Consider the following 243,793-nt stretch of genomic DNA (forward strand, 5'->3'; position numbering starts at 1 on the left):
AAGATCTGTTGGGAATACTTTATTTTATCGGTACTTTCATTGTCTGGCCCTCATAATATTATAGGGGGCCTTACACGACTACCATATCATGGCCTGTGACTATGACCATCCTTTACCTTGGGATATTTTGCTGCTCTAAATCCTAATTACAGGCCATCACCAGGCATTGTGGTAACTAAATCCCTAGATATTATCTTACTCGATTTCCTTGAAAATTGTATCAGAAATAGACATGCCCTCTTTTTTCAGTGTTACACTCTACAACTGAACCTCAGAATTTCAGATGCCTCCAGAGGATATATCGTTACCTCTTGGAATACTTGCTTTTTCTGAATCCTAACATTCAAGCCGCGCAAGTCCCTAACCAGCTAGCGCCTGTACAACTTATCCGCTGCTTGCATAACCCAGCAGCACCCCAATGCCCCAGCAGTTCTGCTTTCCTAAATCCAAGGCTTTCCTATGGTGCAAAAACTCCCAAGTGCTCTTGTCAAGACCAGGCTGGAACTATAGGCAGCTGCATCTTGGAAACAGGCTCAGAATGGGTGTTCTCATAGCCAGGAACCAGCTATCATTTTGGGTTTTCAGCTGAAACCCGGAAAGCAACAAGCAGTAGACCATTCCTTATTAACCAGGCAAGGGCAGTGTGCCAGGCTCCTAATGTTCACACCAAGTGACCACTCCAGAAGCCCACTGGAGCCAGTGTTGTGCATCCCTCCTTTCTGCGCAGGAGCTCTGGGACCTCTGTTTCCAAACTTCTGCCAATAGTTTCCTAGTTCACGCACTAGAACTGAACACCATGCAAGTGCATTTCGAGGCATGCTAGGAGATCTTTTTCAACAGAGGAATGCAAGACCATTCCAGTAAGTAAGGAGGCCTTGCTCAGTACTTCTGCATGCAGTTCAGACTGCATGCAGGGTTCTGGACTGGGCTGACAAAGCACCATCTTTATAATATCTTGCCTCAGAATGGCCCCTCCTTGCTTCATTTGTTTGGGTATATTTATGAGAGGCGTTTTTTTAAAAAAATTGTGTCGCTCTTGGGATTCTATGAGGTTCTGTTGTAGGAAATGTAGGCACAGTTTGGGCTCCAAAGAGCTATGCATAAAAGTTTATACCAAACTATAAAGAAAGGGAATAAAATGCCTTTGACTACTGCATAAAGCCCCATTGCTCAAAAAGCAAAATGGGTTTCTCCAAAATACGGTCTTCAAAAATAAAACAAAATGATTGGTTTGAGGCAGGTAGTAAGCTTTATTTTGCTTTATTTAATGAAACTTTTGATTTTGCTGTATATATTGTTTGTATATACATAATATTGTTAATGGGTTTCACTGATGCTTTATTTTTACATTCTTGCCAAACTAAAGATTTTTGCTGCTGGCAGTCTCTGCTCTGATGAACTTCTACTATGCAGAAAAGGGCTATCCCATGCATGCACTAGGTTTCTAGACACAGAAAAAAGGACAGAGCTTCTTGGATGTATTCTGCACCCAGAGCCTGATACAGAGTCCCACTGTGCCGGCAGCCCCATTACGCAAAGAGGGAAGGTGCCTCCAGATGTGCATGATCAGGCAGATGTGGAAGCGGGTGTGGCTCAAATGGGCTATTCCTCTTGGATCTCAGCAGTGTGTCTTCTCCACAACTGTATGTGGATCCAGTCAGATCCATCTGTGGCTGGCATGCTTTTCCTTGTGCAACTTCTATGCACAAAGATGTTGGCATGCAGCACCATGGAGCACATGAACATCTCTGCAGTGCACTAAATTGTTTTTTTAGAAGAGTGGGTTTTGTCTAAATAATCCAAGAATGTGTTGAAGTATTGCCATGCAATTCAAAATCTACCATTTTGTTTTAAATTCCACTTTTAATACTCAAGTAGCATACAACAAACTATGCAAGATTCTGAAATATGTACTTCTAAAAATATTTTTATTAAAGTTCATCTGTAGTAGATTCAAGATTTCTTGCCTTTGTACCTTATGAACAATTCTTTTAATAATTTACATAATAAATATTTTACTGACATTTTAACGGGCTAGAATGTTCCCTTATTGAACGAAATAGGGTATTTAGAAATTCTATTTAGAAATCTGTTGTGTTCTCAAGTTGAGTAACTTTTATTGTTCCAATGCCTAATGATGAACATTGATTTTATATGCATTTAATACCATTTTAATTTAATTTACATATACATGTCATGAAAAATGAAAAGTTACACTAATTTTGAAATGTAAAATGTTTGCCCCATGGGGCAATATATTTTCTCCATCATATCAATGATATCTTTAAATGCTTATTTTTCCTACTTACATTTCACTAAGCTGTTTCCAGTTCTGCATGTAAATTTTGCTAAGTATCTTGTGAATAAACACTCTTTAAAAATCTTAAAGGTATGAACAATACAGCACAGCACAAAAGAATTGGCTAAAAATCTTGACGGTATAAGAGAAAAGGAGCTGCTGTGGACAGGACTGGAGCGTTCTTCCGTGGAATTCAATGACTGAGCATTACCCTTTAAGCCAAACTAACACTGCAATTCTTCACTTAGCTGCAGGAGCCATGTAATTCAATTACATTAACAAATTAAAGCAGTGAATCTTAATAAACATCCATTATTTTCAAAGCAAGTATTTGATCACCAGCTCAGCATGTGATAAAGCATCCCTTATCTCTAAAATATGAGAAATTGAAGTACCAAGATATTATACTGCGTTGTTCAAGTTACAGCTTTCTGGATGTGTTCTAACTTGAGGTTAGCAGTACAATAGAGAGTACTGAAGGAATGGAATTAAAAAAACAAAACATCTTAAATTGTATGACTAATATAAATCCTTTTGAAGAAAAAAGTTCCATGTTTTCCAGGGTAAAGTTGAAAAGGCCAAAACCCAACCCGTCCCTGAAGTATTAGACCACACGCTCACATTTATAAGACTCCAAAGGATAAATTTCTTGTGTGGGTGTGCTCTTTTCCCCACCTGTAGGGACAAAACTTCTGTTAAAAAACATTTCAATGTGAAAAAAATAACTTGCTTGAAAAACAGTATCAGGTCAAATACAGACTTGATGCTGCATGCCAATAACATTGCTTCTTTGTGTGAAATAAGCTAAACTTTGAATTCTTGCTTGTCACCATCGTGGTTATTAGGTTCCAAAGAACTGGAAGACTGTATGTGTCCATAGTCTTCATAGAGCCTCAGGGTTCAACAGATCCCTGCAAAAGTTACATCCTCGTGGTTATAGCAAATAACACAGGGCAATTCACGCTCTTAAGAGTACCTGAATGCATTACTATCATTCTCTTCTAAGGGCACATATCTAATGTTTGTCCTTCAGTAAATAAACTATTGAGAAGAACTGGACTTTGGAATAAGGGGACTTGCAGCTAGCTTGTTGGTGCTCATGTGGGTATTATATGAGCAGTGTACCGTTGGAAAATTGGATGTACACAATGTTTCTTTCCACTCCTTGAAAACGGAAACTAAGTTGTGGTTTTTCTGTTCAGAGAAGATAACCTGGGATTGCAAGTGAATTTGCTTTTCCTGGTTCACAAAAGCATCTATGTTGGCTGGCTTGCCATTTTCTTATATGAACTGAATACTATAGTGGCATTACTGAAAAACAGGCTGATGACTAGATCATGGGGATCTGTATCTTATACACAAGTCATTTTAAATATAGGTATCTTCATGATATGATTTATTCTGGCTTTGCTTTTTGAGTCTAAGCAGCTCACCAGACACTACAGTTCTTCATACTCTGCTCTGGAGTTCATCTTACTGAATATATAAACTCTGCCAGCCCTGAACATTCCTTGAACTGCTTTTTTAAAAAAAAAAACCCTTGCACAGAACTTATTACCTGTTCTGGACAACATCTTACTATTAACTAAAGGGAAGGCCTCACTTTTACCTCATGATAAGGACCACCTCTGAGATCCATTTGAAATGTACATTCTAGCCTATAAAGGTTTTATACTCGAATTACATATGTAGGTAAAGTCTGCTCCACCGAATTATTTACACCACTTTTGAAGAAGATCCGGAGAAACTGGGGCCTTTGGGTAAATTCAAACAGGTCACATTACTGCACATTTGTACCTGAAGTGTGGTGAAATCCTCCCTTCTGCTTGGCAAGATGGAACAAACAAGTTGCCATGGGTTGAAGAGTTTGCCCCACAGTAGTGTTGCCATCTTACGGACTTACACATATGTCCTGACATACTGCCATTTGGTGAATGGCCATCTGTAAACCATGTTCCAAGGAAGGGGACGCGGCGTCCAAGCAGACCAATTCCTCTTAAAGTGCAGGCACGGAAAATCAAACCAATGTGCACTTAGAGAATCCACATGTTCCTTTTTATTTCAACTTTGTTCTTATTTCCAGAGTTATACATTTAATCCATACTCTATCATGCAGTATAATTGTCCCGCCGTGTTGCCCCAACTGGAGCTCCTGATGGGAGATTGGCAACGGGTTTGCAAGCCTCAGTTTTTCCCGTTTCGCCACAACCGCTTCTTCACAGCCTTTCAAACTGATAGTTGTGGCTACTTGTTATGCTCTACTCCAAAGTTTTTCTTTCGCCTTTCTGTAAACCACTACTGCACTAACACAAAATAATCCACAATGAATCTTGAAGCATCACAATAGGATACGGAAAAGGAGGTATCTCTTAAAAAACGGAATTCAACTTCTTGGAATTCACGTAAGAAAATTGAAAACTGCCATGCTTGAACAGACCAATGACCATTCTAGTCAAGCATCCCATTTCCAAAAGTAGACAACCAAATACCACCAGAAGGCCCATAATCAGGGATGGAGAGTCCAAAGCTGACTTGTCCCCCGCAACTGTTTTATTCAGAGGTACACTGCCTTTGAACTGGGAGGTTCCATTTAGCAACCTGGTTAATAACCATTGGTAAATGTCTCTTCCATGCATTTGTCTAATCCCCTTCTAAAGCCAACTAAGTTAATGGTAAGTTTGCCATTTGCCTGCTGATGGTAGGCAAACTCTGCACTGCCCTCAGTCCTCCATCCTCAATGATTTGAGTAGTAGGAGAGGGAAAAAGGGAGGAACAGTATTGATGATGACGCTGTAGGCACTTCCCCTATCTCTATGGTAAAAACTAGAGATTGGAGGGTCACCCGGAGGTAGGGATGTTGCTTCACTGGGAGACTTCCTGCTCACCCTGTTTGTTCATTTCCTGCCAGCCCACTAAGGAACAGCAGAAGGATTTTTTAATGGTGCCACATTAGCAGCACATCACTTCCTACAAATACCCACAAGTGACATGATGTTGCTGATATGATATCAATGTGATGGTCTAGGATTTGGACATCAGTATGATGTTACATCATCGACATGGCACCATTTCCCCCATCCCTGTGCCCCCATCCCACTGGCATCACATCCTCCAAACCTCCACCTGGAAGTGATGTCACATCCCCTGAAATTCCACCACCAACCGACGCTACTTCCACCCTCAAATGTACCAGCATTTGCAAACATAGGGCTGGCAACTCTAATTGCTGGCCACCACTATGCTGTGGCAGTGGGTTTCATAAGCTAATTATATGTTGTGTGAAGAAATTTTTCCTTTCCTCTCTTGAACCCGCAGCCCATAAATCTTATTAAGCACCCCCAAGCTCTAGTATTACGGGGCAAGTTTCTTGCCATCCATTTTATCCACGCCACGCATGCTGCTATAAGACTCTATCATGTCTCACTTTTGGTCATCTTTCTCTAAACTGAAAAGCCCCAAACTCTTTAAACTTTTCTCCAGCAAGATGAAAATACAAAATAATGAGATTTCACACATAGCTGTTCTTCAAGCCATATGCTATAAGACAAGTGATTATAATGCCTCCCCCCCCCCCCAAGCCAACAAATTTGTCACATACATTATCCTAATCCAGTGATTCCCAATATGGTGCTGATGGGTGGCATGGCACCTGTCACTGGGTTTCCCGGCACACACTGGCTTCCTTCCCAAAGCAAAGAGGTAATCCTGGCATTCTCCACCTCATGCCGGGCAGCTGACCCGTTGCTGTTCTCCTGACCGGCAGGAAAAACAGGGGCAGAAGGCATGGAGAACCTTAAGGAAGGCAGGCAGGAGGCACAGGCATGAAATGAATGCATGAAGGCCTGTGTCACCAGCCAATGGCATCATTTCTAGTGTGACCCAGTAGTGACAGCTCACAGCAGGGCCAGTTCTAGCACAACCCATCACATTGTCAGCTAGTGCTGAGGTGTAAACGCATGGTAAGTGCCCCCACCCCCCCAAACCTGGTTGCCAACGGGGACCTATCAATCCTACAGTAAAGTGAAAAGTGGTTATCAAGAGGCAGCACCCTTGCTTCTCCAGGGAGTACCAGTTCAGAAGCAGCTACCTTCATCATAGCAGGTCATTTGGCTCCAGCACCCAGGGCCGCCATTTTGTGATTGTCCTCAAGGCCCGAAGCAGCCGTTTTGCAGTCTGCCCTCACTCCTCATGTTCTGCATTTCCAAAAGTGCCTGCAGGCTCAACAATATTAGGAACCTCTGTCCTTCCACTCTATCCCTTTTTCATCTTTTCATTGTCTGGGACAAACTCGGCAACCACACCCTGAATTCCATGCTTCCGACATGGTCAGTAAAAGATTCTCCGGCTATTTCAGGCTTGGTTTTATCTCCATGAACAGCTCTTAGGGCCAAGAATTGTTGCTCGTTTTACCGCCACTGCCGATACAATCCACTTAATACTTGAAACGCTGTTCTGTTCGCCCCAACAGCTCTTTTTAAAAGACAATATTAAGGGCAAGCACGGTGCCACATAAATAATACTGAGCAAGTTAAATAAAGGCAAGGGGGGAGCTGTAAAATATTTGCATAGCTTGGAAACGAAACTGCCTGACAGAAGTCTCCTTGTCACCCAGAGACAAATCCAAGTTTCCACAACATTTACTTTTGGGGCAGAAGCCACTGTCAGCGGGGGGGGGGGGGGGAGATGGATGTTATTGTTCAGCTTTGCTTCGGGGTGGCTGCAAAACGCAGGCTTTCGAGCTGCACGTGCTGTGCGCCTTGTCTCTAGGCAGAAGCACCGGGGCGCCTCGTGATCGGAGCTGACGGGAAACTTCTCGTCTGAAAGCGCTCACACGCGGAGGGGTCCGAACGTGCCAACCGAACGTGTCAAAAGGTGACGCAAAGTCAACATTTTTATTTATTTATTTGCAAAAGCAGCAACGGCGTCGCCTGGATCCTGCACTGGCGTGCTGTGCCTGTGTGTACTTTTACGGTTGCTGCGACTGGCAAAGCGGAGCCTCAGGTTTCCAAAAAGGAAAAAAAGGGGGGTGCGGTTGGGATAGTCCAAGAAGCGCGCCCTGTCGGCGCGCCTTCACCCTTTCCCACCCCGGCTGCTCCCAATATCGTGGGGATGCGCCTAAAGACTGGGCAGCTCTCTTCTCCGGGCCCACAGCGAGCAGAACAACTCTTGGCGCGCAGCCAGCTGAGTAACTCGCAGCTACCTCCCACTCGGCAGCTCAGTTTTTGAAAAAAACAATACAGGATCTTCCTCCTTCGGATCCTTTAAATTATAGATCCGAGAGCCCCTCTGCAGAGCCTCCAGCGAGCCCAGGACAGCATGTCTGGGAGCAAATACGTAGACTCAGAGGTAGGAGGACTTTGCTTTGCACTTTCTTTTTTTCTTTTTTTTTTGCAAAGCTGCTTTGCGTTCCTGGCATCGCGTACCTGCTCCAGCCATCTCCGAGAGTACTTTTGGCTCTTCCCTTATCTTGTTCTTCCCGGCGAAAAGTCCCTCTTCGCAGAGTTGGAGACAAAGTGTTTCCACGGGGCAATCGGGGGTTATTGGTCGGCGTTCCTAGTAATCTGATCTTCTGGTCTGGGCACTTGCTTTCTCCCCCACCCAAGACTCGGCTTTTGCCTCTGCTTCTTCCCCCTCCCCAGGCAGTTCCAAGACTGCAGCAGAGTCTACGCAGGCGTCAATCCGACCTTCAGTGAGACTACTCTAGAGTAAGTGGTGGGGTGGTTGCTTTGCAGATAGGCATGCCTGCTTACCTGTGCAAAAAGCATGCAATCACGCTCCCCCACCCTTCCCAAATATAATTCTTAACCAGGCAAGGAAGAGAAAGTATTCCCAAAGGGAAAAAGTTTCTCTATATAAGGGACGCTGGCGGTCTGCTCGGGGAGCGCAAAGGAACTGGCATTTTCTGGAAAGGAAATGTTTTGTATGTAACTCCCAGCCGAATTAGATTTAGATCGTTTGAAAGGGTTTATTTTTACGCTTCCGTCAGGTTAAAGTCAATTCGGATTCAGTGGATGGTGGTTTAGGGCTAAGGGGGGGGAAATATTTCGCCTCGCTTTTAGGGAGGTCCTGTGCAAAAAAACAGGGCCTGCTGGCAACTCTCTGGACTGGGGACATTGCAGAGAGGCTTCGTGGACCTTTCAGCGAATGCCTCTTTCATCGCCCGGTGGAACTCACAGAGACGTTGAAGCGGCTTCCCCCATCCGCTCAGTGCGGTCTTGTGGGTGGTCGTGGGTCTTAACGCCTCCTTAGTAATTGATAGTGCTGATTCCCGAGTAATGAATTAAATGATGTTCGGGGCTTGGTGCCAGGCTAAGTCGCAGGAGTGGCTGCTCTGAATTCCCCCCTTTCCCCGAGGAGCTCGTGTTTTGCAAAACTTTGGAGAAGCTCGCTTAAATTTTGTCAAATGCATTCTCTCGTGTGCCTTTTCTGGGGGCGTTTAGAGGCTTGGCGCAGAGGGGTGTTTTTCTCTCCCTAAAGGAGCTACCTGGCTAAATCAGGTGTCCTGGTCTGCCGCTGAATAAGAGACAGAGAGTGCCCGAGAGCCGTCTCCAAAATGGGGGTTCAAGGCTGCGCTCCCCAAAGCGCTTAAGACTGCCAAGTCTTACTTGGGACTATTGACCTATGGACCTACTCCCCAGTAAACTCGCAGAGGATTGGGGCTGCGCGTCGGCGCGCTCACTGGCAGACGAAGCCGAGGCGCTGGTTCAACTCACCCGCGCGCGTAGGGAGACGCAGCAACCGGGGGATGGTTTGGGATCGGGCGGCTGTCTCCTAGGGGAAGGCGGCTGGGAGAGAGCGCCGGGAGCGGGGCGATTTGGGGGATCGCCCGGGGTGACCGCGCCCTGCCCGCCGGGGAGTTCCCTTAGCTCTGCCCGCGCGCTGCGTGCGACCGGAGAGGACCCCTGGCGGCCGGCGTGGGAGCCGCGGCTCTGGTTGGTACCGAGGGGTGTGGTGTAGGTACTTTGGGTCCAGTTAAAAGTCAGCCTCGGGGCATTCCCTGGCTGTCGGCTCGTGCCTCTGCACGCGCTCCTGCTGCCCCGCGGCCGGCCGATGAGCCGGTGAAGCTTTGGGACGCCCCTTCCCTCTCTCCCCCCGCCCGCCCGCGCCGTTGATAGTGCTGCGGGTTGATCGCTCCCCCTTCCTCCCTCTAGGACTTTTTGTACACAGCGCCCATCAGGGAACAAGGCAACATCTACAAGCCCAACAACAAGGTCATGGCGGATGAAATGAGCGAGAAGGAGCTCCACGACGTGCACACGAAGGAAATCGACCTGGTCAACCGAGACCCCAAGCATCTCAACGACGATGTGGTCAAGGTAGGAAGTCCAGTGCTTTCCCCTCAAGGGAATCTGCTCCAAAGATGAGGCAGCGGGAAAGGAGTGCCCAGCTGCAGTGTGTGGCTGGCAGGGTGATCTGGTTTGGATTGGAAAACCCACAGGGGACAAGCAGGGTCTCCCCCAGGATTGCACCACAATGGTTACCATTAGTCATAATTTCCCTCTAGAATGTTTCTTGCCTGTCCCATACTGAACAGTTGGGTGGATTGTAATGCAGAAACTGAATTTGCTTGCTTACAAGTTTGCATATGATGATTTTGTACATTTATCTCTGTTGACAAATCCTGGTGAACTTCCAACAAATAAATACCAAGTTCAGGAAAGTTCCATGAAGGAAGCATGTCCAATAACAGGAATAAAGTTTCTTCCTATTTATTTTCTGGTTGGAGCTGTTTGATCTAAGGTTATTTATTTGCTATTGCCCATTGAATAATTATTGATCTAGAAGAACCTGTCTCCTACCTCTACCCTGGAGTTGAGCCCCTGAGCAGCTGGTATTTCTTGACCTCAGTTGCTCATCTCTAAAATAGGAACAAGAGTGACCCAACTTCACAAGGTTGTTGTGAACGGGAACATGTCTTTAAAATTACCCGGCACATTGGCAAATGAAAAACAGCAGCTGCTGTGGCATGAAGGCAGTTTGTTTTGGCCTCCATTAGGGAAAGCTGTTTTAAGCAATTGTGTGTTGGTTTCTGAGCATGAAGGCTAAAGTTACTTCATATTAAAACTGCTTCAGAGATGCCAAGCAGCCAGTAGAACTGTTGCTTTCATCGTGCCCACGTAAGTGGAATAGTACTTGGCAACCCACTATCCTGAAATAAAACTTTCTGCAGGTTGTCTGACTAAATAGGAAAAAATGCATTGCATGAGGAAAACATACAAATATCAAGATGCCCTCAGAAGGCAGAACTTTTTTTTTTTCAAGTGAAGCCATCACTCCCCTTGGAATAGGAAGGAAAAAATGAGAAAAGAATTTATTTGCAATGCCTACCATCTTTTGATTAGTAGAAAAGTGCCAGCCAGCTAACTGGGCAGTGGGTTTTATTTTTTAAAACATCTTCATTAAAATCATAGATGTCAGGTGACTCCTTGAAAGCTGAATTCCCCTTTTCCTCTGTTCCAGGAGGGAATGCCTCTTCTGGCATGGTGCTTGTTATAACATCTTTAAAAGCTAAGATTTTTCATTGTCTTCAGAATGTTTATTACTGTGCTTGTTTTGGACAGTATTCATCAATAAATTAAAAATGATACAATTAAATTAGCATGACTATAATCTTATGCACATGCTGGGGGGATGGGGTCAGGCCTTCTTCCAAGTGTGCGCTGGATCAGATCATACGATTGCTTTAATTGGGTCACAGCCTTCAGAAACTGAAGAGGGCTTAACTGAATACATTAACTCTCTGCTTGTGAACTGGGAAGATCCTGTATTAATTCTGTTACGTGGACCTGGAGTTCCATGGAATAGTATAGCTGGAAGCACACAAATGCTGTGCCTAAGCCAAATGAAGGCTAAGTTGGGGGGGGGGGGTGTCTTTTTTTCCAACTTAAAAATGCCAAAAGAAGACGAGGAGAAACTATTAACTTACTTGGCACAAAACCTTTCTGGATCTCCTGTCAGTGTTGCGAATGTCAAATGTTGACCATTCGAGCAAATTTGGGTCAGTGGAAATTATTATTGGGCCCATCTGAGTTAGAGAAATCATGAAAATAATCCACTGTTGGCAGAACTTGCTTCCTATTTGCAGATATGATGGCCAGAGATTGTAGTTCAAGCTCATTGGAGTTTACAAAAAGCCATCCATTGGTTTTCCCCTTATCACTTACTGTGCGATCCTGTTCTGAGTTGTTCCATTTCTGTAGGCCTAGCCTGGGGGAACTTTACATAAGATTGCCCTCTTAATCATCAGGATGGTATGGTTAGCAATTGCTGTTGTAAGTACTTTGGGGGAAATCAGTTTGTTCTGCTGGTGTAGAGGGAAGAAGAGATTTTTTTGCAAATGAGCAACAGGATGTGTGTTTGCAGTATCTGATTGTCCAAGGTCATTGAAGTACCATGGCTAAAATTGATGACTGTGGGATCAGCTCTGGAAACTATTTTCATTGCCAGTTTTTAGAACCGGTCAGACAGTTATGAATAAAGAAGAGAGTGTGCCCGAGTCTATGCAGAATGTAACTCCATCAGCACTAAGTAATCACAGCTAGTCCCCACGTATCTGGGATTAGGGAGGCTGTGCTTTCAGGCAAATCTGAAATCTGGCAGTCTCCTATTTCAATGACTTGCACTGATATTCAAGTGTATTATTTTAAACTAATACATTTTAGTTCTTTCATTATTGCCCTTTTGAGCTAATCCACTCAGGCTGTCGTCAGAAGCCTTTCTTCACATTTCCCCACTGTGGGAACTGTGACAAGGCCTTCTCTGTGGTGGGACCAAGATTATGGAATTCCTGTCATGGGGAAAGTTCATTGTACCTTCAGTTTGCTGACCTTTATGTTCTAGTTTTTAAAAAGGCTTTTCCAAAGTGCTTCTGGGGCCTAGAAAATCTTCACTCCTGTGTTGCTGCTAGCTGTTTCCAAACCCCTCTCAGTTTTTAAGTAGCTTTATACAAAATAGTGTTTTTATATTGTTTTTCGCTTTGTTGTGATTTTAATGTTGTTATTGTTAGCTTTCTTGTAGATCCATAAAACATAAGGGCAGCATAGAATTATTATTGTTGGGATTATAATTTCTCCAGCAATGCAGCAGTTGAGAACAAAGGTTGGATGAAAGTTGAATGTTCTCCCACAACAAACGGTGCCTGCATTTCGACAGCTAGCACATCAGGATTCATTCTAGAACTCTTCTTCCTGAGATGCTAGTGGGGAAATTTTGATAGGCAAGAATAATCCCAAAGCCCACACCAACGTTCTAAAACGGAACTATTTCCCCTGAATGTTGCATTTGGCTCCTAGTCTTAAGGAAGGGAGCAGACATTTCTTCCCACAGCAGTCACAGAAGGGGGTGGGGTGAGGCAAAAATCTCTCAGAACTTTTGGTGAGTCAGAACCATGTTTTTATGGGTTTCCACACAGGTCAAACCACAGAATCCTTTCCACAGTTCTGGTATCTCAGTTTGTAGACAAAGAGTCAGTTTGAGGGTCCCTGGCAGAGGTCATGTTTGAATTAAAGGCTACAATCCTTTGCACACTTATTTTACCAATTAAACATAGGGAGACTTACTTCCAAGGACTCTAATCTGGAGAACAGGGTTTGATTCCCCACTTCTCCACTAGAAGCCAGCTGGGTGACCTTGGGTCAGTCACAGCTCTCTCAGCCCCACCCACCTCACAGGTTGATGGTCGTGAGGATAATAATAACACACTTTGTAAACCACTCTGAGTGGCTGTTAAGTTGTCCTGAAGGGCGGTGTATAAATTGAATGTTTTTATTATTATTAAGTAAATTTGTACAGAATTGAATCTCTTAGATTTCTTGCCACCAGGAACGCGGAAAGCATTGTGTATGAAAGCTGCTTACGTAAACATTATTGTATTTCGTTTTGTATAATTGGGAAGAGAAGATGGGCATGGGAAGGGAGTGCAGAGAAGAGCGTATTTTTTTAGCTCGTTATTCAGCAGTTCCCAAAGCAACAAGCCTTCTGAGGATTAATCAAATGTCCAAAGCACAATGGCATCTAGATAGTTTGAGACAACATTACTCAACAGAGAAAGATGGATTCTACTGGGAAAGGGAAGCCTTTTTCCAAGAGAGGAATACCAAAGATGGCAATACACCATTGGGTCCCAAAGGAAATGGAACGATTAAGAATGGCTTCGAATGGTATCTCAGAACTCTCAGGACAATTTGTTATCATATACACACAAGTAAAGTGCCATATAAGTTAGTACTAAAAGATGTATCATCCTAAAGGTTGTAATACTCAAAATTAGGGTTGCTAACTTCAGGGGTTGGGTGGGCTGGAGATCTCCCTGAGTTACAGCTGATCTCCAGATGACAGATATCAGTTCCCTTGGAGAAGTTGTTTGCTTTGGAGGATAGTCTCTGGCATTATACCTGCTGAGATCCCTCCTCTCATCAAATCCTGCCCTCTCCTGCGTAGATCTCCAAATAGCCCAACCTGGAGTTGGCAACTCAAAACCCTTGTTTTCGTAACGTGTGCAGCATTTTCTTCTATAGATCTCTATTCGGAGTGTTGCTGTAGGAAAGCAAAAATATGCTGCCTAACTTCAAGAAGGCAAACTAGTATTTTTTGCCTTCTGCATTACTTATTTGAGTCAGAGCCAAGTGGCAGGTATCAGACGGGAATGCCACCAAAGTGTCACATTCAACAGGAACTTCTTTCAGATTCCTGTAATTAGGGAATCACTCTAACTTTCAGTGGTGGTTTCTAGTGCAAACTGAAGATTCAACTGCACAAACAGTAAAGAAAATGCTATTCCTGGACTGTACACGTTTAAAGTGCAAGTGGCGAGACCATGTATTCCCCCTGCTGGGGGGAAAAATCAATGAACCCGTATAACTATAGTATTGCAAGGGGTCTTTTAGGCCATCTAGTTCTATACAGTACAAATAGGGCTGCCACATGTCTGTTTTTTACCCAGACAGTCCGGATTTTTCTTGAAGTGTTGGGAAAAACTGCAGAGAAAGTATTGGACAAATGTCTGGTATTTTTGTGCATAGGGAGGAGCAGCTGACCAAGGCAAGTAATCGATGTCCGGCAGCAGTGGGTCCTTGCTGATGAGCAGGATTCATGTTCATGTGCCTTCTCCCTGCCTCCTCTCCCCCTTTCCCCATGCTTTTAGCAACCAGCCAATTGGTGGATGCTGGAGAAAGAGTAAGCCCTCAAGGAGAGCGGGGGGGGGGGGGTCAAGCCCCGCCTCCCTGCCTCCTCCCCTCTCTTTGTGCATCCACTCAGGCTCAACAGCAGCCAGTCTGCTACTCTGCTGCTTCATGACTCAGCCTTGCAGACCAACTGAGTGTGAGCAAGCAGGTGTGCGCGTTTGGGCAGGCAAGCAAGTGTGGATAGTATAGCAGTGGGTGACGAGTTTGCAGTAGCACCAGGGCAGGCAAATGGTGGTGCGGATGGCACAATTTTGCTGTTCAGATGGGCCATCAGGAACTGTGCTTCCATGACTTGGGATGGAAAGTGACTCAGAAAGTCAAGTCAGGCATCAGCAGGTGCAGAGTAAGTTCCCTTCTGCGCTCCACTGTGCAAGGAAGGGTGAGTTGGAAAAGATCCCAAGGAGGACGAGCAAGAGAATCAAGGGCAACCTTGAAACTGATGGTGCAGATGGCTTCTGCTGCTGTTACTTCCCCTTGGCCCTCTCTACCCTTGCACTACTGCTGTTTCTTGGCGGGGGGAGGTATGTATGAAACGCTGCTCTCCTGCCTTGACTTATAAAGTTCTGTTCCCGGTCTTTGTGGCTGAGCAAAGGAGGGTAGGAGGCCAATTTTAACCCCACTGAGACCTCACAGCTTCAAGAAACATGAAGTGTGTCCAGTATTTCGGTTCAAAGCATCTGGCAGCCCTAAGTACAGGAAATCCAACTTAAAGCATTCCTGACAGATTGCTGTCCATCCTGTGCTGAAAATCTCCAATGAGAGACAGCTCCCCGCTCCCATGTTATTGGTTCCAATGCCAAACTGCTCTCAGCATTAGGAAATTTCTCATAATTTCAGCTGAAATGTCCTGTAATTGAAGCCCATTAGATCTATGCTTGCCTTCCAGAGCAAAAGAAAACAAGTCTATCTGCCTTATATTTGACAGCACCTCGGTCTTCTCTAAGCTAAGGATACCCAGCTCATTCCAACTTCCCACCTAGGACTTTTTTACCAGATGACCTTCCTCATCCTTCGTCTACGTCCTTTTAAAAGCATGTCACCCGGTACTGTATATGGCACTCCAAATGAGATGTGTCTAGTGCAGAGTAGAATGGATTATGGAAAACTAGAAAGTTGGGAAGCAAGAAGACAGGATAGCTACAAGGATAAGTGAGGGAGAAGATAATTTCAGCAGCACTGAGACACTTGAAGAAAGGCAGGGTAAAATATGGTATGACAGGTGGGATATTTTGAGCTTATTAGGCCCATTGGTTGTTCGGAAATGTGAGAAATGTCCACATCTCAGCATACGGACAAAAAATGTAATGTGCACCTGACAAACACATAGTTGTCATCCTCTGTGCCTGAGCTATGAATCCGGTACTTCATGGAGAAGTGCTTCGAGCTATAGTTCCCTCACTCAGCTGCCGACAGCATCAGTCTTTCAATCAGGAATTGCCATTCCTCGATTTAAGATTCCCATTCCTCACAGGTTTGATGCCTGACCTCTCTCCCTCTGTCTCTGTGAAGTACCTAAAGAAATGGTGTGTTTTACCTCAGCGAAAGAAGCTCTTGGGGGGTGACTTTAATGCTAATAGAGAGGCTGTTCTAAGGGTGCATTTTCAAAAGCCTAAACTTTCTTTAACCTATATTACCGTTAATCAGTAATAAAAAGACAGATTTTTCTATCTTTTGATGTATGTCTAATGGGTGAGTGGGCTGTTCTGGTGTCTTAGAGTACAGAAACGATGGTTAGTAACATTTCTGAATTAATTAAATACGTAGTGCAACTCAAGGCCATAAAATGAAAAGAATGTTATATGCCAGAGGTTTGCATGTGTTGCCTTTCTGCTGACTGTTAAATATTTGAGGCCCACCTCCAATCCCATAGTTCTGAGCATTTTAGCTACTTGCTCAGCAGTTTTGTATTTCTTGTTGCTCACTCCATGCTAACACCTACACAGTCACATAAAAGCTAAACTGGCCACAGAAGACAAATGATCTGGCAAGGGACAAGAAATCTGCTCTGTAAGCAGCTCTTCCAATGGCGGCTTCAGTATTTGTTTTAAAAAGGGTTTGTAACTTATGAAAAGCTTCCCCCATGAACAACAGGAGTTGCTGCACAGTTGTCCAAAGCGCCTAATAAATAAACTTTGATAATAAATAAATGTACTACCACGTAGGGGTGTGTATAACAGGAAAAAAAGCTGAAACTACGCACAGACCTCAGTGGTTTGGCTCGTTAAAGCAGCTTCTGGAATGCTGAACCGAATCTGGGAAATGAAGCTGTAATGGTTTCCCCCCTACCAAAAAGTTAGTGTGTTTCGATTTGGTACTTACCACACACAGGCCATGCTGGCAGGCCAGGCAGTTCGGAGCTGTTTGACAGCATCTTGTATTCCTTATTGGCAATTCTGTCTGCCCATGCAACCGACTGGCCCCAAAGGGGAGAGGCAAAGGATTTCCTTTGTTCACAAGTTTTCTGATGCAAGGTTTGCACCTGTTTGGGTACTGCTTGCAGCTCACACAGGTCAGCAGTGAAAGCAGATCTTGCACAGATGAGCCCTTAGTACTACAAAATGCATAAAGTAGTATTGAGCATTTGAGTTGTGCAGAACTCTTTGGAGAATGTTATAGACGGTTGCAATCTTTGGAGCCAGGTTTTTTGGGACATGAACCTTAAAATGGTTGGGGGCAGGGTGAAGATAAGTGACTTGGTGGGGGAAGGAGTTGCAGAAGGTGTGAAAGAGACTTACAGTGCAACCCTAAGTAGGGTCATAGCATTCTAAGTCCTTTGAAGTCAGTAGGCTAAGAAGGGTAGACCTGCTTATGATTGTACAGTCAAGCACCAACGGTTTCTCCACTGAAAACCATCCTCTCCTGAAGCTGCTTTTCCCTAACAGAAGTGATCGTTGCAGTTTTATTCCATTTGTACACCCTGAAATGTCTTTTTAAAAAAGATTTTAGAAATTCATAGAGCATAAGACTGTCAACAGCTATTAGCTATGAGAGCTAAATGAAATCTCCATACCTGGATTGTTTAATCTCAGAATGCAGGATGTTGAGGATGGGTTACAGAGGAGATTGGGCCTTGCCTAAAAGCTACCTATAGACGTCTGGTTGTCCACTCTTACAAGCAGGATGCTGGATGAGATAGACAATTCATCCCAAACTATAAGGGATCTCCTTATGTTCCTAACCTACAGCCAACTCTGGACATGGCTGGGGCAGGGAGTGGATTGGTTTTGATAAGGCTTGGTCTTTCCCTGTAGTTACTTTACGTATCTAAAGCTCCTTTTAGTATCTTCCCCACGTCTCTGATCACAGCATGAGCATAACCCTTGAGGGAGCCAAGGCAGTAGAAGAGGTTGAGAGTGCCTGAGTGGAATAGAGCTGCAGAAACTCCACCCAAGGACCGCAAAGGGTGGTTGGGAAGAGAAGAGATAGCAAGCATTTTCCTAACTCATTTGCTCCGAGGTCGCTAGGCCCAGTCTTGAAAACAGCAGGAGACCTAAGGAGCAGGAACATGGGGAGGCAGTTTTCAGCAATGACATGATGTCTTTTTCAGGAAAACCTAGAATTAACATCACGCTGTAGACTCAACAACTTTTGTAAAAAATCCTAATTCCACATGCCACTGCTCAGAGTAGGGGGGTGGCATTCCTGTTTGCTCCCATCCTCATCCTTTCCCACATTTTGTGTATGCCAAAGGCACTCCAGTTGCTGAACCTAGACCTTCAGTATATTGTCGAAGGCTTTCACGGCCGGAGAACGATGGTTGCTGTGGATATTCCAGGCTGTATAGCCGTGGTCTTGGCATTGTAGTTCCTGAGACACTGAGAGATCTCTGTCTTTTGGTGCTACACCTCTGCAGATGCCAGCCACAGCTGCTGGCGAAACGTCAGGAACTACAATGCCAAGACCACGGCAATACAGCCCGGAAAATCCGCAACAACCTAGACCTTCAGTTCCTGTACCATCCAGGTGAGAAACAGACAGATGGCACCCCAATAGCAAATGTCTTAAGAATAACATCTGCTTGCCGCCTACCCACACAGCATTCTGCTTTTGTCTAGTGTGGAGTCAAATTACAGTACTGCAGAATTTACGACAGGGAAGCAAAAACCCTGGAGTGTTAAGCATGGGAAAGATGCATCACATCTCCAGGATTCTGATCTAGACCTGGTCTGTAGACACAACAGATGGTAGTAACTTATCCAGGAGAGGACCATTGACTTTATTGCTTTCAATGCAGGGGGTAGGTTGCATAATTGAATAGTCCTCTATTTTAAAAAGGAAGAGTTATAACAAAGCTTAGATATTCTAGTTTTCTATGTGCATTTTTTGTGTGATGAGTGGCATGCCTTCCCATGCCACTCCAACTATGGTCACATGCAGGGGTCATTTAATAGAAAAAGAGCTGGAGGAACTCATTAGCATAACTCATTAGCATATGCCACACCCCTTGCCATCACCGGAAGTGTGTCATTAGCATAACTGATTTGCATATGCCACACCCCATGGCATCACCTATCCTGGCTGTTTTGGACCCAGTCGTGGACATTCAGGGCTGAAATTGGGCCCAAAATGGCAAAAGAGGGGCTGAAATGGCCACAAAGGGGCCCCAAATGGTCGGGATTGGGCCGCTGTTGAGTGAGAGTGATCCACTGCCCGTCAGAGGCCCGATCCGGGCTGGTTTGGCCCCAATCCAGGCTGAAATGCGCCCAAAATGGCCGAGAGTCAGGTGGGTGGGTCCACCTGACATGTGACCTCTTTGGGGAACTGCCGAAGCTGCGTTCCTGCGTGTTCCCCCTCGAAATGAGCCCTGATCACATGTAATCTGAAATTATACGGACCAGTCACAATTCTCCTGCCTCATTTCCAGTGGCAGCATGAAAGCTTGAAACGTGCATTTTAGAATCAGAAATCTAAGACATGATCAAATATTATTTATTTAAAATATTTTTATACTTGCTTTTCTCCTGAGTTTCTCAGGTCCCAAGCTGGGCAACAACAATGCATGAACAACTTCATAAAAAACAAACATTAAAAACAACAGATATGAAAACATTAAAACCGATCTAAAAATGCCTCCTACAAGTGATGAGACACTTGGAGATAGAGCCTTAGAAAAAAAGCTAAAAAATAAAATAACAGCACACAACATGGTAGTCTGTGTGTGTGTTACAAAAAGCTTGTGGTTGAAAGAATCTGGCACCGAAGCATAAACATCCTTACATGTACAAAAAGCCTACTGACCAGAGTTTATGCAGAAATGTATACATCAGTGCTTCAGATCTTTTGATGCTTTTAGCATTCTTTCCAGTGTTTCTTCCACCAGTTTAGCCTCTCCCTACTCCCACACATGGCCTTTCAGAATCAGTCAGTACTGCCAGGGACTCAGTTAACTGGTCATTGCCTTTTGGTATCCCTGATCACAGCCAGCCAGATGACTCCTAAGAGGGTGGGGCAGAGAGAAAGGGGCCCTTGTATGTGTTCTCTCTGGTAACTCCTACACAGGATAGCTCATAATTTTGTGCCAAACTTTGCTTCTTGTTTCTTTTAAAAACAAAAACGAAGGCTACAGTCCTATGCAAAGAAGGAAATCCCTGTTGGAATCAGAGCCATTTACTTGCCAAGATAACGTTGTGCTTCAAGATTCTGATAGACTTTTACATTTCAATTTGACTGATCGAAAGCAGCGAGCCATTCCACAAGTGCAGTTAGTAATTCAAGTCATCCACTTACACAGTTCTGTCAGCAGGCTGGTATTTAACTCGCATCAGGCTTAAACATATTCCAGATTCTTGGCTTGCATGGGCATCTGAGTGGACACTGTTATTTACACGTCTGTGCCAACCTGGAATTTCTGTTTATGTTTTTTTAAAAAATTATTACCTACGAGTTTGGATACCCAAGCCAAAAAATGCTTTTAATGTGCATAACAATAATAAGTATAATGAACCATTTTGGGCGGGGGGGGGGAGCACTTTAAGAGGTGCTTTTGTGCTGGCAGGTTAGTTCCTGGTTATCACCATTATTGCTACTGTGCTCTTGGAACAACTGCTGAGTGTGCCTCTACAGTTCTTGCTTATTTACTTGAGCAGCTTTTTAATGTTAAATAACAGAATTATGAAGCTGTTTGATACAGTTTCTTATGAGATGGTTGAAAAAGACTGTTGAAATGACTCAAAGGCAGAGTATAGGTAGCTTTTCTGAACTTACAGTCAGAAATTAAATAAGCCAAAAAATTAAGCCAGGACTCACTGTCAGTATCTTAATTTTAAAGAATCCAACTTTTAAAAAAAGGAACAGCCTTCAGAAATAGCTGGGAAAAGGGCACTAGTATTCTGGCATCTTGATGATGCTGTTTCACAGTTCAGTGTGGGCAGGTGGGGGAGAGGGGAGAAAATGACAGGAACGTTGTCCAGCCTACATAATGTAATAAACTTCACCAAAACAAGGAGGAATTGCATGGTTTCAGATAGTACAGAAGTGAAGCGTTTTACTGCTGAAGTTAATATAGATGTAAATAGTTGCTGTTCAAAACACAACTGCAGACGTAAGCAGAGAATTTTCTGACTCTCATCCAGCCTTACAGCAGCCTTAGTTTTCCATAATTCTGACCAAATAATTTTCTGCTCTAATTTCTGTCAGCCCTTGTCTCTGAGCAATTGACGAGGCACTCAGGAGTGATTCAACATTGACTCCGTAAGGCCTAACTCTTAACTCCCCACTCCCGCTCTCTGTGAAGGGGGCGGGGAGAGAGAGAGAGAGCAATGTCACTTCAGTGGCTTTTCACAAAAAAGTCAGAAGTTGCTTCCTGAGTAGCTAATGGGAGAAGCAGGAAAAGGTAGTTGGGAAACTCCCATCTATGGATAACATTTCATTTGGCCCATGGGAGCAATGAGAGAGATGGAATTTGGCACATTTTTTTTCAGTTTCTGGAATATTGTGTGAATGGGGAAATTTGTCCCATGGAGAAATGCATGTATTTCAAATATTGCTACGGGCCCTTCACGTCCCCCCTGTCCCCAGGAAGAGGCACGAGTTTCCTCTTCATGCATGATCCAAATGATGCCTATTGGTGTATTCTTTACCAGTGCTTCAGCATCACATGCAAACCCATGACTGTTTTCGCAGAGTATTTTTTAACTTGCACTGATCTTGATTTTCCTGGATTGAGTGCACATGTGGTAATGTGGCCGCGTGAGCGCTGAGTCCCGAGCCCAGATCCCAGCTTCACCGATTCAAATAGAAGAGTGTTCGTAGAGGTTGTGCCACTGACAAATGTATCTCGAGCAGCCTTTAGAATACATTCATACTGGTTACTTGTCCACAGTCTCTTTCCCTAAACAGCCTGCCCTATGTTTGTTGTGTCGTATTAACAGTGTGAATGGGAATAAAAACTTGTTTCTGCTACAAATGCTTCCCAGAATGGCTCCCTGGGTGCCATTCTTACCCACTGCAAGGAACTGCTTACAAATCTGCCTGAAGATTTTGCTTTCCTGAAAGTTCTGCTCTGTAAAAATGTTCTTGCCTGTCTCAGAAAAGGTTTAAAAACAGGCTTACTGATGTGTGAACTTAAGATTGGCTTGGAGGCCATCTTGGGCAGCATGTGGGGGAGTGTTGTTGTTGCTGTTGTTATTTGTGTAGCCCGCTAGTATGTAATGAATCCCAAACGTTAGCTAAGCAGACGGTGACGTGCTAATTGGTTCAGTGGCCAGCCAGATTCAGTTCTGTGGTCTGCTTGTTTTACTATAGTACACTTGAATATAAAAATACCGATTTTTATCTCTCTTGGGCTTCAAGAATTCTTTTAGGGAACATGTAGGAAGAAGGCATTAGCTACCTTTCTTCCTGTTACAGAGAGAATTTTGAACCTTTGAGAGGATCTTGGTGGTTAACCAGTAATTGAGTTAATTTGGATCAAATGTTTGTTTTGTTTATGCTTCAGGTTTTTTCCCCCCAGCATAATTGAACCCTTATGTACTGGTTTCAACTTCAATGCCAGTGCCCATGATTCATAACATCATAGGAAAATGTTTGCATGCTACATGCAATAATCTTTGGATTATCTGCCTGTGTGCAAACCATGGGCATAAAAATCAAAAGAATGATTACGGGACAAGGCAGATGGCCTGTTTGAGCTAGTATCTGGGCACTGACAGTGGCCGTGTGGCAAGCAGCTGCCCCAACATGTAGGACCCAAGAGGAATTATGGAAGCCATTACTGAGGGTGGTAGGGAGTGGTCTTGCTTGCTAGAGGCTTTCAAGGTAGAGGCTGAACAGCCCTCTGGTGGGGATGCTCAAGCTTTGGATTATCTGTGTCAAGTAGGGGGTTGGTCTAGATGGCCTATAAGATCCCATCTGACTCGGTTAATGCACGCTGTTCCTTAGGATACTGGAACAGAATCAGTGAGTTTAGATTGGAGTAACTTAAAATCACTTGTGCACCTGCTTTTCCTACATCAGCCTGACATCAACATCCTCCCTCAGCAGAGGATGGTATGCCACAGTGAGATATGCCTTGAATCCCAGTATCAAACGCCTATTGGGACTAGCAGTAAAAGCGAGACCATCCTCTTCCTTTATCCTCCCTCGCATTCTGAACATGCAACAAATCAAGTGTTGAAATAGACCAAGCTAATGAGCTGGTTGTACTTGGAGACTGCTGAGAAGGTACAAAGCGTCCCTTACTAGCTGGACAACTTACTCTCAAATAGGACCACAATCCAGGTTGTTTAAAAAATAATTTACAACATGAGGCACACAGGTGTGAGGGCAACCTCTCTGTCTTTCCAGTTCTTGGATGTTTCCTGATTGAGAGCAGACATGCAAATAGGGTTTGCACTCCCAACCTCCGCCCCCTGCCACCAGTCACCTCGCTGACTGGGGCGTGGGGGGAGGCACAGGAATAGGCCTCCCAGCATGCTCCCAGGGTGGTGTGATGACCTCACTTCCTGGGAGTGACTTCATTGTATCACCTGAAAGCTCTCCGGCGTTTCACAGTGGACCAATTTGGGCCCCAAACTGGCTGAAGTGAGCCTGTTTGGTGCCAAATCGGCCCATTGTGAAGCACACATATGCTCCTACGCCTGTGTGATGACATTGCACAGAGGTGGTCATTGTGAAGATGCAAGGGCGCGCACACAAGGAACACAGAGAATATGAGTACCAGGTCCCTGCCCTCCCACTGGGAGGGTAAGGGGACCTGGCAACCCTACATGCAAATAATATATACACTGAAAGAAGCACATTAAGAGGATCCAAAACTGCTTGGACTTCTCCTGTGCATTGCTGAACAGCAATACATCCTCATGAGGTTTGTCTCATTTCAGAGGTAGGCCTCTCAACTTCGGGCCACTTATGCTTTGATTTTCTGTATCTTCCTCTGCTTCTCAGTTAACAGCTTTGGGCTCTCTGAAGAGGAGGCCAAATTCATCTAGGATGTAGAGTTCATTTAGTTTGAGAGGAATTACATGAGTGATGAATGTGGGCCCTCCCTAGCTTTGTTTATATCTGGTACATTTGCAGTGTTTCTGACTGCGTGACCGCTGATAAGTTCAGCTCCTCAAATAGGAAAGGGAAAAGATTCCATCACAGCTAAAGGTGAAAGTGCTGCATTCCTCCTGTTGCTGTTGAGTACATAGGCTGGGCTTTTTAAAGGACAGTTAAAGGAGCTGGAGAGCTAAATATTTCTGGCAAGCAAATACAAAATGGTACAATGAAGAACAAACAGATTGTAGACTCATTAGTCAGATGATACTCCCCCCCTTCTTTGATTACAAAAGATTTGCAAAAGAAAATAAGTAAATGAGCTCTCAGATATCTAGCCCTCTACATCTATTTGTTTGTTTATTTATTTTATTCTATTTGTACCCCGCCCTCCTCACAGATGGGCTCAGGGCGGCTAACAACATTAAAAAATACATTAAAATCACAAAAACATAAAATCAACAATAATTTTTAAAAAATCATTAAAATAGTCCAGGAGCAGGCTATTTAAACAAATATTGGGAGTCCGTATACGGGCATAGCAGATGGCCGAGGGCAGCCCCAGAAGAAGTGGTGGCCTTAGATGGAAGAAGGAGGATACCCGCTGGCACTCAGCCAAAGGCCCGACGGAACATCTCCGTTTTACAGGCCCTGCGAAACTGTAACAGGTCCCTCAGAGCCCGGATCTCCAGCGGAAGAGCATTCCACCAGGCCGGGGCAAGGGCAGAAAAAGCCCTGGCCCTGGTTGAGGCCAGACAGATGTCCTTCGGGCCGGGGACCACCAGGAGTTGCTTGTCTACAGAGCGCAACACCCTGCAGGGGATGTACATCGGGCAGTATGGCAGGTTGTAGATAATGGGATTGACTGTAGTTAAATTGCTATAGAGCTGGGCTAATACCGGGCCTCTTCTGATAATGCAATTATGAGGAGGCTACGGTCATTTTTGTACGGCAGTTGCCCCCACTCTGTACTGGCCAGTGCAAAAAGCAAAAATATGGACCTCTCTCTAATGATACGGGATTAGCAGAAGAGTGGTACCTTCGAGGGTGGATTTTGGTGCAGAAGACCTTGCCCCCGGCTCAGCAGAGGACACTCCGAAGTGGGGTGTAGCTAGCAAGGCTTATTGAGCACAGGAGGACTTTTGGCTGAGTAAATATAAATAGAAGCATGGCGTACTGTGTAACAATAAAAATAACATTCAGTTTATATACCACCCTTCAGGACAGCTTAATGCCCACTCAGAGCAGTTTACAAAGTATGCTATTATTATCTCCACAACAAACACCCTGAGAGGTGGGTGGGGCTGAGAGAGCTCCTAGCAGCTGTGACTGACCCAAGGTCCCCTAGTTGGCTTCAAGAGGAGAAGTGGGGAATCAAACCCAGTTCTCCAGATTAGAGTCCTGCATTCTTAACCACTGCTCTGAACTGGCTCTCAGTGCGGTGATGATGCAATGGGAAGAGACAATCTTGATGAATTTCATTCTGTGCTTCAAAATTTTAAAAAGCAGTGACAATGGACATCCTTGACGAGTTCTTTTTTGAATCTCACATGGTTTAGTTAATTCTCCATTAACAATAATTTTGGCAGTCTGTGTAGAGTAAATTGATTTCACCCATTTTATAAAATTCTCCTGAAAACTCATCTTTTCCAGAACTTCATACAAGAAAATTCAGTTCAAATTGTCAAAGGCCTTCTCAGCATCCAAGAAAATCAGAGCTGCTTGTTTTTCATGTTTATCCAAGTGTTCCGCTATATCCAGTACAGTTCTAAGATTGTCTTTCAACTGTCTTTTGGATAAGAAACCACTTTGATCTTCAGACATGAAGCATACATTCTTTGCTAAAGGAAGTCCCCATAAGACCAGTAAGTCCAGAGTCTGAAATTACCTGAATGCACAATTGCAGTGGAAAAATTGGTAACTCTGATCATCACCAGAAAAGGTTAGCTGTGACATGCATTTTTGAAAGACGTAGCACTCTGCTGTTACGGTTCAGCACCGAACCTTCATGTCCTCGCCAGCCCTAGAATGATAGCACAACTCGGGACCTAACAAAACACATTTTTCATGTGATTGGGTCATAGATATGTTGTAGGATCTCCGTGTTTCCTAGGACTCCATTGGCTGGTTGGGACTGCACTGTTTGGATGAAGATTTTCAGACAAAGAGAATCTTCTCAGACATTTTCTTGCATTAAACAGCCCCCAGGGAGCTACTATTACCTCCATCAAGGAAACTGATATGTAACTACATGAGTGCACACGCAGCCCTCAGTGAGGAAAGTAGCGGCTCCTTAGGGCCACTTTAGGTAGGTAAAATGGCACGGGGGCAGGTTTCTTCTCTCTTTGCACCGTGATTCTGATTCAGGTTGGGGGCCCACACACCTGGGAAGCATGCAGCTCCCAGAACATGTCTTTGATCCAACCTGGAGACATGCCCAAGAAAAAGGTAATGTGGTTAAGCCCAGATTCAGTTCTGAAAAATACATAATTAAAATAGAAACTCCTCTCTGGTTCACCAGTGGTGTCCCTTACTCTTCAGGCCTAATCTAAGCATCTGGATTCTGTCGGTAGCCTTATAATGGAAAAAATTATGAATAGATGCAGGTGTAGAAAGGATTTGCACCATAAAAATCCACCTGCTGAACTAGATCTTGGGCTGTGTGGTCACAATAGAGAGTTGATGTCCCAACTCAGAGCCAAGCTACAAGTGACGAATTACACTTGCATGGCAAGTGAACAGACTGATGTGTATTCCTCCCTGTTCACTTGCCATCCACTTGCGCTCCACGTGAGTCGGTTCACTTGCCATGCAAGTGTAATTCGTCACTTGTTGCTTGGCTCTGTCCTACATTCTTCTCCTACTCTTTATCACTTGCTAGAATATGCATATAGACTTATTGTGATGCCCACCCACTCACCCCAACTTTAATGTTTCTTCAGTAAGTTGGCGCAAATTTACGGAAATCTGTTGGTTATGTGTTTATTCCAAAGGAAATGAGAAAGGGCTAATAAAAAAAAATAATAACCCTTCCCTGTTCCTGGATTTTCTCTGCAATTCATCTATGGTTTTTGGCAAAAACCACTGCAAGTATTTTTACTAGTTAAGACTAATTTGCAATATTCTTCAAATGGTTGCAAATTGCCATATAGTAACCAAGGGGATGTTCGGAACCTAAAAATAAAGCCCACTGTTCCACCCATTGGAGTAGCTTGCCTGTCACAATAAAGCAATGAGCCAGTTTTACGATGGTCCTCCTTCCCCCAACTGAGACTTGTGTGAGTCATAGCTATGGATATTTTATGAGCAATGCACATTTGCTCCAAGTGAATTGTTCCAAAAAGGAAACTGAGCTGTATGGGAATGTTAGTGTGATAAAATCTCTCCCTATTGTGATAATGTTATCTGTTTTCTGCTGTACATGTTGGGTCATTCAGCATGCAAGGACATACTATTCACTCTAGAAAATGACAGATTTTTATGATTTACAAAAACTGCTGTTCGGCCTTGACTGTTCTTTTAGGTAATTAAAAGAATGACAATTGGTAACAGAGTCAACTTAGAGCCATTTGTTTATCTAGGATTTGGAGGCCCTGAGGCAAGGAACATGGCTTGGCTCCTACATACTCTCCCACTCATTCTTTGAGCACATGTAAACCAAATACATGTTTTTGAAATTGTATCCATATTTAACAACATGCCCAATCAACAAACATTGCAAATACCAAAAGGTTGGGCTGCCTTCTCCAGGACATAGTTTACTAATTATACCCTATGCGGAACAAATTACACTTTACAAAATCTACTACTGCAATGAAATAATTCCACAATACACACAATGGAACAGTAGATCATTTGTCAGGCATCTCTGTCCCTCCTGCAGTTCAAACCTGACCTGGAACTAGAGTCTTCAGCGGGCCATAGCCTGTGGCCGGGAACTTTCCTCCTCAGTCCACCTATCAGGAGCCCAGATACAGTTTGAAGCACTGGGCCTGAGGCAAGAGGCAGGGTCACACTCAGGGGTCTAAGGGCAAAGGCCGGAAGTGCAATTTGAGAATGGTGGCCAAGTTCCAAGAAGTCAAGCTAGTTTAACCTAGAGATGCTGCAGCATCTGCCATTTTGGCTCAAGTTCCGTTCACTAGTTGCACACAGGGAGCTGTTTTTTGATAATAAGTTCAACAGTTCACTCACCTGTTCGTAGTTCAACAGGTTGCTTAGCTCCATGCAGTACAGCACAATTGGCTTTTTGTGCATGCGCCTTCTCACAAGAACAGATTGAGTTCCTCTGTCACCTCCTCCATCCTTACTACAGAACAGATCACTCAGCCTGCGGTTGCTTAAATAGACAATTAAATCAGTCGTAAATCCTTAACATCAGTCATAAATGCTGTGCTTTAATAAAATTCTACCCTTTGGTATTCCTCTTAGTCCCTAGCGACAATAGTAGTTTGAGTTGGCTGCGGTTTTGCACATGCACAGTTTTGCAAAAACCTGATATAAACCTTTTCATTGGGCATTTGAGAGAGCAAGAATACCGAGCTCAGCCTGGGCCAGGTCTGCGTCTGTCAAGAATGGCTGCATCCACAAGCTGCCCTGAATGGGAGGTCCAGAGCAAGACACTCGAAACTGGGAGTGAGACCTCACTTCTAGGGTAACAGTTCACTCCCACCAGCCTTCCAACTAAAACTTCCGCAGTGTAACTGAGAGGCAAATTCCCAGCCATACCATGTTTTAACCAAGAAGTCAGCCCTGCAGACCTACAGATTGAGCTCCAAAGCAATTACTAGGTAGTTGTAGCCACAGGGGCCAAGGTCCTGGGTTAAGACTGAAACTTTCAAACTCCCAGAGAATACATAAAGAGATACTCGGAAGAGTTTATTAACAAAAGTGCAAAAGGGTACAGACATAGAAATGTGCAGGTAGAGAGGAGAACAGCGAAACTTGCTAGTCTGTCCTAGCACACTTAAACAGACTTTCAGTCTCCCAGCCAGCTTTCAAGCTAAAGCAAAAGAGTCCAAGGGGTGGCCAAGTCTTAAGGTCCAGAAACAACAGTACTGGGCTGGCACCAATCCAAGTGGGCAGGTCCAAAGCAAATAGCAGCCGATACCCTTTAGCAGCCACACAGTCAAGAGGGGATCGGGGTGCAAGCCAGAATGAGTGCCCTTGACTAATCCAACACTGTTGTCACTAGCCTGCCCCGAATGAGCAGTCAAAGACAGTGGACATATTCTCACCCAAGATCCTTTGCTAAAATGATGCACTGTAGGTGCAAAACCCTGAATCTGTGATCTCATTGGAGGCGGGGAGAGTGACCCTGGTGAGATACGGCATAGGGTCCACCCTCCAAAGCAGCCATTTTCTCCAGGGGAACTGATCTCCCTGGTCTGGAGATCAGCTGTAGTTCAAGGAGATCTCCAGGCCCCACCTGAAAAATGGAGGGGGAAATCCTTATTTATTCTTTAGGGTTTTCCTATGCATATCAAGAGCTGTTTCCTTATTTATATTGAAAATTCTGCAAATTTTACACCATTACCTAAATTCGTGCATCGTGAGGGCTACGACTGATCAAGGTAGTACTGAGCACATCCATACCAAAATGTGAAATCACTTAAATGTTGGTACTTAGCAGCAGCAGTATTTGTTTATTCATCTCATCGTGGATATATTTATGGCTCTTTATTATAATTTTTTCTTTAAACGGCTCTCAAAAGAAAACTAGATTCTTCATAAATGGTTTCAGCCTACAAATAACTTTCCCTTTCCAATAAATTTAGTAATGAGTGAAAGGTTTATTATGTTCAGCCATAGACCATTACAAGTCACAAACAACAAACAAGAAACACAAGCTTGAATATATAAATTTAGTAAATTTATTGTTTGTGGGGGGGAACAGTAATTTAATAAAGAGAGGGAAATGCAAAATTAGCTTTAATCTTTCTCACAGCAGTATGGCTCCAAAGCCACTATAGAAGCAATCCTGCCAAACTATGTACAGGGAAACAGAGCACTTCTGCACTCAGGAAATGAGTTTTTGTTGAAGAAGAGAAACTGGTGCTCTTTAGAATGCTTAGTCCCAACAGAAGGCCTTTACAGAGCTTACTGGGCCCTGGTCAAAGGCAGATTTCATTCCTTTGCCAAAATGTATAGAGTTGTTAACATTTCAAATAAGTTACAGTCATTTCATGACATGCCCTGGATCCTGCAGAATAACAGGTTCCCTTGCATACGTGCCCTGTTAAGAAGTGGCTGGCTGGTTTCTAGGGCCGATTCCACACGGCTTACCTGAAGCCGGGACATTGCGGAACATGCTGGAAAAAACGCGGAAGATCGTGGTTTCTCGCTCAAGTTTTGCGCGATGTCGCGCAAAACTCACATGAGAAAACGCAATCTTCTGCGTTTTTTCCAGCATGTTCCGCAATGTCCCGGCTTCAGGTAAGCCGTGTGGAATCGGCCTAGGTCTTGTTGTTGGCCCTCCAGAATAACCAGTAGGCCGCTGTGTGAAACAGGATGCTGAACTAGATGGAACACTGACCTGATCCAGCAGGGCTCTTACATATCCATATATGACCTGTGTAGAGACAAAATATGTTTTTAATAGATGCCTGGCAAATCTTTCAGGTGTGAAATCCCAAAAAACTACCCAGCAAAGCATGTCCCATTTCAAGACCTGGTTTGTTAATCTTCCAAATTCCATAGAAATTCTCGTCGTTTCTTTGCTGTAATATTCACAGTTGAATATAATCCACAGTCTCCTGAACCTTTCAATTACTTTTTTGTCCTTATCCATCGGGTTGCCAAGTCCCCCGGGGCCCAAACCAAGGGCCGGGGGGTTCTTGGGGGGGCACGCATAAGGGGAACTTACCTCTGAAGAACTTCCTTGTCATGCCAGAAATGACATCATTCCTGGCACAAAAAGGAAGCGAAGGCCCTGTATGGGGATGATTTGATAAAAATCAGCCCCCAAACTAGTGGGAGCAGATTTGTATCAAGTCAGCCTCTCACGGGGGCCTGCACTTCCTTGTGACACTGGGAAAGATGTCATTCCCGGTGTGACACGGGAGCACACTCCCGAGCTCCCAAGCCCAGTCCCGGCACCTTTCCCCCCTGCTGGTCAGGTAAGTGGTGGTGGGGTTCAGAGGTTAGCCACCCCTGCTTCCACAGCACTGGGAAGAACAGTAAAGCAAAAGGTGGAGTGATGATGTCAGGCTGCTTTTTGAGTTGGTGCAATAAAAATAGGTTGTTGGGTTTTTTATTTTAAAAAACCTGCAAAAGCTCCGAATGAAAGACAAGTTTGACCAAAGTCTTTGGCACAAAAGAAATGAATCTATGCTTAATTCATACTACCCTTCAGCTTTCTTTAAATTACTGTTGATTTCTTCCTGGATACAAAAGAACATTTCAATTTAATTTGTAAACGTCCAATCCACTAGTACAATGTTTCCTAATTTTTAAATTAGCGTATGAGAGTGGGTGGGTATTTGTATATTAATAAGGTATACTTGTTTTAAGTTCAAACAGCATTTTCATCCCTTAGCCCCATTCTTCCAAGGCGGCCAACATTATCATTAGGTAAAGTGAGGCGGCCACTCACCTGAGTACCATTAAAGGAGGTAGACAGAAATGACTGCTGGCTTATCCCCTCTCAATCTGTTCTGATATGTTACCTTTAACTTTACATATAAACACTGATGACAGCTTGGTGAATCTTGATGCAGCCAAAGGTGGACTATAAATAACGTAAATAAATAAATGTGTAAGTTAACTGGGCACTATATTTAGTGCCTTTACATGTGTGCATCATTATACTACAATCCTAAACTTTGGGATATAATGGATATATCAAATCAGATGATTGTAAAAGTTGTCCATCATAACAAGTAAGGAATACAGTTGATGGACTGCTATAATATGAGATTCTCTTTTGTTATGCAAAATCTGTGCTTATGTATTCTCCCGGCATATTATCCCTTCAGTCTGATGTTTTCTTGCTGACATGAGCTTTTAAAAAGCTGCACATTCCAGCTGAATGTCTGCTGCAGACAATTTGTGTATAATTTTTATTTAGAACACACAATGTCCTGACAACTTGAAGAAAATGATTTTTAAAATTATTTAGAAGAAAATTGTGCCTTTAATCCTGTGTCTGGGAATAACACAGATCGTGGCACTCCTGGTTACCGTTCTCACAGCTATTATCTCTTCTGTTTGTCTGGCTGTTTCTGCTCTTTTCTGCTTTGTGTTTGGACAGTACAGAGAAATGATGCGGGTCATTGCTGGCAAGCTTACCCCCCACCTGTATAAAGACTCTGAACCACCACATGGATTTGTTGACATTTCCTCAAAATGATTGTTATGTAACAAACTGATTCAGATGTGATGGGGAGATACAGACCTGACAAAGGTCTTGGCCAGTTCTTCAGTTTTGTCTCTCCAGAACAGTTATGATGTCATGATAATACATACAATATATTTTAAAATTGCAACAACAACAAAATCCCTCACAACCTTTGAATTAACAGTAAGTGACACCCTCACAGAATCTCCGTCCAGGTCTTTGTAATCAGGATCACATGTACTGAGCACAATCCAGATTGCAACTCCTGAGTGCTCAGCCCCAAAGTTCTCAGTCGGTGTGTATGTCATGACCATTGCGCTTAGGACACACATTTATGAAATAATCTACTGCAGGAATGTCACTAAGCAGTCTCTCACATTTGCGTTCACTCTGTCTTGCTGTCTCCCCCTCCCTTAATTGAAAAGTTGCCCAGCCTAGCATCACAATGCCTTTACTTCCTGAGTTTGTTGTTGCTGCTGTTTATAAATAGTAATTATAACCACCGTTTTAAAGCAGGCTTGTTGCTGTACACTAACACTGTGCCTTTCCAACACTTCCTAATGCTGACATCATCCAGGGTTGTTAATAATAACAACAACTATGCTTATATTCCGCTCTTCTGCACCGATTAGTGCCTCACTCAGAGTGGTTAGCAAAGTCAGTGTTGTTATTATACACACAGTACAGCTGGAGAGCCGGGGCTGAGAGGAGTGGCTTACCCAAGTCCACCAACTGAGCGAGCTCATGGCAGTAGTGGGATTCGAACCAGCAGAGTGTCGATTTGCATCCCAAACACTTAACCACTATGCTGCTGCGGTTTTTCAACAATGGTCGTTTTCACACGTCTTTAAAATAGTGCAATACTCACTGAAAGCTGGCGGCTTTGTAGCGCAATTTCTGACGTCACCCGGATGCAGGCAGTTATAAGGACACCACAAAAACAGCATCATGGTGGGGTGACATCAGAAATCATGCGAGGAAGCCGCCAGTGATTTGCGAATCTTGTGCTATTTTAAAGAGATGTGAAAACGGCCAGTAAATTGTCTATTTATTGAGAGGGGCTGTGGTTCAGTGGAAGAGCCTCTGCTTCACATGCAGAAGGCCCCAAGTTCAATCCCTGGCATATTAACTTACAAAGGACAAGGCAGTAGGTGATGTGAAAGACCTCTACCTGAAGCCCTGCAGAGCCACGGCCAATCTGAGTAGACAATACTGACCTTGATGGACTGATGGTCTGATTCAGTGATGCAGCTTCACATGTGAATATAGCAGTAATAATAATTGAACAATAATAAATTGACTATTTATGGGGCCCTTTGAAATGTGTTGGTTTTTCAGTCACTAGTGTCATGTATGCCTGCCTGCAGTACATGCCATGTATATGTTATATACCACTTTGTTAATTCTCTGACACTGAAGAGTTCCGATGAACTCTCCTTGCCTAATCTGGGGAAGTTAAGTGTGTTATCACTACTTTGAATGTAAACACTCTCCCAAAAAAGCAAAATGCTTTCTTTTTGGAAGCGATTGGCCTTAAGACCGGCTGCACCTAACACAAATGAGACTTCTCCTGGGGACAGGGATGATTTCATGCTTACTCTGTAGATATAGTCTAAACTGTGATATTTTTTGTCTCTGGTGTTTGTGCCAAAATTCGAACGGGCTACTAACCTGGGGGCAGGAAAGTAAGCTATAACTAACCATGCTTTCCCTCAATATATCACTTCTCCCAAATTTCCACTGTCTGGCCACCTTGAACCAAATAGATCTCTAATAAAAGTTACTTCAACCATTTCACCTGTGTGATTGCTGTGGAGAACTTGGGGATTTACTTGCCAAGGACTGACAGATAGGCTTGTTAAAAGTTGATTAAAACTTTTGGTACTTGCAGTACAGAATATATTTTCAGGGCATTTAATAGAGATCATAGTTCTCTCCACTAATGTAGACAAAATCATTCACAAACAGTGCCATCCTAAGAAGAGTTACTCCTATCTAAACCCATTGATTTCAATTGACTTAGACCATGCAGTTTCCACACTACTTACCTTCATCCGGAACGCCATGAAAAAAAACACGGAAGATAGCGTCTTCTTGTGCGAGTTTTGCACGATGTCGCGCAAAACTCGCACGAGAAGATGCTATCTTCTGCGGTTTTTTTCGCAATGTTCCAGATGAAAGTAAATAGTGTGGAAACAGCCCTGGAGTAACTCTTCTTAGGATTGTAATGTAAATCGGTCCTGAACATCGGGAGAGAATCAGGAGAGTTGATTCCCAGTATAGTACTTGTTAAATAGTCTAGTTGGAGAGTATTATTTCACAGTAGCTGCAGCATCCTGTACAGTAATATGTGAGCAATCCCATACTTGCTATAAAGTATGCTGTACTAAGAACAGCATTAAAATTCTTACTCTGCTGAGTTGCCTTGTGAAAGGGACATTAATTTTCTGTCACTATTAGAAAACATGGAGGGGGGGGGATTAGCTTGTGCATAGTTAATTTCTAATGAGACAGCTCTAAACATCATTTTGACAACCCCTTTTAAGCCAAGCAATGTCAAACACATCAGGGAAGGATTGTTTTACTGGAGAAATAATTCTTCTAGCTTTTGGTTTAACTCTGACATTCATCAAGGTATTTTACGAGCGAGTGCATATGAAACTATTTCACATCGTTTATCAAAAACATCTCAAAGTATAAACTGTTCATCTTGTAAACTGCCTGCAGAAATGAGGGGTGGGGGGACTGTGGCTTAATGCTAAAGCACATCTCAGAAGGTCACTGGTTCAATCTGCAAAAATTCCAGTTAAGGCATCTCGGGTAGCAATGCTAGGAAAGTTCAATCTCTGCAAGATACCCTGGAGAGCTACTGCCAGAGTAGACAGTATTAAACTAGATCTGGCTCAGAATAAAACAGACTGTCATGAAATGTCATTGGGCTATATTTTTCTTTTGATGTTCAACACAGAGTCGTTATTCTTTAGTTAAATTTGCCAGCCCAGCAATGTGTTTTCTGTATTAAAATTACAAAACTTACAAAAATCAGCTGCCATATTTTTCAGTACCAGTCCTGTTGAATTTGGATAGCAGTAAACATTTGCAGGTATAGAGATATTTATTTCCAGCATTTTCCCAATAAAATTTCATTGAGCGCTACTTTGCAATCTAAATCTAAGTTAAAATTCATTCATATAAGCTAGGAAAATTATCTGATTTAAAGGCACAGAAAAAATGGGATCTCCTTTATCCTTTAATAATCCTTTGGAGATCCATGATCACAGTTGCTAGCTTTTTAAAAAATTGCTGTTGTCAGGTAAATAAGTACCTGATATTGATTGGGAGAAAGAAGGGGGCTTTAAGCCTTCTGCCTTTCACCATGTGTATAGCTATCTGCCCCATATCTGTATGTTTCCCTAAAGGAGCACATACAACTCCTTGGGGCCTTTACAGGTTGGGGAAATGACATGGGGGAGGGGGTTTAGATCTCCTCCTCCTTGGGCCTCAGCAACGTTGCCAACTCTAGGTTGGGAAATTTCTGGAGATTAGGGAATGGAGCCTCAAGAGCACAGAGTTTCTGGAGGGGAGAGGCCATAGTGGGTTATAATGCCATATAGTTCACCTTCCAAAGCAACCATTTCCTCCATGGGAACTGATCTCTGTAGTCTGGAGATCAGTTGTAATTCTGAGAGATCTCCAGGCCCCACCTGAAGGTTGGAAACAGTCATGTGAACCCAGTGGGTTAAATCCAATCTCTCCCCCCCCCCATCCTGGCAGCCATTCCCCTATGGCCCAGGTGAGTGATGCCAGCTGAGTGAAGCCCAGTTGCATGGTGGGGAGCCTGCAAGGACTTGTGGAGAGTACTTTACTTCCATCTGTATCCCCTTCCCCACACTATTTACTCTTTGCAACTTTCAGGAAGCCTCCATACACTTACCTTTCCCTGTGTCCTTCTCTCCTGCAAACCCACTAAACAACTTACCTTTTATCTGCCCCTCATCTTAATCTATATTTATTAATTTACTTCATTTATACCCTGTCTTTCTCTGCAAAGGGGACCTAAAGCAGCTTACATCATTCTTATTTCGATATCCTCACAACAACCTTGGGTGTGTGTAACTGGATCAGAGTCACCCAATGAGCTTCCACAGCAGTGGTGATTCAAACCTGCATCTCCTAGATCTACTTTGAAAGTTAATTATTGCACTACACTGGTTTTGTGGGGGTGTGGCTGCTGTTGAACAGTAGCAAGCAGCCAGGCCTGGAGGAGTCATACAAGTCACGTGGTATCAAGTCATCCAGTGGTTGCTTCTGGACCTGAATCCCAACAAGTCCTCCCTCAGAGGCCCAAACAGCCCTGGAAATGGCACTGCCCTTTCCTCCTGCCTTTTACTGACAGAAATGAAGCCTGAAATACTGGCTAAACTGTTATGGTTGCATAGCAACAGCCACTAAGGGAATCTGGTTAAAAATGCAAGCATTGTTTTTTATCAATTTGGGCTTTTTTTAACCCTCCCAATGCTTTTTTTTTTAGATTTCAGGTTTTTCTACAAACCTGGAGCATTTTTCAGGTGTGTAGGAAGACCTGTCTTGTCCATTCATGGCTCCATTCTCCAGATTTAAGTATCCTTAGATCAGGGTCACTTCACTATTAGTATATAAGATAATGTTTTTCCTGTCAGGCACTTGAATTACTGAGCTGGATCCAAAGTCCCCATGTGCAAATGAAAGGCAATTCTTTTAGGTACTTTGGAAGGTCTCCATTTTCCAGTGAATACACACACTGTATATACTACCTGCCTCAGGATCAGTTCTTCAAAGGGGACAAAAGGTCTTGAAGCAGAAAGTGGTCAGGAAAGCCCTAATTCCTGTGCAGAATCCCACAGGCTGTCTTTTGGCTCACGTCCACTGTGTTTTCTTTTTCTTGCTGATCTAACATAGCTACACTATTTGGTTATTTTGGCTGTAATAAAATATCCTGTGCTGTGGATTATATCAAAGACATGTTCATGTGACATATGGATGAACATTGTCTGAACATGTTTCTGTTACTTTTCTTGTGGAAATATTATGACAGATTTTCTGAATCTTTTAGCATATCACTGTAAAGCTGTGCAATGCATACTTTCTCGGGTAACTTTTTTGTTTTTGAATTGGTTTAAACTAAAGATTCAGCAGCCCCCCCCCCCCAATTACAAAGAGCTTTTTAAGGGGTGTGTAATGTACAAACAGGTTGCTACCTGCTAGACTAGGTGAGAGTTAAAAAGACTCCAGTGTTTCATAAGTAAACAGAACGCTAGAATTTCCATAGTGAATAAGCTGCATCATAAGATGTACTTATATTTGGAGCATTTTATTTACATGAAATTCCGCGAGCTATTTAGATTAGATCCAGTTCAGTAAAAGCATTTTCTGCAGACAGTAGCTGAAAATTCCACCAAAGGTTCTAAAATATAAAATTGTGTATAGTCAAAAAGTTTGACATGAGAATTTTGAGAGTGCAATATCAGTTGCAGATTTTCCCCCCCCTTAGTGCTGCTTGACAGCTATTGTCAACTGGCTGAAAGCGAACAAATTGAAATTGAACCCATACAAGACAGAAATGCTGCTGGTTGGAAAAGCAGAGACGTTGAAGGACATTTTGCTTCTGACCTTTGATGGGGTTCAGTTTACCATGGCTAACTCAGTTAAGAGCCTAGGGGTTATACTAGATCCCGCGCTGCTGCTGCTGCTAAAGAAACAATATTGCTGCAAAAAAGGCTTTCAAAGAACTCAGACTAGCTTGGAAGATGGCACCCTACCTTGACACGGCTGATCTGGCCACCTGGATTCATAGCACAGTAACATCGAGACTAGACTACTCTAATGCTCTCTGCATAGGTCCGCCCTCAAAGTTAACTCAGAGACTCCAGCTAGTGTGGAATGCTGCAGCTCGTTTACTCTCAGGAGCTAGATGAACCATGCATATCACTCCCATTCTATAGTCACTCCATTGGCTTCCCATCAGTTACCAGGCTCAAGGTCAATGTCATGGCTATCACATTCAAAGCCATTCATGACGTTGGCCCCTTGTATCTGTGTTACTGCCTCTCCCCCTATGTTCTGCCATGGCAGCTTCACTCATCTGGACAGGGACTTCTGCAGATACTGCCCTGCAGTTGGGCAAAATCAGCTGCCCACACGCATGCTTTCCCTCTGGTAGCCCCCACCTTATGGAACAGCCTGCCTGAGATGGTCAGGAAGGCTCCCAGTCTCCTGGCTTTCTGCAAACTTTGAAAAACTGTATTATTCAGTTATAAGAAGTAGCTCAGAGAGATGCATTGGCAGGACAGGGACTATATGCTGCTCTGTTGGGTACTGTCTGCTTATGTAGACATTTGCCCACTAGGGAATTTGCACATCGCTAAACATGCTGCGTAAACTAGTTTGGCTTTGTTTCAGAAATATTTCATCTCTGTGCTCAGGTTTATGCTTGTTTTTCAAATTTTCTGCTGCCATACCATATTGTGTCTCTTTCACTGAATGTCCTAACTGTTGTTCATGATTGTACATATATTGTATTGTCACTTGCACTATGTAATCCGCCTTGGACCTCAGTGAGAAAAGTAGCCTATACATAAATAAATAGATGTGTTTTCAGATGTGAGTACTCCGTGGCTCAGGTTCCCCTGGCTAGGGGGAAGTGTGGACATCGCGTCAGCTTTCAGACTGATACCTGCCAGCATTGAAAGTGAAATCAGCTTGCTGCACAAGTGTTTGTTTTTTCAGATAGGTGGTTTGAAAATGTGCATGGTTGATAGCGGACTTTGGATTTCCTTCTGACCTTGTATCACCTTTTATCCACAGATTGACTTTGAGGACGTGATTGCGGAACCTGAGGGAACTCACAGTTTTGACGGGGTCTGGAAAGCCAGCTTTACCACCTTCACTGTGACGAAATACTGGTTTTATCGCTTACTGTCTGCCCTCTTTGGCATTCCCATGGCCCTCATCTGGGGCATTTACTTTGCCATTTTGTCATTCCTCCACATCTGGGCAGTAGTGCCCTGCATCAGGAGCTATTTGATTGAGATCCAGTGTATTGGCCGAGTTTATTCCATCTGTATCCACACCTTCTGTGACCCGCTCTACGAGGCTTTCGGCAAAATGTTCAGTTCGATCAGAGCAACAGTACGGAAAGAGGCATAAATGACATTGCAAAGATCCTGGAGAAAACGTCTTTTCCTTCCTTACCTTTTTGTGCTGGTTTCACGTCTGTCATCAGTGAACCAAGTGACTAGCACACAACAACTGAAAATGAAGCAACCAAAATTCAGCAAAGAAGCACTTGTTCAAAATCTCATTACTACTTAACTGTCCCTCCTGGATTGATATTCACTCTGAAGGAGAGAGATCAATCGCTTTTTTTTTAATAGATGCTCGACTTAAATTGCTGTTCTCTGGTTCCTATCTGCCAGGCATTTTGCTGACCCTTTGACAAACTAACTCGTATTTTGCTTACCCCTTCCATTCATTTGTTGCAAGATAAATTCACAACGATATAATAAAGAGCAGCAAACATGCTTTCTAGTGCTGTAACATTGCTCATCATTTTACTGTGAGCAAAAAATAAAAGAGCCTAGAGCTAGTTCGCAGCATAAAGGACATGACAAGTTTGCAGATTTTAAACGAATGTTCTTTTTTTCAGAGGTATTGTCAGATGGCTGTTGCTCTTGTCCCTGTTTTGGACCATATATGACCGCTTCACGTAGAGATCTCAGTAAATAACTCAGCTAATATATGTGCTTCCAGAAAACTAGAAAATATTTAGAAGAATTGATATTTTCAATATGGACAATTTTTCATGTGAATGAAAAAAGCTGCAGCCATTTGCTGTTCTTTGTTTCCTGTGTCCTGTTATCTTTTGGGAAATACTATTTCAGGTCTTTTATCGTACATCTCTAAAAGAGATATATACGGAGATCTTTTTTGATTTATGCTGAGTTCGACCAACAGTTCCTCTGAACCCTATATCATCAGTCTGTGTTTGATGGCTCTTGCATGTGGCTGGCTCTCTACTGATCTGTTCCAGTTTCCTGGGATCCCCATAACTGAAGAAACCAGGGATCAGACATGGAGTTTTATGCAAACAGTACATATTTTCTTCATCACTGAGCAACAACTTCGACAGATTGCAATATTCAAGATCAAAATCGGAACCAGAAGTGTATTATGAATATATTTTCTGGGCCTAGACGACCCACTGTAAGAGCATTTCTATCAACCTGGCCCCTTTTTCACTGCCTGTATTGCATGATGTTGCATCCCTAAGCTATTTAATGGATACCAAAGTACTCTTTCTAGCAACGTGTTCACAAAAACACGTTCAAAGTGAATGAGCAAATATTGTTGCGTGGACTGATTTTTTAAAAAAAGAATGGAGTATCGCAGTGTGTCCAGCTAATGCAGTGTCATGCCTGCTACCAACTGGGTTTGTAAGGGTGGTTCGGTTTGGTGGGTGTCATATATGAGGAGCCAGCTTTAAAATCCCCAGATCAGCCAAGGTCAGCATGCTGCTATTACATTCACGCTTTGCTTACTTCCCACTAATCCACTGCAAGAGTTGCTTTAGCAACCCAACATTGTGATGGACTTTTCTCCCTGCCCACTCCCAAGCTGAGCCGCACACACCAATCGGGAAGACTTCATGGAGGTGATTAGCGTGAGGCTTGGTGATTAAAAAATGCAAAAATAAAGCATGTGAAACATTATTTCATGCTGTGACCTGACTGAAGCTTGTACCCTCACCATAATGTAACTGTTCTGGTGAGAGAATATCCTCATTGGCTTTGCATGGATCTGTGTTTTTGTATTTATAAATAGCTGTGAGGTTAAGTTAGCTGGGATAAGCGTCCTTAGGAATTCAAACTGAGGAATTTCAGAGCTGAACTTGTTTTTGTTGGGGGAGGGGGCGACATCCCCCATAAAGCCTTGTTTGGATCCGTAACAAAGAATCTAAAGTAGTTTCAAGGTACAACTCAAGATTTATTAGTGATAACACCCTGCATATCTCTTTATGTAGGAGGAGAGCTTGAACCCCTTTTTAAAATGATATAAGGGTTGAATCTCATGCCACTTGCAAACCTATAGTAGGTAGGTTCTAGAGCTGTTCTCATGTTTCTGGAGGTTGTTCACACTCTTGGGTAAGCAGAACATCTTTGGATTTAGCTTCACTTTTCTCTTATAGCATTTTAGAATGAGGTATAAAACATCCCTTCTGTAAGCAGAAGTTGCCTTTGGCATGCAGAAAGACTTCTTTGGATCTAGACCCAGAGTCCATCAGCACTCCTCATCTTGTAACACAGACAAGCTATGATGTGAAGTGCAGGGCTTCCTGGTTACGAGCCTCCATCTCCTTATACAATTAATGTCCTGCCATTAGGGCTGCCAGGTCCCTTCACTCCCCCGGTGGGAGATTCGGACACTGGCTCTTACGTCTCCTTTCTTCTTCTTGCCGTTATCTCACGCAGCATGCGCGTGCTCCCAGCTGGCATGATGACATCACTTCTGGGAAGTGACATCATCATGTGGGTCAAAGGGTGGCCCAGGAGCACTCTTGCGCTGCCATAGGGTTGAATTGCCCCTGCAGGGCCTGATTCAGCCCAAAACAGGCCTGCTGTGGGGCACGGGGGTGCGCTGTGCCGCCCTGTGGGGGTGCCATCCCACTCGCCCATTAAGTGGGGGTGGGAATGAGAGAAGGGGATCCCCCACCCCAGGCAGGGGAATGACAAGCCTACCAGCCATCATCACAGGATGTATTTATAAATTGCCATGGTTACTGAGGTCAAGAAGGCCTGGGCTTACAGCTACTTGTCATGATTTTTCAGGAGCCGTGCAGAACAAGTTCCTGTGACACATGACCTCACTGTTTCTAATGTCTCATCTCACTATTATATAACAGTGACCACTTAATTGAACAGTAAACATTGCAGAAAACGCTGACATCATGATATTTCCTGTTTTGAGGAAGCCATGTTTTCCTAGCATTCAGGCAGAAATTCTGTTGCTGGAAAAATGTAATTCTTCATCCAGCCTTATGTTTATTGCAACTTGGAGTGTTACTATATTGTATATTAGGGTTGCCAGTTGCCCACTGCTGCTGCAACTCATCTTCCCGCTGCCAGTCAATTCAATGGCCAAAGAAAAAAACGGGAATGGTGTCACTGACGCCATGTCCTCTTTTCTGGGTAAAAGCCCAGAAGTGATGTGGCATTCTAGGGATTACTCTGATCTCTGTAGTTTTTAACATAAGAGATTTGTGGAATTCCAAGATCATTGTGTTGGGCTGTGATACCACTTCTGGTTTTTCACCAAGAAATTATGGCATGGCATTGGCAATGCCAGGTTCCCAGGGTTCTGCCTATAAAAAGCTGTCGGGGGGGGGGGGTACTGGTGATGGGCTGGTAACCCTATGGAATATAGTTCGAATTTCATGGGAGCCAAGCAATATCATGCCGTAACTTTTTAAAGTCTTGTTTAATTTTTTTTTTACTAATTTAGTCACTAAATGTTTTTACCCACTATACTAATCAAGCAAGAGAATGCTTTTTAGGCCGTCGAAAGAAAAATATTAAGTATAAGCAATGCTACTCTCCATTTTTCCTCCATAGTGTCCTGCCATATCATGAGCATGATACCTTTTTCTTCATTTTTACATATTTTCGACAGTTCTTTCAACCACCCACAGCAAGGCTTCTAAAAGCCTTATTTAGGAATATTTGTCACTGTTGCTGGATCGGGACTTGCATTATAAAAATCCTAAAAAGAGCCATACATTTCACCATCTGCAAAATGTCCCATTAATTGTGACTGAGCCCTGAACTGGATAGCCCAGGCAAACCTGATCTCGTCATATCTCAGAAGCTAAGCCGGGCCTACCTTGATTAGTAATTGGATGGGAGACCTCCAAAGACCACCAGGATTGCTGAAGAAGGCAACAGCAAACCACCTCTGTTAGTCTTTTGCCTTGAAAACTCCAGCAGGGTCACTATGAGTCAGCTAGGACTTGACAGTGCTTTCTACCACCAGTTGTGACTGAATAAACAGCCCAGACCAACTTGACCCTGATTGCCAGGGCCCATGGAAACTACATAAAGTTGCCCTGTACTGAAGTCAAACCATTGGTTCAATAACTATAATTCTAAACTGAGTTACTCCAGTCTAAGCTCATTGATTTCAGTGGGCTTAGACTGGAGTACTCTTAGGATTGCACTGTAAGCTCAGTATTGTCTATTTTGAAGGGCAGGGGGGGGGGGCTCTCCAAAGACAGATAATGGTTGTTGGTAACACCTGTTTCTTAAAATGGAGATACCAAGGATTGAAACTCTGGACTTTCTGCAGGTAAACCAAAAGCTCTTGTCACAGAGTGAAGATAACTATAGACGTTTTCCACATAGTTACGGACATTTTAGTTCTCAAGGCCTAGACTATACTTGTCAGATAGAGAAAAGAAAGAAAGGTGTTGCCCACAGAAAATATCCTCCTCTGGGCAAGTCACTATTGAAGTCTGTTGCAGGTAATTGCCATAATTCTAAAATGTGCCTTCCCTGTTGCAACAGTCCAGCAAAGGTTAGAGAGGAGGTTCCTGTATTTTTGGCACATAAAATTGCAACACTAGCTGATTTTTTTCCTCTTTTTGCATTTAAAAGAAACACTGGTCTGGCTATTGTTTAACATTTTTACTATGTACATAATGGAGAGTGCACTATTAGATATATATTTTGTATTATGGCAACACATCTTTGGTGAGGATGTAAACAAGATATCTTTTACTGTTCCAGAAAGGAAAAAAAAATCACTTTTGAAAGCTATTGCATAAATGCACATATTCTGAGAGAGTTCCCAAATGCAAATAAACTGCTGATCCTAGATATTTACATAGCTTTTGTATGCTTACAGTTATTATACCTGACACTTTTAAAAATAATTCTGCATGTTCAACAACCAAGGCTACAATCTGCACAATAAAAACTTTTAATAGATGATCTGGTTTGAATACTACTTTTCCTTAAAAGATCGATTTGCAAATATGTAACTAATGTCTTTAACAGCCCAGGCTAAAGGAATCAAGACCAGGGCCGTTTCCACACTGCTTTCCTTGTTCCAGAAAACAGCGAAATCTTGCACGAAATCTCGTGAGAAGCCGCTGTTATCACATCTTCTCGTGCAATAACAGCATCTTCTCGCACAATTTTGCACGATAACAGCATCTTCACGCGAGATTTCGCTGTTTTCCGGAACAAGGTAAGCAGTGTGGAAACGGCCCAGTTCCTTGCACTTTCTGTGTTGTGATCCCACCAGTGCCCCTCCACTCCAACACTAGTGATTGGGCTGGCCCTAGTTCCAATGGTGTCCCAGGTGAGAAGCATATTTAGTGCCTTCTGTTTGAATATAGTCCATGATAGGTATTCCTGAAGCCCAGTTTCCCCAGGTAATCACCTGGGTTGCTTGCCCCTAAATCTGGCCCTAGTTAGGGTTTTAATACATTAAGCTGTATGGGGGAGGGAGGAGGAGCTTATACTATGTCCATCCATGATCTTTCCAGCTCTGAACAGCAATAGCTCTTTTCTCAGGCAGACATTTCCCATCACTGATACATAAGCACCTTTTAACTGGAGGTTGTCTTTAGGACTATACATGCAAACTCTTTTCTCTAACACTGCTATGGCTCGTCTGTACAATTAGGGTTAGACAGTTTGCCAAATATAAGCAATCTAATTTGCATGGTATGTAAATTGTTCATTATCAATAATTAATACAATTGTGTGTGTTATGTGCCGTCAAGTCACCTCTGACCTATGAATGAGAGGCCTCCAAAATGTCCTGTCATTAACAGACTTGATCAAATCCTGCAAACAAGGACGTGGCTTCTTTTATTGAGTCGAACCATCTCGCTTTAGGTTTTTCTCTTTTCCTACTGCCACTTCTAGCATTATTGACTTTTCTAGAGAATCTTGTCTTATGATGTGGCCAAAGTACGATAGCCTCAGTTTTGTCATTTTAGCTTCTAGGGAGAATTCAGGCTTGATTTGATCTAGTACCTACTTATTTCTCCTCTTGGCCATCCATGGTATCTGTCAGTTTTCTTCACCGTCCAACTTACACATCCATACATAGTAAATATAATTACTTATAATTAATTGTGTTATCTTCCAGTTGCTTTGCATTTCCTGATACCTACCACCAAAAAAAAGTTGGAGAAGGATCGTAGAAAAGATAGTTTGCAGGCCCAGTGACAAGGGGGGGCGGGTGAGGGACAAGGTGACAAGACACAGACGACTTGTTCGCATTTTTAAAAGCCACAGTTTTATTGGTTGCAGCTTATGGAGCCTTGATGCCACATGAGCAGATTCAAGCATTGGGTGAGTTGCGTGCCTGTTGACGACCTCCCTCACCCTTTCAGTTCACCTGCTGAAGAGGGAAAACGTGGGATGACAGACCATGGGATTCCACATGGGTGTTTTTCCAGCTCATTTGTTTCGTTTTGCACACCCCTCTGTAGGAGTAAAGGAATGCACTGAAGATATCCGAGTACATAAACTGCCTTGCTGACCCCATTACCTGAGATAGAAGGCAGGTCTTTCCAACAACCTTGAGCATCGGGGCATGTTTTCCCCGTAGAATGTATAAAAACAAAGATTAGTACATTGATTTATAAATAAAAGAATTAATAGAGTCACGAACCCATTTTTTACTTCAAATATCTGTAGGCTTGAGATACTGCAAAAATATTAATTCAAAATGGCGGGCCTTGGGCTGCTGAAGACTGCTGCAATAAGACATGACTAAAGCCTGAAGAGGAAGCAAAACATGGTGGAATAGAATGGTCTGCACCAGACTGCAAGTAGAAGAGACCATTGATGATTTTTTTCCTGAAGTTAAAATTTCACAAGTAGAAAAATAGCCCAGCAAGCCTGAGCAATGATCTCTGATGTGCCAGGTTTTTTAATTTATTTATCAGGCTTTTTTTCACTTGGAGTAGTATCAAATGATATCTCCCACTCACAATCTGGAGTGGCAGAGTCCATTCACCCACCTTAGTCTACTGCATGTGTAGACCAAGCCCAATTCCCATAGCAAGGGAAATACTAACCAAGGGACGAAATCTTCCACTTTTCAAATATGTTTTTTTTTCTCCACAGCTTCATTGCTATTCTAACTGTGCTTAGCTCTTGCAGAACTCTACGAAGGCTACAGTATGTCAAAAACACACCTAATGTGTGAGAATTGGCAAGAACCATACATGCCAAGTGTTTCTCTTTCATGAAGATACAAGTCTGTCCAAAACTTGACAGGCTGCCTCAATCAACTTTGGATGCTATAAGGCCTACACTTCCCCACTGAAAATAAAATACTCAGTTGTATGTCTCTTAAGACTATTTGTCTCTGAGGATACAGAATCGTAAAGAAATTCCCAGGATGTCATTCTACTGTCTGCTTCCAAAAAGTGTACCTTATTTTGTTGGAAAGAATGGCAGTTAATTAGGTATGCTTTCCCCATTTCCACTGCAGATGAACCTTCAACTGATATGCTGTGCAGTGATGACATTAGATTACAAAGGCCTAGAAACCAATCTGTGTGCCATCCAGAGAAGAAGGTGGAGCTTTTCAGGAAAATATTTTTGTAGGTTTTATTTCACATTGTCATACTAAGTCAAAGTGAAGGCAAACATTTATTTTTGAAGATACACAACCACAACAAAACCTGGATCTAAACACATTTTGCAAAACCAGGTTTAAAGCTTCATTAACTGCAGGAGGACAGCTGTTTTGCTTGAAGTGTATGAAACTTTTTTTAAAATTTCATTTCCCTTCAGAAGCCAAAGTGGGTTAAAGAGCCTGTGTGAAAGGGACTTTAAATGGTCAGATCGGAGAAGTTCCACAGTGCATTTAAAAATATTTTACAAATATAAAATAGATACAACACACAGTGTGCTCTCTCTCCCCCTCCCCCTAAAACACTCTGGAAACTGCAGTGTGTACAGACAGGAACACACACTTGCTCCCCCTCCCCCTCCAAGCTAGATGAATTACCTTCGACAAGCTCTGATAGATCTCATTTGGCAGAAGAAGCTATCAGGAGACATCTAACAATGGGTTCCTGGGGAAACATCACCATATTAGCATTTTGTCAGAGGTTCTGTCCCTCATCAGGTACTACTACAGAGCCAAATCATAGTGACTGGCCCACTCACAGAAACAGAAATATTATTACGAAATTCTTGTGAAAACGATAATCCAGTATCACTGTTGCCTATGCCATTTTCACTTGACAATCTTGATTGCAACCCCAGCTGGAAGGAAGAGACAGACACAGGTTTGGAATAAAGGGCTGTTTATTAAAATGACCATAAAGGTAATGCACGGCAAGAGCTAACTAAGCGGGATCCCAATGCCCCGAGTGTAGGCCATCTCAGGAATGGCTGCAACCCGGCCAGCTAGGCCATAGGATCCCCACTCAAGCACCTGTTGCGCCCCAGCCATCTAGCATGAGGTTAGGCCTTGTGCCAGGGGATCCCCTCAGGCGTCTGCCCCCCCTGACGGTAGCCGCCACAAGCATACCGCCCTAATGACAGACCCTGTTCCCCAACCTTGGGGAATGCCACAGGGGCTCACCGGCCCGCACCCTATTCCCAAAATCTCCTGCCAACTACTAACGAAACAGCACAACCCAACAATAACTCAGAACACTGCAATTAGTGCAAGGTAGGCGAAAAAAAACCCTTCCCAAAAGCCAATCAGGGAAAAGGGAAAAATTCCTACCTGGCTCTGAACCCAGCAGCCGGCTATTCCTGCACTAAAAACAGGGTGAGGTGGGTGGGCTGAGCGCTCGAAGAGACTGCAGCTGGAGAGAGCAGAGCCGCCTGGATCAGGCTCTTGGCTCCGCCCCCCAGCTAAGCCCAGGATGCCTGGGAAGGGAGCCTGTACCAGCCCAAGGTCATTACCCCCCAGGTGAATGACCACAATGTGCGGGGGAGGCTCCGTCCGTCCCCTAAACAGGAGAGGCAGCAGGCCCAGGATGCCTGGGAAGGGAGCCTGTATCCTTTCCTCCAGGGCGGGGCCGCAAAGGACGGCTCCCAGCTTGAGCGGCATTCTGCCGCGCTGGGAGAGCCGCATTACCAAAACAATCCTCTTGAAGAAAGGTAGGTTTGTTCTCATTTCACAAACGGGGGAACATGAATGACTTAAAGAAATAAAGATTTGGCCACAACTACACGATCAAGGCCATCATCAATATTTAATGCAGCAGCAAAAACGGTGTCTGTCCATAGGTGACATGTCCAGTCTTGTCACTTTTTATTTTATTTATGTTATTTACTTCATCTATACCCCACCTTTCCTCCCAACGGGAACTCAAAATGGCATACCTCATTCTCGTCTCCCTTTTATCTTCACAATATCCCCTTGAGGCGTGAGCCTGAAAGTCTGTGACTGGTCACCCAGCCAGCTTCCATAGCACAACCTGAATCTGAACCTAAATCTTCCACATACTACATGATGTATGCATTGTCAAACACAACTTTGTTGCATACACACACACGTGTAATATTGAATGTGTGCGGGTTTTTTAAAGTACAATTTCATTGTGAGATGAGAAAGAAACATTGCAAGATGAGCAAGTAAATGTAAGAAATAAATTCATCTACCATGGTTTGCTTATATGCTCTAAGAACATACACAATAGTTAACAGCATACTTGTTAATTATTTGTCACATGAACACATAAAGCTGGCTTCTCCTGAGTCAGAGAATTGATCTATCAAGGTCAGTTTGTGGACTCTGACTGGTAGTGGATTTCCAAGGTGTCAGGAAGAGGTTTTCACAACACCGATTTCTTTTTAATGCCCAGAACTGAACCTGGGGCCTTCTGCATACACCATAGATGCTCTACCACAGGCTCATGGTCCCTCCCTCAAATCATTTTAAAAGACACAACACACAAAGCCACCTTACACTAAGTCAGACCTTTGGTCTATCAAGATTAATATTGTCTATTCTGACTGGGAATGGCTCTCAGGATCTTGGGTTAAGACTTAACTGGAGATTCCAGAAACTGATTTTTTTGCCTGCCATGCTCTACCCACTAAGTGATGGTCCCTTGCCTTTTACTGTGAAGAGTTGTGCATCTAACAGCTGCATCTTACTAGAGTCAAAAACAGCTGTTTGGGCCATTTCTCTACCAGTGGTTAATCTGCATAGTCTAGGAGCCATCTGGCTAACTGTAGTAAGGAACCATTCTCCTTTTTCATTTACAAAAACAAAGCCTTCTCTTTTTTCCTATTAGACCATTTTATTGGGTACATAGCAGCCGCTATGAGAGTTTGCCTTGTTCTCCCATCCAAAAATACTCTTGGTAGTCACTCAAACATTCTTCTTTGCTGTACAAATTCTCATTGACTCAAGATTTGTTTTATCTTTCCCGGTGGAGGTGCAAGCAAAACAAAATAATTTTGAATAGACATCTGAGACCCACAGCAACTTTCCCATGGGGTAACTTATTAATCCCCTTTAAAACTGGGTCTAACACCATAAGTGGCTTCATTTGACTTTCTCGCTTTCCCCCTCCTGCTACAACAGTCCAAAATGTCCCCTGAAATTCTGTATCCTGAAGTCCTGTTTCCTAGAAACAGCATTTCAGGGATGATTTTGGACTGCAATAAGAAGGGGGAGGTAAGACCCACCTTAGGTTATGTCATGACCTACCAGTTGAAGATTAATTACGTAGTCTGAGCGAAGGCAAAAGGTAGAGCACAATCTACTATTAGACTGCCAGCTTTTAACAAACTGCCTAAAGCCTGCTGGTTATTAAGAGTCTTGCAAAGACTGCTAGAATTTGTGGACTTCGATCTGATGCTGCAAGGCCTTTATTTCATGGTCAGAAGTAAAATACATATTCAAGATTTCTTAATAGTTACAGTATAATTTATTCATGGTCAGTGATCCAGGATACACAAGTTGTCCTGTCCTGCCGGCCCTCCCCTGTAGCTGTTATCACAAAATTTCCATATCAAAAAACATATGGATTAGTTACCAGCTACTTTCAGATAACTGCAGAACAAGCTAAACTTCAGCTGCTGAAACTTTCCCCATTGGCACATCTGCACACTAGTAAATTTTCTCAGTACTGGGAAAGCAGACTTTATCCCAGTAGATTATATGCATACTTCACCTGCTAGATTTCTACCTGTTGTACAGCTTTAATGACAGGAGCTCCCCCTCCCCCCAAAGTTGTTATTGGTGGTGAGTACCTTCAAGTCATAGCTGACTTATGGCGACCCCTGCTGGGGTTTTCATGGCAAGAGACTAACAGAGGTGGCTTGTCATTGCCTGCCTCTGCAGCCCTGCTATTCGTTGGAGGTCTCCCACCCAATTACTAACCAAGGCTGACTCTGCTTAGCTTCTGAGATCTGATGAGATCAGGCTCACCTGGGCTATCCAGGTCAGCCCCCCCCCCCAAGTTAGCAATCCTAAAACTCCTGCACTTCTCTCACACAAAATGATGTAAGCTATTTTGGATCCTCATTGGAGTGGAAAGTGGGATATAAATAAAGGAATGCTCTAATCCCACTAAAGTCAAATCGTACTGAAAATCAATGGGACAAAAGTTCTGTAGGACTAATTTAAGCCCTATTCACTACAATAGGACTTAAGTGTGGCTAGTTTTATTTGAATCAGGGCCTATGCACTTCTGGTAAATAACTTGTTGCATTATAGAGAATCAGAAAAATTCCCATATTGTCGAACCCAAGTCCACTTAATTGCAATAGTGTTATAACCCAATATTACAGCTTTGTGTTCTAATGATCCTCAATTGCACCAAAGCAAGAGAAGCAGAACCTTCTATAAGAACTTTTATTGATTGACTTGGCCGGTTGAGATAAATTGACTCCTTTATGTAGGACAAAAGGTTTGAGGATGTAATTTTTTAAAATTAGCAGACTCTTGCTGAGAGGTGACAGAATGATGGATAAAGGTAGAAGATACAATGCATTCAGCTGCAATGTTTTTAGAAACCTCTTATGGATGATACTGCAGATTAAAAGAAATGATATTAATGATATTATTTACCCAAGGTTATTATACTAGAAACTATATAAACTCTAGCGAATAATGAGATTCCTCTGAATCTGGAACTCTTACTTACCTGTCATAGTCATGAGATCTGCTTTCAGTGGGATTTTGTCAAATTAATATTTGCTAGGTTTCATCCATAAACCTGTGTTTAGTGATGAATGTGGGGAAATGTTTAGCAGGAGCTTCTTCTAATACTTTTCATCTGTCCGGTCCAGCACACTTTCTTCATTGCATACATTTCATCTCTGGCATTCTAGGAGAGGCGACATCAAACTTCAGAAACCCCCTTGCGCTGGATTGTGAAACAATACTAATGCATATCATGCCATCTACTGGCTACTTGTAACAATGACCCCCCCCAACCCAAGTGAATCCACAGAACAAAACAAAGAGAATATCTGCTTATTTACCTACCTAGGCAGAGTCTAACAGCAATTGAGAGTAGTGGGAATGGGTACATGTTCTTTGGGCCTGAGGATCTGGGAGTGGGTGGGACAGAGCCTAGGCTGCAAGCCCATTATGTTTTTGTTATGTCAGAAATAAAATTGAAATTTGTCATTCTTGATTCATTAGCTTCCATGTACAGGATGGCTTCTATGTGCGTCGATGTTACAATGTCCAGAGAAACGGTGCTTGGGCCCTGCACCCAAGATTTCTCCTACCTTGAATTTTTTTTTTAAATCCAAGCACCGCCAGTCCTTGCCCCACATCTAACCACTAAATCATCCTGGCTTTTAGACATATTATGTAGGGTGAGCCATTTTGGGGTGCTTTTTAAAGGTTATTAGATATTGCAGCATTTTCTAATGTTTAGAAAATACCAGTTTCTTTTGCTACTATTGTACCATAAAGCGAGCTAAGGTGTCACCTTAACATCCAATCAGTTGCAGGTAGGTGACGCTGATTCGTCCTCTTGGTCCTGTTCACATTCACCAGGTTTCTGTGCAGTTTCTGAGTCCCGACACTTGCATCATGTAAGCATGCATTAACAACCAATTTGAGAAATACTAGAATTCCAGTCCTGGTTTGCAAGAACCCATAACTGAATAATCTATAGCGTGGGGACCAAACCAAGTGTGCTTATACTAACCTACACTAGGTTGGCACTAGTAATGAACACATTGTGATGTTCCCTTTTGCTTGCAAGTCAGGAATAGGGTACTCACTCAGATGGCTGCTCTTAGGTTCACACAGCAGAGATAGGCAAGCTCAAAACAACATTCATTTATTAGCAAGAAGATACAGGGATGGGAGCAAGTGGTTTCAGGACAAGGGAGCTCATGCAGCCTTCAGTTCTAACTAACAAACAGAACCCAGCAGGGACTCCTTCCCATAAGACTAAACCAACTCACAGATATCAACCAGGTTCAAGGCTTTCTCAGTCCTGGCACCTACCTGATAGAACTCTCTGTCTGTGGAGGCCCGATCTCAACAAGATTTGCTATTTCACTGGGCCTGTAAGCCAGAGATGTTCCCCCAGGCTTATGGGGGTTAAGGTGGACGAGCCACCCAACTGGCCCCTCCCAGTGTGTGTGTGGGGGGTATGTGCCAATTCTACACTGGATGAATTTTGGCCACCCTGCCCTGTGGGCCCAAGGTGCTCCTTAGGGTGCAAATGTGAGCTGCCTTGTTTATGTTTAAACACTGTGTTTTATGGTTGCTACCAATGTTTTTAAATTGTTTTAAATTTCTGGTGTAAATCTGCTCTGAGCCCGCTTGTGAGGAAAGCAGACTATAAATTAAATAACAACAACAACAATGATAATAATATCAGAGGGGAGAACAGACTTCCACTGTAACACATGAAGCTGCCTTATACTGAATCAGACCACTGGTCTATCAAGGTCAGTATTGTTTGTCTACTCAGACTGGCAGTGGGACTCCAGGGTCTCACATCACCTGATCCTTTTAACTAGGAGATACTAGTGATTGAACCTGGGACTTTCTGCATGCAAAACAGATGCTTTGCCTCTGGGCCATGACCCTTCCCTAAACTCATGGTTGGACATACATTTATAATATGAATGCTACACACTTGATCTATGGTGTGGATAGAGATTCTCACCTGGTGTCATTGTGATGTTGCTTTCAGCTGAGGGTGGACTAAAATGCTACTGGTGAGTTAGAAACTGAACTGTGTATAGTTACCTGCATTAGCAATGCTGGCTGGTTCTTCTCTCTGGCTAGTGTGGTTGCAGTTTAGGGATCCATGAGACGTAGTGTCTCTACACAAGACATCTTACAAGGGGACGGTCAAGAGAATTACTTTCTGTGTGGTCAAATATTCAAGTGTACTCTGTCTTCCTAACGGTACATGTGTATCCACAATGGGAGAACAAGTGTAAGATCTTTCATTTGATCCTGCTCATATACGATGTCTTGTGTAGAGAGACTCTTAAACATAGGGCAGCAAACAGATGAGGTTGCCTGGATTAGGTGGCTCTCTCACCACTTTGCCCAATGAACAAGTGCTTAGTAATTCTTATGATTAACCTACTCCTGGTGCCTCCACTGAGTCAAGAATTGTCTAATCCAAGTGGAGTCAATCTCTGCCAGGCCATTCTTTTCTGAGGCTGTAGACTTTCCTCGTCTTCTCTCCTCCACTGCTGACTGTGCAAAACTGGACAAGTCTGATACAATATTTTGGCTAAGTAAGATGCTATCTGGGTAAATGCATGATTGAAACTCCACATTTTCCAACATCCTAAGAATGAGAAGTTGATGCTGGGCTCTAATGAGAGGATCGTGGTCAGTTCATAGGTTACGAAATCCTCATGTCCCCCATAGGTCCATTCAACAGACCATTTTCACACTTCTTAACCGCCACGCAAAATCTCACAAAACTCATGGGACGGCGTCTTCATGGCGTGATTTCCCATCATGCATCCATTTCTTGGTGTGATTTCTGATGTCCGGTGTTATGTATTGGCCCTAGCATGAATAAACGATAAGGTTTTCCTGACACTGAATCTTATCGGTGGTCACAGTTGGCAAGCAGCCAATGGCCCGCTATCAATAAAGGCCAATCACATTCTTGTAAATATGTTATAATGTATATAGTTATGCAAATGATGGTATCTTAGAGTACTTGTTGCTATTGGTTGTTGGTCAAGTCTGGGGCGGGGTTTGTATGTATATATTGAGGGGTTCTGTTCTACTGAGTGTCTGTCTGTTCTGGTTGACAATAAAGCACGTTGTTTGAGCTAAATCACTCTGGGCTGGAATTACTCTGAGCTCCAGGCTCAGTACACAATATCCTCATGCCACAAAACAGAGCCATGATGGGAAATCGTGCCATGAAAACGCTGTCGTTCCATGAGTTTTGCATAATTTTGCACGGTGGTTAAGATGTGTGAAAACAGCCATGGTCTGAGAATTCCATGGTCAGGAATTAATTCTCAGGCATGTGCAGGCCAAAGTTGGATTGAAGCTATAGCATGTAAGGCAGAAGGCTATCCCATCACACCATTTTTCTGGCCTGAAATAGCTCCAGGGAGCTGCTGTCTGCCCCACTGGGGAAACCTGAATATACATGTGTAACATGTAGACCACAGAAATGTATCCCTGCCACACAGTAGCGAACAAGAGTGGCTCTTTGAACCAGCCAATAGGGGCTGTGTTCTGGGAGAGAGGATAAGATCCATTGAAGGGTCAGTTAGGTTTTGAGGGTTGACAGTTGGCGGCTGTGGGGGAAAGAAGGGAGTTTTGGGAAAGGGTTTGCATAACACAAGAATGGATAGAACAGAGTCCTGGGACTGGAGCAGTCCAAAATCTGAGGTAGTTACAGAATTACAGTGGAAAGTTGTGGATTATGTGTAATGTGTCATCAAGAAGGCAACACAATGTTAAATACTGCCTGGGAATCCCACCCACCTCCCCCACCCCTGGCGTGCACCATTTAAAATCTAACATATACTTCCTTGGTTGATTAGTTGTATTCACTTTATTTTATTTATTTATTTAAAACATTTGTACCCCATCTTTCCACCCAACACAGGGTCTCCAAGGCAGCAAACAATCAAAACATTACAACAGCATTTAAAATACAGATAAATATATATTTATATATAATATTTAAAACATGTAAACACAGAGAAACTGAAACAGGAGGAGGGCCCATGAGAGTTAGTGAGGGAATGCCAAACAAAACAAAAAAAGTCTTCACCCACTGATAGAAGACAATGATAGAGGGAGATGATTGAGGGAGGGAGTTCCACAGTTTCTGTATTTTTCTGAACAAACTTCTTCAAGTTCTCTTAAAAAGAAACCATTAAAAAGAAACCTTTCCCGCAGTTATCAAGCAAAGGTGCCAGGGACAGTCTTGGCAGGCAGCCAGAGGTGTCAGGGGTAAGAGGGGCATCTTACCCCCCAACCTGGGTGGGGGCAACCACCCACCCTCACCCCTTAATAGAGGAAAGAAATAAAGAAAAACAGCAGGCTTCCACCACCACCACTCATGCCTGGCCCATCTGTGGCTTGGTTTTGCCTGCCTGTGGCAACAGCCACTTAAGTCCGCCCTGTCTGTGAATTTGGTAACTGGCTCAGCAGTAGCCAGCCACTCACATCAGCCACGTCCAGGCTCAGGCACCCAGCTTCTGGTGGCAACTCTTGCCCGCCTTGTAGGGCAAGGGCTGCCCTTTGCTTGTCCCCAGTGGGGAAGGTCAAAGGAGGCAGGGGGTAGCAGTGGTTCTGGGCCCCAATCCTGTACTTTTGCCAGGACCCCAGAATCACTAAGATTCTCAGGCCCAGCTTCCATCCTTGAACATTTTAATATTACCCCTGGGGATGCTAGTGTAGTGAGGTAAGTGAGAAATGTCACAGGAGAAATCTTTTAGGATGGTGTCTGTGCCCAGGAAGCTTTCAGGAAAGGGGCATCAGATTCAGCTAGGCTTGCGATCTCCCCGCCCCCTGCCCCACCTGCACCTGCCCCCCAACCCTGTTAGCCTGGCTAGCAGGAGGTGGAGGCATGGGGGCAGGAAGAAGCACCTGCATGCATCCTAGTGCTCCCCCTTCACAGAGGAATCCCAGTGCACCCTGAAAGTTGGAGGCAGTTTTCACTTTCAGCGCACATGCACCGCAACTCCTTCCTTCATGCTGTTAGAAAATGAGCACAATGGAAGAGGATTCAAAAAGCAGCCAAACTAAGGTACTTGACATGATAAAATAGCCTAAAAACCTGAGCCAGGCCATTCCTTTAATGAGGTAACACCAGTCCCTCCCTTTCCTCCCATATTGCTCCTGTATAGGGTTGCCAGCCTCCAGGTAGTAGCTGGAGATCTCCCGGAATTGCAACTGGTCTCCAGGCCACAGAGATCAGTTCACCTGGAGAAAATGGCTACTTTTGGGGTGGACTCTATGGAATTATGCCATGTCAAGGTCCTTTCCCTCCCCAAACCCCACTTTCTCCAGGTTTCTCCCCCCAGATCTCCAGGGATTTCCCAACTTGGAGCTGGCAACCCTACTCCTGTAAGATATCTCAATTCTGAGACACTGATATGGCCAAAGAAGACAGTATTATATTGCTTTAACCCCTCCTGCACCTACTGATCCTCCTTTTCACATGTCCCCTGAGATCATCCCTCTCTGCACCCTCCATAGCTACATCCATTTTTACAGCCTTGCACAAGGGTATAACTTTTTTTAAAAAACCTGGTTAGATGCGTTTCTTGGTGCCCACTTCCTTCTCTTCCAAAGTAAAGAGCCAACCTGAGCTTTCCCCACCTGACTGGAGCAGGAAGTGTTTCAAAAGAACTCTGGGGGTCGTCACTTTTGTGCCTGAAACAAGCACCCATTCGGAAACAGCTGCCTCCCAACATTTTGGGATTGGCCCCAGCCTCCATGGTTTACTGCATCCGTTCTCCTCAGCAGCTATTTTGTGGGGCAGCCCACTACCTGTTCTCAAAATTGCAAAAGTATCCACAGGCTCCACAAGTTTGGGAAGCCCTCAGTAGCCTACCAAGTCCAAGAGTATCTGTGGAGCTGAAGAAAGATCGTGGCAACTGAATTCTCAATATGTTGTTTACCACACAGCTTCCCACGTCCTTCAGAATTGTCCTATTTCCAACAATGAATATAAACCAGTCAATTATGGATGGATGCTGAAGCAAACCAGTTACATTTAGTTGCCTAAGACGATAAAAGGGTAGGCTGGCTGTTTCTGGAGTAAAGTTAAATGATTTAGAATTGCTTTAAATAAGTATATGTTTTCTAGGCCCAGAAAAAGAAGAATTATGGATTGGTGCTTTGGAGAAAGTGATGGATATCCTCCTCGGCTGAAAACTGCAGAGCAGTAATCTTTAGCTCATCAATAATAAAGGCCTTTAATTCTAAGCTTCCACTTGAGCAAATCAATAGAGGTTGCAAATGTTCAGAATAAGGCAATATATTCCAGACTACGTTTACATTGAAAATGCCAAAGGAATGGGCTCCAAACCAGGTTTCATAAAAAAATAAAAGGAAATGGCTGTGTTGAGAATAAATTATCCTTTGGAAAGCGCAGCTAGCATTAAAGAGTGTTAACACTTGAAGGATAATATTCACTGTGATGTCCCAGTTTTACATGCATTTAACTTCAGTGGAATTAATGGACAGCCCCAAGGCAGCACACATCTAGAAAGAGGAAGTAAGGAAGCATATATAATATGGAGTTCTTCGGTATCAGTTTAGTTGCTCACATACTGGAGTATGTGAATGTGCGTCTTTGAGTCGTTTGGCTCCTGCGAATGTTGGCGTATGTTCAGCTTCTTGTATGATTGACTCAAATATGTTGCGAAGGTAAGGATACATCTGGAAATCCATGGGGTAGAGAGCATCTATGGGGTGATCTGAAGCAAAGCGGCAGTCAGGCAAAGAGTCAAGCTGCCTTCCCAATCCATGTGCATATCCCCTCTAAATTTCCCCAACCAAAGTTCCTTTTTTTAAAAAAACTGTCTTTCAGATTCCTTATGTGAATTTGCAGAAAATGTGCAGTTAGCCCCTTAACTGCATCCAACTAGTGTAGTAACAGAAACAGCCTGCCCATCAGATTTAATACTACTACTGAGTATACTCACTTGTAACAAAGCCATATTCTCTGTAACAGTGTCTGAAGCCTTTTGTTACCCACAATGGGTATCAGATTTACTTACGCTATGGCAAAATCTAACAGGAGGCTGTTTTTGTTGCTGCACCAGTACTCTTGTTGCATTTCATTTTACTACACTTTAAAACCTAACTGCTAAAGTACTAATCTCCACATGGTTCATGTTCATTGATGTTTGCTATGTGTGGAATTGCAAGTTTTTAGTAAACACGTTTTTTTTTTACTTTATAAAACTGCACTAATTTTTTAACAATTGCAACTGTTCCCCCATGTATCCATAGACCCAAATAAATTATCTAACACTGTACAAAGACTCCAGAATGGGATGGGCTTGAAACAGGATCAAATAACCAGGTTTGGCATTCACTCAAAGAAACCAGGCAACTAAGAGCCAAGCTACAAGTGATGCCTTACACGGGTTGGACACTTGTCAGCTTCCCTCAAGTTTTGATGGGAAATGTAGGCGTCCTGGTTTTACAGCTTGGCTCTCCATTACAGCTGCAAGACCAGGATGCCTACATTTCCCATCAAAACTTGAGGGAAGCTGACGTGTCCAACCTGTGTCAGGCGTCACTTGTAGCTTGGCTCTCAGTAAATGGATACAAATTCAGGGATTGATGTGACAATGGTCCAGGAAAGGGAATATATACATTTGTATACTGATCGGACAAATTGCAGTTTGTGCCTCTTTAATAACGACATACAAGAAGGCGCCAAGTACCCTCTTTCTGCACTACCACGGCAGCATGTAGAAGAGTTGTTGCTGGTCTGTTTTCTGCTGTCCTCCACTGAAGGTGGCGAGAGTGGAATTCCAATTATCGGCTCAACAGTCATCAGCAATGGTCATTTTTAAGAGGTGCCAGAACACCGTTCCACAGCATTCCTGCTGAAAAAAAGCCCTGTTCTCAGGTGACCTCGACAAAGTACATGCAAAACTTCAACAAGAATCTACAGACTCTGGAGTCTTGTCACCTCTTTGACTGATAGTGAATGTAAAAGATTTAATCAGTTGTGCCCTAAACAATGAACAGATCCAAACACAGGCGAAGGAGAACCATAGTTTTGCCTCAATGATTTAAAGTCTTGCTTATGATGCTGGATTTATTGTGAAGGTCATTAGTTGCTGTGCTGGCGAAAAGTAATGAGATAATAAAGCCAAAACCTCGGTCAGAGAGAGAGGAATACCTTTGCTTTCAGCATAAATCGATTCTTAATGTACTGCTGCTATCATTTAGTGCTCAGAGAAATCACCATTACAGGGAGACATGTTAGTTATTATATTGCATGAGCCATTTGGCCAATGGGGAAAGTGAAATGGCTACTGTTGCAAAGGAGGTCTTATTGTGTAAATGTAAACAAAGCATTTTATTTTAAAAGCTCACAGACTGCTATCAAATGTAGTTATATTCTCTTCCATTATTTATCTTATATCGAAGCCGAGCTGCCAAGTCAGAAACATAGCTTTGAATCTAACTTTAGGCCTTTGTTCTCAAGAATGAATTACTTGTTCCCAGCTTTGGAAATGCCTCTTTCCCTTTCCGTGAAGTTTAATTTTTTTCTGGAAGTATGGGCAGAGCTTGATTTTAATGGGTTCTGTAGTTAGTTAACCAACGTTTGTCTTTCAGTAGAAGGGTAACCTGCTTCTCAAGCAAGTTGGAAGAAAGGAAAGAGTCAGGACTGAGTAGTAGTTACAGCATCAAATTAGGGCAAGGGAGATAAGCCAAGAAGCAAGCTGGATGTGTCAGTCTAACCTACCTCACAGGGTAGTGGTGAGGATAAAGTGGAAGAGGGGAGAAATGTATCCTGCCCTGAGCTCCTTTGTCAAGTGATGGAATAGATCTAAGGTATATCCAAAAACAACTTTTTCCTAGCCAATGGGGGACTTGGAGCTTTGATGTATCATTTTACAATAATTATTCGCACAGGTGATCACATTATACGTTGTATATTTGAGAGGGTTGGATTTGGCAATCCAAGCATTTACCAGTTAAAACAGACAAAGAAAGCATTTAAAAATGGTGGAATGACCAAAGAGACTTATCAAGCAACCTGAAGTGGAGTGAAAGTTCAAAAGAAGTGAAAATTCTGTTTAGTTGAGCCTGCGTTTCTTCATGAGCCTGGAATCATATCAAAGTCTGTGAGGAAAAGCAAATAAAGGAGATGTTATCAAAGACGGTGGGACTAATAAACCCCCTAAATGTGTAAAAGCTGTTCAAAACCAGGAGCATTAACTCTCCAAGAGCTCTTTATACTTCAGCTCCCAGACTCATATAACTAGAAATACCAAGATAATCCTTTGAGGAAAGATTTTATTCCTCTCCTTTTTCTTCAGAAAACAGGCCACCTGAGTGTTTCACTTCATACTTACTTTGCTAGAATGTGCACTGAAAAGTATTTCTTCAAAATTTCCTTTTGCGCAAAGAGAAATTCCTTTGAGGCAAATCATGTTAAAGCTGAGCCTATTGTCATATGAGGCATACTTATTTCCCTCTGATTTATAAAAATCACTGCATAATAAGCACCGGAGTGTAAAAAATTATTATGAATTATTTCAAGAATTTCTTTTTGTATAGCTTTGAACTTGCAGGTGACTGCACCCGCAGGGAATCATTAGTTAAATTGAACTAAAAATGTTTCTAATCTAGTAAAATACGTGGGAAGCGTGTTATTGTGGGGCATTAATTTCAAAGGCTAAATTCTTACATTGCTGTTCTATTAGAAATCATAAACTAGGTCGTAGTATATTTGCTATATGACTGTAACAAACATTTGCTTAGCAACTTGGAAGGGAGATGCAACGGTCAAAGGTCGTATCTCTGTACGGGTGCTCCCGTCCATCTTGCAAGATTAGCTCTCCTTTCCCATTCTTTATGCCATCAAAAGGTTTTTCCAGAAAATCAGTGGATGAGCCCGAAGAATGGCAGCCAAAAGGTCCAGAGAGTCCTGTCAAGGCATACCATGACACTCCTTTGATGGAGCCCACTGCGCTTAGAGCCCAGCTACTGAGTTATTGAAATCAGCTAAATTGCTCATCTCTTGGAGGCTCAGGAGTTTGTCTACAATTATAAAACCATGCAACAAGAATTAGAATTTTATAAAAATTATGCCTTATACGATGCAAATTTACAACTAATAATTGTTTAATAAAGACAGAAAGTTGTACTCAACAGATAACAGACTGCAGTGACTCCATTACTCCGTTGTGACATTCCGCTATGAGAACACACAGGATAATCACCAGTAGATTGCACTGGTGAGAACAACGAAATTATCCCGTTCCTGCCTGTCTGATGTTCCCCAGCGAGGCAGTCATAGGTACCATGTTGCCTTCCTGTCGCCCACCTGCTGCTACATTTTCAGACCCTTCTATATTCCTTCCTATTCCCTTTTAAAGTTCCTTCCTTTTCTTTATCCTCCTTTATCTCATTCACGTTCTTTCTACTTTTTCTGTGTCACTATTTACATTGCTTCTTTCACATTGCTTCCCTTGTTTCTCTGCCCTTCTTTCTCTCTTGAATCTGCTTATCCTCTACCCCATACCACTTCCCCAGCCTGGTTTGGGGTGAGCTAAATGTGATGGGAAGATGGAGCAATTGTCGCTGTGGTGGTAATGGCACTTGTGGGTGGTGGGAAGAGGAAGAAATCAAATATTCAGATGCCTTTTAGCTGACATCAGTCCTGATGCAGCTTGAAACAGTCATTTGATCTCAATGTGTTTGCCGTGGTGTGCAACCTGGGCCTGAAAAGCCAACATGCTATTCCAGATACTGTTTTTATAGAACTAACATGTGTTTGGGATCTCTGCAAGCAAGTATGAATATGTAAAACAGTGACATTCAGATGTATGCAAACATGCATGAATCATAAGTGTGAATTTATACAAAGTGGGGGCTTGTGGAAATCACACAAATGCCTATATGACTGTTTCCAAGGTTTGCCCACGCACAAAATAATTTGGCATGCTACAGTTTTTAAAAATGGGAAGATACGGTGTTCTAATTAAAGTAAATCTTTGTGAGAGTAAACGGACTAAACTGAAGGACTGTTCCTAACGACTGTTAGAATAAAATATTGTGCCTATCTGTAAAAAAATTGATAAAATAATTATCAGAAAAGGAGAAATTTAGCAGATGGGTATACCTAGGATTGGCTGGCAACTGGCAGGAGAGTCTAGGGGTGGGGGAAACATAATTAATGCTGCACCAAAGGTGCTATGTCACTTCCGGCACAACCCCCAAAGTGATGTCAGCATCTGCTCTAGGATTCCACTGAAATTTAGAACATCATCCCAGTGCAATCATGTCTCTTCCAAGTTCATTATGTAATTGTGTATGGCAAATTTAGAATGTATCCCTGTATGAATTCAATTTAAGTTTAAATGCAGTGTTTGTATAAGTCTCAAAACAATCTATATGTATTGTTAATATAGATTGTATAAGTATCAATTCAATTGCCAACCTAGTATCTGTATAATCTTTTATTATGCATTTTCTATTTTTCATTTTCACATATGTTCTTATTTTTAACTCTTATTTTTTAAAAATGAAACACAACCAGAGTTTCCTTTGAGAACACAGCTGGATGGCGCTAATGGTATTTTCAAGTAGTTCCTTAGTGCTGGGTTTTCTGACATTGCAATTGCAAAGAAGAATTAAGCCCATTGATTTTAAGATGGTGCCACTATATAGGATTGCAACAAAAGTATCATTTTGAATTTCTGTTATTTTGAATACACACAAGGCATGGACATTATAGACTTCCTAAAATGGATAGCCCAGGCTTACTCAAACCAGCCTAAAAGAAATGCTGTTATGCATCTTGGGTTTTATTTGCTGGGGTTGTGGTTGTGGTTTTGAAGCAGTCTGAATGGCCCAGACTAGCCTGAGCTTATCGGAGTTCAGGAGCCAAGCAGGGACGGCCATGCTTGGTACTTAGGGTTGCCAGGTCCAGGCTGGGAAATTTCTGGATATTTTGGAGGTGGGACCTGGAGAGGGTGGGGTTTGGGGAGGGGCCTCAGAATGGTATAATGCCATAGAGTCCACCCTCCAAAGCAGCCATTTTCTTCAGGTGAACAGATCTCTGTCGAAGACCGAAACTAAAAAGGAGGGGCAGGTCTTTCACAAACCCACAAACCAAAGGGGACAAAAAGTCCTAAGAGACCTGAATTAATAGAATTATGATTTTTTTATAATTTTTACTACCAAAGTGTAAGTGCGATAAGTGTAAACATATTATGTGAACATTCACTGTAAACCAAAATCTCTTATACATTCCATCCTTATAGGATATTCCTACCCCAAATAGCCAATATTCCTAAATTAGGTAAATATCACAGTTTATCTGAAGGAAGTTCAAACCAACGCTCCTTAAGGAGGTAAGCATCACAGTTCATATAAGGCAAAGCCGTATTTCATGTTAATTCTTCTTTTCTCTATTGTAGGCAGGTGCTCGTCGTGAAGAACCGACGTTACCAACAACAGGGAGCAATGTTCCGGGAGAGTTGGCAACAGGTACGCCAGCACTTAAAACATCCCGTTTCACTACGCTTCTTCATAAGCCAACATTTTAAACTGCCTAAAATGCATTAAAATGGTCATCGAACCAACAATATAATAAATATATAATAAATATACATTAAATGTCATACAGTGTTAGTAATCACTTAAAATACTTACATCTCCGATCATAATCGATCCTTTAAATGCATTGGTACTAATTACACCCATTTTCATTTTAGGTTTGAGGTCAAACCATGTTTATATACCAAATTAATCATTTAAACACGCAAAGGAGGCTTAAAGAAATATCCACTAAACAGCCCATCAAATTCTTCTATTTTTTTTATTAATTTCAATAAGAATACATACATATACACATAAACATCACATCAGGGGATACCAAAAACAACCTCATATGAAATCAAATACGATAATAACAACAAACTACATATTATATTCATTTTCCATCAAATTCTTAAAAGGACATGACTCATTTTACAGAAATGCAGTAAAATCTATCTCCTGGGGCCTCAGAATAGTATAATGCTATAGAGTCCACCCTCCAAAGCAGCCATTTTCTCCAGGTGAACTGATCTCTGTCACCTGGAGATCAGTTGTAATTCCGGGAGATCTCCAGCCACCACCTGGAGGCTGGCAACCCTATTAGTACTTGTATTGGAGACCACCAGGGAAGGCCAGAGTTACTATGCAGAGGAAGGCAACAGCAAACCACCTCTGCTCTTATGCTGCCTTGAAAACCGCATGAGGGGGTCGCTCTAAGTAGGTTCCGACATTATGGCACTTAATTGTTGTGAATGTTTAATGATATTATTTTTAAAAATTATCTTGTTTTATTTTGTGAGCACCTCAAGCAGGCCTGAAGAGGCAGCATCCCAAAGGTTTACATAAATAAATAAAAAAGGCAGGGTGACCATAAATGAGAAAAACTTCAGATTCTTTTACCTACTACTCTGTATACAGGAAAAATCCCCATTCAATAAGACCCAGTCAGAAGAACAGGAGAATGAATAGTCCCCAGCAAATGCGCAGAGTAAAATTTCATTTAGTTGAACCAGGGCTTTTTTTCTGGGAAAAGAGGTGGTGGAACTCAGTGGGTTGCCCTTGGAGAAAATGGTCACATGGCTGGTGGCCCCGCCCCCTGATCTCCAGACAGAGGGGAGTTTAGATTGCCCTCCACGCTGCTCCAGCGGCGCAGAGGGCAATCTAAACTCCCCTCTGTCTGGAGATCAGGGGGCGGGGCCACCAGCCATGTGACCATTTTCAAGAGGTTCCAGAACTCCGTTCCACTGCGTTCCAGCTGAAAAAAAGCCCTAGGTTGAACACATTGTAACTTTGTGTTTCCACCTCCATTGGGCTACCTTACACCCTTTTCTCTCTTTGCTTGTGTCCCTTCCTAGTGTGGATTGCATCAGTGGTACAGAAATCTTGGTGGCCTTCAAGGTGTCCAGATAAGGAGGATTCCATTTCCTTGCAAAGTAAGGTACATTATAGCATAACAGAGGTAGAAACAAAGGTCAGTGGCTCCTTCCCCCTTCCCCTTCAATTCCTGGGCTGAGTCAAAAATTAAACGAAGGCTGTACTAAGAACATTGCCTGTGATAGTTTTGAATGAAAGGAAAAATAATACTTTTGAAACCAAGGCCCATAATTATTATTTATTTCATGAGCAATTTGCTTTATTACAGTGCGTGGCATTTGTTACCTTGGAAACGGGTTCCTATGGAGGTCCTGTTCAAATGAAAGTAAGTCAGACAGGACTCAAAGTCAATATCAACAACGAATTAAAACGAAAAGACTGGAGAGGCAGCAGACTGGCCTAACTTTCTTTGTTTAGTCATAGGTAGATACAAACAGGATACAGCCAGGTAATGAGAGAAAGCTAAGAATGGGGACAAAGAAACAGAAAAGCCTTTCTTGTCTGCTTGCTAGTCTGCCAGACTGAACACTTGTGGCAGGGAGTTAGAAGGGAATATATTCAGAAACTGAATCCCAAGATCCATAAACAGCCTGTGTTAACCAACTAAGCCCATACACTGTACGAGCTTTCAAATGATATGTCACTGGTGCCGACTGGTTGAGGAGTCTGTGAGTGTTAATAGAAAGGGATGGCCAACGCTTGTGGCTTAAGTGTGCGATCCACTTCAACAGAAGAACTACTTAAATCAGGCTTGTAAATAGCCACCCACCTGGGTTGAGCAAGAATCACTCTGGGTGATCAGGTGAGGGGGGAGGAAGTATACCAAAAGTTGGTTCTTAAAGTTAGAAACAACATTAGAGGGGCTATTAAGAATGTTGCAGATCATCAGCAATAATTTCTGTGAACTTATATGCAGGGGTTTTTTAATATGGAATTTTGCACTTCCCAAAAAAAATTATATTATTTTTGAGATGCCTTTATAGATCCTTTTTGTTGGTATTGGAATGCACCCTCCATAAATGTATGAATTAGTTGACAGCACAAAATGCAACAGATTTCTTTGCTGCACAGCTCAGTTTAGTGCTTCTTATAGTCTGATCTTATGAGGTAAGGTATAAGGGGAGTATTGCTTTTGTAATAACATAAATAACATTCAATTTATATCAGGCTTATAAATAGCCACCCACCTGGGTTGAGCAAGAATCACTCTGGGTGATCAGGTGATCCACCCTTCAGGATGACTTAACACCCACTCAGAGCAGTTTACGAAGTATGTCATTACTATCCCCACAACAAAACACCCTGTGAGGTGGGTGGGGCTGAGAGAGCTAGAAGCTGTGACTGACCCAAGGTCACCCAGCTGGCTTCAAGTGGAGGAGTGAGGAATCAAACCCGGTTCTCCAGATTAGAGTCCCGCGCTCTTTACCACTACACCAAACTGTACTGAACAGAAGAACCCAATCCTACTGTTACAGTCCGGATACAGGTGCAACTGTGCATTCAATAGATTATTCTTTTGAAAACTTATATCATGCCCATCACCAAGTTCTCCAGGAAAGTTGACTTCAGATAGTCAAACTTCAGTTTCACCTCTCCTTCTAAGAGGCAAAGAGGAAATAAACAAATCCTCTCTGCAGATCTCCCTGGCTCTGTAGAGAGGGGAAATTGACAAAGCCTTCTGATCTCTTTTAAAACTCAGCTTCCCAGCTAACATTGCAACTCCCTTCACGTGCTCCTCCTCGTGTAATTCGTCTCTTGTAGCTTTGCTCACAGTCACTAGATAGAACCTTAGAACACCAATGCTGGAAGGGAAGTTGGGAATATTGGCCCTCTTGGTGATTAATTCCTAAAGCAAGCAGTTGATGGCAGCATATCAAAGGGAAAGCAAAAAAGGAAACCTCTCTGGGTGAATTGGGAGAGCTGCACATCACCAGCTGGAGTCTCAGGACGATTGCAAGGTCTTGGAGGGCCGAATTAAGCGGCACTTGTAGGTCAGTTGGTCCATTACTCCACAAGGCCCTAAATTAAAAAATAAATGAAAATGCCCCTTCAACTGAAAAAAAAATCCATTGTTTTTTGGACTGCTTCCTCGAGTGATCAACAGCTATCCATGCTGTCTGCCTGCAAAGATTCTAAGGAGAGGAAGAATTTATTAGGATGTTGCTGTTTGTGCCTTAGGTAATGTCCACCTTCTTGCAGGTTTGCTTTGAAAGTCCACAGATGACAATAAATCTCAAGTGATGAGCAATTCTTCTTCACCAGTTTAGTAACCTCTGAAAAGGCCTTTGCTTTTGAGCTTTAGAATTTACTCAGGATATTCTGAACTGGTTTGCTCTAATATAAATTAACGACCAATCTGAACACCCACCCAAATAGGATCTGTTGGGCATTACGCTGCTTAATAAACTCAAACATGCATATTTATTTTTAATCCTGTTGCAAAGCTGTAATCATTGTAATCTGATAACGACCCAGGTAATTGTTAAATACTGTACAGATAATTTTGTTTTGCCTTCATAGGGCAACTGAAATTATTCTTGATCGTGGGAAGTCATTACCACTTGAGCTTCATTCATACATTGTGGGATATTGTGCTATAGTTATGCTACAACAATTGTTTGAAATTGGATTAACATGTCCGCACAGGAAAGTTCAGTTGCAAATTTCTGCTATAGCACAATGATAGTGCATCATATCCAATGGTGTGTGGATGCAGCCTCTGTTATCACTAGATCACTGCCTCTTTAGGGGGCTTATAACAACATCGTAGCCTAACAGTAATCCAGGAAGGCTAGACAGATAGAGCGGCTAGAATTTACCTAAGTGAATAAATGTTCAGATGTGTAACATTGTGAAAGCCAGTGTGGCCAATGTTGAGAGAGGGTGGCTTTTATTTTGGCAGAGCAAGCTCTGCGCTGAGGCCAACTGAGGCAGTTGACTCAGGTGGTGGATTTGAGGGGAGCTCACATCCTCCTTTCCCACCAGCTTATCAGTAACTCCTGTTTTGTATGCTCACCTGTCGCCTCTGCTGCAGTTTTCCACTCCCAACCTGTGTGCCACTGTCAGCACAACCAGGAATCAGAGCAGCAAATCCTCTTAGTCTCCCAGCACTCTTTACAAACACAACATGTCATGCCATTCCTTTCTCTTGTGAGAATTTGCCCAACATTTTGGTTGCTTCGGCAACTCTGGTTGTCAGCACGGTTGCCAGGCCAGCCAAAAGGATGACCTAACTTCTGGGAGAGGAAGAAATCTTGTGAGAATTTAAGAAGTCCTGAGGGTAGGGTTGCTAAGTCCCCTTACCCTCCCGGCAGGAGGGGCAGACCCAGCACTCACCTTTTCCAAGTTCTTGTGCACACTCACACTTCCGGTGTGGTGCGATGATGTCACTTCCAGGAGTGACATCATGGCATCTGGCAGCGGTCATGCTACTACCCCCTGTGAAAGGCAGGAGCATGCCCACTGCTGGATGTGATGATGTCACTCCTGGAAGTGGCATCAGTATGCTCATGGGGAGCACGCCTGCTGAGTGCTGGCTGGGAGGTTTTTTTGCTTCCTGAGCCAGTTCCCTGGGGCCTTCCCCTCCCACTGGCCAGACGAGTGGTGGCAGGGGGCAGAAGCTGGGGGATCCCTCACCCCCACTGGGGGACTGGCAGCCCTACATGTAGGACATGTGTGGCTTCCATTGCTACTTTTAAAGTGGGTTGGGGGAGCAAGGAGGATTAGCTGCTGTGGTTCTTGGGCAGAGGAGCCAACTAGAATAGCCTCAGGTAGCAAAATGTATTGAGTCAGCACTACAGGCCACCTTAATTCAAGTCTCATCTCTGTTTTTAAATGGCCTTGGGCAAATCATCGTGTCTCTGCCTCCATACCTGGACGTAATAAAATTGGAAATGGGAAAGGGCAGAGCACGCATGGTGTAGTGGTTGGACTAGGATCTGGGAGACCCATGCGCAAGTCCACGTTCTGCCATGGATGCTCACTGGGTGACCTTATGACAATCCTTCTCTTTTAGCCTAACCTACCTAACAGGTTGGTTGCTATGAGGATAAAATGGAAGAAGGAAAGTCAATGTTGTAAACTGCTTTGGTTCCCCACTGGGGAGAAAAGCTCTAAATTAATAAACAATCTAAATATATGAATAAAAGAACAGCGAACTACCTTACAAAGTAGTTAAGACGAACAATACTGCAAAGCAATTTGCCAAAAATAAAATTAGTACTGTAGTAGGAAAACTAAGCCAAGCCTTTTGTGACCTAAATTTTAATATTTATATATATTAAAATTTAAATGCTCTAACACCTCTGAAGCATCATCTACATCTTTATGCCCTGTACTAAAATCACTGTATTTTGGCTTTGATACTAAAAACTTCTAAAATTTGTTGTGGCTTGAGTTGTAGTTGTATATATAAAAAACCTTTATGCAATGATATGGCAGGATGGATGGGAATGAAAGACAGGTGCCTTCAGATATCAGTGTGATTCATTAAAACCACAGTTTGTACAACATACTTGGGGTAGTCTAAAAATGCCATTTGTATACAAGTCAGTTTTGTCTGCCACTCCCACCTCCCATAAGGCATAATCTCCCTATAACAGCATCATTGTGGCCAAATAGCTGTGAACTGTGGCTTATGAATGTAGATTGCACAACCAACCACAATTCGCAGAAACTGTGACTAATAAACCAGCTACAGACTCATATGAAGCCCTGTTTTGGTGCCAGCCAATAAATGCCAGTTTGTTATAATGCCCAGTTTTATATATTACAGCTTACTGTAATTTGAGCAAACAAAAGTTTATCATATCTGAATGCAACCATTATATATACTGGGAGGGGGGGAACTACTGCATCACATTTTCCACCTACAATGGGCCTTTGTCACATAAGCAACTGAGATGATAACAGAGCACGGCAGGTCATCAGATCTGTCCAGAGATTTCAACATAACATCCAAATAAAAGACAGGAAGCAGGGCAGAAAGATCTTGAAGAGAACTCATTTAAATATTAATTTTATTTTATTTGACAGCCTTTAGCCAGAATTTCAATGTCATTCCCATCTCTACAAAGGTATACCCTGACTTCCCACTGTAGTTTGCAATGGAAGAAAAAATTAAGGAAAATAGAGGAAAAATTGATGTAATGCTAACATCATTCATCGTTCATCTCATTCCCTCCTCCCCTCTCCTTGGTTAATTTTGCCTATACAACCTACTATATCAGCTTTTTTGTTTTAATTCTTGAATTTATGGTAAATTGCCTTAATTAAAGTTAGTTTCTACCTAAGTAGTCAAAGAAATCCTTCCATCTGGTTGTGTTTCATGATTGCAACAAGTATCATTAGTACAAGATGATGATCTATCTAACAATGTATTGCCATTGTGCAGATTGTGTCCAATAATGATACAATATTATAGAAACAATTATTACAATAATATAATTCTTGTTTCTATAATAAGAAGTTAAGAGGACCGGCAACTTTGGTGGCTGATTTTTAAAACAAATAACCCACGGAGAATAACCCTGCAGAGAAAAATGGGATTTGGACATTCAAATATGGTATTCGTCCACATTACACCAGTGTGGTGTACTGACTAGAGTGTGGGACCAAGATCTGGGCAATGCTAGCTGCCATGGAAGCTTGCAGATGGCCTTGGGCTACTCACACACTCACAGCCTAACCTACCTTCCAGTGGGTACAAATGACGTAGATAAATTCAGGGCTTTTTTTCAGCAGGAACGCGGTGGAATGGAGTTCCGGAACCTCTTGAAAATGGTCACATGGCTGGTGGCCCCGCCCCCTGATCTCCAGACGGAGGGGAGTTTAGATCGCCCTCCATGCTGCAGCACGGAGGGCAATCTAAACTCCCCTCTGTCTGGAGATCAGGGGGCAGGGCCAACAGCCATGTGACCATTTTCTCTGAGGGCAACCCACTGAGTTCCACCACCTCTTTTCCCAGAACAAAAGCCCTGGATAAATTACTAGAGGCTGTGGTCAAAGAGCAAGGAACGACTGTATCTTGTCGAAGCATTTGGCTTGCCCTGTTCAGAGACCAAATGCTCTGAACAGGGCAATGGATAAATGTACCTTTGGCTTGGTCCAGCAAAACTGTTTTTATACTATTCTAGGTGTTTCATATTGATTAGGTTAATGGTGAAACCACTCATGAGTACAACCGGACAATGTCTTTCTGACAAGAAATCACAGAGTAAGAAAAATGTCAAACCTATAGGGTCAAAGCTACAAGAGATCTATAATTCCATTAGAGATGCTTTTTGGGATATTTTTTTCAGCTTCCAGGAAAGATGGTGTATGCTTTCTTCAGAAGATTTTTCTGTTGCCCAGTTGGTCACATAGAATATTCCATCAAATATTTGCTCTAAATCAAATAATGCTATATTGGACTCCCAACTGCCTTTTCCACCTTTCCCACATGGAGGAAAAGAAGTAATATCACTCATATTCAAGTTTTATTCACATAACATATTTCAGCCTCCATTCCATTTTTTCTGTATCTCCCTCCCAAGCACGCACTATTAAAAATTTAATGTTGTGCACACTTGAAGTTCTAACATACTGATTCATGTTTATTAGTCATTAAAATCTGTTCATGGTAGATGTTTCCCAATTTATTAGATCACTTATTCATGAACAAGTAGATGCTTTAAAAGACAAGACTTGCATAATAGCGTTTTCTTGCATGCTTCCCAATTTGTTCAAAATAATTCCTATGCTATCCTTCCCTCCCATCCTCCCCTCTGGGAGCCACATTGTTTCTCATATAAAGTAGATCGTGGCATGTCTTTTTTCCTCTTATGGGTTCTTTCTGCCATTTTCAACCAGTGCCTATGTCTGCCCAACATCTTTTCCCCATTCCTTCCATCCTCTAGTTTGCTTTGGCCAGCTAATTGGTGAAACTTGGCCTAATCCTGCAGAGCAAAGGAAGGGCTGCGCATATGATCATTTCTGAGCTTACTAAATTACATTAAATAGCCACTAAATAATAAAATTGTATTATAGCAGACCTGGGAAGAACTTCAAGGAAATTTAGTTTAACTCAGACCTGAGACAGATTTTTTTATAATCAGACACCACCAACACCTACGTCCATTCCTCTTCTACACCTCCTGCCTTCTGTCCCGATTGTTCCTAACCACTCCTGGTTATGCTATACTTCTCAACCACCTGTGGCTCAGAGTAAAGTATCAGGGCTCAGGTTCAGTCTCACTTAAAAAGGATCAGTTACAGGTGATGTGAAAGACCTCATCCTGAGACCTAGAGTCTCTGCCAGTCTGAGAGCCAAGCTACAAGTGATGCCTTACACAGATTGGACACTTGTCAGCTTCCCTCAAGTTTTGATGGGAAATGTAGGTGTCCTGGTTTTACAGCTTGGCTCTCCATTACAGCTGCAAGACCAGGATGCCTACATTTCCCATCAAAACCTGAGGGAAGCTGACATGTCCAACCTGTGTCAGGTGTCACTTGTAGCTTGGCTCTGAGAAGACAATGCTGCCTTTGATGGACCAAGGGTCTGATTCAATATAAGGCAGCTTCATTTATTCCAGAAGCCCTGTGAATAGTACCACAGATATAGATTCCTTATTTTCTGCCAATGACCTTGTACACAAATAATTACATTGGTATAACCATCACTTGAAGTTACTTCAACTCCTGATTTGTTTACACTTCAAGGATGAAACCAGAGGCTGCCATGAATTAGAAGAATTGACAACTCTCTGGCAAGATAAGGGCTTCTTGGTTTTCTTCTTTCATCTCTCAGATAAGTAAACAATCTAATTGCTGTGGGATGGAGCTCACATTTCTATACAAAAACACAGCGACCTATTAATGGTCAGCAAGGAAGTGTGGTTGAACCATCCCAGAATTCATTTGTTGTTTAATGGAAATGTTAGGTCAGGAGGAATAATTTCATGCCCATTGCCAGATTATAGCACATCACTTCAACAAAGACACAGAAATAGCCCACCAAGCTATATTTGCCAAGAAAGTTGGGGGTTCCAAGAATGTCACTCTTCTTTTTTCATGGTAACTATGGAACCCAAACAAACCACCACAATGGAGCTTTTGTTGACAGTATCTGCTGAGTGACCATGGACTGAGTGGGCATGGGAACTGAACAGAAGCCACATCTTGAACAATACTCCCTTCATCTCATGGGCGAAGTACTTTGGCAAAGTGTTTCAGGGTCCCTCACGTGGCTCTTACTTGTTTCACACCTGTTTGCACAAATGGCGATTCATTACAGCTCCTAACTTTCCTGAACCAGGAGAGGAGAAATATGATTTTGATATTTCTTGGAAAGCATTTATTCAAAGATTGCCTGTTTCTGAGTTTAAACCCACCACATTTCTATCTCATTTACAGCATTGCCCATTTGTCTTGTTTCATAACCTAAAGAACATCTCCTTGACAAGAAGCCAGCAACTGAAACTCAAAACCTAGAAAATAACACAGCAGGAGACTGTTAATCTTGGGCTTTAAGGTATAAAGCTACACGGCAAAAAGCTTTGCCAGTGACTGTCAGCCAAGTTACTGGTGCTTCAGCCTCTGGGACCACCAATGTCTGTCACACACACACACATACCCCACACACCCCACCAGATTATATGCCTCATTCTATTGTTCTGCCAGGAAAAAAGGAGGAGGCAACAGTAACCTCACCCCTATTCTTCAGCAAAGAAGGTGAAGTTTTCGTGAGTCTGCACTATGGATGCTAATTTCCTGGAAGCAGTAAAGCAATAATAACTGAATAATCCATTCCATAAAGCCAGCAAGAGATGGAAGGGATAAAGTAACAAGCTATAATTGAGCGGCCAGGTGTTGTCCAGCCCAAAGCCAAGGCATCGTGTGATCTTTTGTTCTGTATGTGTTGAAAAGTTGCATGGAATGTGGGAAAACAGGGAGGGGCCAGCTTCCTCCTGCAAATCAAGTTAAGCTTTCTTCCTGAATTTTCAGTGGCATAGAATGTAACTTTCCAGGATAACCATGCAATGGTAGGTCGTGGTGGCAAATGCTAAGTTTGCAACATTTAAGAGCCAAACTACACAAGATGCTTGACATCCTTCGGGTCTCGCAAGGTTCCCTGGGAGGGGTAGTCTTACAAAGAACAGCTGGGAATCTCTCTTTCAGAGAGAGATCTCTACTCGGCTCGGGTTTTCCTCCAGGAGCTGCAGGGCGGGGGGACAGACATAACAGGAGGTAGGGAAAAAGCAGAGGCTTTTGCAAGAGAGAGAGAAAATCCCTCCCATTGTGATTCTCGCTTCATCATGATTATCTTTCCAGCTGCTCCTTCTCTCCCTTCTGTTCTCTTTTTTTCTTTTAAATGTGAAGTCCATCACAGGATCGATGAATCGCTGGTTTGAAAGCCCCAAGGGGAACTTCCCTTTTTATTCTTTTTGCAGAGAGCTTCTTTCATCACAGATTCTACCCTATGAAACGAGCTGTCCAAAGAGCTGTGGCAGGTGCCACCTTTAGACGCATTTAGGAGACACTGCAAGTACAGTTTGTCTTAAAAGTGGATGTGCTTGGAAGGTAGTTAATGGACTGTAGGCTGTAGCATTTTTAGGGGGGACATGGGTTATGTGGGGTTTGATTGTATCCTGTGTGTTTTAAATTTGAATTTGTAAGCTGCCCTGAGCTATGGGAAAGGTGGGGTATAACTATTTTCATAAACAAACAGGTTTAAAATCCCAAAGACCCTACTGAAAACCAGATGCCATATTGTAAGTTGACATTTGCAAATGTCTTGCTCTTTTGTTGTCCAAAAAAGTCTGATAAGGTCTCTGTCTTGCAAATAAATTAATCACACAAAAGCTGCTGTTAACGTGCCTAATAATTCCCTCATTAAAATATTTGGATTGTTACAATTAAGTAGAGCTATGTTTTTTTTTTAAAAAACCCTCTACATTGTAAAATAAATTCTCAGAGTTGCCGGCTTGTATCATGCCCTTGCGATGTTGACCCACCACGCTTCTGCCTCAGTTCACAAGCCTCACACGTATGCACAACAGAGTATGAGCAAGTAGAAATGTGTAAACTACATTTTTTTTCGTTCTTAGTTTTTGTGCTAGAGATTTAAAAAGCAGCATTCCCGTCATGTTCAGAGTTGGCCGATTTATATTTTTGTGGGGGGCATTCTATTGGTCCAGGGCAGGCAGTATATTTTGCTATATAACCATGGCACCCACCAATGGCTTTTGTGACACCCCTTTGCTTGTTCAACAAATTATCTTTCCCACAAAACAAAGAACTGACCCTGGCTTCCCCCTGCCCCCATCATTGGAGTAGAAAATGTTTCTGAAGAACCCAGGAGGTGTCACTTTGGGTCTGCAGGGAGTATCCATTTAGATATAACTGCCTACATTATAGGAGGATACTTGGCTTGCAGCCGCTTGACATTTTATGATGGCCCCTAGCACCCATGGCAGCCATTTTCTGGCAGTACTCATTCCCCATTCTCAAAATTCCAAGAATGCCCACCAATTTAATAAGACTGAGGGCCCCTGAGCCCTTCATATATGATAAATTAAACAGTTGAGTTATGGAGCAAATGTACTCTATACTAGGCAGAAGAATTATATGATGAACACCACAACACATTATAGCAGCTACATGAATAGGGTTGCCAGCTCTAAGTTGGGAAATTCCTGGAGATCTGGGGGGTAAAACCTGTAGAAACCTGGAGAAAGTGGGTTTGGGGGAGGGAAAGGACCTTGGCATGGCATAATTCCATAGAGTCCACCCCCCAAAGTAGCCATTTTCTCCAGGTGAACTGATGTCTGTGGCCTGGAGACCAGTTGTAATTCCAGGAGATCTCCAGCCACTACCTGGAGGCTGGCAACACTATACATGAAAAAGCCACCACACATACCCTGTGTAGTGGAGATGTGTAAAAGGACTCCTGGCATTTTTTTTCTATGAAATATTGTTATAGATTATCATTCTGTTTTGTATAGATTTTTTACAAAGTTCTTTTTCCCAACTCAGCAAAGGTTTTCAATTAATTAATTGAAATTAATTTTCAATAAGGATTTTGCAAAGCTTTCTCTCCATAATAATGGCAGCAATTTACATTTATCAGACCGGGAAACCCTGGTCACCTATAGTTTTAGAAAAAATATTGCAGCACCTCATCTTTGTCAATGCCATTAAGTTCACACTTTTCCAATAGCGACCAGGTTTCTTAGAGCACTTACAGTACAATCCTCAGAAGAGTTACTCCAGTCTAAGCTCATTGATTTCCATGGGCTTAGACTGGAGTAACTCTTCTTAGGATTGCACTGTTAAAGTCTCTCTACACAAGATACTGGGGTATGTATCTGTCAAGTGTCAGGAGACACAATATTAGCAGGGAAGTGTAGTTTTGGAAGATGGGGACAGATTTTCTCACAGCCCTCCGCTGGACTGCCTCTCTTTCTGAAGCTTTTTACTCTGCCACTCTCACTGCTTAAAACTAAATTAACTGAGCCTCGGTAGGGCAAAGGGTTCCGAAGGAGAGACGCCAGAGAGAATCCGTCCCCTCCGGAGCAATCTCTGCCAGCTCTGTCCTTTAAATACATGCTTCCCAGTTAACGTTGCATCTCCTGACATGTGAAGAACACGTCAAAAGTATTGGGTAGAGAAAATTTTAGTCTCCAGGTTTAATCTCCAGCATGTTCAGTTGAAGGTTATATAACAGGAGATGAGAAAAGCAATTATTTGCCTATACAACCTGAGGAGCCACTTCCAATCAGAGTAAACAGTGCTGAACCAGAGGACCAACGGCCTAACAACATAAGACAGTTTCAAATAACTGTGCTTTTAAGCATATTTATATGATAACACTGTCTCTCTAGAGGAGTTAGCTGTGTTCGTCTGTAGTAGCAAAATAGTAAAGAGCCCAGTAGCACCTTTAAGACTAACTAACTTTAATGTAGCATAAGCTTTCAAGAGCAACAGCTCTCTTCATCAGATGCAACAGATGCATATGACGAAGAGAGCTGTGGCTCTCGAAAGCTTATGCTACAATAAAGTTGGTTAGTGTTAAAGGTGCGACTGGGCTCTTTACTATTTTACTGTCTCTCCAGAATCTCAGGCAGAGAAAGGTGTTTCCCAAGTCACAGCCTTCACTCAAATTAATGTATCACCATTCATTTGGATGAGCCTCACATCAAGGAAAATGAGAATCAGGCTCTTTCTCACTCCATTTAATATCAAAGAACTGAAATTTGAAACCAAGTAAATCAGGATTCAGTAACCAAAGCGTATCTAAAGTACTGAAAACACGCTCATGAACAAAAAAAAGTTTGCAAGTCCAGACCAGTTATAATCTTTTTTTTTTTACAATACAAGAAATCTGAGTGTGAATAATGAGTAAGCCAAAAATGAAACAATAAGTCACTGTTTAAACTCACTGGTGAAGGAAGTATAAAGCATGAGCAACTTCAAAAGCAACTCAAGTACAAATATCACTTACCATCACAATGGATGAATGGAGTGAATAATACAGGCAAATAAATCACAGCTGCAGATGGGATTACACAAAATTCAATGTTTGATGATGATGTGAAATTTAAGTACTTTAATTCTAATTGTTAATTATCTCAAGGACCATTTTGCAGCATACCGGGCCAAAAGGAACAGCATGAATCACCGTCTAGCCTTCATATAAATTATAATGGAACTCATATCGAGGATGGGATGACATGGTCTATTATCCCACTCAGTTTAATAAGGGCAGATCTCTTGGTAGTTATTGATTTAGGCGTTTTTAACCTACCAAGGCTAACAATATATATATGGAATTACTTTCTGTGAGTGTAATATACCATCTTTAAGGATACAGACATGTATACACAGGTGTGTATATATCCTTAAAGAGAATACAATACTGTAAAGAAGAAAACCTATGTTTTTTAAAATATATACTAATAGCCAAGTGGGCTTAAATCTGGAGATAGGAGCCGTGAATGGACAAGACAGATCTTACACACCTGAAAAATGCCTCAGGTTTGCAGAAAAATCTGAAATGTCAGAAAAATACATTGAGGGGAGGGCTAAAAAATCCCCAATGATAAAAGGAGCTCCTGTAGTTAAGAATCAGATGCCCTCAGTGGCTGTTGCTAGGTAACCATAACACTTTTCCAGGCTTGGTTTCTGTCAGTAAAAAGCTTTAACTGTTTATTAGTCGATGTTTGGTAAATTGTGACAGCCTATGGCTATAGACAATAAACTTTCTTTGGACCAGTAAAAAGCAGGAGGAGGAGGAGACAAGGGCCTTTCCAGGGCTATTTGGGCCTTTGGGGGAGGAGTTACTGTGTCCAGGCCCAGAAGCAACTACCAGACAACTTGATACTTCACAACTCACGTGACTCAGCCAGGCTTGGCTGCTTGCTACTGTTCAACAGCAACCCCCCTCCTCTCAAGTAGCGGAGTGGTTAGAGTTTCTGAGTAGAATGTGGGAGACTCAGGTTCGAATCACCATTCTACCATGGAGCTCACTGGATGACACTAATCCAGTTACTCACTCCCAGTAGGGGTTCCCAAGTGCCCACCAGTGGCGTACAAACTCCCGGGGGTTTGCCACCTTGCCCACCGATCCGCCAGTGGTCAGCAGGAGGTTGCAAGCTCCCAGAGGTTGCCCACCACTGGCAGGCACCCCATTAACACACTCCATGCGCACTCTCCCAAGGGTCACGACGTCACCCCCAGAAGTAACGTCATTGCATTGGCCATGGGAGCACTGTCGCACTTCGTTTGGGGCCAGTTTGGACCCCAAATGGGCTGAATCAGCCCTGCATGGAGCACGCAACAATGTAGCTTCCAGGTGTGATGTCATCACGCAGGCACTGGAGCGCACACTCTCAAAGCGCATGTGAAGTGGACCTCACCACTGGCACAAGGTAAATGCCAGGTCCTCCCCCCCTGCGGTGAGAGAGTATAGGGTCCTGGCAACCCTAACTCCCATCCTAACCTACCTCTCAGGTTAGTTGTGAGGATTATCTAAAGGCAAGGAAAATGATTAGGGTTCCCAACCTCCAGGTGGTAGATGAAGATCTCCTGGAATGACAACTGATCTCCATAGGGTTACCAAGTCCCCTTACCCTCTGGAGGGAGGGGGAACCTGGCACTTACTGGGAAGATGAAATCATGCACTGGCAAAGCTCGTGTTCTCCCTCCAGGTGTGATGATATCACTTCCGGAAGTGACATCGTCATGCCCAGTGGGGAGGCATGCTGCTGCTAATGGGCCCCTGTGAAGCTAATGGGCCCCTGTGAAGCATGCGAGCATGCCTGCCACCAGGTGTGATAACGTTACTTCTGGAAGTGATGTCATTGTTGCCGGTGGGAGTGCACCCACTGCGTGGTGGCCTGGGAGGTTTTTTGCCTCCCAGTCCCATTCTCAAGGCCATTCTCCACCCACCCACCCGGCCCGGCCACTGGCCAAGTAAGTGGCAGCAGGGGCAGAAGCTTGGAGCGGGAGATCCTCACCCCTACCAGGGAACCTGGCAGCTCTAAGTGACAGGGATCAGTTCCCCTGGAGAAAATGGCTGTCATGGAAGATGGACTCTATGGCATTATTCCCAACTGAGGCCCCTCCTCTCCCTTTTCTGTATACAAAACAGATGCTTTGTCAATGAGCCACAGCCTTCTTCCAAACCAGTAGGCAGTTCTTTGGTGTTCACCTTTATTAATCCAGAGAGCCTACTCAGGATCACCGGTCATTGCTTACCTTCAGGAGTTATGCACGTTGTGCTTTGTAAATTTAAAAAAAAAAACATTGGCAGACGATAATAATTAAGAAGCTAACTACCCAAGACTGAAGTCAGGTCTTCCCTAACCTATGGAATGCTTGCTAACCTAAAAAACCAGTATTACTTTAGCTTAGCAGGTAGTTCATTGAGATGTTGGTTGTCTTCCAGATACGTTCTTATAGTCCAGGTGAATGGGCTTCTAGAAGGTATTCTTGATTCTCATCGTGTCATCAGAGACACTATGTTGTGTGGTTGGTGTTCATTATTTTGTTGTTCTCAAATGCATTTGTTCTGGGCCATACCATCAGTCGGAAGATGGATTCATTTAATGGAATAGCCCTTTTCATAAAAGGGCTAAAATTTGTTTCAGGCTTACTGCAAGACAGTAAACGCAGATCATCCCTCCCGCCTTCAGCCTGCAGTTTCCAAGTGCTGATATTTCTGCCTCCTCCCTTTCCCACATTCAGTGTTCATGGGCTTAGATGAACATCAAATTTTATAACAACATGCAACAGCGTGATAAGAATGCCATTAAATAACTTTCAGCATCACTTCTAACTCAGAGCTGTTTTTGAAGACACCATCTGTCAAGATAGTCGGTTTTGCAAAGTCGAATCACTTAAAAGGCTCTGTGGTCAAACAGATGCGATTTGGCATCATTAGTACATACAGATGGTTTCGCTTGCTGTTGCATGGAGAGAAAATTTCTTTCTGACCCACATTTCTTCCATTATCCTCTATTCAAATGAGAAATTTTTGAACTACGTAGCTCTTGTTCCTGTCTCTGACGTCGACATTTTGAAGCAAATCTATCACCAGGTACAGATTTGTCAGTTTCCAGAAGCAACTAGTTTCTCTGCAGTGAAGGCTATCCTCATAGTGGAAGGAACTGGATGTGTATCTACCCCTATAGCCACAGACTCACAAGGACTGATTCACACATGACAAAATCTATATAGTGCACGAGGATTTGGGATGACATGTACACCTGGACTTCTGTTCTGGGAACTCACTTGCTAGACTTGTGACATGGATCAGGACCACAGGATATGGGGAGAAGGGTGAATGCAACATGATTGTATGAATTAGATGCACAAACAACTGTAAGGCAAAGGCCGCAGGTCACAGGTCTGATTCATAATCCCAAAAACAAACCATGAAATTCCAAAAAACAAAAAAATTAGAATTTTTGAGCCTTGATCCAGCATACAGCTATTTATTTATTTTGCAAATAAAAATGAGTGAAAGGATGGACTGTAAACTTCATGCACAATATCAGCAAAAGATGGAGTCACATTTTGGAAAGGATTTTGCACTTGTGATTCAGCGTGCATTCTGGTATAGCTGAACAATCAATCATAGCCCCAAAACTGCAATTACAGACGATCAGCCACCAGGTGGCAGTACCATGGTGCTCTTACTCAACTAATTTGAAACACAATAAACTTGTTCTCTTGCCAAGAAAAATGTTATTGTATTATCTTTTCCACAAAGATTAGTTCTCTGAATGCTGGAGGAAATTTCCAAGGTTCCTGTACCTTTTGTGCTGCTCACCAGCTATGCTCTTTTCAAAAAAAGAGCAAAGTGATGCCTTGTTAGTGTGTTAGCAATTCTTTGTTGTTGTCATGGGACCAATTCCAGAAAGCACTAAGGAGCCCTTTCAAAAAGCTACACCTTCGCTTTCCTCATTACATTAATTGAAATGAAACCATAGAAGGATAAAGGCCCAACAGATACTGATAAAAATACATGGCATGCCTTACACTGTTTTAAAACCATCCAAAAAGACGGAGAATGAATCCAATGATATCCTTGAGGGCCTGTTGGCTGTAAGCAGGTTGCTGACGGTTCAGCGAGCGGTTCAGACGCATCCCATTTAATTCAGATGTGTCTGTTTTGCAGGATTATGCTGCTTCCAGGATCCCTCTTTTTTTTCACAGCAGCCATCAAAAGGCCTCTGGCAGCTCTCATTTAGTTAAAAGGGGGGTGGAAAGTTGTTTGAATGGAGACTTACTATTTAGGTTCTTTTGTGTCTTTGGTGTTTTCTCATTATCACTCTGAATTCACGAATGTTGGTGGAAATATTTCTCTGTAGTTTTTTCTTTCTTTCCAGTTTGAGTCAATGGGTTGGATAATAATAATAATAATAATAATAACAAAATTCGATTTATATACTGCCCTTCAGGACAACTTAATGCCCACTCAGAGCGGTTTACAAAATGTGTTATTATTACCCCACAACAATCACCCTGTGAGGTGGGTGGGGCTGAGAGAGCTCAAGAGAACTGTGACTCGCCCAAGGTCACCCAGCTGGCTTCGTGGAGGAGTGGGGAATCAAACCCGGCTCTCCAGATTAGAGTCCCGTGCTCTTAACCACTACACCAAACTCAGTAGGTAATTTCCAGCAGTTCTCCCCCTTCCTCCTGCAGACTTTGCTCATGTCCTTCTGTGGGATCCCTTAGTCGCCAGGATCAACGTGTGGTGGTGGTGGTGAGTGGGCTGCAGCGGGAGAGGAAGGCAGGAATATTTTTTTCAGCAAATGGAAAAATATAGCCTGGTTCCAAATCAATGAATGCTATAACACTATTATACCAGCCAAACGATAGAAATAATGCCAATAACTTTAAACGTAGGATGGACTTTGAAAGGAATAACTCTTTTTAGGATTGCACTGTAAATCCTGGAGGGAGAATTCTGCATGTATTTCCATTATAATAATCTGGACTCCGTAGTGAGTCAGCATTTATCAGTGTGAAAATAAACAATGAAATCTGAGTGCCCAGTTTCTTCAGTTTAAATGCTCAGTTGCTTTAATGGTCAATCAATGAAAACATTTTCCATCCTGTTCTGTCAGAAGATAGCTGACGTTCTTGATACAATTTTCCAAGGAAAACAAATAGTGTTTCACATTTTTATATATAAAAATAAGTTTCATAGATACAGCAGTTGCGTCCCTGCACATTTCGGTGTGTGACTTTTTATCAGGATAGTTACGGCACAGCCAGTGATGCTAGAGAAAGTCATAAAGGAAAAGTCAAGGTCGCACAATGCCCAACTATCTGAGGGAGCCAATCAGAATCTAAAGGTCAGTGGCAACAAGCAAACTAAAAAGTATACAAAAAGCACAGTCTTAGGTACATATACTAAGAAGTCATTTCTACTTTTACTGGTGCTTACTTCCAATGACATGTAAATAGGAGTGTGCCCAAAGGCAGACTAGAAATCAATAGACAGGATGGGATGACTAGGTAGGCATGCTCAGGATCATCCTGAACCAGGTCTGACCGCACATGGTCCAGACCAAAGAGGTAGTCAAGGTTTTATAAAGCTCAAGGTTTCAGGATCTAGGATTTTGCTTAGTTCAACCAACAGCTTGTACCTTCTATGCATCCATTAAAATTATATGCTTTGGATGCTGAATACAAAACCTTTACATGGATTGTCAGATTACTTAAGAAAAATCTGATGATGATATTGATGAAGGCAACAATAGAGTTTGCTCACTGGTCCTCAACAGAAAATTAAAATGCCCCCTCTGAATCTTGCTATATAAAAGGCAAGCAGTATTGGCAACAACTCACTTTTTATTCCCATGCAGCTACACTCACAGACCCCTCCATGGGGGAAAAAAGTGAGTAGTCGGCAACATGGCTTGCCTTCCCACCACCATGGCGGCTTCCTCGGGGCCTCGGGAGGCCCAGAAAGACCCGGCTCAGTGGTGAGAAGGCCCGGTGCAGCGGCCCGGCCCTCCGGAGGCCTGGGAAGGCCCAGCGCGGTGGTGCGGCCCTCTGCAGGCAGTTTACTAGAGCCTGTTGTTTTCACAATGGGCACAGTTTGTAGTTTACTAATAATGGTAAATGTTGCTGAAAGACACAAGTAGTTGAACTGCATGGGGAATTGCAGCCATTGCCGATGAATGTTTATTGTAAGCTCCTTGAGGATAGAGACCTGTCTGTTTTACTCATGAAAGCACCATTGCATGTTGAGGGCACATTGTCCAAAACAATGATCTACAACAGTGATCTGAGCAGCGCACATTTTTCTTTTGATACATTTCCCTGGAAGTATACTGGCTTTCTGAGTGAGCTTTCTTATGTTAGCACAATCTTTCTTGGTCCCAATTAGTGCCATAAAGATGGAACATGAAGACATTTTCATGACAGGTTATTTCCTCACTCATCCTGAGCACAGTGGGAACAAATGCCAGCTCCCAGATGCTCCTAAAGACTCCGAGCTGGCAGCTAGACAGCATTTGCATTTGTTTCGTTCTAATAATACATAAGCATGAATGTGTAATGCTTGCTGGGCCTTGATGCATTGCTACCCAGTAGAAAACAAATGAAGTATTAAGGAGGTGGGGGGGGGAGATATCCATAAAACTGGCATTTGGTACTGTTTGCATATTGCAAATTACTATCAACACGTCAGGCTCTAAATGGGTTTGTTTAGCCTCTAGAGCTCCCAGTGGTCTCTTTTCTCCCCCAAACTGCTTTCATTAAGTTCCACTGCTTCTTATTTGGGCATCAGGATGCCCACTGAAATCCTTCCAGGTGCCGTAGTTGCGAGTCTTGCTATTCTCCTTTCAGTAGGCCAAGTGGTTAAGCACTCCCTATGCACCCCAATCTAACGAATATAATCGGATGCACTACCGTGTAGGCTACACAAATCTTATCTTGATGTTTCCAGATCCCACACCCCCACCCCAGCTTGGATGCACTTGGTGGTTGGGATGGTGATCATCTTCCAGGGAGGGCCTCGGGTTCTCCTGGAATTACAGTTTACCTGGAGTCTATAATAGAGATCAGTTCCCCAGGGAGGAATGGCAGCTGTGGAGGGTGGCATCACATCCTCCCTGAGCTCACTCCCTTCCTCAAACTCTGCACCCCCCCCCCCCCGGCACCATCCCCAAATCTCTAGGAATTTCCAAAGCCAAGGTTGGCAACCCTGTTGGCGGGCCTCAGTCTAGAGGTAAGGGAGCGGATCCAACATATTTCCTTTTGCTCCTTTCCATGCTCTTTGTACCTCAGCACCTTAGCTTTGGTTTCTGATGGTGGTGGAAAGCACTGCCAAGTCACAGCTGACTTACGGTGGCCTCCCCTCCCAAGCTGGAGTTTTCAAGGCAAGAGACTAACAGAGGTGGTTTGCCATTGCCTGCCTCTGCAACGCTGGTCTTTGTTGGAGGTCTCCCATCCAATTACTAGCCAAGGCCGACCCTGCTTAGCTTCTGAGATCTGATGAGATCGGGCTCTGCTCGGCTGTCCAGGTCAGGACTTTCGGTTTCTATGCCACCCTTAATATGCCTCTCCAGTAGGGTTGCCAGGCCCCCTCAACTTCCCGGCGGGGCATAGGGGCCTGGCACTTACCTTGGGGAAGAGGAGGGTGCGCACATGAAGCGTGCATGTGTGCCCCCACAAGCACGATGACGTCACTTCGGGAGTGACATCATCGTGCAGCCCCTGGGAGCACGCCCAGGCTCCACAGGGGCTCAAAATGGGCCCGATCCGCACCAAAATGGCCCTGTTTTGAGGCGCTGTGGAGCGCAGGAATGCTCCTGCGCTCTGCAGCACCTCAAAACGGGCCTGATCTGTGGCAAAATGGGCCCCAAATGAGCCTGATTTTGGCCAAAATGGCTCAGTTTTGAGGCGCTGCAGAGCGCAGGAGCGCTCCTGCGCTCCACAGTGGCCCCAATCTGGGCCAAAATGGCCTGATCCCAGTGGCTGCTGTGCACGGGAGCACGCAGAGCTGCAAGGAAGCGCGCATGGAAGTTGCATGCTACCCCGCTGGTTAGGTAAGTGGGGAAGGGGTGTGGGGAGCGGGGGTGGGGGTGGGGATCCCCTGCCCCCACCGGGGGTCTGGCATCCCTACTCCCCAGTCACTGTCTTTTTCCTGCAAGATCCCCAGCTCCATATGGCTAGGCATCCCCATACAGCATGAACTACAATACTAAATGGGATGGATTCCAAAACACCAAGATACAAAGGGAAAACTCCCAGGAACCCCTCAACTGTATACTATATATATCAAAATTTAATTACACTATCATGATCCAAATACAAAGATATACACAATTTCATACAATGTTACAATATTACAAAGACTCATTCCATAAATACAGTCACATATTATACATTTCCAAGGTGCTGTAATAGACAGAAGCCAATTCTGTTGCACAGTTAAATCCTTTCCTATGCCAATGGCTTGAAAGGAAACAAATCACTATAGTCAAAAGAGGTGTGAATTCCAAATAGCTGCAAATTTCATAGTAGAAAATCTAGATGGCAAATTCCGGAGTACACCATCCGGGTCCCTCCCCGGTTCTCCTGGTTGTTGGCAACGAGCCCGCCAGCTAAAACTGCTCGTTTCGGATTCCCTTCTTCTCAGCCTCCTTTATATACATAACGTCCGAAGTCACAGTCTCCAACTTAATGTGCTCACAGCAAGGCTTTCTCCTTCCAATCAGTGATAATACACAGCAGGTCCACAGTCTTCTGCGACCTAACGTGAGCACCGTTTCTTGGTGCTTGCTGAGCTGCAATTTGGGTGGCTTCTGGGTCCTCTTAACCTGTGGCCACTAGGGTGTGCTCTTCACAGGTCCCTCACCCCCAGCAGGTGAGTGTTGTCTGGGGCTGACCCAGGACAGAAGTGTAAGAAATATTTAAAGTCAATTGATTCCCTTGATCATTTCCATGCAGCTGCCTTGAAACCATGTCACATTTTCAGTCAAACTAGTGAAGAGGTATGTTGAGGTCCATGCCAGGAGGGTGATTTATAAATACAAAATAGTACTTTTAGCTCAGCCACGGCACCACATGTACAAGATCATCCCCCTGGGTTGATACTCCCAGCCACTCTTGGTTCTGCACTCACTGTATCTAAAGACGTGCAATTTCCCCCATACCAATCCATTCAAATGCAGTTTGACCAGTATTTAGAATAGATAAAACAAGCCGGGACCTGAGAGGGTTTGTGGGGGGCATTTATTTTATTTTATTTATTTGTTTGTTTCGATTTCTATTCCGCCTTGCCCGCACTGGCAGGCTCAGGGCGGATTACATTCCATAAAAACATTACAATAAAACTTGCATTTTCCCCACCCCACCATGTTGTCTTTATCTTCCTTGCCCCCCTTAGCCTCTCCCCCTTTCCTGCTTCCTTCTCTCCTTCCCATCCACCTTTGTCTGCCCTTCTATCTTCACCTTTCTGCTCCCCAGTCATCTCTCCCCTATGGCCCAGTTGTGTGGTACTGGCTGAGCCGGGCCCACATGCATGTTGAAGTGTTAGTGGTCACACTTGCCCTCACTATATTAAGAAGGCTTATGGTTGTGGAATATCATAAGCCCCTCTCCTCATGTATTTAAAGCACAGACAAGCTGCCAGGCTAGGCAGGAGAAGGAAAAGTGCTGGAATGTGAGAAGTGAAGTAAGATTAACTCTCAACCCCATGCCCTGGAGATATACAAAATCATACAACAATGGAGGTTTCCAGAAGTATGTGAATGAGTCCATTCACACACTCTTCCAGTCCTACCTTTACCCACTCTCCTCTTCTAGCCTCACCCATTCAGCCATCATGGGTCATGAACAATCTTTTTACACCTATATTTCCTCTCAGAAAGGCACAATCAAACCTTCCCGGCCTTATTGTCTCACCCCAGAGGCAGTTTCCCAATTCTTTGTCTCCTCCAGAGACGACCATTAAGTCATTGTTTTGGGGCAGACGGCGCAGTACTGCCCCAGGGTATATTGCACAGTATAATTGGATTGCCTTCCCACTGTCTCATTTTTTGCTTTGAACCCTCCATTCATGCAACCTTGGACTGCATGTCCGAGCCCCTCTCCCTCTTCTTGCAGCAAAGTGCTGGAAGCTGCTCTTCCTCAGATGCCCTCTATCTTCTGGAACTGGTAAATATAATCCAACTCTGCAACTCTCTCCATCTTTCTTCCTTGTTTTCCTAGTTAGCCCTGTGTGTGTGTACTGTGTGTTTTGTGTTCAATTGACCTTGAGTGTTTTTAATAAAACCTCCTTTTGATCGAACATCTGTTTCTTCATTGAAAGGGTTCTCTAGAGGAAGGGATCCTCGTATACGTAGGCGCAAAAGATCCCTAAGTTATCCGCCTCTCACTAGCCTCTCCTTGCATGCTAATTCCCCCAATTTACAAGGAGACCTCCTTGGGTAACAGGAGAACCTACAAAGATTTGCCGAGGCTACTTCACTTTCCCCTGTATCCCTTTCCCCACAGTATTTCCTCTATCCCTCCTCCTGGGAGCCTCCATATGCCCACCTTTCCTTCCGTCATTCTCTCCTTCAAACCCATTAAACAACTTATCTTTTATCTGCTCCTCTTCATCTATATTTCTTAATTTACTTCATTTATATATTACCTTTCTCCACAATGGTGACCCAAAGCAGCTTACATCATTCTCCTTGCCACTGTATTAGCCTCACAACAATGCTGAGAAGTAGGTTAGACTAAAAGAGTGTGACTGGATCAAAGTCTCCCTGTAAGCTTTCACAGCAGAGTAGTGATTCGAACTTGGGTCTCCCATTTCCTACTCTGAAACTCTAACCACAACACAACACTGGCTTGAGGGGCAGGGGCTGCTGCTGTTAAACAGTAGTAAGCAGCCAGGCCTGAATGAGTCAGGCAAGTCATGTGGTATCAATGCCCCCCGTTGTTGCTTCTAGGCCTGGCCCCAATGAGTCTTTTCTCAAAGGCCCAAACAGCCCTGGAAAGAGCCCTGCACCCTCCCCCTGCCTTTTACTGACAGAAAGCCTGGAATACTGGCTGGCCTGTCATGGTTGTCTAGCAACAGTCACTGAGAACATCTGGTTAAAGTTACAGTCATTCCTTTTATCATTTTGGGTTTTTAACCCTCCCCTCTCTATATATCCCCCCAGCAGAAACCCACTATGTGACATGTACTGGGATCTGTAGTGGTCCAAAATCCATATTTTCTGGACAATTTTGAAAGTTCTGAACCGTACTCATAGTCATATTTTATAGAGTCTCTTTCTGTATATACTATACATGTCTTCACTTTCTCAAAAAAAGAAAAAGAAAAATGGTCTCCTGCTAGCCTGAAAAGGGGAAATGACAAAACTGAGAGTTGTTGTTAGAACAGAGATGTAACTTTTGTATGAGTACAGAGAGAGAGCTTGGGACAGAATGTGGAGGAACTGAGAAACTGTTCCATCTTTCCATCCTGAAATCCCCTTGAACATTCAGGGTCATTGATTTTGGAATACTTGGCGATGTCAAATATTAATCTGCATCATCTAATGTCAAATATTTCATCTGCATCAGTGTAGGTTTTGCCACCTACTGGCAGTGTAGGTTTTACCACCTATTGGCGAGCAACAAAAAGTGTGTGTTTCTCTGAGCTTTTTCCCTGGCAGTTGCAAAAACACACCTCCTTATCTGCATGTTTATTTTTGGATGCTTGGAATGATACTTGCTGTTGCAATCCAGAGTGTTGGCAATGATTGCAGAGCAATCTGAAGCAATTGCTGTGAAAAGATAAGACCCGCAACTCCCCTCATCTAAAAGCAGTTGATTAGGCAGAGGCCCTTTGCTTCAACCTGACAAGACAACACAATCCGCCCGCCCCCCCCGCCCCCACACACACAGTGTGACATAACAGTGCTTATTTAGATTGGAAGAGTAAGTTGTACCTGCTGAAAATATACATTGATAGTGTTGAGTTGGCTTCTACAGTGCCCTTTGCTGTGGGAAGGGCTGGCTTTCCTTTGTACAAAAGCATTGCCCAAACAAATTTCTCTTCTATCCAGACTGGCTGTTCTGCAACCAGCAGGCATTATGCAAGGCGTTGCACAATTTTCAGTCTTTGCACAAAGACTTGTGCTAGTGTGTTCACAGAACAACACTAATTTTTAATTTTCTTATCCTGCCAGTTCATAGGATGATCTCTGTTAGGGTGTGAAGAGATGTGTGCCAGATAGATCTTCTACCCACCTTGAGCAGGCTGTTATACCTTGGTATGACCTTCTATGTTTGATGATGTCCCAGAGATCCATGGAAAGTGTTTAGCTACTTACCTGACCTACAACAGAGTTGTGCTGATGCCTAGTGTTTTTGCCGCCTGCCCTAGAAGTTGATTAACCAACTTCTTCCTATGTTGGGAGAATGCCAGTGCCCCTACACTGTGCCAGCTCTAGCTCCAAAAGGCAAGTAGAGTCTCTTATGGACTCTTGCCAGAAAAAGCTAGGTAAGAGACTTGCCTTAGACAGTTTTCTGCTTGCATCGTTTCCTGATTTCTGCAATCCTCATCCTATTGCATGGTTAGCGAATGTTTTGTACTCTCTGGTGGAATTGCATTCTGCATTTTGGAATCCATATGGAGTCTCAGTGAGAAAAGTGGACTATAAATTAAGTAAATACATAAATGAATAAATGGTGTGGGGGGCATTGGATAGCTCTTTCCTCAGCAAGTCCAAAATATGGGAGAGGGAAAGTGTTGGGAATGCAGAGTTTGGAAGGTTATTGCTTGAACTAATATGTTCAAATATAATGAATTATATTTGGTAGTATATAAATGTATTTTGATATATCACGTGGTTTCTGAGTTCTATGTATTTATTCCTTTGTTACCCTTCCCTTCTTCTAAAGAGCTTGAGGCAGCATACATAATATCTCCCTCTTTCCATTTATTTTCATAATAACCCAGAGAGGTAGACTGGGCTGATAGTACGTATGATCCAACGTCTCCCAGCGAGCCTAATGGCTTGGTCAGCCGCAATTTGGAACCTAGGTCTTCACAGTCTTAGTCTCTAACTAGTCTATTCAAGTGTCTCTCCTCTTATTCTTTTCTCTTTTTACATTAAAAGTGTGTACCGCACCAAAAAATTGCCTTCCAATCTTGCACTCAAAATGTTTAGATGATAGGTTCCTAGCTCGTATCTTGGGCCAGAGTTCTTAGGAAACCAAGCCTGTGTTGATACTATCCTAATAACAAATCTCCACCGATTTGCAGCCCTGACCTGGCTGGCCTAGGCTAACCCAGTCTCATCAGATCTCAGAAGCTAAGCAGTGTCATCTTACATTAATACTTAGATGGGAGACAACCAGGGAAGATCAGGGTTGCTACGCAGAGGCAAGCAATGGCAAATTACCTCTGAATATCTCTTACCTTGAAAACCCTACAGGATTGCCATAAATCGGCTACAACTTGATGGCACTTTCCACTATCAACAATACTCCATAGGTATGTTGTGGATTCTGAGAGCTGAACTACATGATACGAATGACACATGAACAACATGAGAATGGACTTACACGTGTCTCCCTGTTGCTTTCCTGTACACTCGCCAGCACGGCCAGACTGCTTTTGATCCCGTGTCCATGCTGGCATGGGTTTCTTCTGCACTCCTCCAAGATGCAGAAATAGTATCCCATCATGCACCACCAGTTTGCGCATGCTTAAACCGTCCCCTGTAACCAGCCCCTGTACCCTATTGCCTTTCTGCGCAGGAAGAGGGAAGCAGAAGCAAAACAGAATCACCACTCTGCAATGGCGACTTGATGATACGGTCCACGGACACTCGTCAATGTAAACCACTTTTTTGCTGACACGTGCACAGAGTACAGCCATGGACACAAGTTCATCAGGATAAAAGAGACACAGGAAGGTGAGGAAAAAAAACAGATCTGGTCACTTGCATACTCGTGTAATTTGCCTCGTCTAGTTCGGCTCTGAGAGAGGGAGAGAAGAAAGGCAAGACGGATTCTTCCTATGATTCAACACTGAGAGACAAGGAACTGCAAAGTCTAAGAGTCTGTTCACATTGCACGTTCTTTTTCTCCTTGGGAACAACCCTAACCATTAATGGACACAAGCTGGGACAGATGCTGGCTCACTAGCATTGTGTAAATCAGAGACTTCCAGGTAGGGCTGGCAGTAATTGTGATCACAGTGGTTCCAAAGAGTGCTGCCGCAGTCATACAAATTTCTGCAGTCATAGCTACAAAGCAATGCTACATAAAAAGAGGAGATACTGTGGCTCAGTGGTAGGTCATCTGTTTTGCATGCAGAAGCTCCAAGGATTCATCCTCAGCATCTCCTGTTTAAAAAAAGATCAGATGATGTGAGAGACTTCTGCCTCTGACCCTTGAAAGCTGATGCCAGTCGAAGTGGACAGTGCTGATCTCAGGTAGACCAATGATGTGAGTCAGTATTAGCTATCGTCATGTATTTGAAGCCTTTGCAGCCTTTGTATGCTTTGCACATTGTAGTTATTCATACAAGCAAATGCTCAAGGGTGACCAGGATTTAATGGTATCAGTGAGGACAGTAATTTATTTGTTTTACCTTATTTACCAGTATGGAGTAGGGGTTATATTGTCGGACTAGAATCTGAGAGATCCAGGTTCAGATCCCCTCTCTGCCATGGAAGCTTGCTGGGTAACCTTGAGCTAGTCATGCTTCTCAACGTAACCTACCTCACTGGCCTGTTTTTGAGTCCTTATTGAAGAGAAAGGTGGAGCATAAATGAAGTAAATAAATAAATAACTTTAAACACAATTGTGTATTTGGCATACATTTTAACAAGCAGAGCTTCTTCATAACAGAAACTTTTATAATGGTTGTTATAAAGCTTTTAGTCTTCTATTTGTTTCTTCTAAAATGTACCCATTATATAGTTAAATTCTTAGCTATTTTTTTTTACTGTGCCTAATTATACTCCTGTTTTTAACAGAAAGCATCACAATTAAAACCGTTTGGCTGCAAAACAATTGATACGTATGTTTATATCCCACCTTTTAGTAAGGAAGGCATAAAAAGGCAAATCCGCCAGATTAACTGCTAAATGGTTTAGTTCTCATATTGTTTTTAAAAGCATAAACATTTTTTCACAATGCTCATTGGCTTGAAAGGGCTCTTGCTGGCAAAGAGCCAGTTTGGTGTAGTGGTTAAGAGCACGGGACTCTAATCTGGAGAGCCGGGTTTGATTCCCCACTCCTCCACAAAGCCAGCTGGGTGACCTTGGGCGAGTCACAGTTCTCTTGAGCTCTCTTAGCCCCACCCACCTCACAGGGTGATTGTTGTGGGGTAATAATAACACTTTGTAAACCGCTCTGAGTGGGCATTAAGTTGTCCTGAAGGGCGGTATATAAATCGAATGTTATTATTATTATTATTATTAAAGACAAACAAACACACACAGGTGCCCGCCCCTGCTTTTAAAGGAGAGCCGCATGACATGTGCAGGCACTCACAGATCTCCCAGCACAGGGGGCGGTGCTTGCCAAACACCCAGGACGCTCCGTAGGATCCACATGGAAGTACTGCAAGAAGTTATGCCATCAAGACAAGGACCACAGCAGTCTTTGTTAAAAAGCATGGTCAGGATGTTGACAACAACACACAAAAAAATCAGACAACATCCTTTGCAGAAAGCTTCTTTCTCCCTGAGGCAAAAGTTTTCCATAGTCATTGCATTTTTGATACTTGAATTTTTAAAAAAATTTTTTACTTCATTTATGCCCCACCTTTCTCCACAATGGAGACTCAAAAGTGGCTCATATTATTCTCCTCTTCATTTTTTGTTCACAACAACCTTGCGATGTAGGTTAGATTGAGAGTTTGTGACTTTCCCAAGGTTACCCAGGGAGATTCCATGGCAGAGCAGGGAATTGAACCTGGGTCGCCCAGATTCTAGTCTGTCACTCTAGCCACTACACTACCCAGGCTCTCACTGTATAGGGCAAATGTTCATACATGTAGTCCCCATGCAGATTCGGAGGTGGTACAGTCCCTTTGGAGGACTGTACCACATGCACTGTAGCATGTTTGAATGAGTTCTTGGTGTTCACTTGCAAACAGGACCGTGGCTGCTGTTTTTAAATTCCTGAAGAAACAGCAGTGACAGAAATTTAATCAACACAATTAGAACAATGGAAATATTAAGATAGTGCATACATCCTGTTACTTAAATGCTAGGGACACAGTCGTGATTAATCAAAGCATTATATATATATATATATATATATATATATATATATATATATATATATATATATATATATATATATATATATATATATATATTACCCAATGAGATCATCATTGGCTTGCTTTGTGGCTGTGTCACAACAAGCTCTGCATCTGAGCACTGAGCATAATGCATCTCTCCTACATCTACACTGACTGTAGGAAACATTCCCAAGATTCATATCAAATCACCACTTTATTCACTGCAGGGTATTGTCAGCTTTTCTCTGCATATATATACAGGATGACAACTATGAGCCAGACCTGACATGCCAGTCCCTGCTCACACCTACAAGGAACCAGAAGAGGTCTTAGAGCCAAGCTACAAGAGATGAATTACATGTGAAGGAAGTCACAATGTTAGCTGGGAAGCTGAGTTTTAAAAGAGATTGGAAGGCTTTGTCAATTTCCCCTCTCTACAGAGCCAGGGAGATCCCTGCTCAGGTTTGTTACTTTCCTCTTTGCCTCTTAGAAGGGGAGGTGAAACTGACAGAGCCTTTGGGAGGCAAGGAGGAAATTAAAGAACTCTCTGAGCAGAGATCTCCCCACTCTGTAGAGAGGGGAAATTAGCAAAGCCTTCCGATCTCTTTTAAAAAGCTTCCTGGCTAACATTGCGACTCCCTTCACGTGCTCCTCCTCGCGTAATTTGTTTCTTGTAGCTTAGCTCTTAGTGATTCTGGGGCCCTGGGTAGAAGTCCAGGAGGGGCCCCCAAAATCACTGACTCCCCATATTGGGTCCCCCACTGTACCTACCCCCTGCCACCAGGGTCCAAGTAAGGGCTGGGCATGTCTCACATGAGGGTGGCAGGAACTGCAGCTACCGAAGCTGGCTGCCCTAACATCAGATGGGGCGGTTGCAAGCAGCCACTGCCATTAAGCTGGCTGCCCCCTTCCATTGGGAGGGTGGGGCCATGGGCAGTTGCCCCCCCCGGTGCAAGGCCTAGGGCAGTTTCCCTTTGCCCCCTGGTTAAAACTGCCCCTGCAAGGATCCACCAGTACGATTAGAGGCACTTATGGGATGCACGTTCACATGCAACAAGCAGACAGAGAGACATCTGGAATGCCTGTTAGACTTCACTGGAGACACTCCAGCAGAGAGGTAAGCACAATGAAACCCGTTGAAATGGATGGTCTTAAATACACCTGCTTTTTTATTGGCTTGTGACCACAGCATTCAGAACTCTGCACATACTGGCTTGGACACTGCCTAAACATTCCATGGAAGGGTGGATGAATTTCAATGATCTTTCCCCCTGCTCTAGCAGACCTCCAACTCCACCCAAACTATTCCTAGGGGTCCCTTATCCGTACAAACAGCACTGGGGAGATTTTGCCTGTAGTGGGAGGAGGCTGGAGAAGAAATCCTTCTGCATACAGATGTGGTCAGGAAACAAGTGTCAGTCCCTGGCAGGTAAACCCCTCAAGCCCATCCCCAGTGAACACAAGTTGGTTCCAGCAGAATCAGCTTTATTAGGATCTATGCAGTTCAGGTCTGTTCTCCATCACAGAGCTTGATGGAAGTGACAATTCAAAACAAGCTATGTTATAGCTGATTTTTCCCGCGCTCCAAATGACAGGTTTTGGCACGCAAGCCTGCAAGAGTTCTGTGAGAACCTGTTCAGTTATGACTTTGTATTAGGCACACAATGCCTAGTTTCCAGCATCTGGGAACAGGAGAGAAAACTGGAATCTAGACACATCAAGGGCACGGCTAGCCGAGACTCGTATATTTCTCTAAGATAACAGGAGAGGCCCTTTCTGAGACCTAAGAAAGTAACGTCTACAATATGGTTACAGAGGATCAGAGAGAGTTACACATCACTTCAGTAATAATACAGTATAGCTTCAGCATATTGTGGTACAAGCAATATAACAAACATACAACCATGGCATGGCTGTACACAGACATGACACCAAGCTACTGTCAAGCTATGACTGTAGTGGGGTAGATTCTACCCCTGTCTTCCCACCACCCTGAGCAAAGTTCAAAGCCCTTCTTCAGCCAAAAGATTTAGATTTGCCAAGGGGATGTCAACCCTATTAAGAAACTATCTTCCAACTTAAGTGGGTCTTCCATTGTTGAAAGAACCACTTAAATTGGTTGAGGGGCCACTTAAGCTGGAGAAAGGCTTGGGAGAAAGTGAGATCCGCCCCCAATATTATTTAAAGGAATGGCCTTAGAAAGAAAGCTTCAGCATTTTAGAGGTGATAGGAGGGGTGTGTTCGGGGGACCCAAGAGAAGCTGAGACATGGGTGCCCCTCTCCCAGTCCATATTTTAAAAATACACACTATAGGAGTATACAGGGCTAAAATATATATTTTGTTGAATCAGGGCAAAATCTCAGATTTGCAGAATTTTTAAAAAAATGTTTAAAAATAAAATTGGGGGGCTGTGGCGGGGTGGGGGAGGAAATCCCAAAACTCTAACAGCAATCTCTGCACATGCACATGGGGAAAAATAGAAGAAATTTGGCTCTTATCAACAGAAGAAGGTGAGAGCTTGGAGAAGGAGAGGGAGGAGAAAAGAAAGACTGTGAGGACAATAAAGAGGGAGGGGATGTGGCGTCTGGCAAGGACAGAGTGAGGGAAAATGGGAGATAGAAAGGGTAGTTGTGCAGATAAGGAACTGGAAACAGCAGGCATGAGGAGGAAGCATGAGGGTGCAAAGGAAGAAGGACAGGCAGAAAGATGGGAGGGGAGAGGGAGAAAACAGATCCACAGAGGAGGAAGGGAAGAAAAGCATTGAAGGAGCAAGAGAAGGGAAACACAGACAGGGTTGACTGCCTTTGTGGGCATGGAAATCTATTGGAATTACAACTGATCTCCAGATGACAGGGATCAGCTCCTCTAGAGAAAATGGCTGCTTTGGAGGCTGGACTCTATGGCTTTATACCTAGCTGAGGCCCCTCCCTTTCCCAAGCTTACCCACCCCAGGATGCACTCCAAAATGTCCAGGAAATTCCCAAACCAGATGTGGCAACCCTAAGCCAGTAGACTCATGGGGTTACTAGATTTGGAAAAGATCTGCAACCTGCTGCCTGATTTGATCTACGAGACAGCACTTGTCGTAGCTAAGTCTGTGCCATTTACGATTGTTTCTTGGAGAGGTGATTGCCTAATTTAGGTGCTTTCCAACAAGTTTGAGATGTATAGTTTTAGAGGCTCTCTCTGGTCCGTACATGTCATATTTGTAATTACCTAATTCTGGGACTCTCTATGCTTGGTCACTCCTGCAAAACTGTTTTTGTATATTATACTCATGATAACATTGTTTTTCAATGATTTTAGGGTGTCAAGGAAATAAAGTGAACTGAAATGAACTGGGCGGGCCAAGTGCTTGTTATTTACAACTACGCCTTTTGGCTTCCAGTCATTTTGTTTTTCACCAAAAAATTTCTTATTCTAAAAGCAACGTTTATTATTTAAATAAAAGCTGTTAGATCACAAATTTATAAGCCTATGTCTTTTTAAAAAAATTATCTGGCCAGTCCAATCAGTGCTGCAAGCTGCTCTCTCCCTGGTTCTGAGCTAGAATACCTACAGACGCTTAAGATTCCATAGGGAACTCAATCTCTTCCCAAAACTCTACTAATTGCTTCACAAGGGATGGCGTACCAAAACCTTGGAATGGAATAGAGATCTATTCTTAGGAGGATCGATATTTTTTGTTCTGCCAAGACATAGAAACTGCAAAACAAACCAATGTTGCTGCCTGAACAGTACGTCAATGAGGAAATGCCTTGTAAACACTTCTCTTCAAGTTGCCCTAATGATCCTCGGAAGCCTCTAATTGGGTGGGTTTGGCACAACCTGCAAAGCTGTCAAGGGCTGTTCAGCAGAAGAAATCTTTTACTGGGGCGGGGGACGGGGGGGGGACAAGAATACAAGGTAGTGTTTCTAATGATGTTATCATTTTTTTAAAAAACACACAAAAGAAGTAAATATGAATGTCAATGGATCATTAACTCTTTATTTAATTGTTCCGCTTTCAATTATGTTAGTCTTCTCATATGGAAACATAGGCCATTTTCACACTGCTTACCGGCCACAGAACATCGTGCCGAGCTCCCGGAATGACAGCGTCTTCCTGGCGCGATTTCGCGCAAGAACTCCCATGGCTGAAAAGCAGTGTGAAAACGGCCATGATTATGGGATGAAAAGTTTTAAAGGCCCAGGTCCAGCTGGAAAGAGAGGGAAGGAGACTGCTGACCATCCCGGAATATGAGTTAGGGCGTACGGAAAGGCCATTTCAACTGCTAGGATTCCAGGGTAATCGTTCACTGTCCCGAAAGAGAGGCGTCACTGTCAGTCACTTTTTTGCTGGCTTCTTTACAGTTCAGCTTACTGGCCCAGTGTTCCTGGGAGGAGGATGGGCCAGTCTCTAGGTCATCATAGTACCCTTTGTGGTGGCAAATCAGGTCTCCCCAGAGCACCAGATTCTTACAGTCTGGGCATTGCCCTTCTATGGGCAAGAACTGTTCTTGTTTTTTCTGCAGGAAAGCTTGGGCCAGGCAAATAATATGGGTGGCCATGGAGCACCCAGAGTGGAAACAGCACAAGGGGATATCCTCGTCCCCCTCCTGGAACCTTTTCAGACAGAAGCTGCAGCATTTCAGAGTTGATAGTATTTATTCCGAGGGCTCTGGTCTCGCTCCCTTGGTGCACGGAGTTGACCAAAGGCCACTGGTATGTGTAAGGGAGGCTCCAAGCCTGGAGGGAAATCTATGTGATATTCCTGCTTGAGCCAACATAGGGTGAGGGGCAGACGGCACCAGGGGGCAGTTCGGCACATGTGGGATAAGATGCATAGATGGGAGTCAAACTGGTACTCCTGTGAAGTGCAGTGGGTGGCATGGGTGAGGCAGCAAGATACATGTGGATGCTGCCAAGCCTAAACCACAGGGCAGCCACAGCACAGGGGAAGCCATGGATTATCAGCATCATCTCCCATGGCCTGTAGTCTTCCAAGCTCCTCCATGACGCTTCCCAGCATTGCGCTGACCTAGTCGTTGTTCAGGATTGATGGTGAAGCCAACATAAACTCGACCTTGATAATGGAGATTGGGGCAGTACAGAAGATAGTCTCCAAAGCAGCTGCATACTTCCCCCATGACTGCAGAGGGATCAGCAGAGGGGGTGGGAGATCTTGCAAGGCTACCTCTTTCCAGAGCCTGGCTTTAAAACTCTGAGATTTCCCATCATCCCCTGTGCCTTTCAAACATCAGTCTCCCCATTTTGCCTCACACTCTCGGCTTCAACCCCTTGGATAATTAACTCATTATCATTATTTGCCAAACAGGAGCATATACACACATTTAGCACTGCATTTAGTCACTGTGACACTGAGAGATCTCTGTCTTTTGGTGCTACACCTCTGAAGATGCCAGCCACAGCTGCTGGTGAAATGTCAGGAACTACAATGCCAAGACCACGGCAATACAGCCCGGAAAACCCACAACAACCATCGTTCTCCGGCCGTGAAAGCCTTCGACAATACATCATATACACACAGTTTGCATGTGACAAATCTTATCAGTTAAATGAGTTTATTCAAGTATGTATTGTATGGAAGTTGCCAGTTAAGACCAGGGTTCTGGTAAGACTGGCCGAACTTTGGTTCAGTGCTTTGAGTGTTTGCAGGCTCTGGCCTAACCTGAAATGTGCGGGCTAAGCTGGTCAACAGCACCTGCAAGCAGCCTCGGAGTTCCAGAGTGATTCGATCGTGAAAGACTGTCTCAGAGAAGCTCTATCTGTCCTCCCCAGATGTTCTCACAGCTGTAATGCAAATTAGCAGTTTGGCTCTGATTGGCTCTTGAGTTGCTGGGTAATGCATTGAGTTCTAGAAAAGATGGCTTCTCATTACACCCTACACACCCTTCTCTATTCCTACCTTGGTATGCCTCTATGCCAGACCCACTAGGCACGGAGAGGGCACATATACCACCAGATGGGCAAGATGAACAACTAATGGATGTCAACCAGAGATGTTTAAAGGTAGCAAGTTTTCAAATTTTTAGGTAAGCAGATTTTTAGATAGCAACAGTAAGTTTCCTTTATTTTATGCCTGTGTCCTATGTTTTGCCTCACTCTTTAAAGCTAATAAACTACGCTTTTAATTAAGCTGAGTCTGGAATTCATGACTTGAATGTGGGTACACCCTAGAAAGAACCCAAACTTGGAAAGCCGAGGCCTTGGGAAGGTAAAGGTTTCAGTATCACAAAGTAAGCGGGGAAGTGCATCCTGCCTGTCTGACTGCTAGCATGGTTGTTTTCAGCTCCGAGAGTAGGAGGTTTGGGGTGGTTATCCCTAGATGTACGTATTAAGAATTTTCAGTTTTAGACTCTACTAATTATCTTTCAAAATAAAGAAAGTTTTGCAAGTCTCAGTCCCATTTTTTTTCATATTTATTAAATAAATATGTAGCAAGGCAGTAGCCAGTTAGGAAGCTTGCCACCTTCTTACTAGCCCTGCTCCTGTAGGGCCTGATATACACAGTAGGTGAAGCTTTCCTCACACAATGCCAGAATATGTTTAATCTACTAAACTTCTGTGCATTAGGCTGCCGCTGAAGGGATAGGTATGCACAGGGAAAGTTTTAAAAAGTGGTACTTAACTGGATGGTGTCTTTGTGTGCGTTGTCCACAGTTGTTTCTTTTTTCTTCAGGGCCAACATCACTACAAAATTGCTACCATATACAGTATTTCTAAACTGCAAGCACTCCACTCTTGCAACTGAAAAAAAATTATATAGACCAAAACTGTGCATATTTACTCCTTTATGTTCAGTGAGATTTCTAACCTCAATCGAATGGAATATTTCAGAAGGGCAGCCATGTTAGTTTGTGGTGGGCAACATGACTTTGAACCTCATGCCGTCTTCAATACTAATGAATATTGGCATAAGATTTCATGCCACTTTGTCCAATGTCTATACTCAATTGGCAGAGAGAGAGAGAGAGAGAGAAAGTGTGTGTGTGTGCACACGCGTGCAGGTTGGAAAAGTTATTGTATAGTGAGGCCAGAAGGCCCATCAATCCAAGAAATAGATAGATTACATTATGGTATAAAGCACAGATGAGGGGACGATCCGGTTAAAAATGGAAATGATCCAATCAGAGAGGGAGTAGACCAATCTCAAGTGGAGAAGAATTGGCAAATCAGCATAAATAGTATAAACATAAACCTCTTCAGAGGGACAACTGCTTCCTGTAATGATCTCCATACTCCAAGCCCCTGTGAGACCACCCTGGCTGTATCTAATCTGCTTATGAATTCCAACTCTGCAGCTTCAGCTGAAGTTGCTCTTTGAAACTTTTGTCGTCGTTGACAAAGGGCAATTTTCAAGACTCTTACTTTGTGCAGGATGATGAAATGTTCCCTCACTGGTTTCTGAGTGTTACTAACATCTGATTTGTGTCCGTTTGTTCCCTGCATAGCAGCAGTCTGGTTTGAGTTGCGTAAAGGACGGCAGGTCACTGCTGGCATCTGACTGTATAGTGCAGATTTTTAAAAAACGTATAAGTGAATGAGACTTTGATAAAATAGCAGGTGTTGTCGAGTCCTACAATACTGTCATTTGAGTAAATATGGGGACAGAGGTGGGGGATGAGGATAATTGACTTCTTATGCCTCCATTGAGGCTAGTGAATAGTTGCTTGGAGGGGGAGATCATGGTGGGGCAGGCTCTCTCACTTGAAAGAGGGAAAATCAACCACCAGGACCGGCTGTTAGATCCTTGATGAGAAGTTTTACCTCAGAACTGAAGGAAATAATTTTTTAAAAAACTGTGTGATTTAATTATTATTTTTTTCTGTAGAAGATTACTTTGAGTATCATCTGGCCTTTTCCACCTATCTCTTCATGCCACAATATATTTGGAAGCCTTTAAGGTGCCGTAAGAGTCATTGTTTTAATGAAATATTCTCTCCGTTGAACACCGATGTTGGGGAAATGCTCTGGTCGTGGCCAGGGCCATTTTAACTGTATGAAATAATTTATCTCTACAACCAGGATTCTCCAGTGATAAAATGACACTATGGTATGGATCTGGATATCCTTTCATCAGCCATTCATATTACATTTGATAATTAAGTTGACCTTACACTGAACTCAAGGCAAAGAGATTTCTACTCTTTCTTAACTGGATCAAATCTATTGTCTGGTATAATCAGAGTTTACTTAAACTGGAGATTATGTTAAGGAGCCAACATCCCGTTGTCTGATGAAGAGAGATTAGCTCTGTTGTTCTGGCAAATCCTACTCTCTTATCTGGAGAGGTGGTGAAATTACTGTTTAAAAAACTGAGTCACTTCCAGGCACTGAATTTGGAAGTGGCTACTGATAGGATTAATTAGGACTTGTAGGAATCCAGCTTCTGAACTGTGATTTAATATCAAGAGGCCTTGGTCAGCATCGTGTATGTAAACGTCTTGCTCAATCAAGAGTATTTGCTAAGCACTGTTTTTCAGGGGACTGTGCTTTGGTTTCCCGCAAGCTCAGACACATGATTTTAGAATGTAATCTAAAAGCTGTCTGGAGTTCTCTGAATGAAAATATGAGTTTGTGCCAGAAACAGGGGAAAGCATGCCCTGACTTCATTGCATAAAACCAATTCATACTTTCTGAAGATTTGGTCTATATGTCAGCCTTGCAGAAGGAAAGAGTTGCAAATCAGGTTGTAGATCAGGGCCAGACGCAACAAGACAATGGAGATTCAGGGCCAAACTACAAGTGATGAATGACACAGGTTGGACACTTGTCAGCTTCCCTCAAGTTTTGATGGGAAATGTAGGCATCTTGGCGGAATGTTGGACAAGTGACAGTTGAAAAGTCCATTGGACAGCAGAGCCAAGCTGCAAGACCAGGATGCCTACATTTCCCATCAAAACTTGAGGAAAGCTGACAAGTGTCCAACCTGTGTCAGGCATCACTTGTAGCTTGGCCCACAGAATCAGATCTTCTTTAAACTGAAGCAGCATATTTGGATGGAGGTGGTGGCACAAGAGCGGGAAGTTTTATGCACCATCACCATGCCCTTTTCTTCCTTTATATTGACCCCTCCCGTGAGAAATATTATTTGTGTCATGTCTGTGTATAGCCATGCCATGTGTATTTGTTTGTTGTATCACTGATGCCACAGTATACTGAAGTTATAATGCCTTAATGCTAACCTGTTGTACTCTCTCCTCTAGTCATATTAACCATGTTCTCTCCTCTTGGAATTATTGCTGTCCAGGCCCAGGAACGGGCCCCTCCCCTTATCTCTCTAATAGGCATCTTCTAGTTAGAAGACCTTGGAGTTTCCAACTGCCAGCTCTAGCTGTTTAGTCCAGACTCTGGGAAGGTGTATTTGTGTACTAATCATGTAGCCATAACTATAAAGGGTTCTCACAGAAGCTGTGTATTCTTGCGCACCAAAACCCTAACTGTTGCTGGAGTACGGGAGTTTTCAAGTATATCATAGCCTCTATGTTTTGATTCCTCACTTCTACCAATGCTCTGTGATGGAGTACACAGTAAAATCCTGAATAAAGCCTTTTCTATTAGAACCAAAGTGTGTTCACTGGAGAGGGACTAAGGGATCTACCTGCCAGGAAGTGACAATTTGCCTCAGTAGGAGAAAGCGTTTGCAAGCCGAAGAAGTGTACACTGTGAAAATCACGCATATATCTATTTTGCTGTGTGTACATGCATGGAGAACCTGTTGCCAACGGCAGCTTTCCAAAACACCTAAGATGACCTCTACCCATCATACACAACAGTGTATGTGGTTGTCCCTACTGCCATGTGGTAAAAGTGTCATACATTTTTTCCAGTTAAGCCTAGTGTCCTTTTTTCATGAATAAGGCTCTTTAAAGTCAGAAATATTTACTTCGAAGGAAATATGCATGCGATGGTTTATCTTGAGTCAGTTTGGCGTAGTGGTTAAGAGCGGCAGGACTCTAATCTGGAGAACCGGGTTTGATTCCCCACTCCTCCACTTGAAGCCAGCTGGGTGACCTTGGGCTAGTCACAATTCTCTGGAGCTCTCTCAGCCCCACCCACCTCACAGGGTGTTTTGTTGTGGAGATAATAATGGCATACTTTGTAAACCGCTCTGAGTGGGCATTAAGTTGTCCTGAAGGGCAGCATATAAATCCAATGTTGTTGTTGTTGTTGTTGTTGTTGCTGTTGTTGTTGTTGTTGTTGTTGTTGTTGTTGAATTGTTTGAAAGCCAGAAAGAGTTGCCCTAGATAGTTATCCCACATGGTGTGGCAGAGGCTGGACTGTACCTCAGCACTTGTGTTTGTTGTTGGTGCCTCTGGACTAGTAGAACAACACATTTTTCTTGCAAGTCCCCCCTCTACCCAGAATATGGAAAACTTCAACTTAGGACCTCCTCCTTTTGCATATATATATATATATATATATATATATATATATATATATATGCAGCTTAATGTACAAATTGCCTCCATTGAGGAGCACTGTATTTATAATTCTCTATGTCTGAGAGAATGAAGTAGAAGACATATTATTATACCCACAAACAAGAAATGAAAAAGACATACATGTGTTGTAGTTTCCATTATGAGTTCTGAAACTTATAGCATGAAGAGCTACACCCGTTTAAATCCATTGAGGTAAATGAGCTTAGAAGAGTGTAACTCTCTATAGGATGACACTGATGGGAAGCAATTCTAAACAGGTCTACTCAAAAGTCAGGCTCATTTTATTCAATGGGGTTTTAGTGGCTCAGTTTACTTTCTTTTCACTATCTCCATAACTGCTGAGTTCTACAGTTGCCAACTTTAGTGATACTGAACTACTGAACTACTCCTTCATTCTAAATTACATCTTTTCTTAAAACAGTTACCACTCTTTTCATATGACCCCTGTCCTAAAGACATGAATTGGAAATAAGACCTGCTATTTAAATGGCTTTCTAGTATGAATGCTTTGGATTATTACAGTCTTAGTTGATTTTTAAGGATTTAACAAATACGTGTCTCTGTCGAGCAATGCGCGAAAGCACAGCTTGAGGATTTTTGGAAGTCTAAAGGTCTGATGAGATAACCTTGTGTTCTTTTTCAACTCGAGGAAGAGCAAACAGAGTGACAGTCACAGGTGTGCTCTCCATGGTACCTGATGCTCAAATCAAATAAATCCTTTCCTTGGGCTTCACAGCAGCCAAAAGGTGAGAGATACTACAGAGACCAGATATATTATGCCAAATGGAACCGGAGAAAGGCTCATGTATAATCAGCATGGTTGCTCAGAGGCACATCTCATATTTTTTACTTCTCCTGGGGTGGCAAAAATAAGAGTGCAGCCTGTGAACAAAATAATAGATGTGGATTGCAGAGAAACACACCTGCATGGTGTGAGCAAATGCTGGTTCAAGACAAGAATTGCCCCAGGGGTGCCTGTCTGCTTCATTTGTGTATTTGATAATAATCAGAAGTGACAACAATAAACGTCAACAGCCAGTTTTCAGAGCTTTTCCTTCTCAAGAAAAGTGATCTTGAAAGGCTGTCCCTGGAACATCCTACCTCCTGTGGAAGTGGAGGGAATCTGAAACAGTTCTGATAAAAGAATGCGGGAAGGAAGTGAGTGAATAGCCACTGCAGAAACCTTTGGTTGAGTGGCTGGGTAAATATTTTAAAATAAAATGCATATATTTTATTTAAAAACTGTTGGGTTATGACTTAATACTATGATTGATTCTCAATACAATCCTAAGTAGAGTTATACCTTTCTAAGCCCTTTGGATTCAATGGGTTTAGAAGGGTTTAAACATTTAAGAATGTACTGTATATAACTTTTATTTGTGCTTTTAAGCCTAGCTCTCACAAGAAATGAGAATGTGATCAAAAATATTATTCTCTAAAACTGGACACATTTTGTACAGTGGAAATAAAATTGACGCAGTGATTTTGTGCAACTGAGCACATGGGCTTTAACTATTTTTTTTGTTTTTTTTAAAATTAACAAGAAGAAGGTATGCACACTTTTCTTTTAATCTTCATAATCTTACAGTAATAGTAGATTATGGAATTAATTACACCATTTTTGAATTCATACCGAACTTCACTTCAACAGAAAAGTAGGTAAACAACAATTACATAGCAGCATATGGACAAAGAATATCACATGATCACCCCATGTTTCTTCCATCACATTTTAACTATCAGATTAAGAATTCTTTTGTTATAAGCAATCAAATCGCCATCTAGTACTGGGTGGGGTGAGCAGTTTTGCTTGCAAACCTCTGAGCAAATTCCTTAAAACCACACCCTTCCCTCCTGCTTTTAGCTGGTTTTATTATTATCTGCCCTTGATTTTTAATCCATAGGAACACTGATGCTCCCCTTCAGTGGACACATACACAGAGCGACAGATGCCTAGAGATGCATTTTCAGAATCAACGGGGAGTCCTTTTCTAGTGATGGGCTGCAGAGTGATTCTTCTGCTGCCAAGATATTCAACAACAGCACCAACAGTGCAACCTGATGCATAAAGATTACACAGTTATGAGACTTGATGCAAACCCTGAGCTACATTTGGTGTGGAAAAACTGAATCTCACAATGCAGTCCTAAGTAGAATTACACCCTTCTAAGCCCATTGACTTTAAAGGATCCAGGGACATGTTTAGGGTTGTACTGTCAATCTCTTACTATGGTTTAAGGTAGGGACATAATTTCACACCAAAATAAAATTGGGGGAGGAGAAAATGTAGCCTCACTTTGCATTCTTTACAAAGGATGCCAACTTGTCTTTCCCCCTTCCTTCTCCTTCTTTAGAAACAGCTGTGGAGTGGGCTCATGGACTATGGAAGGGCTGTGCTGGCTGCTTATGCAGTGCATGGGGAAAGGTTAGAATAAACCCAAGATGGTGGGTGAGCCTCAGTGGATCAGACTTCTCCTGGTGGTGGTGGGCTCTCCTCCTTTGGAGGTTTGGAAAAAAAGACTAGATGGTGATCTGACAGCAATTCTATGACTCAGTATGAATTTAGGTAGGTTGGGAGAGGGAAGGCAGGAAGAGATGAGCCTGGACTAGGCTCTCGTGGCCATTTCTTATATGCCCAGGGTAACGCTGATCACCACTTCGGGGTCAGGAAGGAATTTTCCTCCAGGCCAGTTTGGCCAGGGACCCAGAGGCAGGGCTTTTTTTCTGGGAAAAGACGTGGTGGAATTCTCTGTTATCACATGTACACGTGCAAAGCGTGCGCACTTCCAGAAATGCATGATGCTGTCACTCCCGGAAGTGACGTCACTTCCCAGAACCCAGCACAATGCTTTACAACAAGATAAATGTTAGTAAGCGTAGAAAATTACACTATTTTGAGAAAGGGTCTTTTCCTTTCTGTATCTTCTGCAAAAGTGAAATCTTCCGTTCCTTTTCCCAAACATTTCATATCTTTGGAATCATATTTTAAAATGTGCAAGAAAGAGGGGGCCTCTAAAAATCCAAAACCCATCTCACAAATCTAAATTCTAACAGATTCCCTCTGCCAGCGTAGAAAAAAAAATCTAAAATTCTTTCTCAAAATTCCACAGAGTCTGAAATTCCTAATCTAATGAATATTGAATTTTCAAATTTTCAGGGAGGGTTTTGCTTTACTGGAGCAATTCAAAATTTGATACTCAACTTTAGCTGCATTAGTTATGCTTAGTTTAAAATGGCTTTTTTTTGTTGCCTGCCAACTCTACCTTACCAATGGCTAAGCCGTTGTGACATTGTGAAATGCTCATAAATATTCCAATGTCCCAGACAAACAATATTCATAAAAACTTCCTTAACACCCATATGTCCGCTGCAATTTCAGTGATGTTAATCTGCTGAGGGTGGAGAGAACCATTTGAGTTACAGCTATTAAGACATAAGAACACCTATATGCTGATGAATATATTGAGGAAAGCCTTCTGTGACTTGGACACAGCTATCCATTCCTAGCATAAAACTGGAATAACGATAACTGATATTTTAACTAATACAAATAACCATAACTGATATATTTAACTAACACAGAACCAATCTGCTTTCAAAAGCTGTGGGAAACATAAAAATGTCAACTTCAGTTAACAAAAGAATGAAAGCAACATACACACATCCTCACCCACCCTCATGAAAAGAAAGCAGAATAAACTTAAAGCAGCACACATACACACACAGCCCCACCCACCCACTCCCCCAATGAAAATAAAACAGAATGAACTCAAAGCAGCACACACATACACAGAAACCCCTGAATGAAATGGAAAGCAGAATGAACTCAAAGCAGCTAAAGCCTCTTCTGCAAAGCCGACCCCAGCAGCTCTGCTTACACTCACTCACTGTCTGTCTGTCTGTCTGTCTCTCTCTCTCTCACTCACGAATGAAAGAAGCAGAATGAACTCAAAGCAGCTAAAGCCTCCTCTGCAAACCCGACCCCAGCAGCTCTGCTTAAACTCGCTGTCTGTCTCTGTCTGTCTTTCTCTCTCTCACTCATGAATGAAAGCAGAATGAACTCAAAGCAGCTTACCCTCCTCTGCAGAGCCCTGCCAGACCCCATCTCTCTCTCTCTCTCTCTCTCTCTCTCTCTCTCTCACACACACACACACACACACACACACACACACAGAGGAATGTGGAAAAAGCAGAATAAATTCAAAGCAGCTAAGCGTCCTCTGCAGAGCCTGCAGGGCCAAAGGAGGAAGGAATCACGTGGGCAGATTCTAGAGCTTCCAGAATGGTGTTCTGGAGTGTTCTCCCTCAAAAAAAGCCCTGCCCAGAGATTTTTTACCTTCTGGGCATAGAGCAGCAGTCACTGGGAGAGTAGGGGGTGGGGAATAGTTGTGAATTTCCTGCATTGTGCAGGGGGCTGGACTAGATGACCCTTGGGAGTGCCTTCCAGCTCTATGTTTTTGAAGTCTATCCCTACCAAAGGGAACAAAAAGATAGGATGAAGACCACAGCTCTCTCTGTCTGTGAAAGGCAAATTGAGTGCATGCAGCCCCAGTTCAGGGCTGTGAGGTGTGTGAGTAAATGTTCTACCTCTGCTCAATTATGATAGTTCAAACTGGGTTCTTGGTCTATTGTTAGCATTTTAAAGGAGAAAATACAGGTTTGTAAAGAATGCATACATTCTCCCTTTAAAATGCTAGTTACAGGGAGCCAAGGAGGATAGCGGAAGAATTAAGCCTCCTCTCTACTTCCTGGATGACCAGGATTAAAATCAATGCAGTGCATACAATTTGCCTTTCATTGGCAGACAGAGATCCATGATCTTTATTACATTTGTTTCAGCCAGGTTTGCCTGCCCCCCTTACCATCAAAGTGGGAGACAGGGGTCACTAGGCAACTATGTTTGTGGCTGATTTGGCCCTGCTTAGACCCAGTAGCTTCCAGTTTTCAACCAGAAGCGCGTCATTGGGGCTTCCAGAGAGTGCACATGCCATTTTGCCATGTGCTCCAGTAGCTCTTGACCTGCCTCCCCCCTCTTTTCCCCCACCTGCCAGATGAACGGGGCTGGGAGGGTGAAAGGTGAGGCTGGGGGTTCCCCTGCCCCCACTGGGGGGGGCTGGCATCCCTAGTTTCTGCCCACAATCAATTCAGAATTCCAATATTTGGAACGGGTATGTGTGTGTTATGTGATTTATGACAATCAGTTAAACAGCAACCTCCAAAACATCATTGACAACCTTGGCCATTTTTACACGTGCCCTGGGAGATCGCACATGAAGAGTCTTTCTAGCATGATCTCCTGGCATGATCCCCTTTAATGACTCGATGATGTCAGAAAAAGCACCATTAAACAGGATCATGCCAGGAAATCGCGCTAGGAAGACGCTTTTATGCCATGAGTTTTGTGCAATCTTCTGGGTGCGTGGCCGTGTGAAAACAGCCCTTGTTTAGGACATGCAAACTGAAGGCAATGGCTGCCTTCAGTGAGTCAAGCTATTTCATTTTGGGTCTTCCTCTTTTTCTAAAGCCTTTAACTTTTCCTAGCGTTATAGTTTTTTCCAGTGAATCTTCTCATGATGTGACCAAAGTACAATAGCCTCAGGTTAGTCATTTTAGCTTCCAGGGAAAATTCAGGTTGGATTTGATCTAGAACCTGCTTATTTGTCATTGTTGGTGGCCCATGCTTGCTCTTCGTGGCCTTGGAGACATGTTTGGATGAAAAGGCAGCATAGAGATGGATGGATGGATGGATGGATGGATGGATGGATAGAGGAAAAGACAGACAGATAGATGGATAGATAAAGATCTTGGCTGGATTAGGATGTGAATGTTTATACATTTATTTATTTATTTATTTATTTATTTATTTATTTATTTATTTATTTATATCATATTTGTATTCCGCCCTCCCCGCAAGCGGGCTCAGGGTGGATAACAACCTTAAAATCATTTTAAAACGTTCCATATTAAAATATTAAAACATCATATAAATATTGTCAGATGGGGCCAAATATGATCTATTTAGTCCATGGAAGTTTGCAAGGTCTTGTGCTTATTCGTTCATTGATTCCTTATTGGAAACAATGATGAACATGTAGAGTGTCTCCTTAACCACAGCTTTAGCAAATTCCCCATTCACTGTTATAGGGAGGATGAATAAATTACTAGAAAGTGAATTAAAAATAAATAACCTCCCTCTGAAGTTCTGGATGAAAACTGTTTTTGTTTTTAACAAAACCTATGTGGATTGGGATTCTAGGATTTCAGTTTTGTATTTCTTTTTCTTTTCTTTTTTTAAAGAATGCTGCTTGTATATTTTATTACGATATTGTATGTCTTCAGATATTTTCATATCAACTTGGCTATGTGCACAGAAAGAGCTAATCGAAGGTATTTCTTCGCAGGGTCTCCAAACTAAACAAACATGTAGAGTATAAATGCTGAGTTAAGTAATACAGTGGGTCATATTAGCGACTTCTCTTCCAAGTAGGTTAGATGTCTCTGGAACAGTATGAAGTGCAGAAGATAAACATTGCAAAATTGCTAATGATGTCCAGCAGGGTGAGTTCGGCTGGAGGTTCATTTCAAAAAGGTTTTCCAGTTCAAATCTCTGCATGCGCAGAATCTGTATAAAAGCCAAGCCCCAAAAGAAACAGTTCTTTCCTCCTCTCATTTCTATTCTGCTTGCTGCTCTCCCTGATAAAGACTTTGAGGTGATTTGTAATTTTGGACCAATATAAGTCGGTCCAATGAAATATATCAGCTTATTTATGTACAGAGCAATCTCAAGCATAGTTACTCAGAAGCAAATGCCACTAAGATCGGTGAGACTTACTCCCTAGTAGTAAATGCACTGTGGTTTGTAGCATGAATCAGGCTCCATGAAAAGCAGCAACACATGATGCAGCTTTTGGATTGTACCACCTCAGATGTTTGGATACTCCCTTGCACTGGACACTTTCCTGCCCTAGTATAAAATAGTGAACAATCTATCCAGGAAGGCCTAATCTCTTTCCACACATAATTGGTTACATTAACCCTGTTCACAAGTTACAAACTGTGTACAGTGTACACTTTATTTTTCTTTATATGAGCACGGAGTAATTCTCAGATTACACTCAACACCTCAACACCACCAGAGAGAGAAAGGGAGGGAAGGGAATCCGGTACTTATCTTGGTAATCCTCACATGTGCGTGCGTGTCTGTGCCCCGCCACAATGGCATCACTTCTGGAAGAGATGGCAATGTGCATGCCCGTTTCCCCAGGCTGCCTGCTGTTGACAGGGAATTGCCTGGCGGCTTCCCTCCCTATATCAGAAGGCAGCCTGGAAAACTGCCAGGAGTTTACTTACCACTGGTGGGCACCTGTCAAGCTATCACTGTAGCGTATGAACTGGGCGAGTACAGGACTAGTACAGGGCTAGTATGTAAAAAAACAACAACACATCAGCAAAATACACTAACACAATTGTGAGGGTTCTTCCTTGACCAAATAGCTTTTTATTTAAATACACAATATTTATTGTTTGTATGTATTGTTATTTTTATCTCATTCTAAATAATAAGTTAGCTCTAGTGCAAGGCTATGGAACCTCCTGTCTTCCCCCACCTCCCAGACCCAGGATCGTGTGACCCATATGGAGTAATAATCACCAAATTGCCAGTAAAGAGGAATCCGCACAAACTTCTTAATAGAGAACATCCCAGAAGTGTGGTGCCACAACCGAAAAGACCGTGTTGTGGTACCACATGCCCCATTTCTGATATCACAGTAACCCAGACACAGGCTTCCCAGGAAGGTATCAAAGTATGGGAAGGTCTAAGAAAACTGGCAGTCCGTACTTTGCTCCACAATGGAGTGCATTTGTGTCTTACACTTTCAATGGTAGGGCTTTACTGCAGAATCTTCATTCTAGCATAGACATGGGCACGAACCAAAAAAATTTATCGAACCAGCGGATCGTGGTTCGGTGCAGACCACGATCCCGAATTCCCGAACAGCAACAACCATCTCCCATCCCCGAACCGAACCCCGATCATGGATCATGGAAAACACAGCAGGGCACGCCGCTGTTCCCAGCCCATGGCTATTTATAAGCATGGGTCCCATTCAGCAACACAGGAGGTCTGTGTTTGGCCGTCAGAGCTGCCTATCAGGGTTTGTAGGGATGAGATTGGAGTGCCCATGGCTACAGAACACCCCCTTCCCCCTCCCTCCCCTGGGTGTCTTCTCCCAACTTGTAACTGCTTTGCAGCTCCGTGTTTGGAAGGAAGCCCTGCTGATCAAGGAAAGCTGGGATTCCATTTGGGTTTCCAGGGCGACAGAAGGAGAGCAGACAGAGCTCAGGCATTCCCCTGGCTCCGTTGCCAGGGGAATAGATTGTTGGCACCTGAGTGTCTGGATTCCCGAACTGAGCCCAAACGCCACGATCCAGGCCTCTCCCGACCGCTGGATCGTTGGCCGTGGCCAATCACGATCCGCCGGGTCATGATCGTGCCACCGCCATTTTCGTGGGTTTTTGATGCTCGTAATGCAGTTCGTGCCCATCTCTATTCCAGCACTTCTGAGTTCCTACAGTAATTTGGCTGCACTGTGAGTCAGCAACATAAACTATGCTTTCAAGGTTGCTATAATGTTCTCAGGGACTCAGACATGAACATGTTAATTAATCCCAAAGACAAAACTAGGAATAGATAAATTTGCTATTTCTTTGCACAGCCTGTTTTGCCCTAAATCTTTCATATCTTTTTTTTAAAAAATAAGTATTTCCTAGTTAAGCACAGAAGTGTCCCTGCTGTTCTCACAATACAGCACCTCTCTCCATCTGCTCCACTCCAATTCTGTTTTGGGCATATCAGGTGACTGTGGAGAGTGCCCTCAAGTCATAGCTGACTTACGGTGACCCCCTGGTGGGGTTTTCATAGCAAGAGACTTACAGAGGTGGTTTGCCATTGTCTACCTCTGCAACCCTGGTCTTCATTGGAGGTCTCTTATCCAAATACTAACCAAGGCTGACCCTGCTTAGCTTCTGAGATGTTATAAGATCAGGCTCACCTGGGCTATCCAGGTTAGAGTACATTATTAGGACCCAGGACTTATAGAAGTGAAGATTCTCAAGAACAGAAACAGAAGCAAAGCTCCTTTTACAGCTGTCATGTCAAATGCATTCTGAAATACTTCAACCACTGAGCAGAGCTGTTCTTGCCCTAGAATTGTTTACAAATAGCCATAGTAGCTCACCAAGCCCTACAAAGGTTGTATTTGTTTCTTTGCATTGGCCATTGGCCAGTTTATAATGGTGTCTCCCTCTGAGGGTCCTTGCCTTAATTTCCCTGATCTGTGGTCCAAGTAAACAATTTATCCTAGGCCAATTTTGCATTTTGATGTTCACTTGGTTTTCTGGATTCATTTCAATATAGCTCTCATTTACTTAAAATGGGGTTCCCCCGGAGGAGTTGAACTGTGCAACGTGATCAGTGCAAGTGAATATCAATAATGCCACCCATCTCCTTCATTAAATTATTAAGCAGCCTTTGGACGAGACTGTGAGCAGTGCATAATCTAAAGTAAAGCAGACTAAATCCAGACAAATCTAGATGACGGTCAAAAAGCTTGCCTCGTTCTGGTTTCCGCATCTGTAAGTGCCTGCCAATTACCCTGAGTTAGGAAAAGACAGGTAACCAGAAGAAACAGCTTGAGACCAGCATTTCAATCTCAATGTTCCTTCTGTGTGATACCAGCCCTTGCCTATTTCTTGCATATACGTGCATCCTTCTCTTGGCTTAAAGATTCTCAGCATTTTTTGAGGGGAGGGTCTTATTAAATGCTGAAATTGTACAACTACACTCATCAATATTGCCATAAATGCCATGCCTTGCACCAGAACCCATGAGGAATGCCGGTTCAGTACTAGGCTTTCCATCTCTCAATGATCCTTGTAGGAAAGGTTGAGTCATATGGAGAACCAAATGCACATGTACAACTGCATATTTGTACCATGGGGGTTTCTTAGGGGTAACAAGCAGAGCATTAGGAAACCGGAGGGCTGTGCTAGCTGGGGGTTATGGGACAATTTGATGTCTGCCCCAAATGCTTCTTTCACATTCATGCAATGAATGGGAATTGAGTAAAAACGCCTTTTAAAAAATCTATTCTGTTGATGCAAGCCGCACAAGGTTTTTATGGCTTTCAACAAGCTGCATTGTCTTGGCCTTAATCTTTACATAGAAATAGTACACAGATCTATTATTACCCCACAGGGATGTTGCGAGGGAGGCCATTATACTGACTGGAAGAAGCCACATTTTTGTGTTGTTTTGTTTCCTGCTTTTATTTCTGGAGAAGAGGAAAGCAGGGGATAAAGATGAAATTATGGGGAAGCTTCGCACAGTGCAACCAGATTTGTGTCTATTTACTAGTTGTCTGTGAATATGGAGCTTCACACACATACAGATTGACTCCGGGAACAAGAATTAAAATTGTTCTTACAAAGGGAAAGCTTTGATGTGTTGACAAAATAGTGAGGCCTAGGTTAATTTTTAATATGGAATAATTATCTTCCCATTGCTTCTGCGCTCATGATCTCTTATAAAAATTACACTGAAATCTGCATTCCAAACATACAATCTGTTTTAAGCAAGCACTGGCATATGTGCTACGGGCAAGGAATTCCCATGGGATTTTGATTGTACTGCCTGTAACCCTGCAGCCATGTGTCTTTATAGGGTACATTTTACAGTTTCAAAGTAAATAGGTTCTTGTGTAGACAGAAAGACTCTAAATATACTCTATACCTTATCCCTCTCCAAATAAATGTCTAACACAGCTATTTCTAAACAGGGTGGAGACCGGGTCTCTAATACACTGAAGTGACCCTAATATATGGCTTAGGGGGTGAAACAGGTCAATACGTTGCCTTTGGCAGATTCCTTCCGCAGCTTTCCTAGATAATTGTAAATGTTGAAATATTGTACAAGTTTTTTGCTCTGTTGGCATGGTGAAACTATTCTGTGGATTTATGCAAATATTAGACATGCCTTTTCACCGACATTTGTCTGCAGTTTGAACACTTGCATGGGATTATACACTTTACAAAAAAAAATCTGTAGATTAATTTACAAAGCCTTCTTACAGATAGGGTCAGGTGGCAGAAAAAGCTGGAATGGAATTGGCTTGGTGGGTGGAGATTTCGTCAGACCTTTATATACCATCCCTGGGGAAAGGTCACCACCAGCTCTCCTTGATTCCGAGTCCCTTCACACCTCCCTCATACAAGTATAGTTTTCAGATAAGATTAAACAAAGAACCAGCCCTCCAAATATTTTACAAGCTGTTCTAGTTGCCTAGTCATGTCTTGGCAGGGATGCAATTATCAAACTGCTGTCATTGCAATCCCCAAGGATTTAGTTTTTACTACCAGAGCACTTTTGTCTCGCAATAGCCGCTACCTCGAGACAATATGTAACTTACGGAGGGCTGCAAGCAGAACAGTCCATATGTTTAATACCTAAAGTAGTCATGCCTCTTGGGAGTCATATATCCACAAATAGATGGTTATTTGATGATGTTTATGAGGTGATTTAAGTCTGGGTCCCTGGGGATCGATGTTCACCTTTGACAGTCGCAACAAAGAGAATGCAAATTGAATTTTCCCAGATATCTATTGTATTATCTCAGTAGGATGGTATGGCGGGGGCAAATGTTTAAATGAAGGATCAGATCTTTTTTCTTGAATGCTTGTGTGATGCTAGAACAAGAGTTCTGTTTTTTTTTTAAAGAATGTGTTATTTAATGTACTGGCAATCTAAACATTTACTAGACTCCCTGATACAATTCTCCAAATTTATTTGCAAAAAGTGATTATTATTGTTTTATACAGGTGCAATTAGCTAGCTGGATCCACTGCTTTTAGAGATACACACACAAAACAATATTATTTCTATTGTCACACGATTTTCTGATCATACATTTGTTTCCTGTTTAAACACAGCAGGATACAGAAACCTCCTTCAGAAAATGTGGTTATGGAAGCGCCAAAAGCATTAATCTTCCTGTATAATTAAAATAATTGTTTTGTGGTCTACAGCTAAATACTGTTACCTACAAGTTAAATTGAAGTTCTTGGATTTAAGCTTGTTTAAGCCCAACATAAGCTGAATTGATGTAAATCAGAGGATGTAATGATGTATGGTGGACTACTAAATATATGGCAAAATCCCCTGTAATACCTGTACAGATGTTCATTTGGGTACAAAAGAATGTATGGAGGGGCAGGCAAGGCACAGTAACCCTCCATCCATATTACAGTGAACACACAAAGATCCTACATGTATGCTTGTACATCTATTGACTTTAAAAAATAAAAGCAAAGACCAGTATGTGAATAAATACGGAGTTTGAATCTCAAGGTCATCTGTAAGAATTAATGCTTATACAAAGAAAAATCATGCACGTGTGTTATATATGGATTGTACTACTGTAACATGTATACAGGGCGACCCACTTGCTACAGCAAACATATTAAACACAGCTTTTCCACAATACTACAGACCTATTCAGACATTACACTGAAGTGTACAGGAAATCTACCCTCACATGCTTAATAGGAATGCACAGTCCTACTGATATATGTGGTTGGTCACCACGTTGTGTGAACATGCATTAACCATGCACACAAAAATGCACACATTTACCATGCACATAAAACTTTGGGATGCATGAACGCAAATCCAGAAAATCCCGTGGTCAGTTTGCATATACTAAAACTGTAAGTAGATGGTAAATACATGTGCTGGCCCTGTTCATACAACCTGGTGAACACATGTATCAGGAGGATTGCAAGTAACGCATGCACCCATTATGCATGGTTGGTAGGCTCATGGTATGTGTCTGAAAAGGTCTTAAAAGTGCTGGGGAAAGCTGCAACTTTTCTATTCCTGTCTATCCTGCAGTTTTTAGAGGCACAGAGGCCAGAAAAAAGCAGCGGCAAACTTCCCTGGAAAGCCACAGTGGACTGTCGTTTCCCATGCACACCATCCACTTTAGTGATTCTTAACAGGGGCCATGTGGCACCTCATGAGACAATCTGCTAATCTTGGGGGCAGTCAGAACTGGGAGGGGCGTATGTGGATCATTCAAGATTTGAGTTAATTCCTTATCACTTTCATTGTCATCCTGCTCTCTTTGTCCCGAGTCTAAAATCCTTGATCCCCTCCCTTAAGTGGCACCCAGCAAAATGTGGCACACGTTAACAACTTGACTAATGGTTATCCCGCAAGGGTCTCATGGGATGTATGCCTGAAGCCCGTGTATCCTATGCAACCAATAAATAGTCCTATACAGGGCTTTTTTCTGGGAAAAGAGGTGATGGAACTCAGCTTCCAAAACCGCACAATGATGTCACTTTGGGTCAGCTGGAACAAGGGGGGAGTTTTTTAAAGTTTAAATCGCCAGCAGTGAAAATGGTCACATGGGTGGTGGCCCCGCCCCCTGATCTTCAGACAGAGGGGAGTTTAGATTGTCCTCTGTGCCACTGGAGGGCAATCTAAACTCCCCTCTGTCTGGAGATCTGGGGGTGGGGCCACCACCCATGTGACCATTTTCAAGAGGTGCAAGAACTCCGTTCTGCTGGGTTCCAGCTGAAAAAAAGCCCTGGTCCTATATAAATGAATTTTTTAAAAATCTGGACTGCTGTTTTATGTCCTTTTGGGGTAGGCACGGGAAGATGTCCCATACTTGGTATACCTTAATGTCTGAAAAGTTAGCCACCGGCCTGTATGCTTCTTCCCGACAAGGGGAAGTGTTCTCTGACTTCTGCCACGTTTGAACGGGCATTCCGTGTGCGGGGGTGAGCAGTCGCCGGCTGCTCTCAAGACAATGAGAGGCTCTTTAACAATAGCCGAGTGTGTGGCGGTTCCCGAGCTCCTGGGAAAGCGCCTTTCCCTCAGCGGGGGTTTGGCCCCGCGCTTTGGTGCCTGGAAGGAGAGGCAAGCGAGGAGGGCGGAATTGGCGGGAAGCGGCGCCTCTCGGAGCGCCCTGCGGGGAGGGGGCGGGAAGGGGCTCCACGTGTGGCGAGCCGAGGGCGCCGCGGAATGCGCCCGCCTTCCCGGCCCGCGCGTCCCCTCCCCGCCGGAGCCCGAGGCTCGTGCTCTGGTGAGTCACCGGCAGGTCAGGGCGGCCGCGCGGGAAGGGAGCGGCGCGAAGGGGCTCGCCGCTGGGAGACGCCGCGGGAGCGGGAGAGGGAGCGGAGCGGAGCGGCGGGGGGAGCGCGGCTGCCCGGCCAAGCCCAGTCAGCAAGTGCTCGCAGGCAGCGCCGGCGGAGTCTCCGCCTCCTTCCCTCCAGGTGGCTCCCTCGAAGGGGAGAAGGAGCGGCGCGTCCTCGCAAGCGGAGGCATCCAGATGCGGAGCGCCCGGCTGCGCCCTCGCCTCCCCCGAGCAAGGTACCGGGGAAGAATTCCGACCCAGAGCCCCAACGCGGGCCGGGGGAGGCGGGAGGGGACCCGAGCTGCAATGCACCAGCTGCCGGCTCGCTCTTTTGCGGCGCCTGGCTCAGCCCAATCCTATGCGCGGCTTCGGTGGGGTCGACTCGCGAGGAGGAGCGTGCAGAGCATGGCAGAGCCTTCGGGGTGGGCGCCGCTGGCGACTTTAGACCATTCTTATCCCAGCACCCGCTTTCAGTGCCAAAGAATAACAGTGGCGAGGCGAGCGCCTCTGAGCATGGGCAGAGTTACCGACCCCCTCCCCCCAAGGCTGCTTCTGCCAAAGGAGTAATGGGCAGGTTCGAACCCCGGCAGCTCCTGTCCGAGTTATCCCGAGGGAATCTGTATTTGAAATATTGTGCGACTGGGAACGTCCGCGGCTGTTTCCGTGGAGCAAGTGGTTGCTGCTGCCTTCCGCGCAGTAGGCTGTGGCTGTTGATTTCTAAGGAAACCGGTGGCTGGAATTTTTTTGGCCGCCTCTGCTCTGGAGAGCTGCCTGGACTCGGCTGGGATCTCGGTGCCAGGAATCAGTTCTGGATCATGTGCAGTGGCAGGACAGGAGGAGATCTCTCATCAGCAGGGGTAAATGGGTTTTTTCTCACCCCGTGTGAAAGCAGCTTTGTCTCTGCACAGCTGAGGCTAAAGGGTGGGGCTTCCAAATCAGGTGGGGTGGCAGCCAGGTAGGTTCTGGTTTTAGAACTTGACCATTAGAGATCTGTGCAGTTTTCCTTTCCCAGAACCTGTCTTAAATATATGCTTGTTGGTCGGAATACACCTATGGTGCAAAGCTAGGCAGGCTACTGATTTAACCAGGCTTAGACTGGAGTGACTCTGCATAGGATTGCACTGCTACAAGATTGCACTGCATAGGATTCCACTGCTGCAGTGGAATGCTATACAGTGGAGAGCTACTCCAGTCTAAGCTAACTGAAATGAAACACTCCTAATTAGCCAGATCTATGGTGAGTTCAGTCTGAATGAGGAGGTGGTAATTTAGCAGGTGTGGGGAATTTCTGACTGTCAAGGTTCAGCTTTGGAACATGCTGGTTAATAGTAAATGAGAATGCATCTGAGCATAAGCAGAATTAATTTCCACATCACCCGATAATCATGGTTTAGCCTCCACTTCTGTGGGGGCACAGCTTCCTACCAAGTTGAGGGCCCCCATACCTATTTCTAAAAATTGCCTGCAGTGTTTGGATTTTGTAGAGTCTGATGCAATGCTTTGTGAACGGTAGTGGAAGGGAACCTGCCGGACCTAAGCACGTGTAGTTTTCAGTGTGCTTTCTAGAGAGAAAGAGGAGGGAGGAAGAAGGAAGAGGAAAGAAGAGGACGTGCTGAGCTCTTGGGGGAGAAGCCAAATCCCTTTTTCTAAGAGATGATTGAAAAATGATCTTGAATGATTCAGGAGTGACTCTCCCCAGGAGGAGCGGGAGGCAACCAAGAGAGAGAAGGGACTGTAGGTTGCTTACAGAGAACTTTTGGCGATCCGTAATCTGACTCATCTTGACGGTAGCAGCAGCAGCTTTGGTGAAGAAAGCAGGCGAAGGAGTGCTTGATTCCACACATGCCCTTTCAGGCAGCCTTGCCCAGAGAGAGGCTTTTTCAGCCTGCCTTCAGGTGATTTCATCTCGGTTGTGGCTTGCTGAACCACCAGGGTTCCTGAAGCAGAGCGGTGCCTTCCTTCTTAGAAATGTAGTTTGGTAGTGGTTTTTGTGTGCGATCTGCTCCTAGCCTGGTATGTATAAAACCCTGAGGTGGGTGGGTGTGTGAGAGAGAAAGGAACTTTTATCTGCCTTTTATGGGAAGGACTTGAATTTGTTTCCTGTTTGCTGTATGGTTAGATGTCCAGAAACGTCCAGGTTTCATGCCAGTGATGATCTTGGAGCACAGACTACACCTGAATTCTATCAGTCAGACTTAAAACCGGTTTAAATATAAATTTATAGCTCCTAGACTTACAGGTATCTGTGATGATTCTGGGGCAATGCTCTTAATAGTGCATGTTCCGTGGCTTGCATCCAAAATCTTTACCCTGCCAAGCTACCATAGTTAAATTGATCTTTGGTTAAGAGTTCCCAGTGCCTCTGCAAAGAAACTTGGAGTCTAACAAGGCTCTGGCAAGAAATATTGTAAGACTGTCACAATTTATTAAGACCTATTTCAGTCTCGCAAGGCTTCTGCATATGTTGTTGAAATGTGTGCTGGTTTGCATTTCTCTGGCTTGTTTTAGCTGGTCTTTTGTTTCAGTAAACTATTATCAGACTTTTCAGGTAGAGGAACTCTCAGGACAGAAAGAAACACAAGACAAAGACTGGAATTTGATAAGCTTTAAGCATATACATGCTTGTGAATAATTCATAAAAGTTTAAAATCAAGAGAAAAGACCGTATCCTGAATTAGTGAGTGTGGAGTGATTAATGGCATTAAACATTTTTATCATGTGATGAAAGTTAATTTTAAAGGGAGGAAATTGCCATTAGACATATACACTCTATAGGATAATTAATATTTGGAAGCCCCATGAATAATATGTTCTGCGGGCAACTTGGTGTGTGCAATTTCATTTAAGTTTGCAATGCTTATTAAAGCCAAGGGCCTTTAAAAAAATACTTAAGTCTGTTGGCTAATGTGGTTTATGAAGCACAGTTACAAAATTAATGCTTACAAAAGGACGAGCTTTAGGTCACTTTATTGATCTCCACTGAATGCTGAGTTTGATTTTTATTTTTTAAATCTTGATTTATAATTAGTTGTAGCTAAACATTTCACAGCACAAACAGCAGTGGTATGTGCAAGAGAAGGACTCACAGCCCAAAGATGTGACCCTGAACAGAATTACTTGGAGAATAAGTTCCAGTGAAATCAATGCCAATTACTTCTAGATCTTACAATTATATTTTTGAAGGAGGTGGGGGATGAGGAACAAAGGAAAAAGACTAACGAGACCAATCTATATTATTACTAGTATAGAAATGACTAGGGGTGTGAGATTTGGTATGTTCCAAATATATATCTGGATAATGGCTAAATCGGCATTACCTGGGAATACCAAATCAAATGAGAGAATCCTGAATAAAATCAGGATATCAAGTACATTAATGCCGGATAAAATATATTCGGTTTTATCTGTCAAATGCATCTCAGCACGTTTAAAGCTGGCTGGCTACTTTCCAAGCTTTGTTTCAGGGGGAGTGAGTGGGTGCATGGCCAATCGATGTGCATTGAGATCACTTTTTCTGGTTGTTAGTTTCAAGATAAAAGTTGCTTGCTTTGCTGCTTGCTAATGTTTCTTCATATATTATTAAGAGTTGTTTTGTGGGGGGAGTTTCTTAAGCAATTGCTTACTGTTTATTCTTACTTCTTGTGGTGAGGGGGAATTGCTTAAGCAGTTGCTGGCTTGTTGGCTGTTTATTTACTTGTTGTAGTGTCCCTTGCTTCAGTGTGGTGTTAGTGAGATTCTCTGGTTCAATGTTGGTTACCTTGCTTCTGATCTGGTGAGATTCTCCAGTTTGACATTGGTTCAGGTGGTATTATCTGATTTGATATTGCTCATGTGGGATTATCTGCTTTGACATTGGTTCTCATGGGATTCTCTGGTTTGATATTTGTTCCCTTGCTTCATTTTGGTTCAGTACTATACACACTAAGATTTAATCTAAATGGTAGAAATTAATGTCATAGACCCATTGGTTCTTTTGTGTTTTGTCTCTGGTTTAATGTTGGTTTCCTTGCTTTAGTTGGGCATTGTTGGTTCAGCTGGCATTGGGAGTGGGGCTTGGGTTGGGACTGGCTTTTGGCCAGGGGTTGCCTTTGCTCTCGGAAGCCTTGGAAATGGGGTTGCCTTTGCTCTCGGAAGCCTTGAAAATGGGGTTGCCTTTGCTCTCGGAAGCCTTGGAAATGGGGTTGCCTTTGCTCTCGGAAGCCTTGGAAATGGGGTTGCCTTTGCTCTCGGAAGCCTTGGAAATGGGGTTGCCTTTGCTCTCGGAAGCCTTGGAAATGGGGTTGCCTTTGCTCTCGGAAGCCTTGGAAATGGGGTTGCCTTTGCTCTCGGAAGCCTTGCTCTTGGAAACCTTGGAAATGTTTCCCCCATAGGAAGCAATGGAGAGTGGCTGGTAGCAGCTTGTTCAGGGGTCCAGAGAATTGGACCCTGGGGTCCAGTCTTCTTGAAACTTGGGGGTCTTTAGTGAACACGAAAGAGTAGGCTCCCTGCAAATTTGGTGGCGTTTGCTTGAAAAATGCCCTCAGCACCCCCTCGGATAGTTTTCCCTATAGGGAATAATGGCCAAATATATGTGGAATTCTCTGAAAGCCCAAATCGAAATAGAGAATCTGACCCAGATATCAGGAATACTGAATGTTTATGGTATTCCTGATATTCAGATCCAGATTACACTGAATTTTTTTTTCTGCACACCCCTAGAAGTGACTATGTTTAATGTGTAACTGCTTATTGTAGTAAATAGATACAATGTAGTGTACATGTTGTATGGTTGGAGTTATTATTCAGTAATATTGTGTGCATGTTGTGGTTTGCATGATTTATATGATGTGTGTTTCAGCTGGTATTTACAAACGGCTTCCTGGTCCTTTTCTATTCTTTCTTCTGATACATTGGTAATAATGTGAAATATGTACATACTGGTGCAAGACAGAAAGTACAGAAATATATTTCAGTGTTGTTTTTTTATGAGTTGGTCCTGGGGTTTTGTTTAGCTTTGGTTGTGTGCTTGCTGATAATGATAAATCATTGGCTCTAATGGAATGCTCATTTCAAGTGGTCTGAGTTGGGTCAGAGTCCAGAGAAGGGTAAAATAGATACCATCGATTCTATTGGGACTTACAGTAAACTTGGGAAGTAAAATACATAGTTTGGGGATGCCTTAGGCACAAGCTCATCGAGGCATGTGAATGAGGCTATATCAACAACCATTGAGGATAATTACGCATGGCATGCCCTGTGTGTTAGAATGTGTGTTGTACCAGGTTCCCACAAAAGAATCCCTGTAAAGTAGGTGGAGATGTGGCAAACCCTTTCATCCAGGAATTTCTCCTCCTTCAACTCTGTCTGAGTTATATAGAAAATTTATATGCTGCCAATTCGGAGACCTCCTCAAGGCGGCCCATGACATAGAACAAGATGAAATTATAATACCATAAAAATAATTAAAATTGACCATCCATTAAAAATCCAGTGCATAATATGTAACAGTTCTCAGAGTAGAAGCAGATTGTAAAAACAATTTAAAAGATTATACCCTTGCTTAATGGGATTTATTTATTTATCTAAAACATCTCTATGCTGCCTTTCCATCTAGCTTTAGAGTTGCTAGTGAAGTGAACAATTACATACAGTTAAAACATATCCACAGGAAGGAGAGTCGGGGAGATATCTCTAGGGAGGAAATTCTTTAATTTGGGGGCCATGACCAACAAGGCCCTTTCTTGGGTTGCCACTCCTCTAGCCTCAGACAGCAAGGGTAATCAAAGAGAGCTCATGAAAATCATCGAAGTGGTTGTGTAGGTCCACATGGGAATAGGAAGTCTTTAAGGGATGTTGATCCTGGGCCTTATTAAACTTTAAAAGTCAATACCAGCACCTGAATGCTAATTGGTTAACCATTGTAGGTGCACAACAGGACTGGAATGATGTGATTCTGAGAGTTCAGCATTCTTCACCATCCTGTAGCTTCCAGCCACCTCTTCAAGGGTAGTCCCACACACAGCGCATTGGTTTAGAGTAATGTTGCCAGGGCATGTACAAGAGTGGCGAGATCTTTTTGCCCAGGAAAGGCTGCAGCTAGCTCACCAGATGAAGCTGGCAAAAAGCACCTCTGGCCACCACCACCACCAGCTTATCCAATAGGAGGACCACGTCCAGCTGCAGCCACAAGTTATGAGCTTGTACCTTTGGGGGAACATAACCCTATCCAGAATAGGAGATGCATCAATTCCTGGATCAATTCTTCTGCCCACCAGCACACCTCTGTTTTTCAGCTTATTAGCCCTTATTCATTCCCAAACTGCCTCTAGGCACTGGGTTCGTGCTTTCCACAGCCTCCCTGTCATCTGCTGGAAGTGTGAGATAGAGCTGAGTATTATCTGCATATTGGTGATAATCCAGCCCAAATCTCCAGATAACCTCCGCCAACAGTTTCATGTAGATGTTATAAAGCATGTGGCCAGAGAAGAGGGCTGCACCAAGGACACAGCAAAGAACAATAAAGATGGTCAGCGGGAAAGGGAGTTGTTTTATTCAAACGTACAGCCCCTATGTGTTTTGCAGATGCTTCTTTAGGAGGATCTATAAGAATGTTAATAGAAAATATTATACTATTAAAAATAGTTTAAAAGCTCATGAAAAGACAGTAAATTCTGAGCATGTGCAAAGTGTATGACTACATCCAGTACCACAAAAACCATGAAATATTACAGAAATAATACAGGTGCAATGCAAAAATTGACATCATATTGTTGTACACTATATTGTTTTAAGATCCACATCTCTATTTTTGCATTGCATCTGTATTATATTGGTAATATTACATGGTTTTTGTGGTACTGGATATGTTCATACACTCTGCACATGTTCAGGATTTTAATGTGTTTTTAAACTCTTGTTTTTAATATGATGATATTTTTCAGTTGATATAGATACTCCTGAAGTAGCATCAGCAAATGCATTGGGGAAGTATATTTGAATAAGCATAGGGAACAAAATAGAACCGTGCATGACACCATGGGCCAGGGACCAAGGGGATGAACAGCAGTCCCCCAGCACTGCCATCTGAAATCCACGTTCCAGGAATGTCTGAAACCACTGCAGAATAGTTCCTCCCAGTCCTAACTCCAAAAGGCAAGGATACCATGGTTGATGCTATCGAAAGCCACTGAGCAGTCCAGGAGAAACAACAAGGTCGCCCTCCCTCTAGCCGATCTCCTGGCGCAATCAAGGCTATTTCAGTTCCATAACCAGGCCTGAAACCAGATGGGAAAGGATCCAAGCAATCCATTTCATCCAGGAATCCTTGGAGTTGTCCCACCACCACTTGTTCAATCTTCTTGCTCAAGAATGAGACTGGACGGTAGTTACTCAGATATCTTAGGTCTGGAGTACATTTCTTTAAGAGAGATGCACCACCACTTGTTTCAAAGCAGGGATGACCATCCCCTCTCTCAAAGGGGCATTTACTGTCTCCTGGACCCAGTCAGCCAGCCCCCAGTACTTTTAAGCATGGGGCAAGGGTGATGAGCCTCAGGTTTCCTAGACTGCTGTCCCCATGTCTTGGAACTGTACTTGGAGAGAAAATAGCTGAGGGAAAAGATGAGCACCCTGTTGCAACCTGTTTCTTTTGCAGTTTAATTTTCTCTCCTGCTTTATGGGTCTTAATGTATGGGTTTATCTTTATCATGTCTCATTAGCCTTGCCTCCTCTCAGCTACAAATCTGGCCCACAGTAAAGTGGTGATGGCCCGTGGAAATAAGCCGATGGCGTGCAGGATGTGAAAGGACCGTATGAACAGCTATATGAACTTCCAGTATTTGTGAGAACAGTAACTATATTGCCCTTGAAAAAGCACTACGTGTGTGAAACGGATGCAGCCGACTGTCTGTAGGGCGTGGATACTTAATGAGTGTTCATTCATTCATACTTTGAAGAAATTATTTACGGACTGATACCGCTCTTTGCGGTCTTGAAGCTTTCACATCACCTCTACTTCTTCACCTCAAGGGAAGAGGCTTGCCAAGTGCTTGTGGACCATGACTATTGGATTCCTTTTGCATTTATTGTAAAATTATTTGGACATTTATTGTAAAATTACTTGGACATTTGTTGTCCTAATATCGACTTCTGTGCATATGTAAGACGTGTTCATTTTGAATGTATTGCAGTGTTCATGATTATGGTCAATATATAGAGCGCTGTTTGCACTGTGAATTTGTTGACTGTCTGGTTTAATCCTACTAGGGAGTTGTTTTGAGCTGCTTTCAGGCTTATTCCCTGTGATTTACCCTTTGTTCCTGTTCCACAGTATTCTATGACATCATGATCATGCTACGTAACAAGGTTATTCACCCAGAGTGCGAGGTGGCACATTAAAACAGGGTTTGACAAATCCCAGGCACCAGGTTGTCACGGCACCTAGAAATTTCATTGCGGCACCTATCAATTTTAGCAGTGATTTTAATGTAGTGTGTCTTGGCAGTCCTCTGAGGAAGAACAAAGCTTAGTTACCATTTCACATCAGAATGTGTTTTGTACGATATAAAAATGCAGGTACATGAAGTTCTTGTAATAGCTTATTTGTATGTTAACTTTACACCATTCACTGGTGCTAGATTAACCCATTTCTTAACCAGTTTTTTTTCTATAACAGCTCCAATATTCAAATAAAGGGAGTTTTTTAAAGCAAAAATGAAGGTACATGAAATTGGGGTGCAAGTTTTTGTTGTTAGGAGAGCCAGGTTTGCCTCTGTATTTATTTATATACAACACCACTTTTATCATAGCATGACTAAAATGATAGGAAACCATGAAAAGTTTAGGATTAGATTTTGTGGAAGCAATAATTAGAAAATATGGCTGAAAGCTGAACCTGGCACCTAGAGCCAAGGAAAATTGGTTAAGGCCTACATTAAAAGACCCTCTTTTGCTTTTAATATGGGGCATATATTAAAGTGTGCTGTAGCATGGATGGACCTGCAGTGAAGTCAGTATGGTACTAACCACTTGTTAATCTCATCCCCCTATCCTACATACTTCAGAATTTTTTTTTAATGGTGGCCTCTTTAAAATAGTGCTAAATGCTTAGCAGAAAAAATTCAACAGCAGTTATAGAGCTCAAGAAAAACCTATCTGGAGATGCAGGAAAACCTATTTTTATTACATTTCTTGTATTTACACAGTGGCTTAACTCTGGTTTTTGATTTTAGTGCAAAATAGCTCAGTGGAAACTTTGAGGTTAGGCAGCAGCCTTTTAGTATAGGTTGTTAATGGTTTTGTAGTTGCCACATGGTGAGAACAACATAGACCTTGATCACATGAGTGTTCCATAAATTTGTGTGTCTCTGGCTCCTGGACATTCAGCAAGACCACAGAGCAAATTGGTTCGGCAAATACTTTGCAGTCAGTATACAATAGGCTGCCTGTGATCACAACGAGGAATCCTAATGTTACAACTTGTGACTACTGTGGCATCTCTACACAGCCAAGTGCATATGCGGCTTATATTGCATGGCATGCAAAAACACCACAATGGTGTAAAATTGTGTGAGGTAGACTTTCCTTTGAATTAGAATACTGGCAGAAGAGAAGGTGTATTGATCAGAAAATGCAATTCAGTGAAGGAGTTTCTTCTACCAGCTGATAAATATATGAAACATTCAGTATGTTTTTAAAAAACAGCATTCTGGTCTTGGCTGTCTCTTTGCACAGCTTTCCAGAGAACGACACAAAAATACCTGGGTGTTTCTCTTGGTTGGAGAGACGTTGTCCTGTGATTTTATTTCCCCCTTTCTGGAAAGGAATGTTATGGTAGCCAAGAAGGAGTGGCTGGTGGTGCAGCAAATGCTTCCTTGTGTTACCGTGCGATCCTAAACAAACATACAGCCGTTGATATCAATTAGTTTAGAAGAGTGTTAGTCTGTTTAGGATTGCATAATTAGATTAACAAGTGAATGACTCATCATGCCTCTGGGGTATACTTCCGATGCTGTACGTAACTAGTCAGCAACTAGTTGTGAAGGAGACTTCAAAGAGAAGCAAATGATGGTGAATCAGATTTCTGTCCGTTTTCTAGAGCGGACTGCTATTTCCCTGTGTCTTCCATGTATCTCTCATTCCTGTAGTAGCAATTTGGGGTGTTCCTTATGGGATTAAATTTGCTGGATGGCTTTTTGTTGCTGATGCCTACTGTACATCATGTGTATCTACAACATTTACCATGAATAGTAGGACATAAATATTTCCCCCATAATCTTATTTATACTGTGGAGCTCAGATCTTTAGTGAACTGCTGCCGCAATGGTGCTCTCCTTCACCAGCACTCTAGTAGCTGAAGTAGTCAAATGTAAATTCATTTTGAGACTAAGTGCAGGCAATTCTAACCTTTCTGAAGTGTGTGGCCAGGCCAGTTTGCCTGATGAACTCTGGGCCAAGCTACAAGTGACGAATTACACTTGAATGGCAAGTGAAGAGACTCACGTATATTCCTCCCTGTTCACTTGCACTCCACTTGCACTCCACTCGATTGCATAGTGGAGTGCAAGTGAACAGGGAGGAATACATGTGAGTCTCTTCACTTGCCATTCAAGTGTAATTCGTCACTTGTAGCTTGGCCCTCTGTCCCTTATTGCAACTTCAGTTTCATAATCATGATCAGCTGCTATTTTGACAGAGGTGTTTTATCAAGCTTTCCTGACCAAGACTCTACTGAGAGACAGGATCTGGAAAATATCATTCGCGTTTTTGTAGCTTTCAGGCTTGAGACATGTAATGTACTCTATCTGGGGCAGTCTTTGATGACTTTGGGTGCTCATATTTTCACTAGGATGACTTTCTGTGTTGGTATAACACTGATGCCGCTAAGGTTGTCCAGGCTTGTCCAAGTGGGTTTTGGAGCCCACTTCAAAGGGTTTTTTTTCCATTTTAAAGCCTCGTACATATTGTTGCTGTCTATCTTTTATTTTATTTATGTTATTTATAGTCCGTCTTTCTCACTGAGACTCAAGGCAGATTGCACAGTGTGAGATTAGTACAGTCAATTTCAAGGACATTTCCATAAACAATGCCATAGGGTAAATAAATACAATTTTACAAAGCCAAAACATTAGCAAGAATCCAATACAGAGTTGAAGAAATGCTGAAAACAGAACATGAGCAATTCTAGGGCTGATGTTAGGCCACATGAAGCACAAGTAGCTCATAGGAACACATATTTAAGACAACAGGTAGTACGTAAGGCAACATAGTCGTGAAGTCTATGGTCCTTAACTCGTTAGCGAAATATCTGAGAGCCCCTCCCTACAATACAAAAGCCTTTTTGAATAATTTGGTTTTGCATCGTTTGCAGAAAGCTAGGAGAGAATTCATGTCTCTTTAGAAGCAGTCATGTCCTTTGAGATCAGTCTTGGAGGCCCTTCTATCAGTCTTGCCACATAATGTGTTGTCTGTGGATGTAGAACTAGGACTTCTTGGGTAATTGCATGGAATTTTTGAAATTCCCTACCGAAGTACTCCTATTCAGGCATATCTTTGGAGTAGAAACTGGTAACAAATGTACTTCTTGAGAAGACATTTGGTCTCCCTTCTGTCTGGTGATGTAAGATTCTCTGGCTTTCTGCTTGCTTTATATGTTTTAATTTGCATGAAATGAACCTCTTTTGTTCGGCAGAAAAAAAGCAGAAAATGGGTGTTATAAATAAATCTCGTACTAGTTATAGTGTGCCATCTGCAAGTAGTGCTTGCTGACATCTTAAACAAATATAGGTAATTCTCATCCAAACTCAGCGTTTCCATTGGGTCAGAGTCTTTCTCTTAAGGAGCCCTGTGTTTTCCTTAGTAATTATTTTAAAAGTCTTTATAATTCATACATAACAGCTGACACAAGCATGTTCGCAGAAACCTTTTTAAAACCAATTTCTTCACCCAAGGGAGTTGCTGTGTAGATGACACTTTAAAGACAAGAATAATTAAGTGACCTTTCTCCTCTTTTTTCCCTATAGAACACATGAGCAGTTCTACATTGAACTGTTTAAAATCCAAGGATACTCATTAGTCTGAGAACCTTTAAACTCGCAGCGTTTTCTTGTTTCAGATACCTTTTAGGAAATCAAATTAACATTGCAATCTAATTTCGAAAGGTAACCTTCTGAAGAACACATGTGCAAACTTGTTTCCTTTAGTGTTAACAAATCTTTGGAATGATCAGGCTGTTTGTCTCCAGGAAGACCTTGTATTGTACAGGATAATGGTTATTCTTGCTATACTAAAAATCACGAATACTTGAGATTGTAGGACATGGATGTAACCCTCTGTCCATGGATATGCATTGATATATATTATATATGGAGAGCCATGACAATTTTGTATGTTCTTCTTTTACTTTAAAGCCAATGAGAACCATTGATTTCCTTGGCTTATTGATTATAAAGAACTGGTTATAGTAAAAATCTGAGCTGTACTATGGAAGTGGTAACACAGTCTTTGTATTATGACATTTGTATATAGTATTGCAAGATACCATAATGGAAGACAGTGCCAGAGAATGGGTGTCAAACACTTAATGTTTTTTATTCTAGAGAAATGAGAGGAGATCTAGAAATATAATATTCAAAGTATTGATTTGTGCATTTTAAAATATGAATACTTGCACTGGCCTATTAAAGTTATTGGGGAATCTGCAGCGGTATTTGTTGGTTTGAATCATTGTTAAAAAAAAGCACTTCCTACGAAGTATCTTCAATGGAATGCCCAGTATTTGGAGTCAAGGCCAGTCCCTTGCACATGGCTATATATTGTGTCCGAAAGGGCTTTGAATGTGATAAGCGGCACCTTGAGTTAAATCCAAAAGTAAATCAGTAGCTAGTGCATTGTTTCATTGTATTATGTATTATACAATCAGCAAAAGAGCACCAGCTAAAGCTTCTGAATTGTCATAGAGAGTAGCCTCATGTAGAGTGTGCTATGAATCCGACCTAGTGGTTATGGAGTCATGAACTGCTTTGGAAATGCTGAGTCTAGAAGAAAGGACAGTTTATTAACCAAATGCACTTGCTATAGTTATACTTTTTAAAAAAATAATCTCTCTAAGAATCTTTGTATATTCAGAAGATGTTAGTTCAGGCCATCAAAAACAGGAATGTCAATCACCGGTAGAACATCCGCTGTACTGACCAGTAAATCCCTGTCTGCATTCAGTTTCAGCTTGTTATCCTCTACACCTCCGCATCTAAACACCGATTTAAGACAGAAACAGTCATGTTTGGTAGCCCAATTAATGAAACGTGTGGCTAGAGGACACATGAGCACATGAAGCTGCCTTCATGAAGCTTCAAGGTCAGCATTGTCTGCCCTGACTGATAGCAGCTCCCTGGGGTCTCAGGTACAGGTCTTTGACACCCCCTGATCCTATTCACTGGAGATGCCAGAGACTGAATCCAGACCCAAATGCCATGCACACTCTGTCATTGAGCTACAGCCCTTCCCAGCCTCAAAGATCTTATTGATCTTATTTAATGGCTTGATGTAAATGGTGACAGAAAGAAACAGAAAGGTACGTTATAGTGTAAGGTAACTGATTCTGCAACTCCGATGACAACTGTCTATGCCCCATCAGACAAAAAAGACACATAACATCTGTAGCCCCATCCCCTTTTCCAAATGCCGTAATAAAATGGAGTGGACCACAGTATTAAAGGGTGCTGATAGATTTAATAAAGTCAGCGAACGTTATAACATACGTACGTACATCCATCCATCCATCATTGGTGATCTAATTCAGTGCAACTAATGCTGTCTATGTCCCATAATGTAACCCAGCCTGAAATCTGATTGAATAGGTTAGGGCTAAAAGTGTCATTAAGTTAGGCCTGGAATTGCTCTGAGACCAGCTTCTTAGCTATCTTTCACTACATTGGTAAGTTTGACAAAAGTCTGTAATTGGCCTAATCCTTGTTCTGGGAAAATTTTCTTTTTTTTTGGAAGGTCTTGCAGTTTTGCCTCCTTGATGGTTTTAGGAAAATTCCATTTTACCAAAAAGTTGCTAACAATCCTAGTCGAAGGAATCCCGATGTTAACTTTGCAAGATTTAAATTGCCCAGGCTCAGTGTGGCAAGTAGATAGCCTTCAAAACTCCCAAGAGAGTGCTGTGCGAAACTATCCAAAGCAAAGCATTGGATGTACCTTAAAAGGGGTGTCCAACTCATTATGAATGATGGAGCTTTTATTAGCTAGCTAGGAAAACAGTCTAGAACCATCCTAATTAGTTTTGGTGAGTGAGAGTCAAATGACAGAATGCTTATGTACAAGACATGGAGTTTGTGCATTGCTTAATTACTCATGTAGAGGTGTTGCAAATGCTTATTTGAAATCGCCAAAGTTCTTTGGTGAATTTTCCCTATAGAAATCTGCTTCTATCAATGTTGAAGAAATCCCTATCCTAAATATTTGGATGTGCTTTTCTTCTTCCTGTGTACCCCACTAATCTGTAGGCCTGTTCACATGTTACAGTGAATACACATTCATATACATGTGTACATCTCTTTGTAACAAAGAGCAACCCATTGTGTGTTCACTTTGCAGTTGAAACTGGTGACCAGTACCTGAATGTATACAACTCTTTTTGATTTTGCTACCACAGACTAACACGGCTAACTTCTCTACAAGGATTGTGTCACTCATTCAGCTGTCCATGCATTGAATGTAACATGAGAATTGCTCAATCTGTTTTTAAAAAATCACGTGAACACTGTACATGAATTGTATTAACTGTAACTTGTGAACTGTGTTACTGTGGAGGGTTGTTGTTGTTTTTTTGCTTGAATGGTGGCTTCTAGAGAGAGCAAATACTTAAGAACAATATATTGTAGGCTAGTTCTTGCATCTTATCTTTCACTTAGATATGAATCCTACCAACATTTGAATGCTTCTTTACAGATCTTTTTAACTTAATGTTGGAAGTGCCACTTTAAAATCTCATATGAAATTAAGTTGCGGCTAGGATTTTATTTAGGTCACTCTAGTTCCTTCATAGGAATGTCTCCTTAGCGCAACAGCACCAATCTGCTTAAACATGCCTTGGTTGCATTTTTCTTCAGATAAGTTAATTTCAGCTCTATAAATTAAAAAAAATTAAGCCTAGCAACTAAATATGTGACATTTATTGAAATTCATTCTTTACCATTGAGCTCATTGCTTTCAGAAATATTGAAAATACTAAGGGAATTGCAGATGCAATTTGATTAAATCTGCAGTTGTTACTATTTGCCTTCTGGGAATTGATTTCCCCCCCCCCCTCCCCTGAGCTTTGTACTGATTGAGAGTGTGTGCTGAGTTGAATAGGTTATATCCCCTCCTTGCAAGTTTGAACAAGCTCTGAAATGCATGGGCAGCCTAGTAGAGTTCTGGCCTGGTGTAATGTTCATATTTACTTAGAGCTGTTTGTCTGAAAAGGCATGATGACACATCTTTATGTTCCTTTGTATGAAGGGGAAAAAATACCTTCTTATTGTAGACATTTCCTGTTTTCTGTATACACTGTTGCTTGAACCAAACCTTTCTTCCGAAGCGTATTAACAATTCTGAATCTCAGAGTGGCTAAATGACAAATTCAAGACTAGCTTCGCATGACAAATGTCAGCCCCTCCAACTTTATTTTGGCTTCACTCTCCCTCTTCCATGGCTTGTCAGTCTCCCTGAAGTTTCCTTTAGGTGCACAGATATTCCTGCAGTCTTGCTGTTTCATTCCCCCCTGCACCTCTTATTTGAACCCCGACACCTCTTATTACATCAGGCCACCATTAGCCTTTTTCTTCCTTATAGCATCAGAACCTTTATTCTTCCTTTGTCCTTGCATTTTCTCAATAGCAGATGCATAGGTAGCAAGATGGCCACAGGTGAAGGAATGCTTCTTTTGTTTTCTGCTGAATTTGTTTGCTGCCTTAGGAGCATTTACCTGACGCCTGGCTTACTAGTGATCGAACAGAATGGTTTCAGGAATGGTGAAACTGACGTCAGCTTTTTGACCATCTTTGATAAAGAACTGAAACGAGACCTATAGCGAACCAGTCAGCCCGTTAGATGGTTTCCTTTCCATCCTGCACACCTTGACCTACAATTGGCATTGATGGACTTTATGCATCTTATATCAAGAATTGTTTACAAAAAGCAATATTGAATGTTGTTAAATGCCTGTTCATCAATTGCATTGAACGCACTAGCACTTTATGTATAGGTCTGAAGGTGGGGAGATTGCATGTAATGGTATGTTGATGGTAAATTGTGCACAGATGAAATAAGAACAAGTTAATTATTTCCTAATTGTTGTAGTAGTACCTTATTTCGTTAGAACATCACGATACTTTGATACAAATTGGCTAAGAATAGCTTCCTGAGGGGCCACCTAATTTTAAATGGATCCTAAACATTTTGACGTAACCCTTGGAGAAGGCAACTGCATTTGTAGCCCATGTTTGGTGTTGGCCCAGGTCCCTTTTCATGCAAACTGAAAAGTCCTGATCATGCTGTACTTCCCCTAGGTTAAGTTTATTATTAAAATAACACTGAGATAGAAAATTGGGAGGCAAGAAAGCGATCCCATCTCCACCCTGAATTGGGCTGCCTGAAGCAACTGCTTCATGTTGCTTCATGATAAGGCTGGCCCCGATAGAGAGCTGCCATGCAGTGTCATAACAATAGCCTAGATCTTCCTCTTTCCCGAAAAACAACATTTGAACTACATTCAAATGCAAAAAAAATCCAACCCATGTCCTCACAGTGTTGACGCTAAGCACTAATCGATTAAGAGGGCATTTTGTTTTCTTTGACAGTAGTTTTGGCTGTGGTCAGCAAGCTTTTTTTTTTTTAATTAAAAAAAAAGCTCACAAGGAAATCCTTTCATTTTGGTTGATGTACAGATCAGTTGTATTTGCGAAAAATATTTTTATGGGCTTTGGCCTGTAAACCTACGCTTATTTTAAACACGTTTTGTTTTTAACTAGAGAATCTGCTGATCATGTGTATTCTGTACAGCACGGATTCTGTACAGCACTGCACCACAACAGCAAAGCTACAAGTAGACTTGCCAAATGCTTTTTTCTTTTTGTCCCTTGCTCCAAAACATGACAGTTCTGTAGAACGTAATGGATGTCTCTTATTACAGAGCATCCCAGTTGTTTCTGAAATTTCCATCTGGCAACCATTCTGAAAGGTGGCAGTGGATGAATGCATGTCAGAAACTGATGGATTACTTTTTCTGAATGTCTTAAGTCTGAATAATAGCCCACAAGACAATTCTTTTTTCCCTAAGAAATTCCAAAGAATGACTTTTGATTTTAATACAAATATTAATGTCACCTCTCTTGATAGTTTTTCTCCTTGCTCATTTCCAAAATAAATGTTTTCTTTTTTAAAAAAAAATGAAGTTTCAGCAACTGCTTCGTTGTTACTTTGTTTCGAAGGGATCTGAAGTATGCCGAATTCTGTTCTCTGAAGAATGCATATTTGAACCTCTTCTGATAAGATTGTTACGATGCTTTCAGACAAGGATTCTTTCATTTCATTAAGACTGGCGCTTTTTTGCTTTAGGTGCTAGGAAGATTAGAGCAAAGGAATTAGCCATTGACTCGATGTGATTGATCTTAGAAGGTTTTATTAATTTTAAAGTCTTTTAGCAGGGTGTTTTATGTGGTTCTGAAGTGTTTGATCACTTGACTATTTGATAATGTATTATTTTGATATTTGAGAGTGTTTTGATATTGTGAAGGCCAATGGCCATATGCAATAAAACAAATCTAATGCTATATTTGAACCTCTTAATTATCCAGACTGTGTGTAGCTGCTAGCTAGTCCTCTCTGGCAGCAAGACCTATGCAAACCGAATTCCTTTTTGTTATGGTCTTCTGAACACCCAGATGCTTTTCTGCCTCACAGGCTAGCTATATTAAAGTTGACAGTAAATGTTTGGTAACATTTTTGTGCTTATAAAAGACAGTGTCTGTATGCCTTTGAAATAATACCTGTGCTTTGAAAACAGGGAAACTTTTTTTCATTAATATTAATTGCACAAAAAAGTTTATGCCATGATTGCAGAACTGAATACTACACCAACTTGTAGGGTTTTAAACCACCTAAACAACTAGCCTACCAACCCACCCACGTCCAGTCTTGCCCTTGCCCACCACTGGAGAGCTTCTCCAGCAAAACTGAATTCTGTATCTCTTTCCCCCCACCCCCAAATTAGGCTGTGGGATGACTGGAATAATTTCAAAGTCTCTGTCAGTACTATCAGCTCCATATTCTACTTCACATCCAACTAAGAATAGAAACTTTCATAAAGTGCCTGATGTAGTACAAATGTGGGGAGAGAGTTTATATTCAGAAAAGGGATAGAGAATTGACTTTCATTAGCTGTTTATTGTCTGATTTGGAAATGCAGGGGTTGTGTGGAAGCGTGTTGTATATAAGGTGTTGGGGAAAGAAATGAGATTGCTCAACCACGAGTAACTTGATCCTGATATAGGTAATTACTACAATGACTGGCAAGATTAAAACATCTTTATCTTGGTTTTGTGACCCACTCTGTAGGAAGATATTTTATGGGAGTCATGACAAGTCTGTGAGTCAGATTAGAATGACTTGATTTTGGTATCTGTAGATCTCTTCATTAGCTGTTCATGGACATTCTGATTTTGTCAGCTTGCAGGCCCCTGTTTGTTCTGCCAAACAGCAAAGTTGGCAATGTGACATTTCATTGTGACGTGAACAAGTAAAGCTAGCTACTTGTGAATCTGTGTAAAGAAAGACAGAAGCAGAATCTTAAACTGTAGTCATAAACTATGCTTGTCAGTTGTTCCATGGTGTGTTTGTTAAAGAACAGATCCACCTTTATGTAGCCTAATGCTTTTCAAATTATGAATGCAAGACTAGTTTGAATGTCAGTTCTCTTATTTACTTCTGAACACAGTTAGGGGAATGGCAGAGTAGCTTACAGCATCGTTCCCTCCTCTTCCATAAACTCCTCACAACAAGAGCCAGTTTGGTGTAGTGGTTAAGAGCGGTGGGACTCTAATCTGGAGAACCGGGTTTGATTCCCCACTCCTCCACTTGAAGCCAGCTGGGTGACCTTGGGGCAGTCACAGCTCTCTCGGAGCTCTCTCAGCCCCACCCATCTCACAGTGTCTTTGTTGTGGGGATAACGATAACATACTTTGTAAACTGCTCTGAGTGGGTGTTAAGTCATCCTGAAGGGTGGTATATAAATTGAATGTTATTATTATTATTGACAAGAATCCAATCTGATAAGTTAGGTTAAAGTGACTGGCCCAAGGGTACCAGCAAGCTTCCATGGTAGAGTGGGGATTTGAACCTGGGTCTCCTAGATGTGACTAATTACTGTATCACACTGACATGAACTCTGTATCTTATCATATATTTTTAAACATTTGCAGTGTGAAGTTCAACCAGTCATTAAACCAATCATTCATATAGGCCTGTAGTGAAAGATTTTGGAGGGTTATTTTAAAATCATGATGTGATTCTTCACCATTTTCTTCCTGGTCCATGCGTGACGACATTTTGCATAGTCTCTTCTGGTTTTCCCTTTACAATCTCCTCTCAGATCGCTTCCTTTAAATACCTGTAGAAGTTCATTAGAAGTACAGCTTTGACTCTTATTCATGTAATTGTGTCTCTGAGTTGGGCTACATAGGTCAAGCAGATAGTCAAACAACCGGGATAGTTTAATATAAGCACTCTCAACAGCTGTACCTGGATATAGGGTCTGTACCTGGTATTCTTGGCATTTCAGCAGTGTCCCCTTGTTGGACTCAGAGGTGGGTGGGGAGATCAGACACCGAATCATTTCTAATTTCGACTGTGGATAACTCAGCTAATCATATGTTCCTGGACCAAGGTGCAATGTTGACAATTTGAAATTATCAGTATGGGAGTTTATTTTGTGGAGTTCCATAGAGTTCTATACTGGCTGCTACGCTGTTCGTTCTTTATGTGAAGCCCTAAAGTGAGATTGTTCTCCATGTTGGGGATGAGTTCATCAATATGCTGATGACACACAGTTCGATATATCTCTTTAATCCATTGTATTGAACAGCCCACCACCGTTCAGTGGTTCCTTCTCAGCATGCCCGTTGGGCACCTCATAATGACAGGTTATATTCTGCCATCCTGGCATGGCCAGGCAGCCCCTTGTCACCTGGGTCAAAGCTTGTAACAGCCAGTCCAGGAGTGCACCAGATCCCCTAAGGGGACCACAAAAGAAGTGAGGTGTGCTGCAATCCTAACCCCAGTGGATCCAGCCCAATGCATCAAAACTCCCACAAGAGGAGGACCCACCAGGGTTGACTCCTGCCAACGCTCCACCGGCTGCTGAGTTGGGGCCCTCCCAGGTGGTCTCATAACCCTGGTGCCTGGAGGAAGGTGAAAACATCCCAGGGCCCTGGCCAATCTAGCCCTATAAGGGAAAAATTCTTTCCTGGCTCCCATAAGGTGATTGACACAAATGCCCTGGGCAGCCGAGCGGAGCACCGGCCTTCATGTGACGATGCATTCCCAGTCTGCCAAGTGCAGTGCCACCTCCAGCACTGTGCCCGCTTGCCAGTCAGCCTGTCACCAGGGACAACCTTGCCTGCAATCAGAACACAAAGATGCTTCAGCACCAGATTGGCTCAGTATGTATCCCCTCTCCGTTCTCGAGGCCTGTGGCCCATTGGATTGTATGCGAGATGCAGGCAGCTCCTGCTTCCTCCACACTGGTGGTTGCTCTGACCTGACAGCATAGGGCCTGACCCCTTGCGGGGAACCCAGCAGCTTCCCACTCCACCCTCAGCACAGTGATGACTAGACCTGGTAAAGGGCGCTCTGACAACGTGCCTGCTCAATGGTTAGGACTGTTCCAAAAAGCTTTCCCCGCTCTCCTTTCCCAGTTCAAAACAAACAGCCCTCATGATCCAACCATGGTTACAGTGAACAAAGTAGCTACATACGTGCATACATACATTACATACATTCATACACACACTCCTCCGAGCATGCAGATTAAGTAGTCGCTTTGCTTCACCCAATAGCCTACATTTACAAAGCTCTATACTGATATTAACATTTTGTCTCCATTTTGGTTATGGTTTGAAACAACCACCTTGACACCTTCTTTGAGAAATATGCATTAGATGTAAATAAGTACCAGAAATGAAAGTAAGACACAAAGAGACAAATGTTTTTGCTGTGACCATTTCTTCTAGTTCATTGTACTTCTTGCACATTTCTAGGAATCTCCCACCCCACCCCGACCCCAGTTCCCTTAATTTCAGCAAGGAAATTACCTCAGAGATATTTGGGGGGGGGGAATGGTGGAGGGGTTAGTTCCACAAAGGTCAACAACAGCGAGGACGATTTCTGTCTAGAGATAGTGTTAATGCCACCTCCTTGCTTTAAATTCATTTAATCTGCCACACTCTATTGTATCTGGCTATTTATGCTGTCATTTTGTCATTATATATATCTAATTTACTGCATTGCAAATACTCAAACTGCTTTGAACAGTTTCCTTGTAGATCTTTGATGGAGGGAGGCAGGCAGGCCTTGAGAATAATAGATACATGAAAGTGCCACATTTAACTGCATTTAGACACCACCTACAACCACAGTTCGGGGTTTGTGTGTGTGGAATGCACACAAACCTGGCTACATATTTTGCGTCTCACACCAAAAATCCCATTTGAGCACTGATTATGGTTACCCCTGAAATATGAATGTGTGCCAATGGGTTAACTGGGGTCAGTTTTCCTTCCACCACATTAAACAAGTTCCTTAATCAAGCTTAAAATCCAGTCTTAAGATCCTGGTTAGTGAGGAGAAAACTAACTCTGGTTAACCCATGTGCCTATATTACAGGTACTCAGAATTAGTGTTTAACCATAATTCTTGATGCAAGAAAGGGGAAGGAGCAAGAGGGAAGGTAACAAGCTTGATTTGGGCACCTTTGCCTTTACTACAAGGTGCAGGAGATGTCTGCAGCCTGCATGAATTACATTGGTGCTCACCCAGCGTACTCTAAATCCTGTCCTAAGTAGAGATGGGCATGAAACAGAAAAAAACCGAACCATGTGGTTCGTGGTTCGTCAAATTTCATGAACCACGAACTTTCACGAACCTGCCCCTGGTTTGCGAACCAGTTCGTTTGGTTCGTGAAAACGTCACATCCAGGTCAGAAAATAATCACTTCCGAGTCAGCAGAAGGTCACTTCCAGACCAGCAGAAGTTCACTTTTGGGTCAGCAGAAGGTCTGCGGGAAGTCCATCCCCTGTTGCCTAGGAAACTGATTGATTGGCTCCTGGCTGTCTACAGTGACGAACCAAAAAACGAACCAAATGAACCAGCCTAAAACTTTGTGGTAGTTCGTCAGAAATGGGATCTGACAAACCGTGGTTCGTGAACCACAAACCTGCCTGGTTCGTGCTTAATTTTGGTTCGTATTTCAGTTCGTGCCCATCTCTAGTCCTAAGTGGCAGGCTGAAAAACAAGTCTGCTGAGTGAAGGTAGAAAAAATTTTTTAGAGGCCCACTTATTTTTTAGAGGCCCACAAACTGGCCTTTTCAAAAGCTGCACATGACTAAGTATGATCCTTGACCACTGTTATTTCTGTATCTCCAAAAGATTTCTTCACCTATTAGATGACCTTCCTGCTAGGATTTGTTTAAGGATGCACCTACCAGCACTGATCCTCTCTCAAAATGCATCTTGTAAAGCATTTTCTACAGATAAGTTAAACCAATGTAAACCAAAGGTTGACAATGAAAATGCCATTCTTTCTTCCAAAGTCTTTGGAATGGTAAATAAATGCACAGTGATTAGATACTTTATAGTCCTGCCAAACATGCAGGGCTGTTAGCAAGGCTATAACGTCTCCTCCGTAATCAGTGAACACCCAATGAAGTTTTGGTTCTCAGTATGGTATAGGGAAATTAGGAAATGCTTCTGCCATGTTAGGAGAATACCTTGCAAAACTATTCTGTCTTGCAGAAAGGAACTGTTCTGTCCTGCTAACGGATATCCTGCACTTGGCTATTCTCTTTTGAAACAACACTGCATTCACACCCATTTCCCTGATGGCACCTCTGCAGATAGTGGTTGTCAGGATGGCTTCCCCTGATCTGAGAGCTTTCTGCTCTATTCATAGCTCTCCAAGAGAGTATGCTACCGATACCGTATTGAAAAAATATGTGTGTGCTGATTATCCTCCTTGGCAATGTCTGGGGGCATGGTGGAATGCCAGCATGCCAACTAAAGGAGGAATGTTATTGAGGGCTTGTTTCTGTTAATACTGTCAGTATTAAACCCGCCCTTTCCCATTCCCTAGCAGCAACTCACCTTGTATGTTTGCTTGCTGTTCTCGAATAGGAGATTCTTCTAGTGGTTGTGATCACCTCTTTGTAAATACCACTGGAATGTCTTGCCGAGAAAGTCACTTTCCTTACTAGAAATTGGAGATAGCAGACTGAACTGAGTAGAACAAGAATAAGATGGGAAGAAGAGAGGACAATGTTGCTGACTGCTTTGAGTCTCCACTGGGGAATAAAATGAGGTATAAATATCTAGGAATATATATAATTTTTGACGGTCCTACCTTTCCCCCACTTCTGAGCATGAGGACATTAATGCCTTTGTGGAACAATTTAATGAGTGTATTGTTGCATGGAATGCACGATCTGTTCTCTGGGCCTCAAGCGCTGGTGGAATCTATCAGGAATGTAAGAGGTGAAGAGTACTTAGCATATTTTCTATCAGTATCCCATGAAGTCTTTTTGGATGGTGGTGGTGGGTTGGCTTGTTAAGAAAACACTGTCGTGTCCCACCTGTCAGAGCCAACAAGATTCTTGAATCGATTATGAAACCTGAAATTATACCAAACACCCCCTTAAGCTATTTAGAATACAATTTGTGCTGTTTCTGGCTGCACTTTTCTAAATCTGCTAATTATTGGCCTAGATCCTTGCTTGATTTATATAAGGTGGAATTTGCTTTGACTCCGACCAGCAAGATAAACCTGCTCTTTATGAGTTATGCTTGCTACTGATCATCTGCCCACATGACAGTGTGACCAGATAATCTCTGTTATGAAATACTAAGACTCTATTACTTAGTACACTTATTGGTAAACAAATCCTACTGGTTTGAATGGACCGTTAAGTAGGCATGCTTGGAATTCACTTCAGTTGCTATAAGACAAACCTCCTACATACAGATAAGCCCTGTACTGGAAAAAGTTTGTAAACTATGATATTGGAAGTGGGGCTTGCAAGGCACAAACAAACAAACAAAAAACACACAAAGGTCCAATCTAGATAAATGTTATAAATAAGTTTTTTTGCAAAAATGCATAGATAGTGTAAGGTTTCTTTTCCTACAATAAATGAATGTCCCAAAACCTTTAACTTAAAAATAGTGCTACACAAACAACATTGCCCAAACAAGCCTTGACTTTCAATCAACTTTGAAAACATCTCCAGGTATGCTGCAATTCTGAACTTTCCCCATGTAGATGTATTAGTTGAAGGACTAAAACTGAATCTAAAAGTGAGTCATCCTTTATCACATTGGTATTCTAATCTGTAAAAAGAGATTTGAGTCAGAAATACCAGTAATGTATTTCTATTTCCAGTACCCACCCATGTAATTAAGTTAGGTGATTCAAGCAGGTAGGAAATGTGAAGGCCTGGGGGAAAGGAAACATTCAGAAAAAAACAAGGTTCTACCACCTGAGGATTTTGGTAATTTTTTCCTTTCAAAAAACTAAATTTGGGAGAGTCCTGAAAAATTCTATGTAACAGTTCCTGTTTTGAAATGAACGAAAGACTTTTAATGAAATTTAACTTACTCTGCATGTGCAGTATGAAAATTTTTATGCTAGACAATCTACAGTGTTAGATAATGATAATTCCAGTGTTTAAATGTATATTGTCCCCCCCCCCCCCAGTTGAAATAAAGAGGCATACATAAGGCTTGGGTACTAATGGGCCACTTTTATTTGGCAATGACAAACTCTAACATGGCAAGGGCCTAACTAGTGGCACAGCTCAAGCTGTGTGGTCACCCCTGGACTTCTGCCTTGACCTGTCTGGGCGAACCCTGCTGCCCTGGGCATGAGCCATCCATGCGCATGACTGGGATCTGGCTGGCCAGGCTAATGGTTTTCCCTCCAAGCCTATAGCACCCAAACCGTAAAGCATGAAGGCCTTGCATGTACAGGGGAGCCATGCGGACGTCTGCTCACTCAGCTGGCAGCCGTTAAACAATACCAGCGAGCCTGACAGACCCCATTCCCTCCCCCTTGGGGATGTGCCAAGGGTGCTCACTGGCTCACTGACTTTCCCCAAACTCTGTCCTGCCAACACCAAGGTCAAGCCTCTGCTTAGGCTTTTGCGCCTCACAGATGGCCTATAGCTGACCAAAGCCCTTGCCACTAGTCATCTAACAATGTTGTTGCCCTACACCACTAGGTGGACCCCTTCACCTCGGTAGAGGTTGGCCAGATTCAGCAGTTGATTGGGATGGGGCTGGTATATACCTGTTCCATCCCCCTCTAACCATTTATAGGGCTTTATTGGCATTAATAGCCCAGTCAATGCCTTTTGAGTCCCAAGCTTCTTGCACCTGCCTGACAGGAGAGCTTTGTGGATCAAAAGCTAAACAAACCAGGCCACCGCTTGCCATGCCCTGCAAGTCTGTGTCAGCCTGTAACGGCAGGGCCATGCCCTTGCAAACCAAGTCATTACTACCTGGGTGAATGACCAGAATGTGAGGTGGAGGACTGCACCTCCCCTTGAGCCATCAGGCCACTACTTGCCTATGCACTGCAAGTCTGTGTGAGCCTGTACGTATTTTTATTTTATTTTTATTTATTTATTTATTGGATTTTTAGCCCTCCCTCCCCGCAAGCAGGCTCAGGGCAGGTTACAATCATAAATAAGATACAATAAGTAAGACCAATAAAATAACATCTCATGGATATCCACATTCCAAATGGGACACCCTTCCCTTTTTCCCTGCCCGCCATACACAAGGGAAGAAAAGGGTGGAGGTGTGGGTTGGTGAACCTCTAACTCTTCAAGCATGGGGAGGCAGATGGACCATATGCTCCCCCTCCCCCACTGACAGGAGAACGGCAGGGATGCTAATTAGATGGATCCAGTGCTGGCCTCAACCATATGCCTGGAAGAACATCTCTGTCTTACAGGCCCGCCGAAAAGATACAAGATCTTGGCGGGCCCGAGTGTCTTCTGACAGAGAGTTCCACCAGGTTGGGGCCAGGACAGAAAATGCCCTGGCCCTGTTCGAGGCCAGCCAAGCCTCCCTAGGGCCAGGGACCACCAGTAGGTGTTTACTTTCCAAGGTACATATGGGGAGAGGCAGTCCCTCAGGTATTCTGGTCCCAGTCCGTTTAGGGCTTTATAGGTCAGAACCATAACCTTGAACCTGATCCGGAATTCCACGGGGAGCCAGTGCAGCTGCTGCAGAGTTGGAGTCACATGTGCCCTGAATGAAATTCCTGTCAGGACACGAGCAGCAGCATAAAGGGCCATGCCCTGCAAGCCAAAGTCATTACTGCCCAGGTGACTGAACAAACATGAAGTGGAGGACTGCACATCCCCTTGAGCCATCAGGCTGCACTTGCCTGTGCCTGCAAGTCTGTGTGAACCTGTAGCGAAAGGGGAAGGCATGCCCTGAACAGCCAATGTCATTACCACTCAGGTGAACGACAAGAACGAGAGACTGGGAACTGCACCTACCACTTGGCCTCAGGCCACTGCTTGCCTATGCACTGGAAGTCTGAATGAGCCTATACTGAAAGGGCCATGCCCTGACCAGCCAAGGTAATTACCTCCTGGTTAATGGTCAGAACGAGAGGCAGAGGACCACACCTCCCCACCAGCCACCAGGCCATTACTTGCCAATGAACTGCAAGTCTGTGTGAGCCTATAGCGAAAGTGGGGCATGCCTGGCCAGCTAGGGACATGACCTCCCAGTGTGAAACATGATCCGAAAGACATTCTGCAGACACCACTCTAGGCTGGCATTCGGTTGGGCGCAACTGGCCGACGCCGTAAAAAAACCCCATTGGATAACTGGCCTGGAGTTCCCCTGGTTTCCCCCTCTACTTAGCTCTCACTGGCCAGGTGAGTGGTAGTGAGGGATTCCCTGCCCCCAGTGGGGAGGGGGGGCTGGCAATCCTAGGAAGACAACATTTTCTCACATGCTGCCAAGTTGAGGAAAAGTAAATTATACTGAACAATTAAATAAAAATATATGGGTGAGCTATGATTTAAACCCAGGTCTTTATGGTGCAACACTGTGCCTCTGTTCCTGTTACAGTACTTTGCACTGTAAATAATTCAGTGTAAAATAATTCTGTGTAGATATAATAGTTGTTCTAATTTGTCATAAATGGATATAAAGGCTAGAAGTAGGGGAAACAGTATAAAAGCTTAGAAGATAGTGCCAGTTATTGTGAAAATGTCTCTAAATATGATATTGTTTGAGTCTGCGATTCACTCTTTGGTTTATTCAGTAAATGAGGACCCTTCACTTTATTCAGTGCCACTTCTATGTCTTCTGTGGTGTTTTCTATTCAGTTGCCAAACGTATGATTAAATCTCTGTTTATGGTTCCTTTTTTGCATGTACTCATACCAACTAACAGTGGAGTCTACTGAACACATGTTTTTCAAATACTACAATGATTTTGGTTCTTGCTATGTTTGGAATGTCTTTCGCTTAGGATCTCGTCCCACAGTGGAAATGCTGCTAAGAAATTCCTGAGCAGGTCACTTAGTGTTCTTGATAATAAAATCTTAGAAGAGACTCCCTTGCTTACTTCAGTTGATTTAAGAGTTTATTAGCTCTTCCTCAAACATGTGAAAACCTGCTTGTTCACTGAAGGAATGTGTTACAATTATGCCTTTGATGTTCAGGCCTTGTTTAAAAATTGATCTTACATTATATAGATCCATTTTACCACTTAATCATGCTTAGAAACTACATGTTGCCACACCAGATCTTTTAATAGCATCTCCATAATTTTAAAATTGACTAGCAAGCGTTTGTGCTTCAAATATTAATGCAGTGTAATGAAGTGTTTTCAGTTTCATCACTGTGGCAAAAAATACTGCTTGAAATCTAGAAACTGTCTTTGCTAATTATATAAACCGTCTCTCTGCCTTCCCTGAACAGACCCTTGGTGAAAGTAAAGATATTTCCTGAAGAAGGTGCATAGCTAAATGAAAAAAATAATGGTTGGATCCAATCAGCTTTCTTTTCTGCTGGTGAAAAAGGGAGGAGGGGGGTCCCCTTTGGCCACCTGGGCATCACTGTAGAATCTACAAAGACAAAGCTGATGGGATCCAACTGTAAGTGGCCAACATTCTAAAAGGGCTATCTAATGATGATGACGAAAAGGTCAGTTCTCAGTTAGTGTTATGCCAGTTGCAGACAAATAATAGAAGTGTGAACCCTTTCAACTCATGATGAATAGGAAATGGCATCAATGTGTGCACATATAGTGGTGTGTGTGTATGTGCCGTCAAGTCGCAATTGACTTATGGCAACCCCGGCAAGGAGCTTTCAAGGCAAGTGAGAAGTACAGGTGGTTTGTCATTGTCTTCCTCTGCAGAGTCTTCCTTGGTGGTCACCCATCTAAGTACCAACCCTGCTTAGCTTACGAGATCTGATAAGATCAGGCTATACCATGCCGCCTTCCCTCCTCGTATAGGGGGATAAAAAAGGTAAAGGTAGTCCCCTGTGCAAGCACCGAGTCATTACTGACCCATGGGGGACGTCGCACCATGATGTTTTCTTGGCAGACTTTTTATGGGGTGGTTTGCCATTGCCTTCACAGTCATCTACACTTTACCCCCAGGAAACTGGGTACTCATTTTACCAACCTTGGAAGGATGGAAGGCTGAGTCAACCTTGAGCTGGCTACCAGAACCCAGCTTCCTCCGGGATCAAACTCAGGTCGTGAGCAGAGCTTGGGCTGCAGTACTGCAGCTTACCACTCTGTGCCATGGGGCTAGATGTATAGGGGGATAGTCAATGCTAAAAAGAGAAAGTGCTCCTCTTTCAAAGAACAGCTTTAACAATCTAGCAGGTTCGTAAAAGTGGTGGTGGATACTATTCACGCTGCTCTAGGATCCTTGTGCGAAGGGAGAAATAAAAATAAAAGAATATATTGTAAAGGGGAAAATGGCAGGTGTTGGTTTGGTGTGGGAGTGTGGGAGCCAATCATACTGGTGTGTTCATTTGCATTGCTATCCTAAGAACAGTGTTCTAGGAGTAAGACCCATTGAATGGGCTTGAGTCAGATTCTGACTAGACCTGTTTAGGATGGAACTGTTGGGTTTTTTTTAAGGCTCAGCTTCTGAAGAAGTACAAGTTTTAAAGTTCTTAAAAAGTTACAGTGGGGAGAAATGGGATACCATTTCTTGGGCTTCTGAGGCATCATCTTAATAGTTGACATCATTCTTTCCCACAACAAATACTAGGAAAAAGACATTTTTATAACAGAAAATATTGAGTACTGGGAAATGTGATATTCTCACATCGCAACCTTTTAGGAAAGATATTTGGATGTCCTGTAGCAATTGAATAGCAACGGTGCATTAGGGCTAAGGCAAATCTACTCCTGAAATGAGCCCCACACCTGGATGATAGTTTGGAGGTCAGGATCATGAAAGAGGGCAGATGTGTTTGAGGGGAGACTCTTAAAATTTCTGGGGAAGGTACATATGTTGGCCCCTTGAGATGTTTGGCATTCAGGCAGCAGCAGCGGCACTTTGGAATCCACAGTTACTTCAGCATCAGTATCGTAGAAGTATCACTGTCATCATATTGCTTATTGGATTTGGCTTCAGGATAGTCTCACTGAAGGCACCGAACAGTTTGAATTTACTTCGACCTCCAGTGAAATTGTTGCATAGCCAAATGTAATTGACTATGAGGTGGCTGACACCAGAACAGCTGTGGATTGGGGCAACAAACTGGCATGAAAAAGAGAATATTTCAGAAAATATTTCCAACTGTTCCAAATATTCATTTCATGGAAAAATATTTAGTCAAACATTCTGCCAAGATGAAGTGTGCATTTATTGCGCTAAAAATGGGAAGTCTGGAAAGGCTCACAGAGGGAAATAGTTATTTGTAATTCTACTTCCAGGTCCTGTTTGAAAGCTAAAACCATTCCTTTTTATTTTGCAAATATCTCTACTTTCGTAAGTTTTACATTTTGGATCCTTTGAGATATCTTTCTGCAGGTACAAAATCATAATATGTACTTATTTTTATGTTGCAATTGAGTGATGGTCGCTGTTTCTTATGTGATAGCTGCTTTGAATGTTTCTAGTTGGCCGTACTAAAGCACTAGAAACTGATCCCACCCAACACAATTCTATCTGAATGGAATGAAAACAACCCCACCTTTCTAAAGAAATATGACACTCAGTACACGGAGATCTTCCAAACAATATGTTCCAAAACTTGATGGGAATTTAACAGATTTATGGTGATGCATATTGAGACAGGGCTGGATTACAAATATGATGGACCTTAGATAAACCCTGGCCAAAAGGAAGTATGGTAGTCTCCTTTCCTGATTGTAGCTGAGATAGTATCATGCCAACAGTGAAATGAGCTGTCAGGCAGGCTGGATGGCCAAACGCCATTAAAAGGCCACCGGTAATTTATAATGTCAACACCTGAAACAGGGAACATTGGTCCTCTGTGCTCCAAAATAGTGGTGTTTTTGTTTTCGAAAAAATATGTTCTATTCTCCCCTTTTATTTCATTAGAAATGAAGAACCTAATGGGATTTCAATCAGTTTGTAAACTTTTTATAATTAAATAATTTTTCATAGCATTTTTAATGTATATTTAACACTATTACGTGTTTTTCACTATACCAACAATCCAATGGGGTGGGTCGCTATTATTCCTATTTTAGAGACAGAGAGCTGAGGAAATAAGCCCCACCCGCCTCATAGCGTGATTGATGTGGGGATAATAACGTACTTTGTAAACCTTTCTGAGTGGGTATTAAGTTATCTTGAAGGGCGGTATATAAATCAAATGTTGTTATTATTTAAAAATAAATAAATCTAAGAAAAAAACAGGATAAGTTGCTGTTCAACCAGTCAGGATGCAGGGTGATAAAGGGGAGGGTGAAAGATCCGAATGTAGTAATTATATGAAGGCAATATTATAATTTCTTACTAGTAATCACAGTTAAGTGATGAGCAGTGTGGAAACTGTAGGTAAGTAGAGCGCTGTTTCAAGCAGAATGTATGATACTTTTGTCTCTTGTTCCCCTTTCCCCTACCCCTAATGGAAAAACTAATAAAAATATGTTTTTAAAAAAGAAAGGCAGGATCAGGGCCAGGCCTCATACCAAAGAAAGCATTCTGCACTGGTTTGACTTAGCTGGGGAAAAACATTGAGGTATGTGCATAAGGCAAAAAGCCACAGAAAACCTGGGAAAGTATCAATTCTGCAGCAGATACAGCCTGTCTCCGTGCAGAACAGAAAAACGTCTGGGAAGCAGTTTGGAGACTGAAATGGGGTATTTTGATCATGCGTGCAGAACTCTGGAGAGAAATCCATGTAGTATAGGGCCAGAACTGATGAAAAAGCCCCGTGCAGAAAAGACCTTAGTAAGACCAGTTAAGCTTTTCTTCAGAGTATGTGTGAAAGATGCATAGACACTAACTTAAGATGGGGAGTATTAAGTATTGTCTGCTAATTACAGATCGACCTAACAGTAATAGGATCCAAACCCCATCTTACCAACTTGTCGACAAAGATATTTTGTGGAACCTTATCAAAAGCCTTACTGAAATCGAGATAAACTTTCTCAGAAAAAGAGATAAGGTTAGTCTTATTCTTGAGAAACCCATGCTGGCTCTTAGTAATCACGGCCATCCTTTCTAAATGCTCAAGGACTGACTGCTTGATAATTTGTTCTAAAACTTTTCCAGGTATAGATGTCAAGTTGACGGGTCGGTAGTTACCCAGATCCTCCTTTTCCCCCTTCTTGAAGATGAGGACAACATTTGCCCGCCTCCAGTCTTCTGGCATCTTGACTGTTCTCCAAGAATTCTCAAAGATAATGAACAGAGGCTCAGAAATTACAACTGCGAGTTTTTTTGGTACCCTTGGATGCATTTCATCTGGCCCTGAGGACTTAGTTTCATTGAAAGAAACTAGGTATTTATGTACTACCCCTATGTTGATCCTAGGCAGTAACTCCCTTCCCCCATCATGTTGAAGACCATTTCCCTCACAGGAGAAGACTGAAGAAAAGTAGGAATTGAGCAGTTCTGCCCTCTTCATTGCCTATTACAATTTCACTTTCCTGTACATGCAATGGGCCTACCGTGTCCTTTCTCTTTTTCTTACTTTGAACATAAGCAAAGAACCTTTTTTGTTGTTTTTAGTATCTCTTGCTAGCCTAAGCTCATACTGAGCTTTCACTTTTCTAACACTTTCCCTACAAGCATTGGTTATTTGTTTATATTCATCCTTGGTTATAAGGCCTTCCTTCTATTTCCTAAAAAAGTCTTTTTTATTTCTCAGTTCATCAGAAAGCTGTTTATGGAGCCACCTTGGCTTTTTTAGGCTCCTCCCATTCTTCCTTCACATAGGAATCGTTTGTGATTGTACCTTCAATATTTCTCCTTTATGAAACTCCCACTCCTCTTGAATTCCCATCTCCTTAAGTATTTCTGACCATGAGATTCTACCCAGCATAACTTTCAGTTTGTTAAAATTTGCTTTCCTAAAGTCCAACCTATATGTTGGACTTCGTATAGCTTTTCCCTTTCCCAAGACTGTAAATTCCAAAATTACATAGCCACTGCTACCCAGGGTGCCCACTACTTTCACCTCATCAACCAGTTCTTCCCTATTGGTGAGAATCAGGTTCAAGATAGCAAAACTCCTTGTTTCCCTCTCTACTTTCTGGAAAATGAAATTGTCAGCAAAAAAAGTCAGGAATTTATTTGACCTTTCATTTTTAGCAAAGTTAGACTTCCAACAAATATCCTGGTAATTGAAATTTCCCATGACTACTGTGTCCCGTCTCTTTGTGAACTGTGTAATTTGTTCTAGGAGTCTCTAATCCAAGTCCTCTGCCTAGCTTGGTGGTCTATAGCAGACCCACACCGTAATATCATTATTATTTTCTACTCCTTTTATTTTTACCCGGAGACTCTCAACTGAACTTCCATGCTCAGATACATGTATTTCCTCACAAGTATACCTTTACATACAATGCTACTAGTAGTCCTAGTATTTCAATAGTGCTACTCCTCCCCCTTCCTTATTTGTCTATTCCTTTTGAACAAGTTGTATCCCTCAGTCCTAGTATTCCAATTGTGAATGTCATTCCACCAAGTTTCAGTAATGCCTATTATGTCATAGTCCCTGTCCTGTATTAGGACTTCAAGTTCCTCCTGCTTGTTTCCCATAGTCTGCGCATTAGTGTAGAGACATTGGAATCCGTGAGTTATATGCCCTGAGGTTTTTGTTTCTGTACTTACCTACAAGTTAATGTTTCCTAGCATGTGTTCCACAACCTGCAAATCTTCAGTATTCTCTTTTCCAGTTATAAGCTTTGAATTTTTGTCTCTCCTCCCCATAGGATTTAGTTTAAAGCACTCCTTATCATGTTTGCAAGGTTCTTACCAAACACTTTTTCCCCTTCCTTCATGAGGTGCAAACCATCTCTCAATAGAAGAGCTTCATCTTGGAAGTGTAAGCCATGGTCCCAAAACCCAAGCCTTTCCTGATGACACCATCTATGTAGCTAGTCATTTGTTTGCAGTATTCTTCTTTCACTTTCTAAATCACAGCCTTCGACAGGAAGAACTGACAAAAACACAACCTGTGCTCCCAAGTCCTTCAGCTTTTTACTCAGAGCCACATAGTCTCTTTTAATATGTTCTGGACTGGATATGTTCCGGCAGGATCTGTTATCGTTCCATTGGGCCTGTAAGACGGAGCTGTTCTGCCAGGAGTATGGTTGATGCTGGATCAGGCCCCTGCCAGCCAAATAGAATAGAACGGATCCCTCTCTATCAGAACATCCACCTCCAAAGAAATTTTAAATGCTTAATTATCTTTAATGATGGTGGAAATGGTTTAATCTGAATTATTTTAGTGCTGCTTTATATATTGTATTTTTAAATATTTATATTGTATTTATTGCGTTTTAACTGAAATTTTAATGTGTATAAATGTAATCTGCTCTGAGCCTGCCAATGTGGGGAGGGCAGAATAGAAATCTAAATAAATAAATAAATACGGTGCCAGGCAATATCATTTGTTCCCACATGGATCAGCAAGAAGGGATAATAATCTGTGGACTTGATGATTCTTCCTACACTTTCTGTCACAACCTGGATGAGTGAACCTGGTAGACAGCATACCTCTCGAGACAACAAGTCCAATTGGCTCACTTTATCCTCTAACTCTCTCAGTAGAGAATCTCCAATTACCAGCACACACCTTCTTCTATATTGGGGAACAGAAGATCGAGTCCTCTCATCCACAGGGGCCTGAGAAATTTCCTTCAAGGTTCAAGAAGGCTGGGGGAGTAGCCCTTGATCCAGTGGTCCACAATCAATATCTATAGGGAGATCCTGGAACCCTGTTGCTGAAAAGATCCTGACGGAGGACCAAGAGTAGAGATGGGCACGATCCGCATTACGATCCAAAAAACCCCACGATAATGGCGATCTCGCGATCGTGACTCTGCAGATCGTGATCGGCTGCAGCCAACAATCCAGCGATCGGGAGGGGGCTGGATCGGGGCTGGATCGTGCTCAGATCGGGAATCCAGACACTCAGGCGCCAGTAATCTATTCCCGGGGCAACGGAGCCAGGGGAATGCCTGAGCTGTGTTTCCCCTCCTTCTGTCCCCCTGGAAACCCGAATAGAAGCCCAGCTTTCCTTGATCAGCAGGGCTTCCTTCCAACCACAGAGCAGCAAAGCAGTCACCAGCTGGGAGAAGACTCCCAGGGGAGGGAGGGGGAAGGGGTGTTCTGTAGCCATGGGCACTCCAATCTCATCTCTGCAAACCCTGATAGGCAGGTCTGACGGCCAAACACAGACGGCCAAACACAAACACAGATGCCGCCGGCATCACCCACCATTCTTTTCTTGCCAGTGCGCTCCTTTTTGGCCTGGCGGGCGGGCACATAGGGGGTGCTGCTGGCAAGCTGCCAGACCCCCTGCCTCCTGAGGGGAGGCGGCTCATCGCCATCTCCCCATGCCCGCCGGGCCCGGTGGCCACCGCCAACACCCACCTTCCCACATAGCTGGGAATAGCAGCGCGCCCCGCTTTGGCCTCCACAATCCACGATCCACGGATCGGGAACGGGAGATGATCGGTGTGGATCGTTTAGTTGAGATCGTCACTGGCGCTGATCCACGATCAGCTGGATCGGCAATTTTTTTTGGATCGTGCCCATCTCTAACCAAGAGCTCCTGGGGCTGCTGAGCCGCACACTTGCTCTAGATTGGGCCTTGCAGCATTTTTTTAAAAAACTACTTGGCCTCTGTCACTTGTAGTTTGGCCTTCAGCTGGCTTAGAAAGATACAGCTCTGCTGAGGATGACAATGTAAATCCTGCAATGCTAGACTTTCAACGCCAAATCTACATACTGATGTTAGTCACTATTGTCTGTCTTTGGTACCACTCTGTGTTCTTTTGTGAGTTATGCTTTTTAGACTTTCTTTTTTGATGGTTTAAGTTCTGTCAGCTTCCTTATTACAGTCTTGACGCTGCAGCCTTTACCCCACAGCACTGCCCCCTTCACAAACACGGCTGATATTTAGCTTCTTCGGTCCTTTTTAACAAAGCAGTGCTATTGATCTGCTTCATTCCTTTGGTAGGCTAGTGAATATTATTGAAGGCTCATTATAAAAACAGCCTGTAGTGCCATTCTAGTCCATCCGCTACCATTTCCAGAAGCAATGAAATAAATCCAGTTGTCTTGACTCAAGCTCAAAAGCCAGCCTTTTTCTTAGGGATTTGAAGCACTGCAGCGGGTTGCAAAGGAAAGGATATGATTTGTATTGCACTCCAGTCCACTTAGTGTAAATTAATTTTAAGTGAGTAAAAAGAATTCTTTCCCCTTCAGAATGGTGGATAAATGGGAAGGCCTTGCATGTGTATGCATTAAGAGCTCCCCGCCCCCGCAAAACCCTGACAAAACAAGGACATATAAAACCTACTCTTGAGCCCTGCATAAAAATAAATATATTCTTGTTTCCTAAGATTCTGAATGTATATGATTTTTTTTTAAAAATTGCTACTCACTCTCATTTTAGAATGAATGCTCTAAAGGTTATTCAGAAGAGCTAAGAAGACTAATGAATCAATCTTCTGGGAAGTCTATAATTTATTTCCAGTGCTACTGAAATCAGCCTTTAAAAAAAAAAAGGCAAAGCACCTATGCATATGGTTGTTGGGGGTTTTCCGGGCTGTATTGCCGTGGTCTTGGCATTGTAGTTCCTGACGTTTCGCCAGCAGCTGTGGCTGGCATCTTCAGAGGTGTAGCACCAAAAGACAGAGATCTCTCAGTGTCACCTCTGTGTCACCTCTGTGTCTCTCAGTGACACTGAGAGATCTCTGTCTTTTGGTGCTACACCTCTGAAGATGCCAGCCACAGCTGCTGGCGAAACGTCAGGAACTACAATGCCAAGACCACGGCAATACAGCCCGGAAAACCCCCAACAACCATCGTTCTCCGGCCGTGAAAGCCTTCGACAATACATCACCTATGCATATCTTTCTTTTTCAAATTCCAGATACTCCCCATTCTTCCTTTCTTATATCTGATTTCTGAAATTATAGTCATTGTTTAAATGTCTGGTAAGCCACAAGGAATGCAAATTGATTTACTAATCCTGGACACTCCAAAAGATAGTAGCTACTTCCTTCTTACAGAGGAGATGAAGAGGTTTTCTTTCTTGAGTTCTTTTCAGGAAGCATGTGATACTTTTTATTTTAGAATATTATTTCAATTTAACGTGGTTTGTTATGTGGGTGCTTTATAAGCATAGTGATCATTGCTCTTTTTCTTTTTTTGGTTGGTCTTTAGGTTTCTGTATTTTCACTTATTTTTAAGCTGCTCCAAACTTGTAGAAAATGCAGGATTACATTTTAAAAACAAATTAATAGCTCCCAGTCACTACAGATTTCTATTAAATGCATGGAATGAATCAGAATTTGCTTTGTTTCTTTGATAATTCACAGCGTTTTCAATTGTATGATGTAATCTAGATTCTGATGTTGCTGCACATAGATTTTCATTTGTAGTCATGCTGCTTAATGAATATGGTTGAAGGTGAATAGCGTGTGCTTCCTCCGTACATGTAATATGTCTGATGATGCATTGTATTATGGAACTAGTAGTGCTAAAACTGCAAGATATTAATTCATTTTTTGACCATGGCACAAAAGCTAGTGGCCTGACATTTTTTAGTAATGAGTGGCTCTTTCCACACATCCCCTACATTGCGCAACACGCATGGATTGAGGGTGTCTTCATGGCGCGTTTTCTGATGTCATCACACCATGATCCCGTTTTTGTGGCACGATGATGTCAGAAATCACGCCATGAAGATGCCTTCATTCAGTGAATGTTACATAACATTAGGACATGAGGAAACAGCCTTTGTCTTAAATGCTGTAAAAATACAGATATTGGGTTAGATCCAAACCTTTTCTACTAATTAATAAAAGAAATGATCTCCCTCCTCCCTTTGACTACCCTATGCTGAAGACAAAAGGACCAGCATGTTCAAAAGACATGTGGGATGGGGACCATAATAAGGAGGAGAATTAGGGCCGTTTTCACACACCCTAACCCTCTGGAAAATCACGCAAAACTTACGGCATGGAGTGTCTTCCTAGCGCGATTTCCTGGCATGATCCCATTTAATAATGCGTTTTCTGTCATCATCACGCCATTAAAGGGGATCGTGCCAGGAAATCATGCTAAGAAGACGCTTCATGCCAAGAGTTTTGCAGAGGGTTACATGCATGTGTGAAAACAGCCTAGGTGAGAACTGAGGTTGACTGAAAATGATGGCTGGATCCAACCCATTGTAAGAGTATATATGTACTAATGTATCAGGATGAGGGCTGGGCTTACAATCACCTGTGTTCTGATGTGGTCTGTACTAGATCCTCAAGGTTTGCACTCACTTCATGCATTTTCCGAGTTATCACCTTTGCTCCTAAGCATTGTTCAACATACTACCAAGTATCTAGGAAGGTCGTCGAATCTCTCTCCTTGGAGCTTTTCAAGAAAAGATTGAGAGAACCTTTGAGGATGGCTTTATGATATATTCTATATTTAAAACATTGGGGACGAAGATTTTATTTATTTATACATACCTTGCCTTTTCTACCCAATGGGGACCCAAAGTAGCTCACATCATTCTCTTCTGCTCCAGTTTATTCCCATAACAATCCTGTGAGACAGGTTAGGCTGAGAGAGTGTGACTGGCCCAAGGTCACCCAACAAGCTTCCATATTTTGATAGGTATTTTCCAGTTGGAAAGGAAATCCAGTAGTAGAATAAAGATGTGTGGTACTCAGAAGAAGCATAGCCCAGTCTCATTTGCTCAGAAAAATTTAGACAGTTGAATTTCCTTGAAGTTTGAGTTTAGCAATGTTGTCCTGTATTATCCTAGTCATAACCAATTGAATGTAGTGGGCTGAGACAGGAGTAACTCTGCATAGAAGTGCCTTGTAAAAAGCTTGTGGCAGTAAGATAATCATATCATAAAAAAGACACAGTACATAATACATAGCTGTGTAACGTTTTGATGTTTGTTTTTTTGTTTTTAAACCTTTGCTCTTGAACCTTTATCCAGCTCCTCCTTACATTACCTTAAACTTACACCCCAGGAGGGCTCTCGTTACAACCAACTCTCTTTTTAGTTCCATTCAGACATAGCTTCGGGTGTTCTCTATTTTATCCAAGCTTTTACCTCAAGATCACCATCCCTTTTGTATTTGAATGACTAATTTATTGCTCAAAAGGTTTTCGTTTTTTCCTTAGACCTCTTCAGTTTAATTGGTAATATAGGGCGGCTTTCTTATAGATGGTAGTTTGACAGAATGGTAAGTGTGTGAGGGTAGTTGTGAGGGAAAAATAGTTCTTTCTTACTTAAATGAAAGTAGAATTTATATGCATGTAAGTGTGATGGTTGCAGGAGTTTGACAAGTGCATTTCAGAATGGTTCTTAAGCTTGGTGATTTTTTAAAAAATTATATCTTCTTAAAGATATATTCACAGACTCAGTCACACAGTATAATTTTCCACACAGGTCTTCTCTAAGAGAATATGCACAGATTGACACAGGAGCGCACACAAATTTGCCTGGCTTAGACAGAATTAGGCTTTCAGGATTATATACAGTTTGCCCAATTTAGCTAGAATCCTTTTTTTGAGATGTACAAAGGCTGACTTACCGAGAATCTCCTACCTGGTTAGCTCTCTTTCAGAAACACACAGACACAGAATCTCTCAGGCTCCACACAGTTTACCTGATTTGGCCAGAATGAGCACTTTCTCTCAGCACACTATCTAAAAACTGCAGTTCATTTAGCCCGCTCAGGATTAGAGATGGGCACAAACAGCAATACGAACAAAAAAAAGCCACGAACAACCCAATCTGCCGTTCGCGAGCAAGCTGTTCGTGAGGTCCCATTCTAAATGAACAAGTGGTCATTGCAAGCCTTGTTCGTTGCGTTCGTCAGCCGTTCATCAAGCCAGACATTCTGGCGCCTTTCAATCAGTTCTCTTGGCAACATAGGCATGGACTATCTGAACTCCTTCTGGCTTTCCTTCTGGCTTGTAAGTTGTAACCCCTCAAAGTAGCTTCCAGCAGACAGTCCAGTTTTTTCCACTGTGAAAAGAAAATGTCAGGAAAAGGAGGGACCCATGGATCCCATGGAGATTTGGGACGGGGAGAATCTCCCCACCCCTCTTGCACTGGGCAGTACCATCCCAGCAGCGCTGGGGTGGGGCAGGGGGGTGGGGCTGGAGGTTGTGGGGTGTTTAAAGGGCCCTGCCACTTGCAAGTGGCAAGACAGAGCCCTTTAAACTATCAGGTGGCAGGCAGCATGGGGGAATCCCCCCCTGCTGCCTGCCACCTGATAGTTTAAAGGGCTCTTTAAAGGGCCAGGTAAGTGGGAGGGGAGGGGTGCTAAGTGGGGGTGGGTGGGGGTGCTGGGAGAAAACCCAGCCCCCTGAATCACTTTGGAATGCTCCGAATCTTTACAGAGAATTCCGAAGTGATTCAAATACCCAAATTCGAAGCAGCTTGCCACTTCAGGTTTTGGGTATTTCCAATGTTTTTCCCGAATATTTTCGGGGTGCACACCCCTAAGGCTCTCTAAGTCCCATGAACAACAAACAACAAACATGTTCGTTAAATAGGTCAGGTTTGTCAATGTTCGTTGTTCGTGGATGACAATGAACAATGAACAGCGTGTTCGTTTCCGTTCGTGCCCATGTCTACTCAGGATACAGCTACTGTCCAGTCACAGCAGACTCCATTCACTCATCCAGCCCCCCTCCTTGTTTCCTCAAAGGTCTGAATTTAAAAGCACACTAAACAATTTTAAAAGGTACAGAAATAACATCCAAATTAAATACATTACATACAAAACATTACAGTAGCTCTAACTGTGTTAGATGGTCAGTTAGCAGGAGTTATGCTTACAAGTGAAAAGAAAACATTAGGACTGCATTTGCGGTAATAAATGTTAGTTAGGCTGCATACGTTTCCAACAACAACAAGTCAACCACAACGCTTACTTTTGCACCTCTAGTATTATGTAGTTGCTGACAAACCATGTGGTAGCTGGCCCAAACCCCCATATAGTGGCTTACAATAGAAAATGGCTGTTTTATGACACAGAATTGAGGTCATGCTGTCTAAAAACAGATTTGCTTTTGACTGTGTGGATTCAGTTGCAGGGCTGGATCTTGCCTGTCTGTGTGGCTTTTTTTAAACAAAATGTAATGTCTTTATTTAATAATGCTCTTTGTATTCTTTTTCCCCACTTCAAATGTTCTGTGTTGAGCTTGGAAATTTTCTAAATAGACAGCTTTGGTGTTACAGTTCTGATTCAGCTGGACTCCAAAGATATAAATGTGTTTCATCTATGACTTCAGAGAAAGTATTCATACATTTGAGGTTAATAATTGTCATGAATACTTGGATGAATCTAGAGGCCAAGTGCTGAGCTGTTAAGTTTTACCCCTAGCTAAAGCTTTTAAGTACTTTCTAAAGGCTCATCAAGAATATAATTTTACAGAGGTCTAGTAAGTAGTTGTTTGTACAGGCTTGTGTGGTTTACCTGTTGCTGTTGCATCTGCTAATAAAGCACAGCAGCAATGGGGCTTACATAGGGCAGGTTTCCTCCCTTTTCCCCTGCTCCAGTCTCCTGGAAGCAGGCATTGGAACCCTCGGGCACACCAGGGCTTTTCCAATGTTTTAAAAAATTGACAATTAAATATCATATCATTATAACAATGTATCTATGAGGTTAATTTTTTTTTTAAAAGTTATTCTTCAATGCCTTTCGTTGTGGTGATAAACTTTTCCCCTTACAACATCATAACAAAAGATGCTAGAGACTTAATTTTTAAGTCAGGCCAGAGCTGGATGTCTTGTTGTACCCATGATAGCTTACCACACTTGTGCACTCCCGGGGAGATAGTTATCTCCTGTGCTCTCCCATCGTGCCAGAAAATGACATCATTTTCCAGTGCGACGGAAGAGCCACAGGTCATGCTGAAGCCCAGTTCAGTAAAAATCACCTCCAAGTGCACCCCACAGCTCCTCTGTTGCACTGGGAAATGATGTCATTTTCTGGCACAAAGGGGAAGACTCAGGTCACCTGGTGCCCAGTTCAGTAAAAATCGCCCATTGGAGGTGATTTTTACTGAACTATGCTTCAGTGCATACCACAGCTTCTCCATCGCTGGTGCTACTGGGGAGCACAGGAGTACATGCATGTGCTTCTTCCTCCTATGCCTCCCCCCCCCACTGGCTAGGTGGGGGTGGGGGGGAACCCTACATCGATAATAGTTCTGTCCACTCTCATTTTAGTTATTCCAGACTTCTGAATACGTGATAGACCGTGATAGCTGAACTATTTTAACAGCATTTTACTTTCTCCTCAGATATATCCTGTGGCCCAGGATATCATGATATTAAAAATCGAGAATTCAGGTTGTCATCATTTGTTTTGAGGTAATCACTCTGAACTCAAAGTTCCTTTATGGTAAAACAGGGATATGAGTGGACCAAAATAAACTTCAAACTCCAAATAGTGGGAATTGACAAATATGCTAGCAAATATTGAGAACGTGGACCACCTGTGAATATCAGCTAAGACTGCATCCACACTACATTAATGTTGTGTTATAGCAGTCATTTTCAGCTGGATTGGCTTGTCTTCATAGGAGAATCCAGTTACAAAGGATTTTTATAGCACAATAGTGCACAGTCCAACGGTGTGAGGACCTAAAATAATGCTGGATATTTCATAGTGTTGCTTCAGGCAGCATCCCATTTCCCTGGCTGTTGTGAATGATTTGTGATTTTTCTGTTGATGTTTCTCAATTCTCATGTTATTGAATTTATTCATCCATTAATATTCATTCACTCTTTGGCTCTAATATTAATTTTAGCCTAGTCAAAGTGATTTATGTTGATGGGCCAGTCTGATACCTCATAAGTTACAAACATGTTTAGAATTTGGTTTTCTATTTATTGCCTTCTCTCTGTACAGTTTCCTTCTGCTCTTCAGAAATACTAAAGTATTAAGGGCGCAAATGTCTCACTTCCGTTAAGCTTCCTGTCTGCGCAGATTAATAGAGTAGGCCACAGGGGAAAGACGTGCAATATTTATTGAACTCTGCATCATTGGAGAAATGCAATACCCCCTCTAAATCAATTTTTGTTTAATTTTGTCACAGCTTACCCAACATAAATACATAATTTATACATTATGGCTTGGATCCAAGAAGCTAAGGTAGAGTTTTCACACTGAGATTTTCCTGTCTCCCCTCCTTTCTTGCTGCAGCTGCTCATATGTGGCTCCTTAAGGGCTGCTTCCACACTTGTTGGATGATGCTCTTAAGCGATCATTTGGAACTGGGTTTTCATGTGTGAAACAAAAAGTCCACTTCCAAAGGATTGATAAAGTGCATTATCCGACGTGTGTGGAAATGTCCATGGTCAGATACTCTGTAGAACTGTGGATCTCAACCAGAAGGATGGACCATCAGTGGAATGCAGAAGCAGTCTAGGTGGGAAGCCGGGTTTTTATAACGATGATCAAGAATTCTACTGTATCAAGAATTCTACTGATTCAATAATATTATTGTGATTTTTTTTTACTATCTTGTATTTTACGGTTACTGTAAATTACAATGGGTATGATTACATTTTTCAGCTAATTACTGTGTTTGTATTTTAAAGCCATAGCAAGAAAATTTACTCCTAAAAATACTACTGTGATGTTCTCAAAACTTATTGTAGATTATAAATATAATAATAGAATGCCTATAAACATATAAGTGTCCTTCTCAGAAAAAGTGTGTGAGTTTGGGGAGGGGGTTGTTTCTTTAGTGGTGGGATCCAGGTTCTTCACTAAAGTGGTTGGTGGGACATCATAAAGGAAAGGTTGAGAACTGCTGTAGAACAATTTCCCATATGTCACAGAGGCCTACACCTGAGAGATGGAGGCGGGTAGAAACTGGAGACTCCCTTGCCTGAATGGCTGCTTTCACACATATTGGATACTGCTCTTTAGCAATTTCAATTGAATTTTCCTGTTTCACACAGAAAAATCCAGTTGTGAACAATTGTTAGAATGCACTGATACTGCGCTGAAAGTTCATTGCCCAACATGTGTGAAAGCAGTTCAAGAATCTTTCTCTTGTACGAGGGGGAGTCTTTTTTGGATCCAAGTCTGTGTGTCATGTAAACAAGTACTGGAATATTAATACTAATCTAAGGCTATTCTTAACTTTGTTAAGGCATTGTTTCAGTTTTTTGGAAATCAAAGATGCTTATAATCTTGCAGTTGTGTGAGCATTTGTATATCAGTAACAATACCATTCATCTGTAGCCAAATAATATTTTCTGCAAAATCTTGTAAACACCATATGGTCATTGCTGCTTTTAGACTGTTTAATTGTTTTCTTTTAAGGAAGCTAAATTTAGTTTAGCAACTGTGCCTAAGTATCAATAGAACAATGTTTGGTGTGACTTTTAGTATAATGTAGAAAGCTGGTATAAAACCCACGTCTTCAACCACAATTCATCCATTGGTAATGTCAGAGAGTTTTAAATATCACTCTTGTCATGAGTCTCTTTGGTTTTGAAAACCACATCAAATATGAATACAAAGGAAGAAATCTGCTAGGTTAGCCCTTTTATGGGTCTAATTAGTATGTTACTACTTTGGTCTGTATGACGGTGTTTCTCTCCTGCCTGTGCAGCCTGAGAACTTCTCAGCATGACTTATTGGTCTGAGGGTTTTTTTTGTTTGGAGAAAGTGAATCTAATCTCAGCAAAGGCAAATAAGCAAAATATATGAAGAAGACATTACTCAGATATTTGAATAACGATATCCCTTAATAGACTGGGAATGTCATACTACTAGAATAGATAACGTGTTTCCATGACATTGATAACAGAATATTTTCACCTTTGTCAGGCAATAAAAAGCATAACACTTTTCTTACAATAATAGTGATGGACAAATATTGACATTATAGGAGAAGAAAATAATGTCACAATGAATTTAGTATTGAGTTGCATAAACATGCTATTACAAACCTTCAACTACTTCCAGTGCGTGGCAGCCCATTTGAAAGGGGACTGCTTTATCTTTTATGCACAGTAGATTCATTCCAAATCCATCAAAACTAAAGTACTTTCATATTCTTATAGTGGAGTCCGTGTAAAATGTTGGTTGACATCTCCATTTTAAATGCCAATTCATATTCACAGTGGATTTTGTTGTAAAACAGCTGTTTCAAAATAGCTGAATTAAATTCCCATTATTGACATGTCTTTTCCCCATGGCGGTGGAGAGTTTTCTCCCCCACAGTGGTGGAGTTTGGGTTTTCATGGCAAGAGATTAATAGAGGTGGTTTGCCATTGCCTGCCTCTGCAACCCTGGTCTTCGTTGGAGGTCTCCCATCCAGGGCTCATTTCGAGGGGGAACGCGCAGGAACGCAGTTCCAGCAGTTCCCCAAAGAGGTCACATGACAGGTGGCCCCGCCCACCTGACCCTTGGCCATTTTGCGCTCATTTCAGCCTGGATTGGGGCCAAAACGGCCTGGATTGGGCCTCTGACGGGTGGTGGATCACTCTCCCACTCAGCAGCAGCCCAAATCCTGACCATTTTGGGCCTCCTTTTGGCCATTTTCAGCCCCTTTTTGCCATTTTGGGCCCAATTTCGGCCCTGAATGGCCAGGATTGGGTCCAAAACAACCAGAATAGGTGATGTCAGGGTGTGTGGCATAAGCAAATAAGTTATGCTAATGACACACTTCCGTTGATGGCAAGGGGTGTGGTGTATGCTAATGAGTTATGCTAATGAGTTCCTCCAGCTCTCTTTCTATGAAATAACCCCTGCTCCCATCCAATTACTAATCAAGGCTGATCCTGCTTAGTTTCTGAGATCTGATGAGAATGGGCTTGCCTGGCTATCCAGGTCAGGGCCTTTACCCCATAATGAGAGTTTAATGTAGGTCTTTTTTTCTTTTCTTTTTTTAAATTAAGCTATAGTTGTCTTTCAGAAACATAAATCAGGGTTGTCCAAGGTAGATGTCCGGAGGGTGACAAGCATGTTGATATTTCCTCCCTTGAGATCTCCATGCTTGGAAGGTGCTATGATAATTTTCTTACCCCATAGCACTTTTGTGTTTTAGTCTTTGTCCTTTGTAACAAGATGCTGTCCTGAACAACTCAAAAATCTCCCTCTTGTGGCTGCTTTCACCACTCTAGTCTCATTTTACCTTTAATGTTGTTTATGTCCATGGTTTCTGCTTGCCCTCTCAGAGAGGCATTAAACAGTTTTATGGCTTAGATGTATATTTCTGTTAGTTGATTGATTATTCCATAAGTGAATCATTAACACTTCTCAAAACATATGTTTTGACAGGATAAATCTGCAGTAATGAAGCCTTCCGCCTCTGGGATTATTGTATTTCTGTTGGCCTTGGTACCATGGAGTGATGGGAAATGTAAAGAAGCAGGTTCAAGGCCAGAGATGAATCTGAACATCAAATATCAGCTTCCCAACTTCACTGCAGAAACTCCAGTGCAAAATATAGTTCTGTACCAGCACCATATCTACGTTGGAGCAGTCAACAAAATCTACGTCTTAAACGAAAGCCTTCACAATGTCTTTGTGTACAAGACTGGACCTGTGCTGGAGAATCCTGGCTGTGCCCCTTGTGAAGATTGTAAACATAAAGCAAACCAATCCAATAGCACTTGGAACGATAACCACAACATGGCACTACTTTTAGAAACATACTATGAAGATCAGCTCATTAGCTGCGGTAGTGTTGCAAAAGGAACTTGCCTGCGCCATGTCATTCATGCTGATAACCCTGCTGACATTGGCAGGGATGTGGAGTGTATGTACTCAAACCATGATGAGTCAGGCCAGTGTCCGGATTGTGTTGTAAGCCCTGCAGGGACTAAAGTCCTAGTCATGGAAAAGGACAGGTTTGTGCATTTCTATGTTGGAAACACAGTAGTGAATTTATCCCAGCCAGACCATTTACTGCATTCAATATCAGTTCGAAGATTAAAAGAAAGCCTAGATGGATTTAAGTTTCTCACCGTTGACTCGTATATTGATGTCCTTCCACAATTCAGGAATTCCTACCCCATTAAGTATATTCATGCCTTTGAAAAGGACCACTTCGTATACTTTCTCACTGTCCAGAAAGAATCTCTTGATTCCCAGGCTTTTCACACAAGGATCATACGGTTCTGCTCTTTTGATTCTGAGTTGCGTTCATATATGGAAATGCCGCTTGAGTGCATGTACACTGAAAAACGTAGGAAGAGGTCAACCAAGCAGTCCAATGAGGTCTTTAATATTTTGCAGGCTGCATATATTGGTAAGCCAGGAGCAGCCTTAGCCCGGGAAATGGGCCTTGATATGAACGAGGATATTTTATATGGTGCCTTTGCCCAAAGTAAACCAGACTCTTCAGAACCGTCTCATAAATCTGCTGTCTGCTTAGTCTCTATTAAAACCATCAATGAATTCTTCAGCAAGATTGTAGACAGACAAAACATGAAATGTCTTCAGCATCTCCATAGGAAGAACAGCAAATACTGCTTGGACAGGGTAAGTCTGCGTGGTGTTCTCATTTGCTAATGAGCTGCTTGAGTTGGCTAATTACCCTACGCCATCTCAAGTCTCATTTGTATTGAACATTCCATTATTCAGTGCACAGCCCCATTGATTTCAGTTGTGAGTAACCAGCATTTTCAGGGCTACTATGTTTGGCTTAATTCCAGAGCTGATCATTATCAGATTTTTTTAAAAAGTTGTCCATCTGAATAAATAAAAATTAAGTGCTGGTTACAGCCAGTGATGATTCATCTTGGAAAGAAGCTTTTCCTGTAAATAGAACATGGAAGTCACTAAAGGGGTAAAACATGTATTAGAGATAAAGCTTCTGTGATAGGTCTTACTCAGGGAACTCCGTTTACTCTTCACATGGGACCACAACGGCACTCACGCCTAACACAGAGGTCCTCAACTTTGTTGAGTCTTTGGGTGGTTGTGGAATTTTAAGAAGGGTTGTGTGTACCACCACGAAATGGCTGGCATGGGAGACAAGAACAGTCACATAGCGGGCACTTAAAATAGCTTGTGTCTGCCATAGTAGACAGTTAAAACAACTTGGGAGGTCCCAACTAGAGATGGGCATGGAACAACAAAAAAAAAACCCGAACCAGGAGGTTCGTGGGTTTCACGAACCACGAACTATGGAACTGGACCAATTACGAACCAGTTCATGGTTCATGGTTCGTGGAGTTTAAATGCCCCTTTCCGGCCTTAACAGCGGCAGGGAAAGGGGCATTTAACAGTTTAAAGGGCCCTTTCCTGCCTTGCAAGCGGCAGGTCCCTTTAAACTATCAGCTGGCAGGTAGCAGGATGGGATCCCCCCCCTCACCACCTGCCAGCTGACAGTTTAAAGGGTCCTGCCTGTGGCAGGGCCCTTTAAACTGCCCAAACCCCAGCCTCCCTACCCCCCACCCCCCAGCCCCACACTTATCTTCCCCTGCAACACGGCGTCCTTCCTCTCCTCCGGGGAGGGGCGGGAAGGCCGTTTTCAGCCTCTTCTGCCATCCTAGGGGCCAGCAGGGCGGCAGAAGAAGCCGAAAACGGCCTCTCTGCCCCTCAAATGGCTGCTGCGGGAGGCCATTTTCAACCTCTTCCGCCACCCTGAGGGCCCCCAGGGCAGCGGAAGAGGCCAAAAACAGCTTTCCCACCCCTCCCGGGAGGAGAGGAAGAATACCGCACTGCAAGGGAAGGTAAGTGTGGGGCTGGGAATGGGGGGTGGGGAGTAGGGGGGCTGGGGTTTGGGCAACTTAAAGGAACCTGCCACTACAAGTCTCTTTAACTATCTGCTAGCAGGCGGCAGGGGGGGATTCCTAAAGCTGATAAAGGGACCTGCCCATGCACGTCCCTGGGGAAATGGCCATTTAAACTGCCCGTGTAAATACGACCCAAAGAACCAGTATACAGTTAGTGGAAGTTCCGTGAAAAGGAGCTTCCACGAACCCTGGTGTGCGAACCTCGAACTGGCCTGGTTCATGGGTTTTTTGGGGTCGTGCTCATCTCTAGTCCCAACCCCAAACTCCCTTTTATGATGTGAGCAGCTGTTTCTGAATGGGCACCCGGTTGCAGACCAAGGAGATGACTTCTGAAATCTTCTGAAGCATCTCCTGCTACAATTGAGGTAAACCAGGACTGGCTCTTTGGTTTGAGGAAGGAGTAAGAGGGGTATCACATGCTGGGGAGAAATGGGTAGTGAATTCAGCTTTGTAACTCCAAGGCGTTTCTTGTCAGCAACAATTCCAAAAATTCAGTCACTCTTTCAGTAGTCAGACTCAAAACTGACTATTTTTCCAACCACTTGGTCACAAGACAGAATGCTAATCTCAGTCCCCTCTCTGACTAGTAAGTATAATCAACATTTGGAAATGGCCCTGATTGTTCATTAATCAGTACAGATATTGCAAAATCAGTACAGGAAAAGGACAACCATTTTAAAGACAATACAAAACGTGATTAAATTACTCACGTATTACATAAATACAGGGAACAGTAGTGTCTTTTCAAAGCTTAAGCTTCAAAGTTGTAGATTACAGTAACCATCAAGGAGATGATTAACCAAAGTAAAAAAGAAATTGAGCTGAAATTTCCTGGTTTCTGCTGACTTCCTCCGTCTGAGTCCCCCTGCTGCATGAAACTCTGATCTGGAGATGTTTCTGGCCCTTTGGAGTAGTTTGGGGGAGGGCGGGTAGGAGGCAAGAAATTCCTCCCTGTAAGGTTAGCACAGTATCCAAACTATTATCTTCTACATTTTTTTGTTTTGAGCAATAAAGAAACAGGAAATTCTAGGGAGACAAGCCAAACTAAAGGCCTGTTTAGAAAGTTGTGTCCAGAGCTCATCAGTGCCAAACTGAGATATTTGCAGAAAAAATTCATTGTTCACACTATCAGTTTAACAGTCAACATCAGGTAAACCAATAGTATTTGCACTTAAGCCAGTTTGTTCCTATTGGGATTGACTGGTTTAAACTGAAGCTCTCAAATGGTAAGATAGTTTGTGGATTGTGGCCCTTAAAAGTTTTTTTCTAAAAATGCAATTTGTCTTTTTCATTTTCCAGGATATTATTTGTAGTGTGGTAGATATTATATGGTGCCTCGGGTTGTCTTTCTCTAGTGCTCAGCTCCAAATTCTTTTTTTTCCTTCAAAGTTTAATTTCCTTTGCTCATTTTTCATTCTAGAAAATAACAAACATTTTGTCTTCAGAATTGTTTTTTCTATAATTGTGGAATAGTGTTTGCATTTTCTTCTTTGTTTTATTTATTTTTTTAAAATCTTTTCTCGGTTCTTTTACCCATGCAGATCTATTTATTCTTTCAAATATACATCATTAAAAAATATTAAGAATCATTGGTCAGTTTCCCTTTAGTGGCGAAATCTTTCTTGCTGGAAGAGGCCTTTTAGAGTTGGTAGAATTTTGCATATTAGTTATATGCATTACTGGGCATTGCCTGATCCAAGAGCTGAATGTTTGATTATATGGGTGGCATATTTTCAAAGGTGTCATGATGAGAGCATGAATCCAGGAGCTCAGTTGCAGTGAGTATATGCTCCCTGTTCTGCTGAGTGCTTGTTTATTTTAGACTAGTAACAAAGCCCGTTGTGGGCTCTAGAAAGGGGAGGGCGGGCAGGTGGGCATTGCCTGATCCAAGCTGGGTGAAGGCAGAGGGGGGGCAGGCATTGCCACCTGCTCCAGTCCTGATCCCAGCTGAGTGAAGAGAGGGCTGGCATTGCCATCTGCTCTACTTCTGATCCCAGCTGGGTGAAGGTGGGGGTGGGCCACCTGCTCCGCTCCTGATCCCGGCTGGGTAAAAGCAGGTGTAGGCATCGCCACCTGCTCCACTCCTGATCCCAGCTGGGTGAAGAGAGGGCTGGCATTGCCATCTGCTGTACTTCTGATCCCAGCTGGGTGAAGGTGGGGGGTGGGCCACCTGCTCCGCTCCTGATCCTGGCTGGTTAAAAGCAGGTGTAGGCATCGCCACCTGCTCTGCTTGTGATCCCAGCTGGGTGAAGGCAGTGGGCAGGCATTGACACCTGCCTAGTATGTTCTTACGGCTTCCTTGTTCACTGATTCTTCTTCAAATCTGATGTGTTATGCTGTGAATATTAACCCACCCCATGCACCCTGAACAAGAAAACACAGGTTGGATCTAACAAGCCTTTTCACTCAGTCTACCCCAATTCTCTTTACTACAGCCCCCATCCCATAAGTCTTTTGTATGTACAAGTCATATTGTCCTCAGCATAGCTGACATTAGAGCCAACTCACTCTTGAGGATTTTGGTGTTTACCATTAATGAGCAAAGTTCAAACCACATTTTTAATCTTTAATTTGCTAAAAATTATGACAGATTATTTCCATCTGTAGATATAAGCTATTTTGTAGCTAGAGATATTGAAGAATTAATAGGTGTCAAATTGAAAATAAGGAAGTAGCCTGGCACAAGTGTAGCTGTTTGTAAGGTAACTCCACAGTTGTGATAATTCATTTGCGCTTGGGTGTTGTTCAGTGACTGTGACATTACTGGTCACCATACCAGCTTTACTTGTGGAACTCACTGTCCCAAAATGGCTTTAAAAGAAGATTATCCACATTAGTGGACAGATTAGGCTTATTAGTGACAATTATCCAGAATGACTAAAAGGAGCTTCTGCGTTCAGACGTTGTATACCTCTGAAATACCAGTGGCTGAGTTCTACAGCAGGAGCTTTTGGACATGCATACTTGTGGGCATTCTGGGGCATCTGGTTAGCATTGTGGGGTCCAGGATACTGGATTGGATCAGTGGCCTTCAACCTTTTTTAGACCCAAGACCTGTCTTTAACCCCTGGGTGTCTGTATAGGATCCTCTTAAGTTGCAAGCTTATATGACTGGAATGCAAGTGACATCAGAATCACGTGACAGAGTTATGAACTCACCCGTGTGAGAGCAACAGATCAAGAAGGCTGGGGACAGGAAACAGAAACTAAGCACTGGGACTGGGAGGTACCACGGAATGTTTCTGGATGGGGGTTGAGCAACTTGGGTTGCTGCCCAAATGTATTTTATGATTTTAATGTTGTTTTTATTGGAATTATTTATTTATGTTGTAATCCGCTCTGAGCCCATTTACAAGGAGAGCGGATTTTAAAAATCCAGTAAATAAATAAAATAAAAAATAATAAGGAACACACGGTCTCATCAGTGTGAGAATCCTCTCCACCACTGGGTGGCTTCACTTCACTGTACTGCTTTTTATCTCAGCATGCATTCAAAGAAAGGTGAGTGGGTGCCCTTAATCTCTGCACATGCACAGTATTTTTTATTTATTTTTTATTTTTATTCCGCCCTCCCCAAATTTCCAGCAGGCTCAGGGCGGATTACAAGATACATAAAGGTTAAAATATATAAAACAGTTATTATAGTTAACAATTCTAAAAACATCCAATTTACACAGTTAAAATACAATTATAAATATCAACATAGTGGCACAGAATTCCACTGATCAAATTTAAAACAACTTCAAAGCACCTCTGCATTAAAGAGTTTTTAAAAATGGGGGTATTGGTGGTGGGGAGGGCCCAATCCCTCATCAACCAGACAGGGGGGGCTCCACCTAGCACTGCCCATAAGCCTAGCAGAACAGCTCCGTCTTGCAGGCCCGATGAAAGGATAACAAATCTTGCCAGGCCTTAGTCTCTTCAGACAGAGCATTCCACCAGGCTGGGGCCAGGACCGAAAAGGCCCTGGCCCTGGTCAATGCCAGGCGGGCCTCCCTGGGGCCAGGGACCTTTAACAGATGTTTCTCACTAGAACGGAGAGTCCTCTGGGGTTCATATGGGGAGAGGCGGTCCCGCAGATACGCCAGTCCCAGTCCGCATAGGGCTTTATAGGTTAATACTAAAACCTTGAACCTGATTTGGTACTCCATTGGTAGCCAGTGCAGCTGATGCAGTGCCGGTGTTATATGCTTATGCATCGGCAAGCCCATGATAACATGTGCCGCCGCATTCTGCACCAGCTGTAACAGCTGGATCAGATTCAAGGGAAGCCCTGCGTAGAGCATGTTACAGTAGTCTAACCTAGAGGTGACCATTGCCTGGACCACAGTAGTCAAGTCGCAGGACAAAAGATAGGGGGCAAGCTGCCTGGCCTGTCGAAGATAGAAGAACGAGGACCTGGTGACCGCCGTGATCTGAGCCTCCATTGTCAGTGAAGCATCCAAAATCACCCCCAAGCTCCTGACTCTTGGGGCTGGCGTAAGCACCGCCCCATCGAGTGCTGGAAGCCGGGGTCCCAAATCCATGTTTCCATGACTCAAGTACAGGATCTCCGTCTTTGCAGGGTTTAGCTTCAGCCGACTTTGTCTCAACCATCCAGCCATGGCTTCAAAAGCATGCTGCAGGACATCTGGGGTAGATCCAGGCTGGCCATCCATCAGCAGATATAGCTGAGTAATTGCAAGTCCTTCAAAAAAACAGGGGAACAAAAACCCAATGCAGCAGCATAAGAGAGCTTTGACCCAGCAGGTGGGGCTTTGCAACCCACTGTGGGTCCTGACTCAGAAAGACCCCTGGACTGTTTGCCAGATCCAGATCTGATTGTTAGTTTTACAAAGTTTCCACTCTAAATTTCTTTTGGATAATTATGCCAAAAGACAATCCGGCACTCATTGTTGTGGGTTTGAACTAATTAAAGTTATAGGTGGGTTAAAATAAGAACAAGCTAGAAAGCTTTTCTTTTGCTACTTTAAATGCAGAAAAGCTCAGCTGGAAAGATGCTATAAAACCAATGATTAAACTGTTCCTCTTCCTTTTAAAGCACACCGTCTTGCAAAGCCCATAGCAATCCTCCAACAATTTCTCCTGCATCATCCCATATCCATTTTCATTGGGGACTATGAATAGAAGCAGAAGTTGTGGATTATGCCTACGGTAATTTAAAAAGTTTACTTCAATGAGAAAATTGAACGATACTATAGAAAGGCGGGGGGAGCACTGAAGTAGTTCCATTGAAACTAAAAGATTGTTTGTTAACCATCCTGGAAGCTTCTGAATCATTTCTCTGGCATTTTGTTTGCCACGCTCGTGCTGGGGAAATTGAATGCAGTGGTCTGGGCACAGATTCAAGCTTAGTCATTTTCAGCACGGATAATTCAAGTCCAAGTTGCTAGCTTTTGCAGTTTACCAATACTAGGCAACCTGTAATAGAAATGGTTGAATTCATGAGATGGTTAGGTTTAGGGCTGGGGATTTATCCCCCTTCCTCTTCAAACGAGGTGTCACAAAATAACTAGAATTGCTTAATTTTCCTGTATCAAGACAGCACCCAAGAAGAATTTTGTTTTTAAAAACTGTTTGCCCTCTATCAATCTGTCATGGCATGATAAACTGGTGGCTACTGTTGTCAAATGAAGATGCAAATAAGGGAAGAAAAATATTCGAAGGAGTGCAAAATTAAGGCAGGAGGCCCCTGGAAAGGAAATCAGGAGAGTCAATAAAATAAACTCACAGTGATTTTTCTTTGTAAAGATGATAGATGAGCAAAATCAAGTTATATGTCTATTGTAATGGGAGAAAATAATTGCAATCTTCCATCAGGAAACCACAAAGACTTTTATTGATCTGTTGTACTCAGGACATGTCTAGTGATATTTAATAAAATAAAGATAAATAAGTCCTTCAAGGCTCTGTAATGATGATCTCTATTTTTATTACAAATTTTTGGCAGGATTAAAAATATCACATCTCCCAGTCATAAGTGGTTGATGTGGTTTATTTTAAAGATTTGCACCTTAAATGAAATGGATTGTATGTTGCCAAGAATGCCAAATATTTCTTAAGTTAGACGAGAAAATACACCCCAGTTTTCCAATTATTCATACCTCTTGCAATGTCGTGCAAAATTGTGTAACACACCTGAGGGGATTCACTTGCAAGCTTGCAAATAAACTTTCATAGCTTAAATGGAATGCCACCAAAAAAACAAGGATATAATTGCCTATGGAACATGTAAGTGTTACATTTATTTCTTGTATAGCTAGAACAAGCATTTCCTACTGTTTTGTGCTCAGTATATTAATTTTGCCTTATAAGACAGTTCAGTAAATCTTTATAATTTATACCATATTTGTTGGTGGTCTATGCAATATCATAACAGTTCCTGTGTTGTTGTCTCAAACACAAATGAAATCTTCCTAGAAAAGTTTATGGGAGAAAAAAATGGCTGACCTTGCCCAATGAGTAGTGATTTTTTTTTATCAGTATCTTATTTTCAGTGGTCAACACATTTAGTCTCGGTGATTTATGTGCTGTGCGTTAAAACTTATCACAAATGAGTTGGAACAAAATACGAGGTTTGCATGGGGGTATTATATCTGTATCTGAATCAATACTATTTACTTAGTGCTAATGTACTAACCAGATTACAAGAATTGATTGGTGGTAATCAGTATCAATTGAAAATAATAGTATGAATGATCTTTGACATGAAAATGTGCATTGCTTTTAATTTGCATTCGCTAATTATCAACATTTGCCTTTTTAAAATCTTAAACAATGTGCACATTTTTCTTTTTTTTTAAATTGGTAATTAGACTTGATAAATATTAAGTGTTCCTGGAAATCTTTGAAGTGAAATTTATTCCTTATTTTATTACCAATTTGTTGGGTCAGACTGATTCATTTGAATGAGTTTTCATATTCAGGTGTGTGTAAGTTAGCTGGCACGGCACAGTGATTAAAAGTTTCAGACTAGGACCTGGGATGACCAGGTTTGAATCTCTGCTATGCCATGGAAGCTTGCCAGGTGACCCTGGCCTGTCACAATTCCTCAGCCGAAACCACCTCACAAAATAGTTGTGAGGATAAAGTGGAGAAGAGCAGAAAGATGTGGAAAGCCTCTTTGGGTCCAGTTCAAGGATAAAAGCAGAATATAAATAAAATATTAAAATGCCAACCAACAGTTTCCAGAAGCACACATCACACTCATTTTAGACCACAGATTTTCTAAATGCTAGTTTGTAAATTGTATGTCTAGTGAGACTTCTCAAATAAAAAATTTGACTTTGTTGTTTGAGTCTGGCACATGTGCAACAACAACAACATTTGATTTATATACCACCCTTCTGGACAACTTAATGCCCACGCAGAGCGTTTTACAGAGTATGCCATTATTATCCCCACAACAACCACCCTGTGAGGTGGGTGGGGCTGAGAGAGCTCCAGGGGGAGGGCAATATCGTCATCTCCCCCTCTCTCTGCAGCCAGCTTTGCTCCTCCCTTCCAATAATGCTCGTTTGGATCAGTGGACCTGAAGGAACAAACGAATCAGCAACCGGGTGGGGGGAATTGGCAGGAATTACCTTCTTCTCTTCAGCAAATGTAACAGCTTTTAGAAGAATTGCTCCAGGCACCAGCACATCAAGCCTGTCTTAGTTTGGGGGTAAGGGGGAAATGTTTGGCATGTTATTTGGAATGAAACCTGGATATATATGTGAAGATTTCTCATTAATTACGGTGAATTAAAATTAAATTTTGCTTTGAGAATTCTGTATCAGCCTTTGAGACAATTGGCAACACACACTGGCCTTTCAAAAAGGCCAAGATGTGCTTGTAACATGGATAAAGACCACAGCTGTAAATGTTTTACGAGTATTTTTTGAGTAGCAAAAATTGGGAGACCTATAGGTACAAAATAATTTCGAGCTAAACACAAATTATAATTAGGAGCAAGGAAAAAAATATTTGTGACTTCATGTCCATGGATTAAATGTAATTGCCTACACCTCATCACATTCCAATTTAGATTTACTTCATATGAATTTTTTTCTTAATGAGTCACAGATGGCCTTTGTACTTTCACTAATGTACAGGGAGGAAAAAAGTAAAGTAAAACCAAGCCACATACCGGTAGAGGTCCTATGAATTACAATATTTGTGGGATTTGTCACTGGAATTTGGCGTCAGATTTATGAACATATAATCCAGAGATAATGGGCATTTTCCATATTGGCAGCCAAGTGAATAGTTGAGAGAATATGTGTGGGGGGGGGAGGGGAGAGATGAACTATTTCCTCAAGGATGAAGTCAAAGAAGCCTCTTAGAATTCAGTACAGTCGTTATCTTTGGTAGGATGGCTGATAAGATTTTAGGTAAATTTTAGGTAAGATTTTAGGTAAATTAGGGGTCATTTTGTAGAAAAAGAGCTGCAGGAACTCATTAGCATAACTCATTAGCATAACTCATTAGCATATGCCATGACCCTTGACATCTCCAGAAGTGTGCCATTAGCATAATTGATTTGATTGGGCCCAAAATGGCCAGAATTTGGCTGCTGCCAGATGGGGGACCCTTCCCCTGACTGGCAGTGGCCTGTTCAGGGCCGTTTTGGCCTCAATCCAGGCTGAAAAGGGCCCAAAATGGCTCAAAATAGCCATTTTGGGCACGTTTTTGTCTGGCTCAGGCCCAAAATGGCCCAGATCGGGTCAGTGCCAGACAGGGGAAGGGTCCCCCACCAGGCACTGACCCAATCCTGGAGGTTTTTACCCTGATCCCAGCTGAAACGGTCTCCAAATGGCCAAAAATGGACATTTGGGGCCTGTTTGGACCCAGATCAGGGCCGAAACAGCCCAGACCAGGTCAGTGCTGGGGAGGGGAGGGTTCCCCCACCTGGCACTGACCTGATTCTTGCCATTTCGTCCCCAATCCCGGCAGAAATGGTCCCAAAATGGCCCAAAGTGGCTGGGCCCGGATTGGGGCCGAAAAAGCCCATGTCGGGTCAGTGCTGGGCAGCGGAGGGTTCCTCTGCCCAGCACCGATCTGATCTGATCTGGCCAGTTTTGGGCCGTTTCGGCCCCAATTTAGGCCGAAACAGCCCCAAATGGCCGAAAGTCAGGTGGGCGGGGCCACCTAACACGTGACCTGTTGGGGGAACTGCTGGAATGGTGTTCCAGCGCATTCCCCCTCAAAATGAGCCCTGGTTAAATAGATCAATATGCTTCAACATATTAAGATGGCAACATTTTTAAAGCTTAGTATCCCTTGATAATATAAAGGAAAATCTTGTATTTTTGGAGTAATTAAATAGACACTAAATTTAGTGACTATAAGACTAAGTTTTAGTTCTTGGGTAGAGTCAGAATCTAATTACATTATCTTCAGGAATGCATACAAGCTTCTGGCATCCTTTCCCTCCCCTTGTCTCATACGTGCAATGAGACGCTTCATAGGAAAAAGGCCCATAATGCTCAACACTTTACCATTGCCTGCAGAAGTTGATGCCTTATGTGTCTGTTTAACTTTACTTCTGTAGGAGACAAAGGGACTGCTTACATGTCCCAGCAAAGCTTTATTTAATGACTAGTCAGGAAAATCCAGTCACATTTTGCAAAGATACATATAATGAATACCTCCAAAGCGGAAAGTTTGGCCTAGTTTAGGTCCTTTTTTGGGTAAACAAGAATTTACCTGTGTGTTTCCCCCTTCAACCAATGCACATATGATGTCAGTGCATAAGTGCAAAGCTCACTCATGCTACAGATCCTTTGTGTATTAACACTGCATGCACAAGAGACATGACCTATTTTATGAGATGCTTTTTGTTTATCCCTGTGGGTAAGTTCTTGCTTGTTTAGTGTCATACTTAAAGTGGATTTCTGACAAGTGAAACACTGGATATTCTGCCTTGAGAGCAATTCTGTTTTTTTCACTCCCTCTGGTATTGTTCCTTTCTTCTGTCTGCGACATCCAAGCCCTATTTTATATCTACAAATGCTTTAGTTTCATTGACATGATGTCATCACCATTTACTTTGGATATAAATAGAAGTCTTAGGGGTTTTTTTTACTAAGACTTAATCTTGTAGGTCTTCGCTCTTTGCCATTGTCGTTGGGAACCTTATTATGGAGGCAAAATACTTCAGCATCCATTTGAAATTTACCTCTGTAACTTGTTGCCCATTCAGAAGAATCGCTGGCTGAGAAGAGCATTCCTTCTTATGCATCTTCTGAAAACTCCCAATGAAACTCAACTCTTGCTTGCAGCCTAAACAAATTGATGCTCTGAGGTGTCTTCGGATGTCATTGACCTTGTGTGTGTGTATAAATTTATAATCTGTTGTAAGCATGTCCATAGCAAAAACCAGCTAGTAGGCTGATCACTTTTCAAGCAACCCTGATACTGTGAGAAGCTGAGGAAAGGATAGGAATTAACAGGACTTTTTTCAGTGGGAATGCGGTGGAACAGAGTTCCAGCACCTCTTAAAAATGGTCACATGGTCGGTGGCCCCACCCCCTGATCTCCAGACAGAGGGGAGTTTAGATAGCCCTCCGCGCTGCTGAGCGACACGGAGGGCAATCTAAACTCCCCTCTGTCTGGAGATCAGGGGGCGGGGCCACCGGCCATGTGACCATTTTCACAGAGGGCAATTTAGACTTTAAAAAACTCCCCCCTGGTTCCAGCTGACCCAAAGTGACATTGTTGTGCGGTCTTGAGTTCCACCACCTCTTTTCCCAGAAAAAAAGCCCTGGGAATTAACATTTTTTTAAAAAAACCCTGAAATTTGAAAATATTTTCATGCTGGTTTGCTATTTAAAGGTCTGATGCATAAACTTTGGAAATTAATGGACACACCTGCATTTGCTGTATCTATAAGCATTTGCTCATCCAATAATCTAGTTTTTAAAAAACCTTTAAAGCAAATAAAAAATTAAGAAAAATGATCACTGCATTGATTATAAAAGACAGCAGCATTTTGTTATTTCTAGTCTAGTGTGCTGTGCATATGCTAGAACAGAAGCATGTTGCATACTTGGATATTGAATTTCTTATAATGGTCCTTGTTTATTATCTGGAATGGAAAATGAAGCATCAATAGTAATTGAATTCTCAGTCAATAGATTGCCATTGAATTGTCAATATAACATGGATAGGTTCTTTTTCTAAAGATTAACTTGAAGTGTGTTGTTTAGGGAGTAATTTCTCTGAAAAGAATGACATGTATTCCTTGTCATTGAATAAGACAATTAAAAATGAACAAATAATCTAGTATGGTAATAGTCATGATCATATAAAACAGTATGGGCAGGTATAAATTTTAAGTAACAGGAGGTCAAAATATTCTTGGCCTAACTAAATTCCCCTGTACTTTTGCTTCTTGACAGTCCAAGACCTTCTCATCTTCATGTAATGTTCAAGGTATTGGTTATCACATACAAAGCTCTTCATGGCCTTGGCCCAGCATACCTATGGGACCACCTCCCTCCCTATGTTCTTCCATGGCAGCTTCGCTCATCTGAACAGGATCTTCTGCAGGTGCCACCCTGCCCATGGGCGAGATCAACAGCAGCCCATACACAGGCTTTCTCTGTGGTGGCCCCTACCCTGTGGAACGGCCTGCCTGAGGTCAGGAGAGCCCCCACTCTCCTGGCTTTCCACAAATGATGCAAAACCAAATTATTCAAAAGGACTTTTGTATTATAGGGAGGGGCTCTCAGATGCTTCACTAATGAGTTAAGGACCATAGACTTTACCACTGTGTTGACTTACGTACTACCTGTTGTCTTAAATATGTGCTCCTATGAGCTACTTGTGATTCATGTGGTCTAATGTCAGTTCTAGAATTGCTTATGTTCTGTTTCAGCATTTCTTCAGCTCTGTATTGAATACTTACTAATGCTATGTCTTTGTAAAATTGTGTTTATTTACCCTATGGTATTGTTTATGGAAAAGTCCTTGAAACTGACAGTACTAATCTCACACTGTGTAATCCGCCTTGAGGCTCAATGAGAAAGGTGGACTATAAATGACATGAATGAATGAATGAATGAATGAATGAATGAATGAATGAATGAATGAATGAATGAATGAATGAATGAAATGGTTAAGTACAAATTAGACATATGAATACCTCTGTTGCTTGGAATTGCAGTGGTCCATCTATTCTTAAATTTAGTTATTACTGAAAATAGCGTGAAGATGGGTCTGTCAATGTTGGTTCCGAAGGCATTTTTTTAAAAGCAAATTTGTAGATCTTACAGCCTTATTTTCCTCATGTAATAGCAGACATTCCCTTAGAGTCTCAAATTATTTTCTTAAAGCAGTTGTTCCACAAACTAATAAGAGGCTTTGTGAATAATTCACAATATATTATGAACCAGGTATTCATTAACTGCTTTGGTTAACTGCATTCATTAACTGCATGTACCTTAAAAATACATGTAATATTTAATTACTTGTTTGGAGACCATTTTTATTTTAATGTCTGTTTGTTATGATGTGGGTACCGAAATAGATTAATATCTTATATCCACCTCTTAATGGCCTTGGGCCCACATACTTGAAGGATAACCTCTCCCACTATGCTTCACTCATCTAAGCAAAGCCTCCCAAAGGTGCCATCCTACAAATGGGCAAGATTGGCACCTGCCTGCTCATGTGCATTTTCAGGGGTGATGCCCCATTTTTTAGAACAGCCTGCCTAAGGAGGGCAGGAAGACTCCAAAACTTTTACCTTTCCTCAGAATGTGCAAAATAGTAATATTTGAGTGGGCAGGTCAAATAGCAAGAAAATAACAAGCAGGTCAAATAGCAAGAAAATAACAAAGCTCAGTTTCTACATAACACATTAGATACCTGGAATATAGATGATGTTTCTCTTCTAGGCACACAGCAAATACTTGAGTAGTAGCATGGACTTTCTCATTAGTTGGCATACAAACATAAGTAAACAGACCAACATAGTAACAGGTGGCTAGCTATACATGCCTGTCTGGAGGTGTGATAGCAAGTTAGAAGGCAAGGTGGGGCAGTGTATGCTGACCCATGGGCCTGAATACTCAGATGACCAACACCAACCAATAATAGAAAAGAGTCCAGTAGCACCTTTAAGACTAACCAACTTTACTGTAGCAGAAGCTTTCGAGAATCACAGTTCTCTTTGTCAGATGTATGACAAAGAGAACTGTGATTCGTTTCATCAGATGCATCTGACAAAGAGAACTGTGATTCTCGAAAGCTTCTGCTACAGTAAAGTTGGTTAGTCTTAAAGGTGCTACTGGACTCTTTTCTATTTTGCTACTACAGACTAACACGGAGAACTCCTCTAGATCACCAACCAATAAGACATTCTCCTCTTAAGAACTTTCCTGCTCCTTCTTTCCCTCCTCCCAACTCTTCAATCAGTCAGGCTCTTTTCTGAGATGTAGGACCTTCGGAGAAATAAGGCTAATATGGAACAAGAGTGCTCAGGCCAGGTGCATCTTGCCAGACTCCTAATCAGCCAGTTAATATTCACATTAACCCTTGTGTAGAATGAAGGTCCAGTTGCATCACACTGGATTATAAACAAAGTAAATAAAACAAATAAATGATACATGAAAATAACCACTATAGAGAGAAATGGTATCTTACATAGAATGAGAAAACTATTAGTGTAAGAGATGCTTCTATAAGAAAATAGTTTTCCTTGTTCTGTTGTGAACTGATTTTGGAGCACAGTAATGTGATGAAGCCATTTCAGAAAATGAACCTGCATCCACTTTCAAAGGAGCCTCTAACAGAGCTCTTCCTGATTTTTTTCTTTCTCTCTCATAAAATATCTGACTTTCTTACAGTCTTTTTCAAGAAATGCGTCTTACTGCGGAGCGCAAGATGACGAGTATCTACTGGAGGTTACAATGGCTTTGCCACGGATTGACTTATTTGCAAAGCAGTTCGGCACTGTCCTCTTAACGTCCATATCTGTCTTCACTAAAGGGGATCTTACCATAGCGAATCTTGGGACATCTGCAGGCCGTTTCATGCAGGTAAGTGATCGTGTCGTTTCCTCTTCTTACAGTGGCTTCATCTATATGATAGAAAACAAAAAAGTAGTGAGGGATCGGAAGTAAGAGAGGATTAATTTTAATGGGGATGAGAAAATGATTCTGGAATAAGGTCAAAAGGAGATGCATAATTGAATTTAATGAGAACAACATATTTTCTGACTTGCATAGATTAGTATTTTATCTTGCCCCCTTATCAAGATTATGTTTGCTCCCTACTGCCCTTCCATATTTGGGTCCAGAGACTGATTGGTGCTGCGGCTGAAGTTACGCATTCTTTCTTTCTCCTTCTTGAGGTTCTTTGTGCTTTAATTTGTAGTCGGTCATTCCTTGGATTCAGAGTGGTGACATTGCTCGTTCTAAGCAGTTATCTCCCACACTATCATTTGTTTCACTCAGCAGTCAGTGCTCCTACTTGGGCGGCTGGTTCATAAAGCTGCCTGTAGTTTTATGCACACCACAAATTGATAAGTGCCACAAAGCTTCTATAAATCATATATTTATTTAGAAAATTAATAGGCAGGCTCTCCAGTGATTTGCCATTTGCTTGATCTATGCCAAGCCAGAGCGTTCTATTTCATGAGGTCAAGCTGAATCGCCTCTTTGTTGTGAAGGCAATGTGATATGTATCCACCATAATGTGGGATAGTGCAATATGAACCAATCTGTCTAATACTAGAAAGTATCTGGTCTCTACTGGACAATCGAGAATAGAGTGGGAGATACCTGTCAGGAGATATTTGAGGACTGTCTGTCTCCATATGAACGTGTGTGCCTGTTGTAGTCTTTCCAGCAGTCACAGCTCACTGGGTGCCACAGCCAGGAATATTTATTCTTCTTGAACCTAGGATCATTCCATTTCAGTGTATTGCCAACCTTGCCTGTGAACTGGCTTGCCTGAGAAGGTCAGGAAACCACAATCTCTATGGGCTTGTTGTTGTTGTTGTTGTTGTAGTCGTCGTCATCGTAGTAGTAGTAGAGTTTATTGTCTATGGCCAAAGGCCGTTACAATTCAAACACATTTAACAATCTGACATAAATAAGTGAATCGTATATACAAGCATCAGTGATTAATCATATATACACATAGGTAAAGGTAGTCCCCTGTGCAAGCACCGAGCCATTACTGACCCATGGGGGGATGTTGCATCACGATGTTTTCTTGGCTGACTTTTTACGGGGTTCGTTTGCCATTGCCATTGCCCCACAGAGTGGTAAGCTGCAGTACTGCAGTCCAAGTTCTGCTCATGACCTGAGTTCGATCCTGGAGGAAGCCAAGTTGAGATAACCTGCTCAAGGTTGACTCAGCCTTCCATCCTTCCGAGGTCGGTAAAATGAGTACCCAGTTTCCTGGGGGTAAAGTGTAGATGACTGGGGAAGGTGATGGCAAACCACATCGTAAAAAGTCTGCCAAGAAAACATCGTGATGCGACAACCCCCCGTGGGTCAGTAATGACTCGGTGCTTGCAGGTCCTTTACCTTTATATACAAATATAAACAATTAAAATGATCTAACCAGGAAACACTGATCAAATAAAAGCATTACTTTCTCTAGATACAGCTCTGTACTGGCTAAGACAAATCTAAGGCAGAGAGCATTTCATTACTGATATTTGAGGAGGGGTTGATAATATTGATGAGGTTTAACTTCAATTATGGGTGGCCGTTCATGAGGTTAGGTTTTAATATGTCTTTTGATTCCAATTGGAATATTTGTTCTAAGCTAGCTTGACCCCATGGGGAAAAGGCAGTACACCTATTTTAAGTAATAAGTATTATTCCAAGAAAAAAAGATCTTTTAAACCCTGATGTAAACTCTGCTGATTTTTTAATTAAAACTTTCCCTGGTGGAAAGCAAACTTGGGCTACATGCTTCATTTGTGTGGATTTTAGGTTGGCTGCATGAGAATTTGCATTTTATTTTCAGACTGTCTGCATAAAGTTGAGTGATGATGCAGTCCTGTGCCTAGTTACTACAATCTAAGCCCATTGAAATCATGGGGTCTAGACTAGTATAATTCTGCATAAGACTGCACTGAGAGTAAAATGCAGAGTTGGCATGATGTTCCCTCCTCCTCTTTCCCTCTTTTTTGTCCTTAAACAGCAGAAATGGCACCAGAAGCTTTTTTTTTTAAAAAAAATCAAAAGTAACTACCTATTTTATTTATTTTAGAGGGGAAAGGTCAGGTGAAATTAGGGATTGAAAATTTCTGAAGTAATTCAACATAGATATCTCTGAGGTAAAATCAGTACATGAACAGACTGTAGTTCTTAGCTTTTCACAGATACTTAAATTCTTATGTTTGGAGGCTTTTGTTCCCGTGTTTTCCCCAAGCACTCTAATATACTTTCTTTTAGGATTCTCTCTTTCAGGTTTACGAATACTGGTACCCACTTTCTAGTACCCCAAACACCTTCTCTTGAGTACTCTCAAACACCAGTGGTTTCCTTCAGCTTTTGACTGAGAGCAGAACTACAAGTGACAAAAGGCACAGGTTGGACACTTGTCAGCTTCCCTCAAGTTTTGGTGGGAAATGTAGGCATCCAGGCATCCTAGTCTTGCAGCTTGGCTCTCTGACTGCTGTCCAATGGACTTTTCAACTGTCACTTGTCCAACATTCCGCCAAGCTGCCTACATTTCCCATCAAAACTTGAGGGAAGCTGTCAAGTGTCCAACCTGTGCCTTTTGTCACTTGTAGTTCCGCTCTGAATCTTAAGGTCTCCAAAAGGCAGAATCCAACCACACCTGACCAGGGATCTCTTCACTCTGCAGGGCTACCTCCCTGTTTAATTGAGTAGAGAAAGTCTCCTTAGAAGAAATACCCCTTTCTTTGGCTCGAATGGGAGCCTGCAACTAACTACCTTCCAAACTTCCTTGTCAACTTTACCCCAGTTCTCCTGTCGGTGTTAAAACTGCACTCAGTTAGGATTCTGTCTCCCAACTCTTCACAGTGGATTCCTCTCAGCTAAGTCTGAAAATAAACCCTCCTCTTTCCAGCTCATGCTACCCAATCGAATTCCTTGAAGTAGTCTGTCACTCAAAGCTCTCTGTGTCTGTGAGGGATTAACCCTTAACAATCATTCAGCTGTTTGTACAGCACTTCCAAGCTTTTTAAAAAGCATAGTATGTTACCATTGGTTATATGAAGAATTTTACCATCAGTGTAATACATTCTTTTTTGTAAGGCCTCCAGTGAATTTTGTGCACTTAACATAAAAGATGCACCTAACATAAAAGACTATGCATGATATAAATAAATAGAGACTGTAGACTATACTACTGTGCACTATTACTCTTACTTATTTTGTCATCTCAAATTGCTTATGTTTTTTTTCAACTCGATGAGATTTTGTTCGTTCTCAGATTTTTGCAGTCTATACCCTGTTGTATTGTTTGTTGAATGCCCCAGGTGATGACTGTAGTGAACTTCACTGTGTCATCCCCTTTGATTATCAGTGAGAAAGGTGGACTATACATAATGAAAATAAAATAAAATAGTTGCAATAACTTTCATAGAAGACACTGTCCTTGTGGGAGCTTTGCGCAATGTACCTGAGCCAGTAAGATGTGTGAAAATGGCCCCTGCTGTGACCACTCTGCAGAACCTTGCCTTCTCCTTGCCTTGCTCTGTGACTTTCGGGCCATGCCTTGACTCTGCTCTTGTGTAGCCCTAGAGCTTACCGATAACTGACCTACAGAACTCCTGACATTGACTTTTGGATTTTAGACTCACCCCTGGCTTTGAACTCGTGCTTTGACTCTGGACTGGACTTTGACCACTCTTCTTGAGCTGGCCCAGCCCACGACAGTAACTTCTGATGCCGGCAAGACATCACGTCTCCTTGACCTATTGAAAAAAATCAGAAATGAGATCACCATGGCGGCATAAGTACATCTGGTGGATGAAGCCACCGAGTCCAATATCACATGCGTGATGAGTCACTAACAAGTACCTACAGCTCCTCCCAGAAGGGGTCTGGGTGGCTTTTCATGCCAGGTGCCAAGGCTCTGAATTTCTCCTTCTGAAAGCAAGATAAGGCATCTGCAATGTTGTTGTTCACATCAGTATCATAATGGTGTGAGAACATCAGGTCCCTGCTCATATCCGCCCCCTCATATCCGCCCCCAGCCGCACAGTAGGCTAGCGTCTAGTACACCACCTCCTGTCCAAGTACACTCCAAACCCATACCACCACCACCACCCCACGGCATCAGAGTGTGTTAGTTTGATCCTATTGGATGGAGTTCTTGTTTCAGTCTCCAGTTTTGTATGTTAGTTGAAGTTGTTGGTTGCTGGAGTTGTTGCCGCCTTGCAAATAAACAGTTGATGTTTTGAGCCAGCTTGTCTCTGCTGAATGGACCTGAAAACAGGTGCCTGAGTTTACTCTAACCTGAGAACCCACAGCTAAAGGGGGACACCACATAACTGGTCTCATTGGGTCTACCTATGGGTAAATCACTGCCGGGGCAATGAATGTGATTTACCCATAGGTAGACCCAAAGAACATGAGATCAACTGAATTAAGAAGACTGTCAGTCTAAAGCAGTGCTACTCACTCTGTGGCTTGGGGAGAGCCACATCTCCATTGCCGTTAATACCCAAAAAGTAACATGGGCCATTTCCACACGGCTTACCTTCCCTCGGAACAACCCGGAACATTGCGCAAAAAACGCAGAAGATCGCGTTTTCTCGCACAAGATTTGAGCGACGTCACGCAAATCTCGCGTAAGAAAACGCGATCGTCCACATTTTTTGCGTGATGTTCCGGGTCGTTCCGAGGGGAGGTAAGCCGTGTGGAAATGACCATGGTTACCATGTTGCCTTGTCTGTCACCCCATTGAACTCAGACATACAATAGTATAAGATAGAACTGTTCATATTAAATATAAAACGATAACCTTTTAAATTACCAGATTCATTCTGACCATATAGGATTGTTTCTTCCCACCGCTGTTGAACCTTGGGTATCTGGAGCGAAGGGAAAGGTTTCCATCTCTGACTTCTCTTCAGTATGAGGCACAACAGCACAAGCAAGAGAATGAGCTTGCCAAGGTGCCCGGAGGAGAATAAGCTGGTTGTGGAGAAAAAGGAGTAAAACCCATCCCACCCTTACCAGGGTCATCTTTTCCTGGGTTGTTGCCATGAGGGTGGTTTTACCATCTCTTCTCTGTGGACAGCTCCTCCTGTCCACCACCCATATGCTGAGGTGAGGATGCAGAGGCTACTTCCAGCCCTGAAGTTCAAAGAGGCATGCAGCTTTCCCATCTTGCAGTTCCTGAGACAGACTCTGTTTCAAAGTGAGACCCACCTACTTGCCCACTCTCCTGGAACTTTTTAACAGTTGCCACATTAGAGAACCATGCTCGGAAGAGCCACAGATGGCTCCTGAGCCATTGAGTGAGTATCACTGGAAGCAAGTCCAAAAACAGAGATTCTGGCTCTTGTTTATTCAGTTTTTAAAAATCAGTTGAACTATTTTTGGCTTAAACATGCATATATAGTAAAGGGCACACATCAAACTACCTTTTCAAAACACTGTCTTCTGTTTTTAGCTTGGAGGTCAATAACAACTAGAGAAAAGGGATGATAAACTCTGCACCAAGTACTATAGGCAATTAGGTATTAGCCTTGGAAATAGATTTAGTCTAGAGTATGGATAGTAATCTCTCTAAGTGAATAATGGTATGGAAATATGGAACTGTGCTTTCCACGTCGAAGTGCATGCTGACCAGTCACACACACCATTGTTTTGGCTACACCAAAAGTGTTACATTTGGGTTGGTCCCTGAATATCCCTCAACTTAAAGAGTTCTTTAAATATTGTTGAGTTTCTGTTACAAAGCAGACGGCTAATAATTTTTACAAAGACAGCTGCCATGCATGAGAAAGAAAAGAAAAATGGTTTTACTTCCTCCTTCGCTTGGATGACGAGCTTTCTTTACAAGTCTTTCTCCCCCACCCCACCCCCCCAAGAGGTTGCAGCTGTTTCTGCCTTTTTCTATTGTGGTTGTTTCTGGTGTGTGGCTGGGAACGCAGTCTCTAAGTACAGCTGTCGAGTGCAAAGTGAATCAGGTATTTCTCATTGGTTGTGTGATTAGAAAGTATGATGCTTTCATATTAGCAATGTTATGGTTATGAAGTTGGATTCTCAGTGGGTGAAATTTGGGCACAGCTTACTGAATTCGTAGGAGCTATGCTGACCTGCTCCAGATGAACTTCTCTATATAAGTTGCTTTATTTTCTATTAGTTGGCCCATCACAAAAACTTTTTATAGTTAAATAAGGCTGTAGTCTCAATGGTTTGTCCATACATTTATCCCTAAAGTGGTTTTTTTCCCTCAAGAATGTTATTCTCATATAGTTCAATGTCTGTTTCAAAACATTTTTAGCAAGTGTCTAGAAATAATAACAAAATGGCACTTGCAGCATGCTTATCTGGGTGCCGCAGTTTGCCCTCCTGCACAGAGAGAGAGAAGGCGCTCCGTTCCCGGGCATCCGCGTATTGGGGGGGCTGGGCCTACATAGGCCAGCTCCGCCTCCCCTCCTTCAGCAGTCGCCGCAGAGTCTAGAAATAATAACAAATGGCCATTTATCCCACATAAGTTCTGTGATAGCTGGAGAATCTTAGCTCAAAAAATTATTTGTGTTTCAAGTTGTAGTTCAAACATCAAAACAACCAGTATTCTTGTTGGTAAAAAACTGACTCAGGGAAAAGGGTTCTGCCTATGGCTTTAGGAAAAGAGAAACTGATGCTGAAGTATAAACAGCAGGCCAAGAGAAGGAATTTGGGAACTTTAAAACTTGGAGAAGATGTGCTGGGCATTTGCCCACCCCCTTTCAGGTACTTCTAATATACTGGGGGTGGAAAAAAACTAGAGCAGCAAGTGGAGCAGCCATAGGAAATCTAAAATTCAGAGACTTCTGAATTGCCACTGATAACGAAGGTCAAGACTAGAGATGGGCACGATCCAAAAAAAATACCTATTAAGCCGTTCGTGGATCTGGGCCGCTGCCGAACCCAGGCCACCGATTCTAACCAATCAAGTCCCATTTCCGATCCGGAATCGGGAAGGCCAAAGCGGGAGGGCGCCCCGCTGTTTCCAGCGATATAGGAACAGTGGTTGGTGGCAGCGGCCGCCAGGCCCAGCTGGCAGGGGAAGCGGCGATGAGCCGCCTCCCTTCAGGGAGGGAGGGGACATTCACACACACACACACTTAGAGTAGAGGGGGGGAGTTTTTAACCCGGCAACGAGCTGCCTCCCCTCAGGGAGGGGACATTCCCAGGGCCGGATCTATGGTTGCCAAGTCAGGTTCTTGCACGCGCGTGCTCCTGGGTCGCCCCCCCCGCCCACGCAGCAAGCCGGCTGTCCCGGTGCACTGCGGAGCTGGCAGCAGCGCGAGTGGCTCGGCGGCTGCCTGCGCCGTTCACCTGCCCCGCAAGACAAGGGGCGGCCGGCTTGCCCGCACGCCCCTTGTCCTGGGGAAAGGCGAACGGCGCAGGCGGCCTCCCAGCCTCCCGCGCTGCCTTTTGCCTTTCCCCAGGACAAGGGGCTGCCGGCTTGCCCACGCACCCCTTGTCCTGGGGAAAGACGAATGGCACGGGTGGCCTCCCAGCCTCCCGTGCTGCCTTTTGCCTTTCCTTTGTGCCCATGGCTTCAGAACACCCCTTCCCACTCCCTCCCCTGGGTTGCTGCTCCGTGGTTGGAAGGAAGCCTGTTAATCAAGGAAAGCTGGACATCCATTCATGTTTCGAAGGCGACAGAAGGAGGGCAAACACAGCTCATTCCCCTGGCTCCGTTACCCCAGGAATAATTACTGGCGCAAGAGTGTCTGCAATTCCAAACAGAAACCGATATATCCAATCAAGTCCCGAACAAGCAAACCCCTAACTGCTGGATCAGTTGCCGTGGACGGAACCGATTAGCTGAGTCACGATGGCGCAAACACCAAAATCGGGTTTTTTTTTTAAATCGTAATTCAGATCGTGCCCATGTCTAGTCAAGACAATGCATCTACCTGGACTGAATTGAAACACTGACTTCCTGTCTCATTACCGATGCTAATTTCTCTATACCCACTACCTTATTCAATCACTCCTGCCATTGTCATTCACTGACTATTATCATTTGGCTTCTGCAATCACTCGACTTTCCAAGATAAGGACAGATGGACTCACATTCTAGCTGTATCTGAAGAAGTGAGCTGTGTCTCACAAAAGTTCATACTCTGTCACCAATTTTGTTAGTTTTATAGGTGCTACTGGACCCTTGCTCTTTTCTACTGCTACAGATAGACTAACACAGCTACCCATCTTGATCTATCTAAATTATCAGTTTAAATGGGTAATGATTCATCAGTCACATAACTATTAACTTTATTAGCAGAAATTATAAAATGTTTTGCCTAATTATGGGGGGATTGTGCAGTGTAAAAGTTAGGATTAAGACACAAGATTCATTGCTTGGTGGGTCTATCTTCTTATCCAGTGTATGTAGACAATTTTCTATGCTTATGTAACGTAACAGTGCAGCAACAACATGAAACAATTCCAATATCTGTAGTGGCATTCCTACTACGGAATCGGCAGCAACCTCACGATTCCACCGCCAGTCACAGCATGGTTTCAGATTATTCCTCTGTACATCACTGTACATAAAAAAGGTCCAGCTGCCATGTAACAAAATCACTCTTGTATTGCCAGAACCCCTTAACCTGTTCCCATCAGATCAAGGCCATTCCTGTGTGATGCCAATACAAATGTCTTTTAGAAAGGAAGTAACTTACAGATCTCTGTACTGAACAGTACAGAGAATCTCATCAGAAGGATCCTGCACGTCCTACAATAATGTACAAGATTTCCTGTGCAAGACTGGCTTGTTTCTTCTTCGGAGCCAGCCTCACTGTCTGCTAAGATCAAATAGGCAGAAGTGGTAAAACAAAACCATAGTTTACACGTGTCAGAGAACGAGGTGGCAAAATGTTGAGGTGGAAGAATGAAATGCACCACTTTAGACAGCAGAAAATGGATTCCAGATTTAATTGTTCTTTCACCTAAAAGGATTGCATGCAAATAGAAAGCTAAAACACCAGGAAGAAAGCTTCTACTCCTTGTTTTTGCTTGCTGTGCTGGTTTTTCAATTTGCAGGGAGTTATTTTTTTAACAATTCAAAATGTGAACCTCCATGATATTCCACCTGCAGCCTAAGTGGTGCAGTCCATTCTGCCACCTTATTACCACCGTTTTCTCCTGCATATGTAAATCAGGTCAAGTCTTAACTTCTGAAATGCTTCAAAGTGACTGGTCTGCAGTTGGGACCAACTGAGTTTATCCAGCTGGAGCGCAAGTGTTACTGCCATAGTATCCCTTTTTGTCTTAGTTGCTTCCTGCTATTCTAAGGAGCACAGGATAACTCAACATAGCTTGAAATCGAAAATTGGATATGTCATGTCTGCAAGAACAGCCGTGGTACAAATCGTGAAGAAGAGAACTAGTCTGCAGAGAACCTAGTACAGGACTAAAGTAGTTTGCACATATGCCTCCTCTGTAGATTGCTTGAAACAATATTAACTGCGTTTTAAGTTATTGCACACAAGAAATCATGGTCAAGAAAATCACGTTTATCAATAGCATTGTTACCACTCTGAACTTCATAAAATCCTAAAATCTAAGGGTTTTGCTCAATTTCAATTAAAGAAGACCAGGTCAAGTTCAATTTGAAAACAGTGATAGCTACGTCGGTTCAGATCAATGAAATTTACTTGAAAATTGAGCAGTCTGCCAGCCTGCGGGATGGGGTGGTGGCAGATGAAATTAATACCTGCAAGCGACCAAGTGAACGTTTCAAGGCAGTTTGTTCTTCTAATGGCCCATTCAAATGGAAATGTTAAAGTCTTCAAAGTAAATCCGTTATATACATTGGGCTGGAATGATATATACAGTGTTTTTAAGCAACCTCTGCACATGTGCTCTTTTTATAAGGATATGCTGAAAATTCTGTGAAACACAGTAAAGTTGGCTTTAGGCATATCTGTTCTGGATAATGGCTTGCACCTGCTAGACAACCGTGGAAAAATAACAAGGCCGATCTTGGTTTGGTTTCAAGTAAGCCTCTGGTTTTGTAGAAAACATCTTGAAATGCATACAGTGTAAATGCAGCTCTAATAGTCAGCAATGCTGATCCCAACTCATAAAGTTACTGCATGCATTTTTTTTTAATGAAAATGATGATGATCTTAACATGCAGGTTTCTCTGTAAATTAACTGGTGGTCAAAACTTCTGGCAATACATTAGTACATTCTTTCCAGCATTTTTATCTCGTAGCTATGCATTTCAAACTCATTTCTCACTTGCCACGTAAATGATACATTAACCTCTTGATCTTGTGTTTTCCAACACTCACCATCGCTGTAGACAGCAATTACTAAGATATCCTGAGCTAGCCGCTGTTTTAGTGTCAAGATATGTTTATCAACAAGTCTAGCTTTCTAAGAGTGATTCCGCACACGTTGGATAATGCACTTTCAATGCACTTTATCAATCATTTGAGGTGGATTTTTGTTCCGCACACGAGGATTGGAAGTGCATTATCCAACGTGTGCAGAATCACTCTAAGTCCAACTCTGCCATTTAATAATAATAATAATAACAACAACAACAACAACATTCGATTTATATACCGCCCTTCAGGACAACTTAATGCCCACTCAGAGCGGTTTACAAAGTGCTATTATTACCCCACAACAATCACCCTGTGAGGTGGGTGGGGCTGAGAGAGCGCCAGAGAACTGTGACTCGCCCAAGGTCACCCAGCTGGCTTCGTGGAGGAGTGGGGAATCAAACCCAGCTCTCCAGATTAGAGTCCCGTGCTCTTAACCACTACACCAAACTGGCTCTCAGAAGCCTTTGGTGCATATTCTTTGGCCCGCATTCCAGCCTTGCGGGAAAAATGGGATAAAACTGACTTGTCTGGATTAGATTCCAGTACTTGGCAAAGTCTTGTTAATAAGGCCCTGGTGCTGTCACTTTGGGGTCTCCAACACATTCTCACTACTCTCAGGAAGCACTGTTGTAAATGGTCCTACTCAGAAGTAAGTCCCATTTTATTCAGGAACGTCTTTTTTTAGTATGCCAAAGTTAACTCTATCTAGGCCTAGCCAGCACCTGAACGGGAAACTGCCTGAGCACCCATGTACTTAAGACTGGCTTCAGCTTCCCTGGAGGACGGGCAGGATACTTGTACAGTAAACAACTGCAACGAACTATTAGAGAAAGAAGGCAGCATTCCGATAGATCTGTGAACGATTTCTTCCTTACCTAGTTTCAGAGAGATACTAAGATGCTCTTTGATTGGCGGGCTTATATAAGCTAGCTTCACATTTTTAAAAATATGCCCTACTTTCATTGTATACAGAAGTCATATTATGAAGATTCTTGCAGCTTCTGTCAGGGGAAAAATGCTTCAAAATAGGCTTTGCGAATGACCAGAAATAGACCAGGATAAGTTGTAATTAACTTTTATGATTGAGCTGCATGCCATAATGCCATCATAGCACCAGATTGGTGACTCCCTATCATTTACACTGTTTAATCAAGCGGTGTGGAACGTCTTCAGCCTGCATTGCCAGGGCAAAGCTTGTTTCCTTGCTATGAATTCCAGCGTCAATAAAAATGTGCCCTTTGGTGCTGAAGCACTAGGCTGCTCTCTGGTACCATGGAAACAGGACCTAAAGCTTCTGGCATTGTTTTTGTGGCGCGTCCTAGACATATTCCACGGGTTAACACTGTTGCTTAGTCAAGAAAATAACATTTGGCAGTAAGAGGAAAACTGAATGAATGATAGCAGAACATGCTGCTTGTCATTTTTGTGCAATGGGAAGTCAGGGCTAAGGAGCCACTGTAAAGATTTTTGCAGCTGTATTCTTACCTCTCCCTCGTACCAACACCAGCCTGGTTTTTTTCCCATACCACTTTGCATTTTATTCATTTTTTTCCATACTCTGTCCTGGCCACAGAATCCAAACTCGTCTACAGTACATTGTGCATTTGCCACTAAAACTCATTTGAAGGTACAGGTTGTTTTCCTCTGTATTAACAGGCAGTGACTGCATGCTTGTACCAAGATTTGCCCCAGATGTATTTCATTTGAGCACAGAGTTGCACGCCTGTGACAGTCATGTCAGTCTTTTAACAAGTTACTTCAGAGTAACCCTGTTGATTTAATTGTGACTTCTCAGAATATGTAATGTGACATGTTCACTCAGCCTCCGTTAATTTTTACTGGCATATGATTGCACCTTATAACAGTAATTACCCTTTCCCTAAAACCATGATCTTTCCACACCAGTTTTATTTACTTTAGTGGGCTCGGAAAGGGTAAAATGTAAATATATATAAAATATATATTTTATAGTCTGTCTTTCTTACTGGGACTCAAGGCGGATTATGTGGTGTAAGACAATATGATCCAAAGCAGGGTATACAAATGCAAATTTGCAAAGATTTGAAAACAAGCAGATATCAAAGGAGTTGTTTACATCCCCCCTCTCCTCCTCCCCCCCTCCCCTCCCCTCTCCTCCTCTATATTTGACCAGTTTCCTTCTGCCCTCCATGCATCTGACGAAGAGAACGTGATTCTCGAAAGCTTATGCTACAATAAAATTGGTTAGTCTTAAAGGTGCTACTGGACTCTGTTTTATTTTGCTACTACAGACTAACACGGCTAACTCCTCTGGATCTTAGGGAGAGAGGCGGTTTTGTAGATATGAGGGACCAAGGCCATAAAGGGCTTTGTGGTTGATAGCCAAAACCTTGAATTGAGCCTGAGAACTGATGGGTAGCCAAAGGAGTGACTGTGCAATGGGAGGTAATATGGATACTCTGCCTAGGTCTTGATAATAACCGAGCTGCAGTGTTCTGCACCAACTGGAGTCTCCAAGTTGACTTTAAAGGGAGACCTATGTAGAGTGCATTCCAATAGTATAGGTTGGATGTTACTGTGGCATGTGGCCAGATCGTTCATGTCAAGTTAGGGGCCATCTTCTGGGCTATGCTGAGTTGGAAGAAGGATTTTTTTGCAGTTGCAATAACTTGTTTCACTAGCAGCAGTGCTGGTTCCAGTATCCTAAACTCTTAGTCAACTGAACCCCAATGAAAATGGGGAACATAATGTCCTTTAAGAATTCTGCCTTTCTAACAAACATCACTCCTGTATTGTCTCAATTCAGTTTCAGTTTATTTACTTTCAGCCATTTGACCACAGCTTTCAGGCAGCGATCCAGACTTTAGCAGCCTAAGGACCTCTATTTACATTTAAAATTTTATACAAACCCTAAGCCTATTGATATTTACTTTAGTGTAATCTTGTATAGAATCCATGGATAGCATCCCTGTTATTGACACAAATGGCACAGCACCTCCTGGTACCTAGGTATTATACATGTCTCCTTGCCTCCTCCCTCCCCGTCCAAAACTGTGTCTCAGTTGAGTTCAAGAACTAGTCTGCCTCTGGTATACACCCCTTGTGGAGCATTTGGAACCTCAGACTGAGAATCATAGCCATACATAAGCAATAGTATGAAATAAAGTAACTCTTTAAGTATTACAGTAAGACTTACTAATGGCTGTTTCTGCTAGTCTTTTAAAAAATAATGAAAATACCTTACTCTGTCTTTCAATTCACACATGGAATCCTCAAGGTGGCTAACAGCGAGATAGCAACAAAACCATGACATGTGAATATCACTAATAATAACCAGTGTAAATCTTCCTTTACTTTTTTCCAAGTATGATGCAATGTAAACATATTTCCTAAACCATGGATTTCATTGTCTTTTGGGATCATAAAGAATTGTTGTATGTACATGTGTGGCAGGGCTGGGGAGAGATCCCTAGTGTTTTGTATTGCATTGTATTGTTAGAACAATAATTATAGAAATGTTGTGCTGAACGGTATGGATTTAAATAACTTGATGTCTATTTATTTGTAACATTCTTTTTTAGATAGTGATTTCTCGTTCAGCACACACAACACCATATGTGAATTTCCAGCTAGATTTTCATCCTGTTTCTCCAGAAGTTATAATTGAAAATTCGCCCGGCGATAATGGATATATCTTGGCAGTCACTGGGAATAGGGTAAGAACTTTATAATACTTTCTACTACTGTATTTACTAATACGGACTCAGAGAGGCAGCTTTATATAAGGCTTACTGCTAGAATTACCACGCTTGCATTATATAAGCTGTGTTTCACAGCCCTCTTTGAATTTTTGTTTGGTTTTTGTTTGTTCTGCATTTTGCTCTCGATTGTTCAAAGGTCCATCACTGGTTTCTGAGTTTTACGGATGGGAACCTAAATCTGACTGAATGTAACTTGCACATGAGTGTCCAGCCGATTTTTGTAGCTCAGCTGGATTTCCAGCCCTAACATTATGTGCTTTTCTAACAGTGCCGTTCTTAACAAGAGTTCAGTAGTGCGATCATTAGAAGAATGGGCTTAAGAAGAGTGCAACTCTGCTTAGGACTGGACTGTAGGTTGTTTTCATAAGAGATCTTAAGCACACTTTTTATTCTAGAAAGCTGTGTTTGTTTTTAATGCAAGGTAGACATTTGAATATATATATATATGAGATGAATATCCCCGCCCTGAGCCTGTCTAACGGGGAGGACGGTCTAGAAGTGTAATAAAATAATAAATAAATAATAATAAATAATAATAGTCTAACCAGAATGATGTGCATTTGAATTATGGGAAATGCAAAAGCTCATTTAAGTGTTGTTAGTGAAAAAGGCCTACTGTCTGTGTTAAGTCCTGTAACTGGACCAACAAGGTTCGTGTTATTTAAAGCACTGTACAAAAAAAAAAAATCCTTTGCAGCGTTTTCAGGTTCTTGTGTATATTGTTTGTTTCTTCAGATCTTTTTTGCTCTGACCCAGGAAGTAAGTAAATGAATATTGAGAATTGTTTGAACATGAGAAGTATGATGCAAACCAGCAAAAGAGAGGAAATGCAAATATAAGGCTGACACCTTTCTTTTTCTTCAGAGCAGGCTGCTGTGAACTAAAATACACAATGACTTGAGTAAAAGAATGGAGCTTAGAATTTCCTGGTCTTTGTTAGTTTGTATTAGTCTTAATGCTATTTAAGCAGATTTTCATGGTTAGAAAAAGAGCTTAAACTGTAGTTGACTTGTTGTGGTATAATCAGTAGTTCTTAATTGCTCTTTGACACCATGCCCTTGATATAATCTTGCCTTTTAAGAACTTCATATATATTAGTATGAACTGAGCATTATTCTTGTTTTCAAGAAAGTAGCTAGAAACAAAATGGCCAGCACCAGCCATGTAACATTGGATTAGGCTCTGGTCTTGTAGTGACACAATATTTTTTACCCCCCCCCCAAAGTTACTGATTCACAGTTGCACTTTAAATATACAGCTTTTGGTCTTCACAGGCAAGAAATTCTATGGTATGCTTAATCCCAGGGGTTTCCAATGTGTGTCACCTTGACCCAGTGTCCAGTGTCTTCCCCGCCCAAGTCAGGTTTCCGATCCAGACTTTACTGTGTGATGCTTCTCCTGGACCCAGTTCAAGGTTTTGGCTATCATATACAAAGCCTTGGTCCTTGATATCTCCATGCCCACCTCTCCCCCTATGCTCTACCATAACAGTTTTGCTCATTGGAGCAGGGCCTTCTCCAAGTGCCATCCTGTTGCACTCAAGGGCGAATCTGGTGTTTATGGCACATGAGCCTCCAGAATGCACAGCACAATGAAAAGCAACCGAAACAATTGCTGCGTCCAGGACAGCGCCTGATGCTTTACTCTACCCAGGAGTCCTGGGGTGCACAGATGTAATCGCAAACAACCAAGGCAATAGATAAGAGCAAAATCACAAACCAGTACAGAGCCAGAAAACTGAAGTTTCTGTCTGAAAAGTGAGGTGGGGGAGGAGATCTAAAGTTCAGAGTCCAAAGCTAGGGAACCAGGACAGGAGACAGGGACTGGGTTTCTAGCTGGAAAAACAAGCACAGATTAGCAAGACAAAATGCAAGGCAGCAAGCAAAGTAAAATCCTCTTTTTACTGAGTGAATCAGCTCAAAGAAGGGGTGGTGACAAGGTTGCTTCCACAACATACCCTGCCCAGTGTATGCCTTTTATCTGCCTAATTAGCTGACTCATCCCTGAAGCACAGGTGTTGGGCTCTGCCTCTAAATCCAACTGCTCAGGAGGGTGTAGAGCCTGATTCTTCCATTTCCTCAGAGGAGGAGGTTGGCTGGCTCACGACACATCCTACAAATGGGCAAAATCGACAACTGCCGATACATGTGCATTCTCTGTTGTGGCCCCCACCTTATGGAATGGCCTGTCTGATGAGGGTCCCATGATTCTGACTTTCCACAAACTATGCATAATATTATTCAGGAAAGCTTTTTTACACTGGTAATTAGGGCTGTATTGTAATGAAAAAGTTTAAGAAATATGCTTTGGTAAAGGAATAGAGACTGTGGACTACACTACTGCATACAGTACGTATTATCTGTTAATGTATTATGATCCAACTATGTAATTTCTGCATCATTTATAGTGAAATCCTAATGCTTATACTTTGTTTCAGCTCCATTTTCAGATTTCTGCTTCTTTCTGCAGTCTAAGCCTTATTGCTCTGTTCATTGGAAGTACCATACTCTTGTTTGTGTTTGACCTACTCTGTGTAATCTCCCTTTAGTCTCAGTGAGAAAGATGGACTATAAATAATGTAAATAAATAAATTATTGTATTTACTACTGTTTGAATGATCACTTATCCTGGGTATGAAAGACAATTGAGTCAAGAGTTTAATTTTGTGTTTGTTTAAATATGCCAGAGTACTCTAGTCTCTGATTCACCTGTTCAAAATAATTAACATGCTAGATGAAGTTAGGATACGTTATCTTGGCTTAAAGAAATCCTAAGTATGCTTTCTTGGGAGTAAGTTCCATTGAAAGAGAATTGGATATAGGATCAGACTGTAAGCGAGGGGTCCCCAACCTTTTTGACCCTGTAGGCACCTTTGAAATTGTGATACAGGGTGATAGGCACAACCACAAAACTGCTGCCACAGGAGGTGGCGCCAGCCACAAAATGGATGACAAAGGAGTCAGAGTCACATATACAGAAGAAATCCAAGTTCAGGGGAGAAGAGGGGTAAAAAAATACACTGAGATAGAGGAGGGAGAAGAATAAAATCAATACTGTGTTGGCAGCTGCTGCTGAAACAGCATTATTTTAATCTGCATGGTCGGTTGGATCTCCAGTGGCCAATCCGAAGCCCTGCTGGGCCAAAGCCCCACCTGGACCTGCCCACTTTATAAAAACATTTGGTGGACAACAGAAAAGATATTGGCCAGTGCCATGGCACTCATGGGCACCACTTTGGGGCTCCCTCTGTAAACTAGTATGTACTTATTACACATATGCATTAAAAAGATATAGTACTGATGCATAAGGCTAATCTTTCAACAGTGCACTAGTAATCGCGTGTCCTGCATAACCTGTATTGAAACGAATGGGAGTTGTACAAGAGCACTACTGTATACTTGGGCCACTCTTGTTGATGTCAACAGAGCTATCATGGAAGGCTTCTTTTATCCGTCAAAGAGTATAAACCTTGAGAATTGTCATGGCTAATAATTATGTAAATAAGACGGTAGCTCATTCAAATATGCTTTGTGTCAGGGAAGTTATTACTGACTTCCCTGACCTGTATGAATTCTTTACTAACCAATTAAGTGGTGTTTGTGTCACTTTTCTGTCATTAGATAACAAAGATTCCCCTAAACGGACCAGGTTGTTCTCATTTCAATACCTGCAGTCAGTGTCTTTTGTCACCTGCCTTCATGAAGTGTGGTTGGTGTGGTGATCGATGTACGCGATCTGGGGAGTGCAATGTTGGAGAGTGGACACAAGAGACATGTCTACCCAGACTCAATGAGGTAAAGTTATTCTTAAACTACATGAAACAAATTATTGTGAAACGAATATTTGTGCTATTTGAAAATTCTGTTATGAATTGTCTTTGAGATAATTAGTTCATGGAACAAATGTCTGTTTTTCATTTGCTGAGGTCCTGTTGTTAGATTCTCAAATCTTCTCAGTTCTCAAAATGCAGTATTTTATCACTGGAGAATGACATTCCCCCACGCATACTGAGACCACCGCAGTAAAAGTGATTGTACAAATATCACAGGCCTCCGTTGTTTCTGTAACATGACAAATATTAAACAACACAGTTCTCATCCTTCTTGCCTACATCATGTTGTAACCTAGGGATAGCTAATTTCTTCAACTTTGGTAGGACTGAGTGTTCCCTAATTAAGATATTTAGAGACAGAGGCCACTTGGCAGTGACTTTCTTTCCCAGGTTGGTGAAGAAGGGATTCAATTCCTTCTTCTCCTGTCAGGCTGAACAAACTGGCCAGCCTGGCACTGGTGCACCTCTCATCAGAAAATGGAAGATGGAAGCCATAACTGCTGAAGCCTCTGGGGCAATATCCTCATGTATCTGGGTTACAACTGACTAGCGCAGAAGCAGTTAGCCTTATTCTCAAGTCTTGCTGACTAGTGCTAGCTCATTCAAAGAACCTCATTAAGCACTGGTACGTGCTTCCATCAGGAAATAGGCGATCACCTAGATGGGTGATCAAGAACAACTCACTGGCAACTCACTAGACAACACTGGCATATTATGAGAGGGAACGCTCATGTACCTTACTCCAGCAATAAGTCCTAAATATGGAGACACATTAAGTGTGAGTATGGCAAACAGATCCTAAGTCCACTCATTTCAGTTTTTCAGGATTAGGGGGTCTAGTAACATCCATGCCTTTTTGGGATGAGAAGTCTGAAATAAGGATGACTTGTTCATTCTTGGTGGAAAAGTCATCACAGTTTCCTATATTGTTGGAAGATAAAACATTCTCCCCCTCCCCCAAATGTACCAATATGTGTAATGACTGTTGCTAGAATTTTGTTGGTTTTATGATTCTGTGTTGTAATTGGTTTTTGTAAGCTGGCCTGAACTTACAGAAGGGACAGAATTCAGTTTTCAAATAAACAAACAGCTGTCAGTTCTGGAGACATGTTTGGTCATATGCCTTTTAAAGTGCCTCCTTTTCCTTTATTGCTTCCCAGCAAGTAAAGACAGAGCCTGCAGATTTGCCCTTGGGAAAGGGGGACAACTGGAAGCTACTTTCAAGTGGAGAAAGTGAACTCCCACCCCCCAAAAATGAACAAAATTACCAAAATGAGTAAAAAGCTTAGTAGCCCTTTGCTGTTTTCCTTTAGCTATGGTTATTGCAAGATTTGTACAGACCGTCTCTGCATGTAACCAAAACGTTTTGCATTAAGTGTGACATAGTTAGGAAGATCTAGTTTCTCTGAGTAGCAATGACACTTGTAAACACACACACACACTTTTGTGCTTTGGGGCTATTGTTGTGTTTACATGGCTGAACTGGTAGGAACAGAATCTCGAAAGTAAAATAGGAACAGATCTTGAAATTACCAAAAACCAATTTTAAAGCTTGGCCACTTGTAAAATAGTGTCCAAAATAAACCTGTAGAATAAAATGAGTCTGAATGAAACTTTTTTCAAATGATATTAAAGTACAAGGGGGGAAGCCCCCACCAACACAAACTATGACAAGCCATTACAAAACAATAATATAATATAGCTATTACAATGGATTACAACTGAGTTTTGAATTCAGAAATTAGTGAACTATACTTCTACCGAAGTGTATGTTCCAATTTTATACACAATTTTGTATGTACAATATACACAACTTTATATATACAATACACAGCACTGAAGGGAAATCTGTCTCTTGCAAGTGAGTGCTTTATGTTCGCTTTAAGTAAGAGCTTGTGACTAAATGGGATAGAAGTCAAGCCCTAAATAACTTTTAAATTATGAAGTCTGATTCATAGTTACATTAGGCCCCTTTAAGTTGTTCATGTAGTGTAAACGGACCTTGGAGTGAATGTAAATCATATTTAAAACCACATTAAGGTCCCTTACCTCTGCCAGGGCAAGGGTAACAGATCTGAGTTCAACTGAGAAGTCAGTCTATGATTCTGCGAGGTCAGTATGAAGTTATTCACAGCAATACAGTGCAGTTCACTCTTTTTAAAATCACACATACATGTTTCTGTTATATCTGTATTTTCACTTACACAGCGTGCTTTTTAAAGGCACTGACCTCCTCACAGTCAAATTTTGTAAATATGGTGTTCTTGCCAAGCTAAGTGAACACACTCCTTAAGTTCTTGCACTATGCTATGCTTTCTCAAGAGTAGTTTTATGTGAGGTTAGTGACTGAAAAAAAATTATTTCTCAGTGTGCAATTGGATTGATTTAAAGCCTGTGTTCATATGCTGTGTGTGTAAAAGTGCAACATTGATAAATGGCAAAATATACTAATAGCTTGTGCTGTAACATGGGCAAGTTTGTGAATTTTGTTTCTAGAAGGAAGAAAAATAATGTAGCTGAGTACCTAAATCCTTTATGGTTGCTAGTTGCTAAGGCTGATTTCACGCTTTGCTGGACCGTGACAGTTGGCATTACTACTAAATTTTTTTTAAAAAGATTATTCATCTTTGGCCTATTTCTTTAAACCCATGCACATTAAATGTAGCAAAGAACTGTGGCTTTTGTTCTGGTTTCCACCAAATGGATGACAACCTGCTTTGCGTGACATTTGCAGTAGAATCTGAAAATCCCTTAATTTATATAAGAGGAACAGAGTGATTAAAATATGTTAAATGATACTGTAGTTTTGAAGCTGAATACAAAGAAGTAGCTGCCGAGCTCACAGAGAGTCAGGGGGTAATATTCTCTTTGCTGTTTGTGCAATAAGAACATTGCCCAGCATTCTACAGCATTGAGTTCCCAGTGGCATAACCACCCCATCTGTGGCAGATACAGTTTCTAGGCCCGTGTTGATTTTTAGATGCAGTGCAGTAGGCTTAAGGCAGTTATGGAAAAGGGACAATTGATGTGAATTTGCTGATCTGCAAGCTCAAGACTACTTTCAAGACTGAAAAGATTTCACTAAAAGTAAGCAGAGACTAATTTAAAATCTGAATCCTTTATCAGTGAAAAATGTAGATTATTTTTGCCTCCCTTACAGTGAACAAGTCTGGGATCAGAGTACCTGAAGGACCACCTGCTCCAATATACATTTTCCTCATTATTAAGATCTTGTCCAAAGTCTGTGCTTCCTTGTTTGGGGAACTTCACCTCAGCACCCATTTGCTTGCACTTATATTGCTGCCTTCTAAGTGGCAGGTGACACTGTTCTTGCTTTTGGTGTCATGTCCTCTTGTCGAACTCTGACAGGAGATTTGGCAGATGGTAGTCCACTGAGCAGGCTGGAATGGTAGCCATAAGCAGAAGTAACATATTCATTCTTTGGTCAGCCAGGAATGTCATGTAATGTTTCTTTTATTTATTTATTTATCCTGCCTTTCCGCCCTCATGGAACCACCTCACAGAGCCACCAAAGTAGCTAATAAATTAAAAGAAATTAAAATCTCATCTTAAAAAATATTAAAATCAGCATGCAAATGCATCATTAAATCAATTTCCACCAGAGTTTAAAATGAATACAAAAAAGGAAAACAACAGTTAAAACATTGGGAAGGCTGAGGGAATGCCAGATGAAGCTAAAAAGTCTTCACCTGCTAGTAGAAGACAGCAACAGAAGGGGACAGGTGAAATTTCATTTCGTGCTGATGATTTTTTATTATGTTTTGTTCTTAGTTTGTGTTTATAGATGTGTATTTTTTTTGCTCACATATTTATAAAAATCATTGAGGGCCCAGTGGGTTTATAGGTGAAATACAATTATTTAGGTAAATAAACATATCACATAGCTCAGAGGAAAAATTGCAGGAACTCTGAATGAATCCCACTTTTGTATCCTTGGCTTTAAACAGTCCACTGTTTTTCTTGAAGTATTTCATCACAGTGACAATAAAACTCAGCTGTAGCAGTGGGCCTACAAGTATTCACAGTCTTTCTCTCTAAACAGTAGATTTCCCCCCAAACCATCCCAAAGCATTCTGAATATTGCCATATCATATATGTACAGATATGTATGATTGAAGGTTTTTAAGTAAAAAAACTGCCCAGACAGTTTTGTGTATGTTTGTTTAGCATTCAGCTACGTACTTGTTTGGCTGTGTGGACATGTCTTGGAAAACTGGGCTAAAACTAACAAAATGAATTTCAACAGAGATAAATGTAAAGTACATTTAGGTAAGAAAAATCAAAGGTACACTTAGAGAATGGGGGAGACTGAACTTGGCAGTAGTACATATAAATAGGATCTAGAAGTCTTAGTAGATCATGCACTGACTATAATTCAGCAGTGTGATGCTGTAGCTAAAAAGGCAAATGTGGTTTTGGGCTGTATCAACAGAAGTATAGTGTCCAGATCACGTGAAGAGGTGGTATCACTTTGCTCTGGTTAGACCTCACTTGGAGTACTGTATACAGTTTTGGGCACCACAGTTTAAGAAGGATGGTGACAAGATGGAACGTGTCCAAAGGAGGGCAATGAGGGTCCTTTTCGCACTGGGACTTTAAAGCATTTAAGTATCTGTTCTGCTTCCCATGTTTGCAGGAGTTGCATACTTGCAAGATAGTCATGGGATGCAGTACTGATGTTTGTCCTCAGTATCCCCAATTCCACCCCCCCCCCCACGGACATACCACGATGCTCATTTAAAGCTGCTGCCGAGTTACATCTGGCCCAATTAATGCCAGTGAGAACTCTATACTCCCCTTCTGCTTCTCTTCTCCCCCCTCTCCTTTTCCCCAGGAGCTGATTGGTCTGTGCAGAAGTAACCACTACCACCCTCCTCAGCTCTCTGAACTCCTTTTTGGCCCCTTTTTTTTTAGTAAAGCGAGGTAAGGGTCATAAGGCTGCTTCTCTGTTGGCTTCCTTCCTCTAGAGTATGCAAGCACTCTCTTATTTTTTTTTCAAAGCCAGGAATGATTCCTAACCTTGCTGCTTATTCCTTGCTGGCTTTAAAAGCCAGGGAAGGGTTAAATGGCTGCTCTTCCCTTCCTCCCTTGGGGTTTGCACACACACTTTTTTTTTCAAATGCAAGAATGGATTGTCAGGTTGTAACATTGTAACCTTACTGCACATTGCTCCTGGCTTTAACAGTCAGGAAAGGATTACATGGCTTCTTTTCCCTCCCAGGGGATGAGGCAGCAGCATTTTAACCCTCTCCTGGCTTGGCTTCAAAAAGAAATAAATGAGAGTGGAACAAGCAGGAAAAGTGCATGTTTCCCCCCAGAGCTCCACCACCAATGGCCTCTCCAGTGGGTACAGGACAGCCCAATTAGGACAGCCTGGAGAGGAGGCAATTGAGGGGTTGGACCTGAAACAGTGGGTTAAAATTAAAGAAAAAGAGTTTTTGGCTAAACATTAGGAAGAACTTCCTGACAGTTGTAGCAGTTCCTCAGTGGAACAGGCTTCCTCGGGAGGTAGTGGGCTCTCCTTCCTTGGAGGTATTTAAAAAGAGACTAGATGGTCACTTGACAGCTATGATGATTCTCTGACTTAATAGGAATATACACAAATCAGGAGGGAGAGCATGAAGCGATGAGCCAGTGTCAGGCTCTTGTGGCCCTTTCTTACATGCCCAGGGTAATGCCAATCGCCACTTTTGGGTCAGGAAGGAATTTTCCTCCAAGTCAGATTGGCCAGGGATCCTGGAGGTTTTTTTGCTTTCCTCTGGGCATAGAGCAGGGGTCACTGTGGGAGGTGAAGGAGGGAGATAGCTCTGAATTTCCTGCATTGTGCAGGGGACTGGACTAGATGAGCCTTGAGGTCCTTTCCAGCTCTATGTTCCTGTGTGGCTAATTATTGCTTATGCCAGTTTATGGAGCCATTGTTAGTCAAGATGAAAAACAAGGTAAAAGTACACTGGAAAACATGGACAGATGTTACCAAGCAGACAGTCTTGTTATGGAACAAAAAATAAATGCTGCAGTAGTAGTTCTTAAAACTATGATAATAATGACATACTTTGTAAACCACTCTGCGTGGGTTTTAAGTCATCCTGAAAGGCGGTATATAAATCAAATGTTGTTGTTATTATTAGTTCATATTAAAAAAGCAGTTTGTCTTATTTTTCTTTTCGCTGGTACTTCTGAACTATAATGTTATAAAGAATGTCTAAAGCTTTTGTTATAATCCATCATTTCATGTCTGCACGGCACAATCCCTTGTTCAGATAAGGTACTACTGCCATTAACCTGGGTACTGAGTAAGCAACCACCCTTTTCTCTGGTGTCTGCCAGCCAAGTTGTGGGAGTAACTTTCTAAGAATTTTGTAGCATCTACAAGTAAAACCATGCATTAAGTCTTGTCTTCCTTCCCACATGAAAGAAACTTGTTAGTCCTGGTAAGTTTGGCACTTCAAAAAGAAAACAAGCTTGCTTACATGCAGAGTGCTCTTGAAGAATAGTGCACTATGTCACTCCCCTGCCCATCATTTTATTTTGCGCCCATGTGGCACAGCCCATTCAGAGCAATAAGTTTGAATCTGAACTGAGAAAAGAAGGTAACTGACAGAGGAAAAGATCTCTTCATAGTACTTGGCACAGATGTTAAAGGGTTTTTATCAGTAGGCCAATCCGATTGGCAGTCAATATGTGTGTCATGTGTGGATATACAGTGTGCATTTGTTGGTCAATCTTTCACAGACTTAAGCATAAGCAAGAGAATGTTTATTTGCAGCCCTTGAATGATGAGAGCTTTATTTATTTAGAAATTTTGTTTGCTACTTTTCATTAAGACAAGAATAATGTTGAAAAAGAATCCGAAAGCACGCTTCTGTATCCCACTTCTGCATCCCCATTTTATCCTCCTAGCAGCCCTCTGGTGACTGCTCTAAAGCGCCCTGGTGAATTTCATGGCCAACTGGGGCTTTGACCCCAGATCTTGCTGGCCTGTTCAGCGTTCATGAATACTGCTCTGGCTTTGGATGTGCTTCTTATTATATGGTTTAATTTGTGCAGGATGTGCACAATACCTGCCTTTCCCTTAGCATTTTATTTCTTAAATCCTTCTAGTATTAAGCTTAAGCAGATGAACTTTTTTAAAAAATGTGCCACTATTACTGGAAGTTCAAAGAGGCTAGTAACCTGAGCATTTTTGCTAGAAATGTTCCTTTCAGATGCAGCATGAAGCAGCATTCATGATGAAAGGCACAATTGTACTATGTATTAGCGGTGGAATATCTATCACTGTAAAAGATTAAGCCGAAGACACTTTGGTAGTTCCATCGCAAGCATATGTTAAGTCTTTTATTCTCTGGTGAGGGTTTGTGATGTTTGTGAAGTTAAATGGAATTGTTAAAAGCCATTGTAAGTCCCAAAGCATTGCCAGATTTTTATTGACAGTCTTCACTGAATTTTGTACAGCTTCTGCAGTATTCATACATTTTTTCCCACCATTGTTATATTTACAATATACAGAAGGTTGTTGAGGGTGGGAGGAGGAAGATCATTTCCTTTTTTAGATTGTCAATTGCTGTAAGGTAGGTTATTTTTAACTTGGAAATTTAGAAGTAACTAAATGATAACGATTCATCCAAAGCTGAGGCGGCGTTAAATTTGTGGCTTCCAAGGCAATATTTGATTTAGATGTCTTGTGAAGCCACTATTGCCACAAATTCCTGCCTTTCATCAGACTGCTGAAATAAGTTACATCGTCATTCTGAGATTCTATTATTCACTTTCATGCTTCTAATAAAATAAGTACATTGTATTCTTTTACGTACCGCGAGAAAGACATAAAAGACACGCTAAAGGTGTATTAAAAAGACTATTACAATGCAGAGCTTGTTCAATACCCCCAAACATAATCATTCAGAGCTTTCTAGCAGCTGCTGGATTATTTATTGCTACTGTCTGAGGAAGCTCATACTGTGATCAATGAAAGGTGAGGAACAATTAAGATAAAGGATAAGGCACTTCCCAGTAGAATTTTTTTTCCTTTCATGATTGTTTTCCTTTTTAAAAACACCTTCAAAGCCCATCAGAAATTTAAGTGTGTTACTGGGCTTTCCTCCCTCCCCAACCCCTCCCCTGCTTTAGATTCTTCCAAGAAATGTACCTTTTGACGGTGCAACTCGACTGACATTATGTGGGTGGGACTTCGGATTCAGCAAAACTAACAAATTCAGTTTACAAACCATGTCGGTTCTTATCGGTGGACAACGATGCATTCTGGATGTCAAAGCAAGTGACAAAAACAAGTAAGACATCAATACTCTCTTTGAAGCAAATATTGCCATGCGGGAGATGGTACAAAGCTCCCAGCAACTGGGATTGTCCATTTATTGTTCAGTGCATGTCTCTGCCATCTTGATAGGCAGCTCATTGCCTAAGGCAGTGGAAGCTTGCACAGCTTCCAGTTTATGATGCTTACTCTGTTACTTCTCAGTAGCTCTGAAGTTTCTGTTCCATATGAGAACAGTCTGTGTAGGGATGGAAGAAGTTATCTAAAGATGCAGAATTAACATTCCGAGTGAGGAAGTGTCCTGGTAGATGCTGGTTCTTCAGGAATGGCCCTGCACTTCCCACAGGAAGCTAGTGACATAGGCTGTAGATCTTGACAGACCTTGCACCCGCCCTAGTCATATAGTTAGAGTACTATTGTGTGCTAAAGCTCCAAGCTCACTGCTCAGGTGGGAAATGCTGAAAGCATGAATGCAGTTCCTGGAATCAGTGTTAGATCTGTTCTTCATCTTTGGTGGGATGTATTAACCCAGTGATGCACAGCATGGTGCCCACAGATGATTCTAAAGATCTCAAGGGGTATCGTTTTGGCATTTGCAGGGAGCACCCATTCAGATGCTTGGCTTGGAACCTCCCGAGATTTTGCAGTTATCTCCCATGGCAGCTTCTGTAGTGTGATGGGCCCTGCCTCCCATGGCAGTCCATTTTTGTGGTTGTGACCACTGCCCTTTCACAAAGTTGTAAAAGTGCACATAGGCTTAACTAAGTCAGGTATTTCTGTCTGATCTCCGCTAAACATGAACTAAATCTCTGCTTATAGCTTTATTATACTGGTCATTACAGATAATTCCCCGAAAAGGTTGGGAAAAGTTTGGCACAAATGCAATGTGGTCGAGGTGCCGAAGTAATCTGTCTGGTTCCTGTCAGTGCTTACAGTTGACCCTGTCCGTGCTAGCTGTCTGTCAGATGGTGGCAATTAGCAGCTGCTCTGGAGTCCAGATCATGCATATTTGCAGCGTAACTCCCTCACAAAAATGTAAGAAGTGTCATAGTTTATGGTGATAATCTGGCAAAGCAGCAAGAATGATGTCAACATAAGCATTCATTTGCCACGACAGGCTGAGTATCTTAGCCTCAGACCTTTTGATGCGTTTCCAATAACATCCTAATGCATTATCTTCATTTTGTGATGCTCCTTGGGAAAATTAAGGTAGTAAATACTGTTCTTTGTCAGGTAGTTTGCTACCATAATCTCTGTTAAAAGAAGAGCTTTTGAAAAGGAGTGAAATTCTGTTTGGATCAGGGCTTACATGGCTCCCTTCTTCCCTTTTGTTCTCACGATAACCCTTCGGGGGCGGGGGAGGGGGAGCAGATCTAGCCCAAGGTCACTTCATGAGGTTCATAGCCATGCAGTCCTAGCTCGGCACTCAGACCACTACACTGTACTGTCTTTTATTGTGATCGTGTGCAATTCTGTTTTCTGTGTAATGTAAATAAAAATAACATGTCCTTTTCTTGAAGACTGGAATGTACTGTTGGTGCTGTCAGGAATCCAAGCTTTAACGTTTCAAGCACTGTTTCAAATGGACATGCTAATATTTCCTTCAATACGTTCTCTTATGTGGTAAGTGTTCATGGTTAAAAATTCAATACTGAAACTATTTCATTATGCTTTTTATTCTTAATACAGTTTGTAAAGATTAAAAAAGCAAAATATTGGATTATTTTTTCTTTTGCAGAATCCGATAATAAGAAGTATCTCACCCAGCTATGGCCCAAGATTTGGTGGGACATTGCTGACATTAACCGGGGAATACCTCAGCAGTGGGAATTCTCAAGAGGTTTTTGTTGGTGAAAAGCAGTGCAATTTAACAAGGTACAGTACATTAGGGAATGTTTTTACTTTTATTAAGGTACAGGGTATCGGAACATTTTTGTGTCATGTGCTGCTTTTATCTTTTTTATGCATTTGCAACTTGTTATTGCTTTGTTAACTACCTTGAAATAAGGTGGGATATAAATAGCCACATTTTAAATAAACGAACAAACAAGATGTTAACTTGACTTCAGATACTTTGCTTAGCATGATTCTTCAACATAATGATGAAATTTAAATTGGTAGCGATAAGGATAGTATTTGTAAAGCGTTGGGTATAATTTACTTTTACTTCCTAACAGTTAAAAAAGTTGCTCGATCTTGTATTAAAAAATCAGATCGAACCATATTTAAATAAATATGTAAATTCAAGTTTGTTATCTGTAGTGGGAACTGTTATGACAATACAGAGGACAGATTATCTATTTATTTAAAACATGTGTATGCTTTCTCTGCTTGAGGCATCTAACAAAGTAAAATAATAACGCAAACTCATTAAAACAAGAAATGTAAAAAATACTATTATAAAAAGACATAGAAACAGAAGTTTTAAAATGGCCTTCAGGCTAGAGGTAGAGCATATAAACTATAAACAGCTTAAGAAAATGAAACTTAAAGTCTAGGTGAAGATAAATATTTTGGTCTGTCACCTAAAGCTGAATAAAGTAGGTGCCTGGTGAGCTTGGAAGGGACATTCTGAAGGCAACATGCAATCCCTGAAAAAGTTCATCTCTGCAAGAGGGGAAATAAAACAAAGGGTCTCTCTACACGAGACACCTGAAACGTGAAGAACATGTGTCAGGAGACGCAATGTTAGCCGGGAAGGGTAGTTTTAAAAGACAGAGCCGGCAGCAGGGCAAAGGCTTTGCTATGCACTGGAGCTGTGTGAAGGGGCTGTGAAATGCCAGAAGGGAAACTTCATCCCATTATAACCTCTCCAGGTAAAAGCCTGGCTCTGGAAGGCTGCTGCAGCCCATTTCCATTCTTCACTGCCCTCAGGTTGACACTGACAGAGCCTTCCAGGAGGCAAAGATGAAATTAACAAACCCTCTGAGGAGCGATCTCTGCTGGCTTTGTCTTTTAAAACTACGCTTTCTGGCTAACATTGCATCTCCCTACACTTGAGGAATGTGTTGAGGCATTTTGGGTAGAGAGACTCACAGAAAGCAGGGTTTGGAAGAGGATCTTAACTGGTGGAGTGGAGGATAGTACAGAAGCAAGCATTCTTTCAGCTATCTTGACCCCAACCTAGAACCTTAAAGGTAAGAACCAGCACTTTGAATTGTTCCCAGAAACAAACTTATTCTGGAGGGAGTATGATAAATTTAGGGTCCTTCCAGACCCTCGGGTGGAAAGGCAATATAAAAATATTTTAAATAAATAAAAATAATTTATATCTTAATTTGATTTTACCACATTTTGTCAATTTTGTAGTTAGATGGGCACCACAGGTAACTATCACCCTACCAAATATAGAAATTACTGACTGGTTACCTCATAATTTTTCTGAGCCTTGATTGAAGATAATTTATGTTATCTTAGGCTCTGGGGGAGCGATGATAGATGATTTGGGGACTACAGGTGCGTCTGCAAAAAACAAAGTTACTTTTCTCTTCAGGCAGACTGTTTTCCGGACTAATGAATGCATTGTTAGCAAACTGCAATTCCTCGTAATTCTTCCTCCTCACAACAGCCCTATGAGGTAGTTTAGGCTAAGAGTGTATGACTGGCCCAAGGTTACCCAGCAAGCTCCCGTGGCAGAGCAGAGATTTGTGCCTGAGTTTCCCGGATCCTAATCACATGCTCTAAACACTACATCATGTTGGCTCTCTTAGATCATCATACTATATAAAAGACAAGCTGTGTTGGCGATGACTCACTTTTCATCCTCATGCAGGTGCATTGCCAATGATTCAGGCTTTGAGGCCGCTGCGAAGCGCCCACTTGCCGCTGGAAGGAGTGCTCAGCCCATTGATTTGCTGGGCCTCCTCATGGTGGCAAGCAGGTGCTTCGCAGCAACCTCCAGGCCAGAGCGAGAGAATGCTGAAGGGAAGAAGACCGGAATACAAATATGGAAAAATAAAAAATAAAAAAATTACCAACAACAGTTTTCTACAGCCGGTTGTATTTTTTCACAGAACCGGCTTTGTTGCTAGTGTATAAATATAAATTGTTCTCATCAAGCGTACTTTCCTTTGCTTGATGATCAGCACCTTTTCAGCAGGTTAATATTGTTGTTTTTAGTCTGTCTGTGAGTATGGCCAGAATATATTGGCAAGGCTATTAAACTCAGAGGCCAAGTTAAAAGAAGCATTTTTTTCTGGACAGAACCCTTGATTAATTCAGTGCCAGGTTTTAATTATTCAGAAGCAGTATCTTACAGCAGTGCAAAACTTTTAAAACAAGGGAAAATTCACCTGTCCCGGTACATGGATATAATGTTTGCATCTGGTTCTATACATTTCTGTGGATATTTGTATTGCTGCATTTTCCTATAAAGTCATATATAGTCCTATAAAGTCATAAGCTTATTTAGGAAATGTGCTGTATGTATTCTTTGCTAGTGATTGTAGAAAGCATTAATTCTTATTCTATGGCTTTTTCTTGTGTAGAGTGTCTGACACCACCATAGAGTGTTACACCCCTAAACAAGGAGACCAGTCAGAGTGTCTTGTGAGAATGAAAATTGATGCAGTCTTTCGTTTTGCGGGTCAATTTATATACAGAGAAAACCCTGCTGTTTATAAAATTTATCCAGCCAAATCCTTTCTGAGGTTAGTGAAAGTTTCTGTTGTAGGAATGGCAATGAATGAGGGAAGAATGGCACTACTGAAATCTGTCAAAAGAAATCTGACCCGTGAGTTTATTATGGTCTGAGAAGGTAATACCTTCCAAAGGTGAAAGGGGTTTTGTTGACAATTCTATAACGTTATGGCTTAGATTTCTTTTTGCCTGCATCCTCAACTGCTGACCCACGGTGATTCCACACAGGTGCTGCAGTATATGTTAGAATGGGTGTTTGCATAATGGCCCGTGACATACATTATTATTCTAACATATGAAATTCCTTTTTTAATATTCTTTTGGTTTGAATATTCTTTTTGGTTTGAATATTCTTTTGGTTTTAATATTCTTTTTGGTTTGAAGTTTAGGGGGTACAGGTCTGGGTTATGATTAAGATTAGTCACTGTGAGCCTAATGTTTTGTCCTTGGTCATGTTAACTCTGCAGAGGGCACTAATAATATAAAAATTGAAAAAATGTTTGTGTAATAATATTTTAAACATTTTAAATGTAGCATATGAAGGAAAACCTACTCAAAATTAAGAGAGATTCCAAATGCTGTAATCATCATACATGTTCATTAAGCAGTTTTTATCTGATAATATCCAAAAAAGTATACATACCGTTGCCAAACCCCAGGAGAAAAACGTCCCTTTAATAGAGCCTTAATGTGTTGAAACAGGCAGGCAAAACTTGTCATAGTAAATAACATTACTTGGTAAATAGCAGGCAATAGAGCATTAAACCTCGATTAAAGGAACAGCACATCTTTTTTTCTCCAGGTACTTGGCAACCAAGTATTGCTATTTGTTGAAAGTTAAAGTCTAAATACTAATTGGTATTCTGAATTGGTATTTAATTATTATTTTAACTTTTATTTTATTTGTTTTACTTTTAATCAGTGGTGGAAGCACAATTACAGCCCAGGGAATCAACCTGAATTCAGCATTCTCCCCAAAGATGGTTGTAACAGTCCCTAAACTGCACAGGAACTTTACTGTGGTGAGTCTGTAGAATAAGTAGCAACAGATGGGCTTTAAAACAGAACTCTTCAGTTTCTTTCTATCCTGGAAACTCACTGGACATTGAGGCAGGTTTCACAACTATTGTTTTGTTAGACTTTTGCCATTCTTTATGCTTCAGGCAAAATACCTCCCTTTTTTGGTTTTATTCTTCAAGATATATTCTTCAGTTATAAATAATTGCTGTATTTAAACATCAGGCCAGAATCTTCTGCAAAACTGTTTGGCAGGAGGGGGGGTGGGATCATGTTCTTGGTGCTGGCCAATCAGTGCAGTGAATAGCCAGTTGTTACTGGAAGCTAGCAGAACCATCTAGGTTAGATTACTGCGATGTGCTCTACTTTGAAAAGTGTTTGGAAACTTCAGTTGGTGCAGAATGCTGCAACCAGGATATTACCTGGAGTGGGTCATCGGGACCATGTCACTCCAGTCTTGGATCTACTACACTGGCTCCTAGTCTGTTTCCAGACACAATTCAATGTGCTAGTGTTGACCTTAAAAGCCCTGCATGTTTTGGGACCAGCATACCTGAAGGACTATATACTCCCCTATGAATCTACCCAATTGCTATGGTAATCTTTAGAGGTTCTACTTTGGGTGCCAACACCTTCTGAGATTAGGCAGGTGGTAACCTGGGAGAGTGACTTTTTTTTCTGTTACCATCTTCTGCGAGCAGATGAAGAGGTTTTTGTTTTGTCTGGTGTTCTGTCAGTGATCTCTCTTTCTTGACCTGTTTTTAATTGTACTTTTTATGTATGTGTATTTTATTGTATTGAATCTGTATTAGTTTTAATTGTTTAAATGATGTACTTTTCTTTGGTTTTAATGGTTTCTAAGAGGCATTTTGTTGTTATTACTCTATTAGCTTCCTTGATGGCCTTCAAAAGGACAGAAAGGCAGGGTATAAATTTTGTAAATAAATTAAAAAAAATTTCTGGAGCTCAATCTTGAAAAAGATTAGATACCCTGACAAGATCATAATGGGGGTTCCAGATTACACTGTCTTCTTTGTATGTATCCCTGTTTGTGCTCCAAATTTGAAAGCATCTGTTCTGGAACTCTGTGGCAATTGGGAATAGCTCCCTTGGCTTATGAAATATACATGCGAAAGAACCAGAAGCAAAATAGTTAACCATGAGAATAATTATGGTTCTACTATCCAATTCAGTTTTAATGCATGCAAATATGTCTGAGACAAATATTTCTTTGAAATTTGGTGAAAGGTTAATTTCTATTGTCATTTTCTTTGTGTATCTTCTAATTGCTAAAATGACTGAATAGACTAATGATGACCTGCTTTGCATTGAACTTGTCAGAAAATGAAGTAGCTTGAATAGAAACTTTGGTTTCCTTAAAGACTGTAGAAGTGTTTGATGAAGTATTCAGCTAATTGGGAGGCAGCACAATGCAAACTTATGTGTCAGCTTAGTTTCCAGATACCACAGAAAATATTAAACCCAGGCCAGTGTGATGATAAATCATTTCAGTCATGTGAGGCTTTGTGTGTCAGAGAAGATATTTTATTCTGGAGAGATACATATGGAGAACAGAGAAGCAAATAGTTTATTCATTCATATATTGAACATGTAGCCCATGTTTCTATATATATGCTCAGGGTGACTAAGAAAATAGAGACCTGTGGGTTGATGCTTCTCTCCACAGTGGGAAGTTGATAAATGGCTGCAGTAAGGCTGTTCTTAGGCCCTCCCTCTGGTGACAATATGACCCCCCCCCCTTCTGCATTGTGTGCCTAACTGCACATCTATTTGTTTTCTCCACTTTCTCTCATATTATGCTGAAAAGGATATGGTCAAAGAAAGGTATCTTTTAATTTCAGCACTATCACATCTGTATATGTAATTAATACTATGACTGCAGGTGCTGCTATCTATGCATGCGCATTTGAAGAAAAGCACACTGGTAAAATGGACCTTGCCCGTTTCCCCAGGCACCAGTGGGGAGGGGAGTAGCAAAGGAAATGTCTGTGCTAGAACTTTCACCGAAGTTGGATAGCAAAGGAAATGTCAGCTGTATGTAGTAATGAAAAAGAAAATCTAATAAGAGAGCTTTGACTTTTAATTGTGACCAAAGAGGCACTAACAACTTGGTTCAGACATAATGCAAAACCATTTTTTATTTTAACTATAGTTAGTTTCTGAAACGAAGATTTACTTTTCCAGATAATCTCTCAAATCTTGGTTTGCTTTGACAATTTCTGGTTTAATTACATTCACTCTGTAGCCAGGGAAGCATTGCTAAAGAACAAACCAAGTTTAAGCCAGTATATCTCTGTTTGCCGATTGGATAAAACCATACTTATGGCTAATTCAATTAATAAAGCAACTTCAAACCACAGTTTCAGTGGAGTGACCCATATTCAGACAACCACACTAGCTATAGTTAGTATAATTAAAGTCTGGTTTCCTGTAATGTCTGAATCTGAGCCATTTTCAGTCACTTCAAGCAGCTGGACAAGTTAGTGTCAAAGAGTGGGCCTTTTTGGTAGTTTAAGGAGTGGAACTCCCATCCCAGGGAGCTTGCTTGGACATTTGAAAACTTTTATGGGCCAGGTAAAGACATTTTTAGTCTTCCAGGCATTTGTAGAGATTTTTTTCAGTTGTTCTGCTTTTATCTCATATTTTTTACAGTTCTCTCCTTCATGTTATGTTGGCTTTGGGTGGTTTAAAATCTGATTTTTTAAAAAAAATCTGGTACTGTTTCAAATTATTTGTATTTGCAGTTTTACTGGTTTTGATGCTCTTTTATTGTAAGCCATCTTGCAGATATTTATATGAAGAAATTAGGTATAAACATTTTAAAACAAATACTGAACAGGGAGACTAACAAGATTAATGTTTAAATTGCCATTCCCAAATGTGCACCAGTCTGCAGGGAAGAACAGTGGGTGGGTGACTAAAAATACACTTAGGGTAGAGAGCACCATTCACACTTAAAATGAAAACAGCAAGGCTGAGCTGTAATTGTAAATCTACTTTCTTGTGTGGTGATCAGTTAATTTTAAATACCTGATATAGAAATGTATTGAAAACTACTTTATCTTTCACACATGCTCACTGAGAACGGGAGAGGCTCGAAAGTACTCCAAGTGGCACGTGTGAATTCTTAGTCAGAAAGTCTTCCCGTTGTATATGTGCATCTCCCTAAGATAGTGCGTTTTTCCTTTCTGTATTCTATTTCCAAGAGCCTAGTATTGATCTCCTCCACATCTTGCCATTCAGCACAATAAAGCATTAGCATCTTAGATTCTGTGGCAAAGGCCACTTATCCTCTGGGTTTTCCTGATGGCCCAGAATTCTATAACATGCCAGCCTTTTACCCCTTGCTTTATTTAGGTCAACCCTTAGGTGATGCCTTAAAGCACATACAGTGCCTTCCACATTTATCCTGCTGTTGAACGAGTTAGAGAAAAATCAGCTTAGAACCCTGACGGGTCATGTTTGCATTCATTGCCTCATAGGTCACAATTAGTGTTGAGCAGGGATACATCTCCCTTCATGTTGTAAATGACATTAATTTTGTGGGAAAGGCTGTGTTCTTCAAGCCCATTTATATGCTACACAAGATGCCAGCAATACTCCTTGGAAATGATTCCCATTTGCATTGTTAACAAGTGAATGACAGCACCTGAAAACTTTCATAATAGATGCCTTTTAAAGCCAAATTAAAAAGCCAGCATCTTAATTTAGCTTGGGCTTGATTGAATTATGTCTTTTTTCCTCCCTCATAGGCTATCAATCTTGTATTTCATGAAAAGTCTCATATTTTTTTCAATTACTAAAGCTAATTTTGAAGCAAAAATGTCATCTTAAATTACATAACAGTAAGGGCAATACAAATGCAATTTCTGTTGACCTTCCCAATCAGTTACATTGCATCACTTCTAAAGAGTGTTATTAGATTTTTTTATCATTCTCTGAAAGCATCCTTTTCAGAGACTTCCCTGATAAAGTAAAGAGCTATAGACCCTGTTCCAACAGATGCCCACAAACTAGGTTATGAAGGCTACTATTATTCATTTAAAGGACATTGGTACTCTTCAGTAGATAAGATGTGCAATGGATTAACACTAATTGCATCAGTATAATGATTGCTTGAGACTTATTTTGATGTACAAAAATGTTTGTCTCTGTGTATATATATAAACATTATAGATTCCTTTAAACAGGCTAGAGAAGTATTTAAATGGAGATATTAATAGACACAAAAAATTGATTGAGGCTACTGCAGTGAATATCGTAGCATTTACAAGCATCACTCATATTTTTATCCTGACCTTCCTCCAAGTAGTTTAAGGGGCTGTATGAGTTTTAATGGTGTATTTTACTGTTATTGGTTTAAAATGCCTGTATTTCTTTTTAATATTGTATTATTGATTTTAATGTTTGTATTTTTTTATAAGCTGTAAACTGCCTCAAGCACCAGGCATGGTGGACAGGCGGTATGTAAGTTGAATAAATAAAATAATAAATAATCACAACAACCCTATGAGATTAGAAAGAGCGTATGCGACTGGCAGAGGATTACCAAATGAGCTTCATGCCTGAGTGGAGGTTTGAATTGTACAGTGCAGTCCTTCGGACAGAAAAGGTTGAGTTTTCTGAACACAGCATATGGTCATAGAAAGCTCTGGTGCAACATAAGCCTGGCTCTTCTGAGCCTCACGGTTTATATAGTACGAGAGTTTACTTTCTCGCCCTCCTTCAAATGTATGATACAGTAACTCTGCAACAATTTACTTAGGACAGTGAAAGAAAAATTCATTCCTGCTGCCAGTTTTGAATTTGAGGTGCCCATAGTGTTCTTGGCAATGGCAAGGAATGTTTCGTCCATTGTCTTACCTAAATTATACTGCTGGCTTATTTCCCTGGTTGCTCCCGTCTGAATAGAAGCCCACAGTCCCGTACTGTTCCCTTTGTGCTGTTCTGTCAGATAAAAAGAATGGAAGGGGAACAGAATTTCCCAGAGGCGTGTGCACTAATAATCTCAAATTAATTTGTGGCATGCCCAAATGAGGTCAAATAAAGGTGGGTGGAGGTCACCTCCTTTAATCTGCATTAGAATATCTAATTTGGTGATGGAACAGTGGACATAGGTCTAGAATCTGTACATTCTGTGTTGCATATGCTGCTGCTGCTGCTTTTTTCTTTTTCTTTTTGCCTTTCTTGCAAACTGGTTACAGGCTTTCTTGTCCATTAGGTGGATGAACAAGTTTTTAAAAAAACCAAATAAAACTACATCAGTCTGCAATGTGTAACTTTATATAAGCTGGGGATAAACTGTAGACTGGTTTTTTTCCCCCAGTTCTCTAAGATGCACACAGCAATGTTTGGCTTACAGGGAGGAAGGAGAGATCCCAGCATGACCGAGTGCCTAATTGCAGTTTAAAGATTATCGCATGAATTGTCCATTAAGTTAACTCCTCTTTTTAAGGATGAGACATCAGAGAAAGGAAGATAGCTAGATTTTATAAAATAAGTAAAATACTAACTTCTCTTCCTTGCTATGTATAGTAATTCTTTTATAGCAGGTTTTTAAATATAAAAGTTTGGTTTGGGTTTTGCAGACACACTCGACTGAACAAGTTGTGATGGTTGCAGGAGGCCCAATGAATGTATGTCTCTCTTGCATGTGTGGACAGCCCCATTTACTTCCTTGGGTCTTTTGCATCTCTGTACAAATTAGACTCCCCTTGCCCCCGTCAAGATTCTAAATCTTACTGGAGGAGCTACAAGTTCACCTGAATTGTCACTGCAAACTGGATCTTGATTCATTTACACTGTGTGCTCCAGGGAGGAAGGAGAAAGGTAGAGCTGTATTTGTATCTGACATGGAAATACCTCAGCTTGTCTTTAAGGTCTGAATACAACTCAGAAATGCCCGTAAAATAACTCGAATAAACTGGCTGAATGTAACACTGATACTGTACAAGAAAGATCAAGTTGGATAGCTGTGTTAGTCTGTCTGTAGCAGGAGAAAAGAGCAAGAGTCCAGTAGCACCTATAAGACTAACAAAATTTGCTGTAGGGTATGAGCTTTCGTGAGCCACAGCTCACTTCTTCAGATACCAAAATGAAACAGAAATAGCCCCCTCTCCCTTTTCCTCAGCTGCTGCCATGCCATAATATAGATATACGTCAAATTAAAACTAAATTGTCTTTTAAAACAGTTTAAGTCTAAAAGCAACTTATCATATTAGATGTTTAAAATACACTATTACACACTCACTTACAACCGTTATCTTTAATCGAACTACCACTCTAACTAATGACAACTAGGTCATTAGTAGTGCAGTCCTGAGCAGAGTTACTTCAGTCTAAGCCCATTGATTTCAAGAGAGTAACCGGAGACTGGAGTGACTCTGCATAGGATTGCACTGTAGGTCAGATAGCATTAACAATGAAAGGCACAAATGTGAAACACCAGAAATGCATTTTCTTATTTGGGTTTTTCTTTTCACATTACAGGCCTGTAGCCATCGCTCCAATTATGAGATAATTTGCTGTACAACTCCTTCGCTAAAACCCTATAAACTGACATTGCCTTTTGTGACAAAAGTGTTTTTCGTTTTTGATGGTATCAACTCATCACATTTTAATTTTGATTATGTGAATGACCCCAGCTTTACATTTTCTGAAAAACCAGTGGTGATTTCTCAAGGAAACCAAAATATAGTCATTAAGGTAAGTTGATATGTTGTTTTAAATGTGGTAAATATATTGTTTCTCTTCTGGGCATTTGCAGAACATGGAACATGTCAGGAATAAAGGGGGATTCAGATTAATAGGGATTGGTTCTTCATATTTGTTCTTCCTCCATGGAGCTTAGGTTGGTATACATCCTTCGTGTTATCCTTGCAAGAATCCTCTGCAGTGAGTTAGACTGAGAAAATGAAGCAAGAGGCCTAGACAAACTATAAGCCTGCTTTTGAGAATTTGTGGTTCTTCAGTCAAAAGGTCATTGTAGGCCAGATTTTGAGGACTGGGCTTTCAGTCCTGCCAAATACACAAAACAAATTTACATGCCTTGTGACTGTATTTTTATCATCCAATAATTAAGCAAGCACAGCGTGGAATTAAATGGCCACTTTGTTCACTGAACAAGCAGTTCTTACCAGACCAAAATTCTTTTATCTGTTTTCCTTAATTAGTTTTAGGAGAGTGGAGGAGCCTTTATCACTTTTTTTTCCCAAGTAAAAGTAAGCTAATGTGACATATTTTGTTTCCAGCAAGTGGCTGTACACAGACTGAGTCATTTTTGATCTCACTCAGAGAGAAACAGAAACTGCCTCCACCCCAATTTACTCAGCCACCTCAGACAAGATCTTGCCTGTCTGGGTAGGCCATCACAATTCTGTTTTCCAGTGAACAAGTACAAAGAATAAATTTTAGTCTAAGAGCAGAACTACAAGTGACAAAAGGCACAGGTTGGACACTTGTCAGCTTCCCTCAAGTTTTGATGGGAAATGTAGGCATCCTGATCTTGCAGCTTGGCTCTCTGACTGCTGTCCAATGGACTTTTCAACTGTCGCTTGTCCAACATTCCGCCAACCTGCCTACATTTCCCATCAAAACTTGAGGGAAGCTGACAAGTGTCCAATCTGTGCCTTTTGTCACTTGTAGTTCCGCTCTCAGTCTCAAAATCCATTATTACAAAAATTCTGCTTTTTGCCAATGCTTAAATCCATCCATAGCATACTCAAATCAAAGCTAATGTAATATACTTCTCCTGCCTGGTGTTGCTGCTTCCTCTCTTCTGACATGCTTTATATTCTTGCCAGCATAGAGATTATGTAGTATAGGAAATACTTTTATCTAGCTGTCTAAATCGGACACAGAAACTCAATATCTTTGCTTAAAAAAAAAGCTAGTGCTGATTTTTTAATCAAGATCTGGAGGCTGAAGGATAAAAATGCCATATCTTAAAATTTGCCTCATAACCTTCCCCACTGCAGAAGAAACTGGTTTGTATATCCTAGAACTCAGCTCAAATAACTTTCCAAAACTATCTGTGGGATGATGGCTGTTGTGGGTTTTCCGGGCTGTATTGCCGTGGTCTTGGCATTGTAGTTCCTGACGTTTCGCCAGCAGCTGTGGCTGGCATCTTCAGAGGTGTAGCACCAAAAGACAGAGATCTCTCAGTGCTACACCTCTGAAGATGCCAGCCACAGCTGCTGGCGAAACGTCAGGAACTACAATGCCAAGACCACGGCAATACAGCCCGGAAAACCCACAACAGCCATCGTTCTCCGGCCGTGAAAGCCTTCGACAATATATCTGTGGGATGGTTTATTACACATCTTCCATCCACTAACCATGTCTGTGTTGTTACTTATTTGAAGCCGTAGAGAATTTTGGAAATTACAGTAAGATCTACTGGAGCCTCCTGCCAGTGCAGTCGAAAGTTATTATGCAAGTTCAAACATCTCAAGGACCTGCTGCTGTGAAAGGAATAGAGAGCTCTTTGGACATGCAAACCACTTTGAGAAAGGTCTATGCCGAGAATCTCTGTTCTATCTGTGGATATGTAGAACAGGTTCAGTGGTTCCCATATTTGAAAAAAACCTCTGTGGAACTTTTTGATTTAGACATAGATACCAAGAGTTGTTGGATCTGGGATAGCACAAAACAGTTTTTGAATCTGAAATATAATCCCAATGAAGAGTGCTATGATTTTAGTACCTTGATGGTGATAACAAGTATTAAAATAATAATAATAATAACATTCGATTTATATACTGCCCTTTAGGACAACTTAATGCCCACTCAGAGCGGTTTACAAAGTGTTATTATTACCCCACAACAATCACCCTGTGAGGTGGGTGGGGCTGAGAAAGCTCCAGAGAACTGTGACTCGCCCAAGGTCACCCAGCTGGCTTCGTGGAGGAGTGGGGAATCAAACCCGGCTCTCCAGATTAGAGTCCCGTGCTCTTAACCACTACACCAAACTGGATAAAAGAATTATCCAAGCTATGTGAAAGTGTCTCAGTGCCCCATGCAAGTAGAAATCGCCTGTATGTTGCTTTTGGCTATCTTTTTCTTTTAAAAAACCAAAAGTATGTATGTCCTACCTTTTTCCTTCTGCCTATGTCTAATAATATGTACATTCAGAATTTGGATTCCTGGAGAATTAAGGGTAGCAGAATGTGCATGGTCTATAAATAAATCCATAAAATGCTTCCTTTAACTAAACAGAGTAAACAGAAGCAAGCCATATATGAATACATTTACAATAAAGCCCTCTGAGTTGCAAAGCAGAGGACAAGATCTGGTCTTCAATTTCAGCTGATAAAATTGTTAAGCTCCCTGTGAAAGCTCCCATTCACACTATTTGTTAGTGAAGAAAATATAAGGAATTTGTTTAGACTTTTGTGATTTGAGTCACGGTTGTTTTTATAAACATCTTCTTTTATTTTTTCTCTAGGGAAATAATATCGACTCAGAAGCTGTTAAAGGTGAAGTGCTAAAGGTTGGAAACAAGAGCTGTGAAAACATCACCTTGAAGTTTCAATCTGTTTCTTGTACTGTTCCCACAGAACTGCTGAAATCCAATAGTCAACTGAATATAGAGGTAGGATATTTACCTGCGCATATAGCAGATGATATCACGTCTTTCTCATACATTGAAGAACATCTGCATTTATATTACTCTTTCATCTATGATAACGGATGCTAAAATTATTAGTTAACAACATTGCCACTCACTTTCGTTTAGTAACATTTGATTTAACAGTTGCTAACTCATGAGTTGTCAATCTCCACACCTGAAACAAGGCTCTGTATAGGTAATCATTAGATTTCTCAATAACAGCCCATTTCAGTGCCAAAATTTTATGTATAAGATGATGAGATTCATTAACAATAAGACCTTGACTAGGAAATACAACGTCTCTAATTACCTTCAAATTCCTAATACAGCACTGCACCCAATCTCTTGAAGTAGCATCAGTATGAATGACCCCCAAAATAGCATTGTTGGGGGTCAGAGAACCCCCAGGCACAACATCACAGGGGGAGTTGGAAGTCTGTAGTAGGAGCAGGGAAATTAGCAGAAATCCTCCCCCCTTCACCTGTGGAAATTCTCTATGGGATCCAAGCCACAATCTATAGTTTTGAATTTATATGCCTAAGGAATCAATGTAGCATCTTTTGAGGGGGGGATATTTTAGATTTGCTTGAAGCTTGGGCTTCATCTTGAACGTTCATTTTGAACGGTCAAGCCAATGCCTTAGGTCAGTCTGAAAGCTATCTGTGTGATAAAGAAAGGGGATTGCTCCACTTACCCACCATGCTACTGAAAGTATGAACTTATTTGAACTGGAAACTTGCATGCCTTAAGAGCCCAGATGTATATAAAAAAAAATAGACTGTCCAAATTCAGAGTTTCTATTTCTATTCTTGTATTGGTTCAGTTTTCCAGAAAATGTGAGACTCAAGTCAAGTAGCACCTTAAAGACCAACAAGATTTTCCAGGAGATAAGCTTTTGAGAGTAAAGCTCTATTTGTCAGCTATCTGATGAAAGAAGCTTGAATCTCAGAAGCTTATGCTCTAGAAAATGTTATTGGCCTTTAAGGTGCAAGTGAATTTTGCTCTTCCAGTGCGGACCAACACTGCTGCCCACCAGAAAATGTGGACAGTGAGTGAAGCAGAACAGAATTAATTATTTAACTCAGCTTGATTTCTTTAAAAAAGATCATCCCTTTGATTATAACCATAAGATGAATGGAGTTGGTTGAATCAGGGTTTTGTGTATTTTCAGGTAGCATATTGTTTGGCCAGATATTATAATTTGCTCCTTATTTTGCCATAGTGAATTTGGTCTCTAAAGTGCCACTTCTGGTTTAATTAATACAGACAAAAAAAAGAGAGATGATCTTAAGAACCCAGCAGGATTGATAAGGGAGCCTTCCTCCCACCTTCAGTATCAAACTACCACAGCACTTTCTAAACCAGAGAGGGATCCTAAACAGATCTAGTCAGAATCCTCATCAAAGGGCTTAATACCAGAAAAATGTTCTTAGGGTGGCACTGTAGGGGTTTAGTTTTATTTGAATCATAGGTCCTTGCAAAGTCTCTTTCGCTTTCGATCTTTTTCTAGACCCGTCAAAAGCATAGTGCTTCTAAACTGTGAAATGGATGAGTTCAGCTGATCTGAAGTGTTATCAAAAGGATCAGGGCCCAGAATCAAGGCTGGAGGCTAACAATGTAGTCAGAAGGGATTTATTTGTTTTGGAATCATACAATATGGCACTAAGTGTTGTCAGGGCTTTTTTTCAGGGGGAACGCTGGGGAACGGAGTTCTGGAACCTCTTGAAAATGATCACATGGCTGGTGGCCCCGCCCCCTGATCTCCAGACAAACTCCCCTCTGTCTGGAGATCAGGGGGCAGGGCCACCAGCCATGTGACCATTTTCTCTGAGGGCAACCCACTGAGTTCCACCACCTCTTTTCCCAGAAAAAAAAGCCCTGAGTGTTGTACATTTTTTAAAAAAACATATTCCTGCCAGTGGAAACAAGATGGAATAGGAGATGGCAAGTGAGTTGTGTATGTAAATTTGGTACATGTACACTAAATGGGATCTTCCAGTGAAACTCACTATTTAAAAAAAAAAAAAACTCCTGAGTTTTCTTGTTGTTTTTTTTTTCAGTGGAAAAAGGAAGTTTCTTCAGTACTTATTGGGAAAGTAATGGTTCTGCCAGATGAGAATTTCAATGGGCTCATTGCAGGAGCTGTGTCAGTATCTGTTTTTCTATTGTTGGTGTTTTCGGGGCTTTTCCTCTGGAGAAAAAAGAGAAAGCAAATCAAAGGTAAATTATGATATTCTTGATATTATTTATGCAACACTTACAATCTGTTTCTCATTTTACAGCATAACCACAAAAAGACCCCAGGAAATTACAAGAGGGAGGAAGGACAGAGAAGCCAAGGATAGCCTGCGAAGAATATGTGCACATACCATTGCATGTTCTTGCAGTTGGAGATAATTGCAGTTGGGGAATTTGACAAAGACTTCTTACAGAAAATGGAAAGAGAGAGAGGCAGCACCACATAGGAATTTTGGGAGGGGAATCCCAGTGCTAAGGAGAGCAAAGGTGCATTGATTACAAATGAAGAATGTAGGCTGCTTCTTCATGGATAGTGCACGGCTTAAGCCAATGGATAGAAATGATGAATGGATTATGCTTGGCTCCAATTGTGAAACCTTCCTGCTTAGGAGTTTCTTGTGTGTTTAAATGTGTGCTGTTGCTTGTCAGACTTGAATGACTCCCAGTCCCTACAACTGACCAGCATGGCCATTCTCCTGCACCTCGGCTATCTATTCCCAGCCCAACAACATTACCTTCTTACCTACCATCAAAGGTGCCTTCTCCTCTATAAGATGGGCATGGAGTATTATGCAACTGGCTCTGGATCCAGCCTAGCATACCTTTAAATTGGAAATCCAGGGTTATTGATAGTTCCACCTTGTATAATATTCAGATTGGCCAGGAGGGAGCTCCTAGCAGGAACCCCAGTTTTAATGACAAAGCCAAAATATGCTGCTGTTCTGCTATATGGGAGAAGAAAATATTTTGCTGTATTATCTCTGCAGAACATGACCAGCCTAATCCAACATAGTACTGCCCTAGGTAATTGTGACTTTTAAAGCTACTCAAGCTTGCACAGATTAGTTATGAGAATGTTGCTGCTCTCCTTAATCTTGGGGCAAGTCTTTTAGGTGCTCTTGACATTATTACTTGACACGCTTTTTCTTCCGTGTGAAGACTTAGGCAGAGAGATTGTTCGCTACGATGGAAGAGTGCACACTCCTCACCTGGACAGGCTTGTAAGCGCAAGAAGTGTGAGTCCCACAACGGAAATGGTGTCGAGTGAATCTGTTGATTACAGATCCACTTTTCTAGAAGGTATTTTTTTAATGATCAGTAAGGGTTTCTGTAGTTTATTCTTCCCCTTTCTCACCTATTGTCATACGTCTGTACACTGTACACTGAAATATAGTGCAGCCTATTTAATGGACTGAGTTCCTTTTGCTGAATCTTAGAAGTTTTAATCTTCTTTGTATAGATACTGAACTTTTGCTATGCTGAGCACCATTTTGTTTCATTTAAAGTTTGCCTCAGACTGCCCATTTTGTGAACCCACTGTAAAAATAGGATGAATAATCTTGGTCTCACCTGTATGATGACGGCACTGCTCTTTTTCAGACTCTCTTGCAAAGTTCAGGTGGTCCAGATTGCGAGGTTGGCCATGGCTCAGTGGGCTCTGTTCACTCCTTATGCAGGAGGTTCCTGGTTAAACTCTCAGCATCTCCAGTTAAAAGTTTTTCAGGTAGCAGGTATTCACTTAGATGCTTGGGAACCATACATTGACAGACCAAAAAAAGAAGAAGAAGAAGAAGAAGCCTCTGTCCTAAATTGAGACTCTCCTGGAGATTTAACAAACTGCTCCTTGTATGATTGCCTGTAACTGTGCTGCATTAAAAGATGTCAGCATCCTTCTTAAAGTTATATTTGTGCTTGTATACACCCTGCTTAAATAATAATGATAGGGTTGATACAGAGACAAAATGGATTTATTTGAATAGTTTTATTTATTTGATCAACGAGAGTTACCCCGTATAGTATTCTTGCTCACCCATGTACTGTGTGCGTAACCAAAAAAATCCCAAAACGAAACAGTAACCCTTTTCCACAGATACGGTGAGCAAAATTGCTGCATCTGTGTCAACAGAAAGAAAATTACAAAAACCATTGCAACAGATCTATAACGAGCAAGAAATAAGAAGACCCCATTGTGGTGCTGTGCTGTCTCAGCAAGAGCTAAAATGTTTGATCAATTAGTTTAGGTTTTTTAAAAAAATTCTTCATTAGAATATAATTCTGGAGATAATCCAACAAGGTCTGCAGCAGAGCTGCATGTGGTGGGCTCAACATGTAGCTGTCCAAAGAATGGTGGGAGTATTGTTGTATACAAACTGAATGCAATATTTAAACCAAATTGTTGTAAGGGATTTTTTAACTTTGAAAGGTGTTACCTTTCAAAACCTCAAAATATCACGGGTATGGAAGGAAGGCTGTTTTTTTTTAAAAAAGAGCTTAATTTGAGTCTGTTCATAATTAAAAGGAAAATAGTTAAGTAAAACTTTTAACAGATAGGAAGGTTAAAGCACAATTAACCTGTGGGCCAACAGTCTCTGTATAATTTGTTAGTTTCCAAATTCCTGCTTGTGAGCACAGCAATCAACATGAGGACGTGCTGGAACTCAGATTCTTGCCTTCCTATATCACAGGAAGCGTTGCTTGATGAGGTGACCCAATAAATATTGGCCCAGATTCCAGACTGAAGCCCTGGAAATATTTGGCATGGCTCAGAATGTGTCTAAATATCATGTTTGTGCTCCAGTGGGTCGCTAGAGCACCAAAGATATAGGTCAGTTCACAGAATAAATAAGGGCTCATCCATTTATGCCAACCAAACACAGTCTGATGTAATCTTCTGGCAGCCTCAGGATGAGATAGTTACATTCAGGGCTTTTTTTTCTGGGAAAAGAGGTGGTGGAACTTTTCTGGGAAAATAGGTGGGTTGCCCTCGGAGAAAATGGTCACATGGCTGGTGGCCCCGCCCCCTGATCTCCAGACAGAGGGGAGTTTAGATTGCCCTCCACGCCGCTTGGCCATGTGACCATTTTCAAGAGGTTCTGGAACTCCGTTCCACCGCATTCCAGCTGAAAAAAAGCCCTGGTTACATTTTCATGTCTGAGAAACTTTTAAAAATTCTCCTAAATGTTCCATAATTCTTTTGAAACAGGCGGTGGCCATGGGAAATTTAGCATTCATTTTTTTCATGGTTATATGTCAAATTCACACTTCATACCCATTGGTAAACACAGCAGAAGGAAGCAATCACCTTGTGGAGAGATTGTGAAAAGAAAGCCATTGTCAGGTCAGTAAGACCTGAGAGACTCTGGTTCACTCTGCCATAATGCCCAGTGGGGAGGGACCTTTCAGCCTAATTCTTTCAAGACAGGATAATGTGGAGAAAGGAGAGCCATATATATTGGACTCTTTGGAGAAAGAGCAGGAATGCACTAGATAGAAAAAATGTGCTGCAATTTCAGATTTACTGTGTCATCATACTAGTTGTTTTGCCAGACCACATGCACCACAAAACATCCAAATAGTTTTACTTATAGTCCCAAAGAAGGGTTTTGAAGATTTCAGATGAGCTGCTGCAGTCTCTCGTACGGAAAGAGACAGAATCCTGTGATTATGATATCTTTCATGACTGGCCCTGGGATTTCCTTATCTGCATGGGAATCTAATATGGAGAACTGGGTTTGATTCCCCGCTCCTTCTCTTGAAGCCAGCTGGGTAACCTTGGGTCAATCACAGCTCTCTCAGCTCCACCCACTTCACACGGAGATTGTCGTGAGGATAATAATAACACACTTTGTAAACTGCTTTGAGTGGGTGTTAAATTGCCCTGAAGGGCAGTATATAAATCGAATGTTATTATTATGTTATTAATCTGGACTGCAAGCGCATTCTTGCTGAGCAGCTTTCACTTTTATTCCTCTTATACATCAGTAGGGCTGTGCCAGATTCACTTTCTTTCTGCTTTATGGTATTTCTATCTGTAGATCATATTATTCTAAAAATCAGGAAAGAAATGTCCCATCAGTCACTTAAAGTCTGTTTTTAAGTGAGACATTGCAGTTCCTATGTTGAAAGAATCATGGGTAAATGTTATTTCATCTTCTGGACTAACTTTGTTATCTTTAAAAGCTACAGGATATGAATCACTCGAGCCATTTTTCCTAGCTGAATATTTACCACTAAATAAACAGAGTCACGGGCACTTGGGGAATATTCATCAGGTTTCCAATTGCCCGCCAAATTATAATCGGACAATAACCGATGGTCTTTGCTATTTCCTCCTTCTCACTAATGTGTCATTTCCCAAAAATCTGAAGACAGAATTTTTAGCTTGTTTCTGAGTAGAAAGACTCTGAGAAATTAAACTGGATCAGCAAATACAGGAGAAACTGCATTGTGATAGAGAGATTTCAAGCCTTTTGGTCTGAAAAGCCCTTTCTTACCACTCCAGTGCAGTCCTAAGCAGGTTTATGTCTTCATAAGCCTATGACCTTCAGTGGTTTTAGAAGGATATAATTTTACTTAAGATTGCGCTGCTAATCTTTTCTTTCTTCTTAGACTGAGCTTTCCAAGGTACTTAGAATTGTTCTGAGGCTAATCCTAATTCAGATGAAACTATGCTATGATTAAATTTGCCGCTGGTGCAACTGATTCCTATTTCTCCCTTTTGTAGATCAGTTTCCAGCTTTGTCTCAGAATGGATCGTGCAGGCCAGCTCAGTATCCTCACTCAGATTTATCTCCCATTTTGTCTACTGGAGACTCTGATTTAGCCAGCCCATTGTTGCAGACGCACGTCCACATTGACATTGGTGCCTTAAATCCGGATTTGGTCAAAGAAGTTGAGCACGTGGTTATTGGCGCCGATAGCCTGATAGTGCATTTTAGTGAAGTAATAGGAAGGGGTAAGTGTTTCAATGGCCAACAAAATCAGTACTGACCCACAATCATGCATTGTATGCTTTTGTGAATTTAAATCAATGAGTAAATACCTCACCCCAGTGTAATCAGTATAGTACAGTTTAACATCTAGCATTGTGGGTTTAATGCTGAGCATTCTTGCATTGCCTAAATTTATACTGTAGTGTTTTACAGATCCCAAACACTGGGCAGGGGTTTTCACGCTTTTAAAAAATGTGTCGAAGAAGATACTATTGATGAGGTTGGGCTAAGCCAACCCAGGTTCCGATCCTTACTCATGAGCTCCAACAGCCTAGTCTGATGTGTATTTATGCAGAAATGAAATAAGCTCTCAAGTCGTTGTGCTTGGATTGCAGCTGAAGCCCACAGAGCATGATTTTTCTCAAGACGACTTTCCAGTGGGTCTAGCTGACATTTGTTAATTGTGTCTTCAAGAACATTCCCCTCTTCCTTCTCCAATGAGCTCAGAAGGGTTTAGTAGGCACTTCCCAGGCCATCTTTCAACCTGCCTATGTCTCAACTGGCCAGTCGTTGTATCCATTGAACAGCACCATGAGCCTTTTAAACCGTTCTCTAAGAATGAATGAATCTACCCAATTCCTTGAGCAAATGGAATGCGACTAGATGCTCATTCCGGCTCCTCTTCTTGTTTATGACTGTGCCAAGGCTTCCTGCAAAAACTACAAAGTATAAAAACCGCATTTGATATGTTTTCCACTGAGAGGTTCAAAGTAGACTATACTGTTTAGATAGCAGGAACGGCAGCTGACGTTATAAAAGTAGTTTATGGCTATTAGATATTCTTTTATCTATGCCTGGACATCTGGTCTCCCATATCTGCCCCCCCTGGTTACATTTCTAATATCTATTTAATGAAGTCTTGCAGATCACTGTATAACTAACTGTAGGCTTAATAACACATGTTATTAACACACCACCATTTTTACTCCCTCGTCCGCCTGCATCTATTTATGGTAGTCCTTTTTAGCCTAAAATAACCTTGCTTAGTTAACTGGGAAGCAATTATTATTTGGCGCTAGCAACAGGATGAGTGGCTGTTTACGAGCCTGATTCAACAAAGGAGTCTTCAAGAATACTGGCAGCCGTGCCTTGAAATCTCTATATTCTAGCCAGTTGAGGCCATTACATTGAAAAATAGTTTTAGTATTGTTAACTCCAGAAAATCTTGCTGCATCAGATCAAAGGTCTATCTAATTCAGCATCCTGTTTCCAATAATAACCAATTAGATGGTTATGGGAAGCCTGCAGGCAGGGTGTGGACATGGTACTAGCTCTTCCCTACTTGTTCCCACTTTGTGGTATTCAGAGGTATACTGTCTCTGAACATAGACGCTCCATCATCTATATATATAAAGATAAGTGTTCTGACTGACTCATTAACGCCCAGCTCAAACCCCTGGACCTAAAAATATGAAATTTGGGGAGAACATTCCTTTTATGATGTAAACACCCACTAAGAAGGGATTTTAAGAAATTCACCCCCTAAGGAGTAAAATGTGTTTCCCCAAAAGGATACAGCTTCCCTGCGTGGCTGGCCATTGCCAGCTTGGTCACTCTTCCCTGATTGGGCCAGCCTTTCAAGGTCATTTGCATATGAGGCCTGATTGATCCTCACCCCCAACATTCTAAACAGTATGCAGTTGCTATTGGGAGTCATTTAATGTGTCCTGAGGTAAAATGGACCTCCAAGTCTTCCCCTAAAAGTTCACTCAAGTTGCCAATCTCCCTGTGGGGCCTGGCTTTCCTGTGTGGCTGGCAGGCTCCTGTTTGCTTGCACCTCCCGCCTCTCTGATTGGTCAGCTGCGGAACTCTGTGTTCCAAGGTAAAAATCAGGTCAAGCAATCTGCAGACAGTTGAAGAAAGGTGGGAACTAGATTTAAAGTAGTTAAATATTGTAGCGAAGCACAGGTATCAAGCTAATTGTTAATAAAGGCTGATAGATGCACCCTTTGGGAACTTGGCCACCCTCCTTTTTAAGCCATCAAAGCCAATGGTCCTCACAACATCTTGTGGAAGTGAATTCCACAAGTTAGAAATGCACCATGTGGAGAAATAAATACTTCCTTCCATCTGCCCTGAATCTACTATCGGTTGATCTACTATTGTCAAGTTATATACTATAGATGTCTGAAAGGTGACATGGAAATGGTATACAGCATTTGCAACTGCTGTCAACCAAAAGAGCTACTTTTAACCCTGGTATGAGGCTGGCAGTCCAGGGAGGATTTATCCATTTATCCATTCCTTGGATAGTGACTGTTTCAAGGTGGAAACTATCTGAGAACCATGAGCCTTGCAGGGTGAAAGCTTTTTCGGTTTTCCTGAATCATGTGACAGGTTCCACATTGGGGAACAGGTTCAGAAGAGACACGTGACATGTGAAGGAGCCACAATGTGGATCCTGAGCCACTCACTGTATGCAGTGACTTGGTTAAGCAGTCATGGGAAATAAAGATAACTTTAGGTATTATTTTTGCAGGTCACTTTGGGTGTGTCTATCATGGGACTTTGCTGGATACTGACGACAAGAAAATCCATTGTGCTGTGAAGTCCTTGAATAGTGAGTCATGATAATCTTTCATAGTGATGCCTACTCAATTTCAGAGAAAGCGGAGGCAATTATATTGCTGTGTATTAGAGAACGGCACTTTCACCAGCTCATGATCTTAGTTGAGTGGAGGCAACTTTTTAGTGGGATCTTTCCCAGAGCTTGCAGAAAGCTCCGCTAAGGATGTATTTGCCTCGCTATGTCCTCTATGAAAGAATGTTCACATCTTCCCTTCCCCCTCCGACAAATACAAGATTAAAGGCAAGAAAGAAACTGCAGCAGTATCATTTTACATGCCACTGGGCTGTTTTATGTTTGCTTTTTATGAGTGAGACAGTTGGAAAACAGCAGGAGCAAGTTGGCACAAACTTGTAATGACCCTCTCTCTGCCTTTACATTGGGATGTTTCTATTTATTGTTCCTAGCGGAGGAAAAAGAAAGGGAGGTGGAATTAAAAAAAATAAGGAAAGAATTCTGGAATTTCAAATGTATGTTGTGAATATGTTCAGTGTATTCTGGCAGTGAAATGTTTGGCAGTTCACGTGATATTTCCAGTTCATTTGGCTTTGGAAGTGGACTGCCCATCCTGCAAGCACTTCATAACTTTCCGCTCCAGAATAGATACACTGTATATAAGGGGTCTTTATCCAGCTTTTATCCAGCTTTTAAGAACTCCTTTTATCCAGCTTTTAAGAACTCCTTAAACTGAGTTTATTCAGCCTTGAATGGAGGAAAGGACAAAGGAAAAGAATTGTAAGAATCTTGCGAGTTTCAATGTTCAGTGAGTTCTAATGTTGTAGATATGAAATATCTTGTAGTTTCTGATTTGGTTTTGCCTCTCAATTTCTCAGGGATTACAGACTTGGATGAAGTAGCTCAGTTTCTGAAAGAGGGGATCATAATGAAAGATTTCACTCATCCCAATGTCCTGTCTCTGCTTGGAATTTGCTTGCCCAATGAGGGGTCTCCCTTGGTGGTGCTTCCATACATGAAACATGGAGATCTTCGGAACTTCATTAGGAACGAGACTCACGTATGTACACGTCTAGGCCTCTTCAGTGACAGTCCGATATATGTACCTATAGTTACGTTTTCTTGAAAGCATGAATTGATCCGTCATCATTTATAAATGTGGTTTTACATTCCACTGTTGAGCCTCTCTTTCCCTGTGAAAGAATAATCAAAGCCGAGAGAATTGTTGTAAATTGTCTGTGAGAGACTGCTTAATGTTGTTTTCCAGACAATAAATTATTTCACTCTGCAATGTTAATCAAAGCTGTTATTATTCAATACTTATTCAACGGTTAAGCTGTCTTTAGCACAAACTCCACAAGATCATTTTCCTAAATTCTGTTGTCTCTCTAAATTTTTTCCTTCCCACTATTGTCTCAGGAAGTTCTCTCTAACAGATGGAGTTTAAGTTTAGTTACAGTAAATAAAAGGCAGTGTTGACTTTACCAAGCAATACTTTTTCAGGTTAAGAATTGTCATTCATTAACTTTCTACCTAGGCTGGACAAGAACAAGGCTAATTTATCCTTGGGCTCGAGCATTCCCTTTGCACATCGAAATTAGCTGGAAAGCAAACTGATTTAGGAAGTCTTTGATCTAACCTCAGTTTGTTGTGATGGTCACATCTAAGCACTCCACCAAATTGGTGTTGCCTGCCCACATGTTTTAAATATAACAAAGGAGTATAAACTGGAAAGTTTAACAGGGTGGTAAAGAAGCCCTGGCCCCCTTTCAGCTTAGCTTCCTGAGTTAGCTTAACTTATATTTCCCAATATACTTTGTATTATTGTAGCATATACTAATATTTTAATTAGCTAAATTCAAAGAATTTATGTCTTAGCTTGACCCCATGTTTTCCTACTCTAAAATTCACATAGAGGTTTTCAGAAACTTGGGTTGGATCCTATGGAGGATTTCTGCTGGTGGAAGAAGAGGTCTTTTTCGCCAGTTCCTTCCTCCGTCTGCAACCTCTGACTCCCCCCCCCCATGCTGTTCTTGGGGGTTCCCTGCCCCCAAAAGCTGTGTTTCACGGTCATTTTGGGTTGTGATAGGGAGATGAGGAAGGTGTAGCTGTCTCAGATATTTTACAAGAGAATTGAGGCTATAAATATTTTGCATAAGTAAGTAGAACCTATCAGTACTTAGAAAAAACCAGAAGGCTCACTTCATCCTTTGTATTTTGTCAAATAAATTTGTTCTACTGTATCATTATTGTCACTGTTGTCATGTTTTACAGAATCCGACGGTAAAAGATTTGATTGGTTTTGGCCTGCAAGTAGCAAAGGGGATGAAGTACCTTGCAAGCAAGAAGTTTGTCCATAGAGACTTAGCAGCAAGAAATTGTATGTAAGTACACATCTGATTTCCAGGCTGTATTGTAAAATAATAATAATAGTGCTTATATACCACTCTTGTAGACAGATTAGTGCCCCACTCAGAGCGGTGAACAAAGTCAGTGTTTTATCCCCACAATGCAGCGGGGGAGCTGGGACTGAGAGGAGTAACTTACCCGAGGCCACCTACTGAGCTCATGGTAGTAGCGGGATTTGAACCAGCAGAGTGCTGATTCGCAGACCAGCCATTTAACCATTATGCTGCAGCATAGATAAAGGAATATCTATTGAGACAACATTCCACTTTTGGAATGGCATTACTTTATTTGTTTTCCAGCTGTAGAGCTTAGATAGGTGCAGTGTTTTCCATGCACATAATCGCCAACCCCAGTCCAGCTGGGCTTCACAAAGAGTTACTAGTTTTAGACTTTTCTTTTGAGTATTTTTTTCTCTGAAATTTGTTCTCCTTAGGAGGGCAGCATTTCTACTGTTTTGGCTATTCCATTATAAAAAATCCTTCTTTCCCATGACCCATTCACTAAGGCTTTCTTTATGCCCTTCCTGACATTTCATTGTTTCTATACAATCCACATAGGGTTTTTTTACATTTCTCATTGTCTCTTTTAACACCTTTTAAAACAAATCTACAACCCTGCAAGCGATTTCCTTGGAGGTAATTACAGAGAAATTGATGAAAGCAAGGGTGGTTTCATGTCATATCAGGTGACTACTAATCAATCTCTAACAGAGGTCTAAATGATTTTCTCATGATACCACCGGCAGCTTGGGATCGAGACAGTCGGGAGATGGACTTGTGTTTGCCTCTAGTAGTTTATATTATTATTTATTTAAAACATTTCTGTGCTGCCTTTCCACCCAAGTAGGGTTCTCAATGTAACGAACATCAAAGTATTTCAACATTAAAAGGTTTAAAATATTAAAACAGCCTTTAAAATAAAGTATATATAAAATATTTAAACAATTCAATAACATCATATAAACACACGTAACACAACCAGGCATGAGAGCCAGTAATAGTTATTGAGGTACGCCAAACGAAACAGAAGTCTTCACCTGCTGGCAAAAGACAACAATAGAGGGAGACAGAATAATCTCCCCGTAGGAGTTCCAAAGGTTTGGCGCCACTGAGCCAGGTGCAGGGGGACAAAACATTACTCCATTCTCATGGTTTAACTGTCAAATAATTTTTCAAACGACTAAATACTTACTAATTTGCCTTTTGGCTTCCTTATGCTAGCATTAGCTATAAAACTCATATCTTCTTTATATTTCCTCTGTGCAAGAAACATACCATGGAGTCATGGGGGAAAACAAACAAAAGATAAGGCTTTTTAGTTGATCGGTCTTTACATAGCTCTGCCTTAGTTTTGCTTTGACCTCAGCCATGTTAGAATATAGCAAACAAAAATTAGGCGCAGAATCTTATTGGAGGCTGAGTGAACCAACAGTTTAGTTCAGAGTGACTGATGAGTACAGTGGTTGTCAGCGCTATTATTCTGATTCATTGTTATTAATTAATACGCTTAGCATTAATTAATGGAATTCATGCTCTGATTTTTGGTCTTTGAATTCCATTAACACAAAAAAGAAGCTATTGCTTTAAATTTAAGGACCTACATTTTTCCAGGTTTCATAAATATTTGTGCAGCACATCACAGCTCCATATTAGCAATCCAAATTGAACACATGAATGCATGCAGCTGCGTTATACTGAATCAGATCCTTGGTCCATCAAGGTCAGTACTGTCTACTCAGACCGGCAGTGGTCCTTCAGGCTCTCATGGTCACTCACGTATTACTTCTTTTACGAGTTCTCCATAGAACCAACCCATTGGCTTCTATTTAAAATAACAAGAGTGCAAATGGACTCAGAAAGCTGCTGCTGAGGGAAGGAGAGTCCTGCCCTTCTCCCAAGTTTATCCTCCCCTGCAAAAACAGTGCCGGGGGAGGGGTTCCCCTTTCTGCTGCCACATATATGCTCAATGGAGTGCTCAATGAGTGCTCAATGTGCTCAATGGAATGCGCTCAACGTATGCTCAGTGGAGCAGCAGAAATGGGGGAATGTTTCTCCTCCACACTGTTTTTGCACATGGAAAAAAGCTTGAGAGAAAGGCAGGAGCACCAACTCTCTCTTGGAGCACCAACTGTCTGAGCCTGTTTGTGCTCTCATTTTTTTTTATAGAAGCCAATCCCCAAGCTGATGTGTGTTCACATGGAGCACCAGTTGGGCCCATGGAGTACTCATAAAAGAAATAACGTGTAGAGTGACCCTCAGGCAGAGGTCTTTCATATCCCGTTACTAGATCCTTTCAACTTGAGATGCTGAGAGTTGAACCTTGGACCTTTTGCAAGCCAAGCAGGTGCTCTGCCTCTGAGTTATGGGTCCTCCCAAGAGCAGATTAATTACCCACTGGTTTATTACTCGTAATCATTTTTTTATATTGAATGAAGTTCTGAGATAGTGTACTCACATCGAAGAGGGAAAAGTTTCAAGCCGCTTCCCATATCATCTGACTACAGTACGCCAGGTAGAAGGGCAACAATGAGACTAACGTAGACACTACCAAGTTATCTGGAATTTCATTGTTCAGATTTTATCTCAGCTCTTACATTTTCACTGGGGCTCATATCTGAAGAAGTGAGCTCTGACTCCAAAAACTCACGTTGAAAAGAATGTTGTTAGTTACTGGACTTCTGTTTTCTTTAAGATCCTACCTATCTTGTTGGTGGGCCTTTGTGTAGCCAGCAAGAAACTGTTACACAACTAAGCCTTTACTAGCATGTGGTAGTGACATAGGTTCCATTAACCCAACATCCAATTCAGCACACATTTTGTGTCTAGGGTGGGTTGGACTTTGACTGTCTCCTTTGATATGAGCCCACCATTGTACCTCAATAGTTTTTCCCATGTTTGAGACAAGAGGTAAAATAAGAGCATTTAACAAGGTACTGGAAACATTCATGGTGCCAGCTATGCTGAAACAAATGAACATTGTCCATTCTTGTCCTCAACTTGCATTGCTTTCACTGTACAGTATGATAGTTTCATAAGTATGAAACGACTGCATAAGATACACAAGAGCATCTACTGTTCAGGATTCCTGCACAGAGGATCGCTGTGGTTTTGTTGCTGAGCAAGTGCTGCTGCTGTATTAATGGCATTAAGAGCATGGTAGAATTGTTATTTTTATTTTGGCATTAACATTTTACCCTGACCTGGTTGGTCCAGGGTAGCTTATTCTCATCAGGTCTCAGAAGCTAAGCAGGATCAGTCCAGGTTAGTACTTGGATGGGAGATCACCAAGGAAGTTCAGGGTCACTACATGTAGGCAGGCAAATGACCAACCACCTCTGAATGTCTCTTGCCTTGAAAACTCTATGAGGTCAACATAAGTTGATTGCAACTTGACAGCACTTCCCACCACTGTTAATATTTCACATACTGTACTGGTTCTTCAGTCTATTGCTTGTTCAAAGAGGTAATCTCTTCAAAAGTTCAGATTTCAAAGATATCATAAAGACCCTTAAATTACTCAAGGGCAATGTAAATTGCATCTTTTCAGTTCCAGATAATTTGAGGGGGTGTCATTTTTTTCCTCTAGGCTGGATGAAAAATTCACTGTTAAGGTTGCTGATTTTGGCCTTGCTCGAGATGTCTACGATAAGGAGTACTACAGTGTACACAATAAAACAGGAGCCAAACTGCCAGTAAAATGGATGGCTTTAGAAAGTTTGCAAACTCAGAAGTTCACTACAAAGTCAGATGTGGTAATGTGCCTATAATTATTTATGTTGCTCTTGCTGACTTTTCACATTTCAAGGCATTCCTAGAAGTATTTAAGGGAAACGAAGGGACATGGTAGATTAATGCAAAACCTTGTAATCCAAAATCAAAACTAAGCTTCAGCTCTTTTACTTTGTAAAATGAATGAAGCTAGGGTTGTTTTTCCCCCTATTTTGCTTATGTCCATATCCTGAAACCACAGATAATGCTAGCCAAGATTGTGAAGCTTTGAGAAAACACCCTGCTTGAAGCAGAAAAATTGTGACTGATTTGAGTCATCCTTGGTTACATATCTGAAAAGAAAGCTTGGGGCTTGGCTTTGAGGTTAGGTCAACTTAACTTGAGCAAGTGCTGCTGCTGTATTAATAGCATTAAGAGCATGGTAGAATTGTTATTTTTATTTTGGTATTAGTTTTTCACCCTGACCTGGTTGGTCCAGGGTAGCTTAGGCTCTTTCTGAGCCTAAAATTTTTCTGTTTTAAGCAGCATTGTTCCAATACGTTGAATTAAATTCAGTAGGGCTTGTTTCCTAGCAAACATACACAGCATTAGATGCCCAGTTGCCATCCTGTGTATATGTGCATATTCCATTTGCTTTGTTTTCTGGCCTGCAATGCTTGACTGCAGTTTGAGACAGTGTTTTAAACATAACCTAATATGTGCAATTGTTACTATTCGTGTGCAATTTGGGTTGGCATAAACACTTTCCAGTAATTTATGCTACATTTTTAATTCTTCCTCCAAATGCTGTGTGGATCTTTTCCAGTTTATACCTTCTGAACAAGCATCAAGTATATTTCCTGAGCCTTCCAATTTTTTCTAGCTCTTGCATTCTGTCCAGCATTTAGTTGCCATGTTCAAAATGAAGTGGCCAGCCCTAAAAATCTTTGTTGTAAAATGCTTCCTTGCCCTGAATCTCTCCCGTCGTGTGATGTGGTTTTCCTTTGCTTCTCTCAGTGGTCCTTTGGAGTGTTACTTTGGGAGCTGATGACGAGAGGAGCACCACCTTATCCAGACGTAAACTCTTTTGATATCACTGTTTACTTACTGCAAGGAAGAAGGCTCTTGCAGCCTGAGTATTGCCCAGACCCACTGTAAGTAAATAGAAGATGTTACTGGTGATGGGAGAGCTGGGTTGGACCCAAAGGGGCTGTTGTGCTCACCAGAGGAGTCCTCTTGGCTGTTTTCTGTGTGGTTTTCAGAACACTGAACACCTTTTTTACTGGAAGGAAGCGTAGAGAGGTAGTTGCTTCCTCAGCATCTACCAGCCCTGGCTTTTTCTTCTTACCTCTTAAAAGACCTCTCATCATAGGGAAAGAGGCTAAATCAGTTGCACAGACAGAAAAGCTAAAAGACTGGGAGCAGGAGGGGAGGGGGAAGAAATGCTTTATTTTTTGTAAGTGTTCCAAGCTGCTTTGAGAACTTCATAGTTGAAAAGCAGAATATAAACAAGTAAATACAAATAAGGAGTCTAACCCAAAGTTGTATAGCTAAAAACTCACTTTTCGTCTCTTTCAACTGCAGATATGAAGTCATGCTTAAATGTTGGCATCCCAAACCTGAACTACGGCCAGCATTCTCTGAGCTAGTTTCAGATATATCAACCATCTTCACCACTTTCGTTGGGGAACATTATGTTCACGTGAACGCAACCTATGTCAATGTGAAATGTGTGGCACCTTATCCATCTCTTCTGTCGTCCCAAGACAACATAGATAGGGATTCAGATACATGACCAGGTATATATTACTATACAACCAGGGGAGGAAGAAAAACCCTAAATAAAAGCCAACGACTTTTTTGCCACCTGGTTTATGTAAAAGCACTGTTGTATGTGTCATACAAATTGCACTATTTCAAGGAGACAATTTCATGTTGCTGAATGCTACAGCAGTCTGTACTGTCCGCTGTTACCACAATATCTTATCTCTTGACAGCTTTTGCTCATTTGTGACCAGTCCAGCTGGTGTTATAAATTATATTATGTACAACTGCTGGATTCAGAGAGTCATCAGTAATACAGAATCCAGGCACTAGAGGATGAATTATCTCTGTTGGTGCCTGCACTCAGCAGTTTTTTTGTCGCATAAATGCCAATCCTTATTCCTGGATTGCAAACATTTCTCTCACCGGTGTTTCCTGAGGTTTGCTTTGCTTGCTCTGTCAGTCTCGGCTATTTGGAAATCATTTTCCAGATTTGGAGAATCACCACTTTTGTGACTGGTTTTCAAAACAATTTGGAATTCTGGGTCACAGTTATCACATGAAAAAATAATCGCTGCAGCTTTACAGAGTCAAGGGCAATGTGAATAGTGAACAGAACGCTTCCATCCATCCGTGGGGGAGATTGCCTTCTAACCAGTAGGCCAAAGAGTGATCTTTAAGCATTCCGGAGTGTAGACTGAGACATTTCAGAAGATCTACGTGGGCAGCTAGGCACCTGAACTAGATCTAGCTTTCTGTGTGTGAAACAAACGAAGAACTATGGCCGAAGAAAGGTGAGGGGCTGAAAAAACAAAAGGATGAGTTCAGCCAGTTGAGAACCAGAAGTAGTGCAACATTGTGTGATCCTTTTGAAGTTGGGAGGTGCCGTTTACAAGTGGATGATAAAATCAAGAAAAAATGTGACACAGCTGATAGCTGCCTGTTGCATTCAGCTGGCTTGGCTGTTGTGACATGACCAAAATACAGAAAGATTTTAAAGACAGAGATAACAAGATTTGAAAACAACAACTATGCTTTTAACTGTACACTGAGCGTCATGTTTCATTTCTGTTCCTGTGGAATTCTGTGCATACTACTGTATAGACTGTTTGGTGTAGGCAAATAGCTAGTTTTGTTGGTGTAAGCCCTTCCAAATCATTCTATTTTTATATGGGGAAAGTTTTATTTTTAATTATATATAAATATACATACAAAGTTTGTCTAGGCCATAAAATGTTGCACTGTGAACATTTCAAAAAATTTTTTATCAGCCTGTGATTGGTATGTGGTAAAAGATACTCAAAAACTTTGTTTTGTAAAGACTGGAAAGGTAAAGAGTTTGTTGCAAGCTGTCTTGAGGTGAAGTGTTAAAATCTCCCATTGCTAACATAAAAAACCACAACCCTTAAGATCTTTGAGGAAACAACGGCTACAGAGAATCCAGTCCTAAAGGAGATGTATGGTTCTTGAGAGATAATGCTACACTGAACAATTTACAACCAGGTTGGAGTGGGTAAGCAAACTACTTGCTGACAATACTGGATTGTATTCAATGGCCACATCCATTTCCGCGGCAAACACTTCACATGTGCTGAAAGCAATGCTAATTGTGAACTGCCTAAGCACAAAAAAATCTGCTGTAAGCAAAAAATGAAAAATGATTTTCAAAGTTATGGAAACTTGTGATGTCAAGAGCAGATATTCTACTGTGTACACAAACTTTGAGAGAGAATGGAGGGGAGGATCAAACAATTGTAGTGTTTTTGAAGAAACATTAACGTTATGTCGGGATACCTGTATCTAATACGTGATTCTTGTAGAGATTTTGATGTTTGTACATTCCTATGCCTGCCAATAAGATGGATGGTACTTACATTTATAATTGTGATGATCTAACAGACTTCTTAGTAAAAAATAAAGTAAAATATTTGTATGCTGGCCATTTATGTTTCAAGCATGTGTATGTCTGTCTAGGTGAGAGTGTATTTCATCCTGCAAGGATTTCTCATTTATTTATGGAGCATCACTGGATGGTTACCAGCCCTTAATCTGAACGGAGGAGGCAGATGCTTTTTAAACTTGGAACTAAGAAGAAACAAACAGCTGAAGAACATAAAACCCTTGGCTGAATGGAAAGGTGTCCTCCTGAATGCAGAAGGCATCTTCTGCTCATGGAAGGGCAATGTTTTATCACTTGTGTTCACAAAAAGGGTGAAAGTGAATCAAAATATGACCTTTCTGCCATACAGCCTCTTGTATGACCTAAACTATGACTATTGCTGTAGAGTCTGCTTTTTTATTTTACAATGTATTTTATTTATGTTCTTATCCCACTTGACATCTAAAAAGCTCTTATAACAGTTTACAACATATATCAAAATAGAAACATCTATGAAAACTCAATAAACACGCAGTAAAATCACCATAAGATCAAAAAGAACAGCAACAAAGAAACAGAAGGGAAAACATTCATTTCTTAATCCAGTTCTTACATGAACTCAAATGTTCAAGAAAGAAGAGCAGTCATTCTCTAACTGTCTAAGAGGCAGAAAAGACAAATGAGATTCGTATCAGGGCAACCACTGAAATGCGGCCCTATCCTGGCACGCAGCAACGCTGCTTGAGCCAGGGGCCGTTTATTGCCGCACTGGAGGAGGGAGGCAGCTCCACCCCCACTTCCTAATATGGGGTTGCTGGGAGGGCGGAGCAAGGGCCTTAGGTGGCTGCTCTGCCCTTCCCAGCCGCATTGCAATAAGTCGCTCAACCCACCCTCCTCTCCCAGTATTGGTGTAGGATTAGCTGCCTGCTGTTATCAGAGCCAGGTAGGAATTTTTTCCCCTCTTTCCAAATTGGCATCGGAAAGGGGTTTTTTTCGCCTACCTTGCACCTAATTCGGGGATTGAGGTGATTGGCTAAGGGTGGTGCCAGTTAGCAGTGTCATGGCAGGTTTGAGTTGGAGATAGGGTGCGGGCTGGTGAGCACCCTTAGCGCTTCCCTATTGATGGGAAGAGGGGCCTGCCTAAAGGGCTGGTACTGCTTTGATGGCTGCCAGATGCAGAGGCAGGCTGCCTTCGGGAACCCCCGCCTACAAGTCCTTACCTCACTGCTATACGGCTGAGATGTTCAGGAGCTTAAAAGGGGGGGGTGACCAAATTGCCTGGCCGGCCGGGTCCACCCCATCCATTGGATGG

General features: G+C 42.1%; 3 protein-coding genes and 1 pseudogene across 6 annotated transcripts in view; 3 read left to right on the forward strand and 1 right to left on the reverse strand.

Annotated features, from left to right (window-relative positions):
• Positions 1-2,030, forward strand: part of CAV2 (caveolin 2) — a 20,931-nt gene extending 18,901 nt beyond the window's left edge. Inside the window, exon 3 of the mRNA XM_054988773.1 lies at positions 1-2,030. This exon is cut by the window's left edge and continues 366 nt beyond it. The gene's annotated coding sequence lies outside the window, so the exon portion shown is untranslated.
• Positions 2,031-7,148: 5,118 nt separating this feature from the next.
• CAV1 (caveolin 1) lies at positions 7,149-44,311 on the forward strand. Of its 4 annotated transcripts, none has more exons than XM_054988002.1 (3): positions 7,149-7,171; positions 9,451-9,615; positions 39,137-44,311. In XM_054988002.1, exons 2-3 carry the CDS (start codon positions 9,514-9,516, stop codon positions 39,476-39,478), a joined length of 444 nt encoding a protein of 147 aa, XP_054843977.1. In that variant the 5' UTR covers positions 7,149-7,171; positions 9,451-9,513; the 3' UTR covers positions 39,479-44,311. The 4 variants fall into 4 exon arrangements, with proteins under 4 accessions (XP_054843977.1, XP_054843973.1, XP_054843974.1 ...); XM_054987998.1 differs by lacking the exon at positions 7,149-7,171 and adding an exon at positions 7,270-7,645; XM_054987999.1 differs by lacking the exon at positions 7,149-7,171 and adding an exon at positions 7,687-8,004.
• Positions 44,312-98,465: 54,154 nt separating this feature from the next.
• On the reverse strand, positions 98,466-99,299 carry LOC129335345 (structure-specific endonuclease subunit slx1-like; annotated as a pseudogene).
• A 19,640-nt stretch (positions 99,300-118,939) lies between these two features.
• MET (MET proto-oncogene, receptor tyrosine kinase) lies at positions 118,940-242,540 on the forward strand. The gene is made up of 21 exons (XM_054988695.1): positions 118,940-119,055; positions 165,092-166,297; positions 181,389-181,580; positions 195,601-195,735; positions 199,401-199,574; positions 207,761-207,921; positions 209,426-209,528; positions 209,644-209,780; positions 212,393-212,554; positions 213,466-213,565; positions 220,071-220,286; positions 223,027-223,173; positions 225,252-225,411; positions 226,369-226,509; positions 229,934-230,164; positions 232,681-232,761; positions 233,601-233,782; positions 234,997-235,106; positions 238,717-238,882; positions 239,856-239,992; positions 240,423-242,540. Exons 2-21 carry the CDS (start codon positions 165,107-165,109, stop codon positions 240,631-240,633), a joined length of 4,137 nt encoding a protein of 1,378 aa, XP_054844670.1. The 5' UTR covers positions 118,940-119,055; positions 165,092-165,106; the 3' UTR covers positions 240,634-242,540.
• Positions 242,541-243,793: the final 1,253 nt, after the last annotated feature.

The sequence above is a fragment of the Eublepharis macularius genome, chromosome 9 (assembly GCF_028583425.1).
Source record: "Eublepharis macularius isolate TG4126 chromosome 9, MPM_Emac_v1.0, whole genome shotgun sequence".
In the NCBI taxonomy this organism is placed as follows: Eukaryota; Metazoa; Chordata; class Lepidosauria; order Squamata; family Eublepharidae; genus Eublepharis; species Eublepharis macularius.

Coding starts and splice junctions, on each gene's coding strand:
- CAV1 (XM_054987998.1), top strand. CDS start 7,616: ATGTCTGGGAGCAAATACGTAGACTCAGAG. Junction 7,646..9,450: donor GCAAATACGTAGACTCAGAG/GTAGGAGGACTT, acceptor TCCTCCCTCTAG/GACTTTTTGTACACAGCGCC. Junction 9,616..39,136: donor TCAACGACGATGTGGTCAAG/GTAGGAAGTCCA, acceptor TTTTATCCACAG/ATTGACTTTGAGGACGTGAT.
- MET (XM_054988695.1), top strand. CDS start 165,107: ATGAAGCCTTCCGCCTCTGGGATTATTGTATTTCTGTTGGCCTTGGTA. Junction 209,781..212,392: donor AAGCAGTGCAATTTAACAAG/GTACAGTACATT, acceptor TTTCTTGTGTAG/AGTGTCTGACACCACCATAG. Junction 212,555..213,465: donor CCAGCCAAATCCTTTCTGAG/GTTAGTGAAAGT, acceptor ACTTTTAATCAG/TGGTGGAAGCACAATTACAG.